The 250,658-nt window shown below is 45.1% G+C and overlaps 1 protein-coding gene across 1 annotated transcript; it reads right to left on the bottom strand.

Annotated features, from left to right (window-relative positions):
• Positions 1-20,992: 20,992 nt before the first annotated feature.
• On the bottom strand, positions 20,993-249,492 carry CPNE9 (copine family member 9). Its single transcript, XM_044301241.1, has 21 exons — positions 249,390-249,492; positions 195,284-195,324; positions 193,011-193,057; positions 177,343-177,446; positions 157,187-157,226; positions 155,002-155,004; positions 147,510-147,586; positions 76,727-76,790; positions 57,097-57,200; positions 55,507-55,611; positions 52,625-52,666; positions 50,735-50,810; positions 45,794-45,847; positions 43,287-43,348; positions 39,788-39,834; positions 37,859-38,040; positions 36,992-37,119; positions 35,983-36,085; positions 30,611-30,668; positions 21,637-21,710; positions 20,993-21,175 (listed from the first exon to the last, which is right to left on the bottom strand). The coding sequence occupies exons 1-21, from the start codon at positions 249,464-249,466 to the stop codon at positions 20,993-20,995; spliced, it is 1,671 nt and encodes a 556-aa protein (XP_044157176.1). The 5' UTR covers positions 249,467-249,492.
• Positions 249,493-250,658: the final 1,166 nt, after the last annotated feature.

Raw genomic sequence — 250,658 nt, 5'->3', positions numbered from 1 at the left:
CCTCTGATTGGTCCACAGCACAGTTTGTACATCATTACAGCAGTACACCACCCCTGCTGAACAGACATAAGTGGCGAATCCGTTTAAAGTACCATCCGTTAGTTCTTCTCGGGCGAGGACTCATCCAGACACAGTTGACGGCGCTTCTCCTCTTCGTCTGCCCTCCTGGGGATCAGACATCAGGAACACGCTGATGGTATAGGTGTCCCAGTTCTCCGAGTCCACCTTCCGAACATCTAACTTTAAAGACTCGATAAATGCATGCAGAGCGGTATACAGATAAGACGCCGGCGGCGGCGCAGGAAAGTAAACATGATTATGCAAAATGTTGATAGATAAGAGTCAAATCCCGAATCGCGTCTCTCGTTGCTGGGGGGGAATAACCGTCAGAAACTATGGAATGACAAGCCGCGGAGCAGGGGATGGGAGGAGAAGAACACACTCAATTACAGCAATCAGCGAGACGGCGGGCAGTGCCGGCTGCAGAATTCTTCTGGGACATTGTTATGCCGAGACGTTCTTCAAAAGCAGCAAGAAAAAAAATGATTGCAGCGCAACGTCGTTTTCTTTCCGCATTCACATTTCCATGTAATCATGTATTAATGGGTCTGAAACACTTAAGGAGGACCCGGCGCCTCTCCTGTTTTAGTAACTGCTTGCGTTCTCCAGGTAATAGCTCTGGAGCATCTATTCTTATGACTATTATTCCTACTAGTAGTTATTACTGAATTACCAGCAGTTTGCAATGAAAGTTCCGATGGGTGTTACCAGTTGAGGGGGGGCCTCTGCACAGTCTGACACCGGCGGCACTGATTGGATGGGGTCAGATTGTGCATGTACACCCCCCTCCTCTCTAACTGGTAACATCCGGCTGGACCTTCAATGCAAGCTGCTAGTAATTTAGCAGGAATAATAGAGTAATGGCACAACGTCGTCAGATGAATAGATGCTCCAGAAATGTTATTAAATGGGGTGTGCAAGTAGTTACTAAGAGGAGAGGGGCGAGGTCCTCTTTATAGAACCCCCCCAAGCAAAATGTGCCCCTACCCAAACTATACCACTCTTCCTCCAGTGCAATGTATAACCGTACAATAACCATGGCTGTCCTCGCTCTGTTATAAGCAGGGGCGTATCTACAACCATAGCAGTTGTAGTGGCTGCTACGGGGTCCGTACCACCAGGGGACAACAGGCACGGCAGGAGGACTGTTTACTACAGGGTCCAAGCGCCCCCACAATACTGTGAGCCACAGTGCCCCCATACAATGGTACTATAACAGTGCTCGGCTGTAAGATCCCCATAATAATAGATTCAATTACAGTGCCCCCATAATAGATCCTGCTCCCATGCTCAAATAACAGTGCAAGAGTCCATCTACCCCCCCCCCCATTACAGATACAGTCGCTGTACCCTTATAATACCATCTGCAGTGCCCTCAGAGCAGAGCCAGCCTCAGTGCCCCTTTAACAGGCAGCTAATGCTCACATAATAGTGCCAGACGGTGTGCGCCCATCACGCCACTTAAAGCTGGAAAAATAAAATAAAAGTGGCCCCATGTTGTAGACGGGTCCAAATGGGGGCTTAGGACGTGAGGTACAGGCCGCAGCAGTTGAATTGAGGCGGGCATGTGCAGTCGCTGGCCAGGTACATGAGTACCTGATTCTGACAGTGTTATTACCCCTGAGAGCTCATTATGTGCCCGGCCAGCAGCAGAGAGGAGGGCTTGGGCGGTCCCCTGGGCATCGGCCCACCGTGAAATTTCCCTGTAGGGTCTATGACCGATCCGGCCCTGGCCCCCATAACGAGAGCCGCACATGGTAGCATTTCAGCTGGGTTTAGGATGGATCAGCGTGTTCGTCTGCTTGCATTGTGTCGCCTGCAGGTGGCGCTGTTGCCTTACAGATTTCGGCGTTCTCAGTGGGGAACCTCCAGCGCCTCTCATCAAAGTCTCCAGTGATTCGTATGATTTCTGATAAGCGAGTTCATTCCCAGTTTATATAGAGAGTCCTTCAGGTTCCAGTCTTACAAACTAATCCCTTGTCCTTAGTAAGATTTATTTGTAGACTTTTTTGTAATATAGACGTTCATTGTTATACAACGTGCAGAAATCGCGCCTTGCAGACCCCCAATAGCGTCTTCTTCCTCCACCCGACAATGACACATTTACATCTGATACCGTCCCCCCCCCAAATAAAACACCTTCAAGTATGTAAAAACGGAGATGGATCCTTAAAGGGAACCTGTCACCGGGATTTTGTGTACAGAGCTGAGGACATGGGTTGCTAGATGGCCGCTAGCACATCCGCAATACCCAGTCCCCATAGCTCTGTGTGCTTTTATTGTGTAAAAAACCCGATTTGATACATATGCAAATTACCCTGAGATGTGTCCTGTACGTGAGAGGAGTCAGGGACAGGACACATCTCAGGTTAATTTGCATATGTATCAAATCGGTTTTTTTACACAATAAAAGCACACAGAGCTATGGGGACTGGGTATAGCGGATGTGCTAGCGGCCATCTAGCAACCCATGTCCTCAGCTCTATACACGAAATCCTGGTGACAGGTTCCCTTTAAAGCAATCCTTCGCCCTTGGACACAATTTTGATCTTCCTATTCTAAGTTTTTGCATTGATCGATTTCCAAGCATACGCAGGTAGAACTCCAGAGCCTAGAGCTAGATGTAATGCCTCTTTCTGCCACTAGGGGGTAAACTTGTCCATAGGGTCTCTACCTTTTCCGTGATCCACTCGGACGTTCCGGGACAGTTGGCATATATGCCCTATAGGCGCCATCCCTGGTTCTGCGGTTCAGTCTCATTCACAGGAATTAAAGGGGCGGGACAGGGATCCATCTACTTTGAATCTGTTTGCAGGGTGGAGGGCACGGGTGACCAGTGGCATTGAATTTGATAGATGCATTCTTTCCGTACATCAGTCTATCTGGTTCAGGGCTGACGGGCATCTTTTCCATGCCCACTCTTTCTAAAGACATTCAACGCTGCGGGGCATCCACGCTTCTCTTCCTAACCAAATCCCGACCCGCAGGGCTGGCACAATAGCATCACTTAGCAGTTTTCAAAAGGCCACTCCCCCCCCCTCCCTCCAGGGGTTATACCGGGGGGGGGGGGGGGGGGGGCATTACTAAGGTCCTTATAAAGAGCGGGCGCACAAGTCCACGGGTCCATTTAGTGTAACAATCGAAATTTGGTGGCAGATTTCTAATTAGCAAAAATAAAAATGATGATTTGCAATATACAGCAGTGGAGGTGCACAATGACAAAAAAAATGTGCAGAGTGGGGATGTGACAATGCGGTGATTGTCTAGTAGTGGTTTCCACCTTCAGTAGGTACAGTAAATGGCTGTGTCCATTTGTGTGCAGTCCATAAGAATTGTCTTTATGTACCACCGGTGTTGGTCACATAGAAAATATATAGTATATGGATAGAGCGGTAAAAAGGTAAAAAATATAAAAATATATATAGGTGGTATGTCAGTCGGGTGCTGTACTTAGTGTGGCGTCCCACACATTAGAGAAGACTGCACCCTGACTGTTTACCTTCTTTGCGGGGTGTCCTGGCTGTTGGAGCGGCCTTGCTGCGCTCTGCAGTGTCTGTTTCCCGGTCTTCTCGGCGTGCCGCGTGGGTTTGACGTCACTTCTTTGGCGTCTCACGTGTCTTTGCCGGACTTGGTTTTGAGATTTTCGCTGGTGGTCTTTTTCGATCCGGAGGATTCAGATGGAGTCAGTTATTTGGAAGCGCTTCCAGGATAAGGTTCTTAGCAGGTTTTAGAGGGAGGTCACCAGACGCGTTTCGAAGGACTTAGCTGCCTTCTTCATCAGTGGTAGCCCTCTGACTGCCGTTGTACTGCCTTTTATGCTGCTGGTGGATCTTTCAAAGACCTGGACTGGATCTCATTTTATATGGTCCAGACTTTTGGATGTGATGGTTCCATCGAAAATCTGGATAAGTACTGGTTAGGTGTCTTCTTTTATTTGCTTTTTTATGTGTGTGTATGGCGGTGGTGCGTTCCGTTCTGGGTGTTAGTGGGGGAATAGATTTTTTGGGGGGGTGCGTGTTATCCTATGTGGTTTGTGCTCATTATACTCAATTTTGGTCCAGGGTGCGGTTTTTGGGATCCATTATTGTGATTTATGTGGTATTTTCCTGTGATGCCTTTGTGTTTCTGTGGTGCGTTTTCGATGGTGCGTTTTTTTCTCAGCAATGCATTTTGGGTAGATTTTAGGGATTTTTGATTGGGGTGCGTTTTTTGGGTAGGTTTGATTTTTTGGGGATATTTGGTGTCTAAGAGGCCTAGTGTGATTTTTGTGTTTTACCTACAGTGTTGCTGTGTTTTTAAGTGATGTGTTTCTGGGGAGTGTGGTATCTAATAAGGGTGCAGTGTGTTGTTGTGTATATTGACAGGGGTGTGTTAGGTGGTGGCGTTAGGGTGGTGTGTTTTGTGATAGGTGCTGGTGGGGAATTGGGCTCCTTATTGGTGCTACGTGTGTTGTCCTATGTGGTTATGCTCATATTTGCTCAATTTTTGGTTCAAGATTTGGATCACGGACAAAATACCGCAGGAAAGATCAAAAGCACAGTATCCAGAGTACATTAGAGACCAGTAATCAACAAAGAACAAACCACTGAGAAAAAACACAGCGGTAGCAAAACAAAAACCACAGAACCCACACTAGGGTCTCCAAACAGGCCCCAATACAAAAATACAAAAATGCACAACTAGTAGAAGCCGCAGCGGTACCGCAGCAAACATAGACACTGCAAAAACCGCAGAATTAAATCAGAAACCATAAGTCAACAAAGAACCAAAGCAATAATCAGCAAACACATCACACTGCCAACAACAGTACAAAAAGCAAACATACACACACATAAAAAAGCTAATAAAAGAAGACACCTGACCAGTACTTATCCAGATTTTCGATGGAACCATCACATCCAAAAGTCTGGACCATATAAAATGAGATCCAGTCCAGGTCTTTGAAAGATCCACCAGCAGCATAAAAGGCAGTACAACGGCAGTCAGAGGGCTACCACTGATGAAGAAGGCAGCTAAGTCCTTCGAAACGCGTCTGGTGACCTCCCTCTAAAACCTGCTAAGAACCTTATCCTGGAAGCGCTTCCAAATAACTGACTCCATCTGAATCCTCCGGATCGAAAAAGACCACCAGCGAAAATCTCAAAACCAAGTCCGGCAAAGACACGTGAGACGCCAAAGAAGTGACGTCATACCCACGCGGCACGCCGAGAAGACCGGGAAACAGACACTGCAGAGCGCAGCAAGGCCGCTCCAACAGCCAGGACACCCCGCAAAGAAGGTAAACAGTCAGGGTGCAGTCTTCTCTAATGTGTGGGACGCCACACTAAGTACAGCACCCGACTGACATACCACCTATATATATTTTTATATTTTTTACCTTTTTACCGCTCTATCCATATACTATATATTTTCTATGTGACCAACACCGGTGGTACATAAAGACAATTCTTATGGACTGCACACAAATGGACACAGCCATTTACTGTACCTACTGAAGGTGGAAACCACTACTAGACAATCACCGCATTGTCACATCCCCACTCTGCACATTTTTTTTGTCATTGTGCACCTCCACTGCTGTATATTGCAAATCATCATTTTTATTTTTGAGAACCTAATTTTTTAGAACTTCTACCTCTTATTCTCCATTCTTAAACGTACCCTTATAAAAATAAATACATATTTTTTACTATTATATGTGTATATTGCCTCCTTAGCATTACTGATAGATGTAGAGTGCCGGTTTTTCATTATATACCTTTATTGTCATAAACCGCCTTTCTGATTGGGTGAATCAGTCTAGAACCAGAGCACCTACACATTGTATTGATCAGGTGAGCCACCAATAACCCACCTTCTCTCCTTAGATTTCTAATTAGGTGGAAGCTTCAGAGGATTTTTTTACCAGAGTATTAGAAGAGTATTTGGTTGAGGTTTCTCTGCTTTTTCATCGACTTCTATGAAATCCTCAATCAAATCTGCTTCAAAGAAGTAACCTGTCAATTCTCAAGGGTTTTTCAAATCAGCTACTGAAAAAAAAAAACTCACCCATTTCACGCTGTGCGCACAAGGTGATGATTATTGGAAGACTGATGCTGAGTTTTCAATGTAGATTTAGCCGCTGAAAACGCCTAATTTCCGCTGCTGAATCAGTGGCAGATTATTGGCAGATTTTAGCCGTGTGAACATACCCTTTACCTACCCTCAGGGGGAGGTCAAAAGCAGCAACAAAAATCAATTGTTGAGAAAATAGCCGACTACCCAGGTGGTCGCAACGTTTCAGCTCATTCATAGAGCCTTTATTCACATGGGTGAATAAAATGGTTTTCATCTTACTCATTTTTTGTGAGAGTGCTGCCATTTTTTTCTTTTTATATTGTCCTGGATTTGTTGCCGGATCCGTTGGCCTGCACCTCCATATTTATATATAGGCTTGAGAAAGGCTCAATTGTAGAGGCAAAACGTCGCTACACCATGGGTGAATACATTTTCTTGGATTTTATTTTATCCTGTGTTGGAGTACTGCTCTTTTTTGCACATTATATTTGGGTAAGCTTCAGCCCTCAGAGCGTGCACCCGGCTATTCTATACCTATATCGGTGCTGCCTCCCATTTTGCCTTTACTATATATATATATATATATATATATATATATATACATACAGTACAGTACAGACCAAAAGTTTGGACACACCTTCTCATTCAAAGAGTTTTCTTTATTTTCATGACTGAAAATTGTAGATTCACACTGAAGGCATCAAAACTATGAATTAACACATGTGGAATTATATACATAACAAAAACGTGTGAAACAACTGAAAATATGTCATATTCTAGGTTCTTCAAAGTAGCCACCTTTTGCTTTGATTACTGCTTTGCACACTCTTGGCATTCTCTTGATGAGCTTCAAATGAAGCTGTAAGGAGCCCAGAGGGGCGTTATTCTTTGTCCACGGTGCCCAGGAACGCCCCTCTGAAGGGCCGTGCCCGCCGAAATTCGAAAACTAAGAACTCCTCCAAGATCGCCTAAATCGCCTCCCACAGGCGAGGCTAAGTGCTGCCCCCCCCCCAGCGTCGCGCTCTGCGGCAAACACCCCCGATCCTCCTCTCGCCCGCATCCGAAATCCCGCGCAGGATGATAAGACGACTGAGGGCAACAGCTTCAACAGCTTCACTGGGCATGCGCCGATCCCAGTGACGTGTTCGCTGTTTCCTCAGCCAGCTGGAAGCTGTTGCCCTCAGTCGTCTTATCATCGCGCAGGAGCAGGCAATCGCCGGCACTGCGCCTGCGCGGGATTTCGGATGCGGGCGAGAGGAGGATCGGGGGTGTTTGCGCAGAGCGCGGCTCTGGGGGGTAGCACTTAGCCTCGCCTCTGGGAGGCGATTTAGGCGATATTGGAGGAGTTCTTAGTTTTCACATTTCGGCGGGCACGGCACTTCAGAGGGGCGTTCCTGGCCACCGTGGACAAAGAATAACACCCCTCTGGGCTCCTTACAGCTTCATTTAAATATCATAAAAAGCGTTTTTTTGAAGAAATGACAAGACACAGAATAAAAAGAACAAGACATATGGAAATAAGGTACTTTATTACACATGGATTCATAATTAAATTTTTTGATAATATGCTAGTGACAGATTCCCTTTAAAGAGGCTGGGGGTCTTAATAACCCTGCGCTGGCCTCTACATAACTTAGGCCCATCCACCACATGTCTAAATCTACGACAGCCCCCTTGCAAACGTGTGGTCTCCTTCCTCTTGCCTATCAGCGACTGTCATAACCTGTCAGAGACCCTTCATACTACTGGTATGTGGGAGTCCAGACATTTATGGTGCGTCCTGTGACCTCGGAAAACGTAGTTAATATGGAGCATGGGCAATAAAACTTGCATTATTAATAATGATCACCGTTTTTTGTAGAGCGGCCGACCCCAATTGTGCCTCCTCCTTCCGGCTGTTGACTGAGTACTGCAAACAAGCCCAAATATTCTCCTTCATCTGACAGAACCATCCTCAGCGGACTCTCTCCCGTCAGCACTTACATAAGATCCACTTTAAAAACATATTTCTCCCTGGAGTTAATTATTTAAATGATTTCCCCCAAGCAAATAGAGTAGGTGGCTGCAGGTTGACAAACACAGTCTGCATCCGTATACAATGCGAGCAGAATCATCCGCAGATCACTCGCTCGCAGAGTAGACGTGGTTCTTGTTCTGCCTGTGTTTCAGGAAGAATCCTAATTCTGATTATTATTATTATTGCAATTTAAAGCTAATTATTTTCTATACCAATTTTTTATTTATTAAATCCTTGCCCCAGCTGTCCGAGCATCTTTACAACTCATGCACATGGCCATATCATGGGTCCATGCAAGCTCCTCGGCACTCGTAAAGTCTGTGGGGCCGTACTGTCCCTCCATAGGTCTCAAATTTCAGTTAGAGGTCCAGGAAGGTTTTACTGTTGGAAATGATCTACAGTGGATAAAAAAAAGTCTACACACCCCTGTTAAAATGTCAGGTTTCTGTGCTGTAGAAAAAGATAAATCATTTCAGAACTTTTTTCCCCCTTTAATGTGACCTATAAACTGTACCACTCAATTGAAAAACAAACTGAAATCTTTTAGTTGGAGGGAAGAAAACAAATAAACAAAAAAAATAATGTGGTTGCATAAGTGTGCACACCCTCAAATAACTGGAAATGTAGCTGTGTTCAGAATTAAGCAATCACATTCAGAATCCTGTTAGATAGGAGTCGGCATACACCGGCCATCATGTAAAGTGCCTCTGATTAACCCCAAATAAAGTGCAGCTGCTCTAGTTGGTCTTTCCTGAAATTTTCTTAGTCACATCCCACAGCAGAAGCCACGGTCCACAGAGCGCTTCCACAGCATCAGAGGGATCTCATTGTTAGAAGGTATCAGTCAGGAGAAGGGGACAAAAGAATCTCCAAGGCATTAGATCTACCATGGAACACAGTGAAGACACAGTGAATTGTACTTCCCACATATGTACTTTAATGTATTGGACTGCTGCCCCCATTCTTTTGTGTTATGTGGCTGTGATTTGGCTGGTGGAACGCATATGCGTTCCACCTGCCGATCATGTGACTGCCACACTTCCGGTTTCCGGTTATGGACTATTCGACATGCCTGCACACCGCCCACATCATTCCTGCTACACAGGTGAATGCAATTGTACTTTGTTTAGTACCCTATATTATTCAATGCCTAATAGGTCAAATAAAGTAACGATACTGTTACCGGGATACTCCAAAAATATCAATAATCACTTCACTGAATGAGTACAACAAATCCCATGAATTTAAAAATATATAATCTTTATTAAACAATCATAAAATAAACATGATTCCACCTCTATAACATTTTAATGATAACAATAATAATAAGCCATTATAGTGGATGTATCCAATAACTACTACACCTATTTTTTATAAGACAATCCTCATACATGGAAAGGAACTATCAGTGCTGAATACCAGAGGGAAGGTGGGCTCTGTAGTACCATTTAACTGGAGAGCAATGAGGTGATTTCCTAAATGCAGTCACCCAGTCAAAAATGTATGAGACCATCACCATTCCGGAATGTATGGCATAAAACGCCATACCCAAACACTTCAAGATCTTCCACAGAGGAAATCCAAGTGGATTCAAATTCAGAGGCATCGACCTGATCCACCTAGGGACAAGAGGAGGAAATAAGGGCAAAAAATTAGCCCAACTTGAAAGTAAATGGATTTTTTGACTAAACACCTTGACACCTGTAGGGTTGAATGAAAATCTTGGGTTCAGCTCTTTCCTGTAAAATGCTGTGTCTTTTAATCAATTTTATGGGGATAATAAACGTAATTTTAATGTCTATAAATTAGTTTAGGAAATATAATAATTTTTTAGCAGTAACTTAAATAAATTGTGTTTACTTTGTTGGGATCGGTTTTTGACTTATGTTCTTTTCTGTTCATATATGATCATTATAGGTTTTTTCCTTCATTCAGGAGTCTATGGTGGAGAAATATGTCATCTTTAGGAATGATCGCTTCTAGGGGAGGCCTACAATATTTGAACCTTCACGTCCTATTAGAATATCGTTGGGATCATGAATGGACTAATTGGCTAAGAATATTCTGTGGCATTAATTGACTTCTGTCAATCACTTTGTTGTATGTTTGCACATGAAATAGGCATCCAGTATGTTTTTACAGGAATATATTGCTTATAATTGCACTTAGTTTTGTTGCACCTAAGCACTTTATATTACCGGTATATTCATCAATTAGTGATGGATAATCATTTTTGCAAATATGTATCAATGTTTGCATTTTATATAGATTCTGCACTTTAATAATGTGAGATAGTATGTGAGTAATGTCATTGTTCACTGTAAAGTAATTTGTTCTCATTGTTTTGCACTTTATTTATCAATTTTTTGAATTTAGGTAAAGGTTTTGATAAAATATTAATATTAATTAATTTTTAATATAGAAGTATATTTTGTGAGGTAGGCACTCATTACTTGTATTTAAAAATGCCCCAATAGTCAAGAATGATCATTCCTTATTGATTATTATTCAGTACGACTTTTAGATGAAGCCATGTTCAGGTTTTTCCACCCAGCCCATAAAGGTTAGATATATTTAAATCATGTAAAATAATAATTTCCATACTCCTTAGCTAAAAAATAGGTCCGTTTCCCTATTACCCCCCATACCGCTCTTGGAGTCACAAATGAAGGTTCGTATAGCAGTTGATGAGATCGGCATGGTGCGCATGGCGGTCCGACGGTCAGCAGGCTTCCCTCTGTCGCCATGGAGATCCGGCGTCGGTGATGTCAGTCAGTGCCGGGCGCGACACGTGACTGCCCTTGCCGGCGCCTGACTCGGGAGATGGGCGGAAGTACATTAGCATGCGGCCGGCTCGGATGAGTCATGCGCCCACTTTGCCCGTCATCACTCACTCTGCACACGTGACCACAAGCGCCTCCACACATTGGACAGCATGCATTGATAAATACCGGTCTCTTATCCCCATTTAATTACTCCTCCTGAGGACGCAGCAAGGCGAAACGTACGTCGGGGAGATCCAGCGCCTATCCTGACCCTCACTGGTATGTTAATAGTCTGTCTTTGGTCAGCTGTTTTGATATTAGTTTATCGCATTGAGCAGTTTATGCCATACATTCCGGAATGGTGATGGTCTCCTACATTTTTGACTGGGTGACTGCATTTAGGAAATCACCTCATTGCACCCCAGTTAAATAGTACTACAGAGCCCACCTTCCCTCTGGTATTCACCACTGATAGTTCCTTTCCATGTATGAGGATTGTCTTATAAAAAATAGGTGTAGTAGTTATTGGATACATCCACTATAATGGCTTATTATTATTGGTATCATTAAAATGTTATAGAGGTGGAATCATGTTTATTTTATGATTGTTTATTAAAGATTATATATTTTTAAATTCATGGGATTTGTTGTACTCATTCAGTGAAGTGATTATTTACCCTATATTATGTGACACCCCAACACACAGTTCTTTACCCCTGAGGAAGACGGATTGCTCCGGCGATACGCGTTGGGCGCTTCTCATGTTTCCAGGTCCACTGCACCAGCTGGCTGTGTAGGTTTGGCTCTTGATATTTGACCTTATGCTGGTCTGTCTTTATCCTCATTTCTAGTGGTCTTACATTTGCTTTATGTGATTTATTGGATTTCTTTATATGCTGGTTGATAACGCATACATCTATTTGTGGCAACCCAGTGGACCTGTGTGTGTCGGTTACATATATTTTATTGCATACCGCACTTTGTTCTAAATTGTATACAAATTTTCTGTTGTTGTGTCCAATAAACTTGATATATATTTTTAATATTCTTTCATTGTCGGATGTCATTCATGGGGTGGTTCTTTTGACTCTTTCTTGGGTCAGGTTACATGCCGTATTCTTCATATGTCTGGGCTATGAGGTAGAGGGACAAGACGAAAGCCTTTTCTTACCAAGAAAAACATCCAAGCCAGGCTACATTTTGCAAAAACACATCTGAAGTCTCCCAAAAGCACGTGGGAAAAGGTGTTGTGGTCTGATGAAACCAAGGTTGAACTTTTTGGCCATAATTCCAAAAGATATGTTTGGCGCAAAAACACCACTGCACATCACCAGAAGAACCCCATCCCCACAGTGAAGCCTGGTGGGGGCAGCATCATGCCAAGGGGCTGTTCTTCTTCAGCTGGAACTGAGGCCTTAGTTAAGCTAGAGGGAATTATGAACAGTTCTAAATACCAGTCAATATTGGCCCAAAACCTTCAGGCTTCTGCTAGAAAGCTGAACATGAAGAGGAACTTCATCTTTCAGCATGACAACGACCCAAAGCATAAGCATACATCCAAATCAACAAAGGAAGGGCTTCACCAGAAGAAGAGTAAAGTTTTGGAATGGCCCAGCCAGACCCAGACCTGAATCCAATTGACAATCTGTGGGGTGATCTGAAGAGGGCTGTGCCCAGGAGATGCCCCCGCAGCAATCTGACAGATTTGGAGTGTTTTTGCAAAGAAGAGTCAAAATGTGCCATGCTGATAGACTCATACCCAAAAAGACTGAGTGCTGGAATAAAATCAAAAGGTGCTTCAACAAAGTATTAGTTTAAGGGTGTGCACACTTATGCAACCATATTATTTTATTTTTATATTTTTTCTTCCCTCCACCTAAAAGGTTTCAGTTTATTTTTCAATTAAGTTGTACAGTTTATAGGTCACATTAAAGGTGGAAAAAGTTCTGAAATTATTTATTTGTCTCATTTTTTTTACATCACAGAAACCTGACATTGTAACAGGGGTGTGTAGACTTTTTATATCCACTGTATGTAATATGGTGCCATAGAGAGACATTATATGGCAGCACATGAATTTGGACACTTTGTGTTCCTTGCACGTGGCAAGTCCCATGGTTGAATGCATATACCACTTGAAGGCACTTGATTGCTTGAAATCTTTGCAGTTCGTAGCTTATGTATGTATGATGCTATAGTGTGTGAGTCATTTTCATATTGTAACGGGGTGCCGAAGGCGCACTCGGTCTCCCATCAGCCGCAGACCTGCTGCTTAGCTTCGGGAGCGAGGATCTGTGTTTGACCTCGTTCCAAGGGCGGCTTTGCTAGCTGGGAGGCTCCCTGCTCCTAGGTCTGCCTTGAGCGCCGAGCTGATCACTCGGTGCTCGACTGGTCGGTCTGTCGGTCATGTGACGCTGGCCACGTCACATGACCCTCACTCCCCACTATAAATACAGGCAGCCTGCTGGCCACAGGTTGCCTGTTAATTTAGGTTCCTGGCAGTTGTTGGATACCTGTGTACTTACCTGATCCTGTTCCCTGACGATCCTTTGCCTGCTCCTTCTGTACTGCGCATCCCTACTGGTATATTGACCTCGGCTTCCACCTGACGATTCTTTGCGGACTTCTTTGGTACTTCTCGACTCTCCTGGTATTTATGACCCCGGCTTCTCCTGACCTTTCTTTGCTTATCCCTCTTTACTGCGTTGTCCTCTTGGTTTTGACCCGGTCCGTTCACTATCCGTTATTTGTCTTGTCTGTCTTTCCCGCACGTATTCTAAGTTAGGGACTGCCGTCCAGTTGTCCCCTGTCATCAGGACTCGTGAGGCAAGTAGGCAGGGCCAGGGGTGAGGGTGGAGCGCAGTGGTCACTATCCTCCTCCCTGTGTGTGTGTGTGTGTACGTGACCGTTACACATATTATGCGTCTTCATCTCAACTTTAGGCAACTTTTGTCTTTAATATTTGTATTTTTTATGATTTACTTTCTCATTTTGGTCACATATTTTATAACATTAAAGAGGCATTATGAGGATTAAAAAAACACGTCTGCATTCTGGTAGAAATAGCGTCACTCTTGTGCATGGGCTGGGCATACTTTAGCCCCATTCACTTCACTGCTGGAATACCATAGACAATGGGGCTGCTGTTTCTGCCATATAGCAGTCCTGTTGTTGCTGATCTTCTTCCCATTAGTATCCTATGAACATTATACTTGTCACGTAGGTAGGGAACAGTGCACCCTCTAGCCTTTACCCAAACCACTGACCCTACCTACTTGGAAGAGCCACCTTAAACAGTGGCCCCCAACTGGTCGATGGTCCCTCTCCTGACAAAGCGCACAGAACCTAAGAGGGGTAAACAGACAAACACAGAGTCAAACGTATAAGCAAAGTTAAAACCAGGAGATAACATCAGACAGACAAGGCAGCGGACAAAGTCAGATAACAGGCAGCAGGTCAAATACCAGGAGGTAACATCAGCAGCAAACAAAAGGCAAAATTCACAACACAGCAGCGGGTCTGAGATCCAGGAATCCAACGTCAAAGTGAGACCAAGTGAGTGAGGTATGAAGACCAATCATAGACAACTGTGGCGAGCAGTTGCCTGTTTAAGTACCCCGCCAACAGGAAACATGTGATGCCTGCAGAGAGCCTGATTGGCCCAGCGTCTCTGCTCCCTGATAGGCTGGCGGCACCGTGGCAGAAGGTTTGGATTTGGCGCGGAGGCACGAGCAGGTGAGTATGTGACAATGCTCCTGTATAAAGTCGTGTGTCCTCGTCATGGAAGGCATTTTATGGACCATCACTGCCGTGCAGCAAAAGCCATGTAGCCCCTGCCTTAGGTGACTGGACATTTTTTCAAGTTATCCGAAGTACTGTCCTATAGCTTTATTTATAATAATGACTTTTTGCAGCAGAGCTTGGTACATGTCCTCAATTAACACACCTGAGAAGCCAACATGGATATCGAAATGAGGTTGGATAGGAATTGCTGAGAGGGTAAAGTGTACATAGAGTACCATATTTTTATCAGTTTGATAAGAATTTATCTGTAGTGAGTGTTTAGGAGCTGTCAGGAGTTCAGAGGCAAGGGCTTCACATGAGCCGTCAGAGCTGCCGTCTGATGGGTAAAAAGAAAGCCTTCTACTCTGTCAATACACAGAAGGCTGACAGCTGTACAGGAAAAACGTCTGAAAATGCTTAATAAAGACTAACTGAAAAAACAATTTTTAACCCAAAAGGTGTCCCTCATCCTTGAATTTTTAGGGTTTTGTCTAGGGTCTCAATTTTTATCTTGCTGCTCTGAGGTTTGATTAATTTAAGGTGTCTGGGGTCTGAGTAATTTTAGGGGTCTGGTCTAGGGTCTTAATTCATTTCAGGAGTTGGTCTGAGGTCTGAATTAAAGGAAATCTGACCTATCTGAGGGCAGCATAAACTGATGAGTGAGACCCTCACTCAAATGTTGGGTTCCACTGGTGGCAAGCTCCAGTAGGAACGGTTCTAGTACTGGAGTTTTTATATTCATGAGCTACTTACTCCCCTGCCCTCCTGTGGATGATTGACAACAAAATTTCTGTACTGTGTATTACATTAAATTACTTTTCGTATCCCAACAGGGATTTCAAGAAAGTGACTGGGCAAAAAAAAGGCCAACCATTTGAATCAGGGTATCTGTCACCAGGGTATGTTGCTCCCAGATGGGCAGCATTAGTCTGGTTACAGATTTCCTTTAACTTTAGGGGTCAGGTCGCAGGTTCAAATTAGCTTTAGGGATGTGGTCTGAAGTTTGAATTCAGTATAAATGTCTGGTCTGGGGTCTGAATTAATTTTGAGTGAGTTTAGAGGTCTTATCAGGGGTATGAATGATTTAAATGTTCTGTCAGGGGTCCTGATTAAGTTTAGAGGTCTGGCCTGGGGTCTAATTAAGTTTAGGGGTCTTGTCTGGGATCTGAATAAGTTTAGGGGGTCTGAATGATTTAAAGGTTTGGTCAGGGGTCTGATTAAGTTTAGGGGTCTGAATGAGTTTAGTGGTCTGATCAGAGATCTGAATGAATTTCGGGGTCTGGTCTGGGGTCTAAATGAGTTTAGTGGTCTAATCAGAGATCTGAATAAGTTTAGATATCTAGTCTAGGTTCTGGTCTGGGGTCTGAATAAGTTCAGTGGTCTGGTCTGGGGTCTGAATGAGCTTCGGGGTCTGGTCTGGGGTCTAACTAAGTTTAGTGGTCTGGTCTGGGGTCTGAATGAGTTTCGGGGTCTGGTCTGGGGTCTAACTAAGTTCAGTGGTCTGGTCTGGGGTCTGAAGGAGTTTCGGGGTCTGGTCTGGGGTCTAACTAAGTTTAGGGGTCTGGTCTGGGGTCTAAATGAGTTTAATGATCTAATGAGGAATCTGAATCAGTTTAGAGATCTAGTACAGGTTCTGGTCTGGGGTCTGATTAGGTTCAGGGGTCTGGCCTGATTTTAGTGTTCTGATCAAGGTCTTAATTAGTTTTGTGGTCTGGACTGGTTTCCCCACTAACTAATAATAGTTCTAAAAGGTTTATGAAATGTTAACGATGAGGCATCTTTAGTGTTCAAGTGTTCAGCTGCGCCTTTCATCTGACCACATACCCAGGGTAGCAGACCTTTACTACAAGGGGTTGACAACCACTGGTCCATACAGATTGATCTCCATGGAAATATTGCCCCGTTAGAACCAATGTCCTCATTGCCTTTCACATAAACTTGCAGATCAAGCAATGAAAAAAAAAAAAAAATCTAATATTTTGATTTTTGTGGTTTGCATTGTGCTGTTATCTAGCTTGATCCACGCGTGCGGCAGATGCATTGTCCCCTCTAGACGCCTGAGTCACATTCTCCAGTGCACAGCATTTCAGCACAATGTCCCGCTGATTTGTCGTCAAGCTGTTGATCTGAAAACACTGTCCTTATATTATTCTGAATCTGACGGACAGTCTGCCAGTCTCAAAGCATTCTAATTAGACTGCAACCGATATTGTTTGTGAATACAGGACTCACCAATGCCTCCAGCAGATAAGAAACCATTGCCCCCCCCCCCCCCCATGCTTTTGTTCTGAAAGGTACACATAGAAAGTGAAGCGAGAATTTTTCCATTTAGTTTGCTCTGATGAAATGAATAGCCTCCCCGGCAGGAGAAATCAAAGGTAGAAGGAACAAGTCAAAATGGCATCAATAAAGGGACAGTGCATATTGGAGCTGAAGAAGGGACAACTACATGGGACATTTGCACCTGTTAGGTAGAGTTCACGTCGGACTTGTAGGCTCAGATCAACGCCTTGTTATACAGACCGTCACATTTAATGGGAATAATAGGGCAGCATCCAGTTGTGTTCTCACAGGCAAAAATAAAAACCAGCAGATCCCATTTAAAGTGGCCCCGTCACAGTCCAATAGCCGTATCTTCAGTCGAAATTCACATTGGTGGTGGATGATGCAGCATTTAGAGAGTAGTCTTGATCGTGAATATTCTAATTGTGAATTTGCGAATATTGGCACTTCGAGAATTCGAAAATATCTAGAATATAGTGCTATATCTTCGTAATCTCGACTATTCTAGATTTTTTTTCATCAGTACCCATGATCCCTCACTGCTTCTCGCTTGTGGGCCAATGAGACGGCTGCAATATTTTTGACTTTAGGAGCAGTGTTGATCTCAAATTTTCGCAATCAAGAAAATAATGACTGGACATCACGAATTCGCAAATATTCGCCCAAATATTCGTGAAATATTGCAAATTCGAATATTGCCCCTGCTGCTCATCACTGTTAGGGCTCTTTCACACTTGCGTTGTTCTTTTCCGGCATAGAGTTCCGTCGTCGGGGCTCTATGCCGGAAGAATCCTGATCAGTTTTATCCCAATGCATTCTGAATGGAGAGAAATACGTTCAGGATGCATCAGGATGTCTTCAGTTCAGGACCGGAACGTTTTTTGGCCGGAGAAAATACCGCAGCATGCTGCACTTTTTGCTCCGGTCAAAAATCCTGAAGACTTGCCGCAAGGCCGGATCCGGAATTAATGCCCATTGAAAGGCATTGATCCGGATCCGGCCTTAAGCTAAACGTCGTTTTGGCGCATTACCGGATCCGACGTTTAGCTTTTTCTGAATGGTTACCATGGCTGCCAGGATGCTAAAGTCCTGTTTGCCATGGTAAAGTGTAGTGGGGAGCGGGGGAGCAGCATACTTACCGTCCGTGCGGCTCCCGGGGCGATTCAGAGTGACGTTAGGGTGCCCCACGCGCATGGATGACGTGATCGCATGGATCACGTCATCCATGTGATCATCTATGGTAAGTATACTGCTCCCCCGCTCCCCACTACTACTATGGCAACCAGGACTTTAATAGCGTCCTTGCTGCCATAGTAACACTGAACGCATTTTGAAGACGGATCAGTATTCAAATGCTTTCAGTTCACTTGCGGTGTTACGGATCCGGTGGGCACTTCCGGCAAATGGAGTACACGCCGGATCCGGACAACGCAAGTGTGAAAGAGGCCTTAGAGAGTCATAAGATGGTAAATAGCAACTTAATAGCAAATAGTCTTGATTAAAAATATCTTACCATTCTGCGTAGACAGCTCCGTGTAGAGCTACAGTATGTCTCTCCATGGTTACAGAATACAAGCAAACCCCATGTAGTTTGATCCTGAGCCAAAAGAGGGGGAAGATGGGATAGAGTAATACATAGGGGGAGATTTAAGAAGACCGGAATTTCCCAACACAGAAATTCTTGCGCAAGTGCCATTTCAAAGGGTCACAAACCTGGGATTTGCAACTTTTTTACTCCAGTTTTCTGGCATATGGGAAAGAAATCTGTCACAGTCTCTCCCGTGACAGGGGTTAGAAGATCTAAGAGACTGGCTGATGTGATCTGACAGCCTCTTTGGTTTCACTTCTTTCTGTGTTGTTGCTGGTTATGACCACACCTCTTGTCTCAGGTGTCCCTTAAGTGGTCTGTCACCACCAGACATCTGAGAAGCTCTGACAGACGTTCTTCAGAACCTCCTCCTTGAGGTTCCTTTTGTTTTGCTTTCGTTTTCTCATCTCGTTAGCCTCTCTCAGCTGTCATGTAGTTGCACTGATTGCATCCCTTTAAATCCCTTCCCATACTGCATCACTTTGCGGTTTATACAACTTCCTGGAGTGTGTGCATGCTGGATGCTACTACTGAGTCTTCTACAGATAAGTTTTGTTCATTCATTTGTGTTTTCCTGTTTGCTGGATCCCAGGTGACCCTGACTCCCTCCGTATCAAGTGTAGGGAGCCGGTGGTCGTGTCCCCTCACTATTATAGGGTGTTCAGGTGTTATACAGTCGAGGAACGAGGATATGCGATCATCTACCATTGAGATTTTTGCATAGGCTGAGCAGTTAGGGAGAGAGCCAGGTCTGATGCAGGGCTCTCCCTTTGGTTCCTTAGTTTTGGATCCAGTCAGTCGGATCTTCATTTTGTGTCTTCTAGTTTTCTGTACACCTTCCGTGACATGGTCATTCCAACTCCTCTATTTAGTCTGGTCTCACCCATCATCCTATGCGGTTAATAACTCCTTTATGGTTGTGGAAGTGCTGGTGTTGGTTCTCCAGTGAGTTCCTGCTCGTCTGCGTACTTCAGAGATAAGTGTCTTTTTCCTATTTCTTGTTTGTTGTATTCCCCTATCTTTTGGTATTAGGCCTGAGGGAGTCTCCTATTCCTTCAGCTGGGAAGGAACAGGAGATATTTTGTCCTGACACTATTTCCAGGGCCCTTTAGGGTCAGATAGGGCTCTAGGTTCCTGCGTATGAACATTCCTACCATCGAGGTATGTTCATACTGATAGTAGTCTGGGCTCGGTTTAGGGATTCTCTAGGTGGTGACCTTTCCCTAGTTTCCAGGCCTAGTACCTTTTCTTTCCCCTTTACCACCCACACCGCACCGTGACAAAATCTCCTCCATAGCCTGTAGTCTGTAACCATGGAGATGCATAGACCTGCATTGGAGCTGCATATAAAAAAAAAACAGTAGGCCCATAGTAATTAAAGGGCATCTGTCAGCAGATTTGTCCCTATGACACTGGCTGTCCTGTTACATGTGCGCTTGGCAGCTGAAGGCATCTGTGCTGGTCCCATGTTCATATCTGCCTGCAGTGATGAGGAAAATGATGTTTTAATATATGCAAATGAGCCTCTAGGAGCAACGGGGGCATTGTCATTACACCTAGAGGCTCTGCTCTCTCTGCAACTGCCGCAACCTCTACCCTTTGATCAATAGGGCCAGGTAGTGAAAATAGCATCACACCTGGGCCTGTTAATTAAAGTGCAGAGGGTGCGGCAGTTGCAGAGAGAGCAGATCCCCTAGGAGTAATGGTAACGCCCCCGTTGCTCCTAGAGGCTCATTTGCATATAATAAAACATCATTTTTCTCAGCAATGCGGGCACATAGGAACATGGGACCAACACAGATGCCTTCAGCTGCCAAGCGCACATATAACAGGTCAGCCGGTGTCATAGGGGCAAATGGCTGTTCAGGAACCTGGGAAAGCTGAGTGACAAACCTTGTGTTAATTTGGGACTTCAGCAGAAAAACACCATTTAGTTTAAAGGTTTATTTGTAGATATCTGGAGACAGATGAGGACTACAGTATACAATTCCTCTGAAAGCACAAATGTACATATTCTGTATACGTTCAGAAAAAAAAAATATGTTGTTAAATACTGTACAGCATCACCCAGCTAGCACTGCGTACCCTCAAAGTGCAAAAATCAGCGGATCCCCCCACAACTGCGCATCCATCACTTCTGTCCTTCATCTTGGCTGGACCAGTAGAAAGCCCTGCCCACACTTAGTCCAATCTTATCTATTGCAGAACCCGTGGTAATAGCCGGGGTCAGATACTCCAGAACGTATTGCATAACCCCTGGAAGATCAGGGTGCAGCTAGTTTATGAGAGATGCGATTAGCAGCCATGTCCCAATAACTAAGTAGATGCTGGGCCAAGGGAAAAGGAGAATGGGGGTTCAAAGCTTTACCCTGTCTTTTTTTTTTTTTATGATAGTGGGGCGCCCCCATTCTGTATGGAATGGAACAGCATGGTTGGTGCTCAGATGTGCGAGGGCAGGTTCTGAATGGGTGCGGAAGGCGGCAGTGGACGGGGCTTGATCTCACGAGATTTCATGTAGGAGAGGAACTGCTCTGGGATCTCGGCTAAAACATCCTTGGCAAGCCGGGCCATGCTGAGAATTTGGTTTCCAGAACGGTCCACGTAGTCGCGAAATGGCACAAACTGTAGAGGGAAGAAAATGTACAGTCAGCAAGGGAAGAGGTCGGGTGAGGATTTGGAAGATGGAGCATATTAAGCTTTTTTTTATACGGGTTTCAATCCTTTAGGGCCCCCCCCCCCCCCCCAAAAAAAAGAAAAAGAACATGGTTGACAACTCATATGACAACTTCTATGTTTCCATGGTAACAGACTACTACAAAAAAGCCCTGGGTAGTCTCTTATTACATTCCCTTGCACTTTTATCTGTAGCAATAAGGATGGGGGGTTTAGAAGAAGTGGAGTAACACATGCAGGATAAGACTACGCCCTGTTTGTAGTCTGTTACCATGGAGACACATAAGTCTGCATTTGAGCTGCATACACACAACAGCCCGATGTTTTCAGTCGCCTAGCAAAGCTGCTTCATTTAGATGCTTAGGGCAATAAAATGGTTGCAAAAGTCTACATATCCTTTAATACTTCACCTGCACTATGTCTCTTTCTGCCAATCGGCCTCTGGAGGAAACGCGGACCTCATCTCCATCCAGTTCTTCCATTGCTGTGGACAACAAGACACATGAGTTTTACTACCAGATCAAAGTAAACCTTCTTCCAAGAGCCAGACTCCTAATGCCATCACCGGCTGTTAGGGTATGCTGGAAGTTGTAGTTTTGCCACAGGTTGAGGCCCAGTGCCCTAAAGTATTTACTGTATACAGATACCGTAGCTCTGGGGCTCCTATTATAAAGCCGTTACCTTAAAGGGGCAGTGCTCTCTTAAAATGAAAGTGGGCAACTGGACCCACAGGTTAGCTTTAAAGCATAGCAGTTCTGGATACAGTACTACCAAAAAAGTCAATTTGTGGAAATTGTTCAAATTATTGGATCCAACCAGTACTATGGTCAGTGGTCGGATCAACGGACATCGTCTTGGCCAACGAATGGCTTCCGTTTGAATACATAGGGCCTATAGCTGATCTTTGACTATAGACCACACCACACAGCTAATGGTAAGCCAACTGGTGGCCCCAGGGCTCGGTGGTGACCCTCTATTTCCTGATGGCCACATACAGGAAATAATCTCTATACGCTACTGCTATAATGTCTATATACTCCAGCAGTGTATACAGCGCCCTGTCTATTTGGACATTTTGCTCCGGATGTTAGTGTATAAATCAGTTTGTAATTTGGGTGCAGTGGCCCTTTAAGAAAGTTACTCCTCTGCACCTCCGTTAATACTAACTAAAAAATAAAAAATAAATTGTACATGTGAAATTTATAGTAAAGCGTCTGGTTGCTGCGCTATAGGGAGGGAGATCTGCTGCCAGGCGACTTTGTACGGACGGCGTATAGCTTTCCTGGAAAATGGACTGTAGACGGGATTCGTTCACAGGCGAGATGTTTAAGTCTGCGGACACGTGATTGTGTTAAGTGCTGCACGATGATAGCGGGATACATAGAAATAGTGCATGAAGGTGGCAGGAGAACACCAGGAGGTTCTACTAGACTGGCATTTTGTATTTATTATTTTTAAACTAACAATCCAGCTTTTTTGTCAAAAAATAAATAAATCTATTTCCTCAATTACAATATTATATTGCTGGGGCTATTAGTGCTGTGCTATTTCGATGCAATTTTTCATAATAAGGTCTCGGGTGGGGGGCATAGGGTTGTCACTTGCAATCTGGTCCTTGGCAAAGTTTTCAGGTTCTACAGTCCCCCCAGAAAAATCTGATATATTTGCACTTTTTACCTGAATGTCCATGACTGTATACTACCATACAATACCAAATAATATTACCGTACAGTCCAAATTATACGGCCACAATTCCAAGATAATTCTTCCATGCATTGTCCAAGAAATACTTGTAATGTCAGTAGTAGGTAGGGACAGAAACGGACAGTGAGCCCTAATTGGAACCCCGTCTGCTTTCCCTGCCTACTTGCAGTGCAAGCCCTAGGTAGCAAGTCCGCAACTGGTTGACGTTCCCTACTTTGCTAAGGTGCGACATGAACAAGTCAAAACAAGACACAAATACAGAGTTGTACAGAATTCGGTCAGAACCAGGAGGATAACAAAGTACCAAATCGCGGGACAGAGATCAGAACCAGATGAGAAGCTCAGTATCAATACGTTAGACAGAGAGAGGTCAAAAAGACAAGCCGAGGTCAGAAGATAACTAATCCAAAAATACAGGAACACAGCTAGTGAGTCACAGGCTATCACTGGCAAGGGTGTATGGCTAGGAGGGGATTTAAACTGAGCGCCAAATGCCTTGATCAGAACCCGATAGGTCCATGGGCTTGGCGCTCCATAGTACAGCGTACAAACTACACAATCACTGGGCAGCTGGGCCGTCCTTCATCCCGCTGCTAAACTCCCCCAGCGCACGCACACACCGGGGATAAACAGAGCATTACATTCTGTTGCTAGGGATGCGACCGCGTCTCCGGGAGGGGGGGGGGGGGGTCTCACCCAGTGCAACCAGGCCAAAGCCAGAGACCGCAGCGCTAAATCCCGGACAGGTAGGTTTTAGACAATACTACCACGGAATACTTTTTATATAATTCCCACACTATACTGTCATTCAGTGCCAAAATAATACCGCCACTTGTGTCAAAATACTACCCTACAATACCTGACCAGGTGAAGGGGTTAGAGGTTGAAATAACGCCATTACAAGTGTCATAGACGCCTGTTCAGGCCATTTTACTCCCTGAAAAAAGACTTGTGCACATTTTTATGCATGGTCTTGTTCTAGTCCAGAGCTCTGTATCAGCAGCACAAAGGAAGCCCCGCCCTTCTCCAGAGAAGCCCCACCCCTCAATGGCGTCTCCATCACCAGGAGCAGCTCCAGAATAAACCCCATATTATGGTTACAGGACCTGTGGTGAGGTCCTGTGGACCTTAGCTGAGCATGTGTACCATATAAAGCAGGGCTTTGTAAGTGTAATGTATGTATACTGGAGTTTTCTATGTGTAATGGGCATGTAGCAGAGCTGTGTGTGTAATGAGCATATAGCAGAGCTGTGTGTTTAATGGCCATGTAGCAGAGCTGTGTGTTTAATGGCCATGTAGCAGAGCTGTGTGTTTAATGGCCATGTAGCAGAGCTGTGTGTAATGAGCATATAGCAGAGCTGCCAGGCCATTTGCTGCGCCACTCTGAGACCACTGTGGAGGACACCTAGGCAGTGGGCTGTCATCTTCCCATTACTGCCAGTGGAGCGGCGGCCTGGTGTGGTAAGCAGCCTCTTGCAATAGGTGCTGTGGGCACTAGTGGATCTATAAGCATCTGGGTGGGATGACTGGGTCTGAGGTGAATACACAGCAGGAATTGGGCAGGTATGTGGCCACTGTGTATGGCAGTGTTATGTGTAAAGTAGACAACCCCTTTAAGACATCTCCATGACATTTCAAAGTAAGCTATGTGACCCTAGCCAGGGCCACACTCCTACTGCCTGAAAACTTCCCTTTAAGCAGTTAAGGAAAAAATCTGACAAGACTGTATTTCTCTCTTTCACCACTAGGGGGGGGGGGGGTTATAATTGAGGTTATTCAGCGCTGTATATAAATTACTGCAGTGACCTCCCCCTAGTGGCAGCTGCAGAAATATAATATTTTATCAGTGACATTATATGTGTGTGAAGGAGATTTAGATCTCTTTATCAGAAAGCAGAGCCCAGACCATTATAACATTATTAAATAAAATAGAATTATAGGTACACCTCCGTGCCCGAGACCACCACTATAAAGTAATAACAATAATATATAATAGTATAATTAGGATAAATGGTTAATCTCTAATCCTCAAGGGATATAAGAAATGAAGCCATAACCACAAAGTATAATAATATAATACACCTTCTTCCACCAGGACTATTAGCTATCAACCGCTACACCACCCTAGACCACCAGGAGTATGATAGGAATAACTAATTGAAACCAATGTAAACACGTTTGATGCCGTTTATGTAGAAATTTGTGGAAAGTCCATATATTCAGGGGTGTTTTGCTGCTTCTGTTGTGTCCCCCAGTGTTTGCCCCTGCCGGTCTTACCCTTTGGCACCCACTCCCACTAGGGCATTGTGAGGATAGCTAATGCCTTAATAAAGCCTTTTCTTCATAATAAAGGCAGAAGTGATATTAATATTGTACCAGCGCGGAGAGCGAGCGGGCTGCAGGGAGGGGGGCGCTCATACTGCCATGTACATACATAATGCAGTGTGATGAAGACACATGATGTGACACCAGCTCGGTCCCGAGCATTGGCGGACGCAACGTTTCAATAATGTAAACGTTCCTTCTCCTATGGGAACAATGAACCGAGGAAACAGATGAGTCAGCCGCTTCTCATACGCCGACCGCGCGGGAACGTATCATCAGCATCATATATTGTGCTTTTTGTTTTCATTTACGTACTAATTATTTTATGCATGAAGGAGCTAGAAGTAAATACAGGAATGATTGCTGCCGTACAAGACTCCATAATGAGGAAGCCTGTTGTATAGGAGCACATGGAGGCAGCTCTTACATTCCTATGCACTGCAGGTGAACTGTTCATACTAAGCTTCCTGGTTCATGAATGGAGCACCAAGACATCAGTATGGTCATAACGCTACTGTTGGGCCGCCTCTGGCCTGGATACAAGATGAGATACGGTAGGGCATGGAGACATACAGGTTCCTGGTATCCTGTGGCACATTTGACTGTCATATGCGATGGCTCCCCAGATCATCACTCCAGCAGTTGGGGCAGTGTATGGCTCCATAGTAAGGGCAGGATTAAAGCGCTTACCAGGAGGTCTCCATACTGGAACCTGAGCGTCATCGGGTCCCAAACAGAACCTTGATTTATCGCTAAAGACGATACGGTTCCAGTCCGCAGCAGTCTAGGTTTCGTTCGCGACCACACTGCAAACAAAGGCGACGTGGCTGGCCGCCAATGACAGGACACAAACTGCACACCGTGACACCAAACTTCCTTCTGCTAAGCGCCTGAAAATGGTCCGGACAGAGACAGGGGTGTGTAATGAAGGAGTCACCTATGTGTGGATGGTGGACAACCAAACTGTGGGGGCTGCTCATGCTTGTCGCCGGATCAACGACCCTCTATACTGGACATCTGTCTGGGCCGTCCACAGCCTGTTCCCCGTGTGTGTCCTCACCTAAGCACTGCTCCCAACGCCTCCTAACAGCGAGGTCTGAACAGCCTAGATGGGGGCCAATTAATTGAAACAACCATCCTGCTTCTCTCAGTCCAATGATGTGCCCCCTCTCAAAGTCTGTCAACTGAGCCAAATGTCTTCAAGTGCGTCGTAGAGGCATGTCTAGCAGTCAAGATCTCTCACCAAGGAGTGCACCACCCAAAAGTGGCCTCTGAGAGCCTTTTTATAGGGCAGCGGGGGAAGCACTTTTACGCCCTTTTGTGGCAAGACCCTGATACATAATTGCATGGCAATTATGTATCAGACATTTCTAAATTTTTTTGTTAATGAGTTTATTAAATATTTGTATCTATATATCTCATATCTACTGTATCTGTCTCATATCTATCTATCTACAGGTGAAACTCGAAAAATTTGAATATCGTGCAAAGTCCATTTATTTAAGTAATGCAACTTAAAAGGTGAAACTAACAGATGAGACTCATTACAGGCAAAGCGAGATATTTCAGGCCTTTATTTGTTATAATTTGGATGATTACAGCTTATGAAACCCCAAAGTCACAATCTCGGGTCCCCTTTGCTCAGGGGATACGGATTAATCAGCTGACCAGAGTGTGACACTTTGAGCCTAGAATATTGAACCTTTTCACAAAATTCTAATTTTAAGCTGCATTAATGCAATTCCTTTTAATTTGCGTTACTGAAATAAATGAACTTTTGCACGATATTCAAATTTTTGGAGTTTCACCTGTATCTATCTATCTTATCTATCTATCTATTCTATTATCTATCAATTCTATTATCTATCTATCTATTCTATTATCTATCAATTCTATTATCTATCTATCTATTGTATTGTATATTATCTAGCTAAAAGCACACTTTTTCTATATGACAGATGCAGCTCTTGGAAGCAGTTCACATTGGCAGGCTTTTCGTGATGTATACTTGTACCCGTATATTTGCACGCTCCACCACGTCTTTTTTCAAACCCTGTAATTTTCCTTAAATATTTTAGCGGTAATTCATGGTTAGTCCAGTTCTAGAATCACGTCAGGATCAGTGATATGTTATTTACCTACTAATTTGTGAGTGAACTGCATGAATCTGGGTCAGTGCCCGCTGCTGGATGTGCAATTCTGAGGCCACTAATTCAGTTTAGAGATAAATGATGCGACTTTCCTACATCTACGTTGCTTTCGGAGATAAGAATTTGCATGGAATATATACACACACACGTTCTAATGTCTGAGGAGGAGGTTTGCGCTGATGGGAAAAGATTCAGATTTCTGGCGTATCAGAAGGTGAAGTTATTTTCACATCCAGGACCAGATGGTCTGTGGAGACCTCCGGGAGCAGCAAATTTGGGGTCTCTCCCTTCTAGATTTAATTTGAATTGCCACTAAAAGGGAATCCGATATCAGGGTTCTTGCTCCCTGTCTACATGACCACCATGTTTTACGTAAGCATTATATAATACTACATCTCCTGGTAATAATAGCTAAACACTGGGGGTCAGAGAAGCCGGGCTGTCCGCATCCGTTGCTCCGTTCCGTGGCCCCGCAAAAAAAAATATAGCATGTCCTATTCTTGTCCGTGATGCTGACAAGGATAGGCATGTCTACAATGGGCCACCCATTCTATTCCACAAATTGCGGAAGGCACATGGGCGGCTTCCGCTTTTTTGCGGATCCGCGGTTTGCAGACCGCATAAAAACGGCACGGTCGTGTGTATGTTTGCCTAATGCAAATTAAAAGGAATTGCAGCTTAAAATTAGAATTTTGTGAAAAGGTTCAATATTCTCGGCTCAAAGTGTCGCACTCTAGTCAGCTAATTAATCCATACCCCCTGAGCAAAGGGGACCTAAGATTGAGATTTTGGGGTTTCATAAGCTGTAAGCCGTAATCATCCAAATTATAACAAATAGAGGCTTGAAATATCTCGCTTTGCCTGTAATGAGTCTCATGTTAGTTTCACCTTTTAAGTTGCATTACTGAAACAAATGAACTTTGCACGATATTCACATTTTTCGAGTTTCACCTGTATTTATTACTACCATACAGTGCCTATATAGTACTATAGTAAAGTGCATTTATAATGCTGTCCCAGAGTGCATATATAATACTACCAGACAATGCCCATATAATACTGCCTTACAGTGTTTATATAATACTGACACAAAGTCTATATTTAATACTACCATACAGTGCCTATATAGTACAATACCTATCATAATAGCACCAGACAGTGCCAATGTAATACTGCCATACAGTGCCTATATAGTACTAGACTACACTACAATACCTATTATAATAGCACCAGACAGTGCCAATGTAATACTGCCATACAGTATTGATATAACACTACCATACAGTATCCATATAATACTGCTTTTAGTATCTACTTAATACTACCATACAGTGACGATATAATAATATTGCTATATGTTACATATAGCATATTACCATACATTGACTATATAATATTGCTATACAGTCCTAATTTAATACTACCATACAATGCCTATATAGTACTGCACAGTAAATATATTAAATTACCACAAAGCGCCTATCTATTACTGTGCAGTGTATTTATTATAATGCCATACAGTGTCTATATTCTATTGCTGTACATTATCTATGTAATACTACCATGCAATGTCTATTTAATATTACCAGACAGTATATATACTTTACTGCCATACCATGTCTATACAATAGTGGCATAAAGTACCTACATTATCCCGCCATAAAGTGCCTGTATAATACTTGCATACCGATCCTATGTAATACTGTCCTACTGTTCATTTAAAATACCTCCTTGCAGTATCTGCTTATTAATCTAAATAGGAACATTAGAAAATTCAACAAAACCAAAATGCCTCGTACCTCCTTCTGGTTCTGATCTCAATCCACTGCACCACCACTAACAGCTATACCCCCCAGATCTGTAGTATTGAAGACCCCAAAGCACTGGATGGACAAGAGGCAGGGGCGTAGCTATAGGGGGTGCAAAGGTGGCAGTCGCTACCGGGGGGCCCAAAGACCCTTGTGCCGCATACAAATACACTGGTATTGTAGAAAGTGCATGCTGGTCAAGTTACACCTCTGGCTGGACGGAAGGGGTTAGGTCAAGAATTTGGCAAAGGGGAGGGGGGGCGTTTTATTTTTTGCCTCAGGGGCAGCATGAAGGCTATGTACTTCCCAGCCCCTGGACCCAAACCACTGAGTGTAGGGGGGCCCAAGCTGAACTCTTGCACCAGGGCCCATGAGCTGGGAGGGAAGTGGTAAGTGGTGTTTGGTGCAGGGACATTTGGGCAGTAGACCCTACACCACGTGGTGACTCCATGGCAGGAACGGCGCTGCTTACTGACTTCTCCATCGCTCACTGTCTCCTAGAACAACCCTTTCATATCCCGCTGCTATTACTTTAAATGTGTCTTCCTCTCCCGCTGCCTCTCTGCCCTGCTCTTGCTGTAGGCCAGCAATAACCTGTAGCCATGAGGCTCGCTGACACACTCCGGCAGAGCTGACAAATGAGGTTAAAGTTGCCCCTTTCACTTAGAATCTCATTCTGATAGGAAATGACTTGTGGAAACGCCTCTGATGCCCTTGGAAGATTAATCGCCCCATACCATGATGTCTGTAAATCTTCTTTGCACCGTGAATGTGATATATTTGCCGATCCGCTTTCATTACACTTTATCTGTCACTTAAAGAACTCCAGCTTTATCTTTTTTTCATTCTCAAAGCAGAAAGGAAATATAAGGAAATGTAACATCTCCTCTCACCACCATCTAATCTGAAAGAAATTCTTTAAGGAGCCCTCAGACTTCTAAATGAAGAATTTTTGCAGCACTTGAATAAAGGCTGATAACGCCCCCAGCAGGTGACGACCCCAAGCCTCCATGATACTGGGCTATCAGGGGATCACACAGGTTGAATATATACGTGTCTGACTCCATTGCTTCCCCTTGAGATAAGCAGTGCCTGTGGTGTATGCTGGTTGGTTGGCACTGGAGCAATTAAAAGTCCAGTGGCCTCTCTGTCCCATAAGAGGACACCAGATGATGTGCGATAGCATGCAAGCCAACAGTCACAGGTTTGCTGGGACAATCCCTGGACCTGGATGAAAAAGGAGCAGTTGGGTGGTTTATGCAAGACATGCCCAAAAAGTGTGGGACATTCTTGGGCAATCCCAGGGTAGGGCTGTCCAATTTTGGCCATGCAAATGTTGGTGAGTCAATGATGCTGACTACTGCAGGCAATATAAAATGGTAAAATAGGTAACTTACCATCGAACTCTGCGGGTCCGACTCCTACTATAATAATGGACAATGGTAATGATGACGCCTAGAAAAAAAAGTAGAAGGTTTAAAAGAGAATTGAGGTCATAGTAAATATCACTGTACTCTCACCTCTGAGCTCCTACCACTGCGCCCATACCACTGTGCTCCCACCACTGCGCCCATACCACTGTGCTCCCACCACTGCGCCCATACCACTGTGCTCCTACTTCAGTGCTCTACTACCACTAAACTTCCAACTCTGCAATCCCACCTCTGTTCTCCTACCACTGTGCTCCTCTGTGCTCCCACCTCTGCGCTCTTAACACTGCTCTCACACCTCTGCACTCCTACTACTATGCTCTTACAACTGGGCCCTTTCCACTGCGCTCCTATCACTGTGCTCTTACCACTGTGTTCCTATCACTACGCTCCCATCTCTGCGCTCCTACCACTTAGCTCCTACTACTGCGCTCCTATCACTGTGCTCCTACCACTGAGCTCCTATCACTGTGCTCCTACCACTGCGCTCCTATTACTGTACTCCTATCACTGTGCTCATACTAATGTGTTCCTACCACTGTGCTCCTACCACTGCACTCCTATCACTGTGCTCCTACCACTGCGCTCCTACCACTGCGCTCCTACCACTGCGCTCCTACCACTGCGCTCCTACCACTGCGCTCCTACCACTGCGCTCCTACCACTGCGCTCCTACCACTGCGCTCCTATCACTGTGCTCCTACCACTGAGCTCCTATCACAGTGCTCCTACCACTGAGCTCCTACCACTGTGCTCCTATCACTGTGCTCCTACCACTGAGCTCCTATCACAGTGCTCCTACCACTGAGCTCCTACCACTGTGCTCCTACTACTGTGTTCCTATCACTATGCTCCTATCTCTGCACTCCTACTACTGAGCTCCAACCACTGCACTCCCATCTATGCTCTCCCACCACTGTGCTCCTACCACTGCGCTCCTACCACTGTGCTCCTACCACTGCGCTCCTATCACTGTGCTCCTACCACTGCGCTCCTACCACTGAGCTCCTATCACTGTGCTCCTATCACTGTGCTCCTACCACTGAGCTCCTACCACTGAGCTCCTATCACAGTGCTCCTACCACTGAGCTCCTATCACTGTGCTCCTACTACTGTGTTCCTATCACTATGCTCTTACCACTGCGCTCCTATTACTGTGTTCCTATTGCTGCGCTCCTAACACTGCGCTCCTATCACTGTGCTCCTACCACTGTGCTCCTACCACTGTGCTCCTACCACTGTGCTCCTACCACTGCGCTCCTACCACTGCGCTCCTATTACTGTGTTCCTATTACTGCGCTCCTATCACTGCGCTCCTATCACTGCGCTCCTACCACTGCGCTCCTACCACTGCGCTCCTACCACTGCGCTCCTACCACTGCGCTCCTACCACTGCGCTCCTACCACTGCGCTCCTACCACTGCGCTCCTACCACTGCGCTCCTACCACTGCGCTCCTACCACTGCGCTCCTATCACTGCGCTCCTATCACTGCGCTCCTATCACTGCGCTCCTATCACTGCGCTCCTATCACTGTGCTCCTACCACTGTGCTCCTACCACAGTGCTCCTACCACTGAGCTCCTATCACAGTGCTCCTACCACTGAGCTCCTACCACTGCGCTCCTATCACTGCGCTCCTATCACTGCGCTCCTATCACTGCGCTCCTAACACTGTGCTCCTACCACTGTGCTCCTACCACTGAGCTCCTATCACAGTGCTCCTACCACTGAGCTCCTACCACTGCGCTCCTATCACTGTGCTCCTACCACTGCGCTCCCATCACTGTGCTCCTACCACTGAGCTCCTATCACAGTGCTACTACCACTGCGCTCCTACTACTGTGTTCCTATTACTGCGCTCCTAACACTGCGCTCCTATCACTGTGCTCCTACCACTGCGTTCCTATCACTGTGCTCCTACCACTGCGTTCCTATCACTGTACTCCTACCACTGCGCTCCTATCACTGTACTCCTACCACTGCGCTCCTATCACTGTACTCCTACCACTGCGCTCCTATCACTGTGTTTATACTACTGTGTTCCTACCACTGCGCTCCTACCACTGTGCTCCTACCACTGAGCTCCTACCACTGAGCTCCTACTACTATGTTCCTATCACTGTGTTCCTACTACGGTGTTCCTATTACTGCACTCCTAACACTATGCTCCTACTACTGTGTTCCTATCACTATGCTCCTATCTCTGCACTCCTACTACTGAGCTCCTACCTCTGTGCTCCTACCACTGCACTCCCATCATGCTCTCCTACCACTGTGCTCCTACCACTGTGCTCCTACCACTGCGCTCCTACCACTGCGCTCCTACCACTGAGCTCCTACCACTGAGTTCCTATCACAGTGCTACTACCACTGCGCTCCTATTACTGCGCTCCTACCACTGCGCTCCTATCACTGCGCTCCTACCACTGCGTTCCTATCACTGTGCTCCTACCACTGCGTTCCTATCACTGTGCTCCTACCACTGAGCTCCTATCACTGTACTCCTACCACTGCGCTCCTATCACTGTGCTCCTACCACTGCGCTCCTACCACTGCGCTCCTATCACTGTGCTCCTACCACTGTGCTCCTACCACTGCGCTCCTATCACTGTGCTCCTACCACTGCGCTCCTATCACTGTGCTCCTACCACTGCGCTCCTATCACAGTGCTCCTACCACTGCGCTCCTATTACTGCACTCCTAACACTGTGCTCCTACTACTGTGTTCCTATCACTATGCTCCTATCTCTGCAGTCCTACTACTGAGCTCCTACCACTGCACTCCCATCTATGCTCTCCCACCACTGAGCTCCTACCACTGAGCTCCTATCTCTACTCTCCCACTTCTGAGCTCCTACCTCTGTGCTTCTACCACTGCACTCCCATCTATGCTCTCCCACCACTGAGCTCCTATCTCTGCTCTCCCACTTCTGAGCTCCTACCTCTGTGCTTCTACCACTGCACTCCCATGTATGCTCTCCCACCACTGCGCTCTTACCACTGCACTCCCATCTATGCTCTCCCACCTCTGCTCTTCTGCCACTATGCTCCTACAGTATCTCTGAGCTCCTACGACTCCACTCTTATCTATGCTCTCCCACCACTGCGCTCCTACCACTACGCTCCTATCTCTGCGCTCCTACCACTATGCTCCTATCTCTGTTCTTACCACTGAGCTCCCACCACCGCACTCCTACCACTCGAATTTGGTTGTTTCTGATCCCCCCCCCCCCCGATACATCTCAATATAGAGTGATAGCCATACTGTTACTGGTATTTTAGTTTGACTGACGTCCCCGAGGCAGGGAGATATGTCATCTTGCCTCCGGTGGCATCCTGTGCATATGCAGTGAGATGAGGTGTACTGGCCTCGACCTCGTCTGTACACTGCGCATGCGTCAGGCCATGGTGCAGCTGGCTTAAGATGATGTACATTATCCCGGCCTCAGGGATTTCAATCAAGCTAGAGTGGGCATGTTTAGGGCATGGGCACCGTGACTGTTTACATTAGGCGGTTACTGATAATATAGACAGGGACACGTTTAGTATGAGCCAGGGGTGGTGGTTTAGGGATCTGAGACCTAGTGACAGGTTCCCTTTAAGAAAAAAAAAAGGCAATTTTCATAAGTAAAAAAAAAAAAAAGACGAAGTCAAAGCCCCAGGCCATAATTAGAAAACCCTGAAGTTCTTATGGTCCACTGACGAGAATAACGAGGCCTTTTATGACGGATCCCCTTGATGCCGCGCTGCATGGAGCAGACAAACCGCGAGTACAGTCGGCAAGCTTCTCCCTTCTCGTAATATCTTCTTTGTAGGCTTTCGCTCGGGAACACAGAGCCTCGCTCTTCTACAAAGCCTCCCCTCTCTCCCTCTACAGGATTATTATTAACCTTCCTCCATTTTAATTGGAATTAATGTCAACTCTTCATTAAGTCAGATTTTCATCAGCGGCGAGAGGATTTTTTTCATTTCCTAGCCTACTGGGAGGCTTGTATTGTGTGCGCCGGTTTTCAGATACTAATTGCCATTCTTCACTCCCTCCTACATGGCCCAGAGGAAATATGGTGTTATTCCTCCTCTCTCCTAATTTATCTCTGACGAGCGCTACCTGGTGCCCCCTGCTGCCCCCTGCCCTCTGTTAGAGGACTTTACTCCCTTATCCTGGGCCCTGGTATTCCTTATCACAACATATCCTTGTAACGAAGCCACTTGACTACCTGTTCCTGAAAGGCAGGATATGTAAGTGCTTAAATATTTATGTGCTGTAATATAAAAGGGTCTCTTTCTTTTTCTAGCAACCCCGCCACTCTTGTCTGTTGGCTCTACCCGGTATTGCAACTCCATTCTAGGGAATGCAAGAAAAGACGTACATTTGGTAGGTAAGCAAGAAGCAATGGACAGATGGACGTGAGTATGACTGTGAGATCAGACTACATGCAGAGTTTGTTTGCAGTCTGTTACCATGGAGACAGATAGGTCTGCATAGGAGCTGCTGCTATAAAATGGAAGGAGATTTTTTTTTTTTTACCAAGGCTATATGCAAAGTCGCTTCATGTTTTATTTTAGATATGTCTTCTTGTCTCCGGTGGCATCCTGTGCATGTGCAGTGAGATGAGGTGTGCTGGCCACGGCACCGGAGCAATAAAACTGGTTGCAAAAATGAACATACCCTTTAACAGACTAACTATCATAAAGGAAGACTCTGCAATTTATATGTGCCCGCAGTGACCTTCCAAGGGCACATGCAGCATGCCTACCAGTAGGGTCTTGCGCTGGAAAGGGCCTTCTCCACTGTTTAAGCGATTATGGTTATGCTATGGAGCCCCATGGTTACTTTTTATGCCACTACTGACATAACTGTGTAATGCCAAGGAATTAAAATAGGACAATTATGCCAGTTTGGTGAACAATAATGGATCTAGGGCTCAAGGAACACCCTGGGCAGAGCTGAGATTTTGGCCCAGATTTACTTGGACCAGGCAGTGTAAAAATCGACCAGATTTATCGGTGCATCCAGAGACTGCCTTTCTAAAAGTTTAAGCTAACTTTTGGTTGGCTTAGTTTTTCAGCTAAGCCTCACCTCCATGTCGAGTGAGTGTAAAAGCCTGTTTAAAACAATAGATGTGTCTTTTTTCCCCAACTACTCCGCATTTTGTCAAGTCCCAAACACAATAGGAAAGCTAGGCCATTGAGTAGTGCCTAGTGCAGGGCCTCAGGGGGCGGAGCATGACAAAGAACACTAAAGAGGGAGTCCTTGTGTCATGTCCCACCCCTGAGGATCCGTATATCAGTTCTGCCTAAAGTGGTCTGCAACAATAGTAAATACAACTGTACTTACATTGACAACGGCCTCTTTGGTCTGTGCCATATCAGAGATGACTCCGTCGGTGATGATCAGGAGGACATAATACTGAGATCCATCCGTCACTTGACCTGCAGCACTTTGGAAGAGCATAGATAAAGGATAAATTCTCCTATCCAGCAGATGGTCGTTGCCTGTAGTATGTAGCACATGTGACTAATACTGTGTATATACAGTATATATATATATAAAATAAAAAAAGCACCCAGCCCTCTATGTATAACTGCAAACATGCAGCATAACAGCAGATTGAATAAATACTAAAGGAATAAAAGTCATTGTAGATAATGGTCACATTGTAACACCCTTAAATCTACAAGCATGACAATAGCCTTTGTTTTCACTGTTATAAGGTTCGCTTATTCTAAGGTTTGAATGATACTGCTGGACGACTATAGAAAATTCCAATAGTCAAGTGGATAAGGTCAGCAAGTTGGAGAAATGTGATTAGGGAGAGGAGAACAATGACCTATTGTCCTCCTTCTTATGGCGGCCACCTAATTATGACATGCTGGGATATATGGTACACACGACCTTTACATCAATAATACATTGCACTATTCAAACCTGCCTTTCTGGGGCTCAAACACTATAAAAATCTCAATGGGTCATGGTACTCTCCTGGGCATGGTGCTCCTTGTCAGGTTCATCACTGACTGCAATAAAGCTCTCATTCACTTCCTTAGATCTAGCAAAGATTTGGGATTCCAGTGTTCGAGCCCTTAGTGATATCAATACATTAAATTGCAATTTTATGCGCTTATTATTTTTTACCTCATCTTTGTTTTGTTTACGGGTCCATTTTCTGAGACATAGCTCCAAATAATCTACCTAAGTGATACAATTCTGTCTTCCTGCAGCCACCACTAGAGGGAGCTCAGGAGCTTACTGCATACTGTATTACCATGGAGTTCGGTGTATGACTGGTATGCATGGGCCTTCAATGCTGCAGAAACCTTAGATCACACATATAATATTTACTTACCTGGCAACCTGATTAATAACTGGTGCAAAATTGGTTGGACCGTAAAGCTGAACCGTCCGCAGACTTTTAAAGTACGCCTCCAGCACGCCCTGAATCCCCACGCAGTTTGGATTTTCCAGGTCGCCATTCTAAGAGCAAAGTGAGGTGGTGTTAAAAGACACGTTCAATGTAATAAGAAAGTATAACATTCCTTTAATGAAACCTAGAAGAACCTCTGGACCATTAGATGCCAGATTAAAGGAATTTTAATGTATGAAGAATATTGGTATCTTCTCTTTCCTGCAGGCTCTTCATACAGTTATCAGTATAGACGTCAGTTTGTTCAGACAGAAAATATCAGAAATGAATAAATATTGAACTGATGTTCATTTCAAGTCAAATTTAAAATCACGATGACAATGCCAGGATGAATTTGCCGCCATTGTTACCCAGGCAATAGTCACTGGGACTAAAATGTGGTTTGTAGAGTCCATAGGGGTTTTAACTCCCCTTCCCCCAGGATGGACACATATCGCCTTCTCTGGCCGATGACCTGTTCATGCTAAGGGAATTTTCTATGCGACAAAGTACTGTAAAGAACCATGCGCCATAAAAATAATAATTTAAGGCGATTTTTGTTTTGTTTTTAATTGCTTCCAATATTTATTTATTTATTATTTTAGGATAATAAAAATGTGTATATTATAAGAAAATGATTATAAAATAAAATTAACAATTGCAATACACACAAAAGATACAATGTATTTCTTACAGAAAAAACAAAACGATAAAATAAAAACAAACAAACCCAAAAATGCTAAATAGTAGTTTATTTTTTGCCTGTCTGACAATGAATTATAGAAAATATGTCGCAAGACATTTACAAACCAGTGGGAACTCATGGGAAATCTTGCCATCTGGTGGGATCTTGGCACCAAAGCCATAAGCTGGGAAGAATTTGTCACTGTCATAGTCCTGGATAATCTCTCCGACAGCTTTCAATGCCATGCCGTATGCGTTCAGCTGGTAGGGATTCATGTAGTGGAGGGAGGTCGGCTGTGAGGGGTTACCTGAGGAGGCAACAAAGCAAAATAACCTTTACCTGAAGTGGTAATATCCCTTTGATGGTATTATTGCCGAGCCCTCTCACTATGCTAAGCTGCAAATTGGCCTAGATATGGCAGTATGTTGCAGTATAATGGCGTGGACCTGCCCTGCCACTGACAGACGGGCTGCTTGAGTGAATGCTCACTGATGGTGAGGAAACCGCTAATGACTAATGCAAGTGGCGGAGGGCCACTTCCAGAGACTGCAACGTGGTGGGCCCATGCCTAATACTCAGAGCGTACTGTGGACTGTCAGTAGAGGTCCTGACGAGTACACCATCACACTCGCTGTGGCCTGAGCAAAGCGACTGCCCTGTGGCTAGTGATGACTGCCAGGAGTGAGGGCAGAGAGTGTCTGATGCTAGCATAACCACCTGGCACAGGTACCCTGTGTAGAGTGTTGCAAAGTGGCAACCTCCTGTGGGATTTAGGGACTGCCCTGCTACCTGTGGCATCTGCCTGTGGAATGAGGGACTGTCGTGTTGCCTGGAGCATCCAAAGATGAGGTGGCTTCAATGCAAAAACCATTATGGTGTTGTGTATTGCTATCCAGGACAGAAGGGCTTGATTTTTTTTACCCATCCATGACCCTTGGGCCAATTCCTCTCCTGCTACCTGAGGCATCTGCCTGTGGAATGAGGAACTGTGATGTTGCCTGGGGCATCCAAAGATGACGTGGCCTCAATGCAAAAAACATTATGGTGTTGTGTATTGCTATCCAGGACAGAAGGGCTTGATTTATTTTTACCCGTCCATGACCCTTGGGCCAATTCCCCTCCTTCTTCTTTGCTAAATTGCAGTCCTGCACAGGTTCTTATGACCCAAAGCAAAAGGAACGAGACTAATCAAGGGTGGGCATGGATTCCCTTAAAGGGGTTTTCATGAAGTTCCTATACTGATGGCTTATTCTCAGGATAGGTCATCAATATCAGATTGGTGAGGGTCAGACACCTCCTCTAAAGAAGTAGTGAGCTCCATGGGCCAGTGATGTCACGTTCATTGGTCACATGGCCTATTCAAGTGAACGGGTCGGGGCTGCAATACCAGGTACAGCCACTATACAATGTAAGGAGCTGTGTTTTTTAGGCTATAAGGAGGCCACAGCACTCACCAGAGAGCCGTGGCCTTTTCACACAGCTGATTGGTGGGGGTGCTCACTAATCAGATATTGATGATGTATTTTGAGGATAGGCCATCAGTACTGAACTCCCAGAAAACCCCTTTAAAATACCATGTGAGGTGATGGCTCTTACGTTATCCAAAAACTAGACATTACCCCATAATTTTCGGAGCACTAGTCAGTGATATAAGTGAGGGTATTAGATTCCACCTGTCCTTCCATTCTTTTCCATACCTGCTGCGATGGATTTTGTGACCTGGGCCAAAAATAACATCTAGTCTGTGGGCCCCAGGGATTTAAATGCACCTTTCATTGCAGACTTTTCCTCTGCAGCTTCCACAAATAGACCCGTTTGGCTCTTCTGCTGAAGGACCGGGCGTTCAGCAGCCTCATTAAGTGGGGAGGTGAATTGACACCATCTGCAAAGCCAGTCACAGAACTGGCCCCCGCCGGCCAACCCGCGTGGCTGCGTTAATTCACCCGAATCTCCCCCCACAGACACTTGTTATTTTGGTAGCAGTGAGAGTCCAGCAATTAATTGGAATGAAGGAAGAAAGTTGAGGGAGGTAAAAAATAGTCTTCTCTGCTCACCGTTCGAAGCTGTAAAATCGATGGCTACTGTGAAGTTTAATTGCGTCCTACGAAAAAAAAAAAAAAAAAAAGCAGGAAAAGTAATTGCAGATATTTCGCCTGACTCATACGCTACGTGTGATGTGATGGCTGGATGATTTGCCAGGTTTTCCTCTGCTACCGGCTGAACGCATTTTACCCCGATGTATGGGAGCACTGCTCACCTACTGTACAAAGGCCACACGGATGAGCTACTTCTATGGCACCAACATATTCCTTAACCCTGTACAGAGATAGTCATCCCTCACATCAGCGTCTGAATCTAATGGGGCCCCCAGTCTCGTAGCCCTATGTCCCAAACACTCTGCTTCATAGGAAACCAATTACATTATCAATACATCTTTACAATGCAGGACTAATTTGGAGAAAGTCCAGCCGGCATGAGAAGGTACTAGATCCATATACATGTTGCCCCTGCTTGGATTTCAACCCGGAACCTCAATTTTACAGTTTAAATTCTTGAGTCACCATTTAGAGACCCTAAAGGGGTCCTCTGGGCTTTTAATATTGATGACCTATCATCAGGACGGGTCATCGATATCAGATCAGCTGTATGAAGGGAAGGCGCGCGCAGTGTGCAGGTGCCGTCTCTCTTCTCTCTTCCTGCTCTCTGCTGTATGTCTATGGCAAAGCAACAGCGAGCAGGAATAGAGATGGGAGACGGTACCTGCACGCTGCGCGCACGGTCTCCTCATACAGCTGATCGGCAGGGGTTCTGGGTGTCGGGGCCCGCCGATCTGATATGGATGACCTATCCTGAGAATAGATCAATCAATATAGGTGTCCTGGAAAACCCTTTAAAGGGGTTCTCCAGACTTTTAATATTGATGACCTATCCTCAGGACGGGTCACCGACATCAGATCAGCTGTATGAAGGGAAGGCGCGCGCAGTGTGCATGTGCCGTCTCCCTTCTCTCTGCTCTCTGCTGTATGTCTATGGCAAAGCTACAGCGAGCAGGAAGAGAGATGGGAGACGGCACCTGCACGTTGCGCGCACGGTCTCCTCATACAGCTGATCTGCAGGGGTTCTGCGTGTCGGGCCCCCGCCGATCTGATATGGATGACCTATCAGCTGTTTGAAGGGGCCTCCTCATCGCTCACCAAGCATAGTGCCTTACATTATATATTGGCTGTGCTTGTCATTGCAGCTTAGCCCCATTCACTGTTGAATGTGACCTCACTGGACTAGGAAGAGGCCACAGCACTCACCCGAGCGCTGATTCCTTTTTAAACAGCTGATCAGCGGGGGGTACTGGGAGATTGGACCCACACCAATCAGATACCAATGACCTATCCCGAGGACAGGTCATTAATAAAGGTGTCCTGGAAAACTTATTTTAGGTCTCCAGCTACAAAGTAAATGTCCACTGTTTAATATCAGGTCATTTTTAGTTTTATCATAATTTGCTTAGCATTTTTAAAAATATTATTTTTTTTTTGTGGCCAGAGCTCGATTATTTCTGATACAGAACTCCAAATTTACTGCAAAGAATTACCTGATAAAATTCTGGCTACCTGCAGTCACCACTAGGGGGAGCTTAAGACTGACTAAATACATTATACACTAAACCCAAAAATATCAAAAAAAATTCTATAGGAGGTGTGAATAAGGCTTCGTTCACATCACCGTTCAGCCTTTCCGTTCTCCTGCTCCGTTTAGGGGCAGGAGAACGGAAAGGACGGATTCGGCACATAACTGAGCCAAACGGAGCCCTTAGGACCCCATAGACTATAATGGGGTCCGTTATCTTTCCGCTCAGAAGATGATTTTGGAGCGGATACAAAAGTTGTGCATGCAGGACTTTTGTCTCCGCTTCAAAATCATCTTCTGAGCAGAAACATAACGGACCCCATTATAGTCTATGGGGTCCTAAGGGCTCCGTTTGGCTCAGTTATGTGCCGAATCCGTCCTTTCCGTTCTCCTGCCCCTAAACGGAGCAGGAGAACGGAAAGGCTGAACGGTGATGTGAACGAAGCCTTAGGTAGTCGAGGATTTTATTAATTACCGCATAAATTTTGTGGTGTATGTGATTTTCTGTCCTTCTGACAGATTTTATAGGAAAAACCATTTGCAATCTAGGCGAAAGATTCCGGGAACATTATCATTCTATTACAACAGGTCACGGACCGATGCAATTAATTGAGCACGTGAAAGAGGTTTACGCAGGAAATCGTAACGTTTTGTGGTTTGGAGGCGTTTTAAAAGTAAAACCCATTGCCAAAGGAGTAGATTACTGCAAATAGAGGCCCGGTAAGTAAAGCCTCATTCACACGTCAGTGTTCGGTCAGTGATTTCCATCAGTGATTGTGAGCCAAAATCAGGATTGGAGGGAAAGATCTGCACCTGTTCTGTGTTTAGAGCCGCACCTGATTTTGGCTCAGAATCACTGATGGAAATCACTGACCGAACACTGACGTGTGAATAATAGGCATAATAAAACCAGAGCCATGGGTCCAATAGGTTTCACTGACAAAAATGACCTAAGTGTGTTCTGTTAAGTAGAAATTGCAATGTGTGATTTTGCATGTTTGCTTTGCACAAATTAATGACGTGGGATGCGCATGGCTATTTCATACCGGTACGTAACCAGGTCATTGTGCAGGCTTTAAGGAAGCGCTGATCAGCGTGAAACTGCTGTCGCCTGGGCGCCCCTCATCTGACTACCCTGTGTGCTTAAATAGAGAAATAAAGGAAGGGGATTTTATGCTGGTGAGTGCCATGGCTGTTTTCTTTGGACAAAAATAAATCTGTATACAACAAGCTCCCTCTAGTGGTGGCTGCAGGCAACCAAGATTTTATCATTTACCACTATGTCTATGCAGGGAATATGGAGCAGGAGGGTTATAGATATCAGATCGGTAGGGATTTGATGATCATGACGTTAGACCATGTATGGCCAATAATAGATACCTTGGGGACATTTATCAAGACTGGCGTTCCCATACATCAGTCTTGATCCCCCTGAGCTGGAGTAAGATGCACCTAATTTAATAAGAGGCAAATGCCTCTTAGTAAATTATTCATATTTCTGGCACTCCACGCGTCAGAAACGTCAGCCTGTGCCAGCCAAGAGCTGGCATAGACTTGAGCTATAATTTACGTAAATTTCTGGCACAAGTTGTGGTTATTCCAGTGGGCGCAGTCCCAATCCCCTCCCGCTAAGCCCTGTTCCCTTTATTGCCACTTCAAAAAAGTTTCGAGAAGCTAAAAATGATGTTGCAAACATTGAATGTGACTAATTAAATTATCAACTATTCTTACACCATAACAGTAGTGTAAAAGCTTTAGTAAATGTCCCCCAATGTGTCTCATCCGCCCGTGACCGCTGTCTGGTATAAGCAGCTGTTCTCACCACCGACCTCGGAATATAATGTCTTCTGTGCTAAAAATTGGTCCCTTTCATGTTCAAAAATTTCTACTTTCCCCTAAATTGGGGAAAATTATGAAGATTATACTCACCCTCCTTTGATGTAATCCACAAAAGTATATTCAGATTCGGCTTTGAAGGACAGAAGTGTCACCTGTGAAACATGAGAGATGTCTTATGTCAGTGCTGTACACAATCATCAGGGTGCGGTACCAGGGGATCCTCTGGGGGGCCCAGGTTCTGACATGGGGCCCCACCACAACTGGGCCTATGAGTGCCAACACAAGATGCTTAGTCTGCTGCTTTGCTTTACCAATTTTTAGGCTGAACACCCGTTCAGTGCCCACTGCTCTGAGGTGTCTTTCATATACAGTGATGTCATCACAGTGGCCCCCAATGGGCCAGCTCAATCCCTGGACATAGGTATGGTCAGTGACTCCAGCTTAGGCTACTTTCACACTAGCGGAATCCTCCGGCCGAATCCGTGCTGCCGGCCCGCCCCCATTATGGTCGATGGGTCCTAGAGCGGACTTCCAGCGGCAGGGTGCACTAGCGGCAGCACGGATCCGGCAGGTTGTTTCCCCGCCGGTGTGAAAGTAGCCTTAGGCCTCATGCACACGACCGTATGTGTTTTGCGGTGCGCAAATTTGCGGATCCGCAAAAAAAAGGATGACGTTCCGTATGGCATCCGTTTTTTTGGGCGGATCCATTGTAATAATGCCTATCCTTGTCCGCCAACTAGAAAAAAATAGGACATGCACTATTTTTTTAATGGAGCAACGGAACGGACATACTGATGCGGACAGCACACGGTGTGCTGTCCGCGTTTTTTGCGGACCCATTGAAATGAATGGGTCCGCATCCTATCCGCAAAAAAAACGGAACGGACACGGAAACAAAATACGGTTGTGTGCATGAGGCCTTAGCTGCACTGTTCATTGGGCGTCTATAGTAGCCCTAAATACAGTGCTTATGTCGTACTGCTGTTCAGTGCCTCTGTCTTGCTTTACAATGCAACTCTGCTTTTTAAAGGGGTTCTACGGGCTTTTAATACTGATGACCTATCCTTATCAATATCAGATCGGCGGGTGTCCGACTCCCAGCATCTCCCCCCGATCAGCTGTATGAGGAGACAGCGAGCGCAGTGTGCATGTGCCGTCTCTCTTCCTGCGCGCCGCCCCTGTCCATGGCAAAGCAGCTGTGAGCAGGAAGAGAGACAGCAGGTGCACACTGCGCGCGCTGTCTCCTCACACAGCTGATCCGTGGGGGTGCTGGGTGTCGGACCGCTGCCAATCTGATACTGATGATCAATATAGGAGAACCTGGAGAACCCCTTTAAGTCAGTTCATGGAGATTATAAACTACACTAAGCTAGACCTGGAAGAGATATGCTTTAAAGGGAGCACATATCTTTGTGGCTGTGTCTGGTACTGCAGGTCAGACCCATTCGCTTGAGTTGCAGTACCAGGAACAGCCTCAACGAAATGTACAGCGCTGTCCTGGGTAGAGTCAGCAGATTTGTACCTATAACACTGGCTGACCTGTTACATGTGCGCTTGGCAGCTGAAGGCATCTGTGTTGGTCCCATGTTCCTATGTGCCCGCATGGCTAAGAAAAATTATGTTTTAATATATGCGAATGAGCCTCTAGGAGCAACGGGGGCGTTACCATTACACCTAGAGGCTCTGCTCTCTCTGCAACTGCCGCGTCCTCTGCACTTTGATTGACAGAACCAGGCAGTGAAAACATCATCACACCTGGCCCTGTCAAAGTGGAGAGGATGCGGTAGTTGCAGAGAGCAGAGCCTCTAGGTGTAATGGTAACGCCTCCGTTGCTCCTAGAGGATCATTTGCATATATTAAAACATCATTTTTCTCAGCAATGCGGGCACATATGAACATAGGACCAACACAGATGCCTTCAGCTGCCAAGCGCACATGTAACAGGTCAGCCAGTGTCAAAGGGACAAAACTGCTGACAGATGCCCTTTAAAGGGGTTTTCGATACCGTCATATTAATCGCCTCTTCTTAAGGCAGGCCATCAATATCTGATGGGTGTGGATCGGACTTCCGGGTAACCTCACCAATCTACTGATTAATGGGACGGCTCCAGCGATTTGCAATGTCCACTTCACTCTACCCAGGACAGCGCCGTACACTTGGTTGTGGCTGTTCCTGGAACTGCAACTCAAATGAATGGGACTGAGCTGCAGTTCCAGACACAGCCACAAAGATATGTACGCCGCTGTCCTGGGTAAACAATAACGGGAATGCTGTGACTGATGTTCTGCAGCAGCTTCATCAGGGAGCAGACCCTCCATCTATCAGTTATTGATGGCCTGTCCTAATATTACAATTCTGGAAAATCCTTGAAATTGGTGGTTTTGCCCCCTTAATTCAGATCGGTTGTACGTTGCTAAAGATCTATAGCCTCAATTTGTAAATCTCGGAGAAAACATGCCCCCCGACCACCACCTCCCCGCGGATGACAAGACAAACAAGTCTTCTGTACGCTCACGGCGTGGAAGACACATTGTAATGTCCTTCGTACGCTAATGATTTCCTTATAGACATTGGGTCTTTGGAAAGTTTGTCTCACCGTTCCGGAGTTGATGTATTTCTTCTTTTTGCACTTCTTTTTCGGATTTAATACCTACGGAGAGAGGAATGACACATCAAGGATGCGCCTCCTGTTACTGTCAGCGCCGAAGCATTCATCTTCATTAGCTCAGATACTGGCGCATTCATCACGGAGAGAGAGCGCTGCGTCCTGTTAGACCTCTGGACCCGCAGTCACAATTAAAGTGACACATGCAGACCATCAGGGTGAATACAGAGAATAATGGCTGCGGCGAGGGGCGCCGCATTCGCGGTTAATTCTGTTTGTCGCCTAAAAGTGCCCGCCGGTACTGACTTATACAATGTTGCGCTAAATGTATCACCGCCCACTTCCTTTCCAATTTCTTTTACGTCAATGTGGACTTTGGGGCTCGAGCTCCATGGCAACATTTGATCGCCTGCAAGTTGCGTTACAATGGCGGCATTAACGAGACTCGTGCGGAACTTAATCTTTCTCTATCTCAGGAATTTTGTCAATTCTTCTCCCATAGAGAAACATTTTAACGATTTTACCACAAGCAAGCGTCACTGCGAAGCTAGGCAACTGCTTGGTGGCCATGTTGTTTACGGTGTTTTTTTAAATTCATCGTTGCTCTCGATGGAGAATGAGCAAGCAATACACAGACAGTTGATAGATTTCTGTGGGCACAGTGTAATGCATCATTCAGCCTGTGGTGGCGCTATAGGGGAATCACTGATTTCCTCCACAGATTACACATAGGGGGTCTCAGCAGTGTTACACTCCGTTATTTTCTAGGGACCCTGCCAACAAAATAGGATTGTAAAAAGTGGACATTAGAGGAGTGGCTGACAGCAAGCTTGCTTATGACAACTTCAAATGACAACTAGCAGAATTATGAATGCAGCTCTGGAGTATCAGAATCAGTACATGATAAGTAATATATGTACACAGTGATTTCACCAGCAGAATAGTGAGTGCAGCTCTGGAGTATAATACAGGATGTAACTCAGGATCAGTGCAGGATAAGTAATGTATGTACACAGTGACTGCACCAGCAGAATAGCGAGTGCAGCTCTGGTGTATAATACAGGATGTAACTCAGGATCAGTACAGGATAAGTAATGTATGTACACAGTGACTGCACCAGCAGAATAGTGAGTGCAGCTCTGGAGTATAATACAGGATGTAACGCGGGATCAGTACAGGATAAGTAATGTAATGTATGTACACAGTGACTGCACCAGCAGAATAGTGAGTGCAGCTCTGGAGTGTAATACAGGATGTAACTCAGGATCAGTACAGGATAAGTAATGTAATGTATGTACACAGTGACTGCACCAGCAGAATAGTGAGTACAGCTCTGGAGTATAATACAGGATGTAACTCAGGATCAGTACAGGATAAGTAATGTATGTACACAGTGACTGCACCAGCAGAACAGTGAGTGCAGCTCTGGAGTATAATACAGGATGTTACTCAGGATCAGTACAGGATAAGTAATGTATGTACACAGTGACTCCACTAGCAGAATAGTGAGTGCAGCTCTGGAGTATAATACAGTATGTAACTCAGAATCAGTACAGGATAAGTAATGTAATGTATGTACACAGTGACTGCACCAGCAGAATAGTGAGTGCAGCTCTGGAGTATAATACAGGATGTAACTCAGGATCAGTACAGGATAAGTAATGTAATGTATGTACACAGTGACTGCACCAGCAGAATAGTGAGTGCAGCTCTGGAGTATAATACAGGATGTAACGCGGGATCAGTACAGGATAAGTAATGTAATGTATGTACACAGTGACTGCACCAGCAGAATAGTGAGTGCAGCTCTGAAATGTAATGCGATTATGCAGCTATATACACTGTAAAAATGGACATACCCTTTATGTATGAAGTCCCGAATATTAAAAACATGATATCATACTTTTATAGTTTAATATAATATTAGCAGTTTTGCAAAGTTTTAAAACTGCTGCCAGTGCGAGACCCCCTTAATTACAGTAGTCCGGCATTATCGTATGTACAGGATGGATGAACTGGAGGTTTGAAGTCTCCTCGCAAATCCGGAGCTTGTAGTGAACGGGCTGTGGGCATGAGACGGGGATAATACGTTTAGCTTCACTGCACAAACTCCTGTACTAACTGAAAATAATGAGATACTGCGCTGATTAATCCTCTCATCATTCACGTCGCTCAGATTAAACATTCAGATAATACTTTCATCGGTATCCAGACCGCGTCCTCAGTGTCAATAACACGATCAATGTCATCGGGTCTCAAATGTATCCAGCAGAAAGTTACAGTTCAGAGGAGAAAATGGAAATTCATGTAAATGGGCATCAGCGGTGGTGCCCAGAGTGCAGCCGAGATGCCTCCAGCAGGGGGTGCAGTTCCATGTCTCAAGACAACAATACTAAATCCAGACTTTTCTACTAATTACTAATGGTAATCTAAATTGCATGTCGGCCTTTTATTATCATATTGTTCTTTCCGTCCCATATTCAACACTAATTAATTATTTAATATATCTTTATAGCTACCACAGCTGTGTTTTTCTGATACAGAGCTCCAAAATCCCATCAGTAGATTAAAATGAATAAATTCTTTGCCTGCAGTTACCACTAGGGGGAGCTTAGATGCGCACAGCATACTGGTTTTAATGAGCTCAATGTATAGAGTGTATAGCAAGCTCCCCCTAGTGGTGGATGCAGGAACAAAACGTTATCATGTATCTCTATGCCTGTGTGGCTCCAACCACTATAAGATATATTAAAAAAATAAATCAGCACAGAAGTTTAAACTATTATGTACAATATGAAAATATGAAAATTAATTGCGGATACTCTCTATATACAGGAAGCCATTTGTTGTGGTCCTCACAATGTAGAGCTGCTTTAGCTGACTTGAGTTGAGTTCGCCTGTGACGTGGTTGAAGCATGGTCAGTGATATTTCCTGATCTGTAGAGCTCACTTCTCAACAGTCATGTCATTATCATCCCAGGCAGGATGACAAAGGCAGGTAACATCTATAGATAGATTACGCTGGATGCACCATTCACAATAAGTGATGGTCACAGCTTATCTGCTCCCCTTTCCTGCACAGTGATCTCTGCACAGGTCACAGAGCATGCCCACAACGCTCTCCTGTAGAAGTTAATAAATGTCTTTTGTGATGGTGATGGTAACAGCTTATCTACTCCCCTTCCCTGCACAGTGATCTCTGCACAGGTCACAGAGCATGCACCCAGCACTCTCCCGTAGAAGTCAATAAATGTCTTTTGTGATGGTGATGGTCACAGCTTATCTACTCCCCTTCCCTGCACAGTGATCTCTGCACAGGTCACAGAGCATGCACCCAGCACTCTCCCGTAGAAGTCAATAAATGTCTTTTGTGATGGTGATGGTCACAGCTTATCTACTCCCCTTCCCTGCACAGTGATCTCTGCACAGGTCACAGAGCATGCACCCAGCACTCTCCCGTAGAAGTCAATAAATGTCTTTTGTGATGGTGATGGTCACAGCTTATCTACTCCCCTTCCCTGCATAGTGATCTCTGCACAGGTCACAGAGCATGCCCACAACGCTCTCCTGTAGAAGTTAATAAATATCTTTTGTGATGGTAACAGCTTATCTACTCCCCTTCCCTGCACAGTGATCTCTGCACAGGTCACAGAGCATGCACCCAGCACTCTCCCGTAGAAGTCAATAAATGTCTTTTGTGATGGTGATGGTCACAGCTTATCTACTCCCCTTCCCTGCACAGTGATCTCTGAACAGGTCACAGAGCATGCCCACAACGCTCTCCTGTAGAAGTCAATAAATGTCTTTTGTGATGGTGATGGTAACAGCTTATCTACTCCCCTTCCCTGCACAGTGACCTCTGCGCAGGTCACAAAGCATGGACGCAACACTCTCCCGTAGAAGTCAATAAATGCCTTTTGTGATGGTCACCGTTTATCTACTCCCCTTCCCAGCACGGATCACAGAGCATGCCCACAGCACTCTCCTGTAGAAGTCAATGAATGTCTTTAGTGATGGTTGTGGTGACAGCTTAGGCTACTTTCACATTTGCGTTGTCAATTCCGGTATTGAGATCCGGCAGAGGAAAAAAAAACGTTTCCGGTTAGTCCTCATGCATTCTGAATGGAAAGAGATCCATTCAGGATGTATCGGAATGTCTTCCTTTCTGGCAGCATTGCGTTTTGTGACCGGACACAAAACCGGTTTTGCGTCCGGTCATAAAAACGGATCCGGCACTGAAAACAATGTAAGTCAAAGGTGATGGTCCGTTTTTTTTAGGAGCCTTAAAAACCGAATCCCAGTGACAGATCTGTTTTCTTCCGTTTTGATTTCACACAACCGCATTCTAACGGAACGGATGCATCCTTAAATGTAAAATGAAAACGGATCCGTTTCATTCCGGTATTGAGATCCTCTGCCGGATCTCATTACCGGAATTAACAACGCAAGGGTGAAAGTAGCCTTATCTACTCCCCTTCCCTGCACAGTGACCTCTGCACAGGTCATAGAGCGTGCCCACAACACTCTCTCGTGGAAGTCAATACATTTTTTCTGTGCCTATCATCCATAATCACGTATGGAGAATAATAAAAAAAAAAGAAAGAAAAAAAAACATATTTGAGAAAAAGGAATGTTATCCCATTTGGTTTAAATTAGCAAAAAAATATATAGGTGACACAATCCCTTTAAGACTCTGCATAAGTGTATGGATAAGCCTCCCCCACAGCAAAAAAATGAAGGACCAGAGAAAAAAAAAGACATTTCTAATGACACGTTATAAATATGGTGCCAGGCACCCTACACCTAGTCCATGCCCTGGAGGAATAGTAATCTGACATATGATGCACCAGGTCCATTACCGCCTGGTAGTGACAGCGTCTTACAGCGACATGACTCATAAAGTGACATTTCCTAAGGACACCGATCTCTCACCTCATAGACACTGAACTGACTCTGTCCTCTGGATAACTCTCTGTAACTCGTGGTAAATTCCCCGATGAAGTCATGGCTGAAAAAATAACAATAAAGTAAAGTTACAGCTCTTCAATGTATCTGTGCTTATATGAAGGGCTGTTACAGATGCGACAAACATGGCAGCTATCTTCTAGAAACAGCGCCACTCTTGTCCATGGGCTGTGTCTGGTATTGCAGCTCAGCTTCTTTAACCTGAATACTGCAATACCAGACACAACCTATGGACAAGAGTGGCGCTGTTTCTAGACGATAACAGCCATGTTTTTCTCATCTGTAACTAATTCTCCTGTAGAATACGTAATGGCCTCTTCAGATAAGTCCATGCTTCCCATTAGGAACAAGAATAGGGTGAACCTAAGTCGGATCCCCCCTTTCTATCAACGAGGGGTGTAGTTATAGGGGAAGCAGAGGCATATTTGCCAATAGTCCTGATTCTGGCGGGACAAACCCATGAACCGGACTACAAAAGGGTGAGGTCTGCGCAAACCCGCCCCTAACAGTGAGTGTTTTAGGGTGTTCCCGAGCAACTAAAACGTTGGTAAATATGTGCAGAGGTAGCAATTACACCCGGGCCCTGGTGCTGGATGCAGCCCAAATGTCCCCCACCACAAAAAAGAAGACACTGGTATTATAAATGGTACATGGTAGGTGGGGGCCAAGTTACAGCTCTTGCACATGGGCTCAGGACTTACTTCTCTGACTTTACCACACTCACTTAAAGGGGTTATCCAGGACTTTAACAAGCCCTCAGAGCGTGGCCGACCCGCGGGGGAGTTCCTACTTACCTGGTTCCTGCTGCTGGGTTCCAGCTCCATTTCTCCACGCAGCTCTGCCATGCTCTAGCATCAACATCCTGTTGACGGACTTCACGTGACCACTGCAGCCAACTGCTGGCAGCAGCAGTGACCTGTCATCCGTGCGGCATGTGACCCAGTGACATTCCGCATGGGTGACGGGTCACCGCTGCAGTCAATCACGTGACGCCAGTCAACAGCATGGCGGAGCTGCAGAGATGGAAAAGTGGGGTCAGAACTCAGTGGTGGGTCGGCCATGCTCTGGGGTCTTGGTAAGCCCTGAATAACCCCTTTAAGCCATACCCATTTTTAGGGCGGGTCAGCCTTACTTTGGGACTGTCTCAGAAAATTTTGGACAGTCCCTGTAAATTCAGGACTGCCGGCAACTATATAAAGATGTGCCAAGTTTATCACAGTGGCGCATGTTGTCACACTTTTAGTCACTCCCCTCCCATCTTAACCACACCCATTTTGCCTCTAAGCCACTCCCCTTCTCTATGGTGGGGCTAAACACGGAGGCCTGGTTTTTTTGGGCACATTAAGCAGTAAATCTCCACCGGTGTCTCCCAAAGGCCTTTGGTAAGGGAACATTTTTATGCAAGGAGCAGAACTTCAGACTCGGGCCTCCTGCACATGACCGTATCCGTTTAGTGGTCCACAAACCGCGAATCTGAAAAATACGGATGCATTCTGTGTGCATCCTGCACTTTTCGCAGCAACACTAAAAAAATGCCTATTCTTGTCCACAAAATGGGAAGTATAGGACACGTTCTATGTGCGGCCTGCACGGATACAGACAGCACAGTTTTTTTTATAGAAATGAATGGGTCCATGATCGAACCACAAAAACTGTGAACCGGACGCGGACCAAAAATTCAGTTGTGTGCATGAGGCCTTAGACTTCATGCACACAGGCATATCAACCTGCGAGTTGTACAGAGGTGTAATAAAGCAGCTATAGAAGCCTATGGGGCCCATATGACTCGTGGTATTTTTTGAAAATATCCCTTTAATTGACCAGAAGCTGGTAGATAGCAGCAATAACATGGCATACCTTCCTCCCCTGTCCCAGTCATACACGTCCACTTTCACCGTCCTGTAAAAAGAAAGAAAGCAGTCAGTCCAGTTACCCATAATGCACCAGTCTAGGAAAGCTACCCTCCATCTGGTGGCATTAGGCTGGGTTCACATCACGTTTTTCCCTTCCGTTTAACGTATGCAAAAAACGTATACCTTAAACGGATGCCTCAGACTGATGCCATACAGTCGCATCCACTCACCATAGAGTTCCACTGTGAAAAACAAACAAAAAAAAACGTCTTCTTTTTTACCGGACTCTGCAGGATACAAGAACGTGGTGTGCTACGTTTTTGTATCCTTTTTTCTTCTAACGTATACATCAAACGGAGGCATAAAACGTGATGTGAATCCACCCTTACGCTGGGTTCAGACCTGAGCGTTCGCGATGGAGCGCTCTGTATGCGCGATTGTACGGGCGTTTGCAATCGCGCATACAGAGACAAGCGAACGCCCATTGTCGCGCGTTCCCGCTGAAGTCTATGTACGGGAACGCGCAACAAGACGCCCCAAAGAAGCTCATGTACTTCTTGGGGCGTCGGGCGTTTTACAGCGCGATCGTACGCGCTGTAAAACGCTCAGGTGTGAACCCAGCCTAAGAGGCAGAACTTGCTAAGTGCTGATTTGCATATCCTCTTCCCAGAATTCCAAAGGAGCATTGCCTGGCCTATAAGACTCCTCATGCCGAGCTATAGTATATCCTGGATCCATAATGCACCAGTCAGTATATTACAGAATGGCTGGAGAGAAGGATCCAGGAGGTGACAGTGAAGTGGACAGCGTGCGCATCGTCTGCTGCTATTTCCAGCGTCTCTTCCCTGACAACTGACTCATGAGAGGGGCGTCTTCCACACTGTCACATTCCGCCACTCGGGTAATACAATGACATGCTGCTGATGTGTTCTGGAAATATCTATACAGTTTTCTCTCATGCATGGTACACGCACACATACATTGATATATACACACACACAAAACTACATACACAAACTGCAAACATACTGTATATACTCAAATGTATATATATATATATATATATATATATATACACAGTATATATATATATATAATATATATATATTGTATAATACAAGGGCACATATACAACTACACACACACACGCACCCACATTCGTGTCTTCGAATATACATTGATATACACACACAAAACTAAATACACAAACAACAAGCATACTGTATATACTCATACATTAAATGTACAGTATATATAATACATGCAGACACATACATGCAAAAAATACAAACGTGGCCTAAACATAAATTCAAACACAGAATTACACACGCATGCAAATATTATACACAAAGCATAAATGCACATATGAACACACACAATACATACACAGTACATATACAAATACATCCAGTCATTTGAAGCTTTATATTTTTGGGGAGGAGTCTTGGATATATTTTGGGCAAAAATATGGTTGCATTAATTCTGCCACAGTTTTTTTTTTTTATACATTTACTATGTTTTAATTTTATTTATTTTTATTACTTACTGTATATAGTGCTGATATATTCCACAGTGTTTTATACACATTATCATCACTCACTGTGGCTCACAGTCTAAATGTTCTCTATCAGAATGTCTTTGGAGTGCAGGAGGAAACCCCCGCAAACAAGGGGAGAACATACAAACTCCATGCAGATGTTGTCCTTGGTCGGATTTGAACCTAGGACGGTTATGACTTTATATAAAATAAAGTCACTAAAAAATTGTGTTTATTATATTGTTATGGCAGTCATGTATTTATTGTTTTTTAAAACAATGTACTGTCTATGTCTATATAATAGTACTGTTAGTACATGTGCCTTTAAAGTGACATATACTGTACAGAATGCCCTAACAGATGCTGTGACTAAGCAGCCGAGGGGGTCTTCATCAAGCCCAGGGCTGTCATGGTAACTCTTCAGCCTTGCAGGGGGATAGGATAAAGGAAGCCCTTCTTTGTCTGCACCACAATTGGCATTGATCGTGGAGCTAAAGTGGTTGTCCCCTTCAAGAAATGGCATCTATCATGTAGATAAAGTTAATACAAGGCACTTACTAATGTATTGTTATTATCCATATTGCTTCCTTTGTTGGCTGGATTCATTCTTTCATCACATTATACACTGCTCGCACAGGTACGAGGTGGCTGGGACTAGGGTTGGGCGAGATACCGGTATCACGATATACCGCGGTATAAAAAAAAGTCGATATGGCGGTCATGTGCGCTGACCGCTTCTAAATCGGCGTCCGCGGCCGCCCGCCCCAGCATGAACCGATACTGGACATTTGCAGAGTACTTGTACTCTTGCAAGTGTCCCCGATACCTGCTGGCCGCTTGCGGCGGCGCTCTTAGCAGTTCGGCCGGCGTGGGGGAAGGAATTCTGTGACTCACATTCCCGGCACCCGACCTCTGAGAGGACGCTGTGATCCGCGCAATGTGATGGCACCTGAGGGGTTAATTGGGCGGATCACAGCGTCCTCTCAGAGGTCGGGTGTCGGGAATGTTCTTCAGTCTCTGCATTGGTGGCAGTGCGCCCCCCCTCCCTCCCCAGTATTTATCATTGGAGGCCACAGGGTCGTTCCCCCATCATTGGTGACAGTGGGCAGTTCCGATCGGAGTCCCAGCAGTGTAATGCTGGGGCTCCGATCGGTTACCATGGCAGCCAGGAGTCACGCTACTGAAGTCCGGGCTGCCATGGTATGTTAGTGAGCAGCATTATACTCAGAAGACACAGGCAGTGAGTTCCGTCTGCCTGCCGGGCCTGTGTTATACTGGCGTTGCCTGGAATACAATGGTCACTGACTACAGAGATAACACCTGGAGAACGGATGCAGGAATTCCCGGACCTGTCATAGTCACCGTTGCACAGCGCTCGCACAGGGATAGTGAATGGCTGCCATACTGGGTTCAACGTGTTCTTCACCACTTCTGTTTTGTGGCAAATTGTGAACCTGAAACATAAAGGGTTGATTCATTCATCATGATAATCATTTTCAATTCCTCACATTTTGAACCTCTCTATTTACATTCACAGCTCCTGTTGCTTCAGAGTATCAGCGCAGGTAAATGCTACCGGCCTGGAGAGACATATTTAGAGCCTAATACATTGCAACAAAGTGCAGCTGAGACTAGATCAGGGCAGCAAACAGAGATCTTGAAAATGGTGAGAAATTAAAGGGGGAATTCATTTTTTGAATTGTGCTGATTTCTGCTATAAAGAAAATTGGCATTTTTATGCACAAATTTGTGATTTTAGGCCTTTTTTTGCCACTTTTGAAACATGGTCGCAGTTAATTCTGTTAATTAGGAGTATGTACAATTTTACTCAGGTAGGACTGTGACATTTGATAAATTATGTCAAGCAAAACTAACTTCACTGGTTTCCCTCATGATAAATTGCCTGAACTGTGTTGCCCATAGCAACCTATCAGAGTTCAGCTTTCATTTCATAAACTGCCATGTAGAAATCAAAGCTGCGCTGTGATTGGTTGCTATGGACAACGAGGCCTGTTTTGCTCCTAGGCAGTTTTGAAAGATAAGGCCTAAAGAAAAGTACATTATGGCATCACATGGAGAGCCAAGGGATGGCAGGATGGGCATGGGGTATTTTTCTGGTCAGACATCTTATTGAAGCCTCATGCACACAGCCCTATTACTGCTTCATACCAGATGTCAGGACATGGAGGTTTCTTGTACCTCCATGTGCTGACTGGTTCTGACACAGGAAATATTTCGGAACTCGTATGCTATCCATACCCAATACAGTCAAAAATATGGTACCATACGGGTGGTATACATACAGAGTGCTGATTGGGGCCAAATTGTTAACTTGGCTTCAAAAATTTAATTTAAAGGGGTTTTCTGGGACCGTAGGATAGCTTATCAATATCTGATCCGTGTTTGAAGAGCCCTCTGGGGAGCGCTGCGGTCTCCTCGCAGCTTACCAAGCACAGCGCTGCCCATTGTATAGTGGCTGTTTTTGGTATTACATGAGACTAAGCTGCTCTTAGGCCATGTGACTGACGAACGTAAAGTCATTGGCCTAGGAAGAGGTTGAAGCGTCACCGCAGCCTCTTCAAACAGCTGATCGTGGGGGTTCCAGGAATCGGACCTCCACGAATCAGATATTTATGACCTATGCTGAGGATACGTCATCCATATTGTACTCCCAGAAAACCCCTTTAAACCTTATTATCTTTTTAGGGTATGTCCGGACCAGACGACTGAGCTGCCGTACCAGACACAACCCGTCAACGGGTGTGGCGACTATTTTTGGAAGAAAGCAGCCATCTCTTATGACAAATTATGATCAATGTGTGGAAAGTAATTGTGGCTTAATTGTCACATGGAGACGGGAGCCTCTTAAAAACGTGCCCTTTCTTCCACCCCGTACCACATCTTGTAGTTTATAAAAAGGAGCCACCAGTCAGACTTACGTGCCGTCCTCATTACTGCGGTAGAATACGAGGAAAGGGTCTGACTTCCCGAAGAAATCTTTCTTGTCCAACTTATTAGCGCACAGCTGCAGAGTGACGATGTCCTATAAATGGAGAATACGCCGGTCACACTAATGCACCTGTAATAATGGCCTGCGGACATCCAAAGCCGCACAGTGGTCAAGCTGCAGCTCTTATTTCTCATGAAACTGCTTCGCACTTGCACCAAGAAATTAGGGTTCACCCAGAAACATAACTTGAAGATCTTGGACTCCGATACAAAAGCTGTAACTTACGTGGAAGAGTGGCGTTTAGACCTGTCAGGCACCAGGGTAACCTGTGCACTCCCTACAGGTACATTCATTGTGTTCATTGGGGGTTATTTATTATGGGACTTGCGACTATTTTAGTAGAAAAATAGTTGAAAGTTGAATTTTTTTTACCGGCTGTGCAACTATATTTAGTCGCACAGCCGGTTCAACGCTGTGTTCTGCAGTTGGGCTGGATGGGGGCATGTCGCTGGACAGTGCCAGGACTCCACCCCCAGAAAATTTACAAACATTTACGCCTGACGTAAATGTTGGCGAAAAACGACTCCAGCCAGTAGCTGAAGTAATTTTTTATGCTTACGGCTCACTGCTTACGGCTGCCATAGATGCGCTTAATTTATGACAAGACGCATGCCTCGTCAAAAATTAGCCTTCTCCTACGGCAGCACAGGGGGAAATCTAAGACTGGCGTAAAAAGCCACTGATTAAATAATGGCGTGTCCTAAGCGTCTGATGCAACACTGGCGCCCAAAGATGCAGCAAGTAACAACCCCATTCGGAGCTGGCACTATTGGACACGGGACACTTAGCTGCCACTCTTCGGGATATTAAAGGGGTATTCCCATCTTGGTCATTTATGGCATATGTCTGTAGGTGTGAGTCCCACCTCTGGAACCTGCTACTATTTCAACAATGTGACCCCGCAGTTAATAGAGAGGTGTCCGCACATTCTCATGTGCATGCGCAGATTTCTTTATTCACTGCTATGGGACTTCCAAAAATAGCACTCTTCATTCACCGCTATGGCTATTTTTGTAAGTCCCATAGCAGTGAATAAAGAGCACTGCGCATGCGCGGCGTGCTCTCCATTTACAGCGGGGCTTGTTCTTGAGACGGGATCCACACCTATCAGGCATTTATGGCGCGGCCCATAAACTTTACAGGCGTAGTCTGTTATCATCAGGGGATGTTATATTTATTTTATTTACTGTACTTATTGGAGTGTTATTTTGCACTGTGTGGCAGCATTATTTATTCAAACAGTATGGTAGCATCATTTATGTGTCTGTTATTCTCGGTGCCCGTTCTTCCAATCAGTGCTTGGCTGAGCGGGTATATCCTTTATGTCAAGAGACACCAGGAAGCAGAAACTAGGTCATTTTAAAACCACCATGCACTACTTTGGTCTATTTTGCAGACAGAATGCACCCATTGTATTCAATTGGTTCAGGAAAACCACAGACAGCACTCCGATGTCATCCGTGTGTGGTCTAATTGGTACATATTTTGTACATAATAAAAATATAAATAAAGTTGCAGTTTTTTGCAGATGCAAAAAAATTTATTAACCACAGGGAAAAAGACACTGAGATACATCCTGAACTCAGAGCTCTGCGGATGCAAAATGGTCCAATGCCTAATACCATTGAGTGACAGAGGGTGTCTTAGACTCAATGACCAATCCTAATGCTACACCACCAGAAGGAACCTGTTATATAAAAAAGAATTGTCCCCAAGTGGACGCCTCCTCCATTTGTCCAAAAATCGATACCCACAAGCAATAGTGGACTCTCCTCCAGTGCAATGCTCTATAAATTCAGGTTCTGCGGAAAACCATTGGCATGAACCGCGTGAGCCTCTTCCTCTGCTCTGATTGCTGTTTGGTTACTGTAACGCCCCAGAGTGGCATTACCACTCCTATGCCCTGCTTCTATCTGTGTGTGTTAATATCATGTCATCTTGTGTATTTATTTCAGGTCCACTACAATGTGCATTCCTATTTCTGATGTTATGCAATTGTTATGTTCAAATGTAATGTGCCTGGTTTACCAGCAGGTGGCAGCAAATATGGCAGAGCTACAACTGTGTGTGGGCTTGTCCCACTTCCTGCAGTAAGGGTGGGGACCAGTTTCTAGGGGCAGTCTAGCTTACCCCCTGCTAGGGGAAGGAGGGTGTGCTGGGCACTTCTCTGCTGGACATGCCCACGCCAAGCCAGACCAAGCCAAGCCAGCCAGAGCACCTTCAGCTCTGCTGGATGTGGAGGCCACAGCTTAAAGCCTCAGGAGCCAGGAGGAGAGTTCCCTAGCACATTTCATAATTAAGAGACAGACTACCAAGAGAGAAGTTTTAGCATAAAGAAGAAGCTGAGTTGTACAGCAGGCCTGTCAGTGCAGCAGAGTTAGAGCGCAACAGATGTAGCATAGTTGAGTTGGCCTGCCAGAGCTTTAATGCCAAAGCCTGCTGGGACCAAGACAAAGCCTAAAACTGTTTGGAGAAACGTTTACCAAAGTAAAGCTGCTATTCAACTTCATCACAAGGTCTGGACTCAATTATCTCATACAACATAAAGGGACATATTAGGCCACCCTATATGACTCGGCCATTTCTACACCTGGGTACCGCCACCCATTACAAAAGGGGCCTTGGCCGTTGCAGCTGCGTTGCATTACCACTGCACTTCTGCAATTAAAATGTAACTGAAAAAGCCAATGAAGAGGTAACGTGGCTGACGATAATTGCCGGGAGCAGCAACACCTTACCGTGCCTCTGCCTGGCAATCACAGCATCAAATTGTGCCAAGATGGCATCCTCCCTGTGTTCTGTCTGTGAAGCCCCTGATCGCAAACAGCTGAAGCTTGGTACATTTTCAATCAAAAGCCTTTCTGCAAAGCTTCATCATGTGCACAAACAGTTCTGATTTAAACTTGTTTTGCTATTTTTAGGGAAAAAAACACCAGAGAGGGGTGAGAGTATACGGTTTGCATAGGTAGGAGTTAGGGCTCATGCACAAGAAGGTATTTTCTTTCCGTGTCCGTTACGTTTTTTTTGCGGAGCGTATGCAGAACCATTCAGTTAAATGGGTCTGCAAAAAAAAGCGGAAGTTACTCCATGTGCATTCCGTTTTCGTTTGTCCGTTCTGCAAAAAAATAGAACATGTCCTATTATTGTCCGATTGCAGGCAAGGATAGGACTGTTCTACTAGGGGCCAGCTGTTCCGTTCCGCAAAATACAGAATGAACACGGACATCATCTGTTTTTTTTGCGTATCTGTTTTTTTGCGGACCGCAAAAAACATATGGTCGTGTGCCTGAGCCCTTAGGCTTAAGCCCTGGAACTTGTGAGAGGCAAAAAAAACCACTCTTCTATATAAGAAGACACCAATATCATAAATGGCACATGGTGGTTGTGGTGGGTGTTCTTTTATTCCTCCTGGAAACGTATAAAGGAATACATTTGCAATAAGGTGTGTCCCTACACCATCTTACACTGTAAGCACTACAAGTACAGCATCAGATTGTCAAGGGCAGGGATCAGCAACCCTCGGCACTGCAGCTGCTGTGGAACTACAACTCCCAACATGCAAACATGCTCAGCTGTTCTTCTAACTCCCACAGAAGTGACTGAAACATTCTGGGTGTTGTAGTTTCTGAACAGCTGGAGTGACGGAGGGTGCTGATCCCTGGTCTAGGGGCACGCCTTATTGACAAAGGAAATTGTTACTTCGTGGCTAGAGTTGAGCGAATCCGAACTGCAAAGTTTGGGTTCGTACCGAACTTTGCGAGTTCGGGTACCCGAACCTGAACCCGGACTTTTTCACTGAAGTTCGGGTTCGGTGTTCGGGTGGTTTTATTATTTTCCGTTATAACATGGTTATACGCCTAGATCTCACGGCCACATGAGCCCTGTGGAGGGCTGAACTGGAGGAGGAGGACATTGGAGCACAAGCAATATGTAGCGAAATTAGTGGTTTTTATACACAGGTGACATAAGTGAAGGAGCAGGAGCAGCCAGAGGAGCTACAGGGCGATGAGGAAGTTGAGGCAGAGGACCCAGACACACCGTGGCAGTATGCAATAGAGACGGAGGCAGGGAGTCCCTCCAAGTCACTTGCACAAATGGCCCAATGCATGCTCACTTGCTTGCCATTCGGCAGGGGGATGACTTCTGGCTATCCACCTTGTTGGACCCTCGCTACCAGTGCAAAATGGAGGCCTTTTTTACACCCGCTGAGAGGGAGAACAAACTGAACTACTATAGAGACATCCTATGTAGTGTGGGGATTCGCTTTGGTAGGCAGGGTAAGCGGACGCAGTACAGAGGCAAAAAACAAGGTTTAAATCAAAGTTCAGTGTTTATTCACACATAGCCAGAAAACAAGCCAAAAGAAAGTGTTCAGTCTTGGTTCCTGTTCACACCACACAAAGTTCACAGTGCAAAAAGACGTCACCTGGTCAGCAGATGATTTTCACCCAGAGTCCGCAGCAGTCTTTAGTGGCCTGTTTCCCCAGCCTATGGCTCACACAAACAGATGCCTCAGTGTCTCAAACCACCGACTCCTCAGCTCCTCTGTCATGGAGGATAATTACCACCTGAACATGCTGGCTGGGTTTTTTATATTCCAGCCAAAACCCGGCCTGGAACCGTGGGGAACAGCCACCCACCCTGCTCTTTGGCTGCTCCCAATAAGAACCGGCCCGGATTGGCTTTACAGCCATTCTAACAGTTGAAGTGTCAGATTGCACTACAGACCTGACACTTCAGGAAAAAACCCGGTTCTTACCTCACCGAGGCCAGGAACCTCGGTGACACGTATCTTCCGTCAAAGACGGCTCCTTGTTCCTTCTTACATACCTCCCCCCTTTGTTCAACCCTGAGGGGGTGAACACTTGCCAGACAGTGTACGCGGGATAGGGCATCCGCGTTTCCCTGTAACCTGCCTGCCCTGTGTTCCACGGAAAACTTAAAATTTTGCAAAGATAAGAACCACCTGGTGACCCGAGCATTCCTCTCTTTGGCCTGGCTCATCCATTTCAAAGGGGAGTGGTCGGTCACCAGACGGAACCTTCTCCCCAAAAGGTAGTAGCGGAGAGACTCGAGTGCCCACTTGATGGCCAGGCACTCTCTCTCCACTATACTGTACCTAGTCTCGGCTGGGATGAGCTTCCGGCTGAGGAAGACAACGGGATGCTCCTCCCCGTCAATATCTTGAGATAGTACAGCACCGAGACCTACCTCAGAGGCATCGGTCTGCACTATAAACTCCCTTTTGAAGTCGGGCGCCACCAAAACCGGGGACCCACACAGGGCCGACTTCAAAGCGGAGAAAGCCTTTTCCGCCTGCTCATTCCAGTGGACCGTCACTGACTTGCGTCCCTTCAAAAGGCCTGTCAATGGTGCGGCGACTGTAGCAAAATTGGGGACAAACCTCATATAGTACCCCACCATACCCAGGAACGATTTTACTTGCCGAGTAGAGACAGGTCGGGGCCAATTCCTAATTGCCTCAATTTTGTTCACCTGAGGTTTGATCACTCCGCGCCCAATGACATACCCCAGGTACTTGGTCTCTTCTAACCCTATCGAGCACTTTTTTGGGTTAGCGGTTAAGCCAGCCTTCCTAAGGGAGTCCACTACAGCCTGGACTTTAGGTAAGTGACTTTCCCAGTCGTTGCTATGGACAACGATATCGTCCAGGTACGCTGAAGCGTATCGACGATGTGGACGGAGTACAATATCCATTAACCTTTGAAACGTGGCGGGAGCGCCATGTAGACCAAAGGGTAATACCTTGTACTGATACAGCCCCTCTGGCGTGACGAAAGCCGTTTTTTCTTTGGCAGCCTCCGTCAAGGGTACCTGCCAGTACCCTTTGGTGAGGTCCAACACAGAAAAATACCGGGCTTGGCCCAACTTTTCAATAAGCTCATCCACTCGGGGCATGGGATACGCGTCAAACTTGGACACCTCATTAAGTTTGCGGAAGTCATTACAAAACCGCAATGTCCCGTCTGGCTTGGGTATTAATACTATCGGACTGGCCCACTCACTTTTTGACTCCTCGATGACACCCAGCTGGAGCATTAGCTGCACTTCCTCCGTGATGGCTTGTCGCCTAGCCTCGGGTACCCGGTAAGGTTTTAACTAGGGGTGCACCGAAATTTCGGCGGCCGAAAATATCGGCCGAGAATGCACCTAATCTGTTTCTGCCGATATTTTTACATATCGGCCGGAAATAGCGGGGAGGGACTGGGAGGAGGAGCTGGGGGCCGGTGCGTTCACTGTGCTCCGGCCCCAAGCTCCAGTAGTTATAAAATGTTGTACAATTAATAAGCATTCTATTCATTTGGCCCCCCTCTGCAGTATTACATTCAATACAGCCACATCCTACTCACAGGGCTGTGCTGGCCGGCCGGGCAGACGAGCGGCAGCGTCACGACTGACGTCACATGCCTGCGCCGCCTCCTTCATTCAGAAAGTAGGCCGGGCACATGACGTCAGTTGTGACTCTGCAGCTCCTCTGCCCGGCCGGCCAGCATTAAGATGACAGCCCTGTGAGTATGATGTGGCTGTATTGAATGTAATACTGCAGAGGGGGCCTCATGAATAGAATCCTTATTAATTGTACAACATTTTATAACTACTGGAGCTTGGGGCCGGAGCACAGTGAACGCACCGGCCCCCAGCTCCTCCTCCCAGTCCCTCCCCGCTATTTTGAAATATTTTCTATTAATCTATTAATTGTACAATGGGGGCTGTGGATGGCACTGTTATGGGGTGGGGGTCTGTGTATGGCACTGTTATGGGGTGGGTGGGGGTCTGTGGATGGCACTGTTATGGGGTGGGTGGGGGTCTGTGGATGGCACTGTTATGAGGTGGGGGGGGTCTGTGGATGGCACTGTTATGAGGTGGGGGGGTCTGTGGATGGCACTGTTATGGGGTGGGTGGGGGTCTGTGGATGGCACTGTTATGAGGTGGGGGGGTCTGTGGATGGCACTGTTATGGGGTGGGGGGTCTTTTAAAAGTATTTGGGCAAAAAGCCATTTTCGGTTTCGGTTTCGGTCAAGGGGTATCCTGAATTTTCGGTTTCGGTTTCGGACCAGAATTTTCATTTCGGTGCACCCCTAGTTTTAACCGGACTTTCGCCTGAGGCTCAGTGACAATGTCATGCCGGATTACGGACGTGCGTCCAGGGAGGTCTGAGAACACATCCGTATTCCGACTAATGAACTCCCTGGCTTCCTGAGCCTGTTTAGAGGAGAGGCTGTCAGCAATTTTCACTGTGACAGCCGCTTCCCCTGCTTCAGACTGAGGGGCCGAAACCTCTTCCCCTAGGAACCCTGGTCGTGGGCTGTCTTCCGTACAGGTTTCCCTTTCCTTCCACGGCTTGAGCAGATTCACATGGTACACCTGCTCCGGCTTTCGCCTCCCTGGCTGGTGTACTTTGTAATCTACTGGTCCAATTTTTTCTAGTACCTCGTAGGGCCCCTGCCACCTAGCTAGGAACTTACTATCTACCGTTGGTACCAGAACCAACACCCGATCACCCGGGTTAAAGTTTCGGACCCGAGCCTGCCGATTATAGACCCTACTCTGGGCTCGCTGCGCTGCCTCCATATGCTCCCTAACCAGAGGTAACACTGTTTCCATCCGTCCCTGCATCTGGGTGACATACTCAACTACACTTTTGTGCGGTGTGGTTTGTTGTTCCCACGCCTCTTTGGCGACGTCTAATAAACCACGAGGGTGTCTGCCGTATAGTAGTTCGAAGGGCGAGAACCCAGTAGAGGCCTGGGGCACTTCTCGCACTGCGAACATGAGATAGGGCAGAAGAAGGTCCCAGTCCCTCCCATCCTTAGACACCACTCTTTTTAGCATATTTTTTAACGTCTGGTTAAACCTCTCTACCAGGCCATCCGTTTGCGGATGATACACGGATGTCCGTAACTGTTTTATTTGGAGCAACTTACAGAGTTCCCTCATGACCTTGGACATAAATGGGGTCCCTTGGTCAGTTAGAACCTCCTTAGGCAGACCCACTCTAGAAAACATTTCCATTAACTCCTTAGCTATGAGTTTGGCTGACGTATGACGCAGTGGCACCGCCTCCGGGTACCGCGTGGCGTAGTCGAGGATGACCAGGATGTGCTGGTGCCCTCTAGCTGACTTCGGTACTGGGCCTATAAGATCCATAGCGATCCGCTCGAAGGGAACCTCAATAATCGGGAGAGGGACCAGAGGACTACGGAAATGTGGCTGGGGGCTGGTTATCTGGCAGGTTGGGCAAGACTTGCAAAACTCTTCCACCTCTCTGAACACACTGGGCCAGTAAAATCGCTGTAAAATCCGGTCCTGCGTTTTCTGCTGGCCCAGGTGTCCCCCAAGAACATGTTGGTGGGCTAATTTCAACACGAGCTTGCGATATGCCTGGGGCACCACCAGCTGTTCAATATGTTCACCCCGTAGTTTATTTACCCGGTACAGCATCTCCTGTTGAACCACAAAACGGGGGAACATAGATTCGGCCCCCGGTTGTTGCGGCTCACCCTCAACTACTACCACATTTTCCCAGGCTCGAGATAGAGTCGGATCCTGGTGTTGTGCTGTACCGAAATTATCCCTAGAGACATTGAGGTCTGCCAGCTCAGGACCCGGCGGCAAATCCTCTACGTCTCCCACCATCACACTTAACGGGGTTGTCTCCCCCTCTTCCACCGAAGTGGCGGTCACCCCTACAGCTGGTCCTTCTGACTCCGGTTCCCAAGGTTCTGGCCTCCCCCCTGAGTCAGGCCACTCTGCTAGGGGTACATCTGTCTCCCGGGTAACTTTCGTATCCGGCCAGAGTGCCGGGAACCCGGGGAAGTCTCTCCCAATGATCAATTCATATGGTAGCTTTGTGGCGACGGCCACCTCATGCATCCACCTGCCGGCCACCATTGACAGAGAGACCCGGGCGGTGGGATACTCCTTTAAGTCCCCATGTATGCAAACAACACCGACTTTTCGGCCAGTATACTCAGCCGGCCGCACCAGGGCAGCTCTTACCAGGGACACCAGGCTCCCTGAATCCAGCAGAGCCACCGCCAGAGTGCCCCCCACTTCCACCTGGCACAGGTGGCTATTGTCCATAGTCTCTGAAGTTCCTGTGGCACACAACATCCTGGCATATAATGAGTGGCGGAAGCCATAGTTGGTGTCCATGGGTTCCCCCCGATGGGGACAGTCCGCCCTTATGTGTCCAGGCTCCTGACAACGCCAGCAGACCACCGGGTTTAGGTCGGCAGGGGGTACATCCCGGGCGGGTCTAGCTGGCACCGGCCGCCGGGTCTGGGGCGGAGTTTTCCGGGGTTTGACTGGCCCCCTCCCAAAAGAACCCCCCTGTAGATTTCTGGTGGCCTCATAGCGCTCCACCAGGTCGACCATCTCCAGGGCATTATTCGGAGACACCTGGCCGATCCAGTGCTGGAGAGGGTACGGCAAAGCCCTCCAAAACACATCCGCCAACAGCCGATCCAACATAGCAGTGGGAGTCAACATGTCCGGCTGCAGCCATTTTTGCAAACGGTGCAGCAGATCATAATATTGTGGTCTAGCGGTTTCAGCCGGGTTAAATTCCCACCGATGCACCCTCTGGGCCCGGACCAATACATTCACCCCGAGTCTCGCCAGGATCTCACCTTTTACTGTCGGGTAGTCGGCCGCCTGATCATCGGGGAGATCAAACAATACTTGCTGGGGACCGGACGCTAGGAACGGAGCAACAACCTCTGCCCACTGGTCTCGGGGTAACTTTTCCCTCACGGCCACTTTTTCGAAGACCGCCAGATAGGTCTCGACGTCATCCGAGGGGGTCATCTTCGGAATCGCCGCGCGGACAGCTTTCCGGGCATCGTGGACATTCTGGGACGCTCCTGACGCCTGCAACGCCATCACATGTTGCAATAGCAGCTGGTTCGTTTCTTGTTGCTGCTTGTTAGCCTCCCGCTGCTGCAAGTTAGCCTCCACGAGGGCCTTCACGACCGCCTCCATTTTGTCAGGGGATACGGGTCGTAACCTTGCCGGCTTAATGTAGGACATGCACTTGTGCCCGGATAAACAAAAACTTTTCGGCCTTCAGGCCTGCCTCACTGCGTTTGCCCGCATCCGACACCAAATGTGGGGATTCGCTTTGGTAGGCAGGGTAAGCGGACGCAGTACAGAGGCAAAAAACAAGGTTTAAATCAAAGTTCAGTGTTTATTCACACATAGCCAGAAAACAAGCCAAAAGAAAGTGTTCAGTCTTGGTGCCTGTTCACACCACACAAAGTTCACAGTGCAAAAAGACAAAGGAAATTGTTACTTCGTGGCTAGAGTTGAGCGAATCCGAACTGCAAAGTTTGGGTTCGTACCGAACTTTGCGAGTTCGGGTACCCGAACCTGAACCCGGACTTTTTCACTGAAGTTCGGGTTCGGTGTTCGGGTGGTTTTATTATTTTCCGTTATAACATGGTTATACGCCTAGATCTCACGGCCACATGAGCCCTGTGGAGGGCTGAACTGGAGGAGGAGGACATTGGAGCACAAGCAATATGTAGCGAAATTAGTGGTTTTTATACACAGGTGACATAAGTGAAGGAGCAGGAGCAGCCAGAGGAGCTACAGGGCGATGAGGAAGTTGAGGCAGAGGACCCAGACACACCGTGGCAGTATGCAATAGAGACGGAGGCAGGGAGTCCCTCCAAGTCACTTGCACAAATGGCCCAATGCATGCTCACTTGCTTGCCATTCGGCAGGGGGATGACTTCTGGCTATCCACCTTGTTGGACCCTCGCTACCAGTGCAAAATGGAGGCCTTTTTTACACCCGCTGAGAGGGAGAACAAACTGAACTACTATAGAGACATCCTATGTAGTGTGGGGATTCGCTTTGGTAGGCAGGGTAAGCGGACGCAGTACAGAGGCAAAAAACAAGGTTTAAATCAAAGTTCAGTGTTTATTCACACATAGCCAGAAAACAAGCCAAAAGAAAGTGTTCAGTCTTGGTTCCTGTTCACACCACACAAAGTTCACAGTGCAAAAAGACGTCACCTGGTCAGCAGATGATTTTCACCCAGAGTCCGCAGCAGTCTTTAGTGGCCTGTTTCCCCAGCCTATGGCTCACACAAACAGATGCCTCAGTGTCTCAAACCACAGACTCCTCAGCTCCTCTGTCATGGAGGATAATTACCACCTGAACATGCTGGCTGGGTTTTTTATATTCCAGCCAAAACCCGGCCTGGAACCGTGGGGAACAGCCACCCACCCTGCTCTTTGGCTGCTCCCAATAAGAACCGGCCCGGATTGGCTTTACAGCCATTCTAACAGTTTAAGTGTCAGATTGCACTACAGACCTGACACTTCAGGAAAAAACCCGGTTCTTACCTCACCGAGGCCAGGAACCTCGGTGACACGTATCTTCCGTCAAAGACGGCTCCTTGTTCCTTCTTACAGTAGTCAGTTGGCCGCTGCCTATCAGCGCAATCGTCCATCCTCTCGCAGGTCTGACCGGGGGGGCCCTCTGCGCTCACGTTCCTCTGCCATGGCTTCTGTGGCAGAGTGGGGTGGCAGGAGCAGTTCCAGCTCCATCAGCAGCAACTTGAGTCTAGTGTCGCTAATGAGCAGCTTTCTTCACCTGCCTAGTGAAAAAACTACTCACCAGCAGCAGCAATATCTAGACCTGGAGCAGGACCTGAACAGCGGGTGGTGGTATACTTGGACAGCACCCTGCCACCCCACATTGCAGATCCGCTGGACTACTGGGCAGCCAAACTGGATTTGTGGCCGCAACTGGCAGAGTTTGCCCTGGAAAAGCTGTCCTGCTCGGCCAGTAGTGTGGCATCAGAGCGAGTGTATAGTGTGGCGGGGGCCATAGTAACCCCAAAAAGAACTCGCGTGTCCATCCAAAATGTGGAGAGACTGACCTTTGTCAAGATGAATCAGGCGTGGATCAGCCAGGATTTCCATCCGCCAATGCCTGATGCATCAGACTAGATCATCCATGGTGCTACACCAACACCTTGACAAAAGAGACCGATTTCTTCTGGCTACCTGCCTCAGCTACTCTTCTGATGCTGCCACCCGCCTGATGCCACACATCTGATGCCAAGTGCTCCTTCTTTCACCCACCATCTTCAGCTGGTACTGGTATTGCCACCTCCGCACTCTGTCAACGGGTCACTCTGTGGTCTCCTTATGCTGCTGCCACCTCACCACTCAGGTCTCCTGATGCTGCTGCTGTCACCTCCACACTGTCATTGTGCCACCCTGTGGCCTCCACCTGATGCTGCTGCCGCCATCTCCACACTCTGCCATTGTGCCACTCTGTGGCCTCCTGATGCTGCTGCCACCTCCACACTGTCATTGTGCCACTCTTTGGCCCCCTCCTAATGCTGCTGCCACCTCTAGACTTTGTTATTGTGCCACTCTGTGGCCTCCTCCTAATGCTGCTTCCACCTCCAGACTCTGTCATTGGGCCACTCTGTGGTCTCCTCATGCTGCTTCCACCTCACCACTATGTCATAGGGCCACTCTGTGGACTTCTCATGCTGTTCCCACCCTCCCCACTTCATGAATGGGCCACTATTTTGCCTTTCGGCCTGGCTGACATTATCATTCATTTGACCCTTCTTCTGATCTGTTAGAAGGAAGGAAAAATGAGACGCACAACGGATCCTGTCTATGTAACAGCTGTAAGGCCTGCATGACATGGTCCCTATTTTGCATCAGAATTGGCTTATGATTTGGTAGGCAAAAGCAGGAGTGGGTACAAAACACAGAAGACATGCAAATATTCCATTCACGTGTTATCTCTGTTTTGGATCCACTCCTGTTTTTTTGGGCTTTAGCAATACTGAGGGATTACTGACCTAATGCTGTCCGAGTGAAGGCAGCTGCTCAACAGACAGGATCTGTTTTTGGGGGTTATTGTTCTGACGGATCAGAGGAAGGGCAAAATAATCAGTGACGTCAACACAAACTTACTGCTGACACCCTCTCCACTCGGTCGGGGGCTCTACTTGTATAGGTGTTTAATAGAACAGGTTCTGTAGACATCTATGTGGAATCAGTGAATTGGTGTAAAAGGAGTGCGCTCTTTCACGCTATAGTAGGATCAGTGGCGTAGGGATCACCATAGCAGCCATAGCAATGGCTATGGGGCTCTACGCCACTGGGGGGCCCAGGCTGCCAGCTGAGGAATGAAAAAAATTATAATTTGAGTGGCGGTGCGATAGGGGCCCCCATGGTTACCCCATGGATCGGTTACCATGGCAGCCAGGACGCTACTGAAGTCCTGGCTGCCATGGCCAGTTACTCTGCAGAATACTTACATGCGCTGTGGCCGCCGGGCGCTCCTCCTTCTTGTAACTCGTCACAGGTCTGTGTGGCGCATTGCTATAAGCATAAGCAATGCGCCGCACAGACCTGTGAGTTACAAGAAGAAGGAGCGCCCGGCAGCCACAGTTATGTAAGTATTCTGCAGAGTAACTGGCCATGGCAGCCAGGACTTCAGTAGCGTCCTGGCTGCCATGGTAACCGATCGGAGCCCCAGCATTACACTGCTGGGACTCCGATCGGAACTGCCGCTGTCACCAATGAAGGGGAGGGGGGGGGGCCCGGGGAGAGCACTGCCCACTGCCCACCAATGATTTTTAATACTGGGAAGGGTGGGGGGAGGGCACACTGCCACCAATGAAGGGGGGGCCCGGGGGGCGCAATGCCCACTGCCCACCAATGATTTTTAATACTGGGAAGGGCGGGGGGAGGGCACACTGCCCACCAATGATTACCGGGGAGGGGGCGGCACACTGCCCACCAATGATTTTTAATACTGGGAAGGGCGGTGGGAGGGCACACTGCCCACCAATGATTTAAATACCAGGGAGGGCGCACTGGGGGCTGATGGAGAGGGTACTGGTGGCTGGTGAGAGGCACCAGGGGCCTAATGGAAAGGGTACTGGGGGCTGGTGAGAGGCACTGGGGGCTTGTGAGAGGCACTGGGGGCCGATGGAGAGGCACTGGGGGATGGTGAGAGGCACTGGGGGCTGATGGAGAGGCACTGGGGGCTGGTGGAGAGGCACTAGGGGCTAGTGAGAGGCACTGGGGGATAGTGAGAGGCACTGGGGGCTGCTATGAGGCTACTGGGGGCTGCTATGAGGCTACTGGGGTCTGCTATGAGGCATGGGGCTCTTATCTGAGGTCTGATTGGGGTTCATTCATATTGGGGTCTGAGCTGAGGTGTTATCTGAGGTCTTATTGGGGTCTTATTACCATTGGGGATCTTATTGGGGCTGTCAGCTGAGGTCTGATTAACATTGGGGGTCTGATTGGGGATCTGACCTGAGGTGTAATGAAAAATATTTTTTTTCCGGAGCAGCTTGGAGAATAAAGGCCTCACAGTCTCCCACACTCCTTCTGCCCGGCCAAGCCTGCCAGCACCCCTGAGGCCAAGCCTGTCAGCACCCCTGAGGCCAAGCCTGTCAGCACCCCTGAGGCCAAGCAAGCCAGCCAGCACCCCTGAGGTTAAGCCAGCCAGCACCCCTGAGGCCAAGCCAGCCAGCACCCCTGAGGCCAAGCCTGTCATCACCCCTGAGGCCAAGCCTGTCAGCACCCCTGAGGCCAAGCCTGTCAGCACCCTTGAGGCCAAGCCTGTCAGCACCCATGAGGCCAAGCCTGTCAGCACCCCTGAAGCCAAGCCTGTCAGCACCCCCTGAGGCCAAGCCTGTCAGCACCCCCTGAGGCCAAGCCTGTCAGCACCCCCTGAGGCCAAGCCTGTCAGCACCCCCTGAGGCCAAGCCTGTCAGCACCCCCTGAGGCCAAGCCTGTCAGCACCCCCTGAGGCCAAGCCTGTCAGCACCCCTGAGGCCAAGCCTGTCAGCACCCCCTGAGGCCAAGCCTGTCAGCACCCCCTGAGGCCAAGCCTGTCAGCACCCCCTGAGGCCAAGCCTGTCAGCACCCCATGAGGCCAAGCCTGTCAGCACCCCCTGAGGCCAAGCCTGTCAGCACCCCCTGAGGCCAAGCCTGTCAGCACCCCCTGAGGCCAAGCCTGTCAGCACCCCCTGAGGCCAAACCTGTCAGCACCCCTGAGTCTTCAGAACTGTAAGTAAATTATATATAAGGGGAGCTTATAATATGAAAGAGACGAATTATGTCAGAGCAGCTCTTCACCTACACATGTATCAGCACTAGATATATACTCTTTACTCTCCCTAATACCCAAACTACACAAGATACATATCCCTACCTTCTGTCTAATACACATACACACCCCACGATATGTTCTTTCACCTTCTTGTGTTACAGACCCCTGTACAATTTAACAATCTTCTTTAACACACAGACATTTAGATTCATACATTTCCTACACTGGCACAAATGCGTTGGCGAGGTCCGAAAGGTATGTGTGGATGGGAGATCTTGGGGGGGGGGGGGGGTCCCATAATTTTTTTTTGCTATGGGGCCCAGTCATTTCTAGCTACGCCCCTGAGTAGGATCTTGGGCCGTATGCGTGTTACTGCAAGGCACAGTGTTCTACACCACTATAGCAGCCAGGAAATAGCTGTTTTTTAATGCGATTTGCCGCAAATAAATTTGCATCGAACTGATTTTTTTCAGAAAATTTGGCTAACCGGCCGAATCGAATTTTTGAGAAATTCACTCATCTCTAATTGCCAACAAAGGGTTTTCAACCAAGTATTAGAAATTAATACTTTATTTAAAATTATGTAATTTGTCCAATTACTTTTGAGCCCCTGAAATTGAGTTTAAAAAAAATGCTTTAGATTTTTAGGCAATCATTTTGTTTAACCCACTGAATTAAAGCTGAAAATCTGAACTTCAACTGCATCTGGATTATTTTGTTCAAAATCCATTGTGGTAATGTACAGAACAAAAATTTGAAAAATGTTGTCTCTGTCCAAATATATATGGACCTAACTGTAAACAATGCTAGTTCAGTTTTGATAGAGATGGTACAGATGTTGCAGTCCAATGATCTCCAACCTGTGGCTGCTGGGAGTTGTAGTTTTGAAGAACATATAGAGTCCTATTCTAACAGAAACCTGTCCTAGCCATTCAAAATAAAGATTTAACGGGAGAAGGAATTTATATAAGGAGTAGATAAGATTTGGGGTAATCAAGGCCGACAAGAGGCTGAGAATTTTTTTTGTTTTAGCCGTTCTCTGAAGTTCGCAGGTTATAAATATGAATGTAATCAATGATACTGTTAATCAAAAGTGAAATAAATTATTTGGTTGGTGTGAAAAGAAATAATGGTACTGTATATGATAAACTCCGAGAACTTACTGTGTGCCAGAAATGTTTCCTATCATATAAATTAATTTATGGTATAATGTACCCCTTGATTGTAAATTATACATAGGTGACATATTACAAATCCCTGAGGAGGTCCATAAATTTACAGAGGTCATAAAGTTACTGGATGACTTCTAATTTACTGGAGGGGTGCATTATATGCTGTCATACATACTACAACTGCTGCAGAACCTCTTTTTGGAGTTTAGCCAGAAACTTTACAGTGTCATTGTTTGACATAGAGTACTTTCTCTTCCTGACGAGGTTCTGCAGCATTTTAGGAGATGTATTGTAGTGTACTTACTGATCTACAGTCCAGGGGCGTAGCTAAAGGCTCAGGGGCCCTGGTGCAAGAGTTCAGCTTGGGCCCCCTTCCCTCAGTGCTTTGTGGCCAGGGGACAGGGAAGCTGCCTGAGACAGCCCCCACTCCTGCCCGCCATGCCAAATTCTTGACCTAACCCTTCACCTCCAGCCAGAGGTGTAACTTGACCTGCATGCACTTTCTATAATATCGGTGTCTTCATATGTGGCACAAGGGTCTTTGGGCCCCCCACAGGCTCTTGGGCCCGGTAGAAACTTCTACCTCTGACCCCCTATAGCTACGCCCCTGCTTTAGTCCCTATCTCTAAGGAGGAACTGCTAAGAAACAGCAGTTCTTGCTCTGGAGAACTGGACATACTGTATCCATTCATTTGAATGGATGCGGTGTAATACTGCGTTTTCCCTGTAGTGGCCGCTGCAGAGGAAATGTTTGACTGGCTGCTACTTTCTTCAGAGAGATCGGCTGATCGCTGTGGATCCATAGATTTAGCCTTACCTAACTTTTTGGAAATTGACTGGATCTTAATGGATCATGATGGATCTCACTGGTTTTGTCAGTTTTCCTTTTTATTGTACTGGATAGAACAGCAGCATGCCACCAAAAAGCAAAGGAAACTAGAGGATATACAGTCCTGATCAAAAGTTTAAGACCACTTGAAAAATGGCAAAAAATCCTATTTAGCATGGCTGGATCTTAACAAGGTTCCGAGTAGAGCTTCAACATGCAACAAGAAGAAATGAGAGTGAGACAAAACATTTTTTGAGCATTCAATTAATTGAAAATAACGATTAAACTGAAACAGGCTGTTTTTCAGCTGATCCAAATTTTCGGACCACATGCCTTTAAAAGGCCAAATCTGTGCAAAAATGTGGATTCATTGTCATTTTCTGTCAGGTAGTCACACGTTGTGATGGCAAAGGCAAAAAAACTCTCCCTTTTTAAACGTGGTCGGGTTGTTGAACTGCATAAGCAGGGTCTCTCACAGCGCGCCATCGCTGCTGAGGTGGGACGCAGTAAGACAGTCATTTGGAATTTCTTAAATGATCCTGAGTGGAAGACCCAAAAAAATTTAATCAGCACTGAGCCGGAGGATCCAATTGGCTGTCCGTCAAGACACTGGACGATCCTCGACCCAAATTAAGGCCCTTACTGGTGCTGACTGCAGCCCCATAACCATCAGATGGCATCTTAGACTGAAGGGCTTCAAAAACAAAAAACGTCTTCAAAGACCTCGTCTCCTTGAACGCCACAGAACTGCTCGTTTGGACTTTGCAAGAGAGCACCAAACATGGGACATTCAAAGGTGGAAGAAAGTTTTATTCTCTGCTGAAAAAAATTTAACCTTGATGGTCCTGATGGTTTCCAACGTTACTGGCATGACAAGCAGATCCCACCTGAGATGTTTTCTATGCGCCACAGTGGAGGGGGCGCCATAATGGTCTGGGGTGCTTTTTCCTTCAGTGGAACAATGGAGCTTCAGAAAGTGCAGGGGCGTCAAACAGCCGCTGGCTATGTCCAGATGTTGCAGAGATCATTCCTCATGACTGAGGGCCCTCGTCTGTGTGGTAACGACTGGGTTTTCCAACAGGACAACGCTACAGTACACAATGCCCGCAGGACAAGGGACTTCTTCCAGGAGAATAACATCATTTTTTTGGCCCATCCTGCGTGTTCCTCTGATCTAAATCCAATTGAGAACCTTTGGGGATGGATGGCAAGGGAAGTTTACAAAAATGGACAACAGTTCCAGACAGTAGATGGCCTTCGTGCGGCCGTCTTCACCACTTGGAGAAATGTTCCCACTCACCTCATGGAAACGCTTGCATCAAGCATGCCGAAACAATAACGGCGGAGCTACTTATTACTGAGTTCATGTTTGGAAGTTTGATTTCTGTTTTGGGGGGTTTATTTTTATTTTTTGGGAGGTGTGGTCCTAAACTTTGGATCAGCTGAAAAACGGCCTGTTTCAGTTTATTCGTTGTTTTCATTAAATTGAATGCTCAAAAAATGTTTTGTCTCACTCCCATTTCTTCTTGTTGCATGTTGAAGCTCTACTTGGAACCTTGTTAAGATCCAGCCATGCTAAATAGGATTTTTTGCCATTTTTCAAGTGGTCTTAAACTTTTGATCAGGACTGTAGTGGAAGTGCGAACAGAGCTTAGTTCTTTCTGAGCTCCTACAATAATCCATATCTGTTACTTACTTCGGGGACAAATAGAAGGGAGCATGACTGCAGGATCTGACTACACAGGGGCTGTGTGTTGTCTGTTACCATGGAGACACAGGAGGGTAGGAAATCTTTAAAGGGAACCTGTCATCAACTGAGGGCAGCATAACTTAGTGACAGAAATGCAGATTTCAGCGATGTGTCACTCATAAGCTGAAAGTAAGTGGTTGCCGAGAACCAGCATCATAATCATTGCAGCCCAGGCCTGGAAAAGAGTCCAATCTACCTGAGAAGAGTCCTGGTTATTATAATCTCCTGCTCTCCCGCCATCTGCTGATGATTGGCAGTTCTCTCCTAGAGAGAAAGGGAGACAACTAGGTAGAAGCCGGTCAGTCATCAGCAGGTGGGCAGGAGAGCAGGACTTCATGAATAACCAGGACTCTTCTCAGGCGGCCATGACTCTTTTCCAGGCCCAGTCTGCAATGATTGTGATGTTGGTTCTCGGCAACCACTGACTTTTAACTTATAAATGACAGATCGCTGAAATCAACTCTCCTGTCTCTACGTTATTCTGCCGTTAGTATGGGCAGCATAACGTTGATGACTGGTTCCCTTTAAAGAAACTATTTGCACTATCTGCTTCTATTTTTCATTGTAGATGCAGTGGAGCAATAAAACATTGTTCTCATGGTTGGACGGCATTGCCAGTGTCATACAGCTGTGATGTGCTGCTCTTTTGTTCCAATGTATAGAAATGTATACCAACCCGACAGTTGCTGAGCTCTTCGGCAGATAAGATTATGTTCCCACATTTCTTTCCTGGAATCCCCCTGGGTGAGAAATGAAAAAAATAAAATAAATGAAATATATAAATAAAAGTAAAAAAAAAGAAGAGACTGAAACGCGATCATTTATCAACAGCGACAGCTGATTTTTATTGCTTATAGAGACCCAGAAAGGATGACAGATTGAGGTCTAAGGCCATTGTGGTGCAGAAGACATGCAATTACTGTCTGTCTATCCTTCCCCTCTAAGGTTTAGTGCTGCCCCTTTAAAGCTTGTTAGGCGTAAATGACAAACGCAGTGGAGAAAATACAATACAATCTCGGCAATCCTATAGAGGCCGGGCCCCGGAGCCCGGAACATTTTCCTCAGCTTTACCCATGCTCTCCTCGGCTTCATCTCTCTTCATTTATTCCTGTTCTTTGATATGGATAAAAAGATTTCCCTCGATTCACTCCAGAATAAATCTTTATTGTGACCTCTTTTACTTCTAATTTACCCAAGATGAGAAAAACGTTACAAGGTCCACCTAGTTCCCCCTGATTATCAGAGTTCTCGGCTCTTCACATCATAGGTTAAAACTTCTTAAAGTCTTACAACCTTCTGGTGACTTAGAGAAGTTGTCCAGGATTGTTTTTTGTTTTTTTTTGTATAATCCTAGATTGGTACCTGTGATGAAATCTATACTTATGTGCTTCACTGGGCTTCTGGTTCCCTGCTGTGAGCTGAGACATTGGCAGTTTGTGTGCCCCCAAAGAGTGCATGGTTTCAATATTTTGTAGTCACCTTAAAGGGGCCCTCCAGGATTTAATAAACGCCGCTATAATAACTATAAGACACCTTTATATCATTTGTCGGCTTGTTCCGTAGCCAGAGGTCTGAAAGAACCTCATCCAAAATAATTGCTTTATGAAATGGATATAGTCAGGGGTGTACACAGAAATCATTACATAAGAACTCAGAATACTCTCAACTCCCAAATGCCCCATTGTGTCCTGTATGTAATATAATATATAGGTCATTATCCATGTACTGACATCACTGTGTTTATTCTCCCTGTACTGTGACATCACTGTGTTTATTATTTCTGTACTGTGACATCACTGTTTTTATTACCCTGTGCTATGACATCACTGTGTTTATTATCTCTGTACTGTGACATCACTGTTTATTATCCCTGTACTGTGACATCATTGTGTTTATTATCCCTGTACTGTGACATCACTGTGTTTATTATCCCTGTACTATGACATCATTGTGTTTATTATCCCTGTACTGTGACATCACTCTGTTTATTATCCCTGTACTGTGACATCACTGTGTTTATTATCTCTGTACTGTGACATCACTGTGTTTATTATGCCTGCACTATGACATCACTGTGTTTATTATTTCTGTACTGTGACATCACTGTTTTTATTACCCTGTGCTATGACATCACTGTGTTTATTATCTCTGTACTGTGACATCACTGTGTTTATTATCCCTGTACTGTGACATCATTGTGTTTATTATTACTGTACTGTGACATCACTGTGTTTATTATCCCTGTACTGTGACATCACTGTGTTTATTATCCCTGTACTGTGACATCATTGTGTTTATTATTACTGTACTGTGACATCACTGTGTTTATTATCTCTGTACTGTGACATCACTGTGTTTATTATCCCTGTACTGTGACATCACTGTGTATATTATGCCTGCACTATGACATCACTGTGTTTATTATCTCTGTACTGTGACATCACTGTGGTTATTATCCCTGTACTGTGACATCACTGTGTTTATTATGCCTGCACTATGACATCACTGTGTTTATTATCTCTGTACTGTGACATCACTGTGGTTATTATCCCTGTACTGTGACATCACTGTGTTTATTATGCCTGCACTATGACATCACTGTGTTTATTATCCCTGTACTGTGACATCACTGTGTTTATTATCCCTGTACTGTGACATCACTGTGTATATTATGCCAGCACTATGACACCACTGTGTTTATTATCCCTGTACTGTGACATCACTGTTTATTATCCCTGTACTGTGACATCACTGTGTTTATTATCCCTGTACTGTGACATCACCGTGTTTATTACCCCTGTACTGTGACATCACTGTGTTTGTTATCCCTGTACTGTGACATCACTGTGTTTATTATCCCTGTACTGTGACATCACTGTGTATATTATGCCTGCACTATGACATCACTGTGTTTATTATCTCTGTACTGTGACATCACTGTGGTTATTATCCCTGTACTGTGACATCACTGTGTTTATTATGCCTGCACTATGACATCACTGTGTTTATTATCTCTGTACTGTGACATCACTGTGGTTATTATCCCTGTACTGTGACATCACTGTGTTTATTATGCCTGCACTATGACATCACTGTGTTTATTATCCCTGTACTGTGACATCACTGTGTTTATTATCCCTGTACTGTGACATCACTGTGTATATTATGCCAGCACTATGACACCACTGTGTTTATTATCCCTGTACTGTGACATCACTGTTTATTATCCTTGTACTGTGACATCACCGTGTTTATTACCCCTGTACTGTGACATCACTGTGTTTGTTATCCCTGTACTGTGACATCACTGTGAATATTATCCCTGTACTGTGACATTACTGTGTTTATTATGCCTGCACTATGACATCACTGTGTTTGTTATCCCTGTACTATGACATCACTGTGTTTATTATCTTTGTGCTGTGACATCACTGTGTTTACTATCCCTGTACTGTGACATCACTGTGTTTACTATCCCTGTACTGTGACATCACTGTGTATAAATAGAAATACAGTAAAACCCCTTTACTATCACCAGTATCTGTACTGTGCTCTTTAAAGGGGTTGTGCAGCACAAAGATATTGATGACCTGTCCTCAATCTGATCTGATTATCAATATCAGATCGGCAGGGGTCTGACTACCGGTAACCCCGTCGATCAGCTGTTTGAAGGGGTAGCAGCCATCATGTGAGCCCTGCTTCCGCTTCAAGATTACCTGTGCGTCTCCTCGCTTGTGGAGGCAACGCAATGTAATTACAAATGGCCATCCAATGGGTCGAGCAGTTGTAATTACACTGTGCCATTGCTCTGAAGGAAAAGATGTCACGGACGTTCCCGAGACAGGTGCCAGGAGATCAGTGAGACTGGCAACACGTGGTTTGATCTGACAGGTTTTCCTTGTGGATCAATTCTTGTCTGTGTTGTTTCTGATAATGGCCACACCTCTTGCCTCAGGTGTTGCTTATGTGGTCATTTAACCTTCCCTATTTATTGTGGCTTCTCCCACCATGCTGTGCGGTTTATAGCTTCAGTCTTGTTGTGGATTGCTGGTATTTGGATCTCGGCGGAGTTCCTGTGCTTCCATAGCCATTTGAAGTTAAGTATCTCCTTCCCCTGTTTTATTCTTTGGGTTTTCTTGTGTTGCTCTTTTCCCTGCCATTTGTGTTTAGGCCTGAGGGAGACTCCTGTTCATCGTACCGTTTGGAGGAACAGGTTGTCTCTTGTCCTTGCATTAGTACCAGGGTACTACAGGGTGAGTTAGGACTCTAGGTTCCTGCGTATGAACTCACCTACCTCTGGGGTCAGTTCATACTTGCAGTCAGTCAGGACTTGGATTAGGGTTTCTCTAGGAGGTGACCTGCTCCTTTCCCTAGTTTCCAGGCCTTTTCCCCTCATCCCTTTCCCTCCTACGTTCGATGTGGGTTTCCATCCCACACTGAAGCATGACAAAAGGTGCACAGGTAATTCTGAAGCAGAAGCAACGCTCGTACAAGCTGAATAACAGACTTCTGGGAGTCAGACCCCCCGCTGATCTGATATAGATGACTTATCCTGAGAATAGGCTATGAACATCTTTGTACTGTGCAGCCCCTTTAAGTGGAGTCAATACCTTATATTCAGGATGTTGCGCAGGATACAGAGAGCTCTGGTTATGGAGATCCTCAGCAGACGTACATGGTATGTACAGCAGACCCTTAATAAGACAGGTGTCCGGAGGCAAAACAAACTGAGAGGCTGTCACCCGGCACAAATCACAAGGATTATCTTATGCCACCTAAATGAGGAGCTCATTAGCGATGGCGCTGTGTGCACGATCGGCTACGAGTTGTAGTCTCAAAAGAACAACAACAGTGTTTGACAGTTCATTAGCAAAGTAGGGAAATATAAAATAAATCAACAGCAGAAGACAAACTGGCATTTCACAGCCTAATGAATTAATGTTCCCAGGGAACAGACGCCCTATCACCAAGCGTAAGTGGAAGAGACGGCATCAAAATTGGTCTCATACAGATAAACCCCTGACCTGCCTTCTTGCCCACTGAGCCCTCTTGTCCTGCTCTCATAGGAGCGAAGTGATATGTGTGAACCAACATGACGGGAACCACCGTCTTAATGAAGTCTCCTCTCCTGTCTAATAAGAGGTTAAGAAAAAAATATGTTTTTTTTATTTTTAGAAAAGCGCCACTGTAGTCCGAAGGCTGTGTCTGGTATTGCAGGTCACTTGAATGCTGGAAACTCTTCTATTCTCACACAAGCTGTTTAAAGTTATCTTTTTTATTTAATCCGGTCCAAAATAAATATTTCATTAATTAATATATCTGTTTTTCTGATTCAGATCCCTTACAAAAATTTAAATCTCCTGCATAGACATAAAATTAAACGATAACATTCATTCTACCTCCAGCAAACACTAGAGGGAGCTCAGGAGCTTTTTGCATACTGCTTTCACATTAAACATTAATACATTTTTTCTATTCACATAGCTGTATGAGATCTTGTTTTTTGTGGGACAAGTTGTAGTTTCTAATGGCGCCATTTTATATTGCATATGATGTAGTGGGAAGCTGGAAAAATATTCCAAACGGGGTGGAATTGGAAAAAATGCAATTCTGCCATAGTTTTATGTTTTTCCTTTTTTACGTCGTTCCCTATGCACTAAAACTGACCTGTTCCCTTCATTCTCCGGGTCAGTACGATTACAGCATTACTGCTTTTCTTGTGTTTTTTATTATTTATTTTTTATTATGATTTGAATTTTAACGTAAATTTTTACGTTTAAGTTAATTTTCTAAATACTTTTGAAAACTTTTTTTTTTAACCTTTATATTAAGTCCCCTTAGGGGACTTGAACGTGCGATCTAGATTGCTTCTCCCATAGATTGCAATGAATTATCATTGCAGCCTATGGGACATTCCATATGATAGACAGGGCTCCACAGGAACTATTGATGTGGTAGCTGCGGATCTTTCCCTAATCTCAGTGTGAGGAAGCCAGCCAGGCTCGTGTGACCACGGCAGCTGTGTCATGGTCTTACCTCCTTGCTGTTCCCTTCGTTTGACATGTGCTGGCGGCCATCTTGGTTTCTGGGTTTTCTTGTAGCCTCCCACCCTGCGGCTCCTCCTTCCCACTGGGAGGAGCTGGATGCCCAGCTCATATATATAGGAGGTCTGTGGCTTCAGTTCCTTGCTTGGTCCTCCTGTGTTCACATGCTTCCAAGACTGCTGCTGCTTCTGGTTCCTGATCCTGGCCTCGTCTGACTACCCCGTTGGTTCCTGATTCCGGCTTCGTCTGACTACCCCGTTGGTTCCTGATTCCGGCTTCGTCTGACTACCCCGTTGGTTCCTGATTCCGGCTTCGTCTGACTACCCCGTTGGTTCCTGATTCCGGCTTCGTCTGACTACCCCGTTGGTTCCTGTTCCTGGCTTCGTCTGACTACCCTTCTGGTTCCTGACCTCTGTCTCCGCAAGACCCTGCTTCGGTTTAGCCATCCGTTCGGACTTTGCTTACGGCTTGCTCTTCAATAAAACCTTCTTATTTTCCACTTATCTCTTGTTGTACGTCTGGTTCATGGTTCCATGACAAGCTGAGGGGTTAACACAGACATTAGTCCTGGGTGTCTGCTGTTTAAAACAGCAAAATCTCTAGGGAGTGGAAGCTTTTGTAGTACAGCACAGTATGAAGTTAGCTCCCTCTAGTGGTGGCTGAAGGTAGTCTCTATTTTAACATTTATGTCTATGCAGGGGATTAGGAGCTCCAACCACTATAAAGATATATTAACAATTAATCAGCACTGAACTGGGGACCTTAAGATGACATGGTGGTGGATATTCAGTTTAGGAGGTTTGGAGAGAGGTGACTGATAAAATTAATGGAACATATACAGTGGTAAATAAAAATTCTTCCCACAGGTCTTCTCTGATATGTCCTGTCCCCCCCCCCCCCCCCCCCCCCGGGCTCTTTTATTCAGCCTGACTCTCTTTATTTTCTTATGTAGAAGTCCATGAAGAATATGGAGCGATCACACAACAACAGGAAACATCTTTGAAGTGACATTGACAATTCTGATCCCAGTCCTATCATTCCTATGATCACAGGTCCGTATTTATGGCTGACACATGGACGGCAGTGTCTCCGCTCCAGCTGGTTACAAAAGCTTCAATAAAGGCGTGTTTTGTTCTAAAGCTTGTTTTTTTACAAAGCGTTGTCCTGTCTGGGGTTGTAGCTTCATATATATCTATTGTGGCATTCAGTGCACTGAATAGAATTACTGCAACTGCTGCATAAAAGGTGACAATGTTTAGAACTTTTGACTTCCAGGCCCCATATCTCACCATCCACTAAACTGGACTTGCAACTATTTAGCATATGATTAGTTCTGCAGATTCTTGTCATGTAACTGCATTGTTACTGATTTGCTCCTAAAATTCTAAACTTAAATTTTTAGTATTTGGTAAATCTACCTTTGGCTTTCCAACACTGCCTGAATCTTTCAGATTCAAGCATGTCTCGACTGAAATCGGTTCCCAATGTTGGTGTGTACTGGTGGACTCACTTGGGTACGAATACAGCTTTTTCCTCATCTCTACCCACAAATGTTCGATTGGGTTGAGGTCTGGAGACTGTGGGGGCCAATCCAGCACCTCTACCATTTCGTCGCCAATCTCGACGTATTCTTCGGGTCATTGTCCTGCTGGAACACTATGTCATCCTCTTCATACCTATAGTACTTGAGTGTACGAAGTAACTTCTCTTGTAGGACACTCACATATAGCTCAGCATTGAGACCACCATTGATCCTGGTTAAGTATCCAACGCCTTTGGCTGTGAAACAACCCTATATCATCAGGCTTCCTCCACTGAACTTGACAGTTCCTTCGATTTCTTCATCCGTTAGCCCCTTTTCTCTTGTTCCTTGCAGGCCCATTTGAACCCATCAGAGCCCAGTCTATTGACTTTCGTCTTATCACTCTAAATCACCCATTTCCAATTTTCTACTGTCCACTGTTTGCACTTTTTAGCAAACTCGAGCCAACACTTTTTATGACGATATTGAAGTCGAGGCTTCTTCATCTTTTTTCGGGCCGCCATTCCAGACTTGTGTAATACATGTCGCTTGCATAGACGTCTGTTATCTCACTGTTATGAAGCATACGAACCACCTCCACTGCCGTGTTTGTCACAAAAGATCTGATAGACCTTATGATGAGCCGACTTGTTGACCCCGATATTTTGCCTGGACGTCCACCACTTGGCTTTGATGGACGGATTTCATTCCATATTCTTCCATCTGTCATGGCGCTCACATGATGCAGTTTGGCAATTTTCTTCGACGAGATACTGCTATCGTTGAGCTGGATGATGATGTTTCTCTTTTCTTGGGAAATCTTCTTCATGGCTGCTCCTGGGTTTGAACCAGTGACCTTTCGCTTGGGAATCAACCTAATAACACACTGAGCTAGTGGGGAATGTGAGAACAGGTTGTAATTTGTAGAAGAAAAAGATTGTTCGACCACCAGGAGCAAAACAGTAACAATGCAGTTACATGAGAAGAATGTAAATCTCTCAGAAAGACGGCAGAACACTTCACTGAGCCTGGAGAATAGTAATTGTAATACATAGAACAAATAAGCGCCATGTGGCTTCTCATGAAACACCAGGAGAACCTGTTAATAAGCTATCAGAGTAGGAACCCAAGAACCCATATGAGTCCGAAATCCTTCTGTGTTTTGTTAAATTGTGCGCTCACACAGACGCTGTGCCAACCAGCTCCTGCGGGAGCCTCCGAAACAGAGCCCAATGGAGAAACAGATGCTCCAACATGCCCAGATGTTCTACCCTACCCACAGCGCACACATGGCGGAACTTCAAAGAACTGTGCGATAACCTAACCCCCGCGTCACACTGCGCTCAGAAAGGAGTCTGAAGATGAACTGGGGGTGTTGTGGTTGCAAAGCAGAGCTGAGCGGGTTGTCTTGGCACAACTCATGATATAATGCATTACCTGTGATTTTACATAGGGCTGCAGGACACTTACATTATCTATTTAATCATGGTACAATGCATTGTGATTCTACACAGGACTGCAGATAAATCTATTACGTTATCTAAATTTAAATGCCCCAAATGCAGCTGAAAATTTAGATTTTATAGATCCAAGAGCCAGAAACTGATATCTATTTATTTTCCTCACTTATATAGCGCTGATATATTCCAATGCGCTTTACAATCATTAGCATAATTTGCTGTCTCCAGGAGCTCACAATCTAAGGTCCCTATCAGTCTCTCCTTGCAGTTTGGGAGGAAACAGGAGAACCCAGAGGAAACCCACACAAACACAGGGAGAACATACTGTACAAACTCCATGTAGATGTTGTTCTTGGTCGGATTTGAACCCTGGACCCCAGCGCTGCATCACTGAGCCACCATTCTTCCTTTCTTTCTTTCTATCTATCTATCTATCTATCTATCTGTAACACCCCAGAGTGGTGTTACCACTCCTGCACCCTGCTACTGTCTTTATTGGGCTAACACCAATGTCATCTGTATATTTATTTCCAGGTCCCTCAACACTGTGCATTTAAAATAATGATATGTAACTGTCCGTGTAATGTGTCTGGTTCACCAGCAGGTGGCAGCAAACACGGCAGAGCTGTACTTAGAGAGAATGGAGCTTTTCATTTCATTCTAACCCCCCCCCCCCCCCCACCCCTCTGTTGAGAAGTGGGCTTGCCCTACTTCCTGCAGGAAGGGTGGGGACCAGTTAGAGTTAGTCTAGGGGAAGGGTGTGCAGGAGCATGTCTCTGCTGGACATGCCCACGTCAGCCAGAGCACCTTAAGCTCTGCTGGCCATGGATTCCAAAGCTTGAAGCCTCAGGAGCCAGGAGGAGAGTTCCCTGGCATAACCTAGAGTCAGACTACGCAGAGAAGTTCAGCATACAGAAGAAGCTGGGTTATACAGCCAGCCTGTCAGTGCAGCAGAGTCAGAGAGAAACAGTTATAGCAGAGTGGAGTTTGCCTGCCAGTTTCATGCTAAAGCCTGCTGGAACCAAGACAAAGCCTGTAAACCGTTCTGGAGACCATTTATGCAAAGTAAAGCTGCCATTGAACTTAATCTCAAGGTCTGGACTCGTTATTCTTTTATCCCTCAATTATTCTCCCTATTTATTGCTTCGGACCCAAAGCCTGGGGTCCAGTGGTATCCAGGTAGGAGCACCGTGACACACACAAAGAGATTTTAGGCCGCAACATACCACTCAGCATTCCTACACCTGGGACGCGTTATATAGAGGCGCCCGTTGCATATCTCCCTTCTCATTCCTCTGATCTAATCTATTTTTAATTCCTATTGACCAAGCAGACAGGCGGTATCTATGTGCTGTGTACATCTTCCACCTCTCTGGAGGTAAGGAGTCTTCACTCTGTGTAATTGCAGTCGCACATTGTACACTGTAATATAGGGAATGCATTACCGGCTGTAGAGCGGACCCTCTTCTCCCTCATCTCTATGGAGAACTGCAAGCAGCAAAACACATAATTGCTAATCTGTAATTTCCATCTAATTTGTGAGAAGGGATGCAGTTGATGAATCCATTAGTAGCGCAGCACAGTAGGGGCGAGCATTCATGGCGATATCCTCCACCACCAGAGATTAGCATTGTGTGTGTGTTTACCGCACCCAGAGCGCTTCTCATTCAGCACCATGGAGAGCGACACCTGAAAAACTGCTCTGGATAACTTCCACTGACAACACAAAATGTGGTTATTTAGTTATATCTGTCTCTGGGAAAGCTGAGTAACAACCAATATGTCCACTATTAAAGCTCTGATAGGATTTGTAACGCCCCCATCCCCAGAAATATAAAAAAAAATTCCCAGTAAATACCAGTCCCTGAGTCGTTCGCTTCTGTCAATTTGTTAAATATTCTATGCAGCTCTCAAGGAAAGCTGACAACCAGTATGACATCCACTGCAGCGCTCAAAGGGTTGTCACCCAACCTTTTCAGATTCTGAAATGGCAAATCTGTTGCAGCAATGAGGAGCAGCGTAAGGGAAGCATCACTTACAATAAGGCCTCCTGCACACGTACGCGTGCGCTCCGTGGCCGTATTGCGGACCTCATTTGCAGATCCGCAATACACGGGCGCCGTTCCGTGTGCATTCCGCATCACGGATGCGGACCCATTCACTTCAATGGGTCCGCAAATCCAGAGATGCGGAATGGTGCGGAACGGAAGCACTATCTTTCTGCGGAATGGCCGGATCGCGGACCTATTAAAGTGAATGGGTCCGCGATCCGCTGCGGCTGCCCCATGGATGGTGTTCGTGCATTGCGGGCCGCGGCACGACCACTGGGCGCACACGTTCGTGTGCAGGAGGCCTTAGGCAGATTTACAGTTTAGGGTTGTCGACAGCCTGGTTGTCACCCAGCTTTCCCAGAGACAGATTTAACTAATAAATGGCTGAATAGGATTGTAAAAAGATTGAATGATTTAAAGGGGTTGTACAGGATTAGAAAAAAATGTTGCTTTCTACAAAACATAAAGCGCCACTCCTGTCCACAGGTGGTATGTGGTATTGCAGTTATTCACTTCAATGGAGAGGAGCTGCAGTACCTGACACCACCCGTGGACAGGTGGGGCACTGTGCTGGGAATAAAGCAGCCATGTTTTATAACCTTGGAAAAGCTCTTTAAAGATTTTTTTTATTATAGGAGGGAATTTTAAAGGGGTTTTCCAAGATTTTGATACTGATGTGTCGGACCCCCAGTGGTCAGATATCGATAACCTATCCTGAAGATTGGTCATCAGAACCAAAATCCTGGAAAATCCCTTTAAAGCATTTTTAAAAAAGTTGTTCAATTTGCCTCCTACGGACATATGGTCATCATAGAGAAGGGTCCTGATCTGGACTCCATCTATTATCCAGTGCGGAGTGACACTAACAAAGAACATCTCCTGCGCTGGAGGACTCATGGGGACCACAGATTTAAGGGGTTTTCAAGGATTTTATATATCGGTGGCCAATCCTCAGGATAGGTCATCAATATCTGATCGGTGGGGGTCCTACTCCTGGGACCCACACCGAACAGCCAAGGCCATGTGACGTCACGTTCATCGGTCACACCGGCTGGGCGCAGCTCAGTCCCATTCGAGTGAATGGGGCTCAGCTGCAACACCATGCACAGCCACTATCATATGGACGGCGCTGTGCTTGGCAAGCTGTGAGGAGTCCGCAGAGCACACTGGAGCTCCGGGGCTTCCTCAAACAGCTGATCGGTGGGGATGCTGGGAGTTGAACCCCAGCCGATCTCACACTGCTGACCTATCCAGAGGATAATCAATATGTAAATCCCAGAGAACCCCGTTAACCATTCATTCAAATAGATGACTTGTAATACCAAATGTCTCCTGTAGTGGCCGCTGCAGCCACGCGGCAATAACAAGTGATCAGCACGGTTTTCATGGATCTGCCGATCCTCATTTAAAGGGAACCTGTCACCGGGATTTTGTGTATAGAGCTGAGGACATGGGTTGCTAGATGGCCGCTAGCCCATAGCTCTGTGTGCTTTTATTGTGTAAAAAAAAGGATTTGATACATATGCAAATTACCCTGAGATGAGTTCTGTCCCTGACTCCTCTCACGTACAGGACTCATCTCAGGGTAATTTGCATATGTATCAAATAGTTGTTTTTTTTACACAATAAAAGCACCCAGAGCTATGGGGACCGGGTATTGCGGATGTGCTAGCAGCCATCTAGCAACCCATGTCCTCAGCTCTATACACAAAATCCCGGTGACAGGTTCCCTTTAAAGAATATAGACAAACCCTTCGAGAGCCAGCTGACAACTCTTGTAAGAGCAAGAAGCGGCACTATCAGTTGTCTCCCAGACACTTCAAAATGGTTGAATAAATCCCCAAAAAGGAAACTTTTTTTATTTTTTATTTCAAAGGGAAATTTTTTAGGAGAAAGTGACATTCTCTTTGACGGTGTGTTGCATTGAAACAACTCCACCCATCATGCGCACCCCTCTGCTTCCTCCCTGCTTTGCTGTCTACCCTGCAGACTGTTCACTAAATGGAAACAAGTTGGTTCCGGGCGGATGGATATTGGTTATTTTCAGGTATTCGACCAGTGCTCCCGGGAGGCCGCAGTTTACGTGTCTGAGCATCAGCGGTGGCCTTTTCGGGCTTTGCTCGCATGAATATCTCCTGACAGATTCCAGTGTGATACGGATGTCATTTTCTGCCCGGTCCTGAGAGACGCTGCTGCGCGGTTCACTGCACTTTCTTGCTGGCGTTGGATTCATTTAGATGTCTGCTGATAACCGCGTGCGGTTCCATCTCTCTCGTCGCAGCCTCGGTCTGGGGCGGAATGGCCGCAGCTGAAGTTTTCCTCACTTCAAGCTGTTTGACCTTTCTGCATTATGCATCAGACAGCAGCGAATGCGCCGCGCTTGCTCATGAAACGGCATCATTTATTATAATTAGCGTAGGGGGTTTTCGGGTGGAGGAACCCCTCTTTGAACTTAAAGGGGAACCTCGCATGAAGTAGACAAATAAGAAACCTCTCTTTTTCCTGTTTTCGACCATCCCTTATTTTTAGAACAGTCCCCCGATGATGATGATAATCTAATCCCCCCCCAGCGATCAGCCTTGGGACCAGCAGCAAAAGTTAAATTTCCCTGCAGCGCCACCGCTGGAGAAATGAAGCATTACACAGTTCCCATTGAAATCAAAGGGCTGTCCATGTAATGACGGGATGCCCAACCTGCGGCCCTCCAGCTGTTGCGAAACTACAACTCCCAGCATACCCAAACAGCCTACAGTTATCCTGGCATGTTGGGAGTTGTAGTTTTGCAACAGCTGGAGGACCGCAGGTTGGGCATCCCTGATGTAATGTATAGACGTGCCAGCTACTCCACAGTGAGAAGCTCTGCCCGCTTGGCTACTTCCAAATTTTTCATAGTCACAACTAGTAGTGTCATTTAGTAGGACTGGCCGTACAACGGCACTTTACTTATTGTTGCGCAACTCTTTAAAAGGTGACAAGTCAACACCTCCGTAACAGCAGAATTCAGATCTTTGCGACACAAGCCTCTCTTAGGCTAAATGCACATGATCAGAATTGCGTGCGGATTTTCCGGGCGGATTTGCGTGCGGAAAATCCATACCGTAGGTCATGTATATGGTATTCTATGAGAATTTGAAATCCTCATGCACACGATGCAGATTTTTTCTGCACGGATTGTGACCTACAGTGCAGAATTTATAATCCGCAGCATGTCAATTTATTTTTCCTGACCGTATTTTTTCCATATATCCGGATGTGGAAAAATCCACCCCAAATCCGCACCAATTGATGCGGATTGACAGCACGGATTTCCCTGCGAACGCCTGTGGATTTCAGTGCGCACACAAATCCTGAACGTGTGCATTGCACCATGGTGCTAGGGTGAGCTGTCGGTACACCAGGTGCCTCCTGCTTTTTGCAGAACTCCTCTGCAGACCGGTAGCCTTGCTGCTTCTCACACTGCCTGGTCTGTAGCTTTCTAATCTGCTCTAGTGACACAACTGGTGATGAAACCCACACGCAGGCTACACTGTTCTGCTCTGCCCCCTACTGGACCCACACACACATTGCACATAGCATCGTGCCTTATACAAAACTCTCATCTCATGCAGTACCCTCTAGTACAGGCTTCTGAAGCCCCCGCTTCTCCCCCAGGCACCACCTTTATCAGGATAGCAGACACATGACCTGAGGCTCCTGGGCCTACGGCAGAAGAGTCATTGCGCCCTCCAGGTCCTAGGTGTGACTTCAGCCTCTGCGCCCCCATAGTTGTTCCTCCATGATTAAGTGCCTTATGGCTCAATAATTTGCTAAATTGATGTAAAAACCTCTTTAACCATCCATAGGCAGCAGCCTGTAGAGCCTAATCCTTCATCCAGTCCCACTTTCCACACTTTAATAATGATGTCATTATTCACTGTCATTTTTGAATGATAATTGAATGTTCCCTAGCTAGGGGCGACATGGCCCTAACCTGACTCTGATCTTTGCACCTTCAGGCTCCTCCAACGAACCCTGAGACTACTTGCGGCCTTGCACGTGGATTCTTCATGCGTGATCGCTTTATGGATCATCGTGTTTGCCTGCACCCGATCCTTTCCATACACAGACGAGTTGCCATTCGTGTAAGACCAACAGGTGGGAGGATGGGAGTGATAATGGGGACGGTGTTGCGGCTCCACCAAGGAAATACCACAATACCCTCTATCTCACCTTGGCGCACCCGTCAGCAGAAGTCGGGGGAGTTTGCTTTGTGACTGCTGCGCTGAGGGCAGCCTATCAATATTTGACTAGGCTATTTTTACCGGAGGGCAATACCACCGCCAAACCGCTGACTGGAAGTAAACACGGCATTCTGACAATGTGCAGCAGACGCTGGCAGCACAGATCTTTCTCGCGCCATCTCATAGCGGCACACGCCGGCTCAGAGCACGACGACATTAACCCATCGTTACCCAGACTGATAAAATAAAAACCCCTTTTTATTCTATGCCGTGCTTCATTAACCTGAGCAAATATTTGCTCGATGTATCACTGTATTCTTACGAGACTGCGAGGCACAGGCCATGTGTACCTCCCATCCCGAACAGACTAATTACTTATCCGCCTCGTGGCATTTATAAGCAGAGGTATTTTGCCATGATATCTTGTTTAAAGGGGAACTCCACCCAAAATTGAAGGTTTGGTTGGGTTTCTAGTCAGGTCCAACACATGATAATTGAGGGTAACCTGCTTCTAGAGTAGGCAGAGTTTGGGGTGGTTAGAGATACCCCTTGGGCACTGTTCATATGAATATCCAGAAATAGTAATTGTAGAGTCATCCCAAAGGGGTTTAATCTCCTCCCCAACCTCCGATACTCCAGGTGCTGTGAAACTACAACTCTCAGCATGCTCCATTCACTTCCACGAACAGCGGAGCACTTGTGCATGCTGAGAGTTGTAACTTCACAACAGCCAGAGGTTGCTATAGAGAGAACAAACCCCTTTGGCGCTGCTCAGGAATTTCTATTTCTGCAAATCTGACATTCATATGAATCCTGTTGTCCATTAATATAAATCTCTTAGGGCATTGTATAGACTTTCTGGAGCACACGGATGGCCCGAGATAACGGATTCCCCCAATGTCACTTGTATCTATGAACTATCAAAATATCTTTATGACTGGATTTCCCTTTTGAAGGGGTGGCCCGATTTCGAAAACCCATTTTCAAATAATCGTTAATAGAGATCCTCATCTATCAGACAGAGCGGACAGTGGCTACAAAGAGCATCTCTTGCTGTTGGGGCCAGGAGTGAGAGGGAAGCCTGACATAGAACCCCTTCCTATTTTCCCTTAAATAAATCTATGCCATTTTTCAGCAGCCACCACAAGGGGGAGCCTAGTGCAAATAGATTTTGCAGCTTCCATCGAGTTCAATGGTAAATGTATAAATTCCTATCCATTGAGCTCCCCCTAGTGGTGGCTGCAGTCAGCTTGTTTTACTATATAATATGTGAGGGGAAGCAGTAGACATAGATCTGTATGGGGGAGATGTATTAATGTAGCTGCAGGACACTCTGTGATCAGATATTTATGGGGGGGGGGGGGGGGGGGTTACTTCTACCAACAAGACAGGTGAACTCAGGAGTGATCAAAACTAAGAGATCTGTTGCGATCATTTACAAATCCTTTTTCATCATGACAAAATCTGCCAAGTATAAACCAAGACATAATTAAGAGCTTTTGCCGCAGACACCTTTCTGCATATAATTAGCAGCATGTTAGAAAACTTCTGTCCTTTGGGAGACAGATGTGTAAATGACAATTGGTGGAGGCAGATACGATGCAATTGTCTACCTACTGCGTGGCGCTCGTCTACTGACAATACCAACATGTCCAGCGGTAGAGTATGGCATAGAGAATAGGTGCTAACTGTATACAGACATTTTATTGAGCTGAATGTACTGTATATAATATGCAGCCTGCTGTTGAGCTCCCCCTAGTGGCGACTGCAGGAAGGCAGAATTTTACCATCGACTCTATGACGAGTATTAGGCCTACCTAAAACCCTAGTAATATGGGCTCAGGTGCAACCCAAGCCTTTTAGCACTAAAATGTTTTTTTTTTCAGGTTTCTGAGATTACAGAAAGTATACAACTAATAACATTTCCACTTTTTTAATGATCTTGGACATAAGTTTATTTTTCCGGTGCTCTTCACTGTGGGTTGACAAGACAAGAAAGTACATTATCTAATCTTAACCAAGAGATGCAAAGTAGCGCAGATAACATCAGTGTGACACAATGATTAAGTACCTGGTATTATTAGATAATCAGCCTGTCCACAGCCGCATCGACTATTCTGCTACCAGTAGATGGGATGCACCCAGTTCTATTTTACTTAAAGGGACCTGTCTCAACATTTTCCCCTTTAAAATAAGCATAGGGAATAGAGACAATGGTAGGAGTTTCCTCCTTTGATTGTGAAAATTGCCTCATAGGAGTAATCAAAGCCGCAAAAAATCTCATATTATGCTTGCAGGTGTTAAGGTCCCTTTACACGGAACGATGAACCAGTAGATTACTCGGGAGGGAAGCGTTCCTTCCCGACAATCTGCTGATGGCTAGCGGAGGAGACCACCGCTTTTACATGCACCGATCTCCTCCAGAGTATGGAGAGGAGTGATCGCTAATGCCATCACTCTTCCCCATACAGACTCGTTCTTTCCCGGCGGCCGATTTACACAACTTGATCTGCCACCGGGAAAAGAGGATTTTTGTGCTGCACCAACGAACGATCCAATTAAAAAGAAACGCTCTTTCATCGGGTAATCGGCGGTACATTTTCACCACCAGATCATCGCTAACGGGCGTTACTATGAACCCTTGTTAGCGATGATCTTTTCAATTCTTGGCCCTTTAGGGTTAAAGGGGTGTGCTATAGGATAGAATATAACTAATTGATCGGTAGATATCTGACTGCTGGGACCCCAAGAATCCCAAGAACAGGGATTTCATGTTCCCGTCCCCATGTAGCTGCAGGTCCATCATGCACCCCCGCCCGTCCATTGGAGATTCCACCAGTACACGAACATGGACCGTGAGGGTCCCAACGGTCAGACCCCCACCGATCAGTAAGTCATTGTCACCACCAGATCTTTGAGAAGTTCTGATAGACGTTCTTCAGTACCTCCTGCATGATCTTCTTTTGTTTTGCTTTCATTTTGACATCTCTCCTCCCTCTCCCAGCTGTCATCTATTAGCAGTGATTGCCTCCCTATATATCTCCTCCCCATACTGCCTCACCCTGCGGTTTATATTACATCCTGGATTGTGTTCTCTGCTAGAAGTTGCTACAGCTGGGTTTTCAGATAAGTCTATTTCTGTATTTGTTGTTTTCCTGTTGGCTTGATCCTAGGTGACCCTGATTCCCTCCGTATTAAGTGCAGGGCGCTGGTGGTCGTGTCCCCTCACTATTATAGGGTTTGCAGGTGTCATTCAGTCTAGGTACGTGGACATGCAACCTTCTATCACTGAGATCTTTGCATGGGCTGAGAAGACAGGGAGAGCTTCAGGGCTTTAATAGGGGTCACCCTTTTGTTCCTTAGTTTTGGATCAAGCCAGTCGCATCCTTATTTGTAACTTCTTGTTTTCTGTTACACCATCCGTGACAGTCATCCCCTATCGTGTGGAGAGGGGATACCTTTCATGCTTGACACAACCTCTTTAACCCAAAGCTCCAGGTAGATAATATTCCCATATTTTTTTTAGCCAAACACGGGGATGTAAATAGAAATCATACGTCCCCATACCAAAAGTCAGAATGGGCCCCACACCCCCCACAGAGCTCCACAGTAATATATATGCAGGGGTGCTGTGTACATCATCTGGTAGATTACAATGAAAGCTATAGCATGTAACATGCAGGACGCCACTGTTGCCCATGCCACCCTAGGCTAGGGTTACAAAACATTTTTAGTTCTCGAAGCACATGGATAAACTGTAACACTGCTATTGCCAATAATATCTGTTAGGTGCAGGTTCTACTACTGAGAATTGGGGGCCTAGTGTTCTGAATGTGGCCCTTCACAGGAGAGGACACAAATTGGCCCCATAAGTTTTAAGGTTATGGAGGCAGGAAAGTCTTACTAAAGAGGAATCACTTCTCCACCTTCTTTCTTCATCTATAGTTTGTTGAATAGACAGGAATGTTCAAATATGGGGGGGTCCCAAAGATGTGGGAGAGCCACACCAGAGCCCCTTGGCTTCAGGTTGTACCCCCCAGCCCCTGATGCATGATTACTACCCATCTCTTTTGCCAGTTTAACCCTTTTTCCCCTTCTTACTGGCTGTTTCCAAAGCACTGAAGCTCTGCGGTGCTCGAGCAGTTACCTCATGTTGGCTCCACAATGATTATGGGATCAGGATACACCTGACTGGGCCCTTTATTTAAATAATGGAAGAGAATTGTAGTTAAGAATGACATTAATAACTGGAGCAGAAAGAAGGTTTGGGAAACAGATGTTATCGGAATGAATGGCTCAGCCGACCGGTAAAATGCAGATATTCCGCCCCGCTCACTAGGCTTAAATCTCTTAAAAACCAGAGGCGAGCGTTTACCACAGACGTGAACGCAGAACTCTCCTTGACTCCGGTATAGAGGTGAACGATCATATAGACAGCTGTGACCCTGCCTCATACTACTTATTAGGAGGTTGACCTATAAAATATTATTCCTGTTCTCCATGGTTAAGCACCAACCTGGTGGCACTGGCTAAACTAGAAGAGACACTAAGGACTACATTGTCCCAAGGGGCTTTTATAACTTGCTTAAAACATTGTATCTACCTAACTGAGAAATAGCTTGCAAGGTCAAACTAACCCACCAGAAGATCCACCAAGGTTGGCAAAAGTCTAGCAGAAGACAACCCCATTAAAAGTTGATTTCGAGACAGTCACTTGCTACTAGGGACATCTATCTTGATGGTAGACCTCCAGAATTTCATTTGGTGGACCCTTGATATGTGTAGTCTGACTGCTATTCATCACACTTGAGGTATTACCCAATATATGCTCATTTTAGGTCTTATGACTAGTCCATGGTCTAGGTTCAGACAATTCATGTCTTACTCTTCCACCAAATCCAGTTATCTTCTGTCAAGCTTGTTGATCATCCCCCAACAAAGCAATGGAGGCATCAACGGGGGTGTATAAGAAACATGGCTACTTATACACTCAAAGAAAGGTTTTCATAGCATCTGTCCTGTTATCTATGGTGTCCAACTGTCCATAGCTCAATATAGTCCACAACCTGCTCACATCTAATAGTAATGGCAGTCCCTGACCAACGGGAATAACCCAGCCACACATGGTACTACCACAAATTGGGATAATCCTAGTCATATTTTTGTTGCCAAGGGTTAAAAACCCAGCATAGCCATAGTTCAGGTTACTGACATAGGACAAGAGGCACAACTAAGACAAGAAGCCTAAGAGCTGCCATTTCCCAGTGCAAGCCAGGCATCTGCTAATAATTATTTTATTCAAGAGGTTATCCCCATATCACCCATCCACCATTGGGACCCTCACAGTGGATAGGTGATCACTAGAAAGGGGGTCCTTAGTCCCCCATTTTCCACATTACACAATCACAGTTGATTTAAGAACACTAGATCTTTATTACTACTGTTGAGCAAAAAATAGGAGTCAAATTTTGACATGATGCTCCACAGCAAATGTCTTCAATATTTCAAATGCATATCCACCAAGAAACAACATTTTGTGCTAATTAAGTTCTTAATATACGTGATTAGAATGCTGCGTTCCTGATACAGAGCTCCAATTCCCTTGCATAACCATAGCCTTCCACTAGAGGGAGCTGACTGCATATTGATATATTATTTTGTTCAATGTATGAGTTGTATGCAGTGAGCTCCCCCTAGTGATGGCTGCAGGCAGACAGAATTTTATCACTTACCTCTCTATCTACGCAGGGGATTTGGAGCTCTGTATCAGAAAAAACACCCTTAAACTTATATTGAGAAATTAATAAGCACAGAATTTTGCATCAGGTAAGATTAAACTATACAAGAAAAGTCAGATTGATTTTCAATGGTTAAAGTAGTGAATACATATTATAAAAGACCTGTTATTGAGAGTCAGGGACCAATGCGAGGCCATTTTTTCCCAGTTTACGGGGCCAATTGACAACTGAACAATGATAAATGACCTTCATAAGTCTTCAAGGTGTAATCATATTCAGAAATCAGAACTATTCAGAATCTATTATAATATATGTGAATGCGCCCGGCTCAGCGATCAGCCTCAAGTTGCTGAGTGAAAGAATTTTGCTTTGTTCTAACTGTGTCTCAGCGATGCAACAATGTAACGAGGCGCGATAATGACACTCGCTGTAATATTTGATAAATATAGAGCACTTTGTGTGTGCCGAGATATTAATCCTCTGCCTGCAGGGAGCATCAGATCTGTCTCTTAATAGATGCAGCACATGTCGACGTTGGAGACTACCCATGATCCTTACAGCTACTGTATGTCTCATTATACAGTGTTACAATGGGCAGATCTTTCATTTGGGAATTGCAGCTCATTTGACACAATGCGGCAGACAAATTCAGGACCCAAATAAGATTATTCTAAGACGAGGTGCCAATCTGTGCTAAAGGTTAAAAAAAAAAAAAGAAGAATTATTAGCTATGCTTTTAGATAGGCTACAGTACTCTTTTCATGTGTGGCCAGCAGGGGGCGTCACGTGAAACTGTGCTCCACTACAAGGGGCAGAGACAACACAGATCTCTTGGAGCCGCTGGCACATCAGTGGGGCTGCCATCCAGTGTCCAAATGACAGCCTGTAAGAATGGAGCTAAAAGGATGTGCATACTTTTGCAACTAAGTTTTTTTTTATTGCTACAATGCATCTAAAATAATTAGAAAGACATTTTGCAAACAACCCTTATGTGTTTCCATGGTTACAGACTACAAACAAATCCCGTGTGTAGTCTGATCTTGCAGTCATGTGTTATTCCCTGTCCCTAATCTACTTTCTGTAGAGATAATGGAGTAACACCTGCCTACAGGATCAGATCTTCACACATTGTAGTCTGTAACCATGGAAACACATAGCTCTGCCTAGCAACTGTATACACCCCTGTTCTCTATCTGTAGTTTTAATTTACTAGATTTCTGGAAAGCTCTTAGGATGAGAGACTGTGAGTTTTAGGGAAGGTCATTTAAGGGGTTTTCCCATTTTATAAAGTGATGGGAAATCTCTAAAATATGTCATCATTTTATGACCGGTCCAGCCTCTGGGACCCTCACCGAACCTGCTAATAAAGGTCCTGCTGCAGCGGGCATGGTGCTCCGTTACCTACATCGTTTTCCAATTGCCACGCGTTGCACAAGAGAACTGCTCCGCAGAGAACAATTACAAGAAGATGCAATGTTATATGAGCAATGTATCCCTTTCATTCTCAGGATCAGTGGAGGCCCCTCAGAGGCTGGACCTCTACTGATCATAAAGTAATGGCATATCCTAGCAATACACCACCGCTTTATAAAATGAGAATACCCCTTTAAGGCGAGACCCAAGCATTAGTTATACATAACACGAGTAACGCTTTCCAGAATATAAGTGGATAATAAAATGCCGGACTCAATATCATCATTTATCAAACTGCATATCTACCGGAGGACCTTTCACCTACATTTTTCATGCTGATTTTGAAAATCAGTTCATCAAGTCAGATTTCTGTGACATTTTCTCGTCCTCTAAATGAACATCATGCAATTGCTACCATTGGACAGGCGCGCAGGCCAAAGGGTTATTTTGGGAAGATGTTTAAAATTAGATTTATTCTCAATTATAAGACTCCTCTGTGTTCAAAATATACAAAAAGTAAGAAGGGGAAGGGGTGGAGATACGAAGAAGAAGAAGAGGGGAAAGAGCAGAGACAGGAGGAGAGGAAATAACTAGGGAGAAGATAAAAGTGAGGAGAGGTGGGGAAAAGGGAGGAGAGGAGGGAAGGAGATGGGAAGAAGAGGATTGGGAGAGGAGGAGATAGCAGAAAAGATGGGAGGAAGGGAGAGAAACGGAAAAGAGAGGCAAAAAAAACCCCAAAAGTGGAACAGATAGGAGAAGGAGAGAAGGGACAGGAAAGAAGAGCAGAAGAATAGGAGGAGAGAAGTGGAGAAATGAAGAGATGGGAGGAGAAGAGAAGGAAGAGAGCAGGAGAGATGGAAAAGATAAGAAGGAAGGAGAGGGAGGAAAGGAGAAGAGGAGATGGGAGGAGAAGGAAGGAAAATGAGGAAAGAAGAGCAGAAGAATAGGAGGAGAGAAGTGAAGAAGGGAAGAGATGGGAGGAGAAGAGAAGGAAGAGAGCAGGAGAGATGGAAAAGATGAGAAGGAAGGAGAGGGAGGAAAGGAGAAGAGTAGATGGGAGGAGAAGGAAGGAAAATGATGAAAGAAGAGGTGAGAGAAATGGAGAGGGAGGGAAGGAGACGAGAGATGAGATGGGAGAAGAAGAGATCAGGAAAGACGGAAAAAGAAGTTGAACTGAGGGGAGAGATAAAGAAATAAGAGAAGAGAGGGAATAGAAGAGATGAGGGGCAAGATAATAGATTGGAGGAGTGAACAGAAGAGAGGATAAGGAGGTGACAAAAAGAGAGGAGGTGGAAGGAGAAGAGTTGTGCGAAGGCAAAGAGAGAAGAGAGCTGAAGAGAAGATAAAAAAGGAGAACAGAAGAGAGAAAGAATGAGATGGCAGAATAGTAAAAGTGTGGTAAGAAAATGAGAGCAGAGGAGTGAGGAAGAGAAGGAGTAGAGAAGATAGTAGAAAAGGTTATTAGAGAATATGACAATAGAGGAGAGGAGAGGAGGGAAACATAATACATGAAATAACCACCACCAGTGCCCGTTCTAGTATGATTCTTGACATACGGGTCTCCCAGTACGTGAATCTTGTTTGCATTATCAAATATCCATGCAAATTAATTAAGAAAACCGAAGCAGTACCAACAGATGATTATGGATCACATACTGCTCTATATTGGCTCTCATATTCCTCTTCACTGGTTCACATACTGTATACTGGTTCACCTACTTCTCTGTACTGGTTCAGATATTACTCTATGCTGGTTTATGTATTACTCTTATCTGTTTACAAAGTATCAATTTCAAACATATACAAAGTATCTAACGGACCAGCAGAACACATCTAATAATAAGTCTTGGTAAGTAACAGTGGAAGACGCTCTCTATGGAGAGTTTCCCAAGATCTCACTCACTATGCGAGCAAAGTAATGTTCGCTGCCCTCTGAGAATACTGATCTACGCTGCCATTTGGTTACATAATCATGGAAGGATATTATAGCTGTTAAGCACTTTTCTGCATCTTATTGCGCAATTTCAAAAGCGGCGTGAGCCACATCCTGCATTTCACACTCCACATGGCTGTAAACAGCCAGACTCCTCTCTATATAATGTCTCTTCATTTGACTGTGCGGAGCTCATAGTCCTAATCTGAACCCCTGCCGCATTCTCCCAGCTCACCTGGTCCCTATATTGCCCTACAAATGCACCAATGTCAACACAGGACAAGAATACAAAGAACAGTATTGATGCCGGAGAACATGGGTGTTGGTAAAAATTTAGAAATACCATCAAGAACAAGGAAAACATAAGTAGCGCTGCGCCAAGCAAACCAGACGACAACTGGAACCCAAAATAGTCAGACTGAAGCAGGGGTGCAAAATGTTAGGGGTGCAGAGACAGCAGCCACACTGTCAGGTCCTCATACCAGTGGTGCATGGTAGGTGCCATAGAGTTTGCACTGGGGCCCAGGACTGGACATTATAAGAAGGCTTAATAAGTCCTTAAAGGGAACCTGTCACCATGAAAGTGCAATGTAAACTGGAGACGGCATGTTGTAGAGCAGGAGGAGCAGAGCAGACTGATATATAGTTTTATGAGAAAATATTCAGTACAACTTATAGTTTGTTCATTTAAATTCCTGCTGATTCTGGGCTTTGAAGTCCAGGAGGCGGTCCTATCTGTGATTGACAGCTGTCTCTGTATACACAGTCATAGACTGTCAATCACTGGGAAGAGGGAAGACTGTCAATCACTGATAGGACCGCCTCCTTGACTTCAAAGCCCAGAATGAGAATTCATTTAATGAACCCTTTCAGCCCCAGAGGGTTTTCCATTTTTTGCGCTTTTCTTTTTAACTCCCTGCATTTTTTTTTATTTTACCATTTACATAGCCGTATGAGGGCTTGTTTTTTTGTGGGTCATCCTGCACTTTCCAATTCCACCATTTAATATTGCATACGATGTAGTGTGGAGCTGGCCAAAAATTCCAAATGGGGTGAAATTGGGAAAAAATGGGTTTTGGGTTTTGTTTTTACAGCGTTCTGTATACAGTAAAACTGACCTGTTACTTTAATTCTCCAGGTTAGTACAATTACGGCGATGCCACAGATGTATCGTTTTTCTTGCATTTTTATATTGAAAAAAAATATAAACTTTAAAAAAGTTTTTAATCTTTTCATCGCCATATTCTGACCCCTATAACTTTTTTGTAGGTATGTGTACTGAGCTGTGTAAAGGCAATTTTTTTGCAGGGTGATCTGTACTTTTCATTGATTCCATGGGGTGTGTAAGTCTTTTTGATTACATTCTATTACATTTTTTGTGGGGAGCAAACCACTGACTGGCAAATTGGCCATTTTTACTTTTTTTCTCCCGTTTCTCCGTTTGCCGTATGGGAAAAATATGTTTATATTTTAATAGTATTAGCGTTTTCGCATGCAGCAATACTCATGATGGGTATTTTCTTATTGTTTAAATTTTCTTTTTTACATTTTGGGGAAAGGAGGTGATTAGAATTTTTATATATTTTTTTTATTTTAGTTTTAAAAACTTTTTTATACCATTTTATAGTTCCCATAGGAAACTATAACAAGCAATCATCCGATTGCTTTTCTCATACACTCCAATGTATCAGCATTGAAGTGTATTAGAATTTCAATGTACTGTATTTCTACGGAGCCCTGTCGCAGGCAGGGGCCGTATAGGAACTAATGTGCGGCAGCTTCAGTTTATTCCGTCCAATCCCTCCAGCTCCCCCCATCTCCGCCGGAGCACACCTGGATGCGCGCGCTTATGGGTTTTATTGCCATCAGATGCCGTAGTCAAGCATTTGAAGGGTTAAAAGTCAGCGATTTGCATTACTGCCAGTCGCGGACTTTAGACGCAATTGTCTGCTGAATGAAACAGACAGGAGCGGGCGCTTTATTTAAAGTCCAGGCCGGCGCCATACATGTACAGCCCTTGTCGGGAAGGGGTTAAATGGAAAATTATAAGTTTAACTGAATATTTTCCCACAAAGCTACATATCAATCTGCTCAGCTCCTCCTGCTGCCTGAAGCTCAGACACCATGTTGAACCAGACAGGTTCCCTCTAAAAGGCAATGATCTTGGAAAAATACAAGGGAAATCGGGGCAATGATCAACAAGATGGATGGACAATCAGAAGAACTGTGAGCACACCAATGAAAAGTCCATGGACCTAATCAGTGTGTTCCATGTCCGTATGGCTGCATGTCCACTGGGCAAAAAAAAAAAACATGTCCTTTTATTGTCCACATTACGGACAAGGATAGGACTGTTCTATTATGGGCTGGCCGTTCCATTCCGCAAAATGCGGAGCGCACACAGCCGCGGATCAGCAATTTGCGGACTGCAAAACAACAATAAACCCTTAAGAAATTGTCTAAGACTATTTTGCAGAAACAGCGCCACTCTTGTCCATTGCCTGTATCTGGTATTGCAGCACAGCTTTATTTAAATCTTGAAACACTGCAGTACCAGACAGAACCTGTGGAGAAGAGGGGAGCTGTTTCTAGACAGAATAGCAGACTTTATTTGATAAAGCCCTACCCTAATCTAATGAGCCCTAATAAGGTGGAATTTGATCTCGGAAGCACTTTTTGCCCTGAAATGTGATGATATCTGTAAACCTGACTAGACTTTACCTCTGCGTATATGATCTCTGGAGGGTAGTCTGCTAAATCTTGATTGAATGACTGGTGTAATTAGGAATCCCCTTAGGAAGGGGAACATTAAAGCTTCAGTACAGACGTAATTATTACACTTCCTATGTTACATCGTCTTCGGTATAACCTTATTGCGGTTTTAATTACTTTTTTTTCTCGTTCTTTCGTACATCCATCTGTTTCTGAGCAGTGAACCCGCCTGAACCTGTGGATCGCTCTGTTCTGCGGATCAATAGCTGGAACGAGATGGAACAATGACACATTTCTCTGTCATTTTGTTTTGAGTCTAACATATGTATTTTGGTGTTCAGTGCCTGAACGGGGCAGTTTGGGATTCTGCCAGAATATGATCTAGAAGGATCGGGATCTCATTATTGTAGCCACAAAATTCAAAAAGAGAATACGGATAAAATTCTAAGGGGGTCATTCAAGGTCTCATATATTCTGAGGCATACACAGAAATCAATGGGACCTATAGCATAACTCAGAATGGGCCCCATTGCGAGCTCTAACCAAATGTGCTACATCTAATTCCCACAATCCCCGAGTTTATCCGAATGAATAAATTATACAATCCTGTCTGCCTGCAGCCACCACTAGGGGGAGCTGGTCACAACACACATTTCCTGTGGATTGATTAAGTCAAATAAGACTTAAAGGGGTTCTGCACTTTCATTTAACTGATGATCTACAGTTGCAAGAAAAAGTATGTGAACCCTTTGGAATGATATGGATTTCTGCACAAATTGGTCATAAAATGTGATCTGATCTTCATCTAAGTCACAACAATAGACAATCACAGTCGGCTTAAACTAATCACACACAAAGAATTAAATGTTACCATGTTTTTATTGAACACACCATGTAAACATTCACAGTGCAGGTGGAAAAAGTATGTGAACCCTTGGATTTAATAACTGGTTGAACCTCTTTTGGCAGCAATAACTTCAACCAAACGTTTCCTGTAGTTGCAGATCAGACGTGCAAAACGGTCAGGAGTAATTCTTGACCTTTCCTCTTTACAGAACTGTTTCAGTTCAGCAATATTCTTGGGATGTCTGGTGTGAATCGCTTTCTTGAGGTCATACCACAGCATCTCAATCGGGTTGAGGTCAGGACTCTGACTGGGCCACTCCAGAAGGTGTATTTTCTTCTGTTTAAGCCATTCGGTTGTTGATTTACTTCTATGCTTTGGGTCGTTGTCCTGTTGCATCATCCATCTTCTGTTGAGCTTCAGCTGGTGGACAGATGGCCTTAGGTTCTCCTGCAAAATGTCTTGATAAACTTGGGAATTCATTTTCCCTTCGATGATAGCAATCCGTCCAGGCCCTGACACAGCAAAGCAGCCCCAAACCATGATGCCCCCCCCCCCCCCACCATACTTCACAGGTGGCATGAGGTTTTGATGTTGGTGTGCTGTGCCTCTTTTCTCCACACATAGTGTTGTGTGTTTCTTCCAAACAACTCAACTTTGGTTTCATCTGTCCACAGAATATTTTGCCAGTACTGCTGTGGAACATCCAGGGGCTCTTGTGCAAACTGTAAACGTGCAGCAATGTTTTTTTGGACAGCAGTGGCTTCCTCTGTGGTATCCTCCCATGAAATCCATTCTTGTTTAGTGTTTTACGTATCGTAGATTCCCTAACAGGGATGTTAGCATATGCCAGAGACTTTTGTAAGTCTTTAGCTGACACTCTAGGATTCTTCTTCACCTCATTGAGCAGTCTGCGCTGTGCTCTTGCAGTCATCTTTACAGGACGGCCACTCCTAGGGAGAGTAGCACCAGTGCTGAACTTTCTCCATTTATAGACAATTTGTCTTACCGTGGACTGGTGAACAGCAAGGCTTTTGGAGATACTTTTATAACCCTTTCCAGCTTTATGTAAGTCAACAATTCTTAATCGTAGGTCTTCTGAGAGCTCTTTTGTGCGAGGCATCATTCACATCAGGCAATGCTTCTTGTGAAAAGCAAACCCAGAACTGGTGTGTGTTTTTTTTAGGACAGGGCAGCTGTAACCAACACCTCCAATCTCATCTCATTGATTGGACTCCAGTTGGCTGACACCTCACTCCAATTAGCTCTTGGAGATGTCATTAGTCTAGGGGTTCACATACTTTTTCCACTTGCACTGTGAATGTTTTCATGGTGTGTTCAATAAAAACATGGTAACATTTCATTCTTTGTGTGTTATTAGTTTAAGCAGACTGTGATTGTCTATTGTTGTGACTTAGATGAAGATCAGATCATATTTTATGACCAATTTGTGCAGAAATCCATATCATTCCAAAAGGGTTCACATACTTTTTTTTGCAACTGTATCCTCTGGATAGATCATCAGCTTCTGATCGGCGGGGGTCCGACACCCGGGACCCCCACCGATCAGCTGTTTGAGAAGACAGCGGCACTCCAGCAGAGCCACAGCCTTCTCACTGTTTACCGCCGGCCCACTGACGTCACGACTAGTATCAACTAGCGTGGGCGGGGCTAAGCTCTGTTCACTTGAATGGAGCTTAGCCCCGCCCACGCTATTTGATACTAGTCGTGACGTCAGTGGGCCGGCGGTACACAGTGAGAACGCTGCGGCGCTGCTGGAGCACCGCTGCCTTATCAAACAGCTTTTCGGCGGGGGTCCCGGGTGTCGGACCCCGCCGATCAGAAGCTGATGATCTATCCAGAGGATAGATCATCAGTTAAATAAAAAGTCCAGAACCCCTTTAATCAAGTCTGGATCCAGTGGGACAGTCCCGATTTTCAGCCTCTGTCTCTGTCACGGCTGAGGATGGGGGAAAATCCTCAGCCGTGCGATGCCAGATGATGTTATGGCTGCTCGGCCAGGACAACAGGATTAGGGAGCAGGTCACCTCCTACAGCGTCCCTAACCTGACCCTAACTCCTACCTGCATGGGCCGACCTTAAAGGTAGGAGTTAGGGTCAGGTTAGGGACGCTGTAGGAGGTGACCTGCTCCCTAATCCTGTTGTCCTGGCCGAGCAGCCATAACATCATCTGGCATCGCACGGCTGAGGATTTTCCCCCATCCTCAGCCGTGACAGTATGACCACAGGGGTGGCTCTCACTGGCAGGTAGAAAATACAGGGGGCTGCTCCAGCAAAGCATGGCTGAAGCAACCTCCAGACCTGGGAAAACAGTGAGACTTTATAGGCCAAGAAGACACACCCCACAGTCGGACACACCCAGTGACACACACACACTGGGAAGGGAGTTAACCCTTCCAGCACCAGAGAAGGGAAACACACATTAAAGGGAAAGTGTCCAACTCACTAACACACACTGTGGCTGTTGCCGCAGGCAACGACATGAGTGGCACCCATGTCCTGGGAGTCAGCCCGAAGGCCGGGACACTGCCACCACATGTACATCATACCAAACGTTGCCACGGGCAGCCACAGTGAAAGGAAGATGTCCGTGCGCAGCAAACATAAAACACAGTGCACACCAGACATACAAAAGTGCACACACACACGCACACAACTCCAAGGGAACCGCACACATAGCTGTTGTCCGCGGCAACCGCACTTGAGGCCAACAACATCATGCCTCAAGCTGCGGTTGAAACAACAACCCAAACCGCGGGCAACTGTATGCGGCTCCCAAGGAGTCACGGCCATAACCGTGGCCGTGACAGTCTCGCTTTCATGGGACAGCTGCCCCATGCCTTGATTTCAACTGAATCTGTCTCTCTCTCTCTCATCCAAATTAACAGCGCTGCTCAATTAATCGACTTGCAAGGACTGAGTCTATAGCATCAATAATCCGGGCCGTAATTATGATTCCGTTACATCCGTTAAATCACTAATTAAAATGTTCTGAAGCAAGTCGTCAGGAAGGTGACGGAGTTTCCACCTCCCCCTTGGCTTGGCCTCCGGGGACTCAGCTCCAGTCTAAAAAAAAAAAAAGCCTCTTAATTGCTGAACAGGGATTTAAATAACCATCCCCACCATCTTGTCATTTGTAGCTCTTCTCTGGAACTAACCTTCAAAATCCTTCCTCGGCTGCTGAGATTGAGTTTCACATTTAGCCGGGGGGGGGGGGGGGGGGGGGGGGGGGATCAAAGACAGCGAGAGGATATTCCATCAGTTTGCTACAAATTAGGTGCTGTGACTGGTCTCCCAATCAATATCCTGCAATTTAGTCTGGATCAGACAGAGATCGTGTCTGGTGTGAACGGAGAAGGGCTCGGCCTCATTCTAGCGGGAGGAGAGAGGTAGACACATCTGCGGGGACGGCGGAGGCAATGAGTGATTACATGCACCAAATTAAGGCTCCCTTCTCGTAGGGCGATCACGGCGCGCCCGCTGTACCTAGCGCTCGTCATAACCTTGGAGATAGCGGGAGGTGACTTTGTTGTATAGGAGGCATTGAGAGAAAGCATAATTGCATTTCTTGGATGTTTGTGACGTACTAATGACATTAAGTAAGTAAATGCAATAATAGCGACACACTCGGGAGGAATAATGCTCTGGCTCGAAGCTTTTCCACATTAAGTGCAATCCTATGGGTGTGCAATCGGCATCGCTGTACAAATAGAGCATTACGGGGGGATTGGGACCCATCAGGGACATGATGATGGGAGCACAAAAGCCCCTCTGTCTCAGTAGCTGTGGGCTCTATTAAGCCGGCCATACACCTTAGACAAAGGCCTCATGCACACGACCGTTGTTGTGTCCCGTGTCCGTTGTTCCGTTTTCCGTGATTTTCTGCGGACCCATTGACTTTCAATGTGTCCGTGGAAAACTCGGCTAATGCACCGTTTGTCATCCGCGTCCGTGATCCGTGTTTCCAGTCCGCCCAAAAAAATATGACCTGTCCTATTTTTTTTTTTTTTTTTTTGTAAATTCTTTATTTAGGTTTTCATTTTCATTTTCATTTCCATTTCCAAGTACCATGTATCAGTGCAGTCATGCAACAGAGAATGACCGATATCACAGAATAAAATGAAATTGAATCAAATGACAACTTGTAAGCGAAGAGGTCAAGAACCCAATGGGATACTACAACATCAAATGTGGAACAATATGAGCAAGCTAGGTCACAGACAGACAAATGATGCAAATGAGAAAAAAGAAAAGAAAAAGAACAAAGGGGGGGAAAAAGATGAAGTAATTAAAGAAAAGGAAAAAAGAAAAAAGGAAAGGGGGGGGGAGGGAAAGGGGGAGCGGAAAGGCAACAACAGACCTCACTCTCACGGCTGTGCTAGAAGCGACCTGCATTCCGCTGAATCATAGAACTCCATCCAATGGCTCCAAGTTTTAGTAAACCTCTTCTCAGTACGCCTTAATGTAGAGGTGAGATCTTCCATTCTCATGGTCTCCTGGATTTTGTTGATCCACATGGACACAGAGGGAACAGTTGGTTGCCTCCAGAGAGACGGAATACAGGCTCTTGCAGCGTTCACCAGATGTCTAACCACAGACCTTTTGTAGGAGGAGAGAGGAATCTCGCACTGATGGAGCAGGAAGAACCCCGGTGTTTTAGGGAGGGTATATGTGGTGAATTTAGATGTAATCGACCAGACCGAGTCCCAAAAACCGGAGAGACTAGGACAGCTCCAGAATGTGTGTAGGATAGTGCCTCTCTCCGAGCCACAACGCCAGCATAAAGGCGAGGTATGCGGGAAAATGGAGTGGAGTCTAGTAGGGACCCTATACCAACGGGACATCAGTTTGAAACCAGCCTCCTGAACATTGCTGGCAATAGAAGTTTTATGAACGCATGTGTACAGCCTGAGTCTCTGTTCCGATGTAAGTGTGGAATCTATATCCGCTTCCCATTGGGAGACAAAGTTAGGAGGGGGTTGATTGGCCGGATTGAGTAGTAGGTAGTACATTCGAGAGAGGGTGCGGCGAGACACACCTGATTGGTCACACAGAAACTCAAAGTCAGTTTTTTCACGGACATAGGACTCTGCCGGAAGGAGGGTAGCCATGAAGTGTTTAAGCTGACGAGACTGCCAGGGGTTAATGGCAGGGATACCCGACATCTCCGAGACTTGTTGGGGGGAAAGCCACGAATTCAAGGCGATCAAATGATGGGCCCTGAATTTGTTGCAGTTTACCAAAGTTCGAAAGGGACCATGTTCCAACCCCGGGGGGAATTGTGGATTACCCAAAAGAGGGAACATAGGAGAGGGGGAAGGAGAGATGTTGGGGTGGTTCTGAATGGAGGAGAAGACCTTCAGTGAGGGACCTATGGTTGGGTGTAAACGAGCATCAAGCGGAACATAGGTGTCTAACCATGGGGTAGCAGGCAAAGGAGTGGAAAGAAATGATTGTTCGACCGAGATCCATTGTTTATAGGCTTTGTGTCTACACCAGTCCACAATTCTGAGGAGGTGAGATGCTCTGTGGTATGAAATAAAGTCAGGGAGCCCTAGTCCACCTTCCAGTTTAGGCCGGAAAAGTATCGACCTAGCAATCCTGGACGGCTTGCCAGCCCAGATAAATTGAGACAATATCTTCAAGAGATTGTGAAAAAAGAGTCTAGGAATATGGACCGGGAGGGCTTACCTGTCCTATTTTATTCACGGACAACGATTCGCGGACCCATTCAAGTCAATGGGTCCGTGAAAAAACACGGAGGCACACAAGATTGTCATCCGCGCGTCCGCGTCCGTTTTTTCCCTATCATTTGCATGGCAAATTTGACTTGAATTTTTTTTTTACTTTCCTTCATGTCTGGAGATCCTCCAAATTAAAGGAAGACACACAGAAACAAAAACAGACACGGATCACGGAACAACGGAACCCCTTGTCGTGTGCATGAGGCCTAAGGTTGGCTGAATCCACAGATTTTGGCAGAAATGGCCGAGCATCTAATGTGTATGGGGGCCTCCCAACCAGGCGTGCACCTAGCCCTTCTGCTGCCTGAGGCGAAAAATTAAAGGGAACCTGTCACCAGGATTTTGTGAGAGACATGGGCTGCTAGATGGCCGCTAGCACATCCACAATGCCCTGTCCCCATAGCTCTGTGTGCTTTTATTGTGTAAAAAAAAACGATTTTATACATATGCAAATTAGGCCTCTTTCACACTACCGTTTTTTTTTCCGTTTTGCGGTCCGTTTTTTGCGTTCCGTATACGGTCCGTATACGGTCCGTATACGGAACCATTCATTTCAATGGTTCCGCAAAAAAACGGAATGTGTTCCATATGCATTCCGTTTCCGTATTTCCGTTTTTCCGTTCCGTTGAAAAGATAGAACATGTCCTATATTTGGCCGCAAATCACGGTCCGTGGCTCCATTCAAGTCAATGGGTCCGCAAAAAAAACGGAACACATACGGAAATGCATCCGTATGTCTTCCGTATCCGTTCCGTTTTTTGCGGAACCATCTATTGAAAATGTTATGCCCAGCCCAATTTTTTCTATGTAATTACTGTATACTGTATATGCCATACGGAAAAACGGAACGGAACAACGGAACGGAAACGGAACCACAACGGAAGCAAAAAACGGAACAACGGATCCGTGAAAAACTGACCGCAAAACACTGAAATGGACATACTGTAGTGTGAAAGAGGCCTTAACCTGAGATGAGTCCTGTATGTGAGATGAGTCAGGGACAGGACTCATCTCAGGTTCATTTGCATATGTATCAAATCGTTTTTTTTACACAATAAAAGCACACAGAGCTATGGGGACTGGGTATTGCAGATGTGCTAGCGGCCATCTAGCAACTCATGTCCTCAGCTCTATACCCAAAATCCAGGTGACAGGTTCCCTTTAAATGACGCTCCTCCCTCCCCAATGCCAGCTTTTTAACCTAACCCCTTCCCATGGTCCTTCCGCTGCGCCTCTCTTGCCCCTACCTGGTGCTGCCTGAGGCGATCACCTCACCTGGCCTCATTGGTGGTGCACCCATGCTCCCAGCGCTCTCTGATGTTGGGGAAGAAAAGGATGGGGTATGTTACATTTCAATATGCTCCATCCATTTGTTCTCGGGGGGAGCTTTCTCTCATCTGCCGAGCATGCGTGTGTATGGGCTGGGTCGAGAGAGATGGCTGTTGTTGAGGGATCAAGTTGAGTGCCGTCCTGTTCGGGCTAAAAGAGTGGAGTCCTGAGCAGAGGACCAATCTCTATGACATGCGGTGTCCTAACGGGACAACAGGCTATTCTAACCTTTTCAGCTATTATTTTTTATTGTCCCAATGCATCTAAAATGAAACAAGAAGCAACTCTGCAATAGGTTTTAATTAAAGTCTCCTATTGTTTTGTTTCTACAGCTCTTATACAGATTGATGCATCTCCATGGTAACAGACTACAAACCCTGTATAATCTGAACCTGCAGTAATACTCCCTTCAGTCTGTCCCCAGTTTTATGCCAATGTGCATTTGGGGGGTTAAGAAGAAGTAGGGGACAGAAAGAAGAGGGTATGACTACAGGATCAGACTACAGAGAGTTTGTTTGTTGTCTGTTGCCGTGGAGACACAATGGTCTGCATATAAAACTCCTATTGGTCCTCATGGATCTTGTTACTTCCTGAGAATGTTTTAGGTTTTCTGGCATAAGAATTTTTTACTTCCTTTTTCTCCCTCCTTCTTCAGTTTGGGTGGGAAATGGGGAATATATATGCTACTTTTCTTTATTTATTTTTTTGTACTATGAATATTTATCTATAAAAAAAAAACTGTTGCAGAATGTCATTTTAGATGCATTAGGGCAAATAAATTGATGGCATTTTTAATTCACTGACTGCAACAGAGATTCTGAAGAATTGTAAAAATCCAGAACTTTTCATTATTCAACAATTGAAGCGAATGGGAGCAGCTCTGTAGTAACCAGCTGCGTCCACTACACAATGGATGGCGCTGTGCAGTACCTGCGCCGACTACCAGCACCGCAGCTTACCTTACCCTGCTGATTGGCATGGGTGCAGGATAGGCCATCAATTATAAAATCCAGGAATAAAAACTAGAAAACTCTAGAAGGTTTTCAAATAGAAATTTTATATTGAATGGGATAAAAGAAAATGAGGAGATCATGATAAGGGCTCGGCAGCACAGAGCGGCGCCGACCTCAGGGACGGCCATGTATACTATATCGTACTCATAAATAGCTCAGTATCGGATTCGTTTTTTGAGACAGTGTCAGTGCACAATACTTAAACCCTAGCAGGAACAATTTATCACATAAAAACCCTTCCCCTCGGGAGTCGGCAGGCTGCACTTCTGGACACAAAAGGAAGAGTGAAGATAACAACCTCCTGGAGACGAGGGGACGGTCGGTGGGGTTGGAATAAGGGAGCCTCTCCTGACCTGCTGGGGCATTGTACCATCACAGGGAGGGTTAGCGGCAAAGAAATCTCGCCTTGCTTGTCTCTCACTGGTTAAACAGCCTTCTATTCTTAGAATGTTACCATGCAAATATACTCATAAACTCATCTATATATAGAAGCACCAGGAAATACAAAGTATCATCGCCATATACAGGATCAATGCAGCAGCAAATCATGAAAGGACACTATGCAAAAGACACTGTTGTATATATGTTTATATGTAGCTGGAATTCATAGGGCCCCATACCTGGGGCAAGAATGGGCCCCTGCCTCGTAAACTGAACTGCGGTAATGCAAACAGCAGCGTAATGATAGTAGTGAATGATAGTAGTGTCCTGTAGCATCCCTTTTTGCCTAAAGGAGAACACACAAAGCAGAACTGCACCAGAGTGGGCCCCACAGCAACAGCTATGACTGTTATAGATATATATATACTCATGGCCATTTATAAAGCTACTGTTGCAGTGGCCGGGTTTGGGGTGGCCCCAACGCTATGCTGGGTCCCCAGGACACCGTCAAGGTGTCACCATGGGTTGCTGCTCTCCAGAAGGGATGGTAAAGCCTGCTGCACCCCAATAGGAAATTAGTCCATAATAAGGATCTGCAGTGAACCAATGTGATTATTCACTGGAGGGACTCAAGGGCAAAACAATACAGGCAGTGCACAGAGCTTATTTCTTTTCGTGCCTGGGAAAGGCCTGAGCTAGCTGTCCCTCTCACTGTCAGAAGGCTGATACCCTGGCCAAAGTGCTGGAGACCCAGGCAGGGCTGGTGCAAGGATTTTTGCCACCCTAGGCAAGAGGTAATTTTGCCGCCCCTTGACTCCGCCCATTGACCCCGCCCTCTTTTTCGGCCACCTATCGCCACCACATACAGTGCCATTATGTAATTTGCCCCCACTAAGTAATACTGCCCCCACATACAGTGCCCTCCATTATGTAATTTGCCCCCACATACAGTAATATTGCCCCCACATACAGTGCCCTCCATTATGTAATTTGCCCCCCCAGTGCCCCCACATACAGTAATATTGCCCCCACATACAGTAATATTGCCCCCACATACAGTAATACTGCAACTGCCCCCACATACAGTAATACTGTCCCCACATACAGTAATATTGCCCCCACATACAGTAATACTGCAACTGCCCCCACATACAGTAATACTGCCCCCACATACAGTAATACTGCCCCCACATACAGTAATACTGTCCCCCACATACAGTAATACTGTCCCCCACACACAGTAATACTGTCCCCCACACACAGTAATACTGTCCCCCACACACAGTAATACTGCCCCACATACAGTAATACTGCCCCCACATACAGTAATACTGCCCCCACATACAGTAATACTGTCCCCCACATACAGTAATACTGTCCCCCACATACAGTAATACTGTCCCCCACACACAGTAATACTGTCCCCCACACACAGTAATACTGTCCCCCACACACAGTAATACTGTCCCCACACACAGTAATACTGCCCCCACATACAGTAATACTGCCCCCACATACAGTAATACTGTCCCCCAGTGCCCCCACATACAGTAATATTGCCCCCACATTGCCCCCAATACTGAACTGCCCCCACAGACAGTGCACAGAGTCAGACTCCATTATGTAATTTGAAATTGCCGCCAAAAAAAAAAAACACCCCCACCCCCGTACATACTTGTGTCGCTCGATGTATGCCGGCGGCGGCAAAGGAACAGCCGAACAGGAGGAGGAGTCAAGAAGCCGGGCGGCGCAGGTCATTATTGCAGAGCAGGCGCAGCAGTCAGATGATGTCAGACATGGATCACAGGTAGGGGGCGTGGCGCGGGCGGCGGCTAGTAGGAAATTAGATGGATCTCACAAGTAGGGGGCGTGGCATGGCGGCGGCTAATAGAACTCGGGATTCGGACTCCAGAGCGCCGGCGCCCCCAGGCAGAGTGCGCTCTACGCGGTGGCCTACTCTGCTTATGGGTGGCGCCGGCCCTGGACCCAGGGTCTTTTACTCAGTTGTCCAGCTGGCTCTCTGGTCAAAGGGCTGGTGGCCCAGGGTCGGTGTCTTCTTCTGGGCACTCATGCAGTCTGCCAGAGTTTATTCCACTAAACACTGGTACCTATCTGCAGACAACTAGGGGCTCTGACTGATCTCCTTATATAAAGTTTCTAGCTGGACTAGAACCTTCTACGGGAGAATCACAGCCTAAACAGCAACATTGTTGCAATTTCAGTCTGCCATAGATGTGCATAGAATTTCCATACAAGTCTATGGGAATGACTAAACGGTTAATGACTAAGCTGTTTTCCCAGAAATAAACAAGTCTTCAGATATAAACAACAGAGCTAAACCAGACAGACAGTCAGAAGGTCAGTATGTCTGGGTTTTTTTTCCTTCCAAAACTTTGCATAGTCCATTATGGTATCTGTGGAAGATTTCTAACTTCTCAGTGCACAGATAAAAGGTCCAAAAGTCTCTCAGTATTAGCTGGCTGTACAGTAACCCTTTCCACAACTCAGCGTAGATATAGGGCAATAACAGTGGAAACGAACAGCATATATTACAATAAACATATAAAATGCAGTTCAACAATAGAAGTGTAAACAACAACATAAATCATAGTGCAAGTTAACCCTTCAAAGTGCAATAAAGTAAAGAGTTTATGGCTTTGTGTAGTAGCAATAGGGGCAAATGTCCACAAACATCCATAGTCCAAAGTACTCTTGCTCCAGAGCACTATACTATCCTATGGCAGAGGAACTTTCAGGTACATTGGGTGCCAGGGCCAAGATGGGACTGCAACCCTAAAGCTGCATTCCTGAATCCTCTGCTAAGGCGTTTTGGTCTTCCACAATGGACTATAGATAGTGGAGAGGCGAGGGGGAAGCTGCAGAGTGACAAAGACAAACATGCTGCCCATAGTCTAAGGGAGGGTAGAGGAAGAGGATCAATAGGAGTAAGGGTGGTATTACAAAGTCCGATCTTCAGGCAGTGCGAAATAACACATACTAAATATTGGAGGAACAATTGCAACTGCAGTTGTTTCTCCCTCATTCTGTTTTATTCATTATCAGATTTGCTGCCGACAATCGGACATCTTTATCCTGATGAAAGATGCCCATCGGCCGATGAAAGGAGCGTTCCTATTCCTGATAATTGGCCTGAAATCATGCAGTGTGATAGGGCCTTAAGAAACAAGCTGAGAGACACATACAAAACAACTGCTGTAACCTTGTGTAAGATTTCTTTTTCAAGTGCTTCATTCACATCAATATAGTTCAGTATTTCTCTATAGTACCCTATACCAGGCATGCTCAACCTGTGGCCCTCCAGATGTTGTAAAACTACAACTCCCACAATGCGCTGCTGAAGGCTGATAGCTGTAAGCTGTTCGGGCATGCTGGGAGTTGTAGTTTTGCAACAGCTGGAGGGCCGCAGGTTGAGCATGCCTGCCCTATACGATGCTTCTGCGTGAGTGAGGATTAGGAAGCAGATTTCTCCAGTTTTCGTCCTGTGCACTGTATGGGAGGCATGATAGCAGCTACTAGGAATCCACCACTAGCTCAGGGAAAACTATAATTAGAGATGGAGCCTCCAGAGAGGAGATGGAGAACGCAAGTCATGTAATGATGTGATAGGATGTGAGTGACAACAATCTCTGTACTCCGAATGTGTACATTCATATGTAAGTGCTATATGAATGTACACAGACATAGCAAACTTATTTACAAAGGTGGAGGTACTCGTTAACTGCTGTAGGTCAGATGTAATTTCTGGTCACTCATTAACCAGACCCGTGATTGACAGTTCTACTATTTGGCAGGTTTTGTGGTAGCTGCTGGCATTACTGCCCTCTATGATGAACATCTGACCTCCCATGGTGGACAATGTAATTAAAATCCGAGAATATTATTCAAGCCAATGTCTTCCCAGGGAATGATCCTATACTACTGCTCATTATAAATGTAACAGCAGATTTAATTACCAGTAGTGGTAATGTGATGGAAACCCTTGAGGAAGTAGTGGAAGGAAGGAGTATAATTACCTATGGATATACTGACTGTACTTAAAGGGATTGTTTGCACTAAAAAAATCCCTTTTGGTTGGAAAGATCAGTATGGTGATCAGAGAGCGTCTTGCTGGTGGCATCTTCAGCGATCAGTTGTCATCTGTGGAGGATCCTCACAGCAAGTGTTAAGTTCCCCTGCAGTGCCACCACAGGCGAACAGAGGCATTACACGCTGTTCACCTAAATCAATGTGCTGTGGTCATTTAGGATCCTCCAGAGATGCCCTTTATGGCTGTTCGCCACTCCTGTAATGGATAGAGGCCCAAAAGGAGGGATCCCTCTAATAACTCAAAATTCCCTAATAAAATATTTCAAATGGATTCTATAAAATAGACAATTCCTTTAAAATTCTTCATTAAAGGGATGTGTTTTTTATACATAGGGGGTGGATGAATGGGCCCAGAGAAGTTGTCACTTTCCTTTCCCCACTTTTTTGGTAAGTCATACATTGCTCGTCACAGGGTCTTAAAGAATAGAAACAGAATTTATTTCAGTAATGGAAAGCCCCCAGAAATAGATGACAATTATACCAATTTTTACTTTTTCTGCTTGTTTTTCTTCCCCTCATCTCACTCTTCCTATCTCGGCAGTTACAGTAATAGCAGACCAAAAGCTCACTGCTGTCAACCAACCCCCTAGGGCGCTGTCATATATCCTCCTTAGGTATTGCATGTGAATGTCCAGGTCCATGAGGTGTCCTGTGGATATGGTGGCGTCACATCATGTCTGATGACTGCAGGAATCATTGTATTGGAAGCATCAGCCACTGATCCAAAACTAAATGTGACAACTGAGCGAGCGGAAAATTGCTGGAAAATCCTGGATGAGGCTCAGGGATGTACGGTATATGATGTAGGCGGTCATGCAGTATTCTTGTGATCCACACCACTGGTTATATTGCAGAGTCTGGGGCCCAATTCATAGACCCCCACTGATATCATCATCTCCTTTTCTAAGGGTGGTGATTACCCAATGTTCTCTCATCTAATTGCTATACTACATTCCATATATCCTGCAATGGACAGGGCTAGTCGTAGTGTGGCTGGCAAAGAGTTAATGTATGTTGCGTTGCAACCCTGGATTCTCCCAGTTTACTTCCTGTCAGTGATAGGTTACTGGTTCTGCCCAGTGAGGCCAACTCTGATGGAAATATTCCCAGAAATCTGGTTTAATGGTGCCCATGGAGAGCCATGCAGCGCTAGCGACGCGAGACAGCAATGCCGGAGCCCTGACTTATGTCATCTCAACATCTAGATATTACTATATTATAGGACTACTCCACCCAATGTTTATACTGACTCTGTTGTTATTTATCTATCTATCTATCTATCTATTGAGGGGCAGACTGGGACCTTAAAGTGGCCCTGGAAAAAAGCCTAAAAATGGCCCCATGTATATCTAGCTATGTCATATCTTATCTATCTATCTATCTATCTCATATCTATCTTTCTTTCTCTTTCCTTTTCTTTCTCTTCCTTCCTTTCTTTGTTTGTTTCTTTCTTTCTTTTTCGCTCACTCTCTTTTTCTTTCTCTTTCTTTCTTTTTTTTTTCTCTTTCCTTTTCTTTCTCTTTCTTCCTTTCTTTTTCGCTCACTCTCTTTCTTTTTCTTTCTTTCTTTCTCTCTCGCTTTCCTTCTCTTTCTTTTCCTTTGTCTTTCTTTCTTTTCTTTCTTTCTTTTTCTCTCTCTCTTTCTTTCTCTTCCTTTCTTTGTTTCTTTCTTTCATTTTCGCTCACTCTCTTTCTTTTTCTTTCTCTTTCTTCCTTTCGTTCTTTCTTTTTCGCTCACTCTCTTTCTTTTTCTTTCTTTTCCTTTGTCTTTTTTTCTTTTCTTTCTTTCTTTCTTTCTTTCTTTCTCTCTCTCTCTCTCTTTCTTTCTCTTCCTTTCTTTCTCTCTCTCTCTCTCTCTCTCTCTCTCTTTCTTTCTCTTCCTTTCTTTCTTTTTTTCTCTCTCTCTCTCTCTCTCTCTTTCTTTCTCTTCCTTTCTTTTTCTCTCTCTCTCTTTCTTTTTCTTTCTTTTTTTCTCTCTCTCTTTCTTTCTTTTTCTTTCTCTTTCTTTCTCTTCCTTTCTTTGTTTCTTTCTTTTTTGCTCATTCTCTTTTTCTTTCTCTTTCTTTCTCTTTGTCTGATTCTGATGATCGCCGCGGTTCAGTCAGACCCAATCAGACAGTTGTTCTCTTTCCTTTGGCTGGGGGATAAGTCTAAATCTTTGGAAAGCCCCTGTAAAGCCTGAATTGTGTAACCGCCAAAAACCAGAGCCTCCAGCTGTAATAAAGTTGTGTTCTTCACCCTTCCCTGCATCTACTGTTTTCTGACACCTCTTGCCTTCTGATTATTAACCCTGTCTTGACCATCTTGCAAGTATTTATGACGTCTGACGCAGAACGAGTCCCAGGGTTTACTGCAATAATCACCATAATGGGGCCAGAAGACAGTGTTTTCATGCCCGCTTGTAATTAATGCCGCACAGAGCAATGCAAATGATAATCTTTGTCCCAAATATGTCTCCTCCAGGCGCCGAGTGTTCACCAAAGAACAATTCTCTCTGATACAAAGACATATAGACAGGAAGTGTTATCGGCCGAGTACAGATCTCATATCACACCAGCTATATTTATCCCGGTGTGTCCTGTATGTATCACTTCCCTGTATCATGCACTGTGTGCACCTAGGGTGGCTGAATTGCACCGAGATGGATGTTTGCAGATAGCCATTATCTTCTCGCCCCTGTTTTCTCAATCTCATCCCTTTGGTGATGCTGCAGGACAAAAAGGTCTAGTTAAATGGATCGCAAGCGGCATCACGCATTTCAAGCTGGAGACAATTTCGGCTCTGTCACTCACCTTTCACTTTTCTGGGAATGAAAAAAAAAATTCTCTTAGCCCGGCAAGTTAATCTCTCCGCCAGACAGACACAAGTTAGGAGCAATCCAAATATGATTGCACTGCCTGAAAACCTGACTTATCTTCCAGCCAGACGGTCATCGCCGGCCCGCTGTGCTAATGAAAGCCTTCTCCACAATGCAGGATAGGACTTCACTCCGGCGTATTTAAAAGAGACGGCCAAATCGAATATAGGCTGTGCATGGGTATAAAGAGGCAGAAGGCGATGGGATTCTGGGCTATAGGACATCAATAGGTTCAATTTATACTCATGTATGAAAGAAAATGGAGCTTAAAGGGCCCTCTCCTAATTTACTCCAGTAAGCCTTTGCCTGAGGTGAGGGGAAGCCTTGCTAGGACTCCCCCCCCCCCCCCCCCCCACTTCCAAAACCAGTACCCACCTGCTAGACTCCCTTTACCTGGAGAAAATTTTTATCTCCTCCCCCAACCATGGTTTCTACATATTCTACATTTTTCAAACCAGCACCTGAATACTTTTGTAATTGCATGTCATTAAACATTTAGTATAGCTACTGATTTTGTATAGCACTACCACCTGCTGTTTGCTCCTTTCCTTATTTCCCTGTCCACCTGGCTGAGGTGGTCGCACACTCTCAGTTCCATCCTTCAACTGCCACCTGCTGTGACAGTTACAGGGAGAAAGTTGCAGCAGAAATGACATGCTGACTGAGATAAAAAAAAACGCTCCACCGAGAAAGGACATACCCCCAGAAAAATAACACATCTCTGGGAAAGGACCCCCCCCCCCCCCATTCCGAGGAAGGTCACACTCCCTGAAAAAGAACATGCCCCATGAGAAAAAAACACATCTCATAGGAAGGACACCCCTCCTGAAAAAGACTATGTGCATACTCTATTCTGTAACTGTTCAAGTGTGTTATGCCTGGTTCACCAGCAGGTGGCAGCATCAAAGGCAGAGCTATCTTAGAGAGAATGGGACCCTTCTTTCCATTCTAACCCTTTCTCTAGGGAAGGGGGGAGACTAGTTAGTGGTTAATTAGTTCAGCTTAGCCCCTGCTAGGGGAAGGGTCTAGAGTACCCCCTGCTAGGGGAAGGGTCTATTCTAGAGTACCCCCTGCTAGGGGAAGGCAGCAGGAGCCCGTCCCTGTTTGATGAGCCCTGTCTGGTCCAGCTTGAGCACCTTCAGCTCAGCTGGATAAGGAGACCAAAGCCTGAAGCCTCAGAGACCAGGAGTAAAGTGTTCCCTGGACAAAGCTAGAGACAGACCAGATTACAGAGCAAAGTACAGCCTATAGCTAAAGCTAAATTCTACAGTTATCCTGTTAGCACAGCAGAGCCAGAGAGCAACAGATGTAGCAGAGAGAAGTTTGCCTGCCACAGTTAATGCCAAAGCCTGCTGGAACCAAGATAAAGCCTGAGTCTGTTTGGAGAAACGTTTATTCAAGTTAAGCTGTTATTAACTTCATCACAAGGTCTGGACTTAATTTATTTCTTCATCCCATTCATCACCTACCCCCTTTGCTCTGCTTCGGACGACAATGCCTGGGTTCCAGCGTATCCAGGTAGGAGCACCGTGACACATGCACCAACATTAAGGGACATTTAGGCCACGCTAAACCACTCTGGCATTCCTACCATCTACCACAGTATCAGTAAAAAGGGGCCCTGTGCCCTTGTTGCTTCACTGCAACTGGCGTCATAAAAACAAGTACACTTATTTCTCTTAAAAGGACCCATTGCCGTGCGCCGCACACACTCCCTGAGAAACAACATGCCCCCTTAGAAAAAAACACATCCCGTAGAAAGGACACCCCTCCTGAGAAAGAATATGACCTCTGAGAAAGAACACATCCCATAGAAAGGACACATCCCTGAGAGATAAACCTCCCAGGCTGTGAGCTCTGCGCTGCGATTGGACAGCGCTACAGCCAGGGAGAAGGAACGCCCAGGGAGAAACAGGGCAGACTCCTCCCTGGTTTACCGATAGTAGCAATTACCATACAGCGCGGGAGAAGGTAACGCGGGCCACAGTGGGCGAACGGAGCGGCGCCCAGGGATAATAGTAAGTGCAGTGAGATCCCTGGGCGCCGCTCTACATGTCCAGATAGTTATCTTAAAATGTTCGGACCTCTTTAAGCCACTTTGTAACCAGTTTGGCAGGATGTTTCGGGTCATTGTCCATTTGGAAGACCCATTTTTCGCCCAAGCTTTAACTTCCTGGCTGATGTCTTGAGATGTTGCTTCAGTATTTCCACATAATCTTCTTCCCTCATGATGCTATTTATTTTGTGACGTGCACCCGTCCCTCCTGCAGCAAGACAACCCCACAACATGACGCTGCCGCCCCCATGTTTCACAGTTGGGAAGGTGTTCTTAGGCTTCCAAGCTTCTCCCTTTTTACTGCAAACGTAACGATGATCATTATGGCCAAAAAGTTCAATTTTAGTTTCGTCAGACCACAGGCCATGTCTCCAAAAATGTAGGTCTTTGTTCCTGTGGGCATTTGCAAACAGTAATCTGGTATTTTTATGTTTCTTTTGGAGTAATGTCTTCATCCTGGCAGAGTGGCCTTTCAGCCCATGTTGATCCAGTCCTCGTTTCACTGTGGATACTGACACAATCTTACCAGCTTCCGCCATCGTCTTCACGAGGTCTTTTGCTTTTGTTCTTGGGTTGATATGCACATGTCGGACCAAAGCACATTCATCTCTGGGACACAGAACCCGTCTCCTTCCTGAGCGGTACGATGGCTGGACATTCCCATCTTGTTTGTACTTGCGTATAATTGTTTGTACAGATGAATGAGGCGCCTTCAGGTATCTGGAAATTGCACCCAAGGTTGAGCCAGACTTGTGCAAGTCCACAATTCTCTTCCTGATATCTTGGCTGATTTCTTTAGACTTTCCCATGATGCTACAGAAAGAAGCAGTGTGTTTCAGGTGTGCATTTAAATACATCCACAGGTGTGTCTCTAATTAACTCAGATGTTGCCAACAAACCTAACAGAAGCTTCTAAACACATGACATCATCATATGGGCAGTCCAGAATTGTTTAAAGGCATAGTAATCTTAGGGCTCTTTCACACTTGCATTCATTTCTTCCGGCATAGAGTTCCGTCGTCGGGGCTCTATGCCGGAAGAGTCCTGATCAGGATTATCCCCATGCATTCTGAATGGATAGAAATCCGTTCAGGATGCATCAGGATGTCTTCAGTTCAGGACCGGAACGTTTTTTGGCCGGAGAAAATACCGCAGCATGCAGCGCTTTTTGCTCCGGCCAAAAATCCTGAACACTTGCCGCAAGGCCGGATCCGGAATTAATGCCCATTGAAAGGCATTGATCCGGATCCGGCCTTAAGCTAAACGTCGTTTCGGCGCATTGCCGGATCCGACGTTTAGCTTTTTCTGAATGGTTACCATGGCTGCCGGGACGCTAAAGTCCTGGCAGCCATGGTAAAGTGTAGTGGGGAGTGGGGGAGCAGTATACTTACCGTCCGTGAGGCTCCCGGGGCGCTTCAGAGTGACGTCAGGGCGCCCCACGCGCATGGATGACGTGATCACATGGATCACGTCATCCATGCGCATGGGGCGCTCTGACGTAATTCTGGAGCACCCCGGGAGCCGCACGGACGGTAAGTATACTGCTCCCCCGCTCCCCACTACTACTATGGCAACCAGGACTTTAATAGCGTCCTGGCTGCCATAGTAACACTGAACGCATTTTGAAGACGGATCAGTCTTCAAATGCTTTCAGTTCACTTGCGGTGTTGCGGATCCGGTGGGCACTTCCGGCAAATGGAGTACACGCCGGATCCAGACAACGCAAGTGTGAAAGGGCCCTTAGTGTATGTAAACTTTTCACTTTGCAGAAAGTAATAAAAATGCCTTAAAACATTTTCTCTCTCTCTCTCATTATTCTGGCATTTGGCAAATAATAATCATTATGGCAATCCTAATTGACCAAAAACAGGAAAGGTTTATTCTGATTTCATGTCAGATATTTAGAAAAACTTGCATATGTTTCTTTTTATATAGTGCATGTAAACTTCTGGTTTCAACTGTAGAGAAGGCACACCCCTGAGAAAAAACACATCCGTGAGAAAGGACATACTCCCTGAAAAAAACACGCCCCCAAGGGCTCATGCACACGACCGTATGTATTTTGCAGTCCGCAAAAAACGGATCTGTAAAAAAATACGGATGATGTCCGTGTGCATTCCTTATTTTGCGGAACGGAACAGCTGGCCCCTAATAGAACAGTCCTATCCTTGTCTGTAATGTGGACAATAATAGGACATATTCTATTATTTTGCAGAACGGACATACGGAAACGGAATGCATACGGAGTACCTCAGTTTTTTTGCGGACCTATTGAAATGAATGGTTCCGCATACGGTCCGCAAAAAAAACCCAGAACGGACACGGAAAGAAAATACGTTTGTGTGCATGAGCCCTAAGAAAATACACATCTGAAACAAAGGGCACACCTGCAGAGAAAGAACATAACCTCTGAGAAGGAACACATCCCTGAAGAATACGTCCCATAGAAAGGACACGCCCCAGAGCCATAATTGTGGAGATCTCTGGGTCCATGTGAGGTACAGGGTGGTTCTAGCTTTGTTACAAAGAGGTCGTCATGTTGTATATGATGTCGGATTTATGGCTTTGCCCCTTTTAACACACCCCACCCCATTTTCTTATGCTCTTCGCCCCTTCTCTTATGGCACCCTTGCAGCATCCCACGCCTTTGTTACTTGTCATGCCCCCATTATGAAAAAAAGCTCAGAAAAATTACAATGCAGATTTATCAACCCCCCTACTATCGTTGTTGCCCATAGCAACCAATCACGGAGTAGCATTCACTGCGCTGTGACTGGTTGCCATGGGCAACAAAGACAGCTTTTATTTTAGACAGTGCCATAAATCTCCCCTTGTATCTTCGAGTCCAATGGCACTGAGCCTGACGTGGATGGCACCATTGTAAGGGATGTCCCTTTCGTGGCTGTGTAGCGGTCATAGAAGAAAAGCCAGTCTGCAAGGAACGAATGTGAACAACGTTCTTAAAAGTTCAAGTCTGGGTTGTTTCAAGATAACAAAGGAAATTAGGATAGCGAGGGATAATGAGTGGGCCGTCATCTTTTCGGTGTGCGGCCATTTCTGGTTGTACTGAAGATGTGTCTCTTCATCAGCGGAGTGCTGTATTGATCGAGGCCTAGTCACACCAGGTTGTTATGGCAACGGGCTAAAATTCCCTCTGAGGTGATGTGAGGCTGAAGAAAACTTGCGAAAAGACCTCACTATGGAAACCTGAAAGAAGACTTGCCGCCTCAGGCACCAGGGTGGCCATTTTATTTTCAGTCAATCCTATGACACTGCACAGAGATACCTGTGACATCACTACGGTGTCAGTATCTATAGGGGGCACCTTTGGGGGCAATTTTTTTTTATGATTGTATTTTACTCATTTTGGGCTAAAAGCTTTTTTTTCAATTGGTATTTATTTAAAATATTGAGCTATTCTGTCACAAAGGGTTAAGTGTTTGTCTAGCTGTGTGACTGGTACTTTCCTTTTGTGCCGGTCATCTAATAATCCTTATCTCTAAACTACTAAGAGGTCATAAACACTTATTTAAGTCACATTCTTATCAGTAACATTGAGCTATAATGAGTGTTTATAAGGTCAGAGATCAGAGACAAGGAGTCGTCAGCTGAGCTGCCTGACGGAACAGAGTGAAAATTCAGAGCCTGCTACTAGAGAATCTCAAGGCTGCACAGAGCCAGGGGTTCAACATTTTTTTAATAAAGACCAATTGAAAAAATATATCTTTAGCTCAAAATGAGTACAATGCAATAATAGCCTTTAAGGGGTCCAAAAGCCCCTCTGTTACAATGGCACATAGTGCTGGTGGTACAGATTTTGCATTGGGGCCAGATACACTTCTGAATGATCTTGTTGTACATAAAAAGCTTTCACAGCGGTTTGAGGACAGGCTAACGTCTTCACCATGGGGGCTGAAAACTTATGCCTACTTACCTACACTGTAAGTTGATACATTCGGGCATACAAGCCCTGCCCCAAGAATGCCCAAACCTGCCAGAGACCACCCACTTACAGATGGGGATTACCTGTGGGCTCTGCCTTTTTTTGTCCCGGGAAAGCCTGAAGTTGCCAGGACTGTCATGGAAAATTAGGGACAGACCCTGCAAATTTTGGACCATTGGCAACCATGCTTATGATGTCAAATGCCGCCATATATGAAGACATCACACTATATAGGATCAGTATATAGCATACTTGCCAACAGTGATACGGTAGAGGTTGCTACACGTGCAGACCGTCCACCATTTTTTTTTCACGTCCCCTCACACAGACCACACCCATTTTACAGTAGAACCGCCTCCTTTACCAACATGTCCACGCCGACCATGCCCCTTTTACACAGGCCTCACCCCTTTTACTGTCCTCAATTTGTGTCTGGCATCTGAGACTGCATTTTGATTATGCAGCCCCAGTTCCACACACAATAAGGGGTTCCCTTACTGGGAGGTACTGGGAGGCTTTCCTAGTACCCAAGAGAGTTGTCAACTCGTCCAGGAGGATGCCCATTTTTACGGGAGTGTTGGCAAGTTTGTTATACAATAGAAAATGAAGGGTTCAGTCAGGGGCGAGCACAGAGGCGAGACAGCTGGTGACTGCGGTTTTGCTCCCACTGAAGGGAATAGGTAACCAGCTCCATCCACTATGTGGCGCTATATTTTTGGCAATACTCCCGAACAGCTGATTGGCGGTGGCGCTGGGTATCAGACCCCTACCAATCAGATACTGATGGCTTAGGCCTCATGCGCACGACTGTATCAGTTTTGCGGTCCACAAAACACAGATACCATCAAGGGTCCTTCTGCAATTTCCCGTTCCGCATGTCCCACAAACGGACAGGAATGGGACATGCTCTATGGTTTTGGTTTGTTTTTGTGGGATGGCGGAACGGACATACGGTTGCAAACAGCTCACAGTGTGCTGTGCTCAATTTTTGTGGCCCCATTGAAGTAAACGGGTCCACCTCTGATCCCCAAAATGCGGACCAAAAATAAGGTCGTCAGTATAAGAATCCCAGAGAAACCCTTTAACATGGCAGGATGTTGGCCACTATTTGGCAGCCTATGCATACATTGCGGGTTTATTTTACATACTGTATACGGTGGGTAAATTAGAAAACATACAGCATAAGCCACATTCACACTGTATAATATCTGTAGACTATGCGATATATCATATTGTTATGCCGGAGTTGCCAGTAATTGCAGAACATAGGGTCTCACTTCAGGTACAGAACACAAAGCCCAACATTTCCAAAGCCGTCCGCACCACCAGAAGAAAACCTCCTTCCAAATGCAATTTACATCGAGAATTTTTCCGCACACATTAGCGCAGCGCCGTCCAATAGGAGACAGGCTCATTGTCTGCCTATGCTTCAAAAATAGAACCAAATCAATCGGCCTGAACTCCCAGGGCTTACAAAGCTTTGGATATGAAAGGCATCGGATTTGTCAATGCTGCACTACGAGGCGTTCACACTTGTGATAGGAAGAATAAAAATGCAAAAGGTTTGTCTGAAGCTTCTCGGGCCTAAATCACAATGGCGAGATAATTCTGTAGGGATGAACAGTATATTTTCTGTTAAATTACTATGCATATACTATACTGAATTATACTCCATTCACAACCAGAGCTGCAGAAACAAAAACAAAAAAAAATCGGTTGGTATCTTGCAGGTTCAACTGGCAGATTTAACAGAACTAGAGGAGTTGCTCATCGCGACCAGTGCTCTGAAGACCCTCTGAAATATCAGAAATGGAATCCGATGAGCTGCCATGGGATGCTGGTACATGTTTCCCTAGCACTACGTTTGGTAAATCCCTTGCAAGGTCTCCAGAAAATAAACTCTGTTATGGTGCAGCCAACCGATGAAATGCAGCTTTGCGTGTGACTGGTGACTGAGATTGCAACGTCCTATGAACAGCTACTCTTCTTGACTCCCCCATACACAGGCATGCTCGGCCGGCAGCAGTGGGGACGGGGGATTGAACTGGTTTAAAAGGTTTGGGCATGTTGAAATCCAACATCTACTGACAGGGGAGACCCCATACACATCGATCAGTCGGCCGATCCCGCTCAGACTATGACCAATCCAGGCACATCCCAAAGCTGCTGTATGCTGCTAACGGTCTCTGCTGTTATGTGTATACAGCTCATATGCAGACCTATGTGTCTCCATTGTTACAGACTACAAACCCTCGACGTAGTCTGATCCTGCCTCCTAATGCTGCACAACTTCCTTTGCCCTCTCTTCTACTTTCTGTAAGTTATGAAAGAGCATCTGTCAGCAGTTTTGTACCTATGACACTGGTTGACCTGTTACACGTGTGCTTGGCAGCTGAAGGCATCTGTGTTGGTCCCATGTTCATACTGTATGTGCCCGCATTGCTGAGAAAAATGATATTTTACTATACGCAAATGAGCCTCTAGGAGCAACGGGGGGTGTAGCTATAGAGGTCGCAGCTGTCGCAATTGTGACCGGGCCCCTAAGCCAGTGTATTACAGTGCGTCTTATAAAGCGAATACTAGTGAGTGCTTCCATTATGGAAGCGCTCACCAGTCTGCAGGAGTCGAGGGGAGCAGTGAGTGAAGCAGTGTACTCACCCCTCCTCCGTGGCCTTCTCTGGGTCCACGCTGCACTGTCCTGACTCCGTGCAGTGTCGGGACGTAGGGCGTGCACTATGAACTGATGCCGTACACCAGGCATGCTCAACCTGCGGCCCTCCAGCTGTTGTAAAACTACAACTCCCACAATGCCCTGCTGTAGGCTGCTAGCTGTAGGCTGTTCAGGCATGCTGGGAGTTGTAGTTTTGCAACAGCTGGAGGGTCGCAGGTTGAGCATGCCTGCCGTACACAGTCAGGCCCAGAGAAGGCCAGGGAGAGCAAATGCAACTGCTCATTTGCATATAGAAAAACATAATTTTTCTCAGCAATGCGGGCGCGTAAAGTTAGGTCCATATATATTTGGACACTGACACATTTATTTATTTTTTTACCTGTTTACTAAAACATATTTACGTTATACTGTAGTTATATAATGGACATGGACATAAAGTCCAGACTTTTAGCTTTCATTTTAGGGTATCCACATTAAAATTGGATGAACGGTTCAGGGGTTTCAGCTTCTTTTCATGTGGCACCCTGTTTTTAAAGGGACCAAAAGTAATTGGACAATTGAATCAAAGGCTGTTTCATGCGCAGGTGCGGGCAATTCCTTCATTCTTTCATTCTCAATTAAGCACATAAAAGGCCTGCAGTTGATTTGAGGTGTGGTGCTTGCATTTTAAAAGATTTTGCTGAGAAGTAAACATGCAGTCAAAGGAGCTCTCCGTGCAGGTGAACCAAGCCATCCTTCATCTGCGAGAAATTGTTACACTATTAGGATTGGCAAAATCTACAGTTTGGTACATCCAAACAAAGAAAGCACTGGTGACTAGTGATGGACGAACATCGGCCGGGACATTTTGCAAACACGCGTTCGCGATCAAATGTTCGCGAACCGCGCGTTCACGGTGAGCCCCATTGACTTTAATGGCAGGCGAACCTGAAAACCCTTCAGGTCATTTTTGCAGCCACCAAATACTTACTAGAAGTAAATAGTCCCACAACATGGACAGTGACATACCAGAGGGGGATCAATGGCAAAAAATTCCCACAAAAAAATATGTACTTAATTCAGAGGCCATTTTTATGCGTCTTAAAGGGAAACTCTCAAAAATGTGCCCTGCTGGAGCCTAGAAAATTTTTATTTTAGGCCACGGGAGTACAGGTCACAAAAATTAGGCATTTACCTGACAGAAAAGAACAAGTGATTATGTGGCTGGAGGTACATTAGGCGGTCACTGGATAACAATTTTACTGTAGGCCACTGGAGTAGAGGCCCCAAAAATTAGGCATTCACCTGACAGAAAAGGCCTTTTTATGCTGCTGTATATACAGTCACTTCCATAAATATTGGGACATTGACACAATTGTAACAGTTTTGGCTCTATACACCACCACAATGGATTTGAAATGAAACAAACAAGATCCGCTGTAACTGCAGACTGTCAGCTTTAATTTGAGGGCATTTACATCCAAATCAGGTGAACGGTGCAGGAATTACCACAGTTTGCATATGTGCCTCCCACTTGTTAAGGGACCAAAAGTAATGGGACAATTGGCTTCTCGGCTGTTCCATGGCCGGTGTGTGTTATTCCCTCATTATCCCAATTACAATGAGCAGATAAAAGGTCCAGAGGTCATTTCCAGTCTGCTATTTGCATTTGGAATCTGTTGCTGTCAACTCTCAAGATGAGATCCAAAGAGCTGTCACCATCAGTGAAGCCATCTTTAGGCTGAAAAAACAAAACAAACCCATCAGAGAGATAGGAAAAACATTAGGCCTGGCCAAAACAACAGTTTGGAACATTCTTAAAAAGAAGAAATGCATCGGTGAGCTCAGCAACACCAAAAGACCCGGATGACCAAGGAAAACAACTGTGGTGGATGACCAAAATGTTTTTTCCCTGGTGAAGAAAACACCCGTCACAACAGTTGGCCAGATCAAGAACACTCTCCAGGAGGTAGGTGTATGTGTGGCAAAGTCAACAAACAAGAGAAGACTTCACCAGAGTGAATACAGACTCAGAGGGTTCACCACAGGATGTAAACCATTGGTGAGCCTCAAAAACAGGAAGGCCAGATTAGAGTTTGCCAAACGACATCTAAAAAAGCCTTCACAGTTCTGGAACAAACATCCTATGGACAGATGAGACCAAGATCAACTTGTACCAGAGTGATGGGAAGAGAAGAGTATGGAGAAGGAAAGGAACTGCTCATGATCCTAAGCATGCCACCTCATCAGTGAAGCATGGTGGTGGCAGTGTCATGGTGTGGGCATGTATGGCTGCCAATGGAACTGCTTCTCTTGTATTTATTGATGATGTGACTGCTGACAAAAGCAGCAGGATGAATTCTGAAGTGTTTTGGGCAATATTATCTGCTCATATTCAGCCAAATGCCTCAGAACTCATTGGACGGCGCTTCACAGTGCAGATGGACAATGACCCAAAGCATACTGCAAAAGCAACCAAAGAGTTTTTTAAGAGAAAGAAGTGGAATGTTATGCAATGGCCGAGTCAATCACCGGACCTGAATCCGATTTGAGCTGCATTTCACTTGCTGAAGACAAAACTGAAGGGAAAATTCCCCAAGAACAACCAGGAACTGAAGACAGTTACAGTAGAGGCCGGGCAGAGCGTCACCAGGGATAAAACCCAGCGTCTGGTGATGTTTATGCGTTCCAATATTATGCGTTCCAGTATTAAAAAGTGAAAGTTTGATTTATGATTATTATTCTGTCCCGTTACTTTTGGTTCCTTAACAAGTGGGAGGCACATATGCAAACTGTTGTAATTCCTACACCGAACACCTGATTTGGATGTAAATACCCTCAAATTAAAGCTGACAGTCTGCAGGTAAAGCAAATCTTGTTAATTTAATTTTAAATTCATTGTGGTGGTGTATAGAGCCAAAAATGTTAGAATTGTGTCAATGTCCCAATATTTATGGACCTGACTGTACATAAGACAAGGACCATTCTTTGTTCTTGGTGGTGGCGGATATTTGTGGGCTGGCATTAGGAAATTCAATTACACGTGGTCGTCACAGGTGTTGAATTCCTCCGAGATCCATGCCTCATTCATTTTTAGAAATGTGTGGTAGTCCACACTGTCGTGAGCTAGGCGAGTGCGCTTATCGGTCACGATCCCCCCTGATGCGCTGAACGTCCTTTCGGACAGGACACTCGACGAGAGGCAAGTCAAGAGTTCCATGGCAAATTGTGCCAGCTCTGGCCACAGGTCAAGCCTGCACACCCAGTAGTCCAGGAGTTCCCCGCTTCTCAGAGTGTCCACATCGTCCGTTAACCCGATGTAGTGGGACATCTGTCGGTCTAGGCAGAACGCCTAGGCTGGATCCGGAGGGCGGCTGTTGATGGGTTGGCTGCAAGAATGATCTCATATTACAAGTGACCAACACATCTTCAAACCACCCTCTTCTTGCAGGCGTGGTAGGATTGGTACCCACACCTGTTTCGTTGTGGGTGGAAATTCCTCTGCCAGTGCCCGCAACAGCAGAATGCAGCATCTCTCGCAGCAAGGTCTGGAAATGCTGCATTCTGCCAGCCCTCTGTGATGCTGGTAACATGTCCGCCATTTTGTGTTTGTACCGGGGGTCTAAGTACGCTGCCACCCAGTACTGGTCCTTGCCCTTTATGCTTTCTATACTGGGGTCCCTCTTCAAACACTGGAGCATGAAGTCCCCCATTTGCAGTAAATTGGAAGCGGTGGAGCGCCCTGGCTCCTCCTCATCGCGCAGGAGAATGTCGTCCTCCTCCCCCCACCCACGGACAACACCAGGGATCCCCGAAAAGTTGAAAGTCTCCCTCAAAGCCTGTTCTTCTTGCTCCTCCTCCTCGCCCCCAGCCACCATCCTCCTCTGACTCCTCTTCACACTTCTGCTGACTTGTCTCAGATGGAGTAGCCCCCCCTGGGAATTCATTCAGCATTGCGACTTCCTCATCTTCGAGCTCCTGCTCCTCGACAGCTTGATCAATGACACAACGCAATGCACGCTCAAGAAAGAAGGCGTAAGGTACGATGTCACTGATGGCGCCCTTGCTGCGACTGACCAGTTTGGTGATCTCGTCAAATGGCCGCAGAAGTCTGCATGCGTCGCGCATGAGCAGCCAATGGCGCAGTGAAAAGAAACCAAGCTCCCCAGAACCTATCCTGCCGCAGAGTTCGTACAGGTAGTCATTAACGGCACATTGCTGCTGGAGACGGAGGATGGAGTAGGAGGAGGAGAAGAAGAGGCAGGCCTGTATGCAATCCATGGCAGTAACACCAAATCTACACGGGTGCCACGGGTTACAGGCTTGAAGGTTCACCCAGTGGGCAGTAAAAGTTATGTTACCTTCCCTGCCCGTGTTTGCTAGACCACGTGTCTGTGGTCAGATGTATCTTGACACCAACACTGTGTGCCAGAGATGTATTCACTTGCCACTGAACGTGGCCATTTAGCTCTGGGATGCCCTTCTGGGAGAAATATTTCCTTCTGGGGACTCTCCATTGCGGTGTGTCAATGGCCACAAATTTTCTAAAGGCCTCCGAGTCTACCAGTTTATATGGCAGTAGTTGGCGGGCTAGCATTTCTGACAAATAGCGGTCAGCCGTTGGGCAAGAGGGTTATCCGGCGTCATCAACTTTTTACGCTCGAACATTTAGGCCACGGAAGCCTGCCTTCTGCCAGATTAACGCGACGACAGCACGGTGGAAGGTGGAGGACAAATGGGAGGAGAGAGGAGAAGGAGAAGAGGCAGGACGTGGATCACTGGGAGTGTGGCTTTGTGGGTTCTAACGGTGTTGCTCCCACTGGGCTCGGTGATGGGAGGCCAGGTGCCTTCTTAAGGCGGTTGTCCCTAGGTGAGTAATGGGCTTACTGCGACTTATGCGTTGACAGCACAGGCTGCAGATGGCAACACTATTGACACGTTAAAAAAAGCCCACACTGTGGAGCCATGTGCCAGCGTCCTGGGAGCGCAAGACTTGACCGTGCATGGTGGATGACTCGCTCTAGATACATTTACAGTATGCTTTTTGCCTCTGGTGAACTGCGAGTTCTGCCTGCTTCTCCTCCTTCTCCTCCCTATCTGCTGCTCCATCTCTCCCTCTGAACTCTTCTCCTCTTCCTCTCTTGTGGGCACCCACGTGACGTCCATCGACATGTCATCATCGTCACCTTCACCACCACTGACATTAGAGATCTCGAGGTAGGCAGCAACAGCGGGGACCACCCTCCTTGGGCTGATCTGGGTAATGTCGTCAGACCGCTGGGTGGCGGCCGTTGCTACCTCCTCCTCCTTATTCAATGCCAAGAATGGCTGTGCATCAGTAAGGTCTGGGAATGGATGGGAAAATAATTCCTTTGACTCGAGTGGAGGGGCTATGGTGGTGGTGGTGTCTTTGGGGTTCACACAGCAGAGATTGAGGAGGGTGAAGATACAGAGGATGAGGAGGGTGCAGAAGCGGGAGGCTGAATGAGCCACTCAACTAACTCTGGTGCGTCCTTTGACGTAATCGCACGCTCCTTCTCCAACTTCCCATTTAGGCTCCAGCCTGGTGCACCTGCCCAACCCCTACCACCCCTGCGGTGCCTGCCTCTTCCTCTGCCTGTCATTTTCAAAATGACCTTGTGCCAAAGTCCATAGAGATGAGCAGTATTTGTGGAAGCAGGTATATCGCAGGCCTCAATCAGTATTTGGTGGAAGCCGGTATATCAAACCCCTTAATCAGTATTTTGTGGAAGCAAGTGTATCGCAGGCCTCAATTAATATTTGTTGGAAGCAGGTATATCAATCCCCTTAATCAGTATTTTGTGGAAACAGGTGTATTGCAGGCTTTATTCAATATTTGCTGGAAGCAGGCATATCAATCCCCTTAATCAGTATTTTATGGAAGCAGGTATATCGCATTCCTCAATCAGTATTTTGTAGAAACAGGTATATAGAACCCCTTAAATCAATATTTTGTGAAAGCAGGTATATATCGCACCCCTCAATCAGTATTCTGTGGAAGCAGGTGTATCGCAGGCCTCAATCAATATTTGGTGGAAGCAGGTATATCGCACCCCTCAATCTGTATTTTGTGGAAGCAGGTATATTGAACCCCTTAATCAATATTTGGTGGAAGCAGGTATATTGTACCCCTCAATCAGTATTTTGTGGAAGTAGTTATATTGAGCCCCTAATCAATATTTAGTGGAAGCAGGTATATATCGTACCCCTCAATCAGTATTTTGTGAAAGCAGGTATATTGAACCCCTTAATCAGTATTTTGCAGAAGCAGGTATATCACACCCCTCAATCATTATTTTGTGGAAGCAGGTATATCGCAGGCCTCAATCAATATTTGGTGGAAGCAGGTATATCGCACCCCTCAATCTGTATTTTTTGGAAGCAGGTATATTGAACCCCTTAATCAATATTTGGTGGAAGCAGATATATCTGTCACGGCCACGGTTTTGGCCGTGACTCCTTGGGAGCCGCATACTGTTGCCCGCGGTTTGGGTTGTTGTTTCAACCGCAGCTTGAGGCATGATGTTTCTTGTCTCAGGTGCGGTTTCCGTGGACAACAGGTGTGTGTGCGGTCTCTTTGGAGTCTGTGTGCGTGTATGGATGCACCGATGTTTGTCTGTGTGCACTCTGTGTATTTGTGTGGTGTGCACTGACACCTTTCCTACACTGTGGTTGCCGTGGCAACGTTTGGTGATGTGTACATGTGGTGGCAGTGTCCCGGCCTTTGGGCTGACTCCCAGGACACGGTTGCCACCCATGTCGTTGCCAGCGGTAACAACCACAGTGTGTTTGTTGTGTTTGGACACGGTTTCTTTAAGTTGGTGTTTTCCCTTTCCTGTGGTGCTGGAAGGGTTAACTCTCTTCCCAGTGTGTGTGATGTCACTGGGTGTGTCTGACCGGTGGGTGTGGCCACTTAGGCCTATATAGCTTCTGTCTTTGGCATGGCTCAGGAGGTTGCTTCAGTCATGCTTTGCTGTAGCAGCCTCCTGTGATTTCTATCTCCTTGTAAGGGCCACCCTTCCGGTCATATGTTATTATTGCGTGATTTGTTGTTGATGTCCTGTGTCTTTGCTTTTTGTGCAGCTATGGATGTCCTGGTCCCTGTGTGTCTTCATGTGTGTGCTGTTTACCTTTGTTTGTGTGGACAGCGTTTGCACGGGTTCCAGTCAGCTAGGCTGAGACAGGTATGTGTGGAACTGTTAGGGTTCACCTGTCTTATCCGTAGTCCTGTTTATGTACCCCCATCTTCATGCTGCTTGGCCAGTGAGACTCCTGCTCCTCCGTTCCTAGGAGGAGTGGGTTGTCTTACCCTGCTCCTTAGCCCAGGGACCGGACGGAGGGTAAGTCAGGGCTCCGAGGTTCCTGCGCATGGGTCCTCCTACCATCAAGGTCGGCCCATGCAGGTAGGAGACAGGGTCAGCGTTAGGGACGCAACAGGAGGTGACCTGCTCCCTAATTCTGTGTTCCTGGCGAGTAGCGACTGGACATCTTCCGTCACCCCACGGCTGAGGATTTCCCCCATCCTCAGCCGTGACAATATCGCAACCCTCAATCACCTCTTCTGTATTTGGTGGAAGCAGGTATATCAATCCCCTTAATCAGTATTTTGTGGAAGCAAGTATATCGCACACCTCAATCAATATTTTGTGGAAGCAGGTATATACTCTCCAGGATATAGGCGTATCAATATCCAAATCTACCATAAAGAGAAGACTGCATGAAAGTAAATACAGAGGGTTCACTGCACGGTGCAAGCCACTCATCAGCCTCAAGGATAAGAAGGCTAGATTGGACAACTAAAACATCTTAAAAAACCAGCACACTTCTGGAAGAACATTCTTTGGACAGATGAAACCAAGATCAACCCCTACCAGAATGATGGAAAGAAAAAAGTATGGTGAAGGCACGGTACGACTCATGATTCAAAGCATACCACATCATCTGTAGAACACGGCGGAGGCAGTGTGATGGCTTGGGCGTGCATGGCTGCCGGTGGCCCTGGGGCCCTAGTGTTTATTGATGATGTGACACAGGACAGAAGCAGCCGGATGAATTTTGGGGTTTCAGAGACATACTGTGTGCTCAGATCCAGCCAAATGGATTGGTCGGTGTTTCATAATACAGATGGACAATGACCCAAAACATAAAGCCAAAGCAACCCAGGAGTTTATTAAAGCAAAGAAGTGGAATATTCCTGAATGGCCGAGTCTCCGGATCTGAACCCAATAAAGTATTTCACTTGTTAAAGACTAAACTTCAGACAGAAAGGCCCACAAATAAACAGCAACTGAAAACCGCTGCAGTAAAGGCCAAGCATTAAAGAGGAGGAAACAGCGTCTGGCGATGTCCATGAGGTCAAGACTTCAGGCAGTCATTGCCAACAAAGGGTTTTCAACCAAGTATTAGAAATTAACATTTTATTTACAATTATTTAATTTGTCCAATTACTTTTGAGCCCCCAAAATGAAGGGATTAAGTTTTAAAAAATGCTTTAGTTCCTCAAATTTTTTTGCAATCATTTTGTTCAACCGACTGAATTAAAGCTGAAAGTCTGAACTTCAACTGCATCTGAATTGTTCAAAATCCATTGTGGTAATGTACAGAAGAAAGATTCGAAAAAGGTTGTCTCTGTCCAAATATATATGGACCTAACCGTATGAACATGGGACCAACACAGATGTCTTCAGCTGCCAAGCGCACATGGAACAGGTCAGCCAGTGTCATAGGTACAAAACTGCTGACAGATGCCCTTTAATATATACAGGGATGTCCATATAGACTAGATACATAATCACATTTATCACATCAATAATCTAATAATTCCCGTACAATCTACATTACAGCCTGTCTAGTTCTCTGTTGTCAGAAACAGCGCCTCCCTTTGTCCATAGGTGTGTCACATATTGCATCCACTTGAAAAAGGCTCAGCTGCAATACCAGACACCGCCATGCACAAGAGAGGCGCTGTTTCTACACGTGAACATCCATGTTTTCCTAATACCTGTATCAATAGCTGCTGAGCCTTGTACCAGCATAACCTTGTGTATTACACAGAATTCTCCTCTTCTAGCGGCTGCTACCCATATGGCAAAAACGAAATATGGAGAGAAGAATCGCAATAAATAAAGCCCATGGGAAGCATGTAGAGGCATGTAAATGGAGAAGAGAGCTAACAGCAGGCAAGGTACATGAACAATACACGACGCGCAGTATAAATAAAATGATTTCACCTGACAACACCGAGGCGTTAAATTAAAAGCCCCCCCCCAACCCCTCCATATCTAATTAAGCCACGCAGTGGGTGCAGGAAAACACAATAGCTTGATGTTACTATTAGAACCGTATCTATTTCGCAGGAATTCAAGACCCTATAATTAATGGGGAGGGGATAGGCGAAGCAGTCTAATCTGAATTGTGTGCCAGGCTGCAGGGTACTGCACCCACAGCGCTGGCAGCGGGGTCGTCTGGTGCAGTAAAACCCATTTTCTAACCTAGTAGGAAATGTAAAATTAATTTAAAGGGGGGTCTTGTTTATTATACAAGCAGAGAGACACTATCAAGAGCATACGTTGCTCTGGAGGACTCGGCACATCCGTGCATTATATGGACAGCTCATTCATCTCTATGGGCAGAGTGCAATACTTTGTTTCGCCTGTGGTGTCACTGTTGCAGAATCGTACACTTGTACAATAAAAGGGTACAACCCCTCTAAAGGATATTTCCATGTAAAAATAGTGGATGCAGTCAGTATCTATGGCCGTGTGCTCCAAATGCTGGCCATCAGAGGGCCATTCGCTTTTGGTCAGTGTCAGCGATCTGAAACTTTACCCTTGGGTGAAGAAAGGCATAGATAAGACTCGGGTGGTAGGACCCAGAAGACAACTGTGCTGCTTTTAAAGGGACACTTAAAAGGTGCCGATAAGAGCAAAGTTGGCCGAATCCGACGATTTTGGCAGGACCGGCCAACTACTGTTGCAATGTGCTGACTCTGAATGGTTGTGATTGACAGCCGCCCCCCAGCACTATTTACCAGGATAGGAGGAAACGCCTATCCTGAGCATTTAACCACTTAACTGCTGCAATCAATTCCAAGCGAGGTGCAGACAAGGAAAGGAAGTTCTCTCTGTTCTAAGGCCAAATATGGCTCAAATACTAAGGTGTTAATGAACTATAATGCAGATCACTTCGAAACAGACACCCAGTGAGCCAACGGGGGAGATTTACTTGGACTGGCGTTTTATACATCAGTCTATGGCACATATTTCTAATGTGAATGCATATAGAATGTGATGTGAAATGCAACAAATTTTGGTGCATTTATGACTCTAAATACATTTTCCAAAAGACAATGAAATCAGGCATAATTGATAGTAAATTTGTTGGCGCCTCAGTGGCCCCACCCACTTCCGCTAAGCCCTGCCCTATTTTAAAAACTGATGATAGCTGCAGAATATTGCACATTTTTGAGTAAAATTGTAAATTTTCTCCAATGGTTATACATAAAGAACCCCAGCGAAAGAAAAAAACGCTGTGTATTATTTCCTTGCTCTCCTTGGATTCCGAGCAGCGATGATGACGAACATTATAAGCCTATAACGGCTTCATCACAATTATATAACATAGCCCTCGATGGGCTTTTTTTTCTTTTCTTTTAAATGCAGTGGCACTGAGAGCAGGGAAATGGAGGTGAGTCAGGCTGCCTTTGTCACGCACGCCATTAGTTAACATACTGCTGAACTGTAAATGTAAAATATACAGTCATTCATTTATACGGTCTATTGTAGAGCAATCCTTTTTTATTAGATATGTCCCCTGAAAACAATTGCTCTCCCACTACTAAAATCCCCAGTGATCAGCGGTGATCTGTGGGGGAGGACCTACAATCAAGAGCTCAGTTTTCCTGCAGTGCCACCTCTGGAGAAATTAAGTATTACACAGTGTTCATAGAAATGAATGGGCTGTTTGTGTAATGCGTGACCTGCGGAGAGTGAATGACTCCATGGATCACCCCCGAGGTACCCCTTCTAGTATTTAAAGCTGGATTTTCTATATCAAGCAACCCCTTTAACTTCAAGGTCATCAAATTAGGATATAGTCATGCTACAGTCTAGCAGACGCAGCCATATACGACTCGGTGTTCGTCCTTAAAGGGATTTTCGACAGTTTTATATTGATAAACTATCCTAAGGATCATCGGTATATGATCGTTGGGGGTCCGACATGCAGGACCCCTGTCAATCAGGTGTTTAAGCAGTCTGCGGCAACTCAATGAGTGCAGAGACCTTCTCTCAGCTTACCCTAGGCCAGTGATGTCACCTTTATCGGTCACATGGCGTAGGTGTTGCTCAGCCCCATAGAAATGAATGGGACTGAGATGTGGTACCAAGCACAGGTGCTATACAATGTAGGGTGCAGTTTTTGGCAACCTGTGATGAGGCTGAGGTTACCCACAGTTTTATTGCCACATATATCTGGCTAAAAATGGAAAAATCAATCTGGCCGATTTACGGAATTTTGGCAGGATGACGAAATGTACAATGAATCTGATCAAAAACATATACTGGGGGCGGCTCACGAAAGTGATAGGTCAATAAATAATTAAATATACATAGAAAGGTCGATTAGGTATGAACCTCTGGCATACCTACCATGGAGGCGGACCGCACATCTCCTAAGGGCCCAGGGGAGGGAGGTCCTGGCAATGAACTGCTTTTCCTATTCCCGACATAGATTCATAGCATTTGCCTACAGCCGCCACGAAGGGGAAGCTCAGCACCTTGAGATTCTACAGTTTGCATTAATTTCAATGGTAACTTTAGGAATTCCTATGCACTGAGCTCCCCCTAGTGGCGACTGCAGGCAGTCAGTTTTGTAATATATTTCCCAAGGGGGAGCAAAGGCTTTAGAATAGTATGAGGGGGGGGGGGGCTTTATTAATTTTATTTATGACAGTTATTTGGTGTAAATACATTGACATATATGGTGTCCAGAATGAGCACCATATTTAAGGAGCCTGTGTTCATAGAAGTCTAGTAAAGTGGGTAAGGCGGAGCATGGTTATTTTTTTATTAAAAAATTCCTCCATTATTCTACTTAATAAAAAAAAATTAAAATTTTTCTGACTTTTTTCACTGCAGGAAGGAAAGGGGGGCATACTAAATTTTGCAACGGGACCCTTTGAGGTCTGTGTATGAACTAGGCCTGCACCTCAGCCTCTTAGGTAACTGATACAATCGGAATGATATCTCGCCAGTACAGTACTACTACCTATGCTATCTTCAATTGAAAATCTGTATCTATGACAACCAATGACTTTCTTTCCATTCTATATCTGTAATCAAGGCTACAACTCTATATCACCTGCATATACAATAAAACAACGTTAAATAGAGAATCTTCAAGGATTAGAAATGATAAAGCCTGGAGCAGCCTGGTAAGAGAATACCATCGGGATGGAAGAGAACAGGTTAAATAAGCATAATATTTCCTATTGAGCTATCAAAAGGCATATTCCAATAAAAGTATTCATTGTTATTGGCCTTAAAGGGGGTTCTTTAGTATTTGCAGCCTGGCTCTCTAAACAGAAGACCCTGCCGCTCCACTCCTCCGCCGGGTTCATGTTCTGGTCCCTGCAATGTTGACATCACATGCCCCGATGCAGTGGTGACGTGCTGCTTGTGGCCACACCACTGCTGATGCCAGCCATTGGCTGCTGAGGAGAATAGGACCATGGCCATGCTGCAATGGATGGCAGTGGTGGGGAGCAGGTAAGTATGAATCTTCTGTTTAGACAGGCTGCGGGCACTTGCTCAAAATTCATTAATGACCGGAGAAGCCCTACAAGAAAATGGATGACTCCAATAAACCAAATATTTTCTCTCCTTAACTTATTGCACAGTTTACAGAGGGTGAAGAATCGCAAAAATAAGAAATTCTTAGCCCAAAAGACTGCTACAATATCACTGCCCTGAGCATTTCCCACAACATTTTGGCGTAACCGCCGGGATGAAACTTTGCGTTAAGTGACAATATAGATAAATATAATAAATAATATAAATTTATAAATAACATAAAAAAATAGGTAAATAATTTATGTTAAGTGACAATATAAATAAATTGAAATGGAAGTTGCACACATATTATAGCATAAGGCTACATGCACACAACTGTTTTAACATCAATGGTCGTCTATGGGGTTATTCACACTGTCGTTAATATCGTCAGTCAAAAAATAGGGCATGTCCTATTTTGCCCCTTTCCACAGACCGACAGCCCCCATACAGTTGAAGGGGACCATTTTTGATGCGAGTTTCTCAGAAAGGTATCAGTAAGAAATCGGCAGTTCAAAACGCACCGTTTTTCCATTCACACTGTTGTGTGAATGTAGCCTCAGGACTAAGTTACATGTCCGATGGTACAATACAGAGGTCCGGCGCTTAGGGGGACGCAAGCCAAAAAACCTGTCAGGGTGGACTTTTAAATGCTAGATTCAACATTTATGAGGAATGAGGAAAGTGGTGAAGTGAGCTGCACTCTTACAGTATGGAAGCAAACCCCATGGAAATAAATGCACTTTTATCGCACTTTACCAGAATCACAGTTAACGGCTAAATCACATGGCAATGTGCACATTTTATGTTGTAGTCTTACTGCAATTCCAGATAAAAGATAAAATATCATAAAGAATATGAAAAACTGATGCTTGAAGAATATAATAAATAGACAGTAACGTTCCCCAATTATTCATTGATACGTGACCCGCACTACTAAACGGGTCTCCTGTTCAAAATTCGAGGAAAGGTGGATGTCGATATAATGGGAGAGTTGTAACTATGGCCATAATGTCACCCAGCTCTTGGAAATAGATAGAACAAGAAATGGCTGATCTGTCCTAAGCACATTGACCTTCACTGATTTGGCGTAGCCGGCAGGATGATCATTTGCATTTGTATAGAAGACAGGAGAGAGAAGGAGGAGGGAGGTGAAGCTTGAGTTTCTCATTCAACCTTTCAGTGAGGGGAATCAGCAGGGGGAATATGATTGGTCAGGTCCCACAGCACAGCTCTTACATCACAGGAAGGAACACCCCCCCACACCCCCGCAAACATAATGATAAGAAAATAGCCGAAGGGGGGACCCAAAAATACTCAGGGTACACATAGGTTTGGAAGCCCTATATCTCATATACATCTATAGCTGTACAGGTCTTACTATCAGGGCAGGTGGTACTGCTGTCAGGGGCCATTCATTCAACCCCCACCTTCATTGTTGCATGGGCTCTAGGAATAGAACTAATGCAGATTATTTAATAAATGATGTTGGGCAAACCTAGTTCCCAATATGGTGCCCTTCATTTCATGAAAGTAAATAAAATCCACAGATCCCAAGTTATGTTGTGAACCCCCCCATCCATGGGAGACTGAGCTTGAGTATAACAGCCCACTACATGCAATAGAATTAGTGATGAGCGGCAGGGGCCATATTCGAATTCGCGATATTTCGCGAATACTTTTTAGAATATTCGTCGAATTTTCGAAAATTCCCAATTTTCTTTTACTTAAAAAAATCGGCAAGGTAATGATTGTGTAATATGAGAATTTTCGTAATTCGAATTTTCGGATTTGAATTTTTTATTGTGAATTTTTCAACTTTTACAACTATTAGACAAAGAAGATTTAGCACTATATTAGCTAAATTGCTCTATATTCGATTTTTTTCGAATATTCGCTATATTGCTATAACTTAGTTTTTTCGAATATTCATAATATTCTAAAAAGAATATATAGCAATATAGCGAATATTCGAAAAAAACGAATATAGAGCAATTTAGCTAATATAGTGCTAAATCTTCTTTGTCTAATAGTTGTAATTTTTTTCTCATCTGAAGTTCAGATTGGAAAAAAATGACAACTATAAAAAAAAAGATTATTATTATACTTAAAAAAATCGGCAAGGTAATGATTGTGTAATATGCGAATTTTCGGATTCAAATTTTTAATTGCGAATTTTTAAACTTACAACTATTAGACAAAGAAGATTATAGCACTATATTAGCTAAATTGCTCTATATTTGTTTTTTTCGAATATTCGCTATATTGCTATAACTGTTTTTTCGAATATTCATAATATTCTAAAACAAGAATATGTAGCAATATAGCGAATATTCGAAAAAACGAAGATAGAGCAAAATTCGCAAACACTACTACTCCTAAAGTCAAGTATATTGCAGCCTTCTTATTGGACCACAAGCTAGAAGCAGGGAGGGATCATGTGTACTGATAAAAAAAAAAAAATCTAATCTAAAAAATCGAATATTTGAAATTACGAATATATAACTATATTCAAAATATTCGCGAATTTTCGAAGTACCTATATTCGCGATAAAAATTCGAAATTTGAATATTCGTGATCAACACTAAATAGGATACAAGATGGAGGTTGACATAATAAGGAGTTTGGGGGCTCTGACACTTCTGATGGAGGCCCTACAATTTGCAGCTCTTCTAATGATGGATGCACTTTATTGGTCCAAATGTAATGTCACGTAAGGAATGAATTTTGACTCCGATCTGAAATTTTTGTAGAAAACTTACATTATCAAGCACCAAAAAAAAAAAGTATCCACAAAACTGAATGAATTAACATATGAAAAGAAATCATCACTTTTTCAGTCATCTCTTCTGTGGATTCAGAACAAACGTGGATTTTTTCATAATTAGATTCATTTCAATTTAAATAGTGAAACTTGCAGCAAATCGGATTCCCCTCCAGCTGGAGAAAATCACTTGGCGGCTGAAATTAACATTGCCGATGAAACACTCAGAAGCCGATCCTTTAATTATTCATTAATTGGAATCAGCCAGTTACCTAAGGAAGAATTAGACCTGTCATCGACGTTCAGACGAGGCTGAGCATTATGGTACCCATGCAGTCAAGGTGTCAGCTGCAGCGTCGTGCCTGGTCCTCGGAAACATTTGTCGACACAACAGGTCCCTAGCCCTGCTCTGTGGGAACGGCTGAACGTCTCTCTGCCATCTGTGTTCGTGTTTTGGAATTGTACAGAACACATTATACCTAAAACATTTTTGCCTCGAAATCCAACTAGGCCAACTGTGCTGGTACATCCAGGAACATGTATGGAATTAACATATTTTTCTGGCCACTTTAGGACGAGGGGTTCCTTAGCAAAAAATGGGCAACATGCTTGTTCATGAGACCAGCCTCTTCCAAATTCTTGTACAAAACTATTGAACCAGTTCTATTTTCTCTAGTTTGCTGCCAATATGGTGACCTGTGTTGGTTCCCTCCAGCCATGGAGAAGACCATACTGAGATGTCTTTTACCTTCTGGCCACCATAGAAGACATATAGACTGCTTTTATGGTACTGGTGCAACTGGTTTTCTCAAAGATCTATATTGGGTAAACCCTTTGATCGAAGCACAAGAAATAATGGTGTTGTAGGAACATGGATGGAAGCACAAGGTCCGGTTGGTGGAGGAAAATGTGAAGAAGGCAGATGCCTCCAATGGATTCTGTAATGCGATCCAGTTACTACTTTCTATCAGAAGAGGAGGCAATGAGACTGGTGAAGCCGCATCACCGTGGACCTCTCATTAAACCCCTGTAAGTCCTTCCTTTCTTTAGTACCCAGCTCGTACAGGATTATATCAACGTGGCTGCTTTCTCCTAGAAACGGTGCCACACCTGTCCACGGTTCGAGTGTGGTACAGCCATAGTTGGGAAAGGTAGTTGCAGTACCGCACACAGCCAGGAGACAGGTGTGGTGCTCTTTTTCTAATCCTGTGCAATCCCTTGAAGGAAACATTTTTGGGTTTGGTTCTCCTTTAAGAGCCTCCTCCCCTCGTGTTATAAGCTCTCTGTCCAGCGAGAGGTGGAAATAGAATTACAGGGCTGACATTATGTTACACAACGCGCCCTGCGCCTCTAACAACGACTACAGGTTCACCCGATGATTGTGTTTGGTGGCCATAGCAACAGATGGAACAAGGTATGATTCAATTGCTTTGTCCTGAGCACTTTTATGATTTTATCCATCTCTTCTTCTAAAATAATGTTCCTCTACCCAACCGTAGAATTACTCCAATCAAGAACAGGACTATTACAGCAGCTAGGATTCATCATGGTGAAGCAGAGGTGTATGCAAGATTCTGTGGATCGCTGATGGCTGATGTGCTCGCTATTCCCGTCTTTCCCGTAGAGATTGAATCGATTGGCAGCGTGCATGCCCGACCAACGATCCATTCCGATGGAGGACACTGGATCTCCACTCTCGGGATTGTGAGGGTTCCAGCTGTCAAACACTAATCACTTATCCGGTTCGTAGGAATACCACCTTAAAGGGGTTTTCCAGGAATAAAATATTCAGGATAGGTCATCAGAATCCCGGCATCCCTGACGATCAGCTGTGTGTTATCAAGCACAGCGCCATACATTGTATAGTGGCTGTGCTTGGTATTGCAGCCCAGGTCTATTCACTTGAATGAGACTGAGCTGCACATAGGCCATGTGACAGTTGAACACGTCATCACATGGCCAAGGAAGAGCGCCCACCGGAGGTCTCTTCAAATAGCTGATCAGTGGGGAGCATGCTGGAAGTCAAACCCACAATTCAGATATTGATGATATGTCCTGAGGATACCTCATCAATATCGTAGTCCCAGAAAAAACCCTTAAAGGGGTTCTCCAGGAATTTAAAAAATTAAAATACTTAAATATTATTTAATAATAAATATATTCACAAATACCTTTCATTATTTAGAATGGTTTGTTTTGTCTAGGGAGCAATCATTAGCAGAAATAAAATGGCTGCCGTCCTATCAGTACACACAAAACCCGTCCTAATCACACAGGAGGACAAGTTACTTCACCACAATGAGCCATAGAGCTGCCTCATCCTCCTCTCTGCTTGTCAGGAATCATGGTCCTGAATACAGGGGAATCTCTGGGGGACTGGAGAAGATGAGGAGACATGAGAGGAGGTTGGGGCTATGGCTAATGAGCAGCAGCACTTGTATGCAGTTTCCATTACCACAGTCTGTCCTCTCTGCACTTCATGTCTCCTCATGAACCAAATTCACCTGAGATTCAGCTAAAGTTCTTATTGTCTGTATTTAGGATCATAATCTCTGACAAGTAGAGCAGAGAGGAGGATGAGGCAGCTCTTTACCTCAGTGTTGTAAAGTAACTTGTCCTCATGTGTGATCAGGACAGGTTTTGTGTGAACTAATGGGACAGCGGCCATTTTGTTTCCCCTGACGACTGCTCCCTCCCCAGACAAAACGAGCCATTATAAATAATGAAAGGTATTTGAGAACATATTTATAATAAAGTAATATTTAAGTATTTTCATTTTCTTAATTCCCAGAGAACCCCTTTAAATGGGCATTTTTATACATTTGTTTTATCATTTATTGAGCCTATATGTGAATGTTTATGTAATTTCTTTATATATATATATATATATATATATATATATATATATACTGTATATATATTTATACAAAAACAGGTGGATGGTTTTCTGGTTATAATTTTCGGATGCCCCTCCATGTATTCTACTTCCGGTCCTGGTTCTATAACTTCCTCTTTCTTTGGACAGCAGACAGTCTCACCTAACTCTCTCAGTCAGACCATCACTGCGACCAGAGAGACACACACATTGCATTAATCAGCTCAGCGCTCTTCTGTGGGCATCTTAATCTAGGTCTACCAAGAGAACAATAGCGCTGTCATACTGATATCCCAATTCTATACCTATTGTTATTGTAAGGATTACCTTGCAGACAATATTTCCCCCCACACAGCCGCAATAAACTGACATTGGATTACCTATCTATATAGGAGGTCTTATCATTTGTGCTAGCTGCTATTGCAAGACAGTATCATGTATGTCATTTTCAATGGTGTAATACTGCCGAGATGAAAAAGAAAAACATCCATAAATTCTTAAAATGAATATTGACTTTGCTACCCCTTTCTGATGTGAGCATCCCTTTAAGTAATAGCTACATCTATATAATGTAACTAGTAAAACATTTTTAGGAGTAAGCACAGGACATGATGGGAATGATAGTTCCATATCATACCCATATAACCCCAAATTCCAGTATATGTGAAAGCTCCACCCCCAGCCCAACGGGGGATCATTTTGCAAAGCTGCCTGAAATGCCCCTTTTAATTCTTTTATTTTTAAACCCCATCCCTTACATCATGTGATCCCATTTGCAAAATGGTCCAATGAAAAACTGGTAACCTATAACTTCAGTGACCACATGGTGGGGGGGGGGGGGGGGGTCGGTACCAAGTTTTGGACCCTCTTCATTTTATAAAAGGTAGAACCAGCAATTATAGACGTTTAGGTTGGCTTTGCTGTTACTCACGTGAGCGGCTTCTCCAGTCGGCTCCTCTGCGACCCAATGACTTCTCCAAGAGTGCAAAAGGTCTGACCCAGAAAGTCCTGAAGAAGAAGTGGAGCAGATGAGGTAAAACCGTGATATTGTGCAAAATACACCACAATCTTTATGGTATCACTTTAGACTTTTAAGACTTATTGAATTGATGACCTAAAATTTACTACTTGAAGGCTGAAGGCTCTGCTGATGGGTAGAAAATTAGTTTCTTCGAAGTTTACCAATTTTTACAGCATACTAGAAAATGTATGAGTATTTGTGGGTGTATTGGAGGCCGTGGACCATCACTGGTGGAGAAACGTGGAACAGCATGGTGACTATCCAAGTAAAGAGGTAAAACATGATCATGCCGAGTCCGCCAGAGTGGAGACTCCAAGGCAGCATGCCTGACGGCGGGACATGGGGTCCTTACAACAGTTCTATGGATCTGTAGGCCCTCATTGTGCCGCCATATCGTGCCTTTATTTTGTGGAGATATTCCGTTCTGTATGGAATCCTTCTGGAGAAAGAAAGCTCCATAATATGACATAAAAAATTGCAGTTTCTATACATTGTAAACCAATTTTTGTACCAATAAGGATCAGATACCGATAACATTTTTTTTTTCTAGTCCATTTGTATTGTCTTGGTCATTTTTTTTCATTCTGTTTTCCTTGACTTCTATGGGAAAGTGTTGAAGGCATGCTCTGTGATCTGTGCAAAGTTCATTCTGCAGGGAGGGGGAGGAAGTGAGCTGTGAATGGTGGAACCGGTGTTATCTATATATATAGGTATTACCTGTGATTGTAAAATCCTACTTGTGATGATAATGAGATGACTGCAGTGAATATATGTACAGAACAGAAATCTCAGCCTATTCTAAATCTCGGTGAATGAAAGTATTGATAATAACATGAAAAAAATGCAGTTTCTGTACATTATTATAGGGTGGACATCTTGTCTGAGCTGCTGTTAGCAGCTGTCACAGATTTGCTTCACAGCAGCCACATGGGCCTTAGGAACCTGTAGACTGGAGATGACTCATATATATGGGTATTATCAGTCATTGTAATCCTGCCTGTGATGACTGCTGCTAAGTGATGTCTGTCAGCCTATTATAAATCTCAGTGGCCAGTTTAAAAACTGCAGAATGAAACTATCAATAATGAAATAATGAAAACAGCGCCATGGAAATAATGGTGCTTAACCCTTTTAACCCCGGGCCAGTTTTCACCTTCCCGCCCAGGCCATTTTTTGCAAATCTGACATGTGTCACTTTATGTGGTTAAAACTTTGAAACACTTTTACTTATCCAGGCCATTCTGAGATAGTTTTCTCGTCACATATTGTACTTCGTGACACTGGTAAAATTGAGTCAAAATATTTCTTTTTTATTTATGAAAAAATACAAAATTTTCCCCAAATTTTGAAACATTAGCAATCTTGCAAATTTCAATTTCTCTACTTTTATAATAGATAGTAATACCTCCAAAAATTGTTATTACCGTACTTTACATTCCCCATATGTCTACTTCATGTTTGGATCATTTTGTGAATGACATTTTATTTTTTGGGGACATTAGAAGGTTTAGAAGCAAATCTTGAAATTTTTCTGAAAATTTCCAAAACCCACCTTTTAAGGACCAATTCAGGTCTGGAGTCACTTTGTGAGGCTTACATAATAGAAACCACCCAAAAAAGACCCCATTTTAGAAACTACACATTTTACATTTAACACAATAAAAGCATTTTAGAAAAAAAAAATCATGTTTTAGTGTCTCCATAATCTGAGAGCCATAGTTTTTTTTATTGTTTGGGCGATTGTCTTAGGTAGGGGTTCATTTTTTGCGGGATGAGGTGACGGTTAGATTGGTACTATTTTAGGGGGCATACTCCTTTTTGATCGGTGTTGCACATTTAGTGATTTAAGATGACCCAAAAACTCTTTTTTTTCACTTCTTTTTTGTCCCACTCTGGGACTTCAACTTTTGGGGGTCCGATCCCCTTTACATTGCATCACAATACTTCTGTATTGTCATGCATTGGCTGTAAGTGTATTACCAGTGTAATAAACTTACAGCCTGCTTGCCTGTGAGATCCAGGGGGCATCGGGCTGCCTTCCCTGCCATCGGGTCCCCGTCACAGCAGCGCGGGGACCCGATGGAAGCTCTCTCCCTCCCTCCACACATTGCACGTGCCACGTTCAGCGCAGACCACGGCTTATCAAGAGGTAATGCGCCGGCATCAGTGTTTTCAACGATGCCGGCGCATACAGCAGGGGTCCGGCTATCAGTCACTGCCGGACCCCTGCCGCTGATTGGACAGGCGCAGCTCCTGCACCCGTACGATCAGCCCGCCGTAATAATACGGCGCTGGGCCGCGAGTCACGTCCCGCTGCACCGTACTATTACGGCGCTGGTCGGGAAGGGGTTAAAAATAATATCTATGTATAGGTGTTATCAGTCACTGTAGTCCTGCCTGTGATGATAATGAAATGACTGCTGAGAAGTGATGTCTATAGACAGAAGTGTCAGCCAATTATAAATCTCAGTGGCCAGTTTTAAAACTGCAGAATTAAGCCATCAATAATGAAATGAGAATTGCAGTTTCTGTACAGTATAGCCTATTTTTTTTTTTTATAATTACTACCCGATATTGATATTTATTCTTAGGTTTTTTTTCTAATCCATTTCTATTGTCTCATTGTAGATTTTTTATTCTGTGTTAGAGTGTTGTTGGCATGCTCTGTGCAAAGATCATTGTGCAGAGAGGGGGAGGAGGTGAGCTGTGATATCACCTATTGTGAATGATAGATAATGCGTTATCTATATTTAGGTATTATCTGTCATTGTAATCCTGCCTGTGATGATAATGATATGACTGCTGAGAAGTGATGTTTACAGAACAGAATTGTCATCCTATCTCATTGAGTTTCTGTACATTATTATAGAGTGTCCACCTTTTTTTAGCAGCATTCAGAAATGTGCTTGGCCATAGGAACCTGTAGACTGGAGTTGACGTCTATGGGACTCAGTGACCTGTGCAGAGATCATTGGGCAGGGAGGGGTAGATAAGCTGCAACATCACCTATGGTTAATAGTGGATCCTGTATTATCTATTATAAGCTCTTGCAGGTAGGGTCCTCTACCCCTGTGTCCCAGTCTGTTAATACTTTCTTGTTTATTGTAGTTTTTATTTTTGTAACCCGTCTGGATTTACAGCGCCATGGAACTAATGGTGCTTAAAAATAATAATAATAATAATAATAATAATAATAATAATAATATCTATGTATAGGTGTTATCAGTCATTGTAGTCCTGCTTGTGATGATAATGAGATGACTGCTGAGAATTAATCTCCACAGAATAGAAGGTGCCAGTTTATTATGAGGCTTAGTGGTCAGAGTAAAGACTATCGGTAACAACATCATACAAACAACAGGTCATTTTCTGGCGATACAGTCCCTTGAAATAAGGCGACCAGCTGTCATCCATTTTTGCGGTTGTGTTTTGCATGTAAACGAGGAGAGGAAAGTTCCCTATTTAAATAGCCAAGCAGTCAGCTGAGAACAATTAGCTTTAGCATGAATATTCTCTGCCAGTGCAGACGGGCCAGAAATAGAAAACCTAAAATTACAGCTAATGCAAATAAATTTGCGCAGGCTGTGATGTTTCAAAGATCTTGATTTACCCGGAATCACTGAGCGGCTCCAGCGCTTCCAAGCATGAAAACATTTTGTGTTTCGAATCAGGATGCTGCAGATAGGAACGGCTGGAGGGCCGGGTGGTGGGCGTTCACCCCGCTGACTGTGATGAATAGTTCTGATTTTTTATTTTCAAATAAGGATTAAATGCCCCCTGAGAGAGCGACTAGTTAAATGAATAAATTAGTGTAAAAGGGGCGAAATTATGCAAATATTGATTTCTGCTTCTTCTTGGCCAAATTAAGAATTATTAGTTGAAGATGGGAAAACAGACTTTTATTCTGAGAGCGGGAGTCTTGGTGGAGGGAGGTTCCCTCAAGAACACTTTGGTCGAGATGATAACACAGTGTCATTCTCCTGGAAATAGATGCAGAAGGAACTAAAACTGGGCTTAGACAAAAATGTGCTTTTGCTAGAAGTACCCCCTGATAATGAGCTGATTGCAGGAACCCCCAGGGATCAGCTGTGATCGGTGAAGGACCCTGTCGCAAAGTTTCTCTGCAGTGACACCGCAGGAGAAATGAAGTATTACACTCTGCCTATTGGAACCAGTGGACTGTCCATGTAATGGAGGATGTTCTCTCTAACCACCCTCTGCTCTGGCAAATGATCTGAAAGGAGAGACCCTTTAAAAATAGGAGGAGAATAATATAATGTTATATGACCATGACTATAAAATTTAGGAGACAGACGCAGGTTTCACTTCTAGAATCCACTGCTATCTCAAGAACAGGGCCCCGCCGCGCATGAAGAAGAGCACGCTGCACATGCCTGATGTTCTTTCCATTCAATGCTACAGGATTTCCAAAAATAGTTAAGCAAGTGGGATCCACACCTTATGAAATATCCTATCAATAGGCCTTAAAGGGGTTGTCCCACAAAAAGTATTCTACAAATTTCAAACCAGCACCTGGATCTGAATACTTTTGTAATTTTATGTAATTAAAAATTTAGCATAGTCAGTGAGTTATTCAATAAAATGTATCTGTGTAGCGCCACCTGCTGTTTGTTCTTTTTCTTATTTCTTCATCCCGCTCACTGAGATGGCCGCACATGCTCTGTTTCATCCTTCAACTGCCTCCTAAGTTGTGATCGGGAGAGCATGGACACGCCTCCTGAGCTGCAGCAGAAAGGACGCTCCCATGGTCAGCTTGATATAAATCTAGCAGAGTAATGAATGGGGAGATCTCTGGATCCATGTGAGGTACAGGGCTGGTTCCATGGTGTTTCTCTCCGTGCCTCCGCACTGCAAATAAATAGAACATGTTCTATTTTTTTGCATTACGGACGGATCACGGACCCTTTCAAATTGAATGGGTCTGGATACGTCTGTGGCAGCCGCAGGGATGTTGCTCGTGCATTGGGGACCGCAAATTGCGGTCCCCAATGCAAGGGATGGCTGAGCAATGGCTGTGTGCATGAGTCCTGAGTAGCTATATAACATAGGTGTTGTTTGTATATTTTGAAATGACTCCTACTCCTATCCTCCAACAGTGGCCACTGATAAGCCCTTTTTTATCTCAGCAGAGTCCACCCACTGCTTATTGATCCATCGAGGACGGTGAGCGCTATTCATTTCAGCTAATCTCTCTTTGTTGTAGCAGAGGCAGGATCTGGACTTGCTGCGTTCCCCGAGCGGCTCTATATATAGCCGGCAATCATTACGGAATAGCCCTCTCTCCACACAACTTGTATTGCATCTTCAGCTCTCTGTGCCAAGCTCTCCCACCCGCTCTCCCCAGCAGATTGCAAGAAATGTCCTTGAAAGCCTTAAAGGTGTATCTGGAACAAGTTTGCCCATATAATGCATTAATCTACTTTCCAGTGTCAATAGTGTTGGCAGAAAGCACAGGAAGATAATGAAATAATAGCAATATAATTATATTATCTGCTGCAGAGTTACACGCCAGTCTGCTTATATCTATATAATACGCGGCTTTCTAAATTATATGGATATTAGACAGTGCAGGTGAGTCCTCTCTCCATATAAGGAAGGAAGGAAGAACAGAAGGAAAAGGAAAGGAGAGGAAAGAGAAGGGAGGGAAGAAGGGAGATAGCAAGGAAGGAAGGAAGAAACAAAGGAAAAGGAAAGGAGAGGAAAGAGAAGGGAGGCAAGAAGGGAGATAGCAAGGAAGGGACAAAGGAAGGAAGAACAGAAGGAAAAGGAAAGGAGAGGAAAGAGAAGGGATGGAAGAAGGGAGATAGCAAGGAAGGAAGGAAGAACAGAAGGAAAAGGAAAGGAGAGGAAAGAGAAGGGATGGAAGAAGGGAGATAGCAAGGAAGGGACGAAGGAAGGAAGAACAAAAGGAAACGGGAAGGAGAGGAAAGAGAAGGGATGGAAGAAGGGAGATAGCAAGGAAGGGATGAAGGAAGGAACAACAGAAGGAAAAGGAAAGAAGAGGAAAGGACGGAGGGGAGAAGGGGATAGCAAGGAAGGGACGAAGGAAGGAAGGAAGAACAGAAGGAAAAGGAAAGGAGAGGAAAGAGAAGGGAGGGAAGAAGGGAGATAGCAAGGAAGGAAGGAAGAACAGAAGGAAAAGGAAAGAAGAGGATAGAGAACGGAGGGAAGAAGGGAGATAGCAAGGAAGGGACGAAGGAAGGAAGGAAGAACAGAAGGAAAAGGAAAGAAGAGGATAGAGAACGGAGGGAAGAAGGAAGATAGCAAGGAAGGAAGGAAGGAAGAACAGAAGGAAAAGGAAAGGAGAGGAAGAGAAGGGAGGGAAGAAGGGAGATAGAAAAGGAAGGGACGAAGGAAGGAAGGAAGAACAGAAGGAAAAGGAAAGAAGAGGATAGAGAACGGAGGGAAGAAGGGAGATAGCAAGGAAGGGACGAAGGAAGGAAGGAAGAACAGAAGGAAAAGGAAAGCAGAGGAAAGAGAAGGGATGGAAGAGGGGATATAGCAAGGAAGGGAGGAAGGAAGGGGAGGGAGGAAGGATGCAATGAAGGGAGGGAGTAAAGAAGAATTGAAGCTAGGGTGGGAGAGAGGTAGGACCAAAGGAAGGGGGAGCAGGAGGGAGGAAGGAAGGAAGAAAGTAAAGTGTGGAAGAAAGGAAGGAAGTTAAGAAGGAAGAGCAGAAAAGAAAGGAGACAGGAATATAGGAAAGAAAAGAAAGAAGAAAAGAAGGATGGAAAGAAGGAAGAAAGGACGTAAGGAAGAGGAAGGAAGGATGTAAGAAAGGGAGGGAGGAAAGAACAAAGGAATAAAGAAAGGAGAAAAGGAAGGGAAGGAGGAGGAAGAAAAGGAGGCAGGAATGAAGGAAGGAATAAAAAGGAAGGAGAGAAGGAAGTAGGGATAGATAGAATATTGTTATAAATCCAGTTCTTATCAGATGTATTGTGTATCATAAAATAGAGACGTACCTTCTGTGTTTCCAATTTAAATGATGCAAAGAAAGAAATGGTGATAACGGGGATTAATGGTCAGAATAAAGTCTGCAGTTCAGATTAGTATATAGCTGTATGTATCATTATGTATCTGTCAGTACTTATCTGTATACAACACAACATATCTGTATACCTCAGTATAGATCTGTACACAGTATATAGATGTATACATTATTATACAGGGTGGCCCAGCGATAGTGTGACCAGATGAACGGGCAAGTGGATTGTTTGTTTTCAATTACCCACAAGTCACAGAAGATACTGAAGGTGGTCCCCGTCCAGGTCCTCTCTGGGCAGGTCGGGTTATGGTGGCCGATACGGCTTGTGATGCTGTGGATGGTGTTTGTGATGTTCTCCTTGAGTTCCTCCAGGGGATGTGGACTGTTAGCGGACACTTTCTGTTTTACATTTCGCCACAGATAAAAATGGCATGTGGACAAGTCTGCGGGACGTGGTGGCCATAACGCCTCGCTCACAGTTCGCTCTTCCGTAAACAGTTCATGGAGCCGTGCCGGTGAGTTCCGTGAGGTGTGGCATGTGGCCTCGTCTTGTTGGAAAAGCAGGACATTTTTTCTTCTGGTGTTAGTTGGTTGGGCAGAAGCAGTACTAGCTCACAGACGTTCACAGACGTTCAGGTAAATTGTGTTATTCACAGTTGATTTGAGGAAAATTGTGTGTTCCTGACACCGCGCACCAGACGCCAATTTTATGGTTGTGAAGTTGTCAAGTTGGGATTTTCAGCAGAAATTTTGAAATTACATGACCTGATAAATGACACCAAGCTTTGTCCGCCATGGAGTCCAGCAATGGGTCCAAATGTCTGTCAGCAATCACAGCACCAAGTCCAGTTATTTAGGCGTTTAGCGTTGTCGGACTCTCTCAGTTCCTGCACACACGTTATTCGGTGCGGTTTCAGGTTCAGAGATTTCAGCGCTTGCTGACAAGTTGCTCGTCTCAGTTGCTGAGATGGTTTTGGAGTTGATTTTTGGGGGCTACTTGCAATGTGCTGCTGAATTTCATGCACAACTTCAGCTGTCCTGATCGATGGAGGCCTCGGTTCCTTCATGTTTGATGCCATTTCCGAACCAGACTCTGAATACAACGTTTAGCCGGTGGTTTTGTTGCTGGGTACTTGTCGGCAAAAGTCTCTTGCATTTCTTTCATCGATCTGCTTTGCACATAGCCTTCCACAATCACTACTCGCTGTTCCAGGGAGAACGCCATCTTTCTGACACAACAGACCTCTTTTATCAAACTCAAAAACAAATCTGTCTTAGTTGTTGCCCACAGCAGCCAATCAGAGCTCTGCTTTCAGTTTCTACAGGGCTCTGAAAAAATGAAAGCTAAGCTCTTATTGGTTGTTGCAAACAACTAAGACTGATTTACTATTAGGCAGTATGATTTGGAGATATTGAAGGTGCGCTACTTTTTGTGGGTCGCCCTGTATATCTGTAAACGTCAGTACATGTACATGTCAATATCTATCTGTACACATACCTATACATATCAACTTGTATCTGTATATATAATTGTTTATCTGTGCACATCGTTATATAGTTGTACACATGAGTATATATCAGTATATAGCTGTATACAGGAGTATATATCAGTAAATAGATGTATACATGAGTATATATCAGTATATAGCTGTATACATGAGTATATATCTATATATATTGTAGCTGTATACATGAGTATCTATCAGTATATAGTAGCTGTATACATGAGTATATATCAGTAAATAGCTGTATACATGAGTATATATCAGTATATAGTAGCTGTATACATGAGTATATATCAGTATATAGCTGTATACATGAGTATATATCAGTATATAGTAGCTGTATACATAAGTATATATCAGTATATAGCTGTATACATGAGTATATATCTATATATAATAGCTGTATACATGAGTATATATCAGTACATAGCTGTATACATGAGTATATATCAGTACATAGCTGTATACATGAGTATATATCAGTATATAGCTGTATACATGAGTACATATCAGTACATAGCTGTATACATGAGTATATATCAGTATATAGCTGTATACATAAGTATATATCAGTATATAGTAGCTGTATACATGAGTATATATCAGTATATAGTAACTGTATACATGAGTATATATCAGTATATAGCTGTATACATGAGTATATAAGAGTATATAGCTGTATAAATGAGTATATAGCAGTATATAGCTGTATACATGAGTATATATCAGTACAAAGTTGTATACATGAGTACATATCAGTATATAGCTGTATACATGAGTATATATCAGTATATACCTGTATGCATAAGTATATATGAGTATATAGTAACTGTATACATGAGTATATAGCTGTATACATAAGTATATATGAGTATATAGTAACTGTATACATGAGTATATATGAGTATATAGCTGTATACATGAGTATATCCCAGTATACAGTAGCTGTATACATGAGTATATATCAGTATATAGTGACTTATGTTTAGCACGCCAGGGTATAGGGTGACAGCTGTACATTATGGATGGACGACTAAGCAAAAAACCCAATTAGCAGTAACGACTGAATGACTCACGTGTTTTGATATATTGCAGCTTCGGGAGTCCACATTGAACCTGTAAAGAAACAATATGTGAGAATGTGAGAGTTAATATTATATAATAGCAGAGCCTTATGAAGGTATGTGCACTATATGGGGGAACGTCCACCTATATCAAGATATACAGAGCATTTATAGGGCATCTATCACCGGAAAACGACAACTGATTGGATCAAATTATAAAGTTAAACATATATTTGTATTATAAATCCTGAAATATTCCAGTTTTCACCCCGGTCTTTAATCCCTTAGGGCTCATGCACACAAGCATGTGGCTGCTGCAGACCGATGCAGACTCATTCAACTTAAATGGGTCCGTGGTCCATCCGCACCACAAAAAAATAGAACATTTTTTCGCGGTGTGGAGGCACGGACAGAAAATCACGGAAGCATCCCCTAAGTGCTTTGGTGGGGTTCCATGCCGCCATTCCGCACCGCACCCTCTAGATTGAGAACCCATTCAAGTGCCCGTATATTGCGGACCCGCTGTTCGGAAGCCGCAATACGGGCGCCAGCCAACTACGGTAGTGTGCATGAGCCCTTACAAGTAATCCTATTCAGCTCGTGCTGTGTACATGTCATGACATAGTATACTCACTACATCCTCTTACTTAGTATGGCTGTATAGCTGATCCGGGACGGCTCTTACTGGGAGTAGTCAAAGTGCTGGATGGGTGACTACTCCCCATGTTCTAGGCCAGGTTTTGCCAGGCCTAAAATCCAGCCAGCACTGCTCGTATTCTACAGTGGATTTACTGGCCCAGCATATTCAAAGAAGTGGAAGTTTTGTAAGTATTGCCCGACCTGCCAGATAACTAGACCCCAGCCACATTTCCGTAGTCCCCTGGCACCTCTCCCGATTATCGAAGTACCGCTTGACCGAATAGCTATGGACCTCATAGGCCCAGTACCGAAGTCCGCCAGAGGGCATCAACACATCTTAGTCATTCTAGACTACGCCACTCGGTACCCGGAGGCGGTGCCACTGCAACATACCCCGGCCAAACTCATAGCTAAGGAGTTAATAGAGATGTTTTCCCGAGTGGGACTACCTAAAGAGGTTCTGACCGACCAAGGGACCCCTTTTATGTCCAAGGTGATGAGGGAACTCTGTAAGTTGCTGCACATAAAACAACTATGGACGTTTGTTTGCCATCCGCAAACAGACGGTCTGGTGGAAAAGTTTAACCAAACATTAAAAAATATGTTCAAAAAGGTAGTGTCAAAATATGAGAAGGACTGGTACCTCCTTCTGCCCTTTCTCATGTTCGCAGAGCGAGAGGTGCCCCAGGCCTCTATTGGGTTCTCGCCCTTCGAACTACTATACGGCAGACACCCTCGCGGTCTCTTGGACGTGGCCAAAGAGGCGTGGGAACAACAACCCACTCCACATAAAAGTGTAATTGAGTACGTTACCCAGATGCAAGATCGGATAGAGACAGTGTTGCCTCTTGTTAGGGAGCATATGGAGGCAGATCAGCGAGCCCAGAGTCGGGTCTGGATCTTTAACCCGGGTGATCAGGTTTTGGTTCTGGTGCCGACCGTGGACATTAAGTTCCTGGCTAGGTGGCAAGGGCCCTATAAGGTACTTGAGAAAATTGGAGATGTAGACTACAAGGTACACCAGCCAGGGCGGCGAAAGCTGGCGCAGGTTGACCATGTGAATTTACTCAAACCGTGGAAAGATAGGGAAACCTGTACTGAAGACAGCCCGCGGCCGGGTTTTCCAGGAGAAGAGGTACCGGCCCCTCTGTCTGATGCAAGAGAGGCAGCTGCCACAGTGAAAATTGCTGACAGCCTCTCCTCTAAACAGACTCAGGAAGCCAGGGAGTTTGTTAGTCGGAACACGGATGTGTTCTCGAACCTCCCTGGACGCACTTCCATAATCCAGCATGACATTGTCACTGAGCCTCAGGCAAAAGTCAGATTAAAACCATATCGGGTACCCGAGGCTCGGCGACAAGCCATATCAGAGGAGGTGCAGCTAATGTTGCAGCTAGACGTCATTGAGGAGTAAAGTGAGTGGGCCAGTCCTATAGTATTGATACCCAAGCCGGACGTGATGTTTAGGTTTTGTAATGACTTTCAAAAACTTTACGAGGTTTCCAAATTCGATGCGTATCCTATGCCCTGGGTGGATGAGCTCATCAAGAGGCTAGGACAAGCCAGATATTTTTCTGTTTTGGACCTCATGAAAGGGTACTGGCAGGTGCCTTTAATGGAGGCTGCCAAAGAGAAAACTGCCTTCATCACGCCTGAGTGGCTGTATCAATATAAGGTCTTACCCTTTGGTCTGCATGGCACCCCGCCAATTTTTAGCGACTAATGGACATTGTGCTTCGTCCACATCGTCGGTACGCTTTGGCTTACCTGGGCGATATTGTCATTCACAGTACCGACTGGGAAAGTCACCTACCCAAAATGCAGGCTGTAGTGGACTCCCTTCGGAAAGCTGGTCTAACTGCTAACCCAAAAAAATGTGCGATAGGGTTAGAGGAGACTAAGTACCTGGGGTATGTCATTGAGCGCGGAGTCATCAAACCCCAAGTGAACAAAATAGAGGTGATACGGAATTAGCCCCGACCTGTCACCACTAGGCAAATAAAGTCATTCCTGGGAATGGTGGGCTATTACATGAGGTTTGTTCCCCACTTTGCTACTCTAGCTGAGCCCTTGACAGGACTCTTGAAGGGACTCAAGTCTACGATGGTTCGCTGGGAAGATCGGGCAGAAGAGACTTTATCTGATTTGAAGTTGGCCCTGTGCGGGTCCCCGGTTTTGCTGACGCCCGACTTCAAAAGAGAGTATATAGTACAGACCGATGCCTCCAAAGTAGGCCTTGGTGCTATACTGTCTCAGGAAGTCAACGGGGAGGAGCATCCCGTTGTCTTCCTCAGCCTTAAGCTCACCCCAGCCGAGACCCGGTATAGTATAGTGGAGAGAGAGTGCCTGGCTATCAAGTGGGCACTCGAGTCTCTCCGCTATTATTTATTATGGATAAAATTCCGCCTGGTGACCGACCACTCCCCTCTCAAGTAGATGAGCCAGTCCAAGGACAGAAATGCCTCACAGCATGTGCTGCTGGGCCGATTTACAGCCAGGTGAGGTCAAATACCGGACCAGATTTTAAGTGCATTTTTGGCAGCACCTGGCTGTCCTTAAATAGGCAGTTGGGCTAAGAAGCGAAGTCTCTGTGTTGGGATCTGTGAGTCTTGTGTCTGGATGAAGGCTTGCTACCTCTTTGGCATGAAAACAGGTTGGTGCTGCTATCAGCAAGGACTCTTTGAGGCAGAATTGCCGCATAGTGTGAATTACCACCAACACCGCAAGGTGACTTTTTGCTTGTTTATGACTACTTGTTTTGTCACTTGCCTAAAGTGTGAATAAAACACTGAAATCTTTGATCCAAAGAACTTGTTGTTGCCTCTATACTGCGTCCGCTAATCCTGTCTACCAGAGCGAAACCGCACAGAAGCTACACCTAGATATATTGCTTGCATTCTAGTGTCAGACTATAGGCGGTATGTGCACGATTATGCTGTATTACATAAATTTTTCTAATATTTCTATACTACATTTTTTTTCTGTGCTCACATGTTGCTCTGCACCTTGTACGTGTGTTATTGTTCTATTTCTCTGCCTTTTAATATAAATTATTCATAAAAAAAAAAATATGTATAGTTACTTCTCCAGCATACATGTGTCTTCAGGCGAAACAGCCGCATATCACATATTACTTCCCGTGTATCCAGAGAGAGTGACCCGGGTGATCCCAGCTACAAGAAAAGCCTCTCATAAATGAATTATGGGCTGACTACAGCTCATCTCCCCGACGAGCGAGATCCTCCTGTTTATCGAGCTGACGGAGCGGCTTAATTAAATGTAATAACGAGATATCTGTAAATGACTGAGATCTCGCCAAGATTCCTCCTCCCCGGTTCACTCAGAAACAATTAGACACCCGACATTTCCTCTAAAGGGGGCAATTTGCAGATTCCTTGGCTTCACTATGAGTCGAGAGGCGTTGTGAATCACTGACATCAGCGTTCTGCCAGTGGGCACTGTACCCTCTGCCAGGCGCACAGTCATCACACAGCCGCTCATAAACCACCGTCATTTGCTCGAGATTGTTCTCGTTTTGAATGAATCATTTCCATTTTTGTTTAAAAAAAAATAATTATAATAATTTAAGGGATTGTTCAGGATTCGAAAAAAGGGAGACTGATTTTTCTTTCTAAAAACACAGCGCCACCCTAACGCTTGGGTTCTGTCTGGTACTGCAGCTCAATCTCATTTACTACAATAGGGATGGGCTGCTATACCAGACACATCCATCATATTACTGTATCCGTACCCACCATGTGCCATTTATAATACCAGAGTCTTCGTATGTAGGCGAGGGGCCTTTAGGCCTCATCAGGCACCAGGGCCCAGATGTGACAGATACATCTACACCCCCTATAGATTCACTCCTGACTCCTGCACAGTTCATTAATTAAAGCTTGCACCTGCTTTAGTTGTCAGGAGTGCCACATACCTGTGCCTATCAATAGAGTAGAAAGCAAAATCAAATTGAAGCCTACTGGCCCCATCCAGAGCTTGAAGCACCCATCCTTGTTAGTCCCATACTTGGCATCAGTCCCCATTTTGCTGGGACAGTCTTGCCGACTGGGCTATAAATTGAGCAAGACTTGTGCAAACCCCACCCAAAATGGGCATTCTTGCGGCTCAACTGTCCTGATTTTGACTTTAAACATTGGTACCTTAGGGGCTTAGGTTCTTACAACCCAATAAGAACTAGGATGCAGCGAGCCCGAGCTGGAGTCCCTCTAATTTCTGTAGTCCCTTGACTGAATGGGTGGCATCTATGGCATGTAGGCGAGAGATGAGCGAATGAATTCTGAAATTTAACCTGAATTAAAAAAAAAAAAAGATTCTAATCGATTTGGGAGAATCAAAGAGACTGCGAGGGAAAGAGGGGAGAGGGAGGGAGAGAGAGAGAGAGAGAGAGAGAGAGAAAGAGAGAGAGAGAGAGGAAGACAGAGGGAGAGAGAGAAAAGAAGAGATGAGAAGAGAAAGATAGAGAGATAGAGAGGAGAGAGAGAGGGCAAAGAGAGGAGAGAGAGAGGTTGAGAGAAAGGAGAGAGATGAGAGAGAGATTGAAGGAGAGGTAAAGAGAATTTAAAGGGAGGAGAGAGGGAGGGAGGTGAAGAGAAAAAGCGAGAGAGACAGAGGGAGAGAGAGAGACAAAGGGAGAGAAAAAGAGATGACAAGAGAGAGGAAAGAGAGAGAAGGGTGAGAGAAACGTAGAGAAAGGAGAGAGGAAAAGAGAGCGATAGAGAGGGGGAGAGAGCGCACATTCCAGGCAATCAGAGCACTTTCGATTTGGGTAGAATTCATTTGGATTCATCTAAATTGGACCAAAATCTAATTTTTCCATCTCCAATGTAGGCCCTTACACTCCCCAATCTACCTATTTTATTAATTGTCCTGGGCCTGGTCTGAGATGGTTGTGGTCAAATTGAGGGGGCTCAAAGGGTCACTTATGGCGGAGGGGGGGGGGGGGGGGGGCTCAGTATAGATTTTTTACTTACTGGAGCCCAGACGCTTCAGATTGTTCTTCTCCCCAGACATAATGTTGGGAGATAAGAAGTCATGCCACTGAGCTATTATCTCAGCCTTCTCCCACACCTATGTACTAGCCTGGCCTCGTCCGTATAGCCTCCGCGGTCAGATCGCGTACCGCGCCGCATCCTTCCGTCTGACATTTCACCGGCTGCATCTTCCTCCTGCATCTGCTGCTATATTTGGATGTGTAAGTGTGTATAATCAGGTATTGCCGGCAGAGGACGACGCGCCTGACCCCGTTTCCTCTTTTCTAGCTAATTAATTTCAGTGGAAATGCACTGGAAACATTTCTGGCAAATTTACTGTGAAATCTTCCTCGTCCTGTAATTCATTAGCACAGCGTGAAGATCCGTCTCCCGGCCCCTAATCCTACTATTTGTTCGAGAGCTCTTATAAGTCTAGGACTGCACTGAAGTACAAGGCGCGCTCGCCCGTGAGGAAGTTCCGCTGCGGGGGAGTTAATGAGGCTTTATATGGCGTCTCATTAATGGCTAATGTGGGAGACCACTTCACCCACAACTTGTAAGTGGTCTGTGACCAACTGGCGGTGACAATATTTGTAGTCAGACAGGGCATACACATGGGCGTTACTGCCAGGAGAGTAGCTATGGGGGTCTATTTCCACATAGACATAAGGTGTAGTTAATGGGGTTTTCTAGTAGTTAAAGAATTTGTTTTTAAACTATTTAATTTCTTCCCCCTTAGCAGTACCTGTGAAGAGATCTATACTTACCTTCTCCTTGCCACTCCATGTCTTCACTGTACTTCCCGTCCCCACATGTCACGTACACCAATGGCACTAATTACTGACCTCAGTGGTGACGTGTTCCAAAATGGCACTTCACTGCTGGGCCACGTGTCGCTTGGGGACACTGCTGAGGCCAGTCACTGGCACCAGCAGCACATCTCACTCTGTCCATGTGGAAGTTGACTGGTGGAGATGCAGTGAAGACAGCGCTTGAGCCGGAAAGGAGCAGTGGGAAGCAGGTAAGTATAGATATTTCCATATGTATTGCTAAGATCCTGGAAAACCCCCTTTAATGACCCATCCTTGGAATTTTATCAGATCGGTAAGGTTCCAAATACTACTACCCTCACCAATCGCTTTACTGCAGCTCTGCTCCCATTTGGAATCACTCAGCTCTATCCACTGTGTAGTGTCCGGGCCTGGTTACTGCAGCTGTATTCCCAACCAGAACCCCACAGCTCTATCCACTGTGTAGTGTCCGGGCCTGGTTACTGCAGCTGTATACCCAACCAGAACCCCACATCTCCATCCACTGTGTAGTGTCCGGGCCTGGTTACTGCAGCTGTATTCCCAACCAGAACCCCACATCTCCATCCACTGTGTAGTGTCCGGGCCTGGTTACTGCAGCTGTATTCCCAACCAGAACCCCACATTTCCATCCACTGTGTAGTGTTCGGGCCTGGTTACTGCAGCTGTATTCCCAACCAGAACCCCACAGCTCCATCCACTGTGTAGTGTTCGGGCCTGGTTACTGCTGCTCAGCTTTCTATTGGAACTACACAGCTCCATCCACTGTTTAGTAGCCGGGCCAGATTACTGCAGCTGTGCTCCCAACCAGACCGCTACTGCGCCATCCACTGTGTAGTGTCCGGGCCTGGTTACTGGACCTGTGCTCCCAACTAGAAACCCCCCGCTCCATCCACTATGTTGTGGCCAGGCCTGATTACTGCAGTTCTGCTTCCATTCACTTTGGTTTTAATATTTGATAATAATTAAAACCATTATATTGTTAGTAATATTGTTTGGGAATATTGAGGAATCAGCTGTCGTTTGTAGGTTCATTTTGTTGTATCTGATATTTCTAGCTACTTCTGATATTGTACTAATTGGGTTCAGACCCCTCCCCACGCCTTATTTTATAGTTTAAAACATATACACTGTTAGGGCTCAAGCACACGACCGTATGTATTTTACCGTCCGCAAAAAAGTGGATTCGCTAAAAAGAAGGATGATGTCCATGTGCATTCTGTATTTTGCGGAACGGAACAGCTGGTCCCTAATAGAACAGTCTTATCCTTGCCTGTAATGTGGACAATAATAGGACATGTTCTATTTTTTTGCGGAACAGAAATACGGATATACGGAAATGGAATGCACACGGAGTAACTTGCGTTTTTTTTTTTTTGTGGACCTATTGAAATGACTGGTTCCGCATATGGTCTGCAAAAAAAATGGAATGGACATGGAAAGAAAATACGTTGATGTGCATGAGCCCTTATGGCTAGTATAGGATCTGCAGGGGCGGGGCAAAATCCAGTGTTAGGCTCCACCCCAGCAGACCCTGCAACAGACATAACAGTGTATAGGCCTGGATGACAGGTTCCTCTGAAGGTTCCTGTGCAGTTTGGGCTTTGCCGTTCCTGTCGCTGTAATGTGACAATTGCTTTTCTTATATTAGCCTTCCAGTTACCGGTAGTTAAAATATATATATATGCAGCAGAGATCAAGGTAACGGTGTGTGCACCACATTCCTACTAGCGGAAGATAAAAGATTCTCCCTTTTGCATGCTTCCAGTACAATTCCATTATATGAACATAAAAATAGACCCTTTTTTTAATCCGACACGTACGATTCATTCACCGGGAGTGTGCAGCCCCCACTGACTCATCACCGTTGTGTTGAATGGCGTTGTGCGTAATGATGTACCTTGACTTGCAAATTTGCTTCTGTCTGTTGACTTGACAGTGGGAAAGCTTAGAAAATGTCACAAACGTCCTGAATTTTTCATTTAGATGTGAGAAACAGACTGTGAGGGAAGAGCGGGGTTTAGGATATAATTAGGTGCAGGACTCGTCTGCACAGCAGGGAGAGTGACCCGGAGGAGACAATGCCCAGGCTGGTCTGACATATTGGATGACTTCCTTTCTCTGCCTTCTAAAAATTTTTTTAAAGGGCTTGTCCAGTTTTTGTCCTCGATGCTAAGCTGATTGCAGGGTGTGCTGATGGTGGCACCCCCAACGATCAGCTCCAATCTGTAGCAGAACCTGGCAGTAAGTGTTTGATTTTCCTACAGTGCCACCACAAGGGAAATGAAGCATTGCACAGAACCCATTGAACTCAATGTGTAATGTGCATACATCCTGGGTCCTCCAGAAGGAGAGACGCTCTAGGTAGCCATTCTTTACTCTGGCTATAGCTGCAGGGGCCATGAATTAACTCATAAGCATTTAAACATGGGTCTTCTAAATCGAGGGGACACGGGGCCCCTGTTCTTGTCCCAGTGGTGGAACCTCCAGCGACCTCCTCTGTAGCATGCTGTTTGCTGGGCCAAAAACCAGTAACAACCTGTGATATACTCCAGGACTGCAGTCACAATTCTGATGGTTGCCATTGGAATCTGTCAGCAGCCTGTCGACAGACACACCCCTCGTAATAAGCAATGCAAAAGGTGCTTTTTTCTTTTTTGTTTTCAATCAGATTGCCGCATGTTGCCTGATAGAAAGACTAAGGCTCCTTTCACACTAGCGGCACGGACCTCCGGCAGGCTGTTCCGTCGGGTAAACAGCCTGTCGGATCCGTCCTGCCGCTAGTGACCGTGTGCCCCTGGACTGCCGCTCCGTCCCCTTTGACTATAATGGGGGCGGTGCGGAGTTCCGGCGGAGGCACGGCAGCGAGAGGCTGCCGGAATAAATGTCTGACATGTCGTAGTTTTATTCCGGCTGCCGTGCCTCCGCCGGAACTCCGCCCCCATTATAGTCAATGGGGACGGAGCGGCAGTCCGGGGGCACACGGTCACTAGCGGCAGGAAGGATCTGACAGGCTGTTCATCTGACGGAACTGCTTGCGGGGGTCCGTGCCGCCAGTGTGAAAGTAGCATTAAATTGCATAAAAGATACACCATGTAACTGCTAGGGGCCCGAGGTAAAAACGGGGCCTGACCCTGAACTTCTTCCCCTACCTCCCATGAGACGGCCATAGGGTTTTTATCGGCAGCAGCTAGAGTTCGTCTGTACAGATTTATGTCTATTGAGAATTATATCAGCCATATGATTGTATATCTAGTTAGCGCCCCCTAGTGGTGACTGCAGGAAGCCAGAATTTTATCATTTACTTCTATGACCATGTGAAAGCAAGCAGGAGATTGACATTTTGTATGATTGTGGACATTGGGTATTTTTATCTTCGGACTCGTCCCATAGCTAGGAATTATGCAAGTACATATGTACAGTCGTGGCCAAAAGTTTTGAGAATTACATAAATATTGGAAATTGGAAAAGTTGCTGCTTAAGTTTTTATAATAGCAATTTACATATACTCCAGAATGTTATGAAGAGTGATCAGATGAATTGCATAGTCCTTCTTTCCACTGCATTTCATTGCTGTCAGTAAAGGACCTGCTGAGATCATTTCAGTAATCGTCTTGGTAACTCAGGTGAGAATGTTGACGAGCACAAGGCTGGAGATCATTATGTCAGGCTGATTGGGTTAAAATGGCAGACTTGACCTGTTAAAAGGAGGGTGATGCTTGAAATCATTGTTCTTCCATTGTTAACCATGGTGACCTGCAAAGAAACGCGTGCAGCCATCATTGTGTTGCATAAAAATGGCTTCACAGGCAAGGATATTGTGGCTACTAAGATTGCACCTCAATCAACAATTTATAGGATCATCAAGAACTTCAAGGAAAGAGGTTCAATTCTTGTTAAGAAGGCATCAGGGCGTCCAAGAAAGTCCAGCAAGCGCCAGGATTGTCTCCTAAAGAGGATTCAGCTGCGGGATCGGAGTGCCACCAGTGCAGCGCTTGCTCAGGAATGGCAGCAGGCAGGTGTGAGCGCATCTGCACGCACAGTGAGGCCAAGACTTTTGGAAGATGGCCTGGTGTCAAGAAGGGCAGCAAAGAAGCCACTTCTCTCCCAAAAAAACATCAGGGACAGATTGATCTTCTGCAGAAAATATGGTGAATGGACGGCTGAGGACTGGGGCAAAGTCATATTCTCCGATGAAGCCTCTTTCCGATTGTTTGGGGCATCAGGAAAAAGGCTTGTCCGGAGAAGAAAAGGTGAGCGCTGCCATCAGTCCTGTGTCATGCCAACAGTAAAGCATCCTGAGACCATTCATGTGTGGGGTTGCTTCTCATCCAAGGGAGCGGGCTCACTCACAATTTTGCCCCAAAACACAGCCATGAATAAAGAATGGCACCAAAACACCCTCCAACAGCAACTTCTTCCAACAATCCAACAACAGTTTGGTGAAGAACAATGCATTTTCCAGCACGATGGAGCACCGTGCCATAAGGCAAAAGGGATAACTAAGTGGCTCGGGGACCAAAACGTTGACATTTTGGGTCCATGGCCTGGAAACTCCCCAGATCTTAATCCCATTGAGAACTTGTGGTCAATCCTCAAGAGGCGGGTGGACAAACAAAAACCCACTAATTCTGACAAACTCCAAGAAGGGATTATGAAAGAATGGGTTGCTATCAGTCAGGAATTGGCCCAGAAGTTGATTGGGAGCATGCCCAGTCGGATTGCAGAGGTCCTGAAAAAGAAGGGCCAACCCTGCAAATACTGACTCTGCATAAATGTCATGTAATTGTCGATAAAAGCCTCTGAACCGTATGAAGTGCGAGTAATTATATTTCACTACATCACAGAAACAACTGAAACAAAGATCTAAAAGCAGTTTAGCAGCAAACTTTGTGAAAACTAATATTTGTGTCATTCTCAAAACTTTTGGCCACGACTGTGTATATATCAGTCCAGTGTGCCTTTAAATTGAGCTCATTCCCCCGTCCTCTAAATTCCTATGGCTTCTCAGCTTCTTATGGCGCCAAACGAAATCACCTCCGTCCCTCCACCAGCAAAAATCTGTCATCTCCTCAAAGCGACAGGAAGCAATTAGCATAAATTAGCATGAGACAAGAAGCGTGCACATGGCTCCAAAAGTTAACGCTCTGAAGCCGTCACATAAGAAATGACCATGTATCTGCCAGCGCCCGCGCCGAACCGCGCCGGAGAGTGTGAAATTATTCCAATAGCCTCGCGCGCGGCAGAATGCATGACTGGCACTTGGCAGCTCTGTAAATCCCAGCGGTACGGTCCATTCAATGGCACGTTACAGAAGTTTGACCTTTTCGGCCTAGCGCCAGCGAAGAAAGGGTTTGGATGGCGGTTTCGCACTGTCACTCAGAGGCCGGGGAGACTTTTTCTATGGTTTGTCATCAGCATCCCAGACGCTACTAAATATTTATGTGTTGTTTCTAAGAGGAAACTTGCAGGCTTGCTGAGTGGAATAAAGCGGCCTGTCCTCCTCCCCCCCCATTGACATATTTTTATAGTTGGCACTGATAATAATAATCTACCTTATGCCCAGGGGGTTAAATATAATCCACAGGGCCCCATAGCAAAATAAGACGGGGCCCCCACTAACTACCGTGAGAAATTTAAATCAGCAGCATAAGTAGCAATAATTAAAGGAATGTATAACAGCAACATATATTAGAAAACCAACATTATAGCAAAAAGCCGCCATATTGTTATTCCCCCAATAAGGATACAAATGTTCTTGAACCTGATTGGGGCCCCTCAACCTCTGGGCCCCATAGTAAGTGCCGTGGCTATAGTTATGCCCATGCTTATGTATGTTAGAGGTCTCCCTAGACTGCAGCCTGTAGAGGGATATTGTTCATCCTGATTTCCCTAATTCAAGAATATAACACCAAAGCTACAGTAAAGACTGACACTTACAGAGTGGAGGGTAAGCTGGAAAAAGTTGCATTTCACATACAAAAAGAGTGAGATGGAAGGGGTTGGATTTTACAACCATTTTCCAACCTGTAGGAGGACATTGCTCGTCCTGATCTTCCTGAATTAGGCCTCATGCACACGGCCGTATGTATTTTGACGTCCGTATGCATTCCGTATTTTGCGGACGGAACATCTGGCCCCTAATAGAACTGTACTATCCTTGTCCGTAATACGGACAACAAAAGGACATGTTCTATTTTTTTTGTGGAACGGAAATACGGACATGCAGAAACGGAATGCACACGGAGTAACTTCCGTTTTATTTGCGGACCCATTGAAATAAATGGTTCCAAAAACGGTCCGCAAAAAAAAAACGGAACAGACACGGAAAGAAAATAAGTTTGTGTGCATGAGCCCTAAGGTTGATTTCTATACATGTTTCTATCTGAAGTGGGGCACTGTTCATCCTGATCTAGTTGATCCATGAATATAATGTCAAAACAACAGTAAAGACTGACACTTATAAAGGCTGATAGGAGGAGTTAGCTGGGGAGGGGGGCTTTTATTTTACAAACACTTCCCTTTCCTACCTGTGTATGGGCACTGTTCATCCTGTTCTACCTGATTCAGCAATATAATTTGAGAACTACAGTAAAGACTGATATTTGTAAAGATAGTTTGTAGGAGCGAGAAAGGTGGGAGGGATTGTATTTCACAAACACTTCTCTACCCGGAGAGAAATATTTTTCATCCTGACCTAAGGTACCTGATTCGCAAATAGAATGTAAAAATGACAGTTAAGACTGACACGTGTAAAAACATTTTGGTAGAAGAGAGTAAGATGGGATAGTTAGTGTAGGTCTTCTTGACTTAGAAATATAATGCCAAAATGACAGTAAAGACTGACACTTATATAGGCAGCAGGATCTAAAACTCCTTTACATTAAGCAGTTACAGTCCGGATATGACTGTCTGTCTCTTCGCTTGTATCAAGGTGTCATCTAATTGTACACAGGTCGGCAATATCTGTGCTTGCTTTATAATAAAATGACAATAATTACAGTAAAACATCTGGGATCCGCACATCACAAATCCCATCGCCGGTGGATTTAATTACATACAATACAATATGGTTATTTGCTGGCTGCCGTGGAGGGGTGTCTCATCGTCTCTGGGGTCTATTCATCTTATTGCTCCAGATACCAGACCATAAACAGTCCTCGCCCTTCTGCTGGAAATCTAATTAACCACAGCTCAGCTCCACGCTCTGCCGGTCCGGGAAAGAAGTGCGGGGGGGAGACGCTGTGCAGTGAACACCGACGGGTGGCGCTTTAATGGGATCCATATTCTTAATTATTTACACCAGACACCTGCCATAAATGCATCTGCAGCTTTCCCATTATACAGTATATTATAAAACCGGCTGCCTGTAGCCACCACTAGAGGGAGCTCAGTGCATGGTAATTCATACAGTTGCCACTAAACTCAATGTAAGCTGTAAAAAGCTCTGTGAACTGAGCGCCCCCTAGTGGCAGCTGAAGGAAAATGCTATGGTTTCATGTACGGAAGAGTCCTGCCTTGCGTTACACAGATACCCCACTGATTTCAATGGACACTGTGTAATGCTTCATTTCACCTGTGGTGGCGCCTTCCACGTAAAAACCGCAAAAGGGAAAATAGAAGCATGAGCGTACAAACAATCCAATCTAGCTTCAAAATAAAAGGGGAAGTTACTTGTGATCATGCAGGGGTTATCTTCCTACTGGGGTGCCCTTGTGGCCTCCAGTATGTAGGACGAACTATGAGAAAAATTAAAACGAGAGTCCAAGAACATATCTGGAATATCAAGAAAGGCTTAGAAACACATAGCGTCTCTTTGCATTTTAAAAAAGTACATGAGAAGGATCCCAGTGGGCTAATATTCACTGGTATAGAAAAGGTTAATCAGAAGTGGCGGGGAGGAGATCCGATGGCTAAAATAGGCCGATGTGAGGTAGAAGGGATCTACAGATATTGGATATGGAATCATGGATATGTTTTATGTTGCTAGTCATGTGATCGGGAAAGCTATGTGTTCTAGACATCGGGTGGTTTGGGAAAATGAAGAATGGCATAATATTGAGAAGGATAGAATGTTTTACAAGATAGATGGCGGAAATATGTTTGTTTTAAAGAAATACTATTATTTTAATGTTTTAATTTATGTTTTAGGCCTCATGCACACGACCTTCGTTGTGTCCAGTGTCCGTTGTTCCGTTTTTCCGTGATTTTCTGCGGACCCATTGACTTACAATGGGTCCCAGGAAAACTCGGCTAATGCACCGTTTGTCATCCGCGTCCGTGTTTCCAGTCCGTGAAAAAAATATAACCTGTCCTATTTTTTTCACGGACAACGGTTCGCGGACCCATTCAAGTCAATGGGATCTGTGAAAAAACACGGAGGCACACAAGATTGTGGCAAACTTGACTTAGATTTTTTTTACTTTCCTTCAGGTCTTGAGATCCTCCAAAAATAAAGGAAGACACACGGAAACAAAAACGGACACGGATCACGGAACAACGGAACCCCTTTTTGCGGACCGCAAAAAAATACTGTCGTGTGCATGAGGCCTTAATGTAATCGTGAGAAGCCTCTCCTATCCCAGGTCCGTATAAACTAGACGGCCATATGAGGGTGGAGTATGCGCCCCTGATGAAGCGAAACCTAGGTCGGGCAGAGACACGAGGGCTGTTACAGCTTTTTGATATGCCTATTATCCTGCTACCTTTGTGAGTATAATAAATTATTTATTTTACTGCTCTTGGTGGTCCTTCACTATTTGCGCATCCTTTGGTTCCTACAGAAGGATTGAACTGGAAGTCGAAGGGATTTCTGTGGGTCGTTTCGATGTTCGACTGTGTGTCTTTATACTGGATGCCTTCTGGACTTGAGCAGCGCGGTCTTTACTACGATTTCTTAACATCTTAAACTGGTTTTACGCTTTCTGCATACGTTTTATGCCATAGACTGATGTAGAGTAGGATAAGGAAGCACCAAAATGCTTTAGGAGTTACCTTATCCCAGACAGAGAAGTCCGCCCTCCCCCCCAGTGTCCATCCATGGGTACTGACGTCAACAAGCCAAGGTGTCCGTAGCCTCCCAAGATGGTGACTGTCTTCTCTACAGTGTAGACACAGATACAGGACATCCATAGCTGTATCTGCGCTTGCACAGTAAAAGGCGCAGCCGCCACCATCCTGGGAAGACATGAATGCAGATGGCTATGGGGCGCCACTTGTTCTCAGTGCATTTTGTGACACAGAATTTTATTTTGTGACATACACCACTCACAAAAACTTAGGGATATTTGGCTTTCGGGTGAAATTTATGGAAAACATAAAAAGTTCTGGCTCCAGTGATATTATATGATGAAAGTCGGGCATTTACATAGAAGCAGCAATGGTGAGTTCCTCATCTCAAACAATTTATTGAAACAAAAGCCAACATCAGTGCTGGGTACACCGCCACAAAAATGTCAGTGTCCCAGGAACTTGTTATGTGGCCTTCAGCATCAATTCCAGTCGACTTATTGTCTGAGGCATGGCATCCCACTCTTCTTGAAGGGTGGCCTTCAGGTCATTGAGGTTCTGGGGTACAGAGTTACGAGCCTCTACATGGCTACTTAGCTGATCCCATAGGTTTTCAATGGGATTCAGGTCTGGAGAAAGTGCAGGCCACGCCATTTGAGGTCCCCCAGTCTCCAGCAGCCGTTCTCTAATGATGCAACCTCAATGAGCTGACGCATTGTCCTCCATAAAGATTAAATTAGGCCGGTGTTGATCATGCAGAGGCACAATGACTGGATTAATGATGTTATTCAAGTAGTATGGGCTTGTCACTAGTACTATTCACAAAGTGTAGGACGGTTCTGTATTGACTAGACACACCTGACCACACTGTAATACCACCACCGCCAAAGGCTCGTCTGGAGACAACAGTGGCTGATGAATAGCGCACTCCTTGACGTCTCCAACATCGTTGACGACCATCATTTCTGCTCAGCATGAATCGACTTTCATCAGTGAACAGCACTGATGACCACTGGTCCCTCGTCCAGCGTAGATGCTCCCTGGCCTATGCAAGATGATTACGCCTGTGCCCGATGGTCTCATCAGGTATCCTTGCAGGTCGTTAGCATTCAGATCCACGCTGATGTAAACGGTTTAGAATGGTCTAACGTGACACTTGGGTGCTTCGCCCCTCCCTTAAATGTGCCTGGAGCTGTGTGGCATTCATCATCCGGTTCCGCAGGGCATTGTTCACAATGAAGCGGTCATCAGTGTGGGATGTGGCCAAAGGACGTCCACTTCTCTGCCTTTCTGTGACTCTTCCACAACCTGCTGATGACACTCTGTGACGCTCTAAGCTCAGTGGCCACTTCCGCCTGAGAACATCCTGCTTGAAGCCTCGCAAAGGCGAGGTACTGCTGATCAATTGTTAGGTGTTGTCTGGGTCTCATGATGTCAAAATGTGAACAGCATGATGAGGAGGACTGTTTAAATCCCAATTCTAATTGAACCAGGAAATTTATTGGACGTTTCATGGAGTAAACACCTGTTGTGAATTTCTGCCATTAAGCTCCTTGTTAGAGAACAACAAGTTGTGCAAAAAGTACTGAAACGTTGAACAGTTGGACATGAGCATTCAAAAGTTTAGAGAAGGTCACATTAAGTTCATCCTGAAATTTCACCCACAAGCCAAATGTCCCTAACTTTTTGTGAGTAGTGTATAATTCTAAAAAATGTATTTTGTCTATACAAAATGCCCTGTGAACAAATGGAGCCCCCTAGACAGCAGCCTGAGATACAAGTACATGAGAAGAAGAGGACGACATATCTGATCCTTCCATAGAGGTAGATCTCTCTGTATTCCCGCTCCTGCGCAGATCCTGAACTCCACGCTGACGCAGATTTTTCCTTCCCTGACAACGTTCAGCTGTTTTCCAGCCTGACATGAGCCACTTAGAGATTGACAAGTCAATGTGCGTCTCTCCCCCAGGTTCTTAGGTCGATACAAGTTGTTTCCTGGGGAGATTCTCCTCTCGAGCGATTCACGCCGCTCCTTCGACGCCAACATCTTGACAGGCAGCATCTCAGTCCCTGCCGGGGGCCCCGATACCACGCAGGACATTTGCATTATGGCTGCAGATGAGCAAGGAGATCCCAACGTCCTCCTGATGCTCCTAGGCACTTGCAGTATTTAATACGTCCCCCCTCGTACAAAGAGAAACGGTTTTATTTCATGTCACTATGGAAGGGACGAGCCACGTGACATGGCTTGGGGCCCCGATGCAAAATATATAACAGGGCCCTGACTTACCATGTGCCATTTACAATACTGGTGGCTTTAGGACTTCTTAGACACCAGAGCCAAGTGGCAATTGCACCCTCTATGGCTATGTCCAGTTAAACCTCCATTTTACGTGGGACACCCCCCAAATTGACTAAGTGTGCACAAGGATGCACAAACCCCACCCCCTTTCCAACCCTGATCACAGGACACGCCCCTGAAGATCGAGACCATAGGCAAGTAGGGGTTCCACCCCATCACTGATATTAGAACATGCACCATAAGGATGATTTTACTCCATTAGCAAGAATATCTGCACTAGGGGCACTATTCAGCCACTAGGGGCGCTATTCTATTTGGCATAAACTGATATACACAGCAATAAGGCCTAATGGCAGGCAATGATATAGCATCTTGCACTAATTATCAATAGAGATGAGGTCAGAATAATATACCCCTCCACGCTGCTTATTATTGTACCTGGTGCCCTGTGCTTATTACAATTCCATCACATTATAATTGCACTATAATTCACATTACAAAAACAAAATCACTGCTCTCCTAACATAATAAAATACATTGTCTCGGCCCCTGGGGGGAGGGGTTTGGAGCTAAAGGGCATGTAACCATGCAGGGAGGCAAAGAAGTGGTTCCAGCACTAGAATCTTGTAATAAAAGATTCTTTATTGAACATGATTTAAAAAGTCCATATTGCACACAGCGAGACATCTTCCCACACCGGTCTACACGTTTCGGACTAAGCCTAGTCCTTATATTCTTGACAAGGATATAGAACCATGCAGATCTGTGAAAGAAAAGGCTGGGAGTAACAGGAGTCTGACCAAGTGTGGATATGCAGACGGAAGGAGAAGGGGCGGAATGCTGCAACGGCTGGTCATGATCAAGAGGTGAGTTTAATTGATTTTGACTCCTCCCTAGTTCACGCCCCTGAGTAGCTGATCCTTCCCACTAGGGAAGAGGGAGAACTATCACCTTGCTCAGGTGGAGGACGTGCGCACAATAGATGATGTTTGGTGTTTTCTGAATAATGTCATGATGTTAAAAGGAGACCCAACCATCTGAATAGCTCAGAATGCTCCATTTATACATGGACTAGGACTAGATCAATACTTTCTTTTATAGTTTATATATTGTAATTAGCAGTGATGCAGAGAGGTGACTAGTAGAGGGATCATGGCACCCAACAATCAGCTGTAATCTGTTAGAATCTATCTATCTAATCTATCTATCTACCTATCTATCTATCTTATATCTATCTGTCAATCTAATATCTATCAATCAATCTATCTGTCTAATATCTATCTATCTAAAGCCAAAAATTACCGCTGTTTAGTGAATAAACACACTTCTCTTTTACTTTTGGAAGTGCAGTGGTAATTTTTGGCTTTGTATTTTGGGGATTGAATCGCACCCATAACCGCTGGCACCCGCCTTCTAGATTTTTTGCTGTGCTGCTCACAACTTTCGGACTATCTATCCATCTAATATCTATTTTCTTTCTTTCTTTCTCTCTTTCCTTCTTTCTCTCCTTCTTATATTGTGTTTGCAGGTCACTGTCCCCACAGACATATATTATAAATAGATATCTTTCTCAGGCCTCATGCCCGGCCGTGACCGTATGGCGGCCTGCAAACAGAGGGTACGCAATATGAGTGCACCGGCCATGTGCTCCCCGCATCATGGATGCTGACCCATTCACTTGAATGGGTCCGCAATCCGGAGCTGCAGTGCAGAACAGAGGCACGGAACCGCACGGAAGCACTACGCAGTGCTTCCGTGGTGTTTCTGTCTGTGCCTCCGCACCGCAAAAAAATAGAACATGTTCTATTTTTTTGTGGAGCGGATCACGGACCCATTCAAATTGAATGGGTCTCGATCCATCTTGGCCGCCGCACGGATGTTGCCTGTGCATTGAGGAAAGCAAATTGCGGTCCCCAATGCACGGAACGGCCGTGTGCATGAGGCCACACAAGTTTCTGTCCCCAGGCACCGATGGGTTAATAGGCGTCCTCCCAGCAGGACTGGGGATGTTGTTGCCACAGTAACAAATATCTCTCCATAGATCCTGACTGTCCCACTTTCTCTCAGGTCCCTAATACAGACATGCACGTCATACCCATCACGGTTTGTGAACAGCCCAGTGTGTGGCGTATAACATTGAATGGATGAGGACAAATAAGGGGTTAAAAACTTTTGATTTTTGTAAGAATCATTTAAAAGGGTTGCATAAGATCAGAAAATAAGTTTTTCATGTGTATTGTAGGCCCTGCAGCACTTACTGATAAGGTCAATGTCTGCAGGGAGCACACAGGTGGGTGGCTGTGCAGTAGGCACTGGCACTAGGTGGCGCTGGTGAGTTTTTATGGGGATATAAATTGGGGGGTAATCAACATGATTGCAGAAGGTTCCCAACATTTAAAAAAGGTGTAAAATACTCACACGTCAAACCTTAAATTCTGCTTCTCTTCAAAGAAATAATCCAGCACGAACTTGCGGACAAAATCTGGATTCAGGGTGTTGTCGATAACCTCTGTCCGGCCAAACTGTGAGAAATACAAAATATATTGTAATTGGTCCGTATCTTTTAAAGGCCCTGCCTCATGTATTTTGTATGAAGAGCATGGTAGCTTAAAGTAGTTCTTCAACTTTTAACCAGATACAGAGCTCCAAATCTTCTGCATAGTCATAGGAATACATTAGACAGTTTTCACTTCCTGCAGCCACCACTAGAGGGAGCTTACTGCTCATGCAGTAACACAGTCTGCAGTCAGCTCCTGAGTTCCCCCTAGTGGTGACTACAGGCAGAAAGAATTTAAAGGGGCTTCTCCTGTACTTACATATTGATGAACTATCCTCAGGATTGGTCATCAATATCATATCCAGAGGAAAACCTCTTTAAAACTCTTTAACTACATCTTTGCAAGGGATTTGGAGCGCTGTAAAGATGCACGTGGGCATGAATATTGGACAGAAGCGTAACAAGGGGTTTAAGAGAGCGCGTCACCTCTCCTGACATGTCTGCTTGTATTCCCCATAAAATAGCAATTCTGCAGTATCTTTTCTTAGAACTCTGCATTGCACTGTTCCTCTTTTATCCCTCATAGAAATGTTTGGAGAAACTGACAAATCGGTTTTCATATTTTTCTCGTCAGTAGGGTGCGTTCCTACAAACTGTAGTAATGTCAGAACTGATAAGACAGAATGTATCGGGGAGACACTTCATTAGCCAGGAAAATGCTAACACCCAGCTGTCAGTGTCGTCCTAAATTTCCAGGTGCAATAACAGAGGAGCAGAATAATGAAAAGATGCTGCAAAGCAGTTATTTCTTTAGGAACACAATGAAAGGGGCAGAGTATGGCACAAGGATTCTGCCTATGGGGTTCTTTGTCATGCTGCGCCCCCCTCAGTCCTTGCACTAGACACATCACAGTTAATGCATTTTACCTGTACTGTCTCTTTAATTCTGCACAGTATCAAAATCCATTTTGTCTCTCTGACCCACGTCTGCTGCAGGATGAACCATGAGTATAAGTGATACGTCAATATACCAAACAATCACATTTTTTAATTAAGAAAGTTACAGGTAGCGCAGTATCGACACACAGCGCATCTTCGGAGGAAATAGATCATTAGCAGCAACCATTATCTAATACATTGATTTCAGGTTACTAAAAAGAGCAGCCAAAGCCGCTGGGAAAGCAACCAATCAGGAGGCTTGGATTTTAATGACTTTATAACAGCAGACGCACATTAAGTTAGGTTAATAATTTTAATTCTATTTAAATTTCCTGCAGATCCTGCAGCCAATTAGGACAATGTCCCTCCATAATCACTGCCGTTAATGGAGCTAAAGGGCAGCAGCGTTCATAATTAGGGAAGGAATTAACGTCTATTTTAAGTGCAGTACGGCGCTGTGAATATCATTACCTTACTCAAATATATGACGACAATCTATTGTACAACGAAGCGCCAGCCGTACATGATACACCGGCCTCAGAAAACCTCTCACAGGTGTCAAGTGGGTGCAGACCCACTGCATTATAAGGGCACTAAACCTGGGAGTGAAGTCTAAGGGTTCCCCTGGTTTTACTCTTCAAGCCCTGTACAGCTAGTGACACCTGGATGTTGTACATGATTGATAGTCAGAAGTCGTGGTCAGATGGGCAGAGTTCAGGACTGGCAGAGTTCAGGCAATACAGTAGACAGGCAGAAGGTCAGGGCAGGAGCAAAACAGAAAGAACATAGTCAGGACAAAGCTGCGCTCAAAACAGAAGTAGCCAAGCGAAAATGTAACCTTAGCAAGGACATTAGTCCCATACCACCTAGTTGATGATAATCCTAAAACCTCTCACAGGTGTCAAGTGGAGACCCACTTTGGTACAAGGGATTTGACTTAGCACTAAACCTCGGAGTGAAGTCTAAGGGTTCCCCTGATTTTACCCTTTAAGCCATGTACAGCTAGTGGCACCCAGATGAGGTACTAAATCGATAGACAGAAGTTGTCAGATGGGCAGACTTCAGGGCTGGCAGAGTTCAGGCAATACAATAGACAGGCAGAAGGTCAGGGCAGGAGGCGGACAGGCAGAACTAGTCAGGAAAAAGCTGGGTCCAAAGCAGAAGTAGCCAAAGCATAGAACTGGAACACAGTAGCCTATTGCTCTGCCCCATGTAGTGTAGAGTCCCTTGAATAGACTGGGGTTACAAGGTTAAAGCCTTTAAGAAGCCAGTAAGCAGAAAGAATGTAGGGACAGAGAGCCGAGCCGAGAGGATGCTAGGCAGAGCGGCGGGAGGAGAAAGCAGGATGCCGCCTTTGCCGATGGATCAATACTTATATCATTTAGGACATCTCAATTTCTGGCACAGTAAGTAGCTGCCTGACATCCATTTCCTGTCAGCCATGTTGGCTTTCAAAAGGCTAATTAATGTGTCACCTGGTCCTACAGGGCCAGGACAAAGGGTAGCTGAACTAGGCATCCTCTTACGGCACTCGCTGTCATCGGGGACAAAGTATGGGAGTGTGCGCATTCTGAAGTTCCTGCCTTGAGTGCCAGGTCAGCCTGTCCTCCTCTTGTGGTCACATAGTGGGTCCACCACCTTCCTCTTTCAGGTCTCCCTGTCGCCCAGTCACAGTAAGAGATCCTTCCCTATTTTTGTCTGTTTTCGACTGTCCCTATCCATATGGTCTATAACAGCCAGGACCCCCCCCCCCCCCCCCCCCCAAGAAACCTTATTGGAGAGATGGTTATCCAAACTGGACAACCCTTGTAACGATCACCAGGAGCTTTAGGTCCTCTCACAGCCGAGCATTCAGACTAAGCCGGGCCTTTGCTGCTGCTACTTCAGAGCGTCCGTTTTAATTTCCTTCTTTAATCAGGCGGTGCAGCAGATTATCAGCAGGCGGCTAAGTCCACGGCAGCAGGTCGCAGATCATTGCTGGACATGTGGGACCTGATTAATTGCACGTGACATAAAATATCCATGCAGAATTATTTTTAAAGTCCGGCCAACTTTCTCATTGAATACAACCTGGTTCCATCAAATTCTAATTTTCTCGGGATGTAAAATTGACAAAGGCAATCATGTGAGAAAAAACTACTGCTGCAAGGTTCTTGAGGTTGTCAAAGCCACACCGCCTCAAGCTATTCGGCACAGAACAATGATGTCACTGCCCTTCCTGGCCTCCTCCTCCTATTCTGCTTATACGGTAGCTGGACATCTCTCTTGCTCCTGCATCGGGTAGGGAATGATGGGAGTTGTGGAGAGCCGCAGGTTGGAAACCCCTGATCTGGAGGCTGAAAGTCCTGTCCTGATCTGATCATGTCCAAGTGCGCAGTGTATCAGCCAGGGTGAGGCCACCCTGAGCGGCCATGACGTGGTCACGATGGCGGCCAAAATGGCAGTGGTGTGACTGGCCAAAAAGGATTTTCTGTCCAATTTGTTTTTGGCAAAATCGTGGGCCCATTTAGCAGAGAATAAAAACACCATGCCAAGGCAGTTTTTGGCCATGCCGCGACCACGTCACTGCTGCCCCGCGTGGCCTGACTCTTACCTCTTGTGATGAATGAGGTGCCTCTGCCATGATCAGGATGGATCTGTAGTCTCTGTCTTTAAATCAATGTGTGGTTCAGTTCACTCGCAGCAAGCAAAGGGCCCATCCAGACGGCCGTAGTGCTTTGCGGATTAGCAATTTGCGTATCCGCAAAACACGGATACCGGCCGTGTGCGTTCCGCAATTTGCGGGCCGCACATGGCCGCAACCATAATAGAAAATGCCTATTCTTGTCCGCATAGGGCATGTTCTATCTTTTCTGCGGAGCCGCGGAATGGAACCACGGAGGCGGACAGCACACGGTGTGCTGCCTGCAAAATTTGCAGCCCCATTGAAATAAATGGGTCCGCACCCGTTCCTCAAAATTGCGGAATGGATGCGGATCCATTCATACGGCCATCTGAATGAGCAAAGAGAGATAATTAATTTAAAGGGGTACTCCCATCTGAGCAATGGTTTGCATAGCCAGCTCTGAACCCCCCCCCCCCCCACACACATACACTGGAAGAACGGGGGTCTTGTTGTATCAAGTACAATGGGAAGGTGTCTGGATCTTCCGGATATATCTGTACATACAAATGAAGCCTGTACGGCGCAGATCTTCCCAAAATCACGCAATTAATTCTGTGTACAAATACCAACAAGAGCCTGATATCGCCCAGGAATGCTAATGAACCTGAAATCTGACATTGGTAATGCAGGCATCCTATGATCACTTACAGTAATGAGCCATTTAAATGCAAATTCCAATGAGCTGCATTTTTTTGGCAAAAAAAAAATGTTTTGATTAATTAAAAACGTCCAAACTTGTTTATATTGCTGAAAGGGAAAGTCAAAAAACACAATCCTACTGTACGAAGAATGGCAAATGGGTTGTCGGAGATTTAGAAAAGGAATGTTGTTTTTTGTTTTATTAAAATAGCGCCACCCTTGTCCATAGGTTGTGTCTGGTACTGCAGCCCTAATCACTTGGACAATGCAATACAAGGAATCACCATGGACACAAGTTACATTGTTTCTGTTTACTTTCCTACAACCAAATGAGTCTCCTCAATGTCAAAAGTCATATTGGTGGATGCCAGATTTCTAGAAGGTGTCAAGGAATATCAATTTTTTTTTTTTCAATAAATGGCAAAGATTCGTCACATTCTGTTCTCACTATCTCATTATGGAGGATTCAGTGCAGAATGAGGGGGAAAAACTGGATTTTTTTTGTTTACTTTAGCAAAAGATGCAACAAAAAATGTGAAAAAAGTGAAAGAGTTGGAAGACTTTATCATAGGGCCAGATTTATCATGACTCTGACAGCTCACTCCACTTTCACATATGGCTAAAGTCAGTTTTAGCCAAGTCAGATTTATGATCGGCCCTTTAAGACTGTAATAAATGTGGTTTGACGGTAGCAGTTTATCCGTCAGTAAGCAGCTTTACAAAAGTCGCACGTTTTTATGAAAAAGTCGCATGTTCTATTAAAAAGTCTCATAAGATAAGCATGGTCCTCACTGGAGTGAAGTTGCGACTTTTTTGCGACTTTTTAAAAAAGTCCCAATAGTAAATCTGTCTAGAGATTCATTTACATACGAAAACACGCCCACTTTCAGAAAACTGGCGAGCATAGTGCAGAGCAGAAAAAAGTCGCAAATTTGTGCGCAGTTTTAGCCTTTGGGACTTTTTTGCGACTTTTCCACTCCACAAAAGTGACTTTGCCTAATGATATATCTGGCCCTATGAGTTTACTGTAAATATTAAATGTTATCTACCTACAGCCACCACTAGGAGGAGCTGAAGAGCCTATTGTACATCATGATTTCAATGTGTAAACATAAACATGAGCGAAGTTTTGAAAAATTTGATTCGCCAAAGTTGACCAAAAAATTTGATTTGTTCCAAATTAATTTGTCACGAATCGCTATAAATCAGGTATTCCCTGCCCAATCTGCCTAATCATATTATTCCCACTTGGTCGCCCGATCTCAGTGTGAATGCTTGGAAGTTAACCCGTTCCCGACCGATTACAGTAAATTTATGTTGGCAGCCAAGAGCGGACACCTGGCACTAAGGTCTGCAACAGGCTGTAATGCCGGGGACTTTTAACCCTTCAGATGCCATGGTCATCTGATCAGTTCTTTTCCGGTATTGAGCCCTTTTGACGGAACTCAGTGCTGGAAAAGAAAAACCGCAAGTGTGAAAGTACCCTTAGGGCTCGTTCACATGACCGTATGTCTTTTTCAGTGTTTTGCGGGCTGTTTTTCCCGGATCCGTTTTTCCGTTTTTGTTATTTTTCAGTAGTGTTTCCAGTTCCATTCCGTTTTTCCGTATGGCATATACAGTATACAGTAATTACATAGAAAAAATTGGGCTGGACATAACATTTTCAATAGATGGTTCCGCAAAAACGGAACGGAAATAGAATGCATTTTTTTTTTCGGAACCATTGAAATGAATGATACCGTATACGGAACGCAAAAAACTTTGTGTCAACGAGCCCTAAAAGTAATAAAATTGAGGGGTCCACAACAGGGATAAACATAATCCCATATGGATTTCCCTCCATAAGATCCGGGATCCCTCCCTGCTATGAGCATAGTAGTAATTTGCTTTTAAAATATTAGGGTTTAGACCAGATGGGCCGAACATGGTGGATGTGTAAAACATGGCCGCTGGATTATTGCAGCAACACTGTCCCTAGAGCATGAGCCCTTGTCACGTCTCTCCCTATGCTTCAGATTGTGCTGGCGGAGATCGCTTGGGATCAATGTTTTATAGGGCTGTGACATCACAGGGGGTAACTACCGGCAGATTGGCTGGCTGCATGGCATTATGGGTCATATCACGTTCCCGGGCTTCTTCCTTTCACTTTGTAATATGTGCAGCCGCCATTTTAGGAAAAACTGATTCGTTACCACGTAGCGCGAGGAAATTCGGCTTCGTTCCGAATTTAAGTTCTCCTAAGCTTCGGACCGAATTCCACTTCAGATGCTTTGATTCACTCAGCACTATGTAAATAGAATGCAGTAAGCTCCCTCTAGTGGTGGCTGCAGGAAGTCTAAATTTTACAATTTAACGCTATACGTATACAAAGCATTTGGAGCGCCATCTCAGAAAATAGGACTAGCTCTCACCTCTAAAATATATAGGAAGAAATTCTTCTGGCTATAATGAAGATGCTACAATATATCGGTGCCAGGCAATGCGCCAGCTTTACAGAAGTGGGTGACTGTAAAATATGACAAAATGCTTCCGATCAATCCCTATTATGGAAGGATCAGCGAGAGTTCAGGCTCGAGAAGACAACACCGTGGATTGCACTCTCTATGTGTTATGTTTCAAGCGTAGGGCAATCTTCCAGCATTTGGTGAAATCATTACTTCCCAGTAATGGGGAATTCCTCGGCCATCTGCATTACATTGTGCGGCAGGATTGAGGTTAACGTGACGCCTTTGTATCTGCTGAATCCTCCCCCCTTCCGCCTGGGTATTTAGCAGGTCTCCGTCTTGCATTTATTCTGCTCTGTTTAACGGCATAAGTTATTCAGCTCATCACATGAAGTAAGCTCTACTTACCTGCCCTGGCCTGCTAGAAAGGTCTGTCGCCAAATCCTACTTACCTATTATATCCTCGCTTAAGTATAGGTGACCCTTGATACAATACTTTAACACCATGTCATTTTAAGGTTTAAATATGACTCATTTTATAATATAAGCTTTTCGCTGTCAGAGCTCTGTTTTACGCATACAAAGCTCCAAATCCCCTACAGAGCCACAGAAATAAATAAAAAAAAAGCTGTGCTTCCTGCGACCACCACTAGGGGGAGCTTAGGAGCTGCCTGTATACTGTGCTATTATTGAGATCAATGTGTAAAGAGTATGCAGTAAGCTCATGAGCTCCCTCTAGTGGCAGCTGCAGACAGAATTGTATTATACATTTTAGGGAAGGGGGTGCGGCTAAGTAGAGAAAGTGGAGGAACTGCTGTGCACCAAAGGCCTAGGGCACGCCCATTGGTGCCCTGAAGCCTTAATTAGCATATTCATTAAAAATCGGATATCTGTGCAATGGCATTTCTGACTTGGGTGAGGAAGGTATCGTTTTAATTAGCCCTGCCAGGCAGACTGCTTGATTTGATAGGGTTGATCCTGCTGACAAGTCCTCTTTAAGCCATGCCAGAGGTATCTAGAAACATAGAAACATAGAATGTGTCGGCAGATAAGAACCATTTGGCCCATCTAGTCTGCCCAATATACTATCTGGCAGGACTTTTCTCCCCTCTCCCTGTTCAGGACACATGCATCCTTAGCCACAGTAATCAGTCGATTAGTCGATAAAGGTATTGTTTTTATCGTCAGGAGCAACCCCTCCAGGCAGTGTGAGTTGTATAATAGGGTTGATCCTGCTGGCGGGTCCTCTTTAAGCCACTGCTAGAGGTATCTGGCAGTAATTCCCCCCCCTCTCCCTGTTCAGGACACATGCATCCTCAGCCAAGCATGCATGCATATAGGAGGGACAGAAGCTGTAGTCTGCAAGAGCATATCTACAAGGTGTGCACAGATTGCAGGATATGCAATAATCACAAGTGGTCTTGGTGCTTGTGGGGGCCAGAAGGCCATATGAGAAAGCCAGTATTAGCACGTGGTCGGCGGGGTCCCTGCTACGGATTTTGCACAGGGGCCCAGGTTACAGCCTCTGTATAGTTCCGGATCCGGATCTACAGTATGTTGTATAATTTGTTGTAAATCTGTTTTCAGTACTAACAAAAAGGGAATCCCATAAGGAAGGGAATTGCATCCAAAACTAGGAAGCGCTGATTGGGCGTCATTGGTCACCTGGTTTCGAGAAGGAAAGAGCCGCGTTAGGAAACATGCAGACATACTGCAGAGCAGATGGAACCGAGGACTGAGCGAAGACTGACACACGAGCCCCGCAGAAGACATAGTAACAGGGAGCAACAATGTAAATGGGTAACATAAAAAGGCAACAAACTTCAAGAGCGAAAACGAGCTCAGTGCAGTAAACCTTCAGAACCATGGTAGACCCAACAGCCCACTGAGGTACATGACCCACGGACAGTTTTGGGTGGGGAGGGGGGGGCAACCTAAGAACAGAACTTGGAAACTTTAAGGCCCCTTTCACACGGGCGAGTGCTGGCTCGGCTATTTCCATTGGACCCATAGAAGTGAATGAGAGCGGTGGCCAGTCTTCACTTCTATGGGGAGAACGCTTGGTGGTGGTTGCCGGACCCGGGGACATGTGGGGGTTCCTCCAGCCACCACTTTCCACGCTCCGTTCTCGATATAGGTGCGGGTCCCAGCGGTGTCTCAGATAGGAATACCCCTTTAAGAACTGGCAGTTTTATTTAGGTGCTAAATATGGGCAGTATGACGTGGCAACTGTATTGCATGTTTATGCGGACACTATAGGTTAGTATTATTGGATGGTGGTATTGTATGTTGTCATCATTTGGGCACAGAATGGTAGGTATTGTATGGCTACTGACTGGAAGTATTAACTGGCACTGTACAGTATGACAGTATAAAACTTCAGATAGAGAGGAGAGCATTATATGGCACCCATTAGCTTTGGCCAATAAAGGTGGCGGAGTGCTAGTACAAAGAGAGCTGTCATGAAATAATTACCCTCTAACGATAAGGAGATGACTCTGCTCATTCTGTCCCAGTCTATACGGCAAAGTGAACTGCAGAAAACAGGAAGATAATAGATTCCCTTTCATTTGTAAGAGTTTTGTCTCTTCGAGTCCCATTGCTTAGTATCTTACACCATTTCATTCTAGCTGCATGCCCGTGGACGCTTGCTGTTTAATATATTGAAAATGAACCCTTTGCGGTATATTTTATACATGTATTTAAACAGAAAGAGCAGGAGGGGGTGTGGGCTAATTAATCAAATCAGGCCAGACAGAAACGAGCTAAATGAAATGCATCAATTAGGTTTTCTGGCATCCGTGACCGAAACAAAATTTCCCAGTAGATGCTGATCTCATTTAGTTTTCTTTCGGTTTGTTCATCTTCAGCTCCAGTTCATTAGAAGATATTATCTGCCGGGGTATTCTGTCCCTCACATTATACCCCAGGCCGCAATGAGGGGCTCGACCAGCTGTGATCACTACACTGAACAGCCGAGGAATGTCAGTCAGGCTCGTCACTAATCCCTTGGATATCAGTGCTCCAAGGTCTACAGCTCTGGGCCATTAGATATGACCATAAAGCCCCGAAGCAAAATATTGAATGGATGTCCTCTCCAGAAAGACCACCATTAGCAGCGGGTAGGTTGAGGATGATTGCTATGGTCTTCAGCCCAGAACAGATGTCAAAGTGCATTCAAGTTTAGGAAGGCCCATGGTGATTTGGGTAAAAATGTTTTCTAGCCCAGAATGGGATAGACGTGAGGTTCACTGCGACACCCATGGGTCTACATACTCCTGGACCTGGCCACAATTACGTTGTTTCCAACCCTTTTTCCTGGGTCCAATGCCTCCTAGTCCATAATTAGCAACAGTCCCAGAAAGGGTGTGGGGCCAGCAGCAAAGGGCCATAAATAGTGAGGGGTTTATGTAAATGTACCTAAAAATTTGCATTTTTTGGGGAGTATTCCCTGGGCGTTTTAAGTATGTTATGGAGGTTATCTAGTGAGCAGAGCTTTGAATTTTGTTGGCCACCATGCTGATCGTAGATCGTCAACTTAGACACAATTATCCCAGCAATATATAGATACTTCGACAAGTCGTAGATCGTGAGATTTTGCTAATTTTTTCTCTTAAAAACTCAAAAAAGTTCAAAAACAATTTGTAATATCACAAGACGTAATTTAAAACCCTGGGGCCCCAAACTAAAATCTACCAGTTGGCCCCACGAACATGAGCCATTTACAATACTGATGCCTTCTTATATGGCAGAGGGGTCTTTGGGCACCCTCAGGCACCAAGACCCTAGAGGCCAACAGTCCCAAATTTGAGTGGACTGTCCCTAACTTTCAGAGGCAGTCCTGGCAAATTTGGGCTATCCGGTGCAAAAAATGGTTGGGGTTTTTGTAAGCACTGCCCATAATTGGGAGGTCCCACTTGGTTTAGGGAGGTTCCTAGGGCCGGGCTTACATACCCCGAATTTACCAAATGTAATGTTGGCCAGTATGCCAGACCGTAGTGCACCCACTAAACGCTGTCCGTACTGAGAATGCCGGAATATAGGAATTTTATTGCCATTCATGTGTAATAATTGGAGCCAGGTGTAAGGGGGCAAATCATTTTAGGGCCAGGGGAACTGTATATTCATATACACATGGTGTAGGAGTAATCTGTGGACGCAATTAGGGAAACACGATGCAATGAGAAGAGAATATCATTTATAATTACGCCGAGACAAAAGCAGTGTAGGCGGCAGCACAAATACATGGTAATATTACTCTCCGATCCTCACCGCTTGTACACAGGTAATGTAATAAATCCCCTTCTATGGGGAAATAAGAAAGGAATTTACCGGGGTAATTCATAGTGCGCCGTCATGTCCTCCAGATACCGACTAATTGTGACACCGTCAATTCTACATAGCAAAAGCTCAGAAGTATAAGCCTGAAGCCCCAGGGCCCCCAATGCAAAATCTGTAATTGGGCCCCTACCTACGGTGTGCCATTTATAATACGGATGTCTTCATAGGTGGCAGGGCCATTGGGACCCCTCAGGCAGCAGAGCCCAGGTACGACCGCCATCTCTGCACCCCGTATAGTGACACCGCTGTACCCATAGGCAAGGAATGATTGTGTTATTTCCCCAGAATAGTCCACTGTGTGCAGGAGGGATGTCCTCCCTGAGAATCCAGTGTAATACTCCTGCTCCAGTCTCATTCTGCACAAAGGGACTCCGACCACAGCCCAGCGTCACGCCCCAAGCAAAGACTATCTGCTTTCCAGGAAAAAAGGAGTATAGAATAATTGCCTGATATATACAGTAACAATTCTGTTTGGGTGGGACCACATGTAACAAGATGTAATACCGCCCCTGCTACATCCACTGAAGTAGAGGAAGTCTGTGATAAAAGCTAAATATTATACTAGATACATTCTCATACATAGGAGCAGTATTATAGTAGTTATATTCTTGTACATAGGAGCAGTATTATAGTAGTTATATTCTTGTACATAGGGGCAGTATTATAGTAGTTATATTCTTGTACATAGGAGCAGTATTATAGTAGTTATATTCTTGTACATAGGGGCAGTATTATAGTAGTTATATTCTTGTACATAGGAGCAGTATTATAGTAGTTATATTCCTGTACATAGGAGGCAGTATCATAGTAGTTATATTCTTGTACATAGGAGCAGTATTATAGTAGTTATATTCCTGTACATAGGAGGCAGTATCATAGTAGTTATATTCTTGTACATAGGAGCAGTATTATAGTAGTTATATTCTTGTACATAGGAGGCAGTATTATAGTAGTTATATTCTTATACATAGGAGGCAGTATTATAGTAGTTATATTATTGTACATAGCAGCAGTATTATAGTAGTTATATTCTTGTACATAGGAGCAGTATTATAGCAGTTATATTCGTATACATAGGAGGCAGTATTATAGTAGTTATATTATTGTACATAGGAGCAGTATTATAGTAGTTATATTCTTGTACATAGGAGCAGTATTATAGCAGTTATATTCGTATACATAGGAGGCAGTATTATAGTAGTTATATTATTGTACATAGGAGCAGTATTATAGTAGTTATATTCTTGTACATAGGAGGCAGTATTATAGCAGTTATATTCTTGTACATAGGAGGCAGTATTATAGTAGTTATATTCTTGTACATAGGAGGCAGTATTATAGTAGTTATATTCTTGTACATAGGAGGCAGTATTATAGTAGTTATATTCTTGTACATAGGAGGCAGTATTATAGTAGTTATATTCTTGTACATAGGAGCAGTATTATAGTAGTTATATTCTTGTACATAGGAGGCAGTATTATAGTAGTTATATTCTTGTACATAGGAGGCAGTATTATAGTAGTTATATTCTTGTACATAGGAGCAGTATTATAGTAGTTATATTCTTGTACATAGGAGGCAGTATTATAGTAGTTATATTCTTGTACATAGGAGGCAGTATTATAGTAGTTATATTCTTGTACATAGGAGGCAGTATTATAGCAATTATTGTATACAAATAGTTATATACATATATGTATTATTATTATTTAAAGGGAGTCTGTCACCACATTTTGACATTATAGACCGCTTACATAGCGCTGTAGCATAACTGTAGATGATTCAAATAGTACCTATGTTGTGTTCTTGTGAAGTTCACCCGAGGCAAAAACTGACTTTTATTCGTATGTAAATGAGGGCTCGCGCCAGCCTCTGCCCGCCCTTCTCTTCTCTTGCGTCCTCCTTCTCTCCAAGCAAGATCCTGTGCCTGCGCACTCCAGCAGCTCGGATTTCCTCCTCTTCTCCTGCGCGCCTCTGGTCCGCCTCCTTGCCGCTGTTTTCATGCCATGGGCTGGCGCATGCGCAGTAGCTACAGTGATGCCGTGCCCGCAATGGGCATCGCAGTGTGAATGCCCCAGCCTAGCGAGGGAGAGTGCAGGCGCGGGATCTCACTGGGAGAGAAGAAGGACCCAAGAGAAGAGAAGGGCGGGCAGAGGCAGAGGCTGTGGCGGGATATGAGCAAAAGAGGCAGAGCAGCCTGGGCTCCAACGCAGTGAACACCGCCCCTGGGCACTTGCCTCATTTACATACGAATAAAAGTCAGTTTAAGAACACAACAAAGGTACCATTTGAATCATCTACAGTTATGCTACAGCGCTATGTAAGCGGTCTATAATGTCAAAATGTGGTGGCAGACTCCCTTTAAAACAAGGATCCATATTGGTGGATTTGAAAGCATAGGATAATTCATGGATGCCCAATTGCCAAACCAGCATGAACCCATAAACTCATTCACCTCAACGTACAGTCTTTTTTGGAAGTGAAGCACTTCATTTACTGACTCTTAGGTTTCTTGTCCCCCGTGGCCGTATTGCGGCCGGGTCCGCAATACACGGGACACTGGCCGTGCGCATTCCGCATCACGGATGCTGACCCATTCACTTGAATGGGTCTGCAAATCCGGATATGCGGTGCGGAACGGAAGCACTACGGAGTGCTTTCGTGGGGTTCTATTTCGTGCTTCCATTCCATAGGACAAGTTCTATCTTTTTTGCGGAATAGACGGATCGCGGACCCCATTCAACTGAATAGGGTCGTGATCCGCATACTGCTGACCCACGGTCCATGCCCGTGCATTGTGGACCGCAATTTGCAGGCCGTAGCATGGGCACGGCCAGCACACGTTCTTTTGCAAGAGGCCTAACTCTTCATTGTATGAGGACATGGATCCCGGGACTGTGCAGAGACAACAACCTCCTCATCTTACATGGAAACAACCACACACATTCTACCGTCAGGCTAATGATTGAGGCTTGTGACTGCCACCTTCTAGTTTAGAAATTCCTCCCAGGTTGAGACGATGCCATGCACTGACATTGCTCTACCACGTGTGGATTGCCCTGTTCTATGGATAGGAAAACACAAAATCGGAAATGAAAATACTGTATACAGAAGCTGTTTTGATGAACTGCAGCCTACCCTTTTGTGTATTCAGCTCCTATGCGGACCATGGCGCCTCTATGGTTACAGATGAGAAATAATCCCTGCGTTGTTCTTATTATTCAGTGAACGTCACCATTCATGTCCATGGTTTGTATCAGGTATAGCAGCTCTGTTTTTCATTCATTTAAAGGGTTGTGACGGGGGGTTGTGACGGGGGGGGGGGGGGAAGAAGTGTTGGTAAACCCCCTCCCCCTCCAATTTGGCAGACTTGTGAAGGGAAGTCTACTTACCTGCTTCCCAGTGCTGGGTCCTCACTTCTTCTCTCCCAAGCCATTGCTGCACCACTACACTGCCAGGATGTCAACTTCTATTTTGACTCTGCTGCAGCCAATTGCTGGCCATAGTGGTGACCCACGCTGCTGCAGCCAATTGCTGGCCATAGTGGTGACCCACGCTGCTGCAGCCAATTGCTGGCCATAGTGGTGACCCACGCTGCTGCAGCCAATTGCTGGCCATAGTGGTGACCCACGCTGCTGCAGCCAATTGCTGGCCATAGTGGTGACCCACGCTGCTGCAGCCAATTGCTGGCCATAGTGGTGACCCACGCTGCTGCAGCCAATTGCTGGCCATAGTGGTGACCCACGCTGCTGCAGCCAATTGCTGGCCATAGTGGTGACCCACGCTGCTGCAGCCAATTGCTGGCCATAGTAGTGACCCACGCTGCTGCAGCCAATTGCTAGCCATAGTGGTGACCCACGCTGCTGCAGCCAATTGCTGGCCATAGTGGTGACCCACGCTGCTGAAGCCAATTGCTGGCCATAGTGGTGACCCATGCTGCTGCAGCCAATTGCTGGCCATAGTGGTGACCCACGCTGCTGCAGCCAATTGCTGGCCATAGTGGTGACCCACGCTGCTGAAGCCAATTGCTGGCCATAGTGGTGACCCACGCTGCTGCAGCCAATTGCTGGCCATAGTGGTGACCCACGCTGCTGCAGCCAATTGCTGGCCATAGTGGTGACCCTCACGCTGCTGCAGCCACTTGCTGGCCATAGTGGTGACCTGCTCCACTTGCGGCATGTCAAATGATCACGTGACTCAAGAGGAGCGGGTCACAGCAGCGGCCAGCAATTATCTGCAGCAGCATGGGTCACCTCTGTTGCCAGCGATTGGCTTCAGCAGCGTCAAAATGGAAGTTGATATCCTGGCAGTGCAGTGGAGCAGCCGAGGTTGGGGAAAGAAGGAGCGGAGGAAGCAGGTAAGTAGGCTTCCCTTTGCAGGTCTGCCCAAGAGGGGGGTGTTGTCAAACCTCCTGCTCACAAAGGTGCACAACCCTTTTAAGTGCTGCAATACCAGGCATGGCCATGAACAAGGGTGGCACTGTTTCTGGAAAAAAATATGGCAATGTTCGCTAATCTCATACAACCTCTTAAAGCAAAAGAAAAAGCCTTCATAACTCACCTCGGTCCATTCTTTGTTCCCAACCCCCTGGATGTATAAGACGACCACTGGAAAAGAAGAGGAAAGTTAGTGGATACTAGACCGGTTACTGGAGACATACTTAGAACTTGGTCTGTGCCGCAGAAAAATATCTTTATGGTCTTAGGCACCCCCCTTCCCCCCAGGTGCCGCTGAGATCAGGGATCTGAATATTCGCGCAGCCTAATCTCTGGCTTCATTATCCCAGTGGCTATAATTTTATACTTATATGTAATACTATGTCAATCAGGATCCGTCACGGAGACGGGATATGTATTCTGAAAGCATCAGCTTCTTCTGTATAGCTTTGTGTGAGACTGACAACTTCCACCGTAATAGACTGATAATGCACGGTAATTAGGCACCAGGAAACAAAGAGTTAAACCGCACCTATTATTATCATGTTTTTATCCTGAATGTACTTATATCGTAATAGGACAAACGACAGATCTCCCTTTCCTTGCCATGGTGGGAAACTGTACATTCGGAGACCCCGAATGTCTGTTGTCACAGTATAATGAAAGGTTATTGAATTTTCCAATACGCTTTATTTTTTTATAGATCACTTTTTTCCCCCAAGAGCTTTGCTTGCAGTCAATGAATGGAAACATTCTTCTTCTGCTCTATTTTAGTAAATGCAGCTGCAATACAAAGCTCTGTTACAATGTGTCAGTCTAGGAAGTTCTGTCTAAACACAGCTGCAGTCCAGATCTGTTACAATGTGTCAGTGTAAGAAATTGTGATCCAAACACAGTTGCAATACAGATCTCTGTTACAATGTGTCAGTCTCGGAAATTATCTGTCAGCCATATGCAGCTGCAGTACAAATCTTTGTTACAATGGGTCAGTCTAACAAATTCTGTCACCTAAATGCAGCTGCAGTACTAATCTTTGTCAGGGCTCGTTCACACGACCGTTGGTGTCCCGTTCCCGTATTGCAGACCGCATTTGCGGATCCGCAATACATGGGCACCGTTCCGTTGTCATTCCGCATCACAAAATGGGTCTGCAAATCCGGAGATGCGGAACGGAAGCACGGAATGGAGCACTACGGGGCGCTTTCTGGGGTTCCGTTCCGTGCCTCCGCACCGCAAAAAGATAGAACTTGCTCTATCTTTTCGCTGAACAGAGGGATCGCGGACCCATTCAAGTGAATGGGTCTGCGATCCCCATGCGCCTGCCCCACGGAAGGTGCCCGTGCATTGCAGACCGCAATTTGCGGTTCACAGCACGGACACGGGACACCAACGGTCGTGTGAACGAGCCCTTAGTGTTTCAGTCTAGGAAATTCCTTTTGAGCTAAACACAGCTGCAGTACAAATCTTAGTTAGGCCTCTTTCACGCGAAAGCTGTGCGCTCCGTGGCCGTATTGCGGACCGCATTTGCGGATCCGCAATACACGGTCACCGTTCCGTGTGCATTCCGCATCACGAATGCGGACCCATTCACTTCAATGGGTCCGCAAATCCAGAGATGCGGAACGGAAGTACGGAACCCTACGGAAGCAATACGGAGTGCTTCCGTGGGGTCTCGTCCCGTACTTCCGTTCCGCAAAAAGATAGAACATGTCCTATCTTTTTGCGGAACGGCCGGATCGCAAACCCATTAAAGTAAATGGGTCCGCGATCCGCTGAGGCTGCCCCACGGAGGGTGTTCGTGCATTGCGGCCCGTTCGTGTGCAAGAGGCCTTACAATGTGTCAGTCTAGGAAATTTTGTACCCTTACACAAGAGCAATACATCAACATGTTTAACCATAGAGTGGCATGCATCGGCCACTGGGCAAAATATATATATAAAAAAAAAAATACAGAATCTCACATTTTTATTTAGCGCGGCCCACTCTATGGAAAGCGCAGTCTACTGTGCTTTCTGATACAGTAAAAAAAAAAAAAGGCATGCGGAATCTTTTGGTCTCTGTCTTGTGAATTGGGTCCTATGGCTACACTCGGCATATGTGTTGACATAACATGATGTGAACAGAAGAGCTCAAAGCTGCATATGTTTGTACACAACCTGCAGTCGTACGAAGGTGGGACTGGATCTGTAGAGGTTTCCATTCACTAACAGCAGTGAGCTAGAAAATGTTGAGGTTTGTTATTATACAATAACTAGGTTTTATTTACATAAGCCTGGAAATCTCCTGTCTCATTACAAACTCAAGCTACTGATTTCTCCCCTCCATGCTTTACACTGCCAGGTTGCTCTGTTTAAGCTCAGGGTGTGACTAACATAAAGCAGATCAGCCAGCACTTACCTGGATCAGACTTGGAGAATGTATCCATGTCCAGTAGATTCCTACAAAACGATAAAATATGTTAAAATCTACCATTAAGGTGTCTTAAAGGGCATCTGTCAGCAGTTTTGTACCTATGACACTGGCTGACCTGTTACATGTGCATTTGGCAGCTTAAGGCATCTGTGTTGGTCCCATGTTCATATGTGCCCGCATTGCTGAGAAAAATGATGTTTTAATATATGCAAATTAGCCCCTAGGAGCAACGGGGGCGTTGCCATTACACCTAGAGGCTGAGCTCTCTCTGCAACTGCCGTACCCTCTGCAGTTTGATTGATAAGGCCAGGTGTGATGATGCTTTCACTGTCTGGCCCTGTCAATTAAAGTGGAGGGAGCGCGGCAGTTGCAGAGCCTTTGATCACGATTGCGTGCGGATTTGCGTGCGGAAAATCCGCACCGTAGGTCATGTACATTGTATTCTATAAGAATCTTAAATTCTCATGCACACGCGGATTTTGACCTACGGTGCGGATTTTAAAATCCGCAGCATGTCAATTTATTTTATTTTTCCTGACCGAATTTCCTTTATTCACTTCAATGGGGAGAGCAAAATCCGCATGCACCAAATCCACACGTAAATCCACACCAATTGATGCGGATTGACCGCACGGATTTACCTGTGAACACCTGCAGATTTCAGAAAAGGATTGTCCGCACATAAATCCTAAACGTGTGCCTTTACTTAGGAGTAATGGTAACGCCCCCGTTGCTCCTAGAGGATCATTTATTAAAACTAGATTTTTTGAACATGGGACCAACACAGATGCCTTTGGCTGCCAAGTGCACATGTACCAGGTCTGCTGACAGATGCCCTTTGATAAATCTGCTGACAGATGCCCTGTAAAGGAACACACCAATCAAAACAGATAGTGGCACATAAGTGTTAATGCTCCCTAGGCGGACAGCCATTAATTATACAAAGTTCCTGTTACTCTTCCAAGAATCCATTACCATCTCTTTAATACATATATATATACATTGCACATGCTCATACTGTAAATGGAATCCTACTCCTATGGAAAATGCATGAGGTATTAATAATGCAGGTACCATATCTCCCGGGTATTCCCGATGCGGCCTCATCAAGGACACTCACTCATTAATATTTAGATTTTAATTATGAGATCTACACAGTGACTGCACCAGCAGAATAGTGAGTGCAGCTCTGGAGTATAATACAGGATGTAACTCAGGATCAGTAATGTAATGTATGTACACAGTGACTGCACCAGCAGAATAGTGAGTGCAGCTCTGGAGTATAATACAGGATGTAACTCAGGATCAGTACAGGATACGTAATGTATGTACACAGTGACTGCACCAGCAGAATAGTGAGTGCAGCTCTGGAGTATAATACAGGATGTAACTCAGGATCAGTAATGTAATGTATGTACACAGTGACTGCACCAGCAGAATAGTGAGTGCAGCTCTGGAGTATAATACAGGATGTAACTCAGGATCAGTAATGTAATGTATGTAGACAGTGACTGCACCAGCAGAATAGTGAGTGCAGCTCTGGAGTATAATACAGGATGTAACTCAGGATCAGTACAGGATACGTAATGTATGTACACAGTGACTGCACCAGCAGAATAGTGAGTGCAGCTCTGGAGTATAATACAGGATGTAACTCAGGATCAGTAATGTAATGTATGTACACAGTGACTGCACCAGCAGAATAGTGAGTGCAGCTCTGGAGTATAATACAGGATGTAACTCAGGATCAGTAATGTAATGTATGTACACAGTGACTGCACCAGCAGAATAGTGAGTGCAGCTCTGGAGTATAATACAGGATGTAACTCAGGATCAGTACAGGATACGTAATGTATGTACACAGTGACTGCACCAGCAGAATAGTGAGTGCAGCTCTGGAGTATAATACAGGATGTAACTCAGGATCAGTAATGTAATGTATGTACACAGTGACTGCACCAGCAGAATAGTGAGTGCAGCTCTGGAGTATAATACAGGATGTAACTCAGGATCAGTACAGGATAAGTAATGTAATGTATGTACACAGTGACTGCACCAGCAGAATAGTGAGTGCAGAGTGAAGAATGGTACTGATGAAGCGGAGGGCAATGATAAAAGTGGGGTTGGGGCTGCTTCTAAACAGGGTAAGCATGCTGCCTGGCCCCTACACAAGGGACTTGCGGCCTGTCCTTTGGAGGCAGCTCTGGCTCCGGGGCCCAGTGATGATGAGGTACCAAACGTTACACCAAAACACACCGGTTCAGCCAGTATGAGTGAGCGATTAAGTGGAGGGGAGAATGTGGGAGAAGGTGGGGGGGAATGATTTTGTTAATAAAAATGTGACTAGGGGTTTGGATGGAGGAGTGAGTGGTGGTAGGAGGGAAGGAAGGGTGGGCACAGCGTCCGTTATAAGTGAGGCTGGTTTGGTAATGGAGGATATGGAAGTGGGTGGTGGAGGATCTTTGGTAAGTGGGGAGGGTGTGGGACCTGGTCCAGTTGCCCCCCTGGATGTTGCAGCCGGGGGAAATATGGGGCCCTCCCTGTCCTCTGGCTCTGGGGATGGCGTTTTGCATCAGTCTTCTGGAGGCTCTAAAGCAGGCATCCTCAAACTGCGGCCCTCCAGCTGTTGCAAAACTACAACTCCCAGCATGCCTGAACAGCCTACAGGTATCAGCCTACAGCAGGGCATTGTGGGAGTTGTAGTTTTACAATAGCTGGAGGGCCGCAGTTTGAGGATGCCTGCTCTAAAGAGAGGGGAGAGAACAAATAATGTAGAGGGTAGGGAGGTTGATCTATTCTTCTGGATACAGAGGCATGGCCTTCCAGCCTTCCGAGAGGAAAGGAGCAGGGAGACCTCCCGACAGCTGGGCAGGGTGGTCTCCGTAGGAATGTGGTCCGTCTGAGGTGGAGGGGCAGTGATACATGTCCTTCAAGATCAGAAGTTGAGCTCCTGCTAAAGATGGGCTTCAAGGCGACTAACATCTACGCCTTGATACATCCCTATGGGGCCCCTGAGTTCGATGTCAGCTTTGTTCGGCCGGAGGGGCTTGAGCTCTTCTGGTCTAACTATAAGGTGGCAAGGAACGAGCCCAGCTGGCGAGACATTGCCGTCCAGGCAGTGTCTCGTCAGAACAACGTCAAGGGGGTGACCGTTTTAACCCGTAACGAGTCACTCTCGTGTATTGAGATAATGACGTGGCTTGGCCGATATGGGGAGGTGGTGGAGGTTTCCAAGAAGAACAGGGATGAATATGGCATCTGGTCTGGGGCCTGGACGTTTATGGTAAAACTTAAGCTTTTAGGAAACACGGTTACCCACATACCATCTGCAACCTTCTTTGGAAGGGATCGCATCCAGATTTTCTACTAGGGTCAGCCGAAGCTCTGTCACAGATGCGGCAGCCCCACTACAGAATTGGAGAGAGAGGTCACCTCGCTGCATCATGTGCGGAGACTCTGTGTCACCCGTGTGGTGACTTAGGTCACCCATTCGGTTGCTGCCCTCATTCCTTTGCCAATTCGGTCAATACCCCAGCGGGAGAAAGCCGTGAGGCCAATTCTACTAGGGGAGAGGCTGGCAGAAGTGGAGGAACAGCGGGGCCAGGGAGGAAAAGTAAGCAAAAGACGCCAACTGCGGCGTCAGGTAAAACGCCAAAGGGAGAGTGAGACGGGTGAGTCTCGGGAACCTCAGGCAACTTGGGAAACTGGGACAACCTCAGATCTCGCCCCTGAGGCTGTTGCTACTTGTGAGGCCCAAAGGGACAGTGAACTGGATGAGGAAATTAGGAGGATCCAGGAAGAGAAATGTGCCATCTCCTCAATATCCCCTCATGACAAAAGTATGGACGTGAAAAGTGGGGAATGGCAAGAGAAAAAGCAGGGTAAAAAACGTATAGGAAAAAGGGAGATTTAAGGTCTTCTCCCACTCGCCAGGTGACAAAGGAAGGTACAACCAACCCCCCTCTGATTAGTCTGTCAAAACGGTTCCAAGCCATCGGGGACACCTCCCCCTCTTTGGCGGAGGGAGCCGGGGAGAGGTACCGGGAGTCGCGATAACACCGGGTCCTGCGGGGGACGGCAAGCCTCCTTCTTCTGGGGAAAATATGTCCTCAGGGGTGGGGGCTGGCCTTGAGTCAGAGCACAAGGACGGAGGTCAGATGGACACATCTGTTTCTTTGAAAAGGGGTAATCCATCATCTGATGGAAAGGATGGCATGGGCAGTGTGAAAAAGAAAGCCGTCTAATTCAATCACCCATGATGGCGGCACCCACTCCGCTAGATTTGTGGCCTTGATTTTTTTCAGACGGGTTGAAGCTGACATTTTATTTTTGCAGGAGACCAGGCTGCCAGATTTGGCAGCCGTATGTAAAGCTAAAAGAGAGTGGAGGCGCGGAGCCTCCTACTGGTCTCTTGTGGCCAAGCCATATAACGGGGTGGGGGTCCTTTTTACAGCACCGGTAGAATGCCGTCAGGTTATTGAATTAGAAATGGGGAGGTGTCTGATCTTGGATGTCCTCATGAAGGGACAAGAACTTTGTCTAATTAACATCTATGGTCCTCAGTCCAAGTGGGACCGGAAGTGTCTCTTTATGAGGATCAAGCCCTATCTTTTTACAAGTCGGCAGGTGGTCTTTGTGTAGTGTCCCACTAGGTCAATGTGGGCACTACACAAGGGTCAATATGCCTATTGTATTAATGTAATGTTTTTGTGTTTATTTCCCTGTGCTATCTGGGTAGCAGGCCTATTAGGTTGTAGTTTAGCCTCCTAGACATTAGAGGGAGCTAGAGAGCCCTGAGTATATATAGCTAGGCCCAGACAGGGGAGAGCAGTGCAGTCCAGGTGGCTAGTAGTGCAGTCTAACCAGCCTGAAGTCCCTGAGCCTATGTTAGCTCAGAAGAGTCACCCCAAGAGAAGAGTTTGCCTCCTGGGAGAAACCTGCAGTTCCCTCAAACCGAGCAGAGCCAGTGCTCCAGCTAAACACGTAAGCTGAAGGGCAGAAGGATTATAAGTGTAAAGCAAGGACATATACCTGAGGAAGATTGAGGATAAAACGAGGATAAAAGCCAGTATTAGGGCATACGGGCCTTGGAATACCGCCAGCCAGAATAACTAGAGAATAGTGCAGCCTGGTCTGAGAGTGTTGATTTTACCCTCTGAGTATCTTGCAAGGAACAGTATACCTGCCATTATTGTGAAGTGAACCTGATATATGGAACATGTATTGACACCCAACTGTACAAAGTTGAACTGTTTCACCAGTAAAGAAAAGTTTGGTTCACCATACCATCGTGTTCCTCATTTACTACAACTATAAATCGGTGTGCCACCGTTACAGGCACTGGCGTCACGTTTCTTAAAGGGACCTTGCCCCAGGCACATTAAACACCCCCAACATCCAGTGCACCTCATCCACCATCAGGCCTGGTCCCAAAATACAGAGTGTGCCCCAGAGGTCTCCTGTGCCAGCCTCTCCAGGGTTGCTGTACGCCTGCCCAGGGTTTTCCTACAAAACTGTGAGTAACCCTCGCTTGCCAGTTAACCGTGACCTCACAATCGCAATACCCTGCGGGTCCGGCGTACTGCATTTGTAGGGGACTTAAATACTTTCACAAGGCCCCATAATAGGGGAGGTTTCAGGGACAAGCTGACTTATGACAGCGTCGCGCTCAATCGTATAGCGATCATAGGGGTAGTTGCAAGTCTAGAATAGATAGGCTTTATTTAAAGGAGGAAGCCGTCTCTTCAGCCGTGTCTGCGGTGGAGGTGGACTTCTCCGACCACTGTTTGATTTGGTTTTCTCTGAATGTTACAGAGAACCCCCAGATGGGAAGAGGCTACTGGAGGCTCAATTCATCTCTCTTGGAAGAAGCGGAGATAAGATAGTCCTTTGAGGATTTCGTTAAGAGCCAGGTACCATTGCTGGATCTTTGTAGTAAGTCTGAGTGGTGGTGGGAGATGTTCAAGGAAAGGGTGGGGAGATCCTTCTGTCAGCTCTCGAGCCTCAGGAGTCTGAGTAGGTACCGCCTGTATCAGGGCCTGTGGAGGAAACTCGAACGTCTTGTCTCGACTGGGGGTAGCTGTGAGGAGATCTCTAGAGTGAAGTCTTTGCTTATGAGGTGTCAGTACGATAGGACACACATCATTTTATTTTTTTATTGTTCCATGATTAAAACATACCAATGATTCTTTAGTAGTAGGTAATACAGCAAACTCATGCCGCCAGGCCGAACTACATAATTATATGCAAAGTATACATCAATACATTACAATAAATGCCCCTGCAATGTCAATTAGTGCAATAAAAATAAATAAAAACTATAAGTGAAACCTAAGTAGATTAGCAGCAATGCATTCCTAATCTGTATTCCAAAGATGTAGTGGAAAAAAAACAAACATTCAATGGCAGTACCTGGCAACCCGTAACGGTATAGCTAATTTGGTTTTTGAGAGGGATTACGGCGAATACCGCTCGCCCGACCCTTACAGAAACTGCAGGATGTCAGTGAGTAGTAAGATTGTGTCAGGACTAGAGATGAGCGAACCTCTGTTTTAAGTTCGGCGTCTAAAGTTCGGGTTTGGATTAGCGGAGAATCCCGATCTGGAACCGGATATGGATTCCGACTTCCGTTGTGGTCCGTGGTAGCGGAATCAATAATCGGCCATTGACTGATTGATAGTACAGGTTCCCTGAGAAGGTCCAGATCAGGGAACTTGGAGGTCGTCAGATCCTTTTACTCATATCTCATTTTTACTTGACTTGGCTCTGCTTTCATGGGAAACTGTGTGTGAGGAACAATCTGAAGTGTAGGAGCTCTGAGGACATGGGGTGTTCTCGAGAGGAGTCCGGTGGTGTGCTGGAGAGCATGGACCACTTCCTGCTTCATTGTTCCTTTAACATAGAGGTTTACACCAGGATGGGGACCTCCATCGGCTGGCCTAGGCAGGTCACTCTTTCCTATGCAGAATGGGCCTATGGAGAATTCAAACACCTAGATGGTAGGGACCGCTGCACTTTATTCCTAAGTCAGCTCAGTGGTCAGGTACTAGACGTGGCATGCACGATGTTTAGTCTCGATGCAGCGCAAAATCCTCCCCATGGATGTGGTTGTTAGGAACATTCTTGGAGACCTGGTGAAGGTGCGCTCTCTGGAGTATGAGAGGTTGGGGCGGGTAGAGCCTCTCTCCTCTGGAGGGGTTTTGCCTTTAGGGTACCCTAGCTTGTTGTCTCCCTTCCTGGTGGTGGGCTGATGCAGACACTCTAGATTTTTGTTTTGTTTTGTGGCTGTATGAGGACATAGGGCTTGCAGGCAGCAAACTTGGGCTTTAATGGTTGTGTGTGGCTGAAAAGCCTCACTGTAGGTGGTATGGGTGGTCTGTCATGTATTTTAGTTTATATGTCTATTTGTATATATTGGTATGTATATGTTGTATAGTGATGTATATATGTATATATTTTATAATTTGAGTTGTTGGGTGGTGGGTAAATGGGGGGAGGGTTCTAGGGTTCCATGGGACATTGGGGACATTTGGGGTATATATGAGAAAATCCTGGGCTGGTTCATGAACGTCTGTTATCATCTGCTGGGGGCATGGGATGCGGGACCAGCTTCAGGGCCCAAAAAAATATATAAAAAAATTGTGTGTTGTATTAGGGTGTTGGTGTGTGGGATTTTTGTAAGTTTGTTTTGTAAGATTTCTGTATATAGTGGGTGTTCTATGGGGGAGTGAGTGTTGGGCTGGACCGGTGTTGTCGGTACCAGTGCTGAGGAGCATTATGTCTGTATATTTTGTTTGGGTCTCGTGCTATGTTTTGGTGTGATTTCTGTATTTATTTATTTATTTGTTATGTTTTTAAAATTTTAATAAAAGAAATACAGGATGTAACTCAGGATCAGTACAGGATAAGTAATGTAATGTATGTACACAGTGACTGCACCAGCAGAATAGTGAGTGCAGCTCTGGATTATGATACGGGATGTTACTCAGGATCAGTACAGGATAAGTCGTGTAATGTATGCACACAGTGACTGCACCAGTAGAAAAGTGAGTGCAGCTCTGGAGTATAATACAGGATGTAACTCAGGATCAGTAAAGGATAAGGGCTCATTCACATGGCCATTTTTCGGCCTTTGCATTGGGGACCGCAAATTGCTGCAATGGATTCAGGCCCATTAAACTTGAATGGGTTTGTGATCCGTCCTCATACAGGATGTAACTCAGGATCAGTACAGGATAAGTAATGTATGTACACAGTGACTGCACCAGCAGAATAGTGAGTGCAGCTCTGAAGTATAATACAGGATGTAACTCAGGATCAGTACAGGATAAGTAATGTAATGTATGTACACAGTGACTGCACCAGCAGAATAGTGAGTGCAGCTCTGGAGTATAATACAGGATGTAACTCAGGATCAGTACAGGATAAGTAATGTATGTACACAGTGACTGCACCAGCAGAATAGTGAGTGCAGCTCTGGAGTATAATACAGGATGTAACTCAGGATCAGTACAGGATAAGTAATGTATGTACACAGTGACTGCACCAGCAGAATAGTGAGTGCAGCTCTGGAGTATAATACAGGATGTAACTCAGGATCAGTACAGGATAAGTAATGTAATGTATGTACACAGTGACTCCACCAGCAGAATAGTGAGTGCAGCTCTGGAGTATAATACAGGATGTAACTCAGGATCAGTAAAGGATAAGGGCTCATTCACATGGCAATTTTTCGGCCGTTCCATGCATTGGGGACCGCAAATTGCCGCAATGGATTCAGACCCATAAAACTTGAATGGGTTTGTGATCCGTCCTCACCGCAACAAAATAGAACATGTGCTTCCGTGGGGTTTCGTGCCTCCGTTTTGCAACAACCTTCCGTATTATGGACCCAAAATGAACCATTATAGCTAATGAAATGTATTTGCAACTATATTTACAGTATACTAAAGTAATATTTAAGTATTTTAATTTTCTTAACTCCCGGAGAACCCCTTTAAGTACTGTAATATTTGTACACAGTGACTCCACCAGCAGAGTAGTGAGTGCAGCTCTGGAGTATAATACAGGATGTAACTCAGGATCAGTACAGGATAAGTAATGTAATGTATGTACACAGTGACTCCACCAGCAGAGTAGTGAGTGCAGCTCTGGAGTATAATACAGGATGTAACTCAGGATCAGTACAATAGTAATGTACTGTATGTACACAGTGACAGCACCAGCAGAATAGTGAGTGCAGCTCTGGCGTAGAAAGCTAGTTTCACACAAGTGCTATCTATCCAGCAGGCTGTTCCGCCAAATATACAGAGAATCAGCTGGAAGAAAACCGCAGCGCACATATAAAGTTCCAATATCTGTTGCAGCTTTAAAACATTATTAAGCCCTTCTATAGATATAATCCCACATGGCTTGTGTTAAAGATGTAAAGCAAGACACATATAATGAGTAATTATCTGCTGACAACATAATGTGTATGAAAAACCCCAATCTTCCATGCTGATAAATTAAACAGATTTCCTATGTAGGCGTATACATGATTAGCATGTTAATACATCCCATGCCTTACTGGGCTGCGCCTCTAGATGGCGCACTGGATGAAATAATATAGTGAGCAGGGCTGGGGTAGTTGACTCTGTCATGCCTTTGTCAGAGCTGAGATATATGGTGCTGTTTGATGGAGATATCACTCATGTGCCTGGTTCTGGTCAATGCAGTAATACCTTGTGAGCCAAGGGTTTGAGGGGTCCCAAGGGCCACACCGCCTCATACGAGGACACAAGGACTGTAAACGCCAGTCAGGAGAGTGTTGCAGATTTTGTATTACGAACACTAAGGCTCAAGTTACAGCTTTTGGTAACATGCAGGAGATTAGGGCACCAGCAGCACAGAGCATTTCAGGACACGTGTGTGCAAACCTTGTAGGCGGCAGTAACCGGTTTGATTAGTGTCATATGTTAAAGGATCAGAATCATGATCTGAAAAAAAGAGTAATATGAAGGAAGGAGCACTGTCACCTGCAGCACAGAGTATTTCAGAACATATACAAAATAATCTTGTGAAGGCCACTATTTTAAAAAACGTGCCCCATTACACAGAAAGCAGCCCAAAACCTGACTGAACTGTTCCTTTTACTCTAAACGCACTAAATACCTCTAAAGGTTCTCAGCACTAGAGATATATGAGAATTTTGGTGGTATTTTTTTAGGTGACTATTCAGGTATATTATATAAAAATCTTGAAGCATTGCAGTTCTCCAATGGCCACTAGAGCATGCACCGTAAGGTGGCATTGCCTATAGAACATTTCTCAGCACTGCTGTGTAGACTGTGACAGAGTCAGCAGAGTCATCTCATCTCAGCCCTAAGGCAGGGTATTATGCTACACACACAGATCAGGCTCCGTATGCAGCTCCCATGCCAGTTCCTGGAGACTGTATTAGTCTATGGACATGTTCATGTTCCTTAAAGAGAATCTGTTAGCAGGATCAACCCTATTAGGCCTCATGCACACGACCCTATGTATTTTGCGGTCCACAAAAAACAGACCTGCAAAAAATACGGATGACGTCCGTGTGCATTCCGTATTTTGCGGAACGGAACAGCCGGCCCCTAACAGAACAGTCTTATCCTTGTCCGTAATTGCGGAACGGACATACGGAAACAGAACGTACATGGAGTAACTTCCTTTTTTTAGGCAGGCCCATTGAAATGAACGGTCCTGCATGCAGTTCGCAAACAGTTTGCAAAAAAAAAAACGGAACAGACATGAAACTAAAATCTATTCCTGTGCATAAAATGTCAATCTCTGTAAATTTCCCAAAAGTATAGTAGAAAGTTGCAGGACTTGACATTGTACCAGGAGTCAACAACCTCCGGCTCTCCAGATGTTGTGAAACTACAACTCCCAGTAGGCACAGCTGTTCTCGGAACCTCCAAAGTGGTAAATGGAGCATGCTGGGAGCTGTAGTTTCAATGACCGATGCTGGCCCCTGCGTTACACAGTAGCTCAGCTTCATTTGCAAAAATCCGGTAAATCCAACCGTAACCCAGGGAGAAAGTTGTTAATTTGGTCTGCAGGTCTCATGTTCCTCGGAGAGCAGGAGATTGATATGGACCAGTGCACTAATAGGCAATGAGCTGGCGGCGAACACAGTACTGATCACCTCATAAGGAAGTCTGAGTTTAACTTGTCCCCCCGAACCCCCCCAGGGCAAAACATGAGTGAGATTTAATTAGGGAGCGTGAGATGAGGTATTACATTCCATGTAGCCGCCGTTATACAGCAAACGCGGCTTATACATTCTGATAAAAAGTTGCTTAAAGCCTCTTCATCCTCTAGAGGTCTGGCCTCAGAAAGAGCAGCTCTGTAACTAGAACTATCCAGCCTGTGAAAACTACAACTCCCAGCATGCTGCGAGTTATGGTGTTGCAAAAGGTTACCCATAGGCAGTGCGTACATAGAAGAGAATTAGCCCCATAGCAAAGATTAAAATGGAACCCACCCATTATAGTGCCCAGTTTTGCCACCCAGGGCAGAATGCTACATGGGGTGCAAAGGAAGCAGTTCGGTTTGGGTCCCTGAGGGACCCAAACACCTTTCTGCCCCATACAAAGTCAACAGAATTACAAATGACGCATGGAAAGTGGGGGTCCTATTAGAGATTGTGCAATGGGACCTAAGAACGTCAGGTCCTAAGAACGTCCTCTGCCCAGTGTCGGTCCACAACCCTTGGGTCATTTCTATATCCCAGTTTCTTTCGAGGGGGAGTTCTGCAAAAATTATCACCACTCAGTGGCAAAACAGATGAAACAACCAGAGATGGACCCTCTTGCTCCATGGACCCATGCCAAACTCATAATCTGCCTATATGGTATGTATGCCCTTGGCCACAGGTTGGAGACCACTGCTCTAGATCACTGGAGACGACTGCTCTAAATCACTGGAGACCACTGCTCCAGATCACTTGAGACCACTGCTCCAAATTACTGGAGACCACTGCTCTAGATCACTGGAGACCACTGCTCTAGATCACTGGAGACCACTGCTCTAGATCACTGGAGACCACTGCTCTAGATCACTGGAGACCACTGCCCTAGATCACTGGAGACCAGTGCTCTAGATCACTGGAGACCACTGCTCTAGATCAGACAAGTAATAAAAATGAGATGGGTGGGGGTCCGGCTACTGAGAACAAGGAATTCTATTTCTTAATGGCCTTGCACGCTCTCATTAAAGTGGCAGCATCATGAAGACAACCCCTTATCCAAAAGGAGCCACCCTGGTAGTCATCATCTGATATCTCCAGTGGCAGTTTTGTCTGTCCACGTAGTATTACAGGATAACCACTGACTAGACAGAGTCCACCAAAGCGGTTGCTACTCTTAATTAGTGTCTTTGTCATGGTTGAAAGAAAACCTAGCGTTGACCGTGGGGAGCCCATCAGATCCCCCACCACATACTTTAGGTAGGTGACATAATGGTTACTATGTCAACGGAATACACAAATTCATGGCATTTTTTTCACCCAGATTTACAGAATGATGATGGTAGCATCACAGGGTGCATGTTTTGGTATACTAGACATTATCTGCAGGCCTGAAGAAGGCCTTATGTGGCCAAACCATCACCCCAATTGATAATGCTGTGCTCTATTTGTAGGCCTCTGGGTGAAGCAGGTTCTGTTGAGAAGCCTGGATTGTCTTGTCATCTGATGGCTTTGTATTTTCTTGACTTGATAAATCCGAAGATGTTCCTGGGCTGAACACGCGCTACAGACAGAATTCCATTGTAAAGTATCCGGCTTTACGCTCAGCTGTAGACTTAATCTTCAAGAATCTTTTTTCTTACATTAAACCCTTGGCAGCTTTTTCACGGCTTTCAATATGTTACCGGTAGGAGAGAAGGTAGAATTAAAGGCCAAAAACACAAGGTTTACTGGAAAAGAATAATAATTGGGGGTTACTGCCTACTGAAAAGTAGCAGCATTAACGGTCCTAAGTGGGATGGACACAATCATGTCTTATATTGATTGTCTGATCACAGGATCTCCTACTGGCAAGATCACCGGCGATCAACTGCAATCTTTGGGGAAACTGGGAGGCAAGTGTTCACTTTCCCTGCAGCACCACCACTGGAGAAAGTAAGTATTACACAATTCTCATTGAAATCAATAGACTGTACACGTAACGCTCGGATATGTTTGGTCCTCCAGAGTGAGATGCTATTTGTAGCAGCTCTAATAAATGGGAGCCCCGAATGTGACCCACCTCCATTAACCCCTAAAAGACGTAAACTATTTATGCTTTCATGGTGCAAATATTACATCTAAATTCATTGAGACATACTGTATTTTTCGCACTATAAGACGCACTTTTTCCCAGAACATGGGAACAAAATGTCAGTGCGTCTTATAGTGCGAAGCGGCAGGGTCTCACTATAAAATAAAGTATGCGCCACATATCGCTGGTAAGGTCAAGGGGAGTATTATAGGTGTATATAACATAGAAACTCATCATAGTGTACATAGAGCAGCAGAGGAAAGAATCATGGCGCATTGAGCGGTGCGTAAGGCACATGTACCAGAAGGCAATAAATGTAGAGCCGTATGTATTTTGCGGTCCGCAAAAAACGGATCCGCAAAAAATACGGATGACATTCATTTTTTTGCGCAACGGAACAGCTGACCCTTCATAGAACAGTACTATCCTTTTCCGCAATACGGACAATAATAGGACATGTTCTATTTTTTTGCGGAACGGAAATACGGACATACGGAATGCACACGGAGTAACTTCCGTTTTTTTTTGTGGACCCATTGAAGTGGAAAAAAAACAGAACGGATACGGAAAGAAAATACATTTGTGTGAAAAATTCAGTAACTTTTATTTTTCATAAGGGGGCTTGGACAAGTTTTTTAATGGAAGCAGTTTCGGTTATATGTAATATATTTTAAAAAATGTTTAGTTTTTTTTTGGGGGGGGGGGAAGAATGTAAAAAACATAATTTCCGCAAATATCTTGGGTTTTATTTTTTTGTTTTAACAACATTCACTGTGCAGTATAAATTACATTAAGTTACCTTAATTCTGATGTGGTTATTCCAAATTTTTTTTTTCTTTATATTTTTTACATACTGTATTAATAAAGCATTTTTAATTGGAAAAAGGTTTGTGTGTTTTATTTTATTTTACTTTTTACCTCTGTTTTCAGCCCCTCCAGGGTACTTGATCTAGGGGCACGATCGATCATATAATAAGCTGCAATTCTTCTGTGTCACGGATCAGCGGATGTGAACCCACTGCGCCACTGACTGGCTATACTCTGGAGTGTCTAAGCAACTACCTGGTTTTCACTAGAGCCTCAGATGGTGAGGATAGACTTGTGCCGCTAGTGTAGTTGCCAGGAGCTAATCCAGAGCAGTCCCCGAGTCAGAGGCAGTTGGTCTGGGCGGACCAGGAGACACCTGAGTAGGTACCAGCAGTACAGCGTAGTCAGGCAGGTGTGGTCGTTACCAGGAGCAACAGTGCAGGACAGGAGGGTGAGGCAGAGGCGTAGTCAGCGAGGCAAAAGGTCAGGGCAGACGGCACAGGTACAGGTCAGACAATTCGGGTCGGCAACAGGAGAGTCAATGCAAGCAGGCAGGGAAGAGACGAGAAGCAGAGTCCAGGAACGAAGCGTAAATCAGGAGCACACGCGAGTATCAGGAACTTAGCAAGCACAAGGACCTTGACACTGAGGCATATGGGAAGGGGGCCGAGCCACCTTAATACTTGCCACAGAGCCTGGTTTGGTCAGGGAGGTCACATGACCCAACCCCTGCAGCCCAGGGAGTGATGTGTGCCACCCCCAGGGCAGTGAAACCAGACACCAGCAACAAGCATGCTGTGGCCAGGGCTGAATGGAACCCGTGGAATCCTCAGCACCACAGCACGTACAGGCGACAGAGTCCAGGACTGCAGCGGTGGACAGAAGAATCATCTCTGAGCACGGCGCCCAGGTCCACGGCGGTAAGCGGAGGAACAGCAGCGTACTGCAGCCACTGTTACCTTCTGTATTGCAGTGTCTTAGGCCTGTCAATGTAGCGCTCACAGGCATCCCTTTAGGCCTTGCTAATAGGTTCACTAAAATAGCAGACCTGGGAGCCATCAGTTTGTCCCCAGATGCAATGACAACCCAATGACACCCTGCGTCCTTGACATGGGGTGGCCAAATGGGGCGTGTCACGGTTCATGGCGCCCATTAATGCGAACTCCCCGCCAACCTCTGCCTTATATAAAAATTCTGGATTCCTGAAAGTTCAGTCCCTATGGAGGGTGCAAGCTACTGTGCGTCTTGAAACCATTTACTTTTTTTCTTTAGCGACCTCTGAAAGACTTTTCACTGACTTTGTCGCTAAATGAGGGTATTTCTTGCTCTGCCTGAAACTTCAAGACGCCTTAGGGTCTATGGGAATTTCTGTCTAATTCCGACTCCTGCAGTCCTCACTATTCCTTGACATTGCGTTTTCCTTAGTCCGTCCCTCTGTTCCGAGCAGACAAAACTCTCAGCTTCACAGCCTGCACTTCATACGCTGCCTTTCTGTGTATGGTTCCTTTTATGCAGACAGAAATTAAATCCTATAGAAGAATTCCTGTGAAGTAGAAGATCAAAAGATGTTTGTAGAGTCACATACTAATAGGAAGCTGTAGATAAAGACTACGGCGGTCCATAGAGAGCCATATGGCAGCCTGGTGAATAAAGCGTGACGTAGGGCAAGGTTATCTAAGCTGTTCTCTGCCACAGTGAACCTCTAGATTACAAATACAATCTGAGAAGCAATTTAAGGCAGAGAGTTGGTGAGATCAGTGGAAAAGACAATTAGGGATAAAATATATACAAGAATATAACTACTATAATAATGCTCCTATGTACAAGAATATAACTAATATAATACTGCCCCTATGTACAAGAATATAACTACTATAATACTGCCTCCTATGTACAAGAATATAACTACTATAATACTGCTCCTATGTACAAGAATATAACTACTATAATAATGCTCCTATGTACAAGAATATAACTACTATAATACTGCTCCTATGTACAAGAATATAACTACTATAATACTGCTCCTATGTACAAGAATATAACTACTATAATACTGCTCCTATGTACAAGAATATAACTACTATAATACTGCTCCTATGTGCAAGAATATAACTACTATAATACTGCTCCTATGTACAAGAATATAACTACTATAATACTGCTCCTATGTGCAAGAATATAACTACTATAATACTGCCTCCTATGTACAAGAATATAACTACTATAATACTGCTCCTATGTACAAGAATATAACTACTATAATACTGCCTCCTATGTACAAGAATATAACTACTATAATACTGCCTCCTATGTACAAGAATATAACTACTATAATACTGCCTCCTATGTACAAGAATATAACTGCTATAATACTGCCCCTATGTGCAAGAATATAACTACTATAATACTGCCCCTATGTACAAGAATATAACCACTATAATGCTGTCTCCTATGTACAAGAATATAACTACTATAATACTGCCTCCTATGTACAAGAATATAACTGCTATAATACTGCCTCCTATGTACAAGAATATAACTACTATAATACTGCTCCTATGTACAAGAATATATCTACTATAATACTGCTCCTATGTACAAGAATATATCTACTATAATATTGCTTCTATGTACAAGAATATAACTACTATAATACTGCTCCTATATACAAGAATATAACTACTATAATACTGCTCCTATGTACAAGAATATAACTACTATAATACTGCCTCCTATGTACAAGAATATATCTACTATAATACTGCTCCTATGTACAAGAATATAACTACTATAATACTGCCTCCTATGTACAAGAATACAACTACTATAATACTGCTCCTATGTACAAGGATATAACTACTATAATACTGCCTCCTATGTACAGGAATATAACTACTATAATACTGCCTCCTATGTACAAGAATATAACTACTATAATACTGCCTCCTATGTACAAGAATATAACTACTATAATACTGCCTCCTATGTACAAGAATATAACTACTATAATACTGCCTCCTATGTAGAAGAATATAACTACTATAATACTGCTCCTATGTACAAGAATATAACTACTATAATACTGCTCCTATGTACAAGAATATAACTACTATAATACTGCTCCTATGTACAAGAATATAACTGGGGAAGGGGAACGAAAACACTGTCCGCCTTCTTCATATTATGAATTGGGCACGGAGCACATCTACTCCGCTAGCTTTTCTCAGCACCGGCGCGGAAAAGGCCTTCGACAGGGTTAGCTGGCATTATATGGCTGCGGCTCTGTCGAAATTTGGCTTTCCGGACCAATTTATCTCGGCTATTTTCTTATTGTACTCGTCCCCCTCTGCCAGAGTCAAGGTCAACGGCACTCTTTCACCCGCGTTTGCCATAACTAATGGCATAAGGCAAGGTTGTCCACTATCCCCGTCCCTCTTTGTCATAGTTATGGAGACCCTATTATGTAAGATCAGACAAGACCCAGATATCAAAGGCGTCAAGATGGCCACTCATACCCATCTCACCGCAGCATTTGCGGATGATCTGCTCATTATGACCACTAACCCTATGATTTCATTCCCGCGGCTCCAGTTACTATTTGAAGAGTTTGGATGGGTCTCTAATTTTAAGATCAATTACAGCAAGTCTCTTGCTCTAAATGTATCTTGCAAATCCTCTGTAGTCAGGTCCCTCAAGCGCACCCCCTCTTTTACTTGGGCTTCCCATGATATCAAGTTTTTGGGGATCTTAGCCGACCATGATGACTTATTTGGACTTAACTATGCCCCCCTACTCAAAGAGATTGAGCACCTGCAGTCCCTTAAACTCCCTTTTATCTCCTGGATAGGTAGGAAGAACTACCCTAAAAGCCTTTATAGTACCCAAACTCCTGTATTTACTGCAAACATTGCCGATCTGGCTACCCCGCTCCTATTTTGTAGAGATCCGACGTATGTTCTGATTATTTTTGTGGGCGGGAAAATCCCCCAGAATAGCATACTCCATATTGACGAGGGAAAGAAGATTTGGGGGCTTTGGTTTGCCTGATATGCATACTTACTACACAGCCTCGCTCTTGAACAGATGCTTCTCTCTCCTTGCGCGTCACCCCCCGAACCTTTGCGTGCAAGTAGAGCGTGCTATACTCACCTATAAAGAAGAACTTATCCTGTGGGGAATGCGCACATGCTCCCCTAATAACCCGTACAATTCCCCCATTTGGAAAGGCATGTTAGTTAAATGGGCCAAATTATATAAATCTCGTGACGTGAAGTTCCCAAACCCTTACCTCCCCCTACATCTACTTCAGAATTACATTCACCCCGACACTCTCAGGCCCACTGGAGTCTGGCACCTGCTGTCTGACCTTACCCTACAAGACATTACATCTCCAACTGGGGACTAGGCATGGGACACGATCCACGTTCTACCCAGAGTTAAAGCCCTCTCCTTCCTTTCTACCTGGGCATTTAGCCGGGATATCAAGGCTCTTAAACTACCCCCCTCAATACTGAATTGCCCACTGGGATGGCTAAAAGGCTTTGTGTCTCAGAATCCGGGGGAGGGGGGAATTGCATTCTCAATAAAAAGAATTTTGGTTAAGAACCCAGAATCTGAAGAATTTTCATATGTGAATGGAATTGCTTCTCATCCATTCAGACAGAGGTGTCGGGCGTCTCATGCTGGGTCTTATGATCTCACGGTTCGTTCTGATGTCTCTTGGTAACAGGTAATGTGCGGCATCTGGAAAATATCATGTTACCTACCACTGCTTTAAATGGTCGTCTGAAAACTCATTGCCGCTCTCCAATTCTTCCTCACAGCGCTATTCTTCTTTGGTCTATAAACAGATTTTAAATGAAAGCCTTGCAAAATGGATGTCACCCCGCTGTGAGGCCGTCAAGCCCCCCTCAATGTGAACTGTCCAAAATATTATCACAGGCGGGAGATCAGATATGAGGAACAGGAATTGACAAGATTCCCCCCTGGATTCTGCATCATCACAGCTGGCGATCCATGATTGAGGGGGTGTAAAGGTGAACATTCAGGTATCCCTTCACCTGCCAAATAAATGCGACTGAGCCGTATGTAACTGTTCCACTGATGTCTGATTTAAAAGACCCATTTCCGTACGCCCCATTATAAATTAATATAGTGAAGGGGGGTGACAAAGAGTGTCTCTCGAAGGCATGTCCTTTTTGTTGCAGCTCCTTCCTTATCACAGATGAGGGGGCATGTCCTTTCAGCTGCAGCTTTCTCCCTGTAGCAGTCACAACTTGTAACTGAAGATAGGGCTAGTGACAGTTGAAGGATGGAATTGAGCATGTGCGTCCACCTCAGCGAGGTGGACAAAGAGATGAGGAAAAGAACAAACAGCAGGTGGTGCTATAAAGATTTTATTGAATAATGCAATTTTTAATTACATGCAATTGCAGATTTTAAATCAAGGTGCTGGTTTGAAAAATGGAGAATATTTTTCGTGGGAGAACTCCTTTAAAACATCATTCTAGATAGAAATGGACATTTAGAAACGTCATTTTAGTGGAAAGCTAGAGCCGATCCCCCAAAAAGAACCGGGCTCGTTCTCTAAAGTTGTCCATCTACGTGTGGTCACTCACTTAAGTATTGTAGATTTTTGTAGCTTTCATTCAAACCATTAGAAACCATGCATGAGCAGCCTCCCAAGGGCGCTCTGAATCTGGTGATGGCCCCAGTGGGTAGACCACTACTAGGACATGTCTTCTGGGAATCCTCTTAAGTTGCTCCTCTTGGAAGTCTCGTCCTGCCAGACAACGACCGCTACAGGACAAATATAATATTACACGGCGCCCTATGAAATGGATGAGCCAGCATGTGACACACATGCAGCGAGCTCCGGAGGAGCACGGTACAGGGTGGGAGTAGTAGTGGCCCTGATGAAGCATTGTGTCGCTGTGTACTCCCTCAGGTCGTTGCTCTCTGGGGTCTGTTGCAGTAGAAATGTAGTATTGAAGAATGAGGCCAGAATTAAACTTAACACAGTCTTCTTACTAAGTGCAATCAAGAACTTCCAAGACATTCAGAAGCAGCAGATTTTAAGTGCAAATTTTCTCTGGCACCAGTAAGGATTATGGAGGCAGGTTGGTGGGTGGCAATTTAGCACTTAGGTGGTACTGGCCCAGTAACGTTCTGGATGATGGGTGTCTTTGCTGTAGTCCTTCACCTTGCAGCTGTGTCTTTAATGCTGGTCATAGCAGTTCACTCTGCTGCCTGGCATCTCAAGACTCCACTTGAGGCTTTGAGTAAGCAGATCTTTCTGGAGAATCCTCTTTGCAGGAGATCTGAAGTGTGCTTCCTCTCTCCCCTGGACAGGAACTCCCCCTCCTGGCAGGAAGAAGGACCAGACCACTGCTACTAAGAGAGGAGTGATTAGCCCTGTTCCCTGCCATCCACTCCTTACTGGTAACAACCAGAAGCATAAAATAAAACACATAACATTACAATACAAGACTATTTACAATTGTGGTACCCCTAGGTCTGGAGTACTACACATGGTTGGGCCTAGTCCATCGGAGGGCGTTCCACTCTTGGCAAGTAGATGAAACTAGCAGCCTTCGTTCAGTGAGGGTCCGATGGGTCGTATCTCACCAAATTTGAATAAAACGTCTCACACAGGCCGCGTCGCAGATGAGCGCGTTCTTTTCTGCTCCATGCTTCACTCATAAAAATGCAAAAAAGTGGTTTTATAAATAGCATTAGCCTATAGACATGATTAGCAGACGAGGATCCTTCCAATCCCCCCTAATAAGCGCACAAATTACATTCAAAAGGCTTCTCAGAGTAAATTAAATAAGAAAAGTGTCTAATAGTGACTTAAGGAAAGATTTCAGGATGCAAATGGTGCTAATTTAAAGGGGCACACCACCCATAAGGGGCTGTTTATAGTCTCTTCCTCTTAGGCTGATGATATGCTGATCATCCCCACTGACGGGGGCGCCCCCACAATCAGCTGTATAATCTGTGGAGGATGTGCTTAGCAAGTGTTTAATTTCCTTTCAGCGCCACCACAGGTGAAATGAAGCATTACATGGGACTGAGTCCTCTGCTCCATCTCCCATTCGCTTGGAGAGTCGCCTCTTTTCTGCCAGGTATGCAAATCGGGGAGCCCCATTCTTAGGACCACTGATGGTTCCAGTGCAGGAGGGTTCTGAGGGACCGATGAGGTTGAGATAAGACAGTAGTTGGCTCGGTGATGGGCGGACTGTAAGCACAAGTTTTCTATGCAAAGCTTGGCGCTATTTTGCTCTATCTGGACCAAGTAGGGCATTAGAGGGGCACAGTATGTGCACATGCAATATGTGGGCAATGTATGGCACTACCTAGAGGGGTATAAGCTATATGTTTGGCAGTATGTAGACTCAGCATGGCAGTATGTGGTGGTAATAGTATGATAATGTTTGGACATAGTATGGTAGTATTTAGGCACAGTATGTGGATACAGTATGGTACTATGTGACCACAGTATGACAGTATATGGGCATAGTATGGTGGTATGTGAGCAGAGTATTGTAGTATGTGGATACAGTATGAAAGTATGTGAGCACAGTATGACAGTATATGAGCAAAGTATGGTGATATGTGAGCACAGTATGTTAGTATGTTGATACAGTATGTTAGTATGAGCACAGAATGGTAGCATATGAACATAGTGTGGAAGTCTGTGGATACAGCATGGTAGTATGTGGGCACAGTATGGCAGTATGTAGTCATTGCATGGTAGTATGTGAGCACAGTTTGGTATTATGTGCATACAGTATGGAAGTATGTGAGCACAGTATGGTTGTATATGGGCATAGTATGGCAGTATGTGAGCCAGGGGCATGGGTAGGGTAAAACATTCGGGGCCTGGGCCCCTGATGTTTTGTTCCAGGCCCCAAATGTCCTGCCTGCCAGCTAGATACAACTGTATTGCCCTGCTCAGGGTGGCAATACAATTGAATGGAATGCACTAGAAGATCTGAAGGACCTGTGATGACATCACAGGTCATGTGACCAGTAAACCAGGCAGTGGTTGAGAAGGACCTGCGATGATGTCACCATCATGTAACCAGTGCAGGAGAGGACAGCAGTGAAGAGGAGAAGAAGCTGTGGTGATGTCTGCTACATAATGAGAGGTAAGTGAAGGGAGAGGGAAAGCAATGCTGGGAGTTGTGGTTATTTAACTGGGATTGCATGTTAGGGCTGAAGGGAGGGAAGTTATTTACATGGAACTGTGTATTGGAGGTGGCTAGGGGGAGAGTGACCTTATTTACATGGGACTGTATGTTGGAGGTGGCTAGGGAGGGGGTCATGTTATTTACATGGGACTGTATGTTGATGGTGGCTGTAGGAGGGAGGGATGTTATTTACATGGGACTGAATGTTGGTGGGGACTGTAAGAGGGAGTGATGTTATTTACATGGGACTGTTTGTTGATGGCAGCTGTGGGAGGGAGTGATGTTATTTACATGGGACTGAATGTTGAAGGCAGCTGGGGCAGGGTGATGTTATTTATATGGGACTGTATGTTGAAGGCGGCTGTGGGAGGGGATTATGTTATTTACATGGGACTGCATGTCGGAGGGGGCTGGGGGAGGCAATTATGTTATTTACATGGGACTGAATTTTGAGGAGGCAATGTTATTTATATGGGACTGTATGTTGAAGGTGGCTAGTGGGGGGGGGGGAATGATGTTATTTACATGGGACTGAATGTTGAGGGGTGATGTTTACATGGGATTTCATGTTGGAGACAGATGGGGAGGAGGTGATGTTATTTACATGGGACTGTATTTAGGAGGGGACTGTAGATAGAGAGCAATGTTATTTACATAGGACTGTATATTGGAGAGGGCTGGAGAGATGGTGTAAAGTTATTTACATGGGACTATGGTGGAGGGGGAGAAATAGATATTTCTACTAAGAGCATTATGGGGGGCCTTATTACTACTGAGGGGTCTGTAGAGAGCTTTATTACCACTGGGGTAACAATGGGGGGGGGCCTTATTTCTACTGGGGGCTCTGTGAGGGTATTATTAATACTGGAGGGCTCTTCTATGAACGGGGGCACTCTTGGGGAGCACTATCACTGTTGGGGGGGCACTATAGGGGACAGTATTACTAATGGGGGTTTCTAGAAGGGAATTACTATTGGTGGGACTATAAGGAGCACTATTACTATGGGGGGCACTCAAATTTCTTCAGGATAGTATTTGGGGGTATTTGGGAGCGAGCAGCAGGATAACACATTGGGGGCTCCAGGTTGGGGGATGATGATAGAAAAATTAGGAAGTTAAGATGTCCGTGTGTCACACTCTGCAGAGACGAGGCGGCTGAGAGAAGTGTCCGGACCAAATGGAGAAGATGATGACAGAGAAGATCTACATCAGAGGAGACGTCACCTGGAAGGCCCTGGATGTGACAGGTACATGCTGCTGTATAGCAGGTACAGCAAAATGCGGTGTGCGGGGGAGGGTTGATTTAGAGAACTGGGCCATATTCATTGGAGCTTGGGCCCCGGATCTTTTGAGCAGCACCCCTGATGTGGTTACATTATGGTAGTGTGTTGACAAAGGCCAGTAGTATGCATGCTCAGTATGATACAAACCGGATTCCAAAAAAGTTGGGACACTAAACAAATTGTGAATAAAAACTGAATGCAATGATGTGGAGATGGCAAATGTCAATATTGTATTTGTAATAGAACGTAGATGAAAGATCAAACGTTTAATCCGAGTAAATGTATCATTTTAAAGGAAAAATACGTTGATTCAAATTTTCACAGTGTCAACAAATCCCAAAAAAGTTGGGACAAGTAGCAATAAGAGGCTGGAAAAAGTAAATTTGAGCATAACGAAGAGCTGGAAGACCAATTAACACTAATTAGGTCAATTGGCAACATGATTGGGTATAAAAAGAGCTTCTCAGAGCGGCAGTGTCTCTCAGAAGCCAAGATGGGTAGAGGATCACCAATTCCCACAATGTTGCGCAGAAAGATAGTGGAGCAATATCAGAAAGGTGTTACCCAGCGAAACATTGCAAAGACTTTGCATCTATCATCATCAACTGTGCATCACATCATCCGAAGATTCAGAGAATCTGGAACAATCTCTGTGCGTAAGGGTCACGGCCGTAAAACCATACTGGATGCCCGTGATCTCCGGGCCCTTAAACGACACTGCACCACAAACAGGAATGCTACTGTAAAGGAAATCACAGAATGGGCTCAGGAATACTTCCAGAAACCATTGTCAGTGACCACAATCCACCGTGCCATCCGCCGTTGCCAGCTGAAACTCTACAGTGCAAAGAAGAAGCCATTTCTAAGCAAGATCCACAAGCTCAGGCGTTTTCACTGGGCCAGGGATCATTTAAAATGGAGTGTGGCAAAATGGAAGACTGTTCTGTGGTCAGACGGGTCACGATTCGAAGTTCTTTTTGGAAATCTGGGACGCCATGTCATCCGGACCAAAGAGGACAAGGACAACCCAAGTTGTTATCAACGCTCAGTTCAGAAGCCTGCATCTCTGATGGTATGGGGTTGCATGAGTGCGTGTGGCATGGGACGCTTGCATGTCTGGAAAGGCACCATCAATGCAGAAAAATATATTCAGGTTCTAGAACAACATCTGCTCCCATCCAGACGTCATCTCTTTCAGGGATGACCCTGCATTTTTCAACAAGATAATGCCAGACCACATGGAGGCAAATGACCCACTCTTCCTCCCTCATATTGTGATTAAGCTAAATAAAAACACTGACAACTTTTTCTTAATGGAATAGAAATGGCCGAAGTGCTTTATTAAGGGTAACCAAGATTAAAACCAATAAATAATTTAATAAATTAATTAATAATCAAAACCATAACCATAACAATAAATACCAATTAAAAACCATCCATATAGACCAAGATCCACTCAGCATCAGCTGAGCGATACAGCCCCTCTAATAAAGCACAGCGACAGATAGCACAAAATTAAAGGGGTGGGAGGGCGGGCGCTGTCCAGATCCGCGGCGACTGCCCTGAGGTAGCGGCGAACCTGGGGATATAAAGGGTACAAATTTCCCGCCTTGCAGGCAGGGGCAAATCACAGAGCTGGGATTCTCCCCCAGCAACAGGGCAGCAACCAATTAGAAGCTCCTCTCCAGTTGCCATACAGAATTTACAATATCAACAAAACCAGCTCCAACTGAATTCTTCTTCTTTGAGGTAAATTACCTGTAAAATAAGAGCGGGAAAAGCAAGGGGGGCAGAAAACATATACTGCATAGTAACTGACCTAAAATATGGGGGTCATTGCCCCCATGAGTCCCCCAAGCTAATCGCTCTGGTGGGCCCTCACATGGAGGCAAATGACCCACTCTTCCTCCCTCATATTGTGATTAAGCTAAATAAAAACACTGACAACTTTTTCTTAATGGAATAGAAATGGCCGAAGTGCTTTATTAAGGGTAACCAAGATTAAAACCAATAAATAATTTAATAAATTAATTAATAATCAAAACCATAACCATAACAATAAATACCAATTAAAAACCATCCATATAGACCAAGATCCACTCAGCATCAGCTGAGCGATACAGCCCCACAAGCCAAGCCTAGCATAGGCGAGGCCCCCCAAAGCACCGCAGCCATTTCTCTATTATATTTTGAAGACCTAAATTAAAAACATCAATCCCAACATCAGAAAGATGGACATTGTCCGATCTGTAGAGCCCAGGCACGAAGCCCTCCAGATCTATATGTCTATAACTAAACCCACCCACCAAAGGAAGAAATTTCGCTAACGCCCTATTCACCCGTTTGCGTATTTTCTCAAGAAAAATACCTTCCTTACCTGACCATATGAGACGAGGGACTATTTCAGAAAAAACCAGAGTAGTAAAAGGGAGCATACATTGCAACAACGACAAATCCCTCTTCATAACCCATAACAATTCACACGTTTTCAGTCTCCCTATGTCATTACCACCCAGGTGAAGCACAAGAAGATTGGGAACCGGCCATTTCAATAAAAGTTTACGAATTTCTGACAGTACACGCTTCCAACCCAACCCTCTAACACCCCACCAAAAAACATGCAGGTCAGCTGAATCAAACGATAGGTTCTCAGAATATATTCTCTTCTCCGCTCGCTTCTGAGCCCAAAAAATAAAGGAGTGGCCCACAATCCAGACCACAATATGACTACCTGCAAAAACAGAAAAACATTCAGACTGATAAAATTAAATCTGGCCTAACATATAACTTAACCCGATGAGAGTCCCAACGCCCAATTCTCCTGACAATTGACTCATCCAACCCTGCCCGTGCCGCCTCAGTAGCGGCACCAATTCTAAAGGAGTGAGAAGATATCTTACAAGACCCAAGATTCAAAAAAGACAGACATTTTTTCAATACAGAACTAAATTGGAATTTAGTGAGCGGAGAACAATCTCTATGAACTAAAAATGGGCCGCTCAGCGCCGGGCGAACCTCCAGCCAAGACCTTACTACACTAACTGGACATAATTCCGAACCTTCCCAAACATTCAATTTAATTAATCTACCTCTCCCGTATTGATCAGTCTTTGACCTTCTAAGAAAAATTTCCACTACATCACCTTTTAAAGATACATCAGAAAAATCCAAACCAGAACACACTCTACGACTGGCCGCAACTAACTCGCTAATTCTTAAAGCTGCAAAGAATGCTAACACGAAAGCAGTACGGAAAAGCAAAGACTCAAAAGTATCAAAACAAACTTTAGGCAGTGTGTTACATAGCGATCCCAATAAAGGAATAGAAATTGGCCTCCTACTATCTATGTTCGGCAGGCCTCTCCTATAACCCTTAAGCATCTGCTTAACTTGAAAATGAGATGACAATGGCTGGTTACCATATAATTTTTGAAAAAAGGAAACCCCTGATACCATCCTAGCGATCGATGAAGGGGACAAGTTCTTTTTAAATAAACTAGCAACAAAAAGCAACCCATAACTCAACTCATTAACATTAACACTACCTGTAACTGAATTAACAAAATTCAACCAATCCTGCCATGCAGCAGCATATGCTGCCCATGTTCTTGGGGCCAGAGAGTGCTTAATAGAATCACAAATTAGTCCCATATCAAATCCCAAAGATGACGAGGGCACGGATTCCCTTCCATCTCCGCTTCCGGCGCTACTTCCCGGAACTTCAAAAACTGAAAACGAGATAATGCATCAGCTACAACATTTGACGAACCTACTATATATTTAGCTTTAATCCATATATTATACTGCATACAAAAAAGAACCAAATGCCTCAATAGTTTAACTACTACATCGGATTTTGAAGAAAGAGTATTGATGGCAAAACAAACCCCTTTATTATCTGAATGTAACAATATCCTTTTATTCCTATAATCACGACCCCATAACACAATTGCAACAATTACTGGAAAAAGTTCCAATAAAACGACATTTTTTGTGAAACCATTGCACACCCATGATGACGGCCACTTTTCCGCTGACCACTTTCCACTCCAAAATGCCCCATAGCCACAGCTTCCAGCTGGGTCTGTAAACAGGCCCAAGGCATCCGATTCCAAAAAATCTTCCTGCCAACAGCTAGAGCCATTGAAGTCCTGCAAAAATTCCAGCCAGACAGACATATCTTCTTTCAGACATCTTGTCAATCTAATATGAGAATTTGGAGACACTAAACCCCTAGTGGAAAAATAAAGACGCCTACAAAAAACCCTCCCTATAGGAATAACTCTACTAGCAAAATTCAAATATCCTAATAAAGACTGCATTTCCCTCAAACTACACTTCCTCTTACCTAACAAAGAAATTAACAAAGACCTGATTTTAACTATCTTCTCTACTGGCAGCCTAAACACCATATTCTCAGCATCAATGACAATCCCTAAAAATTCTAAACATAAAGAAGGAAGAACTGTTTTTTCTGCTGCTACAGGAATACCAAAGCAAGAACAAATGTCAAAAAATCTGACTAACAATTCAGAACATAGATTAGAATCAGGAAATCCAATAAACAAGAAGTCATCTAAATAATGTAAAACACCCCCCCTTTTAATATCAAACTCAACAACCCACTGAATGAACGATGAAAAGGCTTCAAAATAATAACAAGACAGAGAAAAACCCATTGGGAGACATTTATCAAAATAAAAATAACCATCAAAATGAAAACCTAAGGAATTAAAACCTGAAGGCAAAACTGGCAATAAACGGAAAGCTGACTTAATGTCCGCCTTTGCTAACAATGCTCCCTTACCAAAAGACCGCAACAGCGCCAACGCATTATCAAAAGAGGCATAGACAACTGAGGCTTTTGACTTATCCACCATGTCATTTAAAGAGCTTTTTTCAGGATACGACAGGTGATGGATAATTCTAAAATCCCCAGGCTCTTTCTTTGGCACAACGCCCAAAGGAGAAAGCCTAAAGTTCTCAAAAGGAGGTTCTAAAAAGGGGCCAGCAATTCTATCCAAATCAAGCTCTTTCTGCAACTTATTCCTAACTACCTCTTTATGTAAGGAAACTGATTTCAGATTTTCAACCCAGCAGCAACCAACACCCAGAAACTGTGGCACCTCAAAGCCATACTGAAACCCTTTAAAAAGCATCTCAGCTTTCTGACGATCTGGATAATGGACGAGCCATGGTTGCATTTCTGCTAACCTCACAGGACTCAATGCTTTTAGAAACGAGCTCCCTGGTATTTGGTTGCTGCTGGCCAGATAGGGAGTTCCTTTTGAAACAGCGAGACATGGGATGGGTACCTCCACAAAAGGAACACTCATGCTTAAAACGACAGTTACTAGCCCATTTACAAGTGGCCTCGTTAAAGGCAAAACACACCCCTTTTCTCATAGTGGTTTGTGAAGGATTAGATGACCTAACTGGAACCGATTTCTGGGGTAACATCAAATTCACCCATAGACCAATATCCTTCACCCCCCACTTAAGAGACGGGTGTACCGCTAGCTTCTGACGGAATGTCTCGTCATACTGAAACCAAGCCATCCCGCCAAAATTTCGGTATGCTTCTATAATTATATCCAGATGCTGAAAAAGTCCTGAACAAAGCTCAGGATGCTTTTCACCCAGTACTGCGGAATAAATACAAAAGGCTTGCAGCCAGTTATTAAAAGACCTGGGAAGAAAACGCTTTCTTTCTTCCTCCACTCTATCTTCCTTCTTAACAACCTGATCTTTTGAAGACGGTAATAATGACATTAACTCTACATATTCCATTCTCCAAATTCGCTCTTTGATAATATTACTTAAATGAAAACCAAGCGGTGAAACCTCACAAGCTAAAGCTTCCTTAAAACAAATTTCCTTCACACCAGTACCTTTTTCAACATTAGGTAACCCACTGCCACTCTCAATACTAGGCAGACTGACCTGATCAGACTTAGAGCTCCAGACATCTGAAGCTGAATTAACCTTTCGCCTGCCAGTAGTTTCCACTAGCAGCTTAACCAGACCAGCTACCAACGCTGAGTCAGACACAGACAAAACATTGAGAATCTCACCAACAGGGTGTCCCTCCTGGGCTGGTCCAGAGGCTGCAGCTGACTGTAGAGAAGATTTACTTGAGGGGCCTGGAGCCAGCTCAACCACATGAGGTGGGAGCCTCTCAACAGGTAGCCCTAAATCCTCCTGCTGAAAACCTTGTGAAGCGCAAGCCTGCGCTGATACTCCTTCACTGGCAGCTTGCTGATGACGTCTCACCGGCACCGCTGCATGTTGATGACGTGGCTCTGGAATCGTCGCTTGCCGATGACGCTGCCCCCTGCTGGTACTGGGACCTGCTGTACAGAGCGGAACGCCGCTCTGTCCTCTTGACTCGACGCTCCTGGAGGACCTTCGGCTCTGGCCGGAGGCCACAGTCTCTGCTCTGCTGCTGCGCCGGCGTCCAGCCTTCGGAGGGGGAGGAGTATAAGCGCTCCTGGTTTTACGAGCTCTTTTGCGAGGCAGCGCAGACAACTCCTCCCCCTGACACTGGTCAGCAGATGGCTCCTCTGTACACAGCTCCGGGATGGCTCCTCCGTCTTCCGGCTCCCTCCTTTCTTCAGCCGACATCAGGAGCGGCGGCGACGGCGACCTCTGAGGCGATGGCGGCGGTAGGCGAGACGGCGGCATCATCAGGCAGGTTCTCAGCCATTCTTCTCCGCCGGCAGACTCCGCTCTCCCGATCAGCTGGCGCAGTAAATCCTCCATCCTGGTGCGCTGTCCAGATCCGCGGCGACTGCCCTGAGGTAGCGGCGAACCTGGGGATATAAAGGGTACAAATTTCCCGCCTTGCAGGCAGGGGCAAATCACAGAGCTGGGATTCTCCCCCAGCAACAGGGCAGCAACCAATTAGAAGCTCCTCTCCAGTTGCCATACAGAATTTACAATATCAACAAAACCAGCTCCAACTGAATTCTTCTTCTTTGAGGTAAATTACCTGTAAAATAAGAGCGGGAAAAGCAAGGGGGGCAGAAAACATATACTGCATAGTAACTGACCTAAAATATAGGGGTCATTGCCCCCATGAGTCCCCCAAGCTAATCGCTCTGGTGGGCCCTCACATTCTGCATCAATCACAACATCATGGCTGCGTAGGAGAAGGACCCGGGTACTGAAATGGCCAGTCTGCAGTCCAGATCTGTCACCTATAGAGAACATTTGGCGCATCATAAAGAGGAAGGTGCAACAAAGAAGGCCCAAGACGATTGAACAGTTAGAGGCCTGTATTAGACAAGAATGGGAGAGCATTCCTATTTCTAAACTTGAGAAACTGGTCTCCTCGGTCCCCAGACGTCTGTTGAGTGTTGTAAGAAGAAGGGGAGATGCCACACAGCGGTGAAAATGGCCTTGTCCCAACTTTTTGGGGATTTGTTGACACCATGAAATTCTGATTCAACATATTTTTCCCTTAAAATGGTACATTTTCTCAGTTTAAACTTTTGTTCCGTGATTTATGTTCTATTCTGAATAAAATATTAGAAGTTGGCACCTCCACATCATTGCATTCAGTATTTATTCACGATTTGTATAGTGTCCCAACTTTTTGGGAATCCGGTTTGTAGTAAATGGGCATAGGATGGTAGTATATGGGCATTGGATTGTAGTATGTGAGCACAGTGTGGTAGTGTATGAGGACTGAGGATGCACCTGGTATAGAGACACTAAAGGGGGGGGGGGCACCTAAAGCAAAGACACTAAAGGGCATACATTTGAATAAGGCATTAAAGGGAATCCTTCACCCAGATGTTGGACTATTAACTACAGTAATACATGTGTAGTGCTGCAAGTATGGAGTCCAGATCACAATTTTTTTATTTTCCTACTGCCCCCTCTGTCAGTGCTCAGTCGGGACTGCTGCGCTGTTCTAACACAATGGAGTGGACTCATGTGCGGCAGTCCGGACAATGTATTTCAGCACAGCTCTGAGCGCTGACAGCGGGGGAATGGGGGGCAGTAGAAAAATAAAAGATAGTGATCCGGACTCCTTCTAGTACTAACCATGTATTACTGTAGATAGTGGTCCAAAATCGGGGTGACGGGTTCCCTTTAAAGGGGGCATCTGGGGCAGGTGCACTCCGGTCTGGCAAGTTTTGACTCTTTCAGGTTTTGGGGCTGCACCACGTAACTTTCACAGGTTCCTCGCTATTTTGCAGCTGTTGGAACCTGAACCCAACTAGTTCTCGTGCAATATTAAAAGTGTGGAGAAGAGGGAGCACAGTAACAAAAGCGCACAAAGGCAATTACAGCGAGGAATCTACTCTGCGGAGTGGAGATTTAATATCGGAGTGGGACAACAACAGCTCAGACGCGATGGGTTAATAACTGCAAGTCAGGGAGCTGCGAAATATTAACGCTTAATGATGTCTGCAGCATTGGTGTACGGCGGCTGTACAGGAGGTGGCTGCTGATCCAAATAGTTATATCCTCCCCATAGGTAGGCCTATCATTTGCACAACGGACCACTGTACATCCCTACATGCATAGGACTCCCCACTTTGATGGACAAGTAGTGGCCCTCGCTCCGTCTGACCCGGTCCATCAATGTGTATATGGATGTCCACTTATTTCAGTGGCACCTGCAATTCTCCATGTCACCTGTAGTGGCCGCTGCATGGGAAATGAGCAGGCAAAGGCATCTTACCCCTGCATAATCAGCTGTATGGTGCGGGGGGTAAATCACATTAAAAGGGTTTTCTGTGCTAAGAGAACACCTATACATCTATATAAAATGTTCATAAACTTTGAAATAGCTAACTTTTTTCTCATTTTAGGTTATATCATCTTTTCTTCTCCATTCACATCTAAAGCAACATTTAAACTCTACCACTACGGTGACAGATACATCCCTTATAGATTACCTGAGATTATACAATCCATACTGGAAGGCTACAGTGCAGCGTTTAGTGTGAACCCTGCACCTCCCATTATGCAATACAGTAGCAATTCAGCAACCTCCAGCTATTGGGAAACTACAAATCCCAGCATGCTCCGTGCATTTCTATGGGAGTTCTGAGTACAGCCCAGCAAGTGTGCACAGCTGGAGGGCCGGAGGTTGCTGACCCCTGGATCTCAAAAGATCTGGGGCCCAAGCCCCAATGCATATGGACCAATTCTCTGAGTCGACCAAACGCACTCCCCCAACCAACCAACCCCCCCCCCCCAGGAAAACACTAGCACCTCCAGTATTAATAATGCCCTTACAGAGCCCCCAGTAGAAATAAGGCCCCCTATTGTTCCCCCAGTGGTAATAAAGCTATCTACAGAACCCTCAGTAGTAATAAGGCCCCCATAGTGCTCTTAGTAGAAATAATGTGAATCTATAAGTCCCTCCTATAGAGATCCCTGTTGTAATAAGAACGCCTAATGTCCCCAGTATTTATAATGCCCCCTACTGTTATAATGCTCACCCAGAAGTGCCCCAGTAATTATATTGCCCCCTACTGTTATAATACCCCCATAGTGCCCCCAGTATTTATAATGCCCCCTGCAGTGCCCCCTGTAGTTATATTCCTCTGCTTACTGTCCTCAGAAATTATAATTCCTCAGCTCCTCCACCATACAGTCCCATGTATAACATCACACCATCTCTCTTGCCCCCTCCAATATACAGTCCCATGTAAATAACATCCCTCTATATCTACAGCCCACTCCAATATACAGTCCCACGTAAATAACATCACCCCCTCCCCAGCCACCTTCAAAATACAGTCCCATGTAAGTAACATCACCCCCTCAATATTCAGTCCCATGTAAATATCACCCCCCCCAGACACCTTCAACATACAGTCCCATCTAAATAAAATCACCCCCTCCTCAGCCACCTCCAACTAGCAGTCCCATGTAAATAGTATTAACCCTCAACATTCAGTCCCATATAAATAATATCACTCCCTCCCATAGCCACCTCCAACATGCGTTCCCATGTAAATAACATCACCCCCTCAACTTTCAGTCCCATGTAAATAACATCACTCCACCCACTGTCCTATGTAAATAACTTTCCTCCCTTCAGCCCTAACATACAGTCCCAGCTAAATAACTACAACTCCCAACAATGCTCTGCCTCTCACACTGAGTAATCTACCCCTTCACTTACCTCTCTTCATGTAGCAGACCTCACCACAGCTTCTTCCCAGGGCTTCTTGTCACTGCTGAGCTGTCCTCTCCTGCACTGGTCACATGATGGTGACATCATCGCAGGTCCTTTTCAGCTACTGCATTAAGAACTGATCACATGACCTGTTATGTCATCACAGGTCCTTCAGCTCTTGCAGGGCATTAGATTCAATTGTATTGCTGTCCTGAGGATGGCAATACAGTTGTATCTAGCTGGCAGGCAGGACATTCGGGGCCTGGGACAAAACATCAGGGGCCCAGGCCCCCAATGTTTTAACCTAGCAACGCCCCTGCTGTAGAGTCCTACATTCTAGGCTCCAGATGTAACTAGAAAAATTTTAAATGCAGATTTGGGTGTAACTGGAGAAGATATCTGTGCACAAAATTCAGGAATAGAGAATGAAGGCAAATCATGACGGACGAGAGCGGAAACATCAATGAGTATTCGTTCACTGGCGCTGGTCTCCGGGCATTGCAGGTGGAGGTGAGGAGAACGTAGAGAAGTAAATACTGATTGTATTTGACGGGGAATCTACCAGGAGATGCAATTCTGACCAATGAGCTTACTAATTCATGAGCCGCCATTACACATTTATGAGACAGGCAGCGTCACTGCAGAATGTAAGGGAATTCGTGAGAATCCAGAATCCAGAGGGAAAAAGCAAGACATTACTAGGAAGTGAAAATAACGGAAAAGTGGCAAAAACCTAACCGCGCAGGGTCCCCAGGTTGGCAGACTAATGGTATATGGATGGCAAATGTTGCACTGCCTTTCACTTTGATGCATTCAGGTCCCCTATAGTAAATTATATACATTCATGCATGATTCACTTGTGCCTGAGCTAATTTATAAACCATCCAATGCCTATTAATTGGCTACTTCATAGCCCTAGTGGTGGGCACTGCCATCTGCATCGTGGGTAAATACATGGCAGCAGAACAAAGGACTGCTTCCATACCTATTTGCAGAGGAGTATAACGTTTTCACATAAACTTAACATATTTCACCACAAGGTGGCAGCAAAGAGGTGGAGATATATCCCTTTAAGGTGATAGCACAGAGTTCTTCATCTTTCACCACTAGGTGGCAGCATAGAGATTGTATAGTTTCACCACAAGGTGGCAGCAGAGTGGGTTCATAGCAAAGATGGGGTCCGAATTCCAGATAGGGAAACAGAACAGAGGTAGCCATTTTTCACCACAAGGTGGCAGCAGAGGGGCGGTCATACTACCCCAAAAGGTGGCAGCAGACATGTGTTTATATTTCCCCACAAGGTGGCAGCAGGGAAGCGGTCATACTACCCCGCAAGGTGGCAGCAGAGATATGTTCATAATTCCCCCACAAGGTGGCAGCAGGGAGGTGGTCATAGCAGAGATGTGGTCATACTCACCACAAGGTGGCAGCAGAGAGATATAGAATATTTTTGTCCTCCTAATATTAAAGGGGTTATCCCTTGATTGATGCAAAAATAAAAATCAGACATCCTATAGCACATGACAATCTCTTTCTAAGAAAGCTAGAACCATCCCTGGACCTCACATGGATCCAGAGATCTCCACATTCATTGCTCTGCTAGATTTATTTCAAGCTGGCAGCTCAGGGGGCGTGCACTTTCTCAGGGGGCGTGTCCTTTCTCAGGGGGGTGTGTCCTTTCTGTTGCAGCTGACCCTGGATGGTCACCACTACTATATGTATACCGGTAGATGGATCGAGGTGAACACTGACCGCGGCCCCTTCAAACAGATGATCGGCAGGGCTGTCAAAGGTCAGACCCTGATAACAACATGTTGGGCCCGGAAAACCCCTTTAAAGGGGTTTCTTAGCAGTACAATATTGATGAACTCATCAATTTCAGATTGGTGGGGGTCTGACATCCTGCACCCCCGCCAATCAGCTGCTTGAAAGGGCCCCAAGACTCGGATGAGCATGCCAAGCACAACGACGTACACTGATATGTCAACCTGAACCCATTCACTTCAAATAGGACTGAGCTTCACAAAAGCCATATGACCGATGAACCGGACATCACATGACCTAGGAGGCGCCTGCAGCGCTCAAAGAGGCTGCACAGAGTCAGAGCCCCTCTGATTTGATATTGATGACCTATTCTGGTCGAGAAGAGAGAAGAGAGGTAGTCATATTACACCACAAGGTGGCAGCAGAGAGGTGGCCTGGAGCAAGGGTACTATCTGGTTTAGCTCTGTTGTTTACGTCCAAAGACTTGTTTATGTCTTGAAAAACTGCTTAGTCATTCCCATAGACTTGTACTGAAACTCTATACAAGTCTATAACAGACTGAAATTGCAACATTGTTTCTGTTTAGGCTGTGCTTCTCTACTCCACCCTCCTGCTAGAAACTGTATATAAGGAGAGCAGTTAGAGTTGTCTGCAGATAGGGACCAGTGTTTAGTAGAAAAGACTCTGCCAGAGTGGATGAGTGACCAAAAGAAGATGCTGAGACGGGGTACTCGGCCACAGACCCTGGGCCACCAGCCCTTTTGGGCAGCCTTCTAAGAAAGAGATTGACAGCTAGCTCAAGCCTTTCCTCAGCAGAGAACCTTCTTCTGCCAGGGAGGAGACTGAAAAAGCCAGCTCAGTGCACCGCCTGTATTGTTTTGCACTTAAGTTCTTTCAGTAAAGAAGCACAATGGTTTACTACAGACCCTTACTATCTGGACTTATTTCCCTTTGGGGTGCACCATGCCTTACCATGTGGTGCAACATGTGGTGACACCTAGATGGTGTCGGGGGTACACAACATAGCTTTGGGACCACCCAAACCCGGCCACTGCATATGCAAAGTTAGTCAACTCATTAAGATTGAAGACAACGATAGAACAGTGCTATGTGTTCCTAAGTCGTCCTGTACATTGAATAGGGGAAGTGTTAGATTGGACCCTATGATCATTATGAGAGTAGTCCCACCCCCGCCCCCATTTGATTGGAGCGGCAGTCGGGCATGTGTAGAGATAAATGGAGCAGCAGTGCACAGGCTCGACTACCGCTCTATTCACATACGGACTTAGGACCCCCATTTTTGTTATGTGAAGTGGATGTAGAGGGTACGGGATAACTTGTTGTTACTGGGATACCCCTTTATGAGTTGATTGTGAAAGCATAAACCAAAAAAGGGGCATTTCCATGGCCAAATATCTCCAGGGACAAGGAGTGGATTAACCATTTGAGCATTAGGGCCGTGACCAGGGGACCATGACCAGAAAGCGACCCACCGCCGCGGAGTGCAAGGTCTGCATGAGATGAGTGCTGCCCGAAGGCATTGTGTATTGTGGTCACTAAGGAGCCCATGTATGGAGGCTGTCAGTCCGCACCTGTCAGTGACTATTTTTTTTATTAAAACCTGGGTCTTTTCCTTAAAGGGCATCTGTCAGCAGACTTGTCCCTATGACACTGGCTGACCTGTTACATGTGCGCTTGGCAGCTGAAGACATCTGTGTTGGTCCCATGTTCATACCCTAAAGGGTATGCTCTCTCTGCAACTGCCGCGCCCTCTGCACTTTGACAGAGCCAGATAGTGAAAGCATAATAGAGCCTGGCCCTGCCAATCAGAGTTGAAAAGGCGTGCCAGCTGCAAATAGAGATGAGGCTTTAGGTGTAATGGTAACGCCCCCGTTGCTCCTAGAGTCTCATTTGAATATATTAAAATATCATTTTTCTCAGCAATGCGGGCACAAATGAACATGGGACCAACACAGATGCCTTCAGCTGCCAAGAGCACATGTAACAGGTCAGCCAGTGTCATAGGGACAAACCTGCTGACAAATGCCCTTTAAATATTCTGACAAGCTGATGGGCAAGGAAGACATAAGTGACCCATTAAAGAGGGCTGTATAAGACATAAACACTGCTGATTTCTCCAGAAACAGCGCCATGTTTGTCCATATGCTGGTACTGCAGCTCAGGTGAGTGCTGCATTACCAGACATGGCCTATGGACAAAAATTATGTAGCTTTTGGTATAAAACTGCAGCCATGTTTTTCCAATTTCATGCAATCTTCTTAGTTGCCCATAGCAACCAATCACAGCGCAGCTCTTATTTCGTATCCTGCTGTGAAAAAATGAAAGCTGCGCTATGATTGGTTTCCATGGGCAACAAAAGCAAATGGTTTTCAGAAAGCCGCCCCAAAGTGTGTAGTTTCATAGAGACGAACGGAAATGTCAGGGGCGATGTAATTATTAGTGGCGGCTCAGCTATCAGCCCCTGCTATCGGGATATCTGCTCTGACTCATATACCTGAATATATTCCATAGACACAGCACTGGAGGTTGTCAGACTAGCACCCTGCAGCGTCAATCACTGCATAAGGCCTCCACGGACAGCGCCTGTACCCAATGACTTTAATGTGTGCGGTTTTCCGTGGGTCGGTGGTGACACTACGGGAGCATGCCGTAATCTGTCCATGAAAAATCATAGTCATGGGAAAACTTGCTTGGTTGCCCATAGCAACCCATCAGATTCATTTTTCATTGCTCCTATGAAAAAATGAAAGGTGGAATCTGATTGGTTGCTATGGGTAACTAAGCCAGTTCTACTTTACACCAGTTTGATCAATTTCCCCTTATAGGTTTGTGAAAACCATAACACGGATGCCACGCGTGTTTATGTTCATAGTTTTCACAGACCATTGGTAGGAGTAGTAGCAGTTCCCATGGAATATAAATGACACACAGAGGGCAAAAAACGGACCCACGAACTAAACACGGAACCAATGGCTGTCCGGTCCTGTTACTCACTGCAGGCTATCCCAGTTCATGTGCTGGTGCCGCCCCTCTAACATAAGGCCTCATGCACACGACCGTTGTTGTGTCCCGTGTCCGTTGTTCTGTTTTCCGTGATTTTCTGCGGACCCATTGACTTTCAATGGGTCTGTGGAAAACTCGGCTAATGCACCGTTTGTCATCCGCGTCCGTGATCCGTGTTTCCAGTCCATCAAAAAAATATGACCTGTCCTATTTTTTTCACGGACAACGGTTCGCGGACCCATTCAAGTCTATGGGTCAGTGAAAAAATACGGATGCACACAAGATTGTCATCCGCGTCAGTGATCCGTGTCCATTTTTTTCCTATCATTTGCAAGGCAAACTTGGCTTAGATTTTTTTTCACTTTCCTTCATGTCTGGTGATCCTCCAAAAATCAGGGAAGACACACGGAAACAAAAACGGAAACGGATCACGGAACAACGGAACCCCGTTTTGCGGACCGTGAAAAAATACTGTCGTGTGCATGAGGCCTAACGCTGATATTACCAGGCAATAATAGGATGAGCCGCCACAAGCCGCTTCAAGCTCCACCGGGGGGCTTTCAATCAAGGAGGATAATGTAATGCCGCCCTAAAATCTGACGGCTTCCATTAAAATAACATGACCCTGGGGAACACACCAATCATTCACTAACTGTAAAACTAGCAAAATGGCTGCACTCCTATTACATCTGAGATAGGGGGTGGGGGTACCTTTAGAAGGTGAAAAGGCATCAGTTTTTAACCCCCTCCCCCCCAAATAATATACAAATCTTGATGGAATGCAGTCAAACCAGTGCAAAAATGTTTAAAAATATGGATCCGAATGACGGGTAAGGTCACTTTCAGGCAGGAGCATAACATGTTCTGTTGACTTGACCCGGACTTGGATCACTATAGGATCCCATTAAAATAATTTTTGGGGGTCCAGGCACTGCGGCTGTAACACTCAGGCCTCATGCACACGACCGTTGTGTGCATCCGTGGCCGTTGTGCCGTTTTCCGTTTTTTTTTCGCTGACCCATTGACTTTCAATGGGTCCGTGGAAATATCGGAAAATGCACCGTTTGGCAGCCGCATCCGTGATCCGTGTTTCCTGGCCGTGAAAAAAATATGACCTGTCCTATTTTTTTCATGGCCAACGGTTCACGGACCCATTCAAGTCAATGGGTCCGTGAAAAATCACGGATGCATACAAGATTGTCATCCGCGTCCGTGTCCGTGATCCGTGTCCGTTTTTTCCTATCATTTCAATGGCAAACTTGACTTAGATTTTTTTTTTCATTTTTCATGTCCGTGGATCCTCCAAAAAACAAGGAAGACCCACGGACGAAAAAACGGTCATGGATCACGGACCTACAGACCCCGTTTTTGCGGACCTTAAAAAAAAACGGTCGTGTGCATGAGGCCATAGGCCTCATGCACATAACCGTTGTTGTGTTCCGTTCCGCAAAATGGGGTTCCGTTGTTCTGTGATCTGTTTCCGTTTTTGTTTCCGTGTGTCTTCCCTTATTTTTGGAGGACCACCAGACATAAAGGAAAGTAAAAAAAAAGTCTAAGTCAGGTTTGCCATGCAAATGATAGGAAAAAAACGGACGCGGACGCACGGACGCGGATGACAATCTTGTGTGCCTCCGCGTTTTTTTGAGGTCCCATTGACTTGAATGGGGCCGCAAACCGTGTTCCGCGAAAATAATAGGACAGGTTATATTTTTTTAACGGACTGGAACCACGGATCACGGACGCGGATGACAAACGGTGCATTAGCCGAGTTTTCAACTGACCCATTGAAAGTCAATGGGTCCGCAGAAAATCATGAAAAACAGAACAACGGACACGGAATAAAACAACGGTCGTGTGCATGATGCCTTACGCTAAGGGTACTTTCACACCAGCGTTCGAAATGTCTGTCAGAGTTCACCGTATCCAGCATAGTCGGATTGTGGCAGGAAACACCGGATCCCCATTGGCTATAATGGGACCCGGCAGTGATCCAGCCGCCATAAATGCCGGGTTTTGACAGGGCGAATACTTCTGCATGCAGCATTTTTATTTTTATTTATTTTTTAATTTTTATTTTTTTTGGGGGGGGGGGTTGCAACATTTGGCCAAATTTTGCAACATTCAGGAAACCACACAATTTTTTTAAAGTGATCTATGTTTAAAGAAGCACTCCTACAAAAATGTTTATTCTATGACCATGATGTAAACTGTGCTGAAGGTCTTACCAGAATCTTCTTACCAGAGACTGTATTTGTATTTGTGAGTTATAACCTCCCTTCTGATCCTCAGCCGTGTCATGTATTCCTATGGAAGCCTCAATGTCAGTCTCATAGGAATAAATAGAGAAGTAACTGATTTCCTGTCCTGTGTCAGTTCCATAGGAATACATTGAGTTATAACCTCCCTTGTGATCCTCAGCTGTGTCATGTGACCAGCACTCTGATCTCCAACTGACACAGGACAGGAAGTCAGCTACTTCTCTATTCATTCCTATGAGACTTAAATTGAGACTTCCATAGGAATTCACAAAGAAACTAACTTCCTGTCCACACATAAGTTGCTGTGTTATTTGGAGAGTCAGAGTGCAGGTCACATGACACAGCTGAGGATCAGAAGGGAGGTTATAACTCACAACAAATACAGTCACTGGTAAGAAAACTACCTTCACTACAACAGTGTACACCATGTACCTTTCTAACAGGTCAGAGAATAAGAATTTTTGTGGGAGTGCTTCTTTAAATCAGAAAAGTGAGATTAGACCTGGATTATGGCACATTTATCATCTGCGAAATATTGCAAAAAGGTTTCATTCTATGCCGGGCAGCCCCCTGGTGTATTTTTTAAGACTAAGTCATACAACACAGTGCATTTGCGCCAATTACATGAAAACTGTGCACTATTTCTTAAATTTGAAGCAAACATAATGCTTCACAATGCAAAACCAGACAAAGTGTCACAAAAAAGATCAATAGGTATTACAAGGAGCTTTTAAAATCCGCTGCGTGCCAATTGTTTGCCTTTGCGGCTAATGAATTCAGTTTCCCCCCCTCCCCCAGCCTTTAATGAGGTTATTAAAACACACAGAAGATCCACAGATAGATAACCAAGATATATAGTGCGGATTTATGTGGTTTTTTTTGTATGTGTTTCATGTACAATTTTCTACATACAAATCTCCACTATGTGCATATAACCTAAGAGACTCCTTAAATCACCCTATGGTCACTTTCCGTAATATGCACCCTTTTTTGTGCCAGTATTAAGCACGCAAGACCCGGATCTCTCACTGTCCATCTGCATTGGAGTTAGAGCGCTAAAGAAACCTATGGTGCTCTATGGGGTCTGATGAACTGCAGGGGTCCGGGTCTTGCTTCTTTGAGGCCTCATGCCGACTACTGTATGGCTTTTTTCAGTATTTTGAGGTCCGCAAAAATGGATCCGCAAAAAATACGGATGATGTCTGTGTGTATTCAGTTTTTTGCTGAACGGAACAGCTGACCCCTGATAGAACAGTACTATCCTTGTCTGTTATGCGGACAATAATAGGACATGTTCTATCTTTGAAGGGAATGGAAAAACGGAAATACGGAAACAGAAGGTATACGGAGTACCTTCCGTTTTTTTGATGGATCCATTGAAATGAATGGTTCCGTATATGGAACGCAAAAAACGGAACGTAAACTGTGCATGAGGCCTAATACGGGCAGAAAAAAGCACCTGTATTACAGATGCCTGACAGCCGCCATAGGCAGAGGCCTAACTGTAACCGCGTCCCACCAACTATCATGTGTAATACTGGTCTCTTCGAATTTGACAGATGGACCTGATGGGTCCTCCTAAACTACAGGACCAGGGCGTGACTGGCCTGAGGCTCTGTAAAGTGCAGGTGTGCCGCCATACGATGCTTCATCATGTGCCATATGTCTGCATTATTCTCTCCTGGCTTTAATGCTTCACAGTTATAGATGGAGGTACAGTAAGGCCCCATACACCTCTATGGGTGTATCATTACAGCTCTGTACAGAATGGAGCCGAGCGCAGATCAGCTGTATTTGTGGATTTTGTGGAAAGGGTTAACTCCCCCATTAATAAAGGTATGATTGATGACCAAACAACTAGATGGAGTAAGCCAAAGTCCCCCCCCCCCCCATAACTCCATATATATATAAAACCCTATGGGGTAATTATCTCGTAGTAATAAGGCTCCCGCAGAGCGACGCTGCTGTAAAAATGCAGGCGGCTGACAGGAAGAGTTGACATAATTGTGCAACGATTCGCTGTTTGTCAACAGCTATAATAGAGGGCAGCGGATAGGAACGGTGTGACGCGGGCCCCGGCGCTGCGTACGGTCCTTGTAGGTGACTGCAAATATGATCTCCATATATCTGCCCTGTGGATGATGAAAGATGCTTGGATTGTAATCATGTCAACAGCTGAGCGGAGTGGCGGGTCTATAAATGGTTTATGAGCCCGAATGTAGTGGGGCTGCATATGTCAGGTGTAGTTGAGCTGTAATTGGCTTGTGTAGCAGAGCAGAGGTTATTGCTAGCTGTCGGCACCGATGTGGGAGAAAACTGTGGTGACTGCGGCGGTTCTCAAACCCAGACAGCTGAGGGCCCCTCCTGTGTAAGAACAGAGTGCAGCTGAATTTCCAACCTGTGGCTCTCCAGCTGTTGCAAAACTACAGCTCCCATCATGCCCTGATAGCTGCAGGCTCTCGGGACATGATAAAAGTTGTGGTTTTGCAACAGCTGGAGAGCCACAAGTTGGAGGATATTTCTATAGAGCAGGGATCAGCAACCTCCAGCTGTTCTGAAACTACAACTCCCACAATCCTCCTTTCACTTCTATGGAAGTTACAAGAACAGCTGAGAAAGTGTGCATGCTGGGAGTTGTAGTTTTACAGCAGCTGGAGTGCCTAAGGTTGCTGATCACCGCTATAGAGCGCTCTTCTTCACTCGGAATGGTGAAAACCACTCGCTCCGTCCCTTACTGTCCTATGGGCATGGCCGCAAATGTCACAGATTTGGTTGCGGAATACACTGCGGAAATGCGGCCAGTATACAGCAGATGTCATCATGGCAAAGGGTGAAATCTGCTGCAAATACAAGGCTAGTTCACACAGGTTTTTTACCCTGATTTCAACGCAGAAATTGGGTCAGAACCAGTATGGAAAATCACCTGCAATCTGCCTCTCAATGTTTTCAATGGGAGACAGTGACTTGTATTTTTTTCAGCTCTATGAAAAAAGGAAGCGTCCTGCCCTATCTTGCCTCCGTTTCCACCCCGGAAACTGCGCTGAGACCATGGCGGGGGGCCACACACTGATTAGCTCCATCGAATAAGGCTAATCTGCATGCAGAACATGGCAGAACCCCAGACACAGCCTTGGCTTTCTGCTGCAGGTTCCACGGGTAAAATACTTGCCTATGTGAACTAGTCCTAAAGGTGGTTTCATTCATTTGAAAAAAAAAAAAAGGTTTTCATGTAGTTTTTTTAACCAAAGTCAAAAGTGGATTCAAAAGGAATAGTAAATATAAAAGCAAGGACATTCGCCTCCTCCTTCCTGCTGGAACTACTTCTGGCTTTGGCTAAAAAAGACTGAATCAAAAACTGCAATGCTTTCCCCCGGCCCATCCGTGTCTGTGATGACATCCCTGACAAAACGGTCAGTGGTTCATCCGTGACGATGTCTAGAAAGGGTTAATGTTTCGTCCGTGTGTCCATGGACCCGAGGTTAGACACATATTAAAGGGAACCTGTCTGACCGGGATTTTATGTATAGAGCTGTGGACATGGGCTGCTAGATGGCCGCTAGCACATCCGCAATACCCAATCCCCATAGCTCTGTGTGCTTTTATTGTGTAAAAAAAATGATTTGATACATATGCAAATTAACCTGAGATGACTCCCGTCCCTGACTCCTCTCACACACAGGACTCATCTCAGGTTCATTTGCATATGTATCAAATCGGTTTTTTTACACAATAAAAGCACACAGAGCTATGGGGACTGGATATTGCGGATGTGCTAGCGGCCATCTAGCAACCCATGTCCTCAGCTCTATACACAAAATGCCGGTGACAGGTTCCCTTTAAAGTCAATGGGTACATGTGCTATCCATGGAGACCACGGGCAGCACACATCCGTGATTCACTGAAAGAGGCCTATATCTACTACCATAGAGCTCCGCGGCCATTATAGAGGTTACTTTGCTCCACTTATCCACTTAGATTTGCCCTCAATGTCCCTACCTATGACAACTGGGCCAGTGCCCCAAAAATGTAGTCCCTCTGTAGAACAGAGTCCTGAACAGATTGTCAGGACTGGCTCCCCTCTCTCCAGGGGCCCATAGTGGTTGCATGGGCCGCCTCTATTGTATGTATGACCTTGAACCTCCGACACTTAAGAAATGCTTCCTTCTAAAAAGGTCCTTCTAAAAAGTCACTGGTATTTCTTCTGTTTCCAGCCAAAACCAACATGGAAGCCAGTAAAACCTCAATACAGTATGCAAATAATGCTGCCATATTGTGTCCCCATATATTGCCTACAGTACACATTACTGCCAATCAATGCCCAAAGAAAGCTGCCATGCTGTGTTCAACTAATACTGCCATATAATGCATGATAAACCCTGCTAAACAACACCCACAAAATACTGCCATATAATGCATAATAAGTGGCGCATTACAGCGCCCACAAAATACTGCCATAAGTAACCCACATATATGGTGGAATATACCGTACATAATATTACCATAAAGTGCATCTAGGGTCCAAAGAATACTCCCTAAAAGAGCCCACCTGGCACTGCAATACAGTTTTCACACATTGATGGTGAGGAGCACTCCATTAATTAGGGATTTTTCTGCCCGCTGGACAGACAGCGCTTCTTCTTCTAGAACAGTCCGTGGACTATACGGTAGACTCTGCAATTACAAATTATAATTATCCCAAAATTAGAATCAAGGGTACGTTTGTCATCCTCCCCATTCACGACTGTACACGGCAGGTCGGCTAGAACATGATGGATGCAGATTTAGATAAGGTCACATTTGACCATGTGTGAAGACATCGAGAGAGCAAGGAAGGTATTAGAGGGCAGTAAATCAGCGGCTTCAGGCTGTAATTAATAACTCTGAAATTAAACCGTTTCCACAGTAGAGATGGCTTCTGCTTAAAGTGAACATGACACCATTACTCAGGGAAGTAACACTCATAGGACCATATGGGCATCTGCATATTTATCGGGCAGCCTTAAAGGAGAAATCCTGCAGCATTCTCGGCTACTCTATCAGAAGATAATATAATCGAGAGTCCATGTGCTGGGACCAATATGGCGCCGCTACATGGAACGGTTAAGATATTTTTGAATACTCTTTCATTTTGGTTCTGTTAGTGGCAACCTACAAGAAAATACATGGATGGAGCAAAGCGTTCTCCTGATAGACGATGTACTTTCAATGACCATGCATGACCTTTTTACAAAGTGGGGCAGGATCTATATGAAACAGATAGATAGATAGATAGATAGATAGATAGATAGATAGATAGATAGATAGGATTCTCAGGAGACAAAAGGGCAGAACATGTGTACAGGATCCTAGGGGAAAAGGTGGATGGGATGTGGAACAGGTGAGTGAGATCTACGTGAAAGAGATGGACAGGTTCCATGAGGAACAGGTAGACATGATCCATATAAAACAGATGGACAGCGTCCATAAAGAACCCAGGCGGATGGAACACGTGCATAGGAGCCATGTGGAACAGGTGGATGGGATCCATTTGGAACAGATGGACAGGATCTATGAGGAACAAGTGGACATGATCCATACAAAACAGATGGACAGCGTTCATGTGGAACATGGATGGAATCCAAGTGGAACATATGCATAGGAGCCAGGTGGAACAGGTGGACAGGATCTATCAGGAACAGGTGGAACAGGTGAAAGAAATCCAAGTGGGACAGGTGCATGGGATCCATCTGAAACAGATGGACAGGATCTATGAGGAACAAGTGGACATGATCCATATAAAACAGATGGACAGGATCTTTGAGGAACACGTGGAAAGGATCTATGTGGAAAAGATGAATGGGATCCATGTGGAAAAGGGTGATAGGGTTCATGAAGGGTGGGGAAGGCACAACTGGACCATTGAGCATGGTCTCTATAGAACAGGTAGACAGAATCCTTGGAAGATAGGTGGATGGCATATAGAACAGGTGAGTGACATCCATGTGAAACTGATGGAAAGGATCCATATTAAACCGATGGACAGCATCCATGAAGAACAGTTGGATGAGATCCAAGGGGAACAGATGCATAGGAGCCATGTGTAAAAGGTAGATGGGGTCCATATTAAACAGATGGACAGCATCCATGAAGAACAGTTGGATGAGATCCAAGGGGAACAGATGCATAGGAGCCATGTGTAACAGGTAGATGGGGTCCATCTGAAACAGATGGGCAGGATCCATGAGGAACAAGTGGATAGGATCCAACTGAAGCAGACAGACAGCATCTATGTAAAACAGATGGACAGGATCCAAGTGGAAAGGTTGAATAGGATCCATGTGGAACAGGTGGATAAGATCCAGGGTGGCATAATCTATATGAAGAGTGGGGAAGGGTCCATTTGAGAAGGGTCTTGATGGAACAGGGGGATAGAATCCATGTAAAATAGACGGACCAGATCCATGTGGAACAGGTTGACAGGACCCATGAAGGAAGGTGGGGAATGGTTCAGGAGGGATTCATGTGGAACAGGTAGTGACAGAGGTAGACAGAATCCATGTAGGACAAGGTTTATGTGGTAGACATGGACTCAGGATAGGACCACTAAGTATTAAAGGTTCTTAATATTCTTAAAACATTACTTAAAAAGTAGATCTACTGTGAGGTCCACAAAATATCTCCATATACTTTGATAAATGAAGGAGCTTTCACTATACTCGTCGTTACTGGACCCAGTTAGGTCACCTTCTCAGTATAAATCATTCCATTATTGACTCCACCATGATGACATTACCACCGAGCAGTGACACAGGCTCAGGCTCCATCACGTTACTGCTCAACTCTTATAAACAATGCAATAAATCTTGGCGTGATGAGCTGGAGACGCTCGACCGGATGGAGATGACGAGACAGATTTCCATATAGATTGGCTGTACATCTCTATATTCATAAGACGCCTTGGGACATCTCTGTGTGTAGAAACTCCCCATTGTTCACATGCCAACCATGGATAATGTAAATGGATATTTCCAACTTATTTTTGAAGAATTACGTCTCAAACTATAGTCTCTTCAGTCAAGCCATTCCTTGGTGAAATCAGTTTCTGGAAAAGTTGAGTGACCACCAATAAAGCTGCGATTACAGTTTCCACTGGAGTTGTCACCCAGCTGTCCAAGACTCCTGCACAGCGACATGTTCCTTAAGGGGTTCTCTAGTTTACAAAATACATCTTCACATCCTAATAGGGAATTTTCAGTCAATATAGGGGGGTGGGGGGTTGCTGTTTAGGACTCATCTTTTGACCAGGGTGGTACAAAGAGTGTCCCATGCCCTGGAGGACCTGTCCTGTCCTGCCTTACAAAGAGTAGCCATTGATTTGATTGAGGACTGTGTAATACTTAGTTTCACCTGTGGAGGTGCTGCAGAGAAATCAAACATTTACTGACAGATTTCCCTGCAGATTACAGTTGATTGCTTGGAATCAGATATTTTGAACCAAGAGGAAAGGTGAAGGAGAACATGTCTGTATGTGCAGTGGTGGCTTGTTGAGATGTTAGCTGTGGGCACCTCTGTATCTCTGTATGCCACTGTAATTGACAGCAACGTGTTTACAGCTCGCGTGCCAACTGCTCTGAGAGCCATAGAGGTGCCTATAGTGTATTGATGGAAGCCCCTATGTTATGTGCATGCTGTATACTACTACTACTCGGCTACTCCATGTATGAATGATGCAATCATACATGGTTTAAATTGCCCTTTAAATACACAGTGGCTTGAAGCGCGGGAGTCTAAGTGCATTCTCTGGAGTTTGCAGCAGAGTTTGCAGGCCAACACGTCTCTGCTTGTACTCCAGTTCCTCTCATCTACGGCTGGGGAGAAAGTTCAGCTCACAACTATATGTAAAGGTGCAGACTGGGAACACTGGAGGCTGACCAGCTAACATTTACACTGACGGCACTGCCTGCTGTCATATACATATATAATAGATAGATAACCAAAGAAGTAATAGCAGCACTCGAAGGGATGCCAGGTGCAAAAATCCTCGTAAAATTCCGGAGAAGAGGAATCCACAGCAAGCAAGAATGGATAACAAGGCAGCACTCAATGCATTGGGCTTAATAAAAATCCACCTTTTTCACTGAGGACCGGAGTGCTGCCTTGTTATCTATTCTGAGGGCTCGTTCACACGAAAGTGTGCTGCCCGTTGCCGTATTGAGGACCGCATTTGCGGATCCGCAATACACGGGCACCGTTCCGTGTGCATGCCGCATCAAGGATGCAGACCCATTCACTTTAAGGGTCCATTCACACGTCCGTTGTTTCTTTCCTGAACTGTTCCGTTTTTTGCTGAACAGATCTGGACCAGATCTGGACCCATTCATTTTCAATGGGTCCTGAAAAAAAATCAGACATTGTGCTGTCCGATTTTTTTCAGGACATATTGAAAATGAATGGGTACAGATCTGTTCAGCAAAAAACGGAACAGATCAGGAAAGAAACAACGGACGTGTGAATGGACCCTAATGGGTCTGCAAATCCGGAGATGTGGAACGGAAGCACGGAACTGAACACTACGGAGTGCTTCCTGGGGTACCGTTCCGTGCCTCCGCACCGCAAAAAGATAGAACTTGCTCTATCTTTTTGCGGACCGGAGGGATCGCGGACCCCATTCAAGTAAATGGGTCCACGATCCCCATGCGGCTGGGCCACGGTCGGTGCCCGTGCATTGCGGACCGCCATTTGCGGTCCACAGCACGGGCTTCACACAGTCGTGTGAACGAGCCCTTAGATACAAAAATAGATAGATAGTTTGATAGGGTCCTCACTTCTTCCGTACCAGTTTGTAACTTGTCTTGTTCGTGCTCATTGCAATTGTTTTTTTATTATGTATGTGCTCACATTTCCATATACACAGTGTCATGGAATGAATGGCGCTTTAATAATAAATAATGATAGATAGTGAGATAGATAGATAGATAATAGGTAGGTAGGTATATAGATGATATGTAGGTAAGTAGGCAGAAACAAAAAAAAATATACAGCAGCACTCCTATGATGCCGGGTGCAATTCCCAATTGTTCCTAGGACCTGGAACGATGATTGTAAGGAAAAGGGATAAGACAGCACTCCGGTCTTCCAGTGAAAAAGTGGATACTTTATTACACCCAACAGCAATAGGTAAGTGGGCATATAGATAGATAGATATGAGAAAGATAGATAGATACCGTAGATACATAATAGATAGATGATAGATATTATATTGATAGATAGATGATAGATAGATACATAATAGATAGATAGATAATAGATAGATACATTGAAAGATACATAGATACTGTAGATAGATGATAGATATGGATAACAGAGAAGTAAATATTTATTGTCTAGTATCTTATTGTATGCTCGGTACAGTATATATTATTACAGGATTTCGGGAGGTCAGGTGTCTTCTCTCTATGGCTGCACCTCCAGATAGATAATTGCGGTATATATATCCGCCGCACACGTTATTACAGCCCTGTAGATGTCTTTTCCTCCCTGGAGACGGGGACACCAGCGCACAGACCTCCAGTGTTTTCCGCTCCGCACAGTGTGAATTATTTTCCAATCCCTGTCCATATGCTGCTCCTGTTCCCCCTCACTGCCGAGTCACAAAGCCTCTCTAGAACATTTCATGCTGTTTTCTATGGGCGCAGACATGTAACAAGAAATGTTTAACCTCTCCGCTGCCAGACTGGAGCCATGGCCGTGCAGCCGTAGCCATGCAATTCCTGCAGCTCCTCCATACTGTAGAGCTCCCCAGTTCTGCAGCCCCCCTCCCCCCCCCGTGCCTCCCTTTAACCCTTATCTAATAGCAATCTGTACAGTTATTTTCCACCCCAGTGGATCTTGGATTGGAATCCAGCGTTAATTGAGCGAGTACAACAATCCGCTGAAGCCAGCAGAAGTAATTAAGAGGGATCCAGAAATGAGTTTTTTTTCCCCCCCTAATGTCAGCTGTGATTAGGGATAAGCGAGCTGTCTATACCGTCTATAATGAAGCACATAGGATGCCCCGGATTACAGAGGAAATCCAGAATGATATACATTACTAATCTTGCAGCCCCTTATAATGAACTTATAATGCACCAATATGTGCTGTGGTATAGGAAGTAGCAGATGTAGCAGAGCTGAATTTGTTTTTTTCAGCTGTGGTAACGCTCTGTGTTCAGACTTATATTAAATTTAGTCCAGCCACATAACAACCTCAGCTCTGCTATGTCCAACACACCTTGTCCTACTATATATCAACTTGCAGAATAATAGGCTGAACGGGATGGACAGATGTCTTTTTTCAGCCTTGCGAACCATAAAAACGATATGAAAAACATAGCGCTACTATGTTCAACACATCCCATTCTACTACGTAAGACCAACTCGGCCCAGCTATGTGTCCTGTTACATATCACAAATGTAGCTCTGCTACGTCTGACACAACCTGTGCTCCTACAATATAACAAACCCCTTCCTACTTTGTCACAAACATCGTGTCGTACTGCACATGTCAAACTCAGCACTGCTATTTTTGACCAAGTCAGTATTGCAAAATCTGAATAGAATTGGCTTTTTCAGTTCAATACACTCAAATCTGCGACATACACAAGCTCAGCTCTGCTGTGTTTAATAAACCCAGTACACCCAAATCTGACAAACTCAGCTCTACTACCTCCCACATACCCCATGGTACTATATCTGACAAACCCAGCAGTTCCATATCTAACAAGCCCAGCCCTGCTACATCTGACAAACTCATCTCTGCTGCCTATGATGATGCCTTTGATCTTTATGTTGCCAATCATTAATCTCAAAATGTAACTCCACCCCGGCTGACTCTCCAGCTGTTGGTGGATACAACTCCCAGCATCCCACTTGGTCATACTGGGAGTTGTAGTTCTCCAACAGTCGAAGGGTAACAAGTTGTAGACCGCTGCCTTAGGGCTCATGCACACGGACGTATTTTCTTTCCGCTTCCGTTCCGTTTTTTTTGCAGACCATATGCGGAACCATTCACTTCAATGGGTCCGCAAAAACAACGGAAGGTACTCTGTGTGCATTCTGTTTCCGTATTTCCGTATTTCTGTTCCGCAAAAAAGTAGTGCATGTCTGATTATTGTCCGCAAATTACGGTCCGAGGCCCCATTCAAGTCATCGGGTCCACAAAAAAACGGAACGCACACGGAACACATCCGTATGTCATCCGTATTTCGCGGATCCATACTGTAGAAATGCTATGCCCAGCCCATATTGCTCATGTGCTTGGTGATTAATAAGTTACTGATTTCGTTTACGATCCGGAAAAAACGGATCGCATACGGAAACCATACAGATATGTTTTGTGGAATAACGGAACGGAAGAGGACTTAAATCAGAGGAAAAAACCCTCAGATACGGAACAACGGATCAGTGAAAAATGGACTGCAAAACAACAACGGTCGTGTGCACAAGCCCTTAAACAAGAGGATTGGGGTGAAGGACCTCATTATGTATTAGAAGGATATGTTCACATAGAGTTTTTTCATGGTGGATTTTGGAGCAGATTCCGTGTCAGATCCAAATCCAAACTTCCTATTGAAATGAGCAGGATCAAAAATCTGCTTAAAAACTGCGTTGGAATAAAAACTGCATCCAAAAAAAACAAAAAACACAAGGACTTCTAAGGCTGATTCTAGAGAGATCAGTGGTGCACCAAGATCTAGGACTTCACCAATTACACGTCTGTTTCCAGCCTGGTCAGAGCAATGGGCGAACAGGAGGTCCTGGGGGTGTTGTGTATGGTGTCATGACAATGTGATGTAATGGACCACATACTTTTCTATGTCCTGTCCTTGCTGCTCTCCCAGTCCTGGGATCTAATGACCTGGATACAGAGGACAAGTGGATTTGGATGCTGTGCATGTTTATATCCCAGGTTGGACCCTGACTTCATACATTGCTTTGCTCAGATCCTTAGTGGACCTTTAGTCCATGCATTGGACCTTCATCAGTTTAGATACCTGGAACTTGATCCATCTTTGCCTCCCACAAGGCCACAACAATAGATCTACATGCAGTGCTCCACACGTTGGATGTCAATTTGGAGGCACACACAATGGACAAGGGTGGAACTGGACCAATGCCCCCATTAGATGCAGACTGAGTGCCCTACACAATGAACAATGATACAATATCCAAGATACTGGACCTGATCAACCACTTGATGGACCTTAGTCCAGTGATCTAAACATTGGACCTGGATTTTCAGCTCCATGGTGCACTACACAGCTTACTGGACCAATGCCCCACTGTGTATATACCTATCACCTTGGACCTTGATGACCACATGTTGGACCTTGATCCAATGCTCTACAAAGTAGACCTGAATCTGCAGTACCACACAATGGACTATGGTACACTGCACAGTTCACTGGACCAAAGACCCATCACATTAGACCTTGAAGACGACATGATGGACCCTGACCCAATGCTCTACACATTGGACATGAATTTAATAAATTTGAATAATGCCCCGCTAGAATACAACACATGTATACCCATCACCTTGGATCTCGATGACCACAGAGGACCCACTTTGAATACTGTATACTCATCACATTGGACTTTGATAACCACTTGATGGACCATGATCTAATGCTCTACAAATTAGAATTAGCAGTACCACACAATGGACCATGGTACAACTGTCCATTAATTGTACAAATTACCCACTATGAATACTACACCTTGTATACCCATCATATTGGACATGGATGAACACATTATGGACCTTGATCCAATGCTCTACACATTGGAACTCATTTTAATACATTGTATTAATGCTCCACTGTGAATACAGCACCCTGTATACCCCTCACCTTGGACCTTGATGACCACATGTGGACCTTGATCCAGTGCTCTACAAAATACAACTGAATCTGCAATACCACACAATGGACCATGGTAGACTGCCCATTAACTAGACGAAATGCCCCACAGAGAGGACCCACTATGAATTCTGTACTCTGTATACCCATCACATTGGACCTTGATGACCACAAGATGGACCTCCATCCATTGCCCAACACAATAGACCTTGTTGTGAAGCTCTCTCCTGCTGCCAGGTGTAATGTCCTGCACACTATTACTATGCCAGAAACGTTGGCACCTGAAGCAATGCCCAACACAATAGGTACAAAATACCACACATAGACCCGTATTTGAATGACCCAACCCACCAGAGCTGGACCCACCACCCCAGACCTGTGCCTACACCCTGCATAAGCTTCTACTGTCCCCCAAAAAACTCTTCAGATAGCTTCACTTCTTAAGAAATTCCTACCTGCATGATACTGTGATCTCGATCTTAGTGGCTGGCACGCTGGTGTGTACAGGGTCAAAGTCTCCAATAGATGCCATTCTCCTGGAGTCTGCAGGTCCACCTGCTGCTACAGACTGTCTATGTCCTGTGGTGATCTTCAGCTATGGTAACACTTGACTCAAGGCTGCAGGGCTGTCATCAAGATCTTAAGAAGAGGTCCGAGAAGCCAGTCCATGAAGAACTACAACAGAAGAAGACACAACAACATAGCAAACTCCTTGCAGCTTTCTTGGGTGGAAAGAGTCTGAGATGGTTTCTGAGACAGGGGCTGCCATCCTTTTCTAATCCCCAGGTGGCAGGATTTCTAGAGTAACATCCTGATTTATCAAAGTCACTCCATATCTGTGTCACTGGAGCCTATTAACCCTATCAGAGAAGTAGGACACGGTCAATGTTCTGCACTCGTTAGGGGATTGCACCCCATCCCCCTTTCTCACTACCTCCTAATCAATACCCATCCCTCTATGGGTGCAGTCCATCGGGTATGAGTGCCCGCTTAGCTATGCAGTAATACTGGCATTTTCCATGTGCAGCTTGCTGGTGTAAGACCAGTGCCATACTGGGATTAAACCGCCACAGATGTATCAGGGAATTAAATTCTATCTGAAACACTGAGCTTTCCCCTCTGCTACATCTGTTGCTGCTTCTTCCAAATTCTCAATCACAGACCCCCCAAAAATTGCAGAATGCTCAGCATACAGTCAATGAGGAGCAAAGTTTCTGAGCAGCACCAAAGGATATCAGGGAAGAAGCTGAAAGTCCCCAATAATAACCAAGGAGGGGTAGGGAAGGCTAACCCAATGCATTAAAGTTCTCTTTACCTGTGAAGTTGCAGGGGGAGGCAGTTGCTGGCTGGATCCCTTCTGGAGACCCCCCAATGCATATGGTCCTCACTCAGCGCTCTCATATACATGCCATTATCCCCGGCTTGTGCACTAAATATAGAGGATGGGAGAAAAGAACCTGTATCCCTGAATATTGTACACAGAATCCCTCAATGGATAGGAGTAGTGGCTTGTGATGTCAATAGGCCACCTAGTGGCCAGAAGTGGTACTGCGGCTATTATGAAAACGGTCATGCTTGCTTCACAGATTTTAAGCTTTGGATGGTGGATCTGGCTGTGGCTCTCCCTGCCTGATTTTTGACTGCTGCCTAGATATATGATTACATTTTGCTTTGCTAAAAATTTTGATTGCCTTGAAATGACCGGTACGGTAATTGCATTCTGC

The sequence above is a fragment of the Bufo gargarizans genome, chromosome 7 (genome assembly GCF_014858855.1).
Source record: "Bufo gargarizans isolate SCDJY-AF-19 chromosome 7, ASM1485885v1, whole genome shotgun sequence".
Lineage (NCBI taxonomy): Eukaryota > Metazoa > Chordata > Amphibia > Anura > Bufonidae > Bufo > Bufo gargarizans.
The sequence above is the reverse complement of the archived record's forward strand: the minus strand, read 5'-3'. Positions and strand labels throughout refer to the sequence as shown.

Coding starts and splice junctions, on each gene's coding strand:
- CPNE9 (XM_044301241.1), bottom strand. CDS start 249,466: ATGGCATCTATTGGAGACTTTGACCCTGTACACACCAGCGTGCCAGCC. Junction 76,791..147,509: donor CGACTGGAGAAGCCGCTCAC/GTGAGTAACAGC, acceptor TTTCTCACCCAG/GGGGATTCCAGGAAAGAAAT. Junction 57,201..76,726: donor AAGAGCTCAGCAACTGTCGG/GTTGGTATACAT, acceptor CTCCATTTATAG/GACATCGTCACTCTGCAGCT.